The 247,883-nt window shown below is 44.4% G+C and overlaps 8 protein-coding genes and 1 long non-coding RNA gene across 38 annotated transcripts in view; 2 read left to right on the top strand and 7 right to left on the bottom strand.

Annotated features, from left to right (window-relative positions):
* UBTF (upstream binding transcription factor) overlaps positions 1-7,529 on the bottom strand; it is a 14,173-nt gene extending 6,644 nt beyond the window's left edge. Inside the window, exons 1-5 of one of the 6 annotated variants that reach the window (XM_036996975.2) lie at positions 7,393-7,529; positions 4,439-4,559; positions 2,762-2,937; positions 2,133-2,216; positions 1,880-2,035 (exon numbers count right to left, since the gene is read on the bottom strand). In XM_036996975.2, the coding sequence (XP_036852870.2) occupies positions 1,880-2,035; positions 2,133-2,216; positions 2,762-2,937; positions 4,439-4,496 (474 nt within the window). In that variant the 5' untranslated portion in view covers positions 4,497-4,559; positions 7,393-7,529. Of the gene's footprint in view, positions 1-1,879; positions 2,036-2,132; positions 2,217-2,761; positions 2,938-4,438; positions 4,560-5,218; positions 5,376-5,692; positions 5,829-6,973; positions 7,275-7,392 lie in introns of those variants that run through there. The other 5 variants (XM_017680879.3, XM_036996976.2, XM_017680880.3 and 2 more) reach the window with 5 other exon arrangements.
* Positions 7,530-23,741: 16,212 nt separating this feature from the next.
* On the bottom strand, positions 23,742-38,912 carry SLC4A1 (solute carrier family 4 member 1 (Diego blood group)). 2 transcript variants are annotated; one of them, XM_073235684.1, is made up of 20 exons: positions 38,818-38,912; positions 34,780-35,222; positions 34,561-34,651; positions 33,425-33,594; positions 32,429-32,609; positions 32,196-32,331; positions 31,631-31,754; positions 31,390-31,477; positions 31,064-31,245; positions 30,343-30,553; positions 29,884-30,096; positions 29,570-29,718; positions 29,261-29,455; positions 28,236-28,409; positions 27,723-27,812; positions 27,070-27,236; positions 26,309-26,562; positions 25,253-25,422; positions 24,983-25,159; positions 23,742-24,329 (listed from the first exon to the last, which is right to left on the bottom strand). In XM_073235684.1, the coding sequence occupies exons 2-20, from the start codon at positions 35,152-35,154 to the stop codon at positions 24,252-24,254; spliced, it is 3,225 nt and encodes a 1,074-aa protein (XP_073091785.1). In that variant the 5' UTR covers positions 35,155-35,222; positions 38,818-38,912; the 3' UTR covers positions 23,742-24,251. The 2 variants fall into 2 exon arrangements, with proteins under 2 accessions (XP_073091785.1, XP_017536363.1); XM_017680874.3 differs by lacking the exons at positions 34,561-34,651; positions 34,780-35,222; positions 38,818-38,912 and adding an exon at positions 33,939-33,999.
* A 4,310-nt stretch (positions 38,913-43,222) lies between these two features.
* LOC108410007 (uncharacterized) lies at positions 43,223-46,417 on the bottom strand. The gene is made up of 3 exons (XR_001856382.3): positions 46,182-46,417; positions 44,069-44,198; positions 43,223-43,576 (listed from the first exon to the last, which is right to left on the bottom strand). It is a non-coding gene; the product is annotated as an uncharacterized lncRNA (long non-coding RNA).
* A 19,149-nt stretch (positions 46,418-65,566) lies between these two features.
* On the top strand, positions 65,567-74,880 carry RUNDC3A (RUN domain containing 3A). 7 transcript variants are annotated; one of them, XM_017680936.3, is made up of 11 exons: positions 65,567-65,922; positions 69,531-69,646; positions 69,961-70,109; positions 70,280-70,365; positions 71,302-71,391; positions 71,490-71,570; positions 71,734-71,899; positions 72,017-72,174; positions 72,918-73,055; positions 73,168-73,274; positions 74,284-74,880. In XM_017680936.3, the coding sequence occupies exons 1-11, from the start codon at positions 65,816-65,818 to the stop codon at positions 74,424-74,426; spliced, it is 1,341 nt and encodes a 446-aa protein (XP_017536425.1). In that variant the 5' UTR covers positions 65,567-65,815; the 3' UTR covers positions 74,427-74,880. The 7 variants fall into 7 exon arrangements, with proteins under 7 accessions (XP_017536425.1, XP_017536426.1, XP_017536427.1 ...); XM_017680937.3 differs by having other exon boundaries at positions 69,973-70,109; XM_017680938.3 differs by having other exon boundaries at positions 69,976-70,109.
* Positions 74,881-75,553: 673 nt separating this feature from the next.
* On the bottom strand, positions 75,554-79,954 carry SLC25A39 (solute carrier family 25 member 39). 3 transcript variants are annotated; one of them, XM_017680934.3, is made up of 13 exons: positions 79,807-79,945; positions 79,331-79,511; positions 78,815-78,914; positions 78,637-78,696; positions 78,469-78,513; positions 78,093-78,226; positions 77,678-77,745; positions 77,412-77,536; positions 77,061-77,234; positions 76,636-76,745; positions 76,312-76,393; positions 76,153-76,233; positions 75,554-76,062 (listed from the first exon to the last, which is right to left on the bottom strand). In XM_017680934.3, exons 3-13 carry the CDS (start codon positions 78,897-78,899, stop codon positions 75,947-75,949), a joined length of 1,080 nt encoding a protein of 359 aa, XP_017536423.2. In that variant the 5' UTR covers positions 78,900-78,914; positions 79,331-79,511; positions 79,807-79,945; the 3' UTR covers positions 75,554-75,946. The 3 variants fall into 3 exon arrangements, with proteins under 3 accessions (XP_017536423.2, XP_036853396.2, XP_017536421.2); XM_036997501.2 differs by lacking the exon at positions 79,331-79,511 and having other exon boundaries at positions 78,093-78,202; positions 79,807-79,954; XM_017680932.3 differs by lacking the exon at positions 79,331-79,511 and having other exon boundaries at positions 79,807-79,953.
* Positions 79,955-96,300: 16,346 nt separating this feature from the next.
* Positions 96,301-102,727, top strand: GRN (granulin precursor). 4 transcript variants are annotated; one of them, XM_017680928.3, is made up of 14 exons: positions 96,376-96,446; positions 96,673-96,746; positions 98,869-99,013; positions 99,137-99,262; positions 99,353-99,437; positions 99,778-99,914; positions 99,988-100,123; positions 100,244-100,338; positions 100,573-100,696; positions 100,961-101,058; positions 101,149-101,394; positions 101,632-101,865; positions 101,960-102,190; positions 102,294-102,727. In XM_017680928.3, exons 3-14 carry the CDS (start codon positions 98,876-98,878, stop codon positions 102,429-102,431), a joined length of 1,788 nt encoding a protein of 595 aa, XP_017536417.1. In that variant the 5' UTR covers positions 96,376-96,446; positions 96,673-96,746; positions 98,869-98,875; the 3' UTR covers positions 102,432-102,727. The 4 variants fall into 4 exon arrangements, with proteins under 4 accessions (XP_017536419.1, XP_017536417.1, XP_017536418.1 ...); XM_017680929.3 differs by having other exon boundaries at positions 96,377-96,446; positions 99,802-99,914; XM_017680930.3 differs by lacking the exon at positions 96,673-96,746 and having other exon boundaries at positions 96,301-96,446.
* Positions 102,728-102,831: 104 nt separating this feature from the next.
* FAM171A2 (family with sequence similarity 171 member A2) lies at positions 102,832-112,696 on the bottom strand. Of its 2 annotated transcripts, XM_036997589.2 has the most exons (9): positions 112,373-112,696; positions 111,493-111,558; positions 108,854-109,081; positions 108,515-108,607; positions 106,152-106,310; positions 105,887-106,066; positions 105,673-105,789; positions 105,427-105,553; positions 102,832-104,792 (listed from the first exon to the last, which is right to left on the bottom strand). In XM_036997589.2, exons 1-9 carry the CDS (start codon positions 112,488-112,490, stop codon positions 103,331-103,333), a joined length of 2,550 nt encoding a protein of 849 aa, XP_036853484.1. In that variant the 5' UTR covers positions 112,491-112,696; the 3' UTR covers positions 102,832-103,330. The 2 variants fall into 2 exon arrangements, with proteins under 2 accessions (XP_036853484.1, XP_036853485.1); XM_036997590.2 differs by lacking the exon at positions 111,493-111,558 and having other exon boundaries at positions 112,373-112,694.
* Positions 112,697-115,392: 2,696 nt separating this feature from the next.
* ITGA2B (integrin subunit alpha 2b) lies at positions 115,393-128,384 on the bottom strand. Of its 4 annotated transcripts, none has more exons than XM_036997610.2 (30): positions 128,157-128,384; positions 126,502-126,623; positions 126,312-126,409; positions 126,040-126,205; positions 125,718-125,767; positions 125,599-125,644; positions 125,382-125,510; positions 124,983-125,030; positions 124,787-124,830; positions 124,584-124,637; positions 124,266-124,318; positions 123,856-124,067; positions 121,598-121,780; positions 121,296-121,341; positions 121,095-121,199; positions 120,955-121,010; positions 120,710-120,861; positions 120,427-120,552; positions 119,959-120,026; positions 119,651-119,798; positions 119,027-119,119; positions 118,658-118,737; positions 118,268-118,348; positions 118,052-118,148; positions 117,798-117,950; positions 117,559-117,678; positions 116,977-117,090; positions 116,691-116,800; positions 116,366-116,482; positions 115,393-115,663 (listed from the first exon to the last, which is right to left on the bottom strand). In XM_036997610.2, exons 1-30 carry the CDS (start codon positions 128,342-128,344, stop codon positions 115,630-115,632), a joined length of 3,093 nt encoding a protein of 1,030 aa, XP_036853505.2. In that variant the 5' UTR covers positions 128,345-128,384; the 3' UTR covers positions 115,393-115,629. The 4 variants fall into 4 exon arrangements, with proteins under 4 accessions (XP_036853505.2, XP_036853504.2, XP_036853508.2 ...); XM_036997609.2 differs by having other exon boundaries at positions 115,394-115,663; positions 116,691-116,792; positions 128,157-128,383; XM_036997612.2 differs by lacking the exon at positions 115,393-115,663 and having other exon boundaries at positions 116,364-116,482; positions 116,691-116,814.
* A 4,108-nt stretch (positions 128,385-132,492) lies between these two features.
* On the bottom strand, positions 132,493-233,360 carry GPATCH8 (G-patch domain containing 8). Of its 9 annotated transcripts, XM_073236234.1 has the most exons (11): positions 233,099-233,134; positions 204,959-205,033; positions 203,918-203,952; positions 198,912-198,929; positions 196,768-196,840; positions 176,386-176,430; positions 174,309-174,376; positions 173,572-173,658; positions 152,998-153,141; positions 140,789-140,919; positions 132,493-138,617 (listed from the first exon to the last, which is right to left on the bottom strand). In XM_073236234.1, exons 7-11 carry the CDS (start codon positions 174,333-174,335, stop codon positions 134,726-134,728), a joined length of 4,281 nt encoding a protein of 1,426 aa, XP_073092335.1. In that variant the 5' UTR covers positions 174,336-174,376; positions 176,386-176,430; positions 196,768-196,840; positions 198,912-198,929; positions 203,918-203,952; positions 204,959-205,033; positions 233,099-233,134; the 3' UTR covers positions 132,493-134,725. The 9 variants fall into 9 exon arrangements, with proteins under 9 accessions (XP_073092335.1, XP_073092337.1, XP_073092332.1 ...); XM_073236236.1 differs by lacking the exon at positions 198,912-198,929; XM_073236231.1 differs by lacking the exon at positions 176,386-176,430.
* Positions 233,361-247,883: the final 14,523 nt, after the last annotated feature.

Genomic DNA, 247,883 nt, shown 5'->3' on the forward strand with positions numbered 1-247,883 from the left:
CTCTGGGTCCCTGGTTATCCTTCGCACACCTCCACCATTCTGACCCACCCCCAACTCCCCTTAACCATCACCTCCTTCCTGCCTCCCAGCTCTTCCTCCAGGCTGCCTGCCTCCTCGAACCTTCCTTCCCTCAGCCCACTCTTTCTCTGCCCCTTGGCTTCTCCTCCTTCACCACCCACTTCCATCAGCCAGGCCTCCCTTCCCACTATCACCTGCTCCTGCTCTGCAGCTTTCCTCCCTCCCCACAATCCTCACTCTTCCTTTCCAGTGTCCTTCCCTCCCTTATCCACCTCTTGTCCTGGCTCCTGCTCAATGTCCATCTTTCCTTCCTTTTTCCCCCAATTCCCAAATCATCCCTGGATGGGGTCAGGGCTCATGGTGATCAAGCCCAACCCTTGCCTCTCACAGAAGAGGCACCAGGAACAGGGAGAGCAGCAGCCCCACTTTCTCCTGGGATTCCTGCAGAAAACCAGGAGCAAAGCCCAGCCTCCTCTGCCCGTCTCAGCCCTCAGCACACTAAACAGCAGCTTTTAGAGCAGGAGGGAGGCACATAGATCAGGCTCACCCTCCACACCTCAAATAAAGACCAGGCCCAGAAAGCTAAGTGACTTACCGAAGGCCACACACACAGCGATTCAGTGGCAGTCAGGAGAATAGGCCCATGTCTTGTATCCCCCAGGCCGGCACCCTGTCCACTCTACCACAGTTTCTCCCATCCCTCCCTGGTCCCCAGACCTTCTGCCTCTCCCTCCCATTCCATCAGTGTCTGGGTGTCTCATGTACAGTTAGCTCTGCAGTGTCCCCATCAGAAAGGTCAAGAACAACTCCAGCCAATTCATCCTCTTGCTCGGCTCAGACAGCAGTTGCAGACAGCTGGTTTTACCCAGCCAATTAGATCCTTTCTTGGGTAAAGAACCAAGGCCATGTGAGCCCACAGCCAGAGTGCACAGACCAGGAAAAGAGCTACTCATAGTGTGATGGCTGGTGCCATCTGCCGAGAGCCGGTTATGTACAATTTTTTTCCTCTCCCGGCAAATGTGCCTTCCTGTCTCTCCTGCTGCCCCTCACCGACATCTCTCCCTGGCTCCATTTCACCACCCAGCATCTCCTCTTAGTGTTCATCTCTCTGCCCACCCCATCTTGTGTCCCAGCTGCAGGTTCCTCCAGTGATTTGTTGCCTATCTCTGTGAGGGACCACCTGACCTCACCATACTCAACTGTGTCCACCCCTGCCCGAGAGGCTGGGGCACCCTCTGCTCAAGATTAACATGAGACCACAAGGGACAACATGCATCCTCAGGCAAATGTGTATATGGAGGAAGGAAGCCCAACTAATGTGTGGATGTGGCAATGAGAAAAGCATTAAATAGGGAGTCGTGAACACTAAACTGAAGTCCCGGTCTGGTGTCATTAGTTCTGTGACTTGGGTAACGAGTCCCTCCCAAACCTCAGTTCCTTTCCCTCATAATTGGGATAAGCCCTTCTCCTGGAGTTCCCTTTATGAGGAATATTGCAAGCATCAAATGAGATAATGTGGGGAAACATCAGAGGGCAAACTGCTGTGCAGGCCTAACAAAACGTGTGCCTGGGAGCAGAGCTCTGTGGAGGACTCTGCAGATTGTTTGGGGGTAAGAGGTTGGTCTGAGCACCTGCCTCAGTCTGGGTTATACCTTCAACTGTCTGTGCTGGACAGTGTGTGGGCTGGGGGGGAGGTGGTTAGGTGGGGCTGCCCAAGACCCTACACTCTGCTCTACTGACCCACCCACATCCCTGATGCCAAGTCCCTCTAAGTACTGCCCCCCAACCCAATGGCTGACCTACACTACATCAGCTGCTCCCAGCCACCTCCCTTCCCCCATTTTAGCCCCCCTCCCCCCACCTTCTTCTTCTCGGGCAGCTCTTTGTATTTCTTGGACAGAATCTTGGTCAGGTCCAGGTTGCTCATCTCAGGGTGCAGTTTTGCATATTTGGCCCGCTTTTCCATGAAGAAGCGGAAATAAGGAGTTAGGGGTTTCTTTGGGAAGTCCGGGTGTTTCTGGAAGGAGGGACAAGGTCATGGTGAAAGTCAGACACCATCCATTCTTTGGATCATTTCTCTCCTACCCTTCATGTTCCTCCACCTGGAAACTCACCTTGAGTTTTTTGCCTTTGTAAGGATTTTTAACATGTTCCTGAGCATCAAGGATCAATTCTGTCAATGTACGGAACTTCCTCACCTGGAGGGAGAAGGGAAGTGAGTGGAACGGAAAGTTCAGAAAAGATAAGCACCCAGGAGCATACCCCATTTCTAACAGATCTCCTCTACTTCCCACTAGGCTGAATTTATCAAAGGAGGAGAGGCAGAGGCCAACAGCCACACAACTCAGGAAGCCCCTGGCACCCAGGCAGACACCCAGGCACTGGCCCATGCTTACTGCAGAGGCCCAGGCAGTCAGTACACACCAAAGGACAGCAACAAAGTGACCACCTGACCTCGATGTGGTTGTCCATGCCAGCACCTCATTCAATCCCCAGAACAGCTCAGGCGACAGAAGCTCCAAGACGGTAAGTGTTCAAGGCCACAAAGCTAGAAAGTGGCAGAACTGAGAACTCTAGGCCAGTGCTGTCAACCATGCCACCTCCCAAAATGCACAAGGGCGACCACATGAGCACCTCGCCTGGTCTTTTTCCTTCCTGTTTATAGGCTTGTTTCATCTCCCCCACCAGGAAGGCTGAGACTGGGGTACATGTATGCATACATCAGGAAGGGGGAATCAGTTACCTCATTGGAAATCTCCACCCATTTGAGCTTGCACATATCTCCAGAAAAGTCTTTAAATGCTACTTTTTCCCAGTCCATATGTGACTCAGTGGTTTTGAACTTGGAGCTGTCATTGGATGGTAGGTTGTTCTTCATGCATTCCAGCAAAGTCAGCATATCTTCCTGGGACCAGCGGTCTGCAGAGGGGTTAAGAAAGGTGATCACGCCTGGCTCATGCTATCTCCCCATCTGTTCCCCAGTCTTAAGTGGTCAACCCTTCCTCCCCAGAGCTTCCCAGATCCTTGGTTACCTTCCAGCTAAAGGTACAGACAAGAAAAGAAAAACTGTGGTCATATAGATTAGAGCAGGGTCTCTAGTCCAGACATCATCATACCTAGTAAGTCTGGCTTACTTCAAAGCTATTATCATTTCTAACATGCCAGGCTGCCATGGGCCTCCGTTTATTGTGGGGAAGGGGAGGAAATGAAGCTACAATGATTCTGGGCCCTGAGGGAAGACAGCTAGCTTATCGGAGAAGGAAGGGAAGGAAGCAAGGAGGCAACACATCTAAATGTGTCACCAAGTTCAAGTTCTAAGTGGATACCCTAGATGTGCAAGGATTGAGGATGGGGTGTGGGCAGTAAGGAGAAGTCAGGCAAATGTTTCCCTCCAGCACAGCTAGAAACCAACATTAGAGACATGTAGTATGTTCTATCAACCCCCTCCCTCTAGGCCCCTCAAGGGAGACCAAAGGAGAATTTTGGGCAAGTAAGAAAAAGCAAATGGAAATGAAGAACCACACAGGGCAGCTGTGAGGCAGGACAGGCAGGTGGGCAAACAATCTCAAGGCCCTTCCCTGAGTTGAACCTCCAGAATTTTGAGTTGTCTTTTCAGTTGAACTCCCCAGAGAGGTAAAAAAAAAGAGGGTCTGGACCAGCTATTTCCAGCTACTGAAATGCAGCTCCAGTGAGGTCACTGTGGAGGGTGGCTATCCTGACAAGGTAAGCTGGGACAATAGCTACCCAAGGCTAGGAGTCAAAAGGGCTCTTCATTTGCATTTGCATCTTGTAACCTGGGCCAGGGACACAAGACAAGTCACATGGATCCATAATCCTTTTTCCTCTCAATGCCCAGATGAGAGGATGCTCATTGCCAGATGCTCAACCTCACCTCGCTCCCTGCCCCCATACACACTGGATCCCTACTGGACAGGATAGGGTCTAGTTATGCATCTATCTCCATGGGTTGGAGCCTCAAACCACCAAAACACCCTTTCTCTCCACCGTTCTCACCACAACCTTGTCCTCCTCTTCATAACAATAAAAGCCTGGAAAGCCTTCCCAACCCCTTTCTCTTTCCTCCACATTCCTTATCCTTCCTCCCATTCCAGGCCACTGGGCTAGACTCCTGGCTGACTGGGAGCCCCAGAAGGAAGGTTTGCACATGTTGTCTCTTCTCTAACTTGTGGAGGAAGGAGTATGAGAAATACAATTTATAGGCTCAAAGCCAAATGTTTGGAGTTTAGTTAAACCCCCAGTGTGAGATATGCTTGACTCTTATAAACACTAAGGACCACCCCCTACCATCTCAATTCAGAGACAAACTGGGTAAATCTTTTAGAAGAGGAGTGGGCCCTGCAGATAGCCCTGTGGGAAAAGAGGATTTAAGTTAAAGAGGGATGAGGATGGGAGCTCCTACCTTGGCCTTTGGGGGCGGCCATTTCCAGGTCTGTGGGGCAGTCGGCTTCTCCGTTCATTCTCTAGCCGTCCAGCCACCTCCTCTTGCTGGCCGGGCAACCCGGGGTCAAAGCCACCTCAACCTTTGGAAGAGATATGTCCCCAACTCAGGCGGGCTGAGAGGTAAGGGACTTTCTGTTCCTCCCCTTTCGGGGTAAGAAGGTACCAGTCCCCAATTTCATAGAGACTCTGCCAAGACCCTAGAAGACCTAATGGGTCGGTCCGTGTGCGAACGCCCTCCTCTTCCTCCTAGATCTCTCTCCCCCCCCCACCACCCCCTGCAACCTGGGTCCGCGGCGTGCGCCCTCCCCTGCCCACGCGAGAGGCTGCTTCCAGCTCCCGCGTGCAGCTAGCGCCCGCCCTCCTTCCCCCACCCAGGCCAAAAAAAAAAAAAAAAAACTCCTCCTCCGTACGCCCGCCCGGGGGAGGCCCCAGGCTGGAGGGCGGGGGAGGAGGAAGGGCGGGTAAAGGGCGCGCGCGGCCGCGGAAGCGGCCGCGCGCCACAGTCTCCTCCTCTCGCCTCCCCGCGGTCGGTTACCCCCGCCTCCGCAACCCGGCGGGGACCCGGACGCTGCGCAGCCGCCGCCAGCCCCGGAGCGCAGCGGCCGCACCGCCCCCGGGGACCGGATCCGGATTCCCGCGACCCCCCCTTTCGGGCTCCCGACGTCGTCCCCGCCTGCCTGGGCGGGCAAGCAGCCGGAGAGAAGCGTCCTAGCCTGCCCCCCGCCCCCGAGCCACCCACCCCGGCCAGAGGCGCCGCTACCGTCCAGCCACCCCGACGCGCCCGGAGGATCCCAGCGCAGAGGCGCGACCACGGCGGCAACCGTCGCCTCCTCCCCCGAGCTTGCGGCCCAGCCCCGCCGGCGCCCCCGCCCCGGCCTCCGGGGAGCCGAGCCAAGGAGAGGGCGGGAGGACGGCGGCCGGGAGGCGGGGGCGCAGCGCTCACCGGCCCCGATGCCCCCTCCGGCGGCCGGCGAGAACTGCGCCTGGCGGCACGGAGAAACGCGGGCTCCTCCGCCCGTGGCCGGGGCTCAGCTCGGGCCTCGTTTCCTGCCCTCCCCTCCCCCGGCTTTCGGCGTCCTCTCCAGTGTCCTGGTTCTCCCTGGCCCAGTCCCCTGCTGGGAGATCGCCCTCGGGTCCCTCCGGGCTTCCACTGCATTCGCGGGTCGCTCCCCGCCGCCCGACCCCGGCGCGCGTCCTCAGCTGCCTCGGTTACCCGGAGCAAAGCGGCCTCCACGCTTCCCGCTCCAGCGGCTCCCTCCCCAGCTCTGAGCGGCGGCGCCCTCCCCCGTTCGGCCGGGCACAGCCGCAGCTCCCTCCCGCGGCGGCAGCGGCTCCTCCTCCGGGCGCGGCGGCGGCGCTGGGGCGGCGGCTGCTGCTGCTGTGGCGGCGGTGGCTGCTGCCTGCTGCTCCTCGCGGCGAAAAGCACAAAGCACAGCGCCCTCCGCCTGCAGGCAGCCCGCCCGCCGCCCGCCCGCCGGCCCCGGCCCCAGCTCGCACACCCCCCGCCGCCGCCGCAGCCTCCGCCGCCGGAGCGGGGAGGAGGAGGGAGAAGGGAGGAGGAAGAGCGGGAGGGGGGGCAGGAGAAGCGGGGCAGCGAACGCGTCCTTCCCCGTAGAGCGCACACCGACCCCCGGGGAGCGAGCGCCAGCCCGCCCGCCTCGCCGGCTCCGCTCCCTCCCACAGCCTGCCCGGGCGGGCTCCGCGGGGGGCAGCTGGGAGGAGGGGCGGGAGCTTGGGGGGACCCGGGCGGCCGAGGCGGAGGAGAGGAAGAAGGGGAGGGGTGGTGGTGGTGGTGGTAGTGGCGGCAGCGGCGGCTGCTGCTGCCGCCGGGGAAGGGGGGGCCGGGGCAGGGAGACACGCAACCGCCCGGATGGCGGTGGGGCTCGGAGCCGAGGCGGGCAGGCGCCGAGAGCGACCTCGCCAGACCCGCGGGGGAACTAGCAGGCTCCGCCGGCGCGGGAGGGAGGGCGCGAGGCGCGGCCGCAGAGAGGGTGCCGGGAGGGCCCCCAGGCGGCCAGAGAGGCTCAGGGGGTGCCTGCAGCCTTGCTCTGGAGCTCTCCCCGACGTCCTCCCAGCTCGGATTCGGGCTTCCATTGCAACCCTTTCCCGCCTCCCAAGCGGGCGGTTCGCGCCCACCCTCGTCCCTGGACCGTGGCCACTAGCTTGGGGCGCACGCCCTCCTATAGCGGCGCCAGGCTTCTTCGCCTACCTCGCGGTTCCCTCGCAGCCGAACAGCACACACACGAAACTTAAAAAAAAATTAACTCTACAAAATGCTCTCCCTGCTAATTAAAAAAAAAGAAAATTCCCTTCGCGCCTTACACCCAGGAAACGGCGAGGCGACGACGGGTTTCGGCGTTGGAGGCTCTTTGGGAGCCGGTTCAATCCAGCCCGGCATGGCTCCCCGGGCCTGCCCGGGCGCATGGAGATCGGCGCCGCCGCCACTCGCAGCAACCCCTCTCCCCCGAAATCCGCCGCGCCGGGGCTCACTTACCGAGTGTGTAAGAGAGCGCGGGTCAGCGATACCTAGGGTTGCGGCGGGCCGAAGAGCCGAGCCGCAGCCGACGCCGGGGCAGCGAGTCGCCAGACAAAGCCCGAGATGGCGAAGCGGAGCGACGGCTAATGGCGAGCCCCACGCGCCGCGCTCCGCCCGCCCCGCTCCGCCCGCCCGCCCGCCTCGGCGCAGCGCAGCGCCGCTCCGAGCGCTCGCCCGTCAGAGCCGCCTCGGCGCCGCCGCCTCCCGGGCCACCCTGGCCTCGCCTGGCCCCTCCGCCTCCTCCGGGCGGCTCAGCCTCACCCCTTCCCTCCCTCCGTGCTGGGGGCTGCACGAAAATAAAAAAAGAAAAATGCTTTTTTTTTTTTTGCAGGGCGGCGTGTTGAGACTTTAGGGTCTTGCCCCCAGTTCGCACTCACCTGCGGAGCCTCCGGGAGGGCTGGGGGTGGGGGCGCGCGGGGCTGGAGCCGGCGAGCGCGGGTTGAAAGCTAGCCAAGCTCTGCAGCGCCCGACCCGGGCGTATACGCCGCCGCCAGTCCCCGCAGAGAAATCGTCCTCCTACCCCCGCCTCCATCGCTCTGCGTTTCTCTTCCAATCAGCCGGTCGCTTGGCGGCTCCTCCATTCTCCGGCCAAGCCGGCTGCCTAGAGCGAGCTCCACTTCTCCATCTGCTTGCCCGGCTTCTCGCTCCCCTGCCGGGGCCGGCGAGGCGATGTGAGGCCGGAGGGGGATTTGCGAGGGAACCTGCCTCCTTCTCGCTCCCATTGCTCCCCTCCTGCTGCCGCCTCCTGCCTCCTGCTCTCCTGCGTCTTTCCAACTCTCCCCTGTCGCCACTGGTGTGTCTCTGAGTGTGTGCGCGTTTTTTTTTTTTTTATTGCTCTTTGCTTTTGCAACCCTGAAGCCGGGGAGGGGGGCCGGGGGGGGTTACCAAAAAAAGCGAGAAAGAGCTTTTAGATTTGCAACACACTGAAAAACCGGGGGAGCACCCCGCCGCGTCCTATCTTAGTGCCCCGCGAGGGCCTTCCGGGTTTCAGAGCGAGCTTCTCGTTCTCAGTGACCCTCACCTCCTCCGGGTTTAGGATCCGAGGAGTTCGGGCACAAAGTTGTCCCCCTGGGCCGTAGCAAGGGGCGTCAGGGTGGGAGTTGGGGAGATTTCTCGAGAAGCAGCAGTTACCCTTCCCACCCCGGCCTTGGTGGCTGGGCCAGGGTGGGGGTGTAGAGCAAAATCCCTGTGGGTTTGAGCGACGGAGCTTCCGGAGCGAAGTCGGAGTCAAGCGACCGCGCTTCGCGCATCTCCCCCTCGGTCTCTGCCTCCTGTCCCCTGTCAGCTCCCCCTTTAATTTTTTTTTTTTTTTTCCTCTCTCTCCTTTAATCTAATTTCTTCCAACTCCACCTTTGTTGTTACCGGCGTCACGCCTGGGCCAGCCAATCCCCGCCACGCAGTCAGCTTGTCAAAAAGGCTCGGCCAGCCCTGGGAAAGCAGGCCGCGGGCGCTGCCCCCCGCCCCCCCCGGTGGCGACGGCGGCGGGGATCCGCGAGGGGAGCCTGGCACCCGGCCTTGCCGCCGGAGCAGCAGCAGGACAACCTCCGCGCTCCACCATCCTGCGGACCGGAGGTCGAAAGACCTGGGAGGGGACCGCCATCCACCCTCCCACTGCCGTCGGCCCTGGTTGTTTCTGCCTCCGCTCCTCAAAGGAAGAGTTATCGGGACGCAGGGAGCCAGAAGACTGAAGACCGCCTGCTTCCCACAGCCGAGCCTACGGTTTGGGCCATCGCTCCGGAGGCAGCGCCATTGCTCCCGGCTTCCAGGGCTTCCAGGCTGCCAGTCTCACGCACCGACAAGGCTACTGCCCACATCTCGGCCAGTCGGCCACAGTCCCTTCAGACCCTCCTCTGGCACACAGCCTTCTCCATCCTCACACAACGGCCTTGCTGTTGCTGTAATTCCTCTTGTCTCCTAGGAGAAATGACATTCCGTTCCCAGGACTTCCACAGTCCACATCTGCCACATTTCACAAACGGAGGAAAACCCTGTCAAGATCTGGTGTGTCCGGATTTTTTAGTGGGCAGGAGAGGTTGCCTTTAGTAGGAGAGGCTATTTACCTTAACGCTAATGAAGCTTAAGCTTCAGGACCCCTCATTTGCAGGGCTTGTGCAAAGCCCTGTACTTATTTTTTATTCATCTTTTGGTATTTTTGTTAAAGAGGACTTCCCCCCTTCTTTTTACAAGTTTTGACCCCGCAAATCCCGCTCTGTCTTTGGAATGTACACAACATTTTGTGTAGGATCAAGCCATCTCACACCGTACGTGAATCCAGCAGAGACTGACTTTCTTGTTTTAATTGGTGAAGAGTAGAGGGTTTGGAGTCAGAAGTCCCAGCTCCAGTTCTCACCATTCACCACCTTCATAATAGCAGCGTGTGAGTGTGATCAAGCCTCAGCTTTACCTGATTTCAGTTTCCTTGTCTATAAAATTAGAATAGCAGTTCTTTCCTCTGCTTTCCTCCCCAGCAGTTGGAAAGTAAAACTGTAGGATACCCCCCCAGTGTCACTTGCCGCAGTTACAGTGGGAGAATCTTAGGTCCCAAGAAATTTCTAAGTCTTTCACACACAGATTCGGAGTCCAGGTGTTGAGGCTCCTGGCTCTGAACTTCTTGGCTGTGCCATAGCACCTTTTGGTAAAGTGCTTTGGAATAAAATAGGGTGAACATGAATCATAAAATGATTATTGATTTTTCATTTCTTGGGCAATAATCATGGCTGGCACTCTTCCCACTTGGAAACCAACTGGCTTATTTTACATCTATTGTGTCCCTGGTGAGGTCAGGAGTCTAGGACTAGGGCTATGGGCCAGAGATGAGAGAATCTGCCCTTGGTCCTTTTTCTTTAAGCCCCTTCTCCCTATTCATCTCCTATCTCCCAGTTGACTTTCCTCCACCTTGAAGCAGAGCCTTAGCATTCCACAGCCCCAGCCCAGGCTGGTGACAAGACAATCCTAGCTACTTACTCTCAGCTTGTCCCCAGTCCTTCCCTGGATTGCCGGTATCCCAGAACTAGTTCACATAAAAGCCCTAGTGTACCTGGAACACATTAACCACAGTGTAGTACTGAATTCCTAGTATATATGGAGTAATTTAAAATGGTATACAGATGAACATACTACTTCAAATATATAAAATGCATATAGATATTTAATGTGTATTGGAAATGTTCTGTTTTTAAATTTTTCTTGAAGAGTTGACAAAGACTTTCTCTTTTAAGCTACCGTCCCTTATTTATTTATTTATTTATTTATTCTTACTGAGGTGTAACTTACAGGTAATAAAGTGCATACATCTTAAGTGTACAGTTTGATGATTTTTACATATATATATACACAGTATACATATTACATATATATACCACGTAACTGTGTAACCCACCCAGATCAAGATATTGACTATTTCTAGCATCTAGCAAGCTCAGGCAAAGTCAATTTTCCCCTCCAAATGTCATTGGCATTTGAGCTTTATTGCCATTGAAATAGCCTGTTTAGCTTGTTTTTGGAGTTCATGTACATGGAGTCGTACACTATATACTCTTACAAATGATCTTTTTCGTGCAACATTATGTCTGAGATTAATTTATGATGTTGCATGTAATAGTGGTTTATTTCCTTTTGTTGCTATGTAGTATTCCATTGTAGAAATACACCACAATTTATGCTTTCTACCTCTCAGGGCATTTGGGTTGTTTTCAATTTTTGACTTATGAATAAAGCTGCTTCAGACATTTCATGCATATCTTTTGGAGAATATATTCATTCCTCCTGAGTATATTTCTAGGAGTGAAATTCCTGCATTATAACATGTAAATGTATTGAACATTAACAAATATTGCCAAAGGGTATGGCCAGTATTTTTAGATTTTGGCCATTCTGAGATCTCATTATTTTAATTTGCAGTTCTTTAATGGCATATAAAGTTGAATATCTTTTTATATGCTTAGCTGCCATCTGGAATATGCTTAGCTGCCATTTTGGTGAGCTGTCTGTTCAGATACTTTGACCATTTTTCCATCAGGTTGTTCATTTTCTTATTGTTGAGTTTTAAGAGTTCTTTGTATATTTTGGGTAACAGTCCTTTATCAAATGTGTCTTTTGCAAATGTTTTCTCCCAGTCAATGGCTTGTCTTCTAATTCTCTTGATATTGTCTTTCAGAGAGCAAAAGTTTTTAAATTTAATATCCAGTTTATCAGTTATGTCTTTCATGCCTTTGGGATTCTAGCTTAAAAAGTCGCAAGGTCACACCCAAGGTCATCTAGGTTTTCAACTATGTTATCTTCCAGGAGTTTTATAGTTTTGAGATTTACATTTAATTCTGTGATCTGTTTTGAGTTAGTATTTTGTGAAAGATGTAAAGTCTATGTCTAGATTAATTTTTTTGCATGTGGACATCCAATTGTTCCAGCACCATTTGTGGAAAAAATTATCTTTGCTCCATTTTTGCCTTTGCTCCTTTGTTGAAGGTCAGTTCACTATATTTATGTGAGTCTATTTCTGGGTTTTCTATCATGATCCATTGACTATTTGTCTATAATCTCACCAATACTATACTGTCTTGATTACTATAGCTTTATAGTACATCTTGAAGTCAAGTAGTGTCAGTCTTCCAACTTTGCTCTTTTCCTTTGATATTACATTGACTATTCTGGGTCTTCTGTCTCTCTGTACAAACTTAAGAATCATTTTGTCAATATCCACAAAATATCGGGATGGGATTTTGATTGGATTGCTTTGAATCAATAGATCAAAATAGGCAAGAACTGACATCTTGATATTATTGAGTTTTCCTATCCATGAGGAGGGAAACTCTCCATTCTGTTCTTCTTTGATATCTTTCATCAGAGATTGGCAGTTTTCCTTATGTAGCTCTTATACATTTAGATTTATATTTAAGTATTTCAGTTTTTTGAGGGCTAATGTAAGTGATAATGTTTTTTTCTTCTTATGTTGGTTTCAGGGCTACAACACAGTGATTCGACAGTTATAACAAACTCAGAATGGTAAGTGTAATTCCCATCTGTCAACGTACAAATGTTGTGTTTTAATTTCAAATTCCTCTTGTTCATTGCTGGTATATAAGAAAGTGATTGACTTTTGTATGTTAACTTTTCACCCTGCAATCTTGCTGTAATCATTTATTAGTTCCAGGAGCTTCTTTTATTGGTTCTTTCAGATGTTCTATATTGATAATTATGTCATCTGCAAAGACAGTTTTTTTCCTTCCTTCCCAATCTCTGTAACTTCTCTTTTCTTTTCTTCTCTTATTGTATTAGCTAAGATTTTCAGTACAATGTTGAAAAGCAGTGGGGACATCATTGCCTTGTTCTCAATCTTAGTTGGAAAACTGAGTTTCTCACCATTAAATATTATGTTAGCTGTATGTTTTTTTGTAGATATTCTTTATCACATTGAGGAAGTTTCCTTCTATTACTAGTGTACTGAGAGTTTTGATCATGAATGGGTACTGAATTTTTTAAATGCTTTTTCTGCATCTATTGATATGATATGTAATTTTCCTTCTTTAGCCTCTTGATGTGATGGATTACACTAATTGATTTTCAAATCCTGAACCAGCTTTGCATACCTGGGATAAATCCTATTTGGTGTAGTATGTAATTCTTTTCATATATTGTTGAATTCAATTAGCTAATAGTTGGTTGAGGATTTTTGCTTCCATATTCATGAGATATATTATTCTGCAGTTTTCTAGTAATGCCTTTGGTTTTGGTATTAGGGTAATGCTGGTCCTCATAAATAAATTAGGAAGTATTCCTTCTGTTTCTATCTTCTGGAAGGGATTGTAGAGAATTGGTATACTTTCTTCCTTAAATATTTGGTAGAAATCACCAGTGAACCCTTCTGGATCTGGTGCTTCCTGTTTGGGAAAGTTATTAATTGTTGATTCAATATCTTTAATAGACATAGGCCTGTTCAGGTGGTCTATTTCTTCTTGTGTGAATTTTGGAAAATTATATCTTTCAAGGAATTGGTCCATTTCACCCAGGTTATCAAATTGGTGGGCATAGAGTTGTTTATAATATTCCTGTATTATCTTTTTAATGTCCGGGACATCTATAGTGATGCCTCTTTTTTCATTTCTGATATTAACAATTTGTGTCTTCTCTTTTTTTCTTAGCCTGACTAGAGGCATATCAATTTTATTGATCTTTGCAAAGAACCAGCTTTTGGGTTTGTCGATTTTTTTCTAGTGATTTCATGTTTTAAATTTCATTGATTTTGACTCTGATTTTTATCACCTTTCTTATGCTTAATTTGGATTTAATTTGCTCTTCTTTCTTGTTTCCTAAGGTAGAAGCTTAGATGATTGATTTTAGGTCTTTCTTTTCTAATAGATGGATTCAATACTATAAATTTGCCTCTAAGCAATGCCTCTGCTGCATCCTACAAACTTTGATGTTGTATTTTGTTTTTGTATTATGGTTCAAAATATTTACAAATTTCTTTTAAGATTTTTTCTTTGACCAATGTGTTATTTAGAAATATGCCGCTTAATCTCCAGTGCTTTTTGGGATTTTCCAGCTATTTTTGTGTTGTTGATTTCTAGTTTAATTTCATTATGGTCTGACCATACAGAGTAGACACTGTATGATTTCTGTTCTTTTAAATTTGTTAAAGTATGCTTTATGGCCCAGAATGTGGTACTTCTTGGTGAATATTCCATGTGAGTTTGAGAAGAATATGTTATCTGCTGTTGCTGGATGAATAGTCTATAAGCATCAATTATATGCAGTTTATTTATAGTGCTGTTGAGTTCAGCTATGTCCGTACTGATTTTCCACCTGCTGGATCTGTTCATTTCTGATAGAGGGATGTTAAAATCTCTAACTATAATAGTGGAGTCACCTATTTCTCCTTGTCATCTGTTAGTTTTTTCCTATGTGTTTTGACCCTCTGTTGTTACGCCCATAAACATTAAGGATTGTTAATGTCTTCTTGGAATATTGACCCCTTTATCATTAAGTTATGCCCCTCCTTGGCTCTGAAAACTTTTCTTGCTCCAAAGTCAGTTTCAGCTCTGTCTGAAATTAATATGGCTGTTGTCACTTTCTTTTGATTAGTGTTAGTATGATAGATCTTTCTCCATCCTTTTACTGTGAATCTATATGTATCCTTATATTTAAAGTGGGTTTCTTGTAGGTAATACATTGTTGAGTCTTTTGTTTTGTTTTGTTTTTGGTAACATAGGGGCACAATTTAATGGTTCTAATATTTTTTGTAGTTTTTTTTTTACAAGTCAGGTGCCATAAACATTCAAATAATCCATCCTTTAATAAGTGTGTTTATAACATCACAAGAATTAAGATGAAATATAAACCTTCCTACTTACAGTTTATATACAGATTAACCAAATCACAAATATCACAAATAAGTGTTAAATTGTAACAATATAAACAATAAATATTCAGATTCTTAGTAAAATCCTCCTTTGACATTTTTTAACTTATCATTATACTAAATGATCTATGCAGAGTTTTTGGAGGTACAAGAAGGTACCAACAGTACAAAGCAGATACAAAGCAATTTCAGAACTTTCTTGAATGCCCGCAACAAAGAGGCAATGTGCTTTAGGTCAACCTGGGCAACCCTAGAGAATTTCCTCTGTATTCCCAGCCATTCCTAATCCATTATGCCCAGTTGGATTACAGTGAGAGAAACCACATATTTCCTCTACTGTTACATGCTTCTCATCTGCACTGTAGGAGTATCATATTTCAAACCCCAGCATAACAGTTTTAAAACACAATGCTTTAAAAATATGTTGCTCAGTTTTCCAAAGCCACTGCATTTATAAAACTATTTCCCCTAAACTTGGGATTGCTCCAAAACACTGATCTACAAATATAAAAGTCTTATGGAATTGCGTCTTGTTTCTTCATCCACTCTTACAATCTCTATCTTTGAATTGGTATATTTAGATCATTGATGTTTAAGATAGTTATTGACAAAGTTGGATTAATAACTATTGTATTTGTTACTGTTTTCTATGTGTTGTCCTCGTTCTTTGTTCTCTTTTTGTCTATCACACTTTTTCTGCCTTTTCTGATTTTAACTGAGTATTTTATATGAATCTGTTTCTCTCCTTTAATAACATCTTATTATATTTATTTTTTCATATTTTTTAGTGGTTGAGAGTTTACAGTATATATTCACAATCAATCCAAGTCCACTTTCAAATAACACTATATCATTACATGGGTAGTACAAGTACTTTAGAACCACAAAATAATCCGAATTCTTCCCTCCTGTCCCTTGTATCATTGTTGTTTCATTTATACATAGGCATACATAAGTATATATGCATACATAAATATATATATATGCACACACACACATACCCACAAATATATTGTTGCTACTATTATTTTGAACAAACTATTACCTATTAGATCAACTAAAAATCAGAAAAGTAAAGTTTTATTTTATTTTCACTTATTCTTTCTCTAATACTCTTCCTTTCTTAATGTAAATACAAGTTTCTGTCCTATCATTTTCCTTCTCTCTGTAGAACCTCTTTTAACATTTCTTGCAAGGCACGTCTACTGGCAACAGACTCCATTCTTGTTTGCCTGGGAAAGTCTTTATTTCTCCTTCACTTTTGGAGGATAATTTTGCAGGGTACTGAATTCTTGGTTGGTGGGATAGTTTTCTTTAACTACTTCACTTCCTCCTTTCTTGCTTACATGGCTTCTGAAAAGCTGGATGTAATTCTAATCTTTGCTTCCCTATAGATAAGGAGTTTTTACCTCTTACTTCTTTCAAGACTTTTTCTTTTTTCTAACTTTTTCTTATTTTTGATTTTCTAAAGTTTGAATATGATATATCTAAGTGTATATGTCTATTTATTTATTTGGCATTTATCCTGCTTGGTGTTCTCTGAGTTTCCTGAATCTGTGATTTTGGTATCTGATATTAATTTGAGGAAATTCTCAGTCATTATTTGAAATATCGCTTCCATTTCTTTCTCTTTTTTCTCCGTTTGATATTCCCATTATGTGTATGTTAGTCCTTTCGTATTTATCACACAGTTTTGGGTATTCTGTTCTTTTTTTTTCTCTCTCTCAGTAATTATTCTCTTTGCTATACAGTTTTGGTCATTTCTATTGTATTGTCAGGCCCAGATATTTTTCCTCAGCCATGTCCAGTCTATTAGTAAGTCTGTCAAAGGCATCCTTCATTTCTGTTATACTGTTTTTTATCCCTAGCATTTCTTTTTGATTCTTAGAATTTCCATGTCTCTGCTTACATTTTCCATCTATTTTTGCATGTCACCTACTTTTTCCCTTAAATTCCTAAGCATATTAATCATAATTTTAAAAAAGTTCTTAGTCTGATAATTCCAATATTCATGCCATATCTGACTTTTGTTCTGATGCTTATCCCAACTCTTTAAACTGTTTTTTGCCTTTTAGTATGCCTTGTAATTATTTGTTGAAAGGCAGATATGAAGTACTGGGTAAAAGGAACTGTTATAAATAGCCCTTAGTAATGTGGTAGCAAGTAATGTGAGAGTGGGGGTGGGGAAGTGTTCTATAGTTCTGGTTAGGTCTCAGTCTTTTTGGTGAGCCTGTGACCCTAGACTATGAACTTTACCAATGCTTCTCAGTTTTTCCTCCCCCTTAGGTGGGACAGGATGACTGTAGAGGGCTGGTGTTGGATATTTCCCTTCCCAGTTAGGTTAGGCTCTGTTAAAATAGTTTCTTCTAGAGGGCAAAACTTGTTAGGAAGAGAATGTTCTGGCATATTTCAAAATTGCTCATTTTCCTCTCCCCCTGCCAGAGCAGGAGGGGATTTTTCTCTGAAATTTACTCTGAGGACCTGGTAGAGCTTCTAGAGATAAAACTCACCAAATTTGTTCCCTTACCCCATGACTGGGTCACCCTGGAGTTTTTAACTCTCAGACATGTCCACACTTAGTCTCCAGTAATTTGTTAATTATGGTTCAGGTTTTCCTGTCCCGTCCTGGCCTGGTTTCCATGCAGGTTTCTGCTCAAGTAAATTGTGATTCTCTGTATCTGCCTGTCTGTCTCTCCAATTTTAGGTGGCAGTGGTTTGCCCTGTGACCTCACTCCTCTGATGGATCTAAGAAGAGTTATTGATTTTTCAGTTTTTTCAGCTTTTTACTTTTTAGGATGGAGTGAAGACTTCTAGGCTTCTTACATTCCAGACCAGAAACCAGAAGTCTTCAATTTCTTTGTAGTTTTTCTTTTTGTTTTCTCTTGCTATCCTATTTTATTTATTATTTTCCCAAATTTATGGCAAAATACATGTAACAAAACCTACCATCTTTCTGCTAATTGATTTCTGATTTAACTTCATTATGGACACCTATTACTTTTATGATTACAATTCTTTTACATTTGTTAATGTTTGTTTTATGGCCTAGAATATGGCCTATTTTGGTAAATGATCCACGATTACCTAAATGATTACCTATTTTGGTAAATATGCATGAAAAGAATGTATATTTTACTTTTGTTGGTTGGAATGTGCTACAAATGTAAATTATATCAAGTAGATTGATAATGTTCTTGTTCTATATCCATAATGATTTTCTGTGTCCTTGGTCTATGGGTTATTGAGGGAGTAGTTGGAGTTTCCTACGGTAATTACAGATTTGTCTATTTTTCCTTTCAGGTCCATCAATTTTTGCTTCGTGTATTTGAAGCTGTTTAAAAGTTATATATGCTCTATTTTTAAAAAATGTGAATTAATGATTAGATATAAATAAATTGGGAGGAATATACTCTGAGTTATTAACAGTAGTTATTGGGGGAGTTGTTGGCAGAGAGCTTCTAGTCTCTGTTAAGTAGTTCTATAATTTGAAGTATTTTATAAGGTACATATTTGTGAAATTTGAATATATAAATTATGTTTTAAAGGAGGGGAAGAGATGGTTGCCTGACTCATCTTGGAAAAGAGTCAACTGGGTGCTCTCTGCCTATCCCACTCCTGCCAAGCTTCCAGACCATGGCCCACACCTCCTGCTTCTGCTTCCTTACCAGCCCTCCTTCCTCACCTCCTGTCAGCTGGCTTTGGGCCCAGGTACCTGGGAAAGAAACAACTTTCTGAGGTCACTATGTGGCCTACCAACCCAGCAGACTTTCCACCATGTCACTTGACTTTGATGAGCAAATTTCAGCCACTTTATCTTCAGATATTTCCATTTTCTAGACCCTTATTCCCTCAAGACATCCCCCCTCCCAACCAACTTTTACTTTTCCCTCAGGAATGAAAGCAAACATCTCTGCCTCCAGGAAGCCTGCCTAGCCCTAGTGCCTCTCTCCTCCCACCACTCCCTGCAAATACTTATCACTCCTGCTGAACACCTGGCTCCCATGCTGACTGGAGGTCCTGTGAGGATGGGGGCTATGTCTACTTGCTTTTGCTATCAACTTTCTTTCATGTAGATTCTCAGTTTGCCTCCTTGCAGCCAATCCCTCCTGTATAGAGCTCCCAGGTGAATCACTTTAATCATGTCACTCTCCAGTTCAAGAACCTGCAATGACTCCCTAGTGCCTACTGAATTAACTCCAAATTCTTCCTCTTGGGTATATTCAATTACTTCAAAATTAAAGATTTCTGATCAATGAGGTGGATAAAATTAAGAGATGATGAAATGGGAGAATATTTTTGTCAGGTCTAAAACCAAGAAAGGATAGAATCTTCCAGGATCTCTTGTAAATCAACATCCAGAAAGTATAAACCTCAGTAGATATATAACCATATAATATGGAATGACAATTTATATAAGAGGAGATCTTAAAAACTAGTCAGCCGGTGCAGAGATGCTCAAACTCTTCAGTGATCAGAGAAATGTTAAAAACCAACGAGGTAATACCTCAGCCAGACTAGTAAAAATCCAACAGCTGGATAATGTCAATCACTTAGGGATATAGGAACCTCCTGGCTTGCCTGTGGGAGTGTGGGTTGGTACACACAACATGGAGAAAAATATCACCATATTTAGTCAAGTAGAGACAGGATATTTATATTCTATGATCTAGCAAATCTACTCCTGACTCCTAGGTATATAACCCAAAGAGACTCTCACCAGATCCTTATGGGTACATGCATGAGGACTCACACTCATTGTCATCTGTGAGAGGGGAGTTGGGTACAGCCAAATGTCCCTCCCTGGGAAAGTGGAAAGGCCAAAGGCGGAGGTGCCCTATGGAGCACCTTGCAGCAGTTAAAGCAACTCCATGTTCACTGAGCAGCCTGGATCTTAGAACCGCAGTGCAAAAAGGACCAATGGAGCGAAGCTTGGGATGCGATGCTGGTGCCGTACAAGGACACACCCATGCAAGGAGACATTTTCTGATCATGGATTAAATATTAGATAACACCACGGCATGTGTGCTAATTTTATTGGATGTGATGATGGCCCTGCAAGTAGGTCAGAAAATGTTCTGTGTTGTGGGGAATGCATAGCTGAAGAATATAGGGGTGAAGTGACATGATGTCTGGGATTCATTTTATCTTTTTAAAGGTAAATTAAAATGATTTATTTTTTTTACTTTCAGAAAGGCCAAATAGATTATTATTTCAGATAATCTAATGGATAATCTTGGTGAGGATGTTGGTGAATATTCTTTTTTTAAATTAAAGTATCATTGAAATACAATCTTATGCTGGTTTTAAATATACAACACAGTGGTTCAATTATTATTAACTCCTCCCCACCCCCTCCCCACAGTGTGGTTACTATCTATCAATGTAGTAAGATGTTACAGAATCACTGACTATATTCTCCATGCTGTACTACTGTCCCTGTGACCAGCTTATATTGTGATTGTCCCTGAATATTCTTTTTTAAAGTATAGCTGATATACAATATTATTATTGGTTTCAAGTATACAACACACTGATTCAACAGTTACTTTACACACATTGTTAAATCCTCACTCCAACTAGTGCAGTTACTATTTTTTTTTTTGGTATCATTAATATACAATCATATGAGCAACATTGTGGTTACTAGATTCCCCCCATCATCAAGTCCCCACCACATACCCCGTTACAGTCACTGTCCATCAGCATAGTAAGATGCTGTAGAGTCACTACTTGTTTTCTCTGTGCTGTACTGCCTTCCCCATGCCCCTCCCTATGTTATGTGTACTAATTGTAATGCCCCTTATTCCCCTTATCCCTCCCTTCCCACCCACCCTCCCCAGTCCCTTTCTGTTTGTTTGGTAACTGTTAGTCCTTTCTTGGGTTCTGTGAGTCTGCTAGTGCAGTTACTATTTATCAACATAGAAAAATGTTCTAGAACCATTGACTATGTTTTCTATGCTTCACTTCCATTCCTGTGACCAATTTATATTATGATTGAAGTTTTGCTTCTTAATCCCCCTCACCCATCGCCCCAGGATTCATTTTCAAGTATTTAGTTCAGCAAAGAGGGGAAAAAAAAGAGAAAGATGAAACAAATGTTATTTCAGGCAAATATTTAAGTAAGACTTCAAGGCCAAATCTTGATAGTATTTGAGGCTAGTAGATGAGTATATGGGTTGTTGTACTATTGTCTCTACTTTTGTGTATGTATTAAACATTTCATAATAAAATTCCATAATTTAAAACAATATCAATGATACATATTTTCAATACCATAGCCACACACAAAAATACACATTAAACATGTTAGAGTGGCTGACTATGGTGGGAGAAGAAAATAGGAGTAAGGGAATTAGACAAAAGGAAGGGCAGGAAGGAGGAAGGAAATAAGAAAGGTTAGTGATCATCTGTCCTGAACTGAAAAGAATGAATAACTTAACCCTCTGCACCTGAAGTCCAAATGAAGAAGGAAAAAAACTGGAAGCCCCCACAACTCTACTACCGTGGCATTGCAATTTCTTCTGTCTAAACCTCTTAACTTCAATCCTTCAAACCTTCAATTCTTTTCCCCACAGCTGTCACCTTGACAGTTTCATCCCTTTGTGCTGTGCTTAACAAGCCGCAACAAACTTTGGCATATAACTGCCAGCACTGGGCTAGGACCTCTAGGTATGTGATCTGGATTTATCCTCTCAGTGACATTGTGAAGTATCATTATCTCCGATTTATAGATGCCAAAAACTGAGCTCAGAGATAAAATTCTTTGTCCAACTCCTACTAAATCACAAAGCTGGAATTTCAGACCTCTTGGACTCAAAGGCCCAGGATAATGTGATTGCACCAAGCTAATCCAATGACTTCTACACCATTATTATTTTTAAGGCCTGCCTAGTAGTCCCAAAGCAACTCCATGTTCACCAAGCGGCCTATATTGATGGAAGTTTATTTACTGTAATTTAGTATCTGGGCTCTTTCTGGTTTTTTGCTTTCGTAGATAGTCCGGCAGAGAATATCTTCAGGTATGGAATTTTTGGATTCTGTTGAGTTATTCCCATGCCAGGAGTGGGGTTACTTTGTGTTTACATAGAAGGGTGGATTTTACTACCGCAGCTAATTGACGTTGCCGTAGTTTACTAGAAAGGGTTAGACAGGTGAGCAGGATTTAAGACTGCAGAGATTTTGAGGGAGTGTGTTTCTTGGAGGGTCAGAGGAGAGCAGAAGGGAAGCTCTTAGAGGAAATTAAGGGGGTGGGGAGGGTGGGGGAGGGCACAGCTGGGCAGGAAATGCAGGGGGAGTGAGGCCTCTGGCCAGGCAGGATGTGGGAGCCCATTGATTTCTGTGGCCTTCACATTTCCCTAATGCCTTCCTGCTCAAGGGGGCCAGTTGAGTTCTGGCAAGCCCTGGGATCAGGGCCAACTGCTGTGGGGACTTGAAACTGCTGTGTGTCAGGAGTAGGCGTCTGGGGCCACTCTCCCTGGGGCCAGGGTAGCTCTCCGGCCCTTTGGTGGCTGCCCTGGCAGCCTGGGAGCGGTCAGCTGGGGATAGGCAGCAAGTAAATATAGATCCAGGGAAGGAAGCCAGGAGGCCCTGCCCTACACTGACCTCTCGCTGGAGGCTGGGGAGAGATTATGTCCTGGCAACCTCCTCTCAAGGAGTAGGTGACACCTTGCCCAGCAGCCCCCTAGCATTGCTGAAAGCACTGGTAGTGGGGGGCGGGGTAGAGGCTCCAACGGGATTCATAGTGGGGGCTAGTGGAAAGCGGTCCAGAGGTGCTGTTCCTGTGTGACAGACGGCAAGGCGTGTTGCCTCCCTGGTGACCCCACTCAGAGGAGCTGCCCCGTGTGATGAGGAGCTGCCCCAGACTGAGGGGCTGACTGGTCCAAAGGGATTATGGGGTCCACAGTACAAGGGGCAGCATCAATGCCCCCTTACAGCTCCCCTCCCCACCCCGTGACTTCTCCAGAGTTCACACTTGCCTTCCCTTCTTCCACCCCCCCAACTTGTTGCTGGCCCTCTCCACCCTAGAACTCAGAGCCACCAGCCCTGCCCCACCCCCAGCTCCAGCGCTACACCCCCAGCCTGGCTTTCCTTGGCCCCCAGGGCCACAGCCCTGCACCAGCTCTGCACTTTGCGTAACATGTCCTGATCCAGCCAAGACCCCACGGCCCCACGGACTGTGGGAGTGGAATTCTAGCAAGTCAGTCACTCTACCAGACACATTTGTAGGCAAAACCTGTTCCCAAACATTGAGAGGAAAGGTGCTAGCGGAGTAGGTGACTTTTTTCCTTTTCTTAGCAGGGCTCAAGGGGTAGAAAAAAGGAGAGGGCTAGGGGGAGGGACACCTCGATCCAAACAGCAATACCAGCAGCTGACATTTATTGAACTCTTCTGTAAGGCTGAGGCCAGGCTGTTAAGCAAGCACATTACATGCACTGTCTCATTGAACAGTAACAACCTTACAGAGGCAGGTACTATTATTGTCCCCATTTTGCAGATGAGGAAACTGAGGCAGCAGTCAGCCTTCAGGGATGCACCTGAGAGCCATCTATTGGGAGCCCGTGGCCTCCTTTCTTCTCTGTCACTTCCTGGTTCTCAGTTTCTTTTTATTTATTTTTTATTTTGGTATCATTAATATACAATTACATGCTGGTTCTCAGTTTCAACTATCTCTCACCACTTCCAGTTCTTTTGAACTCTTTTTACGTTTTTGTTTTGTAAAAAAATAGGTTTTGCCCATATTCTTCAGAACCCACTGTCTCCTACCTCTGCTGGCCAAATCTGAGTTTTCCTCAAGATTCCGTTTGGGTGGGGTTGGGGACAGTGGGTCTCTAATGGGAGACCTGGGCCAAAGTACAGTGTGTGAAGCCAAAGTACAAGGAAAGCTCTTAGAAAATACACAATCAATAAATTACAAACCTCCCTCCTCCCTCCCTACCTCCCTACCCCTCTCCCACCCCCCGTCCAAATCTAGAACAGACTATGCATTGCCCCCCACCCCCTACCCCAGGGCAGGGTCTGTCTCTGCGTCTGTAGGGTCCAGGCCCCTCGGTAAATGTTTGTGGAAGGACTGACTGAGTGTAGTATGCATGAGAGTACGGAGGGGAGGGGGCAGGGAGAGAGACCCCTGAGTCCCAGCCCCGCTCCTACGGTTACTGGCACCTTGACTACATCAGCACCAGGACACCCCCTCTGCCCCAGAGAAGAGAGTCCCAGGGGACAGGGCAGGGAAGGTGGGTGACTGAAGCAGAGCACAGAACTCTGACCTCAGAGTCAGGAGACCCGGTTCGAATCCCAGCTGCATGGCTCAGGAGCTGTGTGCCCTTGGGCAGGCTTGAAGCAGAATGATCACTACTCTGTAATAGTCCTTGCTATTTGCTTGAGTTTATAAAGCCCTTTTTTCACATTTATCTTTGGTCCTCAGTAACCCTCCCGTTAGGTGGGCATCATTATTAAAATACCCATTTTACAGAAGAGGAAGCAGAGGGTGGAGAAGTCAAGGGACTTGCCCAAGTCACACAGCAAGCAGGGAGTTGAACCCCACCCCCCATTACCGCCCTTGCTACAGACCCCATGTGTGCATGAGGAGGTGGGGCTCAGATCTAAGTCTCCCAGCGTGGGATACCATGTGGCAGGGTGGCAGCAAGGGGGCCTGGGCAATAATCCCCTAACGTGGGTCCCGCTGGCCATCTCCAGCCTGAAGAGCCAGTCTGCTCTTCGTGGAAGGTTTCCTAGATGCCCTTTCCTTCCCCCACCCCCAGCCCTGGGGCCCCACCTGCTGCCCCAGGAGGGAACTGGGAGTCCATGAGATGACCATGAACTGTTTTCCTGAGAGAGTGGGGAAGTGGGATGGTGAAGGGGGCTCCGGGGCCAGGGCCCCCCTCACATGGGCATAGGCACCTCGTCGTATTCATCCTGACCCTCCTCGTCAAAGGTTGGCTTGGCATCGTCAGCATCCAGCTGGAGGGTAGGGTAGGAATGACAGAGGGTTAGGGCCCAGGGGCCAGATGAACCCTTCTGCCAGTGCTGAGCGCTCCCTGGAGTTAGAAGACGGCCTGGCTCTCTTTGAACCTTGGACAAGTCTGTCCTGCCCCTCAACCTCTGGGTTTGGTCTGGATGAGTGATTTCCAAAGGAGGGGAGCCCCTGGATAAGTAGTGGTCCAGCGGGAGAGGGCCAGAGGGTAGGTAGGGAACCCTTCACAGGGCAGCCCTACAGTGACCTGGGTCATGTTGGGAAGGATGCTGTTGGAAGAGTGCCTCTGTGCAAAATGATTTGGAAGACTTTAGGACAAGCCACTCTGGTCAGGAGAGCCCACATAGAATGCACCTGTGTGTCTCTTAACTCTCTCACCAACCCTGCTTTTATCCCTCCCTTCTACGTGAGCAAACCCGAGGCACAAGGAAACAAGGCCACTTGCTCTGGGTCTTACACTAGGATCTGGACTCAGGCCAAGACTCACACCTTAACCACAGTGCTCTTCCTTAGTTCCAACAGCCATCCCTCACCTGCTCCCAGCCCCTCGGATGACCCCTTCAGCCTCTGCCCTCTCTGCACCCTTCCTCCCACCCCAGGCCCAGAGGTGGGGGCCTGGGGGCTGGGAGCAGCCACTCACACACTGGAGCTCCAGGTTCCTGAAGATGACCGGCAGCAGGTAGCGGCGCAGGGGCACTGTGAGGATTAGGATGAAAGGCAGAGCCAGCGAGGTGCTCTGGAAGGACTTCACCACCCACAGCACTGCCAGGCAGATGATCTGGATGATCGTGAACAAGTGCATGCGCCAGGTCTTTACCTGCAGGCAGAAGCTGGGGTTATCGCCTGCCCTGCCCTGGCACCCAGCACCCCTCACCCCACCCTGAGTTGGGCAGTTGGGAGGGCCCTGTACCCGCTTGACGTAGGGCACATCCGGGTGGTACTTGGGTGGCTTGAACAGAAGCAAGATTCGGTCAAAGAGCTGGATGCCACTGAGGGATGTGACCCCCATGTAGAGGAAGATGCCAAACAGCACAGCCAGGGGGATAAGGGACAGTATGGGCCCCATGAGGATAGACAGGCCTGTGGGGAGAACAGTGCACCCTCAGCCCCAGGTGCCCTGGAGGACCAGAACCATCACGGGCTGCAGAATGCAACCACCAAATGGAGCCTTTTCTGTGGATCTCCTTAATAGGCATTACCCCCAAACAGACTCAGAGAGGTGAAGCAACTTGCCTAAGGCCACGCAGTAGTAAGTGGCAGAGCAGGGAGTCAAATTCCTGCCTGCCTGACTTCAAAGTCTATTCTTTTCTTAACCCAGGAGGGCCACAGAGGTCAGTGAAGCCCACCTTTCCCCTCACCCCAGCCCCGAATGCCTCCATCACCCTCCACCTATCCAAATCTGAACTTCCCACCAGCTGATATTAGCTTCACCTCCTTTAAGAAACTTCCGTGGCCTCTTCATCAGCAACCATGGCATGGCCCACCCTGAGCCCAGTTAGATTTTCAGCTGCTCCAGAACTCAGATCAACTTCAGTGACCCTCATTCTTCTCCTTCCCAACCCCCAGATTATGCCCAGAACTTTGCCCTTTGCATCAGTCATTGAGCAGCTGAGCTAGAGAGACGGCAGGGGTAGTTAATGAACCCTCTTATGGTGCAGACAGGGAAATGGAAGCAGGGGTAGACCTCCCTCCCAGTTCACTGAACTTGTGTTGGATAAGCTCTGAATATAGGGTACTGCCTAGAGAAGGCCTCAGGAGTGGGGCCCCCTCCTTCCTTCCCTGTTCACCAGCCCAGTGCCTTGGGGATTTCCTCCAGAATTTTCTCATGTGAATAACTCACACTGGGGAGATGTGGGCAGAGCGTGTGGGGAGCCCGGTGCAGGGTGGGCAGGACTGGAGGGGGCGCTGGATCCTAAGGGGCAGGGCAGGGCCACGGGTTGGTGGGGAGTGGCCAGCCCTCACTCACCCACAAGCAGAGAGACCAGGAGCCCACTAATCCGCTGCTCCTTGACCTCCTGGACCTGGGCTGCAGCCCCTGGGGTGCTGGCTTTGCCCATGACGGTGAGGGCATTGGCATGGGTGACAGAACGCACGGTGGTAGCGCTGAGCCAGGGCATCCCAAAGAGGGCAGCCACCCCACCCATGACCATGACCAGCAGCAGGTCCAGGTGGAAGCCAGAGCCCTTGATCATCTTGCGCTCCGGTTTGCTGATAATCAGCCTGGGGGTGTGGGAGGTCAGAGGTAAGCAGGGCTCTCCCCCACCCTCACTCCCCTGGCTCCCTTCTCCCTTCCCCACATTTAGGTCCCTCTGTACCTCAGTTTATCCTTTTGTGCCCATATCCCTTGGAGTTCCTTGCTCCCCTCCCCCCCACCCCATCTTGAGAATGCAGAATTTAAGGGCAGTGTCTTCAGATGTCACCTAGAATGTCCACAGGCAGATTTCCTCTGAAGCTAATGAAGTGTAAACTTCAGGGAACCTCATTGGTACTTTCAAATTCTTTCACCTGATTTTATAATTCTCATTTTGTATACTTTTTCTTAAAAAGGGCTCCCCAAATTACACAATGTCGGGGCCCACAAAATCTGGGCCTGCCACTGCCTGTCCATCATTCCTACTAGTCAGGAGGGCCATACATCCAGCTGGACCAGTGCTGAGCCCTTGGTATCTCGCCTGCCCCTCTTCTTGCCCCAGACACTCCCAGGCCCAACCCAGCCCTGGCTCTTACGTGGTGATCTGGGACTCAAGGAAGATGAGAATGAAGACCAGCAGGGCAGGCAGGGCAGAGGCGAACATCATCCAGATGGGGAAGTGGGAATACAAGCCCAGCGGGTGGATGATCCAGCCCCGAGCCGAGGAGTTGGACACAGTGAGGCCCTCAGGCACACTGAGTTTCTGGGGAAGGAGGATGCTGGTGAGAATTCCAGGGCAGGGGGATGGGGACGGGGGGGGGGGGGGGCAGGGGGAGCCAGGGTCCCGGGCACGTGGGAACTTACTTATATTCGGTGTCTACTTTGTACCTAGTCACTGCACTGAGCCCTTTACATATATGTTCTTATTCCCAACTTTATAGATGAGGAAAGAGGAACGGAGAGAGGTTATGTAATTTACCCTGCATCTACAGCTATTAGGTAGCAGAACAGAGATTCGTACTCAGATCTTCCTGGCTCCAAAGCAGGTCCATTCCTATTGCTCTGGATTAAGGAGTAAAGGGGCAACTGGGCCCAGGCCCTTTCTTCAGCCAGAGGGGTCCTATAGGACCATGGGGCTCCCAGGGGAGGAAGGGATGGGACAGGGGTAGTTCTAGCTGGCTTCAGGTTTGAGAAAGCTGTTCTGGGAAAGGAGCGTGCTGGGGGGATGAGGGTGGGAGGAGAAGGTCACCTGGGTGTAGGTGTCCTGGATGAAGAAATCCACCAGGACCATGATCAGGATGGAGATGGGAACCCCAAAGTCCCCAATGACCCGTCGCAGCTGAGGGCAGGTAGAAAGACCCCTGGTTAGTGCCCGGCTGCTTGGGCCTCTCAGTTGCCACCCTCCTGCCCCAACCTCATTCATCTATCTAATATCCTGTCCTCATCTAATATCCTGTCCTGCTCTTCAGAACATCTACCTCCATTCTTCTCCCCCTGGCCCAGCCCCATCCCAGCCCTACAGCTTCCCCACCCCCTTCCAAGAACTCTTCCTGTCTCTCCATTGGGTTCACGTCTGGGCATGCTGATAAAGGGAGATGGCTGGCCTGAAGGGTGAAATCTGGGTGAGGAGGGAGCCAGGGAGGCTTGGAATTGAGAATGGGAGTCAGGATGGGAAGGGGAGCTAACAGCATCAAGGAAGCTGGGGGTGCTGGGACTGGGATAGGGCAGTGCAGGCAGGGGCAGGTGGGGAGGATGTGCTGACCTTGCCAGGGAAGTATGAGCTGTTCTTGAACTTGCGAAGCACCATGGCTAAGAAGAAGGTGCCGGCCATGAGCACAAGGGAGAGGAGGGCTGTGTTAGGCAAGGGGAGCTGAGGGCTGGGCACCATCGTCACGTTGTGGTGGTAATGCTTCTGCAGTGGGTGGTTCTGGAAGATCTGCAGTAGAAAACCAAAGAATCCTGTTCCCTCCCATCCATCCATTCTCCATCCATCCTCCTTCCATCCCTTATCCATCCATCTATCCATCCATCCATCCATCTCCCATCCATCTACCTATTATCTTCCTCAACTGACATGGTAGCAGGGGGGCTATAGCTTGGTCTCCAGGAGTGAGGACCAGGCTCCGTCTGGGTGGAGTGGGCCATGGAGGCAATGAGTTTGTGGGGGGTGTGTATGTGTGTGTGTGCATGTGTGTGAGCATCCAGGGCCTGGGAAACGTGAGATGACCGCAGGGCAGGAAATAAGTGCCAAGGAGGTTGCTAAATCAGGCCTCAAAGACTTGGAAACAGAAAGACCCACCAAATAACAGAATCAGGGGCAGATTTATAGTGTCCACCCTTCCTTTATATAAGGCACAGATATGGAGGCTTGCACAGTTTAAGGTGACAGAGCTGGGAGGCAGGTGTTTCATTCATAGGCCCTGCAGTTTTTGAGGGCCAGATGGAGCAGGAGTGGGAGTGGGGAGCCCCCTGAACTCCCACAGTCTCCATCATGCCTACTGTTTCCCATGTTCAGACTCACACACATACTTGCCCATTAGTCATGCTTATAAACATGGACGTGTGCACACAGGGCACCTGCTCATGCACAGTTATTCTGTGCAGCCATGGCAAGAATACCATCTCACAGGCAGCAGGTGTCAACATGGATGTGGTCACAGTCACGTACTATGGAAACACGGCTACACAGATGCCTTACAGACATGTATGCAATGACACACATTACATGGTTTATGGACGGGCTCACCCAGGCATACACATGCTCGTTAACACTCCTATGGACCCCACCTTGACCAGCTTGGTGAAGGTCTCAAAGATGAAGATGAGAGAGATGAGGAAGGAGAAGATCTCTTGAGTGTAGCGGGAGATGAAGCGAACCAGGAAGCTGCCCTCAAAGGCCACCATGAGCACCACCAGCAAGATGAGCCAGAAGCCGATCCACACACGGCCCACAATGTACTCCAGGCCATTCGTTTCACAAAACTGCAGGGCAGTCAGAGGGAGCTGGGGTTACCCAAATTGATCCAGGCACCGTGCATCAGGCAGATGGGGTCAGGGGCCAGTTACAGGGTCACAGTGGGGCCAGAACAGAGCTACCGAGAAGAAGGCTTCCTCAAACACAAGCAGGGGTCCTGAGAAGCCAACCACAAGCAGGGGCTGAGCCCCAAGCAGCGCAAAGAGAATGCCCTGCACAGCTGTGGAGATGAGCAGCTCTGACACGCCCATCTGGTTCCGGGTCTTTTCTCCTGTGGGTAGAAGTTACAGTGGGGTCAAGGTCAGGAGATAATTTTCAGGGTTCAGTAGAGCATTTCAAGGGCAGGCCGATGCAGGGGTCCAGAGTATTAGAGTGGGTCAGATGTCAGAGCCTACATAGAGGCCACAGGGTCAGAGAGACAGGCAGAGGCACTGACCCAGGAGGCCTCCGAAGGTGATGGCCGGTGACAGGGCCGCAAAGTAGATGAAGATGACAGCAGCCAGGACCTGGGGGCTGAGCGCGTCTGTGATGTCACTCAGGTAGCGGGGGTAGCGGCGCCGGATGTCCCGCACCAGGCCCCCAAAGAGCCAGCCTGTTCGCTGCAGAGGGTCATCAGGGCCACCAGGGATCCCTGGGCCCCCATTCAAATCTGTATCAAAGGACAGGACCATGGTGTTAGCAGGGGGTTAGCAGGGGGAAGTGTGTGGAGAGGGGAACTGAGAGGGTGTCTTCAGATGAGAAGGGTCAGCCAACGAGGCTGGGAAGCATGAGGTCAGGGAGAGGGGACACCAGAATATATGACGGAAAGTGGGGAGGCAGGGGCTCATAGGGACATGCTGGGATGTGTGAGGGTCTGTGGGGGCTCAGAAAGCCTTGGGCTGGGTAGGGCAGATACCTAGGCCCTTGTAGTAGCTGGGGTCTGGCTTGCCAGAGCTGGGCAGGTAGCGTCTCCGCAGCAGCTCCTTCTGCACAGGCACCAGACTGAGCAGAGCCTGCTCCGAGGGGACATCTGAGGGAGGCAGCACCAGGCTGCAGTCCAGGAAGTCCTCCAGATTGTGCACCAGCTCTGCCTGGCTTTGGGCCAGGTATGCATCAGTGCGGAACACCTAGGGCCACAGAGAGGGTCAGGGCTGCCTGAGCTGCTGAACAAAAGGACCCAGGAGTCCACAGCCAGGGCCTCTGGGGAGCAGAATCCTCTCACCCAGCTTCTTGCTAGTAAGTGCTTTTTCTTGCCCCACCCCTCCTATCCCCTACCACAAAAGGGCTTTGGGGCTGGTGCAGACAGGGCCCTGAGCGGAGAAAGGAGAAAGGACTAGGGGACCCCAGATGGCTTACAGCAGACCAGATGGAGTTAGTACAGGCCCCGGCAGGCCAGCTCGGAGCCAACCAGGTAGAACCCAGTCAGAGTGGCTGGACTAGATGAGGCCAGATCAGGCAGGCCCAGGACAGACTACGTGGGCCTGCACTACCCCTGGTCAGACTCGACAGCAGCTGGATTCGGCAGAATGGGCCACAGTAGTGAAGCTGAAGTAACCCAGGCCAGTGCGGGCTGGAGGACGGGCCTCATCAGCCACCTAGCCCTCTGGGGTCTCCCAGCCCCGCCCGCCCTTCCTCACCCTCTCCGACATGAGAGTGGCAGCAGCCCGACCAAGCTGGGTGTAATCGGTGTGCGGGGCCTCGGGTCCCAGCAGCACGAAGAGGAAGCGCACGGGCAAGGGCAGCTGCACGGCCTCCAGCTGCACGGCCTCCAGCAGCCGCACGAAGCCCAGCACTGGCCGCTCCAGGAACACTGCTCGACCTTGGAGGGGGAGAGGCTATTGAGGTGGTCAGGCCAGACTGGGGGGCTGCTGGGGTCCAGGCTTAGGGAGAGGTGAGCTGTGCCACGGCAGGTGGTAGAAGTTGGGGTGTGGAGCAGTGAGGGGTGGAGGCACCAGCTGCTTACCCACTAGCACCAAGGTAGCCTCTGAATCCTGGGGAATGGAGTCCTCCATGATTCCAGATGCCACGTGCCCTTCTGTGCCCTCTTCTTCCTGGGGGAAGGAGGGTGGTGAGGGGTGTCCTCTGGCTACTCTGGATCCAGACCTGACCGTCCAGGCTCATCCTCCCCCATGCCCTCTGGTTTCTAACCATGTTCAGGTGGAGGGCTTTCCCACTCTCCCCATCCACCCCTGCTATAACCTTACCTGCTCGTGGAAGAGCTGTGTCTCCAGTGAGGGGTGCTGGGGGAGCAGAGGCTGTAAAGCGCCCCCAGAACGTGTCACAACTGCGGGCTTCACTCCCCCCAGGGCCTCTAGGTCTCCAGCATGGCTGCAGGACACACAGGGAACATGGGCTTAGTAAGCTGCTCAGGCTGGGCTACCAGCAGAGTGGGGACCGGTGGCAGGAGGGATCAAGTGGGACTTCCCAGTGACCATACTAAAGAGACCCTGCATGGGGGACGGGGTGGTGGGGAGGAGATTCTGCCTACTCTCAAAGGGCATTGTAAATGTAAGCTGAGGGCCTCCGGAGGCACCGGAAGAGTGGATGGAGGGAAGGGTCTTAGAGTCTGCCCTCCTCAGGGCCTGTGGCCCCCACATCTAAGCATGGAGACATGGCCACCCCTTGAGAGATGTCAGAGGCAGGAGCTTTTGTGGAAGAAAAGTGGGCTCTGGCCTGATGGGGAAGGAGCCATCTGGACCCCCAGGGAGAGCTTGGGGCGGGTGGGCTGGGGAGGTGGGCCCTTAGGGTACGGAGTCCTGGTCCTGGCACCTGCGTTTGAGCAGCAGGACCCGGAGCAGCTCCTCTCGGTCCTGAGGCCGGATCTGCTCCTCGTAGATAAACCTGTCCAGCAGCTGGCTGGCCACCCCGGCCAGGGAGGTCTCCGACAGGTCCAGGAGGACAGTGCCTGAGGCAGGGAAGGGGGGAAGCTGCAGGGCTGGACTGTGGCCCTCCTGCCCACCGAACCTCACTGCAGGGGCCGCAAGGGGCACAATGGGGCTCACCCTTAGTGAAGGCTCTCTGCAGCTGCAGGAGGCTCCAGAAGGAGAGGTAGGACAGGTGTGGGCGGCCCCAGGTCCCATCCGCCCTCAGGTTTTCCTCCAGGTGCACCCAACGTGCTGCCTCCATCCACTGTAGCTCCTGGTTCTTCTCATCCATCACCAGTTCCTGCAGCTCCACGCAGACCTGCGGCCCCACAAGCCGAATGAGTCTGTCAGGCCCAGGGCAGGCCCATGTGGAGACTGGAAGCCCAGAGCCTGGTGGGCACTCAGCAGGAGGCCCAGGGTCCTGGAGCACTTGGGGGCAGACCCTGAGCTCAGAGGGGAATGTCAGCAGCTGCAGTGGGGAGCCCTGAGGGAGGGGGAAGTGTGGTCCTGGCTCTGTGTGGTATGCCCACACCTCTGGCTCTATATCCCGACTTCCTAACCAGGCCCACCTGCCCATTTCAGAGGCATTTGAAGAAGCTCTGGAGCAAAAAGCCTTTGGGGTCCTTGGGCTGGTCTCCTGCTTCCAAGATGATTGCATGGGTTCAGCATACACTTGGGTTTCCTTGGGGCCCAGTGGCCACTCCCAGGGCTTTGCTGAGGACAGACCCAGTTTCCTAACCAGCTAGAGAATCTGGTGCCCAGCAGGGATGTGGGGGGCCTGGTGGGCCTGGGCAGAAGAGAACATGTATTTCACTCTGTGCTTCCCTCAGGAGCACCTGGCAGCCCAGCCAGGGCCAGAGGACCTGGGGGCCCAGGCCCCCAGCAGTCAGATTCTCTTCACCCAGGGAGCTCCTCACCCAGTGGAAGGGTGGCCCAGGTCTCCCAGCTCAGTAGGGGATGTCTTCTCCCCTCCCACCTAATTCTGAGATGCTCAGCCCTTCTCTGACTCTCCATTGGGTCTCCCTCCCCTGAAGCTGTGTCTCTCCCTCTGCTCCTCACTCCCACCTCCCCATAGAATTATGGGTCCCAAGGATGACACAGGCAAGAGATCTGCAGGAGGCTGGGGGTCTTCACCTTGTGGATAGTTGGTTGTGAGGTGGTGTGATAGTCTGTGGCTGTCGGTTCAGCGTGGTCGTCTGTGGCTGCTGGCTCGATGTAGTAGTCTGTGGCTGCTGGCTGGGTAAAGTAGTCTGTGGCTTCTGGTTCAATGTGGTCGTCTGTGCCCACTGGCTCTGTGTAGTAAGCTGAAAACCCAGAGGCTGTTTAGTGTTGCCCCCAGACAACACCCCTACCACCCACCATGAATCTCAGACTAGCACGGATGATGCCCCACTTGGGTGATGCTCTGCTCCGCAACTTGTTGCCCCTGGCTGGAACCCCAGTACCCCCCACGCCCCACTGCTCAATGGCTTGTGGCCCCCAGTGTCTGTTCCTGGCTTAGCCTGGCTCTGTCACTCCCCATCTGAGCGCTTTGGAGGGCCCCTGGGACACATCTCAGTGATGACGGGACGGTCATCTCCGCGGTGACCGGAGAGTCCTGAATGGCACTTCTCAGGATCCTCCTAGGGTCTCCTCCCTCTCCAGCCACCTGCTGCGACCAGATTCCTTTCCTTCTGTGCATCTGCCTCAACGGTCCCACCAGCCCTGGAGCTTCCCAAGGGAGCTCTGGGAGCCCTGGCGGGTTCTACCCTTATATTGCCCCCTACCCCCACCCCTAGCCCTCATTTCCCAGGGGGGCCTCTTATCTTTAACACAAATTGCCAGCACTTAAGCCCTGTTGACAGTAAATAGGTCCCTCCTGGGGCTCCCCAGTTGAGACCTTGGACAGGCCCAAGAGGTTCCCTGATGTCTCTCTGCCCTGGGGAGTCCCTGTGACCCCCCATTTCTCAGGACCTCTGGATCCCCAAAAAGAATGATATTCCCAGAACAGACCCAGTACTTGGCCTAGAAGCTGGCATTAGATGGGCACAGGTGGTATGTGGACACATGCCCTTGTCCTAGTCAGGCCTGGCTGCCTTCTCACAAATCTGAGGGGCACAGTGACGGGTGACTGGCCCTGCCCCAGCTCTCCAGTCACCTCCTGTGATCATTTCAAACAAAACTCTGTTTATCCTTCAATCAACCAGGATTGTGGGAGAACTGGCCCTGAGGGGCGGGATAAAGAGGGAGGACAGCAGTTCGTCCCAGCAGGAGAGGGAGACGGGGCTCACCTGCTGGCTCCTCCACAGGAGGCCCAAGGACACCTGGGTCTTCATATTCTGCAGGCTCTAGAGTATTCTCCATCTCCTCTTCATAATTCTCCTGTGGGAAGTGGCCATAAGGGCTGGGCTATGAGGGGTTCCTCAAGCCCCCACAAACTAAGACACCTGAATGGGCCAGGTTCCCAGAGCCCCCAGATAGAAGCCCTGCAGGTGTCAGGAAATACTCACCTGCGAATTCCCCACGGTGCTGTTCTGATCGTTCAAATCCCCCACGGTGCTGTTCTGATCGTTCAAATCCCCCACGGTGCTGTTCTGATCGTTCAAATCCCCCACGGTGCTGTTCTGATCGTTCAAATCCCCCACGGTGTGTTCCTGATCATTCAAATCCCCTACGGTGCTTCTCTGATCGTTCAAATCCCCCACGGTGCTGTTCTGATCATTCAAATCCCCCACGGTGCTGTTCTGATCGTTCAAATCCCCCACGGTGCTGTTCTGATCATTCGAATCCCCCACGGTACTGTTCTGATCGTTCAAATCCCCCACAGTGCGGTCCTGATCATTCAAATCCCCCATGGTGTGGACCTGTTCTCCCATCTCCCACATGGTGCGGTCCTGATCGTTCAGTTGTCCACAGTGATCAGAGCTCCCAGCATAACCCCCACTTCGGGTCCCTGCAGGGGACAGACACAGGCTAAGTGAGACACAGGCCATCCTGGGGTTTCCTGGTCCCCCCACCCAGAGGGGTGGCATTTGAGTGAAGGGGGGTCCCAGGTGTTGGGAGACAGTGGAGTCAGAGATTGGAAGGGTGGGTAGGAGCTTGGGGGAAGGAGCTGATATGTAAGTGAGGGCAAGGGCCAGGAGAGATGGGACAGTCCAGGAAGAAAGAGCTTGGCTGGCATCAATCTAAGGGTGTTTGGGAGCATAGAGGGTGTCCTTCAAATCTGACTCCTACCTCTGAACCCCAGGCCTCACCTGGCTTCTTTTCCTGCTCCTAGGACTCAGCGAACTCCAGGGTATGACCTGTGTCCCCTCTTGAGGCAGCTTAGCTCCCCTGAGTCTCCACAACATACTTGATTCAAGTTGTGTACAACATACTCTCTTCTCCCAAAAATGGCTGCTTCCCTCTGGGCACGGGGCTGCAACATTCTCAGGATTGGCTCACAGGTCCTGGATGGTATGGCCCTGCTTCTCTCTCCCATCCCATCTTGAACTCCCTTGCTCTCTCACTGCTTATCCCATTGGCCTCCTCACCAAGCTCTTTGCTGCCCCAGGGCCTTTATGCATGCAGTTGCCCACATGGTAGATGCCCCTCCCCTAGCACCTCATCCCTTCTCACACCTCAGCTCACGTGTCACCTCTTCAGATTCCCTTCCCTACTACCCTAACATTCACTAACCTAATCTGTCGTTTTCTGGCTTCTTGATTCAATTTGTGTATATATCAGCTGATAATGCCTGTAGAAGGCAAGTCACATGAGTGCTAACACCCTGCATGTCTCAGTACCCAGTGAGTCCCGCATTCCTGGCAGAATGGTTGCCAATAGTAGGTGCTCAATAAATATGTATTGAATGAGTGTCAGAAGGGCTCTCCTCTTTCAGGCTTGGGACTCTGGGACTAGGGAGTCAGGATGACTAGGACCCAGCCAGGAGACTGCTGAGTCCTGGGCCTCAGTTTTCTTAGTTGTGCCTCTAGCAGAGAAGAAGGTATGGTCACTCCAGGAATGTGAGGATCGGCCAAGGGGAGCTCAGGGTCCCCTGGAATGGCCTCAGACTTTCCCCCTCAACCACTGTAGCTCAGGGCGCTGTGGCAACCTGGATTTGGGTCAGGTTGACAGATGTGCCCAGTCTGCTTGCATGGTGCTGAACAGTGAGACACTGAGATGAACAAGACACTGTCGTTCCTCTCAAGAAGTTCCCAGCTCTGACTGGGGAGACAGGCTGGCAGCACATGACAAGTTAACTGGTTCAGGAGGTAACACATTCCCCAGACACAAGTAAAGAGCAGACTGTGCGGGGTGCCAAGGGTCTGTATGGCAGGAGAAGGAGCAGGACTCACTGGCGGGACTGGGCAGCAGAGTGTCTCTGGGCGAGGGGCACTAGCACTGGGCCTAGAAGCACTGGCCGCATCTGACCGGCTGGGAGAGGGATGGCAGGCAAAGGTGCAGGGGCAGGGCCCTGAAGGCCAAGGCTGGACATTGCAGGAGGACTAAGGCAAGGGTCTACGTGCAGAAAGAACTGTACAAAGAACTTTCTTTCTGAGGAGTGGCTGGCCCTGCATTCCTTAGAGGTAAGAAGAGGGGCATGACCAAGCCCCACCAAACTGAGAAAGTCAGGGGTCCCTTCCCGGGGTAGTGGTGGGGCGAGTGATGGCAGTGGGAGGGTCCCAGAGCCTGAGGAGGGAACACCCCTCCTGCTGGGACCTGCACCTTTTCCCATCCCTTCTGTCCCTCCCTGTCCCCTTTTCCCCAGACATCCCTGACTTCCTCTTCTCCCATCTTCATTCTTTCTCTTCCTTCTCTGGCCTGGCCCCAGCCTGGTCATTAGATCCCAGCAGCCTCAAGGGTATTCAAACTTAGGTGCTAAAAGTCTCACCCCTGGGGCTGGGAGTGTGGCCTCAGTCTCCCATCTGAGAAGTGGGATGATCAGACAGTTGCCCCAGAGAATCCAGGAATCCAGGCTTCCTCTTTGCCACTGACTGGCCCAATGGCGGTGGGCAGCTCCCAGCGTCTCTAGGTCTCAATAATCTCATCCCTTCAATGGGAGGGCTACCCCACCAGGCCTCTGAGACATTGGTGAAAGAGAAGAAGGGAGAATGGAGGCGCCTTGGGCTCAGCGGGGGCCTTAGAGGGTGTTCCCATGACCCAGATTGCTGCCCCACCGGGCCCAGCCTCTGCCTAGCTGCAGGCCCTGCCCTGCCTGGCACCGATAAGAGCCTGGGCTCCGATCACTGCCCCGGGTCTGGAAGTACACCAAACACCTGGCCGGCCAGCCAGCCAGGGCAAGGCCAGATAAGGGTGAGCAGAGCATCTGGAGCCCAGACAGCAGAGCACAGCTGGGAAAGGCGGGGGACCGGGGGTGACCAGATGATGGAGAGGGCTCCCTGGTGGCACAGCACCGCCGCTGTGTATCGGCCCCCGCACCCACAAAGCTGTGCTGTCTCATCTCTCATGCTCCCCAAACCACTTTGTGAGGTGGGTAATGTCACTAGATCCATTTTGCAAGTGAAAAGGCTGAGGTTCAGGGAGGTTTACCTGCTTCAGTTCCCTACTATGTGGGTATCTGGCTATCCGATTAAACCCTGGCCTACCTGACTACATCTCTAACCATGGTGCTGAGTTGCCTCCGAGGAGAGAAAACAGCTGCCAGCTGGTTTAATGTTAGTGATTAAGGACATGGACTCTGCAGTCCGACTGAGGGGATTCAAATCCCAGCCCTGCCACTTACTAACCATGTGCCCTGTGTGACCTCAGGCAAGTGACTCAACCTCTCTGTGCCTCAGTTTTCTCATGTATAAAATGGGGTAATAAAAATACCTACCTCCTAGACCTGCTGTAGCATGGAGTTCATATAAAGCACTCAGAGTAATGCCTGGTACTTAAAGAACACTATGTAAAGTTTGCTATCATTATCAGCGCTACTGGGGATCAAGGCCAGACTTTCTGTTTTCATCTCCCTCTGATGTTCCTTCAATTCCCATGGAATTCGCCAAGTGCTTTGAGACCCTCAGGTGGCGGAGGACTCCTTCTTTCCTGCTAAACACTCCCTAGGATGGGGACAGCGCCAGGTCTCCCTAGTAGACTCCCTGGAAGTATCCCAGATGGGCAGCAGGGTCAGCTGACAGCTTCCCTCCTAGGAGGGAGCGAGGTGGCCTGGGTAACTCTGTACATGTAGCGTGAGGCCTGAGTCTGTGGGCTTCAAGGGGCTGGTCAGTGGGAGCCTGACAAGGACCCACACATGGAGAGAGATCAGATTTGCCTGTCCCCTGTTCCCTCCAATTCACACACCAGCTATATACACCTCTGCTGGCTTTTTTTTTCCTAACATCTACACCCTGGCTCTCCCCAGCTGCAGGTGCCTACGGGCTGGTGCCCTTAGGGGTAACAATGCACATCTTAAAATTCTCACCCTACTTACCAGGACAACCCCTGGGAGGTCAGGTTCCTGACCTTACAATTGACCACTTGGGCATAGATTCAGGCTGGGCACCTGCAGAAACCCTCAGGACAGGTGCCACAGGACCACCCCAGTGCTGCCCAGCCCTGCTCACCTGTTCACGAGCCTCGGGTTCCCTCAGTGAACTCCTGCAGCTGCCACTGGTGCCCTCTGTGCCCATCTGAGCTCACACCCGCTCTAACAGCGCCAGGTCCTTGCTCCTGCACCCCAGGGGCAGCTTGCAAACCCCTGACTCATGCCCCCGCCTGCTAATCTGCTCGCCCCATGGCCCCCAGGAGCCCCTTCTCACCTCCCGCCCTGCTCCCTCTGGGTGCCTAGTAAACAGAGTTATCTCTCATGCACATCTGGACAGCTGTGAGTCTGGCCCACTCCACCCCAGCTGGCCAGCCCCCAAGACTTCCCTTGGCCCTCTGATCCCTAGGAGTCTGCTGGGTGTTCTTCATGGGCTACGGTTTGGTGGTTGGGTTCTTGGAGCTCTCAGCCTCCTAGCAGGTCTGCCAGAGCCTCTGGAAGCCCCTATCCCGCCTCTGTCCATCCTCCCTCAGGCCAGGGTCCTCTGCTCTGGCCCCAAGATGCCTCCTTCTCTCTCTCTCTGTCTCAGTGTCCTCCCTCAGGGCTCTTCCTCTGCAGCCTTGCCCAAGGGATCTTCTCAGTGCTCTGGGACCCAGGCAGCCCCTCCCCTTCTTGCCCCAAACTAGGGTGCCCTAGCTACCCTCTCCACAAGACCCTGGGTGCCTCCAAAGAGATGGCCCCTGGCTCTAAGATGCTGCCACTCAGTCAACCTGAAACAACATCAGGTCAACAAAAACAACTGTCCCACAGGGAGCTCAGAGCTCATGAAGCCCCACTGTCTGGGCACACTGGCTCTGTGGCCAGAGCAGCCCCACATCCTTAGCCTGCACCATGTGCCCCCCCATTCCCCAGCAGGGCAGTCTCTGCTAGGGGAAGGGGAGGGCTGGGGCCTGTCACCTATTCTTGGTCTCTGGTTGCTAAAGAAGCAGAGACTGAAAGATGAGTTCAGATCAACAAGAATGAAGACAGGTTTTAAAACAGACAGAAATAGAGTTTTGTGGACGTTGCTCTGGGCATTGAGAGAGAAAAGCATCCTAGCTCAGCTCTAACACTGACTGGCTGTGGGGCCCTCTCCGGGCTTCAGTGTTCTGATCTATAAAGTGGGAATGCCCAGTTCTGTGGCCACCAGCTTGGGGATCCCCTGCTTCAGATGCAAACAATAGAAACTCAGATTCAAGGACAGGGAGATGGGCATACCCAGCAAGCCCACCACCATTTCCGGGGCCTTGACCACAGGCCCACACTATGTGCCGAGCCCTGGCAGATAGAGAAGGGGGCATCTGGTACCCAGACCTGGAATCCTGGGTGCCAGCCGCTGTGCTGGTGGTCGCACTTGTTCCTTATAGCCTCCTAATTTTACAGGGGAGAAAACGAACATGACGGAGAGGGATGGTGGCTTCCCAGTAAAAAGAACAACTGTGGATGGGCACTGGGTGGTACAGGCACTGTGCCCAGCTCTTCACGCAGCTCACCCCTCTGAGCTCTCCAAGGCCTTCTGAAGAAGGCATCATTTATTGTTATTATCTGCTTCTTACAGCTGAGGGAGCCGGGGTGGAGAGCTGGGTGACCGGTGGGGTGGGAGCAGGGACTTAGGCCTGCATCCTGCCTGATGCTAAGCCCTGTGCTCCCTGGTGCCGCCCTCGGCCGTCAGGCCAGTGGGGATAGAGAGGCCCCTGCTGAAGGGGCTGGGAGACGCCTCCAGTCTCTCCAGGATTGGTGCTCACTCTCCAGGCTGATGGAATCTGTCCCAAGTTCAAGACTGGGCTGTGGCCTGTGGCAGCTGCCAGCAAGTACCAAGTGAAGGCTCTGCCTCCCTCCACAGCCTTAGGGCCCAGGCGCCTTGCTCCATTGCCTGTTCCAGGAGCCAAGAGGTGCTGAGTGCAGGAGGCCGCAGTGTAGCCCCTCTCCTGGGGCCCAGAAGCACTGGCAGCTAGCTGGGTGGGGAGCGCTGAAGGGGCAACAGACGGAAACATCTGGCTTCGGAGGAGAATCTGTCCAGCTGTTTGGCTGCTCTACAGGTGCCACCCCCTGGCAGACCACCAGATACCCACACAGCAGCAGAGCAGGCCTGCATCTGGCCCTTTCTGCTCACTCCACATGTTCTAGGTCATTCTTGCTGCCCTGACTGACTGTGGATGTTTCCCCAAATCTGCCCAACAGCACATTTTCCATGTTTTCACTTTTCCGGGAAGAAGTGAAGGCTCCTCTCACTCATTTCATTCCAATTCGGAGTTGAGCCAGTTTAATTCAGCTGAAGACCCCATGTGCCTGGCACTGGGCTGGATGCTGAGGAAACAAGACGAAACAGAGTCCTTGCTCCCTTTAGCCACGCCTCGGGGCTGGGCAGACATGGTCAGAAAGCTTGGTATTTGGAGGAATTGAGCAGAGCCCCTGGATGCCTTGAGAGGGTATCCTGAATGGCCACACCCAGCACAGCCTGCCCTCCTCCCGTGGAGTCCCTCTTGCCAACCCCCTACCCTGCCATTTCCTAGATCATCAAGGGAGGAGCCACCAGGCTTCCCTCCCCAAGGCCCAAGGCCCCTGGGTGTCCTTGTCCAAGTCTGTGCTCATAGAAAGCTGGCAGCCAAGGGCAGATGCCATCTGGAAGGAGGTGAGCTGAGGATGGGGCCCCAGGCTGGGCCTGCAGAAGCCACTCTAGTGATTTGGTTTCACCCCCCATACGATGTTATTCCAGACCACACAGTCCAGACCGTGGGCTGAGACAGGTTGTCCCAAAGGAAGAACCTGTGAGCAGAGGGTGGCATTCTCCTGAAAAGATGAGACTTTCTCATTTCAATCATGCTGCAGTCAGTCCTCCGTGAAGACTTGGGAGTGGGCCTTGGAAGAGAGGCCTACAGGAGAAGAGGCTTAGACTCTGGGGGCAAGGGGCATTTCATGGTGACTAGATAAGCTGTCCCTTGCAATGGGCTTGGCAATGAGGCATTGGGTTGGAACAGTTTGGGCCTATGACCACGGAAGTCAGACCCATCTCCTAATCTCACACCTGCTCTTTGGTGCTCAGTGGGGAGTCTTGGCCGCTCTCCTCAAGTTCCCAGCAAAGCCCTGCTGGACGGTTCCCCTGCTGGACTTGAGGGAGGGTCGGGGCCCCCGCTCAGGCAAAGCGGGCTATGGTTTGTAGTGGCAGCTAAGGTGAGTGGTTGTCCAGATGGCATGGGGTGACCCACAGAGGCTGGCAGAGGGGACGGGGTCTGGCCAGGTGACAGGGAGGGGCTCCTCAGTATTCCCTGGTGAATATATGACTCCCTGTGCCTTCATGGATTGGGGACTCAGACCCTGGGATTTTGCAGTAAAGGAAAGGACCCCACAACAGGGCCATTCTGGGGCAGGAGGCTCTGCCAGTGGGCCAAGTGACCTTGAGTTAGCAATACCCTCTCTTCACTCTTCTTCACACTTGGTTTCCTCTCTGGGCTGTTGTGAAGACCAAATGGGATGGCATCTGGGAAGGAGCTTGAGAACGTAATCTGCTCTGGATGCAGGGAAGGGGCTGAGCTTTGAGTGGGAAGAAGGAACCGTGGGGTCTGAATGTTGCCTGTGCATCAGGTGGCCAGGACCACGCAGCATCCCTCCCAAGGAGTTCCCGTCCCGTGGGGAGAACGGGTGCGGCACACAGTAACCTCACAGTGAGATGACAGGGGTATGAACAAAGGATGGGGGCCAGGGGACAGTGATGTGGGAAGCAGAGTTGTCCCCAGGCAGTCTTCTGAGCTCAGTCTTAGAAAAGTTTGTCAGGAGAAGAGGGAGCAAGGCCCCCTAGGTGGAGGGTGCAGAGGTGTGAGGTCCAGCATGAGCTGGGGGGTGCAGAGCAGGCTGGGGTAATGGAAGTGGGCAGTAGCCCCAGCACACTATGAATAGACCAGTCATAGTCCGGAAGGGATGAGGGAGGAGAGGGTGGGAGAGTCGGTAGCAGGGGGTGGGATGGAACTGGAACGGCACTAACGAATGAGCCAGGCCAGCCCCTTCCATTTCATGTCCCCCTCCGTGTCACTCCCCAATCATCCAGGAGCCTCCCACTTATCTTCTGGCTTCACTTGGGCCCTAGGTGCCACCCAGCACTCAGAGTGACCTTTAGAAACAAATCAGAAGACATCACCCCCTGTGTACAATCCTCCATGACTTCCCCACCCGTGGAGTAACCCCCATGCCCTCTGCTTACCCTGCTCGTTCTGCCCCGTGAAGGTACCAGCACCACTCCTGCCTCTCTCTCCCCGTACCGCCTGGATGCTCCACCTCAGTCTCCCTGAGGCTGGCTCCTTCTCACCATCTGGGTCTCAGATTATATGTTACCACTGCAAAAAGCCTTCTTTGACCACCCATTTAGAGATAATCCCCAGCCACTCTATCACTGTGTCAAGGAAAATCAGGGTGGGCTGTGTGAGAGAACACACATACAGTGGCTTAAGCATGACAGGAGTTTACTTTGCTTTGATGTAAAACCTGGAGGTAGGAGGCCCTAGGCTGGTATGGTGCTCCACAGTGTGAGGGAGTCCACCCAGGTGCCTTCTATCTTATGGCGTCTTCAGCTGGTGGCTTTCTCTTCATAGTTCAATATGGCTGCTTGAGCTTCTGCCATCACCTCTGCATTCCAGCCAGCAGGAAGGAGGATGGGTAAAGACAGATGTGCCCTTTCTCTTTAAGTACATTTCCTGGAGGCTGCTTCTGCTTACAGCTCGTTAGTCAGGACTTAGTCACACAGCCTCGCTTAGCTGCAAGGGAGCCTGGGAAATACAGTCTTTATTTTGGAAAATCATGTGTCCAGAGTTCTATTACACAGGAAGAAAAGGAGAATGGAAATTAGAGGACACCCAATAATCTCAGCCAGAATCACATTACCTGCTAAATACTCTGCTTTTTTCTACCAGCTAATAGTTTCCTGTTTAATTGTTTGCTTATTATTGTCTCTCTCTAAACTCCATGAGGGCAAGTTCCTTGTTAGGCTTTTCCATCACTGTATCTCCAGAGCCTAGCACAGTGCCTCGCATAGGCAGGCTTTTAATTTTTACTGAATGAATGATTGAATGACTCCACAATAATTGTTTGAAGAATGCATTGTCATTCCCATTTTACAGATGGAAAAAATGAGGCTCAGAGAGATTAGGTAACTCATGGAAGGTCACACAGTAGGCAAGAGGCCCAAGATTTGAACTTTGATCTGTGTGGCTCCAGAGCTCTCTCTACTCTTTCTACTTAACGCATTGGCTCCTCTGATCTCTCAGCCACACCCTAGGTCAAGTTAGAAGCCAGTAAACAATCACCTGGAGTCTGTCAGTGCTGTTTCTCTGGGAAATCCACCTCCAGTTCTTATTTATGGTGTGCCTTTAGTCTCTAATGGGTTCAACATCAGAAATGGTTGTTTGGCAGTAATTCCACATCTGGAAAACATCACTGAAGAAAACAAAATCACAAATTGAAAAGCATATATACACCCTTATGTTTATCGCAGCATTATTTACAATAGCCAAGATATGGAAACAACTTAAGTGTCCATCCATAGATGAACGGATAATGATGTGATACGTAAATAAAATGAAATACTACTTGGCCATAAAAAAGAATGAAATCTTACCTTTTGCAACAACATGGATGGATGGACCTAGAGGGTGTTAAGCTAAGTGAAATAAGTCAGACAAAGACAAATACTACATGATTTCACTTACAGGTGGAATCTAAAAAAACCAAACAAATGAAGAAACAAGAAGAAAACAGAAATAGATTCAGAAACACTGAGAACAGACTGGTGGTTGTCACAGGGGAGAGGGGTGGGGAATGAGCAAAATAGGTGAAGAGGATTAAGAGGTACAGACTTCCAATTATAAAATATATTAGTCACAGGGATGAAAATACAGCATAGTCAATGATGTGTGCTGACAGGTGGTAACTATACTTACAGTGGTAAGCAGTTAGTAATGCATATAATTGTCAAATCACTATGCTGTACACCAGAAACCAATATAATATTATATGTCAACTATATTTCAATAAAAATTTTTTTTTAAAGAAAATGTTGTTTGGGACATTTCTGTAACCTTTTGTGCAAGTCACTAGGCGAGGATATTATATTGAATCCATGAAATACATTCCTCATGGAATTAAGCACTAGGAAGAAGTCTGGAACTTCAGATGAAGTCCCAGCTTTCTTTGTTTCAGATAACAGAACTACCTAACTCATCGGGTTTTTCTTTTCACCTCAGTTGCTAGGAAATGCAGAGTTTAAATCATATATGCAGAGCAGTCCCAGCCTCAGGAGAAGTGCTGTAGGGGACCGAGTGTGTGGGACTTGGAAACAGGGAGCCAGGAGGTGAGTCTCAATCAAGGTTCTGTGAGCAAGACATTCAAACTTTCCTGGACCTTAGAGCCCAGGTTATAAACATATCGTCTTCCCTCCCAGGGCTGTTAGGAGGATTAAATGAGTTAATAAACGGGAAAGCTCTCTAGGAATGACTCCATGATGCACAGATGGTCTGCCCTGTTCAGGTAGGAACAGGAACACTCAGCTCGCCAAGGCTAAGCTGAAGCTTCTCAGGCCCCAGGAATTCTCCAATAGGAGAGCAAAGTGGTCAGGGAAGGCTTCCAGGAGGAGGTATCTTGAGGAATACTTGGGACCCTCTGATGCAGAATATTTGACAGTATTATATTTATCCCTGTCCCCTGCCATGCTCACCTCTGAGGTAATTTCCTGGCTCCATCTTCCCACCTTTTCATGTCATCTTATTTATCACTAATCCCACTGTTTAACCTCTGTCTCCAAGCAGTGAAGCACAGCCCACAGGTGGAGAGAGCAGCTCTACGCTGGCTCACAAGTCGCTGGAGACTGCAGGGCTTCAAAATGAGGAAGAGTTGAGTCTTGGAGCGAGCCCCAGCCCAGTGAGAGGCTGGAATCTAAGCCATGTCCCCGTGGAATCTAAGCCATGTCCCCGATCTCTTCCCCATTAACTAGCGACCTCTGACTCTGCTTCCTTATCCTTACAAAACATCTTAATCACATGCTATAAAGACCACCCTCAGGAAGGTATATTGTCTTACAGGCTCTTCTCAGTGAATCCTCACAATACTTGAAGAAAGTGGGGGCACAGAGAGAATAACTTCTCAGAGGTCACACAGATCATAAGCAGTGGAAATGGAACAGAATTCACACACAGGCAGCCAGGGCATAAAGCTTGGGATGGGGACAGAAAGGGAAAACCCTCAAGGAAATGGCTTTCTTTGGTACTGTGGTCAAGCCGGTACACATGCGCCTCTCAGACTCCGGCAGGGCTGCAGGTTCCGGTCCCAGATCCACTAAGGGCCTAGCTTGTGGCACACAGGCAGCAGCAGAGAGGGCAGAGAACCTGTGGGGTGGGGAGGAGAACCCGCAGGTGGCTGGCATACCTGGTCCTGTGTGCATGGGGAGACCCACACGTGGGGAGCCCTGTGTGGATGGAGGACCTGGGGACAGTGTCGCCTCTTCCTTCTCACTGAGGGTAGGATGCAGGTCCCCAACCAGCCCTGCACTCCCTGCTCCACTCCCAGCAGCTCCTGGCAGCTTCGGGACCAAGTCCAGCTTCCTGCTTCTGACTGGGTTTCTGCCAACTTCCTGGCCTGGCTGCTTGGCTGTGAACTTGCTCTGGATCCCAGGCCCTGCTGTACTGGTACTGAGCTCTCTTCACCTAGCTAGATGTTTAAAAATTGAGCCCAGTGCCTCCTCCAGTCCAGCCACTTCCCCTTCTGCTGACTTGTCAGCCTAGCACCTCTCGGGCTCCTCCTGCAGGGATCGCCACCACAGTGTTCCTTTCCCTCCTGAGGCCCCCCTGCCACTCAGTCACCCTCTGCTCTCCAGCTGGGCCTGCACCCAGTAGGAACTCAGAACTAGGTGGGACAGGCGCTGACCACGGACGATCCAGGCCATGAACCACCCTCTCAACACTGCCTCTCTCTGCTCTGTCTCTTCCACACCCAGGCCTTTGAAATACTCAGAATAATGGAGTGGCATCTTTTGCAAGTAGATGTGTGTTGGGGGTGGGGGGGCAGGCAGTATCCCTGGGGGCTCAGAGGGCCCCTGATTCCAGGAGCGAGGACAAGGGGTGCTGTGTCTAGAGTCACACACTCTGGAGCCCCTGAGCAACTAGCCCCTGGAACCCTGGCATTAAGGAGGGGTCTCCCCTAGACCCCCTCTCCTGCATACTTTATTTGAAAATAACCACGAGCTGGTAAAATATGTATCACCACAGCTGCAATTCCACATCACACCTTAACAGTAATAACTGACCGGGACCACACTCCCTGGGCTAGGCCTGGCCTGGGGTATGAAGGGGGAAAAGGAAGGATGGGGGTAAAGGGAAGATTCCAGAGAATTTGTGCTGCCGATTCCCTAGTGAGTGTCTGTGTGACAAGACAGTTGTTGGTACACATGAAGGGGAGAGGAAGGAGTTGGGGGTGATCAGCTGCCATCTGCGCCCTCTGTCTTGTCTCTCACATGCATCCCTTGGGGTCTCTCTGTGGCTGACCCACCCCTCCTCAGGGTGCCTAGGTCTCCCTGTCGGTCTAGGTCTCCCTTCTGTGCCCATGAGGGCCCCTTCTCTCTCCATCTGTCCTGGAGGAGAGGACAGAAAAGGGCGAGGTCTGATTTGGGGGCAGCCCCGCCCTCTGGGAAGAGCTGCATCCCTTCTTGGTCTCTCCTATCTGATGAGCCAGATGTTCGGGGCCTCTGCCTGACAGCTGATGGCAGGGTCTGTCTTAGGGCCTGGGCCTATGGGTGTGTCCCTCACTGTGTATGTGTGTATGTGGTGGTGGTGGTGGGGGGGGGGGTTGGGTTGTGTGGTTAAGCCAAAGGCTTTGGAGTCAAACCAGTTGGATCTGGCCTCTTAACAGCTGTGTGACCTTGAGTAAGTTCCCAGATGTCTTTAAAGTCTCAGATTTTTTATCCATAACATCCAGCCTCCCAGAGAGATTGTGCAGGTAGAATGAGCTATTGTACAGCAAGCCTTTAGCACAGCTCCCCGCACATCAGAGAGCTGGATAAATTGTAGCTATTGGAGAAAACCCCAATCAGCATTGAAGAAAATGGAGTTTCTTGCCAGTGCCTCCATATGCTGCCCTCTGAGGTTTGGTGCTCCCAGCACATGGGGGTAGATTCCCAAAGGCCTGGCTGATGGGGAAGGGGAGGAGCAAGGCGTCTGGGCCCCCAACTCCTCATCCTAGCTTCTCCTCCTCCATGGACTGCCCAGTCAGGGGACCTTGAGCTGCCCACCCCTAATCCCAGCAGGAAGGTTGAGCTCTGGGGAGACTTGTGCGGGAAACCTCAGAAATCTCTCTTCCTCCCATGTGCCTCCGTCTTCCTGGGAGGAAGGCCAACCAGACTCAGGCAGACAGCTCATGATTCAACTGCCCCTCCAAGAGCCTGGAGGAGGGCAGGGAGCTCCCAAGACCAAGTCAGAGCTCTTGTTTCTTTTTGAACCTACCTTGGAGCAGCCAATCAGGGCTCAGAGCCTCAACGCTGCCCCTGCTGGTTAATTTCAACTGGCCCACAGCCAATGGTGCAGAAAGGGCCCAGGGCTCGGTAGGGTGGAGAGTAAGGAGTGATGTCTGTAGGACCCAAACCCCTATCTCAGGATCCAGTGCTGTCTCCTGGGAGACTTGGAAGGGTACAACATTAACCCATTTTGCTTTGGAGAAAAAATACTAGGTCTGATATTAGGCAGGAGAGAAGGATGGGGGAGGGGTTTTCAGTCTGTGCCTCAGTTTCTTCTGGATAACTGGAGGAAATGAGGTTTCCTAAGCCTCACCTTTGACAAGATGGGGGCGTTAGTTCATCAATTCATCCAAGGAGTAGGTTCACAACATTTATTTTGCACCTATTAATGTGTCCAGCACTGTGCAAGGTGCTTAGAGATAAAGAAGCCCCAAAACATTGTACAGAGAAAGGCAGCAGCTCAGAGCCCATGGGAGCCTCCGGTGCCCCAAGCCACACATGATTTTGGCCAGTAAACCCCAAGAGTAAGCAGGGCTTCCCTCCTGTGGTTTAGTAGAGAGGTAAACAGATGAGCTCAAAGCACAGCAGCAGGTGTGCTGAATGGGTTTACAGTTTGGTGGATCCTGCCATCCCCTCTCCATCTCAGACAGGAGGGCCCAGAAGGCAGACACCAAGAAGGACTGCCAGGACCTGTAATGCATACTTCATCTCTCTGCCTCACCTGCCAGCAGTCCTTCACACCTGGGACTGTGCTGCGGAAGGACATCACTCAGCCCAAACGTGGCCCAGCACTGAGGCTGTGCTCTCTAAGAAGTTGCCCACTCAAGGCAAATAAGATTCCCAGGATGGCAGTGGCTTCCGTGTCCTGGGGTAGCAAGAAAACTCCCAAGGATGCTGAGGGGCAGTGCCGAGCACTTTCTGCCAGGCAGGCACAGTTCGAGCATCAGAAAGACGAGGATAATTAGGCTAGCCTGAAATAGGCCAGGTGTGCAGCATAGTGGGACAACACAGACAGGATATCCAGAGGGTCAAATCATGCTTCTGATCATGGACAGGTCTCTGCAGGACAATCATCCATCCTTGTGCCCAGAGGGGCAGAAAATGAAGGCAAAAATGAACAAGGACATGAGAGATGCCTCTACATGGTGCTTTTAAGTTTCCTCTCCTTGTTTCGTACTTTAAAGACAGAGTTTAGATCATTGCAAAATAACCACTGCAAAGAAGCCTCAGTTTACCCAGTAAACAGATGTGATACATTTGGAAATAATTTTATTTATGTATATTTTGTGGGTATTTTATTTGTGTATATTTTGCCAGTTGTTCAAGGTGTTTAAAATGTTCAGAAAAACCAGCCATTGTTTTCATTACAGTATCTAATTGTAGTAGAGATTATTGGGATTTTGGTTTAAATGCCAACTCTAACACTTACCAACTCTGTGACCTTGGACAAATCCTTTCAAAATAAGATTCAGGTGATAATAATAGTACCTTCCTCCTGGTGGGGTCATGAGAATATGAAGGTATACCTGTGAGGCACGTCAAACAGTGACTGGCCCGTAGAAAACACTATATTAGACATTACCTATTTTGTTGTCATTGTTTTGGTAATTCATGTTTAAAATGTTTGGAGTAATTTAATTTGTCAAATTCCTAAATGTTAACTTTTACTTGGGTGAATAGCTTTTACTTGGGCTGATTGTTTAAAGCAATATCAATTATTCAGTAGATTCAGAAGGTTGCTAAACTGGACATGAAACCAAATAGGATTTCGCTCCATCAATAAAGGCCCTTGGACTTTGAAGAATGTAATAACCTCTCCTCCCCTAACCCCTGTAAACTGGTCTGTACTGACACCCCCTGTCCTCCAGGGGGCCCAGGCTGGTCAGTGCCACTCCTTACCCCACCCCACCAGCGCACACCACTTCCGGTCCGCCTCCAGGCTTCCCCTGTCTCCTACTCGCTCCTTCCTGGCAAGCCTCAATGGGCTCAAGCTTATCCTGTTAAGATAAAATAACCAGTCTTCTCCTGACCCGGCAGCGATTGCTCTGTTGCTCTCCCCCTCACAGCTCAACTCCTCAGTGACTAGCAGCACTCCCCTCTGCCTCCCCTCTCCTTCCCTCTGCCCAGGACAGCCCGGCTTCTCTCATATCTCCCCTTTCCACTAATAACGTATTAGCTGCCAAATCTAAAGGACACTCCTCAGCTCCCCAGCTGGGTTTCTCTGTAGTATTTGACATGCACAGCCTCTCCCTTCTTGGAAATATCTGTCCTCAATTCCCCTCCTATCTCTTTGATGGTTTCTCCTCTATCATTTTGGTTGGCTCTTCTTCCTATCACCTCCCCCATGTCAGTGCTCCTCAAAGTTCATCTTTCCTGAGCTATCTTCTCCTTTCACTCTGCACACTCTCATAACTTGGCCTTCTTCCAAGGTGCCCTATCTGAGCCAGGGACACCCCAGCCCACTCATTGCTCAAGCCAGAAACCTGGGAGTGACTGCAGAACTTCTTCCTTATCTAGCCAATCACCAGGGTGCCATCCATCGGCTTCCTTGCAATGATGACCTTTCTGAAGGCCAAATCGGAGCCTGTCACTCCTTGCTAATGTTCAAATGCCAGTGTTCAAACCTCTATTTAATCTCTAGTTTCATTCTTCCTCTTCATTCCCTCCCCTTATATACCAAACTACATATAGGTCTTATATGATTAGCACAAGGCATGGCACACAGTAGGCACTCAGTGTTTGTTGAATATGCATGCTGAGACATAAAGGTAAGAAATGGAAAATATATACCCTGAAATTCCCAGTGACCAAAGCTAGAGCAATTTGAGCAACAAAATAAAGTAGTACTAGATTGTATTGATATATGTAAATGATTGAGTAAATTAATAAATGGAAGAGAAAAGACGAATCTGTCATGTAGAAGAATTCCAAATAATATATATTGATAGTCTACCCTCAAGGACAGGGAGTGTAACTCCCCACTCTTAAGTGCAGGCTGCACACAGTGACTCCTTTCAAAAGGGTACAATTTGGAAACCAGGGGAGGGGGAATCATTTTATGGTGAAACAGCCTGACAAACACTGCCTTGGCCAGTGAGCCCGGGCAGCGTCATCAGTCCTAAGTTACATCAGTAGTATGTACACTTGATACAGTGGGAGGAAAATGAGCCTTTGGGATCTTTCTCGTGTGCAGCGGTATGACGCTTAGTTCTCTGTGCCAGCTTGGCTGGTCTGCAGTGCCCAGTCACTCAGACACTAACAGAGGTGTTGCTGTGAAGGAATTTTGTACACGTGATTAACACCTATAATCTGCTGACTTTAAGTACAGGATATTCTGGATGGTTCTCATCCAATCAACTGAAAAGCCTAAAGAACAAAACTAAGGCTCCCTGAGGAAGAAGGAATTCCACCTGTGGACTGAATTGTCAGTGCCTGCCCTGCGGATTTCCAACTTCCTAACCAGCCCCCACGATGGAGTAAGCTGATTCCTTGACAATAAAGCAGTAAATTTCAATCTTTCTCTCTCTCTATGTGTGTGTGTATATATATATGTATATATATATATATATATACACACACATATATACTACATATGTATATTTATCTATAAACATCAATCTATACTAATATGCTAAAGCAGAAACCATAATAGAAATTATAAGATGTTTTGAACTGAATAAAGAAATATTTGTGGGATATGGCTAAAATGATACTCAGAGAAGAATTTATAGTCTTAAATGCATATATTTGAAAATAAATTTATAATGGACAATCTATGAACCCATTTCTATAATATAATGGAAGAACAAAATGAGTCCCTTAAAAGTACAAAGAAGAAAAATAAAAGGAAAAAACATACATAAAATACAAAATAAAACATCAATAGAGGGAATCAATAAAGAAAGTTCTTTAAGAAGATTACTAAAATTTTTTAAATCTTTAGTGTGATTTATCATTTAAAAATCACATACTGCAAATATCAGAAATGACAGGATGAACTTCACTACCAGTTTTAAGGGCATTAAAAGATAAGAGGATATTATGGATGAATTTATTTTATGCCAAAAAATCTATAATTTTCAATAAAATGGACCAAGTCCTGGAAAATGATGACTGAGCAAATCAACTTAAGAAGAAATTTAAGGGAATTGTATCTCATTACAGTCGAGTTCCAGGGCCTGACCTTTCTGTCTTGCTAGAAAAATAGACAAAATATATGAAACAATAGTTTAAGATACAGGTTTTAGGCAGTGCGGGGCTGAAATCTCCAGGAGAAAGGGAACAAAGCGAGCCCCATGACGGCCCAGCTTCTGCATGAAGGCACTCTGTATAGTGTCCCAAAGCAGTGGGTTTGCCAGGTTGAGATGAGAAATCAGAGTTTGGGAAGGCTGTGACACCTGGAATTTGCAAAGTAGAGTATTAAAGAAAAAGGAGCTATGTAGAGAAAGAATTCCAGAAATAAGCATCCGAGTGTCCTTGAGACTATTGTTAAACACTGAAACATACACGTGAGGGTGAAACTCCATGCATCTTAAGAGTCAGCAGCGTGAGTAAACTGAAGAATTCCCAGAACTTACGGAAAACTAGGATGTGGTCAAGTTCTGACCACCCAAAGTAGAGAATCTTTGTCTCAGAGTAGAGACCCCAGAAAGGTAACACTTTAGTAGTAGGGCTATCTTAACTTTAGAGTAAAGGTAAATTTAGACCTTCCCTAACACCTTAAAAATTAGCCTCAAGTAAATTAAGTTTATCATGAGTAACTTAACTAGTTGCCTGTGAGAACAAAGTCCAGCATTTTGGAAAACAACAAAATTCAGTACTTTGATCCTTACAGCAAGTCACAGTCTGGGAGAAAATGTTTGCCACACATAAATCTGACAAAAGACTTGTATCTAGAATACGTAAAGAAATCCTGCAACTCAATAACAAAAAAAGACAAACAACTCAACAAAAAAATGCAAGACTTGAGCTGATACTTCACAAAAGAAAATATACAAATGGCTAATAAGCTCATGAAAAAGCTCAGCATTGTAAGTCATTGGAGAAGTGCAAATTAAATCCATAATGAGATACCACTATATCCCCACTAAATGGCTTAAATATAAAGACATTGATAATACCAAGTGTTGAATAGGAGATGGAGCATTGGGAACCTTTTACATTTGTACATTGCACAAATGGTACAACCACTTTGGAGAATGACTTGGCAATTTCTTAAAAAGTTAATCATATACTTATCTTATGATTTATTCATTCACTCCTAGATATTTATCCAAGAAAAATGAAATATATGTCACAAAAACCTTGAATGAGAATTTTTGTGGAAGTTTTCTTCATAATAGCCCAAACTGGGAAAAGCTCAAATGTCTAATGAGAGAATGAATAGATAAACTGTGGTATACATCTCATCAATAAAAATAAACAAACTACTTATACATGCTATAACATCGATGGATCTCAAAAATGTTATTCTGAATGAGAAAAGCCAGTGTCAAAGAGTATGTATTGTATGATTCCATTTACATAAAGTTCTAGAATAGACAAAACTTATCTATGGTTCTGGAAATCAGGTCAGTGATTGCTTGTGTGATGGTGGGGATTGACTTCCTGGGGGTGATAGAAATGGTCTGTGTCTTACCTGGTATGTGGGATACATGAGTGCATGTATCTATTAAATTGTTGAATGGCATGCTTAAAACATTTTGCTGTACGTAAATTATACTTCAGTAAAGAAGAAGCATGCTGAGGTACAACCACCTACCCATTGGAATAGCTAAAATTAAAACGAATAAAAATACTGAGTTTTGGTGAATATATGAAGTAATTGGACCTCTCATACATTGATGGTGGGGATGTAAAATGGTACAACGACTGAAAGTTTCCTATAAAGTTAAATATGTATTTACCATATGATTCAGCTATTCAACTTCTAGGTATTTATCCAAGAGAAATGAAAATACTTGATTACACAGGAGTTTATACCATTTATAGCTTTAGTCAAAATAGTGAAAAGAATTGAAACAATCAGAATATCCATCGACAAGTGAATGGACAAGTAAATTGTGTTATATCCATACAATGGAATACCAGACAGCAATAAAATGAATGAATTAATGATACTTGCAACAACATGAATGAATTTCCATAATGTTAAGCTTAATGAAAGAAGCTAGACACAAAATAGTATCTCCTATATAATTTTATTTTTATGAAATCCTAAAAAATACTAGAGTACAATGACAGGAGGTAGATAAATGACTCCCTGGGGTCAGAAGTGGGGCAGAGGATTGACTGGGAAGGGGCAAAAGAAACTTTTTGGGGATGGAACTGTCCCACATCTTGATTGTGGGTATACATCTTATGAATAAAAATAAACAAACATTTGTCAAAGTAAGCATTTGTCAAAACTTATTGACCTGCATGATTAGCATGGGTGCATTTCTTATAGGTAAGTTATTCTTCAATAATGTTGATTTTTTAAAATAGAGAAACGAATTGACAAAGTCAAAATAAAAACCTAGAAATAAAAAAAGAGTAAATAGACTACCTGGATAGTCTACACCTATTAAAGAAATTGAATCAATGGTCAAGATAGTCCTATAAAGCAAGTTTCATGACCAGACAGCGGCATCATTAAATTCAATCACATATTCAAGAAGCAAACACTTCCAAACATTCACAAAGTATAGAAAAGGGAGCAGCACATCTTAACTAGTTTAACAGCATGATTTTAATACCAAAACCTGGTGTGGACAATAAAAGGAAGGAAAATAACAAGTCAAGTCAATATGGTGCATGAAAATAAATCCAAAAATCCTAAAGAAATAAAACATTGGCAAACTGAAGCCAGTAATATATTAAAAAGATAATACAACATGACCAAACTAGCTTATCCCAGAAATGGAGTTTGATAACATTACAAAAAATCAATTAATATAATCCTCTACATGAACATGAGTAAAGAATAAAAACCATATATTCATCTTAGAAACAGAAAAAGCATTTAATAAAATTTGTCATCCATTAATGATTAACATTTTGAGCAAACTAAGAATAAAAGGGAAATTTCTATAACCTGATAAAAGTATCTATAAAAAACCTACAGCAAACATTACACTTAATATTGAAATCTTTCCTTCCAAGGCCAGAAACAGGATAAGGATGCTTGTTATTTGGTGAGGAAGAAACAAAAACCTGTTTTTTGTAAATGACCTAACTGTGTAGCAAGAAAATATCACTAGTCATCAGGGAAATGCAAACCAAAACCATAACGAGATACAACTTCACACTTACGAGGATGGCTGTTGTAAAAAATAGAAAATATCAAGTGTTGGTGAGGTCTTGGAGAAATAGGAACTGGTGGGAATGTAAAATGGTTCAGCCACTGTGGAAACAGTGTGTCTGCTCCTCAAAAAGTTAAACATAGAATTACCATATGACATGGCAATTAAAAAGAATTGCAAACAGGCACTCAGATACTTGTACACAAATGGTCATAGTAGTTATGATGAAGGGCGATGAAAATGTTTTGGAAACAGATGATGCTGATGGTTGTACAACACTGTGAATGTACTTAATGCCACTGAATTATACACTTAAAATGGTTTCAATGGTAAATTGTATTATATATATTTTAATACAATAAAAATTGTTTATCTGCACTACCAGCATTAGAAAATAAAATTTTAACAAGGTACCTTTTAAAAAATAACACAAACATGTGAATAACCTAGGATAAATTCAACAAAATATGTATAAGACTTCTTTGGAGAAAGTTATAAAATTTTATTGACAAATTTTAAGGAAAAACTAAATAAAAAGAGAGATACACTATATCCAAAGATTGGAACACTCACGATTATAAAGATGTCAATTCTATCCAAATTAAGCTATGGATTCAATGCAATCACAATTTCAATATAAACCCTAGTGAGGTTAATTTGTTTTTGTTGCACTTGCCAAGCTAATTCTAAAATTATTATGGAAACACAAGAGGCCAAGAAAAAACAAGACACTCTTGAAGAAGAATAAGTCATAATTCTTATAACTTATAAAGAATAATAACTTACAAAGTTTCCATAATTAATACATTACGGTGTTATTTACGGATAATTAATACATGTTGGTGCAAGGATAGACAAAAGCCCACCGAAGCAGAATACAGAGCTGAGAACAGACCCACACATGTAAGGATGCCTGACTGAAGAGAGAAGTCACTGTAAAGCATAGGAGAAAGTACTTAAAAAAATGGTGCTGGATCAAAATGAAACTGGACCCACACCACACACTATACACAAAATTTACTCCGGGTGAATTAGAGACTTTAAGGTAAAATGACACTAAAACAATGATTCATCTGGTTTGGGCAGAGGCCAGACTGATGAGTTAAATGGAGGTATAACGGGACCACCACTCCTGCATCATTTGTGGGCACCTATAATTGCTGTCCTTCCCCCTGAAATGGGGTAAATCACTGCTTCTGATTTACTATCATGGCAGGAGTAGGGGGCAGTTTCCACTTCACTTTTTCCACTCTAGTGGCTCTTACTTCAGGAAACAAATATGAGGGGTCTGCCAGCTGTTAAAGACATTTAGTCTTCTAACTATGGGTTCAGGGACCAGGGAAATAACCAACAGGTGAATCTGTGGACCTACTGGACCTGCCGTGAGATGGATTTTCCCAGTTTCCTTCTATCTCCTGGCTCTGTCTGCCCCACTCTAACCTGTGTCCTTAATAGCGTTTTGATCCCCTTAGGGTCAGTGTCAGCTCTGATCCTGCATCCAAAAGGCCTTAGGGATCTGAGTGTTTCCCTTTCCCCAGTGTTCAGTTGCTCTGCTACTGCTGTTAAGTACCTTTGGGGGAGGAGTCAGATGCTAACTATGATATAAACTTCCTGTGGCGCTGTGAGATTTTTCCTGAGGGGAACTGACCTCCCCTTCAATCAATGGGTACTGCAGCCAAAAAATTGGTTGGCTTTGGAACCTGGTGAGGGATCATGAATTTCCTTTGCAGTGGCTAACACCAGCCTTCCTCTCATTCATTCTTTTTTTTATTTTTATTTTTATTTTTTATTTTGGTATCATTAATCTACAATTACATGAGCAACATTATGGTTACTAGACTCCCCCCATCATCAAGTCCCCACTGCATACCCCATTACAGTCACTGTCCATCAGCATAGTAAGATGATGTAGAATCACTACTAGTCTTCTCTGTGTTGTACAGCCCTCCCCTTGCCCCCCACCCCTTACATTATGTGTACTAATCATAGTGCCCCTTTTCCCCCCTTGTCCCTCCCTTCCCACCCATCCTCCCCAGTCCCTTTCCCTGTGGTAACTGTTAATCCATTCTTGGGTTCTGTGATTCTGCTGCTGTTTTGTTCCTTCAGTTTTCCTTTGTTCTTATAGTCCACATACGAGTGAAATCATTTGGTACTTGTCTTTCTCCGCCTGGCTTATTTCACTGAGCATAGTACCCTCTAGCTCCATCCATGTTGTTGCAAATGGTAGGATCTGTTTTATTCTTATGGCTGAATAATATTCCATTGTGTATATGTACCACATCTTCTTTATCCATTCATCTACTGATGGACACTTAGGTTGCTTCCATTTATTGGCTATTGTAAATAGTGCTGCGATAAACATAGGGGTGCATCTGTCTTTTTCAAACTGGGCTGCTACATTCTTAGGGTAAATTCCTAGGAGTGGATTTACTGGGTCAAATGGTATTTCTATTTTGAGCATTTTGAGGAACCTCCATATTGCTTTCCACAATGGTTGAACTAATTTACATTCCCACTAGCAGTGTAGGAGGGTTCCCCTTTCTCCACAACCTCGCCAACATTTGTTGTTGTTTGTCTTTTTGATGATAGCGATCCTTACTGATGTGAGGTGATATCTCATTGGGGTTTTAATTTGCATTTCTCTGATGACAAGCAATGTGGAGCATCTTTTCATGTGTCTGTTGGCCATCTGAATTTCTTCTTTAGAGAACTGTCTATTCAGCTTATATGCCCATTTTTTAATTGGATTATTTGCTTTTTGTTTGTTGAGGTGCGTGAGCTCTTTACATATTTTGGATGTCAACCCTTTATCAGATCTGTCATTTATGAATATATTCTCCCATGCTGTAGGGTACCTTTTTGTTCTATTGATGGTGTTCTTTGCTGTACAGAAGCTTTTTAGCTTGATATAGTCCCACTTGTTCATTTTTGCTTTTGTTTCCCTTGCCTGGGGAAATATGTTCATGAAGAAGTCACTCATGTTTATGTCCATGAGATTTTTGCCTATGTTTTTTTCTAAGAGTTTTATGGTTTCATGACTTACATTCAGGTCTTTGATCCATTTCGAGTTTACTTTTGTGTATGGGGTTAGGCAGTGATCCAGTTTCATTCTCTTGCACGTAGCTGTCCAGTTTTGCCAGCACCAGCTGTTGAAGAGGCTGTCATTTCCCCATTGTATGTCCATGACTCCTTTATTGTATATTAATTGACCATATATGTTTGGGTTAATATCTGGACTCTATTCTGTTCCACTGGTCTGTGGGTCTGTTCTTGTGCCAGTACCAAATTGTCTTGATTACTGTGGCTTTGTAGTAGAGTTTGAAGTTGCGAAGCGAGATACCATCCGCTTTATTCTTCCTTCTCAGGATTGCTTTGGCTATTTGGAGTCTTTCATGGTTCCATATGAATTTTAAAGCTATTTGCTCCAGTTCGTTGAAGAATGTTGTTGGTATTTTTATAAGGATTGCATTGAATCTGTAGATTGCTTTAGGCAGGATGGCCATTTTGACAATATTAATTCTTCCTAGCCAAGTGCATGGGATGAATTTCCATTTGTTAGTGTCCTCTTTTATTTCTCTTGAGAGTGTCTTGTAGTTTTCAGGGTATAGGTCTTTCACTTCCTTGGTTAGGTTTATTTCTAGGTATTTTATTCTTTTTGATGCAATTGTGAATGGAATTTTTTTCCTGATTTCTCTTTCTGCTAGTTCATTGTTAGTGTATAGGAAACCAACAGATTTCTGTGTATTAATTTTGTATCCTGCAACTTTGCTGAATTCAGATATTTGTTTTAGTAGTTTTGGAGTGGAGTCTTTAGGGTTTTTTATGTACAATATCATGTCATCTGCAAATAGTGACAGTTTGACTTCTTCTTTACCAATCTGGATGCCTTGTATTTCTTTGTGTTGTCTGATTGCCGTGGCTAGGACCTCCAGTACTATGTTGAATAACAGTGGGGAAAGTGGGTATCCTTGTCTTGTTCCCTATTTAGGGGAAAAGCTTTCAGATTCTCGCTGTTAAGTATGATGCTGGCTGTGGGTTTGTCATATATGACCTTTATTATGTTGAGGTACTTGCCCTCTATAACCATTTTGTTGAGAGTTTTTATCATGAATGGATGTTTGAATTTTGTCGAATGCTTTTTCAGCATCTACTCTCATTCATTGTTGCTCATTTTTGTCTATGTAAGTCAAGACATACCCTCATTGACTGTCCACCTACCTAGGAATACCATGGTCTACTGGCCATCACAGTAGGTCCCAGATTACCATTTCAGTCCTTCTACGCATTATGTCCACGTTGATGCTGATGACTAAGTGCTGTTGTCTCTGATCTGGACTCTCATCATACATTGACCGTAGGAAGCCCAGTTCCATAGCAACTTCCACTACCTATCAACTTTGGCCTGCAGAGGAGAGCCACTACTGAGTAGCAAATGGTGCCAGTGGCCCTCCACCAGCTAGCACATTTCTTATCACTTTATTGAAGGGAGGAACACAATAGGCTGGAGGGTTCTCTGGTCATATATAATAACAATTTCATTCTGATGTGCCCATTGTTCAAAGTCTTTTGACCCCTTCCCCGGTACTCTGCTAAGGAAGTTCCAGTATCTCCACTTTATTTGCTATAAGGCATAGTTTTTCCTAAACTTCGAAGATCTATTCCAGTAGCATATTCACCTGGCTTCAGATGTTCTTGCCAAGCCTTAGAAGTGTTAAATCCTCATCATGGTAGAGTATCTCAGATGAATGAACCCTTCATTACCCATCTTTATTTATATTCCACCCCCTGGCCCCAGCCCAGCACCCTCATGATCCGTCCCTAAGCATGATCTACCAATTTCTGCTGCTGCACATTAGCAACATCCTGCAGCTCTTTTGGTGAATAATTCCTTTCTCCCTACAGCTGGGATAGTACTTCACCACTTGGTGCATGATGAGGCTTGACCATAGTTATTGGCCTAGAATCATGGAGGGAGTCAGGCTCAGATCTTGAAGAGGGCAAGTAACATCCTGTGAGGCATCTGCTTCAGGTAGCACTTTGCATGATATCCAGACAAGGAGAGGCTGCTCTCTTCCACAAAGAGAGGAGGCCCCAAGCGTTCTGGAAAATCTGGGAGTTCCAGAGCAGATAATGCCATACCAATTCTCAGGATCCTACTCCTTCTCTATCAGGGTGTGGACTTGCTGGATCTTTAAATATATAATTCTACCACTCTCATAATCAGAGTATGGGACTGATTTTCAACACAGTCTGTCCTGCACAGGATACAGATGAGAGTTTCTCTAAATGCTGCTATAGAAGCCTTCTGGCTTTTATACTGTACCCTGTGAGTTGATGTGAGTGTCAATTTTTTCTTTTAGCACTTGGATTGCACTTAACAACAACTGACCAACCCTATAATCTTTAGAATTACCATTTCCCTCTATAGCTCACATACTAGAGAGAGGCACAGGCTGCTTCCCCATATTCACCACTGTGAGAGTTTAAGTAATCGCTGTGGTGCAGCTCTCCAGTGGATGCCAACACCGAATTTACCCCAACAACGAAATTCTTATTGCCATCTGGATGGTGAGCGATCCAATTTCAGAGTCCTTTCCTGGGGATCTGCTTCCTAGGACCCCCTCAGAAATGAATTGCATTTTTTTTTTTGTAGAAGTAGAACACAAGTCAAGGATTTAAAGGCAAATTTATTTGAGAAATGATGCTTGGATCCACCAGGAAGTGAGTGGAAAAGTAACACAGGGGAGGAAAGGAGACTAATAAAAGGTGTGTCACCAAGCAAGTTGAGAGTGTGGACAACTGGAGCTTAATCCTGCTGGAGAACTCAGGGAGTTAGTAATGAGCCTCAGGACCATCCCACGGGAGGGCTGAGGGAGCTCGGGTGCTTACCCACCAATCCCCATTGGTTATTGCCAGAGGGTTGCTATGGATGAAAGTATAATTCCCCTAACGTTCAGCCTGCCCAGTGTTAGTATCACAGACTCAGTGGCCAAAGAGAGCTCTTGGACAAAGAGTTGCAGTTTTTCTGGCAGTTGCAAGTTCATCCCATGTGCCTAGACTTGAGGGAATCTGAGAGAGGCATTGGCAGCATTTACTACACCAGGGGAGGAATCCCTTCACTAGATACAACAATGGCTCCACTAAACTGGAAATTAAGATTCTCACCAAGGCTCAGAACAAAAAGGGAAGTTACCCTTTGGGGTGATTAGTCCCAAATACCAAGGGGAAATTGGGTTGCAGCCACCTGGTGAACATAGGGAGGACTATGCCTGGACCCCTTGGGGTTCTCTGGTAAGCCCCTTCCTTCTTCCAGATCCAATAGTGAAAGTTAAGGAAAAATTACAGCTCAATCCTGAGAATTTAGATTCTTCAAGAATGAAGCTTTGGTCACCTGATCTGGGTAACACAAATGAACAAACAAGCCAACTGAGGTGCTAGCTGAGGGCAGAGAGAAAACAAAATGAATAATGGAAGAGGAAAGTTATGAAGACCAACTTCTGAATATAAGGATTATAAAAGCTATAGGTATTTTCTTTCTTGCTTGTTTTGTATTATATATTCTATGTATTAATGTCCTCTTCTTTGTTTCCTTTATTATTTTGTATGAGGACCGTTGTTGGTAGTGAGCTTTATAACTTAGTCTTCAGGTTACAGAATCCTCTAGAGGAAATGTGGCTGATCTAGGAGAGGTATTAGTTATCACCCAGAGATGGATACTGTTACTGTAGGGATTTTGCATCTTCACTTCTGGGGGAAGAGGCCAGAGCATCTGTGTGGAGGACACTTGCATGTTGTTAGGCAAAGGCATGATGTTGTTACTGTTCAAATATGTATAGAGAGGTGGGTATGTGAATGCTGAGCAGGAAGAGGCCAGTTACTTATTTCTTGCCGTTCTGCTCAAAATCCTCTGTGTGCGTCTCTGGTCTCTGATGCTGGGTAGGCCTGGGACTCTGCAAACTTGTTTCTCACACTCCATTACTATTTGGCTTTCTGTTAGGTTCTGCTAATAGGAAGCACTAGTGGGAAGGCAGGAGGGGAAGGGACTATCTCCCCAATTTTTTGGTTTTGTTTAGAGTCACGCTGTCATTGAAAGCTGAATGCAGTCTTCAGCTCCTTTCTGCATTCCAAGAATCAGCTTTGTAGTGGCTCCTCTGAGGAATAAGCGTCAGGCTGCTGGTGGCTCTGCCTGTCAGCGTCCCAGCTCTGCAGGGCACCACCTCTGGGCTCCTAGAGTATAGCAAGCACACCTCTTTCATTTTGTTTTTCTCAGCTCTTGCTGCTTCCTTTAGTACCAGGTCCACACTGTCTCAGTGTTCTTTCTCTTTTTGCTCTTCCAACTCCGGTGAAACCAGTTCTCTAGATTAGATCCCTTCTAGTTGCAATACATAATGTGGTTTCTACTTTTCTGACTAGGCCCTGGTACACAAAGTCATCCTCAATGGTTGAATAGATAAATTGTGGTATTGACATGCTCTGGGATAATACAGAAGGACAATGAATCTCCCTTACATGATATTGAAAGAAGCAAATCACAACTGAATTCATACTGTATGACTCCACTTCTACAAAGTTTAAACATGAACATTAAACTATATATTTTTTATTGATGGACATGTAGATTATAAACTATGAAGAAAAGCAAAGAAATGATTTTTGCAAAAGTCAGGATAATAATTATCTCTTGGGGGTATGGTTGAAGATGAGATCTGAGAAAAGCATAGGGTAGATCCCGGGGTGTTGATAATGGTCTGTTGCTTGGTCTTTGAGGGTGTGACAAAGTGTTTGCTTTGTAACTTTAAACTGCACATATGTTTTTGAGTGCTCTTTTGTGCATATGATACCTCTTGCAATTGGAAAACAAAAGAACATCATGATTATTATGGGTCTGGAAGCAGGAGGATAAGAGGGGCTTCTAGAAGTAAGATGAGGGAAAAGGCAGAGGAGTGACTGAAGAGACCAAGTCTGAGATGCCAGAAGTCAAGAACTGAGGCTGAGGCTGACTGAGAGAGATTGGTGCTGGGAGTCAGGACCTCTCCCCAACCTGCAGGGAGTCAGAGCAGTGTTGGGAACTTCCTTTTGTCTTTCATCTCTTCCTCCTTTGTGCTAACAAATGGTCATATTCAGATATGGATGCACATCTGAATCAATGTGGAGACACTGACTACCCCCTAGCAGAGTTGAGCAGATCTTGTAGGTGTGCAGAGTTAGTGAATAGATCTGAGCTGAGCCCTGTGATGGACATCCCTGAGGTCAGATGGAGAAATTGGGAAGACCTCCTTTAATCAACACAGAAAGTCTTTCTGTGGGAGCTGAGGATTTCAGTGGGTAAAAGAGAATAATAGCTTGAATGGAACAAGTGGGAGCAGGAATGGATAGAGCAATGGGGAGGCAAAGGATGGCATGGAAGCCAGACTGTACCTCCATTTCTCCCACCTTCCTGTAAAAGTGCAATCAGCTTTTGGGGGCTCTCCTGTCTTCAAAAAGACGTGATGGCACCATGCAGCTATGTTGGCAGCCAAGAGGTTAACCCTCCAGCCAGTTGTCCCAGGGGTGATATGAGGGTGATGCTGGGGTTCTTGTTCGAGGAGCTGAAGAATGAGCTTCACAAACAGTCAAGGTAGGAGAGCAAGGTACAGGCTCTTATTTAGAAATAAAGTGAAAGGACAGAGCCTGGCTCATGCCAGGAGGGGACAAGAGAGTCCGTCGTTGGTGCATTGTCTAGGGGGTTTTATAGGCAGTTGAGGATTTTTCGAGAACATGAAAAAACTTAGGGGTGGGGACTTGTTAAGTGGTCCCTGAATATTAAAAATTAACTTAACTGTAAGGAATTTCCTGCCTTGATTTCTCCTGGGACACCGGCACCTTGGTCTGGGAGCATATCAAAAGGCTGCCTGCCCAACCCCCAAGGTGGGCTGAGGTATTGTCTACTTGCTCAAGAATCTTGCCTCTTGAACTTCCTGGGTGTTAAAATGCAATCTTATCTTTAAGATGGAATTCTTCCTGCCCTTTACCCTGCCGTCTACAGCTGGGTCTGCATGCTTAGTTGCTCAGTTTGCAAAATCACCTTGTCAGATCTGAAGGAGGAAAGACAGCACATAGGCCTGGGCCTTTCAGTATGCTAAACTGAATCTTACACATGGTTACAAATGATTAGCATAATAAAACATGTGCTACTCTTCTTTATCTGGGGAACATTAACTGATCTCACTGAAGAATGATTCCAGAGCTCAATGTTTAACATAGAGTTTTAGTAGAGGGGTTTCCTTGCATGTAGTTACATTGCTCTGACTGCAAATATCCCGCCCTGCCCCCTCCGGAGGCCCTCACCCTACTCTGACTACACCTCTGGTCCCTGTCTCAAGGGGGTAGGGCTCTGGGGAAGCAATGCCTTGGCTTCATCTCTCCAGTTGCTTTGGCACCACTGCGGGCACCAGCACTACCGCTCCACAGAGCCCATGCTCCCAGCTGCCAGCTCACTCCTCACTTCCTAAGGCGTATTCTGGATTCCCAACCCCCACCCTAGGAGCGGTAGACTCCACCAAACTGGTGCAGACAAGTCAAGTCCGGGAGCAGTGACAAATACGCAGTCTCTGACTGCTCTTGGCCTCCTAGGTCAGCAGCGTCGGGCCACCTGCACTCTCTGGACGCAGACCTGGTCCTAGTCTGGCTGGGAATGCCAATACTGAATGGGTGGAGCGCGCGTCAGGCCCAAGGCTGCTAACTGGGAGAGAAATCTGAGATAGACACCATCAGTCACAGGTCAGAAGCAAGGGACTAAAGTCGTCAGAGCTCAGAGACGCGAAACGAGGGATCCCTGGCCCTGAGTGTGGGAGTGGTGAACAGATCAGATGCCTCTTCTCCCTCCTTCCAATCGCTGCCTTTTCCGGGGACGCCCCTCCGCCCTTCCTGGGGCCCCAGGCCTCTCCCCTCCCCTCAAATCCTGCACCCTCTGCGGATTGGTCCCCGGCCTGCAGGGGGCGGGGCCCGAGGGCCTTAACGTCACCTGCCGAGTGGGGCGGGCGGCTAGGGGAAGGGGGTGAAGGGCCCCGGCTCAGCACCTCGGAGAGCTCCCTTACCGGCCTCATTTTGCTTCGGAATCGCCGCCGGGGAGGGGGCCGGGCGGCTGGGCACCAGGCGCAGGGGCAGTGGGATGGCCTTGGAGGGGTCAAGGGGCCCCGGCGGGCAGAGGGCCCAGCGGTGATCCAGCAGGGGCCGGGGCGCCTGGCCGGGTGCAGGGCAGCTGACAGCGGCAGCAGTTGCCGCACATCTGGATGGAAGCGGGCTTTGTCCAGACCACCATGGCTCTGGGGCTGTCCTCCAAGAAAGCGTCTTCCCGCAATGTGGCCGTGGAGCGTAGGAACCTGATCACCGTGTGCAGGTGGGCGCCGCTGGCGGGCGGGGGTGGGGTGGTCAGGGAGAGGCGTCAGGGCGGGCTGCGGAAACCTGGACCAGCGTGCCCGCGGGAGGATGCACCGCAGCCGCAGAGAAAAGGGAGGAAGCACAGATTAGGAGGAACGTGTCCACTGTATCTGTCAGGCCCAGACCCGGATGGGGCTTGGGGGTCTGGCCCCTACTCTTCTAGGCCAAGCCAGGCCCATGCCCAGCCTGGGGCCTAGGGATGAGGGGTGTTTAATTGGCACTGCCGCTTCCTGTGAGAACCAGGAAGTGACACTGTGTGTGAGGGGGAGGGGTGTGGATGGCTGGCTCCCCTGCTGGGGCGGGGTGGCGGGGTGGGCAGAGGAGTTCTGATGGGGTAGGGGCATGCACCCCTCACTCCCACTGTGGCACCTCTCTGGGGTGGGGCTTTCCTGGGCAATCTTCGTATGCTCAAATCCTGGAGCAGAGAGAGTGCTCTCTTCAATCTCTGGGCAGCTGCAGCCTGTGGTGGGCCAACTGGGCATGTGGGCCAAGCCCCTGAATCCACCCAGTGAAGGGTAAAGGACACTACCCTGCCAGGGGAAGGACTGAGGGCTGGGCCAAAGCAGCCTGGGTGTTCTGGGTTCAAGGGGAGGAGATAGGCAGGGCAGGGCATTGGTCCCTGACGGTGGGGCTGTTGCAGTGTTGGGAAGATTCATCTGCTTTCTTGGGGCCCAGCAAGTAATCCTTTCCACCTTAGCCCTGCAGTGACTTACCCTCCCTGCCCTACCCTGAAGCCAGGAATGGCCAGTTGCTCAGCCACTCTTCTTCAACTCCCACCTGCATCTGTGTCTCCCTCCACCTGCAACCGCCCCAAACCCCATACCCTCTCTGAGGGCAGGGTGCCCCCAGTGCAGGGCTCAGCTGTTTTCCCTCACCAGCCCACCTGCCTGCACCTGCTCCTTCTCCTGGGAATCAGTGCCACCTGATGATGCCCTGTCTCCTGTCTCCTACAGCTCTTTCCAGGTTCCTGGGTGTACACCAACCATACTGCAGGTTTCAAACCTTTATATCACCAGTGCCTAGCACAGTGCTGTGCCCGTCAGGCCTCTAAAAATGCCTGGAATATTATAGATGGAATGAGTGCAGCAATGGTCCAGCCCAAAGCACAGACCACTGCCTCACCCTCTCCGCCACCCCCTGCCAGTGTGGTGTCAAAGACTTCTGTCTTTCGGGCCAGATGGTCTTGGTTCAAGCTCTTCATCAGTTATTAGCTGTGCAACACTCGGGGAGTCTTCTAGCCACTCAGGGCCTTGGGGGCCTCATCATCCCCACTGTAGATTTAACAGCCATGCCAAAGAATGGTAAAGACATGGTTGTGTAGGACCCTAGCCCAGAGCCTAGCCTAATCCATGAAAATAGCCCTGTCCTGATAACACCCTTCCTGGCCTCTCCTCCCTCTTGATCTCCTGGCTCCGCTTTTTGACTGCCAGGACATTGGCATCTCTAGAATGTGTGGGGAAGGGGTGAACTCCTCTTAGCCTAAGATGGAGAAGCAGACATACTGATGGATTGGAGGAGTTTAGAGCTGGGGTGTGAGGGCTAGACTCTTGGGGGGGGGGGCTGGGGGCATGACAAAAGCTCAGAAACCCCTTAGGCCTCTGCCGCCGCATCACTGTCACATGGTTCACTTACAGCTCCCAAAACAGTTCACTTTAGCAGGCGGAGGACTCCCCTGAGCCCGTCTGGTCTCCCTGTCTCCATGGTAACTCACAGCAGCCACTGTACCTACTGGCAGGGAGCACACCATGGGGCTCCCGGGGGCGATGAACAGTTCCGCAGCACCCCTGAGGACCATGGCAGATGGCTGCCATGCTGAAACCAGCCCCAGGCCCCCACTGCGGTCTGACCCAGATGACCAGAAGAAATCGTGGGCATGGGGCATGCGTAATGAAGTCCAGATAATGCACCGAACACAGGCTCCTTCTGGCAGGGCCAACCTTCCCATTAATTGCCCAGCTCCACACCACCCCTGCCCAATGGCCCATACACACTTACCTTCTCCCAGTCCTTCCTGGGATTTCACCAAAATTCGGTGAGGCAGGTACTATTATTGCTGCTTGCATCTGGGAAATTGTGCCTCAGAGAGACTGACTTGTTCAAGGCTACATGGGTATCATAAGAAAACAGGCTTTGAGTCCACCAGGCCTCCCCTAGTGCAACCCCAACGCTGACCTGGCTGTGATCTCAGGCCAGGCCAACTCTAAGCCCAAAGGAAAGGGAGAGAGGTCCATGGCTCAGCTGTGCCATTGGCCTAACAGCCTCAGAGGCCAGTGCTCAAGGGCTGGAGCCTACAGAGTGGAGGAGAGAGAACAGAGAAGGCAAGGGATGCTGTGGCCTTGGTAATCATGACAGTCAGCAGGAGGCCACAAAATGTGGCAGAAAGAGCAAGAACTTTGGAATCAAACAAACCTACTTGACTCCTCACAAACTGTCAACCTCTTGGACCCTCAGTTACTTTACCTGTAAAATAGGGATGATGGCAATGATAGGAGGACCTCCCTTCCAGGGCTGTTGTAAGAATGGGTGAGATAATACATGCAAAGTATTATCTTTGGCACATTTCAGGGCTTGATAAGCTTAGGAGGAAAAGGACATTACCAAGCAGCCCCCCATCCCTGGACACCCCACACCTGCTCTTGCCTCCCACAATGAGGCAAAAATGGGATATTGGGAGCCTGTCCTCTTCCCAGCCCCTCCCCACTGCAGCAATGGCAGGTGGAGATTGCAGGGGTAGGGACTGCAGAGGAAGCTGAAGCTTCAAGCAGGATTGGAGAGGGGGACAGGGGCTGCTGGGCTCCAGTCCCTCAGCCTCACTGGCTTCTTTTGGCTCCCTTCCTCTCTGAGAAGCCAAGCGTCTGGGTCCCCAAAACCCCTCCCAGAGATCTGTTGCCCATGCCCCCTCCCACCCAGTGTGTGTGTGTCAGACCTACGCCCTGCACCTCCCCCTGGCCAGCTCTGCACTGCCTGGTTCTGGGCAGCTGGTGTGTGGGCAGCCAAGCTTAGAAAGAAAAGGGAGAAGGCAGGCATCTGTGTGCTGAGTCCACCTGGCCACCCATGCATGCCCACGCTCCATGTGCTCCTTGCCAACTCACATGCCCTGGCACAGGTGATCCCCCCATCCTAAAGGGACTGAAAGGTGTTTCAGTAAAAGCAGAAGACAGCTCAGGATAGGGGACTAAATCAGCTTCTAGATCCTAGCTGACCCTCACCACACACACACATAGAAAGTGTAACTCAAGGATGAAGGGCTCTGGGACAGCCTGTGGCTCCCTGCCTCATCTTTCTGCCTGTTGTCCCATTCCCTCTCATATATTGCTCCCAAAGCTTCCTTTCTCTGGCTGTCACCTCTCCTGTCTCCCACCTGCCCTATCACTCCTACGTTGTAGTGCCTCTATACTCTCTCACCTGACTCCCACCCTCTTTCACTCTGCCTCCCCTCACAACCATGGGCTCTTCATGATCTCTTTTCTGCCCTCTGCTCCCTCATGTTGCCCGACATCCTTCCACTACCACCATTACCCTTCTCACCTGACACCCCCCTTCCCCTTCTTTCTGCCCACCATCCAGGTTCTCTGTGAAAACATTGCTAGAGAAGTACACAGCGGAACCCATCGATGACTCATCCGAGGAGTTTGTGAATTTTGCAGCCATCTTAGAGCAGATCCTCAGCCACCGTTTCAAAGGTGGGTCCAGATTCCTGTGCCCCATGGCCCAGCCCTTGTATCTCCCAGCCTTTAGCTTCCAGCCATCCCACTCTGATCTACTCTGTGGCTTTTTGAACCCCATCATTGATCCTGGTCCCAATTCTGGGCCACGCACAGAAGCTCATGCACAGAGCTGGCAGGAGGGGAGCAGGTCTTCTAGGCACAACACAGTGGATGCTCCCAAGCCCTACGAACAGGCACGCAGTTGGGGCAGGCACTGTGTGCATGCGTGGCTGCTTATACTGATGCATGTGTGTGCCACATTACATGGCTCCATCCCTGCCCTGGCTCAGCCTGTGCCCCAGCAGGTCCGGTGAGCTGGTTCAGCTCAGATGGGCAGCGGGGCTTCTGGGACTATATCCGGCTGGCCTGCAGTAAAGTGCCCAACAACTGTGTCAGCAGCATTGAGAACATGGAGAACATCAGCACAGCTCGAGCCAAGGTGAGGAGCCTGCAACGGGCAGGGCCAGGGCAGCTGCTCCCTGCTCTGGATACGGGGGACTGCCTGTTCCTTGGTTCTCAGCCTGATGGGCACTGGGGAGAAGGGCCACAGGAGCTCCAGACCCAGTGATGTCCTTCAGAGCAGCAATTAAAGGTGAGCACACTTTCCAGGGCCGGGCGTGGATCCGGGTGGCACTGATGGAGAAGCGAATGTCAGAATACATCACTACAGCTCTGCGGGACACCCGGACCACCAGGTCAGACCCTCTCAGCAGGGGCCACAGGTCCCACTGTGCAAGTTCATTCCTAAACTAACTTGATCCTTAAGTATGGGCAGCAACCTTCAGCACCTGGACTACAACTCCCAGAATGCACTGCTAGTTTCCCTCTTTCAGATTGTCCATAGGTCAGCCCTGCCTGCAGTGCCAGAACACACTTAGCGCCACCACCATCTCTTCCAAGTCACATTCATTATTCCCCATCACTCCTCAGCACCCATCTCATGCACAGCTCTACCCTGAGACGCATTTCTGGACAAGCCTCAGCTGTGAATTTCTTTGTTGGCCTTGTTCCATGCCCTCTAACACACAGCCCTAACTGCTCCCCAGACAGTGGCAGCAGTCTGTACTTGCTACCCATGAACTGCAGAGTCCCAGCATACAGAGCTTCAATCCTTGCACTGTGAGTGTGCAGAGTAGGTCGCAGGGGCAATGTCACAGGCAGGCTGTGTCAGAGGGGATGGTGTGATCGAAGCTGAGCACAGTCCTGGACATGTTCCCCCCCACTCAGTGATAATACCCAACCTAATGTTTTTACGGCATATTATTTCTAGTCTGTCCTCACTTTTCTGAATTCATATCAACATATTTTTGAGTACCTAACATATGCCAAGCACTAATGCTTAGCACTTGTTCCCCAATGTTCAGGATCTGGATAACCCAGTACTTGTGGGGAAAGGGTAGTTCAGAGGAGGAGGAGAGTCTATTAGGGGACACAGGGTCTAAAGGCTAATGGAGACACAGGCGCTATCCCTAGGGAGCCCCAGTCTGAAGGGAAATAAGATCCACACCTGGGGGTGAGCAGGTAAGGGACACCTCCTTCCTCTAGGGAAAGGCTGTACTAAGCAACAAGAGAAGTCCTGGGTGGGGGGCCTCCCTGGGAGGATGCTGCACCATCAGTCCGTCCCTCCTCAGAAGGTTCTACGACTCGGGAGCCATCCTGCTGCGTGAGGAATCCACGGTCCTCACTGGGATGCTGATCGGCCTGAGCGCCATAGACTTCAGGTAAAGTCTGCGGGGCGGGGGACGGTGGGGCGTTCTCAGCCAATGTCCGCACTCTCACACCCTCAGACCCACCCCCAAACCTGTGCGTCTGTCCCCAGCTTCTGCCTAAAGGGCGAAGTGCTGGACGGGAAGACCCCCGTGGTCATCGACTACACGCCCTACCTGAAATTCACCCAGAGGTGAGCTGCCCGATTGTGTTGGTGGGAGCGGCAGACTCACCTGGGGGCGGGGATGGCTGGAGGGGGGACGGCCGGCGGGCAGGCACGTCCCGCTGCCCCCGGGGGCTGGTCAGGGGCGCGCCGCGGGCAGGGCCACCCGGTGCCCACTGCTCCTTCCCCCAAGCTACGACTACCTGACGGACGAGGAGGAGCGGCACAGCGCCGAGAGCAGCACGAGCGAAGACAACTCGCCCGAACACCCCTATCTGCCGCTCGTCACCGACGAGGACAGCTGGTATAGCAAGTGGCACAAGATGGAACAAAAGTTCCGCATCGTCTACGCGCAGAAGGTGCGCGGGGCGCAGCGGGGGGAGGAGGAGGGGCGGGACTGGGCGGCGGGGGTGCTCCGAGGTCGGTGGCCGCCGGGACCCTCCTCCGGCCGCCCGGGCTGAGCCGGCGCCCCGCAGGGCTACCTGGAGGAGCTGGTGCGGCTGCGTGAGTCGCAGCTGAAGGACCTAGAGGCGGAAAACCGGCGGCTGCAGCTGCAACTGGAGGAGGCGGCGGCGCAGAACCAGCGCGAGAAGCGGGAGCTGGAAGGCGTGATCCTGGAGCTGCAGGAGCAGCTGTGAGCGCCGCCGCCGCCGCCCTGACCCCGTCCCCAGTCACCCCGACCACGTCACCCCAGGGAACCCCCGAATCGCCTCCATTGACCTTTTCTGATACTGGCATCAAGCTCAACCAGGCGCTGGCATCAAACCACTTATCCCCCAGTGACCTCACATTATTCCCAACATAAGATCCAGGGATCCCCCAACCCCCCTAAAAGAAAAACGGGCCCTCACTTCATCCTAAATTACCCGAAATCAGCTAGAATGGCCATCGAACATTACTCCCGGGATCCCAACATTACTAACAAGAACCTCTAATGTCACGCGGCGACCTTCAACATGATTGCATGAGTCCTGCACAACGGCCCTCTGATCTGCACACTGACCGTCATCAGTCGGTGACCCACGACCTCATCACCCCTACCAATTCCTGACAGCTCCCCCTAAACCTTTTTGTCACCCTATGAACCCCCAGCATGATCCCCAAGATATCCCATTACCATTCAGGATTCCCTCGCTATTCTCCCCCATCACCCTGATTCCTCCAACACTCATTCCCTCCAACTGCCAACATGAGCACATTAATCCTTGTCCTCTCTGATCCCCAGTACCCTCCCCTGACTCCCAGGATCTGCCCCATTGCTCTTCAATATTCTATCCCAGGTTTCATTTATGACCTCTCCCCCACCCCTTGCTGAGCCCCCCTTCCACACTTCTGCTCCTTCTCCCAGACAGGCCTGACCCTCCCTCCCCATCCCAGGACAAGTCTGATCCCTGGTGACCACGCTTCCCTGGCCCAAGGTTCCAAGGAGCTCACCACACCCCTGGTCAACCAATGGCCATCACTGGGAACGCTTAATGGGGCGGAGGGTGCCAACAACCCCAAGCTGTACCGGAGGTAAGCTCCAGCCAGGCTTCATTGGGGCTAAGGGCTAGTCCCTCCTGGGGAACAAGGATCACTGGGGGGCTCTGAGCCTCCGCCCCCACACCAGCTTTCTGCTCTGCCACAGACACAGTTTCATGAGCACAGAGCCGCTGTCAGCTGAAGCCAGTCTGAGCTCGGACTCCCAGCGCCTGGGAGAGAGCAAGCGGGATGAGGAGCCCTGGGGCCCCATCGGTGAGCCCCCCAATCTAGCACCTAGCACCCCTCCAAGGAGGGAGGTCAGGCCTTGGGGCCTGTAGTCAGGCCCTGGTGAATTCACTCACCCACTCAGCCCTTCCAGAGAGCTTAGAACAGCAATTAAAAGCTTGGTTTGGGGTGCTGGGTTAGAGCCTGGTGCAAATCCTAGCCGTGCCTCCTCTGGTTGAGAGCTTGGCCATTCACTTCATCTTGCTGAGCCCTTATCTGGGGATGCTGATTGAAAGGATCACCAGTGTTGGTATGTGGTGAGGGCTCAATAGCTTTTTGGTATTGTGATCTCCTCACAGGCTCAAAAACTCTTGGGGCATTCCTCACCTGATTTGCTCTTGTTTCATGCACTCTGAATGCTTGCCTCACCATTATTTCCCTTTTCTTTGGCTGCCAGGAAGCTCAGAGCCTAATTAGTGGCTCCCTTCAGGCGAATGTCCGGGACTTCGCATGCCTTTTGTGTTGCCCTCCCCCTGGCTTCACCTTGGTTTCCCACCCTAGCTTCTCTGGTGCCTGCACTTCTTTTCTAAAACCACACTGTACTGGATGACCTTAGATCTTCCTAGAGACAAGGCAGACTATGGACGTGTGACCCCACCACACTGTGTTTGTGATTGTCCGTGTGTCTGTCTCCCCACCAGACTGTGAGCTCCATGAGGGCAGGGACTGTGTCTCATCTGTTCTCTGTATCCCCAGCGCTTGGAACGGAACAAATGCTCACCGTGTTTAATAAATGACAGAGGATGAACCTCAGGGGGAGACAAGAGACAAACTGACGATCACAACCCAGTGTCCCAAGCAATGTGCATGGCATGGGCAGGTGCTTTTCAAGGTCTAATTGAAAATAGCAAATGCTACAGAAATGAGGTGTTTCCTGGGGGTGACCTGAGGGCTGCCCCTTACTCCTGCGCCTGCTCACTGCCCCCAACTCCTCTCACCATGGAAACTCACACACTTGCAGACTGGTTGCCTGGCCTCACCAGCCCTCTCTCCCCAGGGAAGGACCCCACGCCCTCCATGCTGGGCCTCTGCGGCTCCCTGGCCTCCATCCCCAGCTGCAAGTCCCTGGCGAGCTTCAAATCCAACGAGTGCCTGGTGAGCGACAGTCCCGAGGGCAGCCCGGCACTAAGTCCCAGCTGAGGAGTGGCGTGGGCAGGGCCGGCCCCACCTGCCAGGGGAACAGACACCTGCCGCCTTAGTTCCCCAACCCAGGCCACCTTTCCAGAGATTGCTGCCCATCCAGCCAGGGGTCTCTGTGGAAGAACATCCTTTGCTTGCCCAGTTTAGCTTCCTGCACCGAGGTGGGAGCTGCAAAGGGCAGGTTGGGCCAGGAGGCAGGGGCACCAAGGCCACCGGCAGCCCTTGGGGAAACTTGTTCCATTCTTCTGACAGCCCTGATGCCTGGCTGGTGCCCTTCTGGACTGTCTTTTGCTCATCTGCCCCACCCTCCTAAGGAGCTGGTGGCCCAGCCTCAGCACCCCCAACCTCCCATGCCTCTCCGATCTGTCCCTGTGTATTCCCTGGAGTCACCCCTTCCTCAGTCCCCAGGGCAGGGGCTCTGTGGGGATCAGGCAAATAAAAACCAGAGGACTGAGGGCAGCCTTGTCTGTGGGGGGCTGGGACAGGGCTATCCTGAAGTGGGCAGAATGCACTGAAGCCTTTGCCAACCCCATAACCAAGGGGATGCTGGGCCAGATGGAATCAGCATGCACCTCACGGGAGCAGACCAGTCAGAACAATTCAGGGAGTGCGCAGCTTCTGTATGAAGTGTCCTAAATACCGTCGGCTCAGGGCAGAACTAAGCCATATAAGCACTCCTTCAACCTAATACTCTAATGACTTGCTTAACCAAGGCAGGGAAAACATTGACCATCCTGAGAGGCCAAATGGGGGAGGTAAGCCCTGGCAGGGACATTTCTGTTCCATTGTCCTGAGCAATTCAGCTTTGGCCCAAAGCTGCAGACCTTTCCATTAGGACAAAGCCTGACAGTGTGAAGCAACCCTGCCTCCTCTGTTATCACTTAAGTGAGCCCTTGGACAGGTCTTACCACCCTTCATCCCGGCCTTACCACTACCTGTCACCCTAGGTACCTCTACTCAACTCTAGGTCCTCGCCCTGCTCTGGTTCTCACTAAGCTGGGTAGTGGGGGGAGGTCCCTACATGGGCACTACCTGGACAGGCTTGTCAAGGTCCCTCTCAGGCTCTGTGCGTATCACTCACCAAGCCCTGCTTTTCCCACCCACTCCCCGCAGTCACAGGCACTGGAGCGAGTAGTTCATCATCTTTAGACATAGAATTAACAGGGGTGGGTGCAAACTATGCCAGGTCCAAGATTTTGTGGCTCCTGGGGACTGGCCCAGCTACAGCAAACTCACAGGGTAATGGGGGAGCAGGAGAGGAGATGGGGCAGTTATAGATTTGGTCTTGAACTTGGAGGGCTGAAACAGTGATGATCCTTGGGGTCTGGGAATGAGGAGCAGCAAGAAAAAAGCTGTCTGAGGCAGACCCCAGAGGAACAGCGCCCTACTGCTGGGACTCACAGTTGAGAGTTAAGGGAAAAAAGATCCCTCCCCTCAGTGCTGAGGACAAGGCACTTGGCTCAGTCTCCTGCCCCACCCCAATCCATGGAAGAGATGTGGACCTCATCTCCCAGCTTCTTTCAAGAGCCCAGAGGCTGCTCCCTGTTGAGCCTCTGGAAAAAGCTTTTGCCAAACTCGTAAGTGCTGATCATGATGGCACAGGAGGGGGCCGCCTTGATGATCCTTGGGAGGAAGCCTGCAGTGGGAGGGGAAGGCTGGGGTCAGGCGTCAGAATCCCAGAGGGTTCCAATCCCTCCAGGGCATGGACACACATACAGACACTCACCTGCGAAGAGTCCCCTGGTGCCTGACTCAGCCTGGATCCTCCGCAGCAGCAGCCAGGTGGAGTCGGAGTGTGGCGGTGTCACTGTAAACGCAAGGCCCGGCCCAATGAGCCCCCACTTGGAACCCTGCCTGCCCCACCCCACACAGCCAAGCTCCTCACCTCTCACAGCCTCCACAGCTCCCAGTGCTACCTGGCGTTGGGTCTTCACCACATCAAAGGGTAGAGTCAGGATGGCCGCCACCTGGCAGGGGGTGGGCAGAGGGCTCGTCTCCATCCCCAGGACCCCCATGCTTTGCATCCAGCCAAGGGTCTGCCAGCCTTAGTTAAGGGTCTGCCAGCCTTAGTTAGGGCTTCGCATGGGGGAGGAGGGGCGAGCTTGCTCTGTGCAGGCAAGGCACCATGATACGGAGCCTCTTCCCCAGAGCATCTCTAACAACCCCCTAGATACCTCTGTTGACCTCATCCCCAGCCTGGTCAACTCACCGTCCCAGAGATGCCACCAGCCACAAAGCTGATGCCCACGGATGTCTGGTCTTTTGTCCTGAGACCACTCAGCCAGCTCTTCACCAGCTCATAATTGAACCAGTACAGGGCTTGGGGACACGGAGGTATACTCATTAGAGATGGAGACTGCTGTGAAAGACCTCCCATCTGCCACTGACCTACATCATGACAACCAGTCCCTCCCAGTTACAAGGCCTGCCTACTACACATATGTCAGTTTCTACAACAGGCTTTTAGCACAAATTGTCCTGTGAAAACCTAGGAGAATACCTTGCCTGCTGAACCCATTTCACAGATGAGATAGTCAAGGCTCAGAGAAGTGAATTTAAGTAGCAAATCTGGGACTTGGCTATAGATCTCTTTGTGCATCATCCAAGGGCTCCCTTACCCAAGCCTGCACCCACCTGAGAACGGCACATCCCGAAGGGCAGTGGGGCCCCAGCCCATCCACAGTGAACGCCAGCCACCCTGAACCACAGCAGCTCGGACACAAGCACCCAGCTCCCGGTATGACACATGCTGAGCCTGCAGCTTTGTCCGTACCAGCTCCAGGGGGCTGACAACAGTCACGGTGCCCACTGTAGATAATAGTGGGGAGGGGTTAGCTCACAGGTCCCAATGGCAGCCCACCCCAAAATCTGGAAGCCTAGGACAGCCCCCACCCCTAAATTAGCAGAGGCTGGGGCTGGGAACCAAGACTGGGCTCCAGCACAGGTGGGGTCAGAGGGAGACGTAAGGCCCAGGGCTGTGCTCACAGCGAGCCAGTGCACCAGCCACCATGGGTGTATAGAGGTCCGACGTCAGGGCCCGACCACGTAGGAATGCCTTGAGTTGGTCGTAGGCAGTGAAGTAGATGGCAGTGGCTGGCACAGTCATCACCCTGGGAATGTGAAGAGAGGCAAGCTGGGACTCTCAAAGGCTCCCCAAGACCCCGGGCCTCCTCTGCCCCACCCAGCCAAGCAGGCAACAGAGGAGCAAGGAAGGGATCAGCAGGGTATGGGAGAAGGACCGGGGTACTCACAGTGTGGCTGGGAGGCCACTCCACAGGGTCCTGGTGCCCTCATGTCTCACAATCTTTACAAAGGCATCCTGGCCAAGCAGACACCAGCCCAGGGGGAGGAAGGATGAACACAGAAAAGGCCTGTTATGGAGCTGGCCCTGGCTTGATGCCCTTGCCTCTGTCCACATCCCTGGGTCCTGACAGGTAATAACCCCTCAGGACTCCACACATGCAATTCCCCATACGGCTCCAGGGGGGCGACTGTCCACCCTTCAAAAACTTCATGGAGGTACTGCTTCCTCAGGGAGGCCCCTCCCAGACGGGCCCTCTGCATGCTTTGTACTACCCATTCTTCCCTGGGGCTACTGCCCAACCAGCCTGGATCCCTCAGGAATGCCTACAGCCTCTGTTGAGGGAGGGTGCAGCTGCTCCTCACCATGGTGCCAGTGAAGCGAGTAGGATCCTGAAGCCAGGTGGCACAGCAGGTGCCATTTGGGCACAGGTACAGGGGCTCCAGGACACCATTGCAGTACAGGAGGCACTTCCCTGTAGATGGGAGAGAGGAGGGAACTGGGGAAGGGAGGGAGCATTAGGGTGACAAGGCCCTGGAACATTGCAGGGAGGTAGTGAGCCCTGAAAGGCCAGCAGAAGCTAGGTCCCTAGGTGGACATTCTTGTGCAGGATAGAGGAATTATGGATGCAACCTGGAAGCGTGTGCTAGTTCATGGCTGTGGGGCCCATAGGTACCCTGGGGAGACTGTGATATACCCTTCCCTGGACCCTCAAAGCCTCCCATGGCTGGGGGCACTCACATTTGGCGTAGGAGAGGCTCCAGAATCTGGAGGGAGGCATCAGTTCTAAAATACAAGGCAGCCCCTAAAGTGAGGAGAGCCCCATACCCACCCCAGGGACCCCATCTTTGGGAGATCCTGGTTTTGCCCAGGCACCACCCCCTTTTGGCCCCAAGGTTGGGCACTCACCACTGGCTGCAGAGGGACGCTGAGACTGCAAGCGTACCTTCACCACGTCCAGGGGGGTCACTGGGGGAGGAGGCACGTTTGAAGGCTGCTTTTAGGACCTTGCCCCTGAACCCTCCTCCGGGGCTAAGCCACCTCCAATCTCTGGTCTGCCCAGTCCCCAGCTGCCCCCAGGACTTACTGAAGAGGGAGGTGACCACAGCCCCAGCACCTGAGGCCACCATTTGTTGTAGGAGGCTAATGCCCCCAGGGTCCTGGTCAGCCATCTCTTGGCTTCAATACTGAAAAACAAACCTCGGTCATTTGGATCACCAATTCACAAAGCAAAAGTGGGTGGGAGGGGGAGAAATGAGGCAGGGCACTTTGGGACTTCACCCAGACCCTCACCCCATTCTCTCATTGAGTGTGAGTTCAAGCAATCCCCACAGCCTCTTTAAGCAGTTGTCAGCTCCACTTTGCCTTTGTGAAGACTGTGCTCATAGAGGTTTGGTGACCTGCCCAAGGTCAGTCTGGGAGTTAGTAGGGAACCTGAGATAGTCCCCTATTGGTTATGGGGCAATAAAGACCCACTGCCATTACCTCATCCTCGTGGCATAGGCTTACTGTGCACTTGAGTGCTGGCGCCCGACTTGTCCCCAGGGGCCCAAAGAGCAAAACGCCTGAGCTGCCCCCCTGCGCCCCCTACTTCGGCACCCACCCCCAATGCAGGCACATTCGCGTTCCGCGTCCCCGGCGTGGAGAGGTATGGTGAGAGAAACGTGTAAACAAGTCTGACGGCGGTGAAGGGTCCATCCGCTTTCTCGGGACTGCGGGCTGGAGTGTCGGCCCGGCCCTGCCCCGCACCCTTCTCCCGTAACCGGAAGAGCCAGTCCGCGCGCCTGAATGGGAAAGAGACTCTCTCTCCTCTTTCTCCCCAAAATAGAGGCCGGGAGGCTCCGCCGAGGGGGCGATAAGTAGGGATGGAGAGACAGGATCTCTCCTTGCCCCTCGGAGACGCTTCCTGCCTCGGTCCCGCGTGCAGGGGGCGCCCGGTGGGGCAGAACAAGTCGGCACAACGGCCCTCCACTCTGGGCCCCCAGTTCAGCCCCGGCTTGGGCTCCTCGGGCCCTCCAGAAACCCGACTCTGGCCTCCGTCCCCAGTCGGGCCCTCAGCCCCGGACCACCCCCGCCCACCTGGCTCTAGGCCGGTGCTCGTGCGGTGCGGGTCCCGGGGCCCGGCGGACCCATGGCGGATCTGCTGCCGGTGCGCGGTGGGCGCGCTCTCGCCGTACACAGAGGCCGACTCGGAAGCTGCCGAGCCCGCCCCGCCCACGAGGCCCCGCCCCCTCTGGCCGACAGGCTGCACGCCCGGAGTGACGTCGGCCGGCCCACCAGCGGCCTCCTCCTCCTGGACCCGCCTCGCCCGCGTGCTCGCGCCTCTGCTGCGCCGCTGCACCCGCGGGCCAAGGTCGCAGGTCTCCACGTCGCGCGTGACCTGGCGGGAGCACCGCCCTTGACAGACTGTTCTCACAAACCCCACCCACCAGTAACCGGCGGAGAGCTGCACCCGAGCCTCAGGCTCTCACTAACTTTCCAGACCAGCATGGGTGACGCCCTCGCCCCCTCTCCTCTTCTGCGTGGCGGCGGGGATTCGAATCAATTCTTCCAAGACCGCGCGGCGCTCAGATAGTGACGGCCAATAGTTACATCCTGAGCTTCTTGCTGAGGTTTTACGACTTCAGGGCGACCGGACCAAACAGGAATTAGTATCATCCCCATTTCACAGATAAAGGACTGAGGCGCAACTCCAAAACAACTTGAGAAACGGCAGGGTGCTTGAGGGTGTGGGCAGTGAGGTTAGACGAGCCGTAACCCTGCCCTGGCAGGCTGGACAGAGAGCAAAAGGCGGCCTGGCAGCCGGGAAAACCGGGTTCAAGTGTGCTCAGCCGGGGCTTCATCCCACCTCCGTGTGACCTTGGGCAAGTAACAACTCCGTTCTGGGGCTCTGGTTCCTTCTTCGCACAGGGACAGAACTGAGTAGGGGAGAAGCGGATTGACATTTTCATGTTGGCTACTCACACAAAAGTTATTTCTAGTATGTCTCAAGAGTTTTCAAAGTAGGTTATTGTTAATCCCATTTTACAGAAGATGAAACTGAGGCCCAAAGAGCCCGAAATTGGAACCCGCCACGTACTTCTCCCCACGAGGCTTCCTCCCCGGGTGACAGATGAGTTTACTTATATCCAGCGCTGACGTCTCCGATCGCGCTTCTCAGGGAGACATAACTCTTGAAGGTCAGTCCAGCACCCGAGACCCCCACCACCAGCCTCGCCTTTAAAACTTTTGTGCCCTAACAAAAATCGAACCCAGAATACGAGCCTGCGCCTTTAAGAAGGATAGACCGTGACTTCGACGTCACCAACTTCCCGCCCCTCCCTCCCATCCCAGACGGGGGCGTCCGGGCCTGGGAGCAGCCCTGCGAGCAGGCGCACGCGGGCTTAGCACGTGGACTCCAAGGGGCCAACCGTTAGTTTTCCCTGCGAAAAGGCTTTGCTCCTCCCCGCCGCTTTGGAAGCCCGAATTCGGGGGCGGGAAGAGTGCATTGGGTACCGACTGCGGGGGACGCTGGCGCGCTTTCCATTCCCTTCCCACATCAAGCTGAGGTCTGAAATGACACAAAATCATCTTATAAACTGTCGTTTAAGGCGAGAACCCAGCCTCTATTAAGGTCCTTTACAGCCTCGAAGTTACGGTTTACCCGAACAGTTTCATAGCCAACAGCCAAGAGATTACTGTCCTCTTTGTACAGAGAAGAAACAGGTCTTTGTGTGTAATGATTCCTAGTGTGGCGTACAACTCGGACTTCTCCCAGGCGATTTCCCATTTACAGTGAGAAAACGAGGCCTTCAGAGGTCATATCACACCAAGGTGAGAGAGCCAGAATTCAAATCCTAAGTTCAGAGAAGTTCCCACCCCACCCCGTTCTCAACCGGGGTGACCTGCTCACCTGTGAAGATTTCATGTTCTTGGAGGCCTCAGGCTCCAAGAACTCCAAGCAGTACAGCATATACAGGGCAGTGCCTCTTACTTGCCTCAAGATCAGAGCATGTGGGGGGCAGGGACCTGGCTTCAATCTGCCTCCTACAGCAGCTGTGGGACCTCTAGCGAGAATCTTGACGCCACTAAGCCTCAATTTCCCCATTTATAAAATGAGCTTATGGGGATAATGGATCTATCTCACAGGAAGTATGTAAAATTTTAATGTGTTAATACTTGTAAAGTGCTTAGACCCTTGCCTGCCTTTTCACAGGCACTTAGTTACTATTCTTATTATTACTGATTGCACCCTAGGACTTGTGGCACAGAAAGCTCTGGAAAGGGCCTTTAGAGAAACCAGGTTCTGGCCCTGTCTCTGCCTCCAAACGCAGGGACAGATAGTAATAACTCCTTATACCCCTTCCTTCCCAGAGCCGTAATTACGTAGGTGTGACATAGCACAGCCAGGAATCAAACCTGGTGACCTTTCAGCTTCAGTTTCCTCTACAGTAGAATGAGAGGCTTGCACTCAATTTCTGCTTTTTTTCTTATAATAGGATGTGTTTGAGATTTATTGCTATACCTCAGTTTCCTCATCTGAAAATAACGATGTCACCTGTTGGGTCTAACTTACAGACTCAGCTAAAGTCACGTCTCTGAAAGCTGTGTGGAGAGTCTACAGATGGTTTTGTGGCCCCAGTCAGGGACTGGGGGCTGAATAGATGATAATCCTTGCCTTCCCCTGCATATACATGCTTTTAGTCTGGGAAAACCTTCAGGCATCATTGCTGTGACCAATGGGACTCCTCTTTGCCCAGTGTGGTGGCAGCAATCAGAGCAGGCAGGGGAGGTTATCTGTGAGTGATGAGCACCACTAGAGCTGGTAGAGGTGTCTCCCAAGGATGGTCATGGCGGCTGCAGGGCGGATACGAGCCCTAGGATACCCATGAAGCTCTAGAGCCCTGGCCAGACTCCCCTGCCCATAGAAGCAAGCCTGGAGGCCTGGGGTGGAGGCAGCCACTGTCCTGGCTGACTCAGCCACAGTTCATACCACACACCCTGTGGTTCTTCCAGGGGCAGCATGTGGCCATCACCAGCCTTCTCATCCAATGGAAAAACAGAGCCTCCTTTCAACTATAAAAAGGGAGAAAATAGTACCATTCCCCAGGGGCTGTTGTATGGACTGATGGACAAGTCCTTGCCTGGCACTGGGGGAGTGACATAAACAGAAGGTGGTTTATTGTTAGACTGAATTCTTCCAGGCCCTGGGGCAGGAGCAGTGTCCCCTCCAGCTTGTACCCCCAGGGCATAGGAAGACATTTATGGGAGCTGAAGTAGGGCTCAGATCTTTCCAGTGAACCCCACTCACTCTTCTGAGTTTGGGGTCAGCACTGTCCCCACCTAGAGCTGCCTTCCTGGAGGCAGGGTGTGAGGCTGTAGGACCACTGAGCCAAGATGAGAAATCCAAACTCCAGGCCCATAGCTAAATGCCACGTCAGATGTTTTTATTGGACCCTAAGGACAGGGAGGGGTGGGGAGTTAAGAGAACTTTACTGGGACAACTGGAGAAAATTGAGTAAGTCCAGTGTGGCAGAATTTACTTTATCAATGTTGAATTTGAAGTGTGATAACTACTGTGGTTTTGTAGGAGAATGTCCTTGTTCTTAGGAACTTCACACTGAAGTGTTTAGGGGTATGTATCTGCAACTTAATCTCAAATGGTCTGGCAGAAATAGAGATAAAGCCAGTGTAGCAAAATGTGAACAACCAGTGAATCAGTGTGAAGGGTATATGGGCTCATTGTACCATTCTAGCAATTTTTTTGGAAGTTTTTAAGGTTTTCAAAATAAAAAGCCTGTGGGGAAAAAAGATTTCTACCTCTGAAATACATTTATATTACTTACAGAATGCAACAATGCTGTCTTTTTTTGAAGGTTAAAAAGATAAATAAAGGTAACAGCTAGAATCAACCCACCTGACAGAGCTCCGTATCTCCCTCAGCCTTCACCGCCTGAGAAGGTGGGTTGGGTTTCTGGACACCGAAGTGGTCTGAGAAGGTGTCCTCTGGAGGGAAGGGTTGCAGCTAAGACCTTTTAGAATTGTTTCCTGGCCACTCCAAGTCCCCAGCCTGACTCCCAGAACTCTGCGGACAGGTTCTCTACTGTTCTGGGGAAAGAGATTAATGAACCTCTGTGGAAGGCAATTTTGGGCCATAACTCAAAGTTCCAAATGCCAAACCCCTATGACCCAGCCAGGCCACTTACAAGAATTCCTCCACTTTCCTCAAAAAACTAAAAATAGAAATACCATTTGACCTGGGAATCCCACTCCTTGGAATTTACCCAAAGAATATAACTTCTCAGATTCAAAAAGACATATGCACCCCTATGCTTATCACAGCACTTTTTACAATAGCCAAGATATGAAAGCAACCTAAGTGTCCATCAGCAGATGAATGGATAAAGAAGATGTGTTGCATATACACAGTGGAATGTTATCCAGTCATAAGAAAGAAACAAATCCTATCATTTGCAACAACATGGATGGAGCTGGAGAACATTATGCTCAGTGAAATAAGCCAGGTGGAGAAAGACAAATGCCGAATGATTTCTCTCATTTGTGGAGTATAACAACGAAGCAAAACTGAAGGAACAAAATGGCAGCAGACTCGGAGACTCCCCGAATGAACTAGTGGTTACCAAAGGGGAGGGGTGCGGGAGGGCGGGTGGGGAGGGAGGGAGAAGGGGACTGAGGGGTGTTATGTTTAGTACACATGGTGTGGGGAATCATGGGGAGAACAGTGTAGCACAGAGAAGGCACATAGTGGATCTGTGGCATCTTGCTGCACTGATGGACAGTGACTGCGTTGGGGTATGGGTGGGGACTTGATAATATGGGTAAATGTGGTAACCACATCGTTTTCTCATGTGAAACCTTCATAACAGTGTATATCAATCATACCTTAATTAAAAAAAAAAGATGAAGAATTCCTCCACGATGCTCATGGCACATGTGCGAAGTGATATACCAACTTGGCCTTCGTGGTAGCCTTGTTCGTGAGAGCAGAATGCCATCCAAAGGGACAGAACCTCCATCTGACGAATACCTCAGCCTTGAAAGAGATGCAGAGCCCCACATCATGATACAAAACAATCTCAAAGACAGTTAAATTCAAAAACAGGGCGCTGGAAAATGTGCTGGGAAGTTGTTTTCGACCAGAACACTATCGCCCCCTAGGGGACATTTTGGAATTTTATGAGGCCGTTTGTGGTGGTGGCAAGATTGGGGCCCCTGGCATTTGGTAGATAGCAGGCCCGGGATGCTAAGTGTCCTGTCAAATGTACAACAGTCTGACACAGCAGGAATTGTCCCGTACACCTCTCAGCTTTCTCTGTCTTTCTGAACAACCACATGCAAGAGAAACCTGTTCATAATTATCTGAGTTATGATTGTGAGTAGATCACAAGCCTTGCCTTCCAGCTTAGAAGCTGGCTATTTCACCGCTATCTTTTTTGAATGGTTTATGGACTTTCGAGGAATAAAACTACCATGCAATTCTAAGGAAGATTTGGATTTGTCTCCATTAGACCTTTACGAAGATCATTCACCATTTCAGAAAGTCTAGTCTCAGTGACCCCCTGGCACACGTGAGCTTAGTTGCTCACACAGCACTCTGGCACCAAGTCTATGCTTAAGATTCCCCATCTCCAGTGATGTGCGTGCCTTCACCAGCTTCTATTCCCTCCTGGAGTTGAGTCTGAGCTTTTGCATATGGAAATACATATTGTTTTATGATAAATCACTTCCCTTTCATTTTCCCTCTATATTGCAGTGTGAATTTTATACACATTTCTAAAACTGTGCATAAGAAAATTATATTACCTGTAAATTCCATTTCTAAAAATGTATTAAAGGAGAGTTATAAAATACATACTACCAAAATCAGACTTTGGATCTGATTCTACTGAGTACTTCCGAAAGGACCGTGAGCTCACCGAGCACTATTCCGTCCCATCTAGTACCACTGCCTGCTGGGGGCTGCAAGTTCTGCTGCTCAGTGTGATGTGTGACGGAAGCTGCGTGGAGTTTCAGCCACCAGATGAGTGTGGCCATGCCAGGGCTGAGTGCCCATCGCAGTGGCCCAGACGGAGGAGGACCTGCCCCAGCTGGGCCTGGACCAATGGCCTGGTCTGGGGGCATCTCTCTGTTTCTTGTTTTGATTTATTGAGTGCTTCTCTCTCTTTTTTTCTTTTTTTAAATTTTGGAGTATTTGTTGTGTGCCAAATACTGTTATAGGCTCTGGAATAGGGCAAGGAACAAGCCACATAAGGTCCTGCTCACACTTTCTAGGGCAGAAGACACAAACAAATGAGTACATAAATAAGACCCCTGCAGGCAGCAGGGACACCTGTGAGGGCAGTAAGGCAGGTCACATGGTAGAGAGGGCCTGAGATCACCTGGAGAAAGACAGACCTAGGGGGTGAGGGAACACCGAAGGAGATTAACCCAGGCTGAGGGCCAAGGCAGGGCGGGGCAGGCTGGAGGAAAGGAAGTGCTCAGAGGAGGGGCAGGGATGTCACAGTAACTTACACTGAAAGACTGTTGCCATCTTTACAAGCACTGGATCTGGGCCAGAACTTTATTGGATTTCTGGCTTCACTTCTTTCCAATTACATGACCTCAGAAAAGTTGCTTAACGTCTGCACCTTCCTTCTTTCATTGTAAGACAGGGATAACAATTGTACCTACCTGGGAGGGTTGCATTAAAGATCAAAAGGAAACTTAGTACAGAACCTGGCACGATGTGTATCTTAATAAACATGAACAAGAATCACTTCTTAAAAACACTGAAACCAAGAGTACTAGCCACCATCCTAGCACAAGAGATTGAATTCAAGCCCCCTGATGTGCATTTATGTACAGATTTCTCTGCTAACTCGTCTCCTCTCTGGGCCTGTTTCCTTCATCTTTCAAATGGGAAGAATAATATTCCTGGCCCTTCTTCCTTCCTGGGACTGCTGAGAGGTCTAAGGTAAGACAGATGAGATGTGTAAAGGAGGTTCGTGCCCAGGGAGGGGTGCCTTTTTCTCCCCTCCGGCCCTCCTTACAGCTGCCTCATCTCTCTGCTCTTCAGGTTCCTGGAGATGGGCCTGACCTGAACGCTCTGAGCTTCTAGGAGGGCAGTTTCCTCACCCAGGTCCCAGCCCAGTGCTTCAGAGACAGATCATCAGATTAACAAGAGGAACCCCTTTGATGTCCTAAAAGGAATTCCTCCCATGTTTAATGTGCCAGTTTACAAGGTCTCTTCACATCCATCATCGCATTTGAAGCTCACATGACTGTGCAGAGGGCACATTGGGACTTATTGTGTACCCATTTTCATATGAGGAGACTGAATATCAGAGGAGTTAAGTGACATGGCCAAGTGACTTGGAGCAGGTATCTCCTGAGCCTTAGGGGGCCTGCCTGGAGGAGGGTCAGGGAGCTCGAGGAGGCTGGAAGGGCTTGGAGGGAGGACTGGGCTGAGCTGGTGTCAACATCTAGTGGAGCCTGGTGTTGTGGGCAAAGCTCTGGGGTCTGATCGACTTGGACTCAGATACTGACAGCAAGTTAGTAGCCAGGTGACCCTGGACAAGACCCTTCGCATCTCATACATGTGGGAAACGGAGATGCCGCTCTGCAATGTTGTTACAAGAACTCAGTGATGTGGTAGAGTAGGCATTCAAACATTGTCCTGGTTCTCCCCTTACTGCCCCACCCAGCCCCCTGAGCTCCTATCTTCCCTGCTGTAACGGTCGAGTCAGCAATGCCCATGGCCCAACCTGTTCTTCCATTTCCATGACCCAACCTGTCCACTTGCTGCCCTTGGCAAAAGCCAGGCTCCAACTCTTGGAGTCCATCAGCAACAGAGCAACTATTCAAGGGATTCTCAAGTTCTGAAAAAGGCACAGGGTGGGACAATGTACTCCATGTACCAACAGGGATGATTCACACTAGCTGGGCCCAGACCCCCCAAGCCTTCCACAGCCCAGTGATCACCCCCTATCCCCCAGAGGAGGGACAATGAGTCCTCACATGTGGCCTCAGGGCCTTCCCCACCGGAGGAGCTTGGGACCTGAGCCCCTGTCTGGGGTTTGGGTAGATTAGTTTTCCTAGTGGGGTCAGATTTTCTATCACTGATTTTGTACATTTTAATAGGAAAATAAATTCCCTAGTCCTGAATAAATGCCATTTAGTTGTCAGAATTCTTTCAAACATAGGAGTGATGGAGAAGGAAATGAATTTATTAAGGAATGACTATGCGTGTGGCCCATTCATACATGTGTTGACACATTCAATCCTCCCGAACACACTGTAGGTAATAATTACACCATTTCACAGATGAAAGCATTTAGGGTCAAAGAAAAACACCAAAGTCAGCTGGCAGGAGGCAGAGCTGGAAGTTGAGATCAGCAACAACAATGAGGTCCCACTGTTTGGATCCCAGCCTATTATCCTGGTCCAGGAAAGAGCTGACTCCTGCTCCCTTGCACCTGCTACCTACCTGTCCTGGAGGCCACTCTGGCTTCCTGTAAATTAGCTGGGATCAGTCCTTGCCCTCACCAGCAAGTTCTCTACATCCCTCCTCCCAGAATTTGAAAAAAAAATTGCAACAGTAACCCAGGAATGTGCCCTCTCTCCCGACGTCTGGCTGGGAAAAGAAAAGTCAGCCCGTCCTACTGCTATCAGGCAGCTGCGTCTGGGGAGGTCTTCCCTTACGTACTAGGTGGCACTTCAGCCTGGATGGGGGAGGGTTCTTGACTCTGAACAAGAAAGAATTTTCGAACTGGTTGGACGAGTGTAGGTAAGGAATGAATCCTTTAAAGTGAGAGTAGCAGGGAATGGCAGCTACCTTGCAGGCAGCAGAGCAAGGAAGAGCAGAGGCAGAAAAGGGAAGCTCGCTGAACTCCTGTTCAGCATAGGGGGAATCTCCTGCCAACTCCTAAAGCCAGGGTCACCTGGCGTCCAGTATCCGCTTGACTCTGCATGGCATGTTCGCATGCTTCTACCACCCCAGGATTTGGGGGAGCCACAGAGCACTGGATGGAGTGAGATTATGTTCTGAGAACTTCCCAAAGGCAAAGGGAAGAGACTTTTGAGCAGGCTGCTAAAGGGCATGATCGTACAGCGGCCATTCTGTCCAGGTCATGGGGACTTGCAAGCCCAAATCGGAGATCTCAGGGAGCCCGCCCGTGCTTATCTGAAGTAGGTCAGAGAGAGGGAAGACTTGTGCTTAAGTATACAAAATTGAATTAAATAGCCAAGTAACAAAGATGCTTGCCACTGGAAGAGCGCAGAGACAAAACACAGTCAGGTGAGAAGGCTTTATTTAAAGCAAAGTACATACACTCGCAAAGAAAGGGAAGTGTGAGCAACCTCGGAGAGGAGATGCGTGTAGAGGCGTCTGCCTTTTAAGGCTTCGGGGCAAAGGGCTGGGCAGGGAGAGGGGATGAGAATAGGCTTGACATGTCAAGGTCCCATGATGTCTGTCTCCTGTGAGAGACACTGTGTCCTGATCCATAGTCTGCCCTGTAGATGTGGTGTAAGATAACCTTAACACAAATAATTTATTGATCCTGATCTTGATAGTGGTTACCCTCAAGCAGTGGGGACATACTATTTAGGACTAGTTGCCATGCATTAAGATAGAGTCAGTTATTGTCTGATTACCATAAAATATGTTAGGAATCTTACTTCCTAACTCTGATTTTAAAAATGGAATCCCTCCTGTTCTTTCTATACTGTTTATATCAGCATTTTTCATCATAGGCAGGAAAGGTTAATCACAATGCTCATCCCAGGTCCCTGCCCTGCCTTGTTACCCTGTGTCACTCCTACCCTGACCCCATCTCTGAAGGACTGATTCCTCTTCTGCCACTCTGCCCTTGTCTGGCTGAGGAAACCTGGTGGTTCCAGTCTGAGGAGTGCCCTGCACAGGGATCCAGAATGGACCAGGTGCAGATTGCCCCACATGGACAGTTCTGGACCCCAGATCAGCAGGACAGGATTGGGTGCAGCCACATGAGGGATCCAGGTGTGTTTCTGGGAGGAGAGACCTGGGAGCCAGGGCTAGGAAAGAGGGGGAGGTTGGCAATCTCCCATGCTAAGGGGTGGGGGGAGGAGGCGCTGGGAAGGCCCAAGAAGAACCACCAAAATGGTGGCAGATTTATTAATTGAGCACATACTTGGCTGGGGCTCTGTGCTGAGGGTTCCACAGGCATTACCTCACTCCATCTCAATGTTAAGTAAAGTCACACAGATCGTAAGAGGAAGAGGGACAGGAAAATTGTTTCCACACCAAGTACTAGGTTTCTCATTGTACTAAAAAGGGGTTGAGTGAGATGAGGGTCCTCAGACCTGCACACCAGGCCCTCTGCAGCTGCAAAAGTTCCACAGCTGATTCCAATGGGAGCTGAGAACCCCAGGCCAGATGACCTGGGAGGCCCCTCCAGCAAGGGCCTCTACAGAGCCAAGTAATCTGCTCCCCCTACTTGTCTTCCCCTTCCCGTCCCCTCCTTCCATTCCCACCCTGCATCCTGCACCCCACAGCTGGATTTAAAGATACCATCCAGTATCACTCTACCTACACAGAGGTTGATAGCGAGCAGGGCAGTGCTCGCCCACTGCCTAGATGATACACAGAGGCCAAAGGCAAATCAAGAATTTGCATCCACACACTGATTTAAAAATGTAAGGGAAACTCACAGAAGAAATTGTTACAGGATTTGAAAGAGGACATCTGGGGTATGAAAAGAGAGAGGACAGGAGTGCTGCTTTGTGTTACAACTTGGCTAAAATTTATTTGCATGTTACAGCTTGTTAAAATAGCAGTTGATTTAGGTACAAGGAAAATGGCCTGCTCACTGGCTCTGGGTTAAGTTCATGGCCTGTGTTGGGACACAAATTTCCTGACTTCGGCCAGTACCTTTGTTGCCAAATACCCTGCCCCAACCTCTGGCCAGGCACTGGCCTGGCCCTGACTCCCCTCCTCACCATGCACCGAGCAGAGTACCACACTCGCTCCAGTTAGGTGCCTCTCGAGCAGGGTGGGCACCTCAGGAACTGGGGCAACAATTGCTCACTCCAAGGTGACTCAGGCAGGAAGGGGAAGGGGGAGGTGTGCATGAAGGGGAGGCTGTTTTGGTGTGAAGGGGAGGCCTTCACTCCAACCCTGAACTTTAGAGCTGCTAGAGTTAGCAAATAAAAATACAAGATGCCCAGATAAATTTAAATTTCAGATACATAATGAATAATTTTTAAGTGTATCTCAAATATTGTATGGGACATACTTATACTACAAAGAAATTGTTTCTAATCTGAAATTCCAGTTTAACTGTTGTCCTGTGTTTTATCTGGCATCTCAAAATTTGGGGGGAAGGTCCTTGTCTTGTGGCAGCTGTGACTCTTATGGAGGCAGAAGAATAATTTTGGATGACAAAAATTCTGCAGGGATAACTGGAAGAATTAGGGAATGACTGGAATTAGTGGAAGGAGGCAGAGAGAGGGAAGCTGCCCAACCCTTGATCTAGACCACCACCTCTGAAAGCAGCCCTGGGGCTGAGCTGGAGGAGCCTCTGAGGCAGAGGGACACATGCAGGGGCCTTTCTATGTCAGGCTTCTCAGTGGAACCTCTTGTCACTTGTGGTGCTTCTATCCAGTGCTGACATCTGTGCTCCAGTCCAGCTGGGGTTGAAGCTGAAATACAGACCATGGAGAACATAATTATAACTTCTTAAGCAAGGTGGGAGAAAAAGGCAGAAGCCACAAAAGAGATTGATTGCTAGATTTCAGATGACATAACAACAATGCAACTTCTGACCATAAAAGTTACCACAAGCAAAGACAGAAGACACATGACAGATTGGGAGGAAATATCTGCAACACATGTAATATCCAGAACATATAAAGTGCTCCCACAGTTCAATAAGAAAAAGGAAGTCCCAGGAGAAAAATGAACAAAAGATAATGTGATGTTTACTTTTATGTGTCACCTTGGCAGGTGCTTTGGATGAGATTAACATTTAAATCAGTAAATTGTAGCTAAAGCAAATTGCTCTCCACAATATCAGCAGGTCTCATCCAATTGAAGGCCTGAATAGAACAAAAATATTGGCCTCTCAAGCAAGAAATTCTCCATCAACTGCCTTCAGATTTGATTTCTCCTGAGTCTCCAGCCTATTGGCACACACTGCAGATTTTGGACTTGTTAGCTTCCATAATCATGTGAGTTAATCCTTTTAATAAATGTCTTTATATATACACATCACTTTGCAGAATCCTAATACAGGTAAGAACAGGCAATTCACAGAAGAAATACTTATGAAGAAAAAAACATGCAAAAATGCTCAGCTTCCCTAGAAATTAAGGAAATTCAGGTAAAATAACTAATAACTATCTTCTGTCATTAGATTGGCAACTTTTAAAAACTTTCATAGCCAATGCTGGTGAGTTTATGGGAAATAAGTTCTCCAAAATACTTGACTGGGGGTATAAATTGAAAAGATTTTAAGATAATTCGGCATAAATACTTCAAATGTGTATACCCAGCAATGTTACTTTTAGTAATCTAACCCCTACATATGCACTCAGAGACACATTCACAAATATTCATTGCATAATTATTTGTAACTGAGAAAAATTGGGAACACATAAAGTCTATTAAATGAGACTCATAAAGTAAACTGTGTACTATCTATAGTGTGGAATGCTTGGCAAGTGTCAAAAAGAAACTGATAAATTAATGGAAAGACATCCCATGTTCATGGATAGGAAAACATTATTATTAAGGTAGCAATATACTCCAAATTGATCTATAGTTTTAGTGTATTCCCTATCAACTCAGCTGTCTTCTTTGCAGAAACTTATCCTAAAATCCACATAGAAATGTGAGGAACCCCAGAATAGCCAAAGCAATCTTAGAAAGGAAGTTGGAGAACTCCTGCTTCTCCTGTTTTCAAAACATTTTACAATGCTATAGTAATCAATACAGTGTGGTACTGGCTATGGGTAGACATATTGATCAATGGAATAGAACTGAGAGTCCACAAATAAATGCACTTTCACAGTTGATTTATTTTATCAAAATTAGGAATCATGAGAACTGGCCGAAGGGGGATGGGAGGGTTTGGGGTGTGGCACAAATGGGATGGACACTTTGATATCAAATCTCTTTGTGACTTTGGAAATTTGCTTCTTTTCAGTCTTCCCTGTTCACAGAATGATACACTCACCTTAAAAGCAAAAACCAAGGGGAGAGAGAGTCATGAACTGGAAGGTTTAAGGACACTGGGGGTGTAGGGTGTTCTGCAGTCCTCAGGTGAGGACTTCACTGAAGTGGAGGCTTGCTGAATCCATCCTGACAAGCTGTTTAGTAAATTAGTTCACATTTCTTTGCCATAATGTTGCCGGGCAGCTGCGTCTGGGGAGTTCTCTCCCTGCACAATAAGTGAAACCTCAACCTGGATGGGGGAGAGTTCTTGTCTCTGAATGAGAAAGAATGAAAGAATTCTCTAGCAGGTGAGAAGAGTATAGGTAAGGAAGGAATTAATTAAAGTGAGAGCAGCAGAGAACAACAGGAGCCATATAGGAAGCAGAGAAAAAAGGGAGAACAAACGGAGGAGAGGGAAGCTCACTGAACTCCTGCTCAGTATAGGGCAGATCCCTTGCCAACTTCCAAAGCCAGGGTCACCTGGCATCCAGGTCTGCTTGAATCATGGGAACTAAGCTCCTATTACTCCAGGACTGGAGGAGCTGCAGGGCACTGGATGGAGTGAGATTATGTTCTGAGAACTTCCCAAAAGCAAAGAAAGGAGATTTTTAGGCAGGCTACTAAAAAGCATGATCCTGCAGCTGCCTGGGTGACTCAGGCCACAGGAACTTGCAAGCCTAAATCAGAGATCTCAGTAGCCCTTCCCTACTTGCATGAAGTAGAAAAGAGAGAGAAAAAACTAGTGCTTAAGTCTAGAAAATAGAATGAAATAGAGAAGTAACAAAGAGGATTACCACTAGAAGAATGCAAAGATGAAATGCAATAATTTGAGAGAAGGCTTTATTTAAAAAGTACACTCTCGAAAATAGGGGAGTGCGGGCATCCTCAGAGAGGAGGCGCACTTAAGGGCTTAGGATTCTGTCTTTTAAGAACTTTCAAGAATTGGGCAAAGGGCAGTGGTGGTGGGAGTTGTTGGGCATAGGCTTGACTTGTGGTCTCATGATGTCTGTCTCCGGGGAGAGACATTATGTCACTATCTACCGTTAGTTCTCTAGATAATTCTGTAAGATACACTTAACACAAGGAATTTATTGATTTGTTTCTTCTCCAAGATGGTGGTTTCCCTTAAGCACTGGGAACATATCAGCTAAGACTGCTTGCCCTGCCTTAAGATTGCGTGGATTATTGTCTGATTACCAAAGAACATGTTAAGAATCTCACCTCCTAACTCCCTGGTTTTTAAATGGAAGTTTAGCCTTAAAATGGAGTCTCTCCTGTTCTCGCTATACTGTTTATTATCTTGGCATTTTTCATCATAGGCAGGAAAATTTAATCATGATGCTCATTCCATGTCCCTGACCTACCTCAATAGCAATCAGAGTAAGTGCACATGGTTCAGATTTTTCTGAATGCTCAGGCTTGTGCTGTGACTATCAATTACTGTACTTTAAGAGTGATGCCTGTAAGGCCCATGGGGTTGTCCAGTACTGTTTGCTCAGTCCCAATATCCCAATATCCCCAGAAGGCTGGGCTTCTAAGTTCTTTGGACTACTTTTTGCTTTTTCCTATTGAATGCTTTTCGTCCTTGTGAAAACTCAAAAAGTGACTGCTTTTTTCAATGCACATATCCCCTGACCACTCTACAATCTACTGTTGCTGGGAAATCAGATAACATTTATTTTAAAATACAAGAATAAGAGAAGAAAGGGTCTGTGTGAGGAAAACTTTGTGAACTCTTTCGTGGACAAAGTTTATGATCTCTTAGAGGGTTTCTCAACCTCAGCACTACTGACATTTTGGGTGGAATAGTCTGTGTGGTGGGGCCATCCCAGGCATTGTGGGTGTTTAGCAGCATCCCCGGCCTCTGTCCACTAGATGCTTGCAGTGCTTACCCCAAGTTGTTACTACCCAGAATGTCTCCACACTTGGCAACATGCCCAAAGTGGGCAGATCACCCCTTTAAGGATACTTTTTCTGATACTGATTTCAGTCTAGGTTTTCTTTTTTTCTGCATGTATTTTTTTTCTGGTTCTGTGTAGTTGTGATTAATAGGTTCATTTACTAATAATTTGCCTAACATTTTGTGAAAATTGTGTGCACAACCTTTGTCAACAGAAGCATAAGCAATACCCTCTTGCCTCAGGATACACAGGAAGGAAAATATGTGCAAATGTCACCAGCGTGAATAGTCCTGATTCTCAGCAGCAGCCTTATCTACTCTCTGGAACCTCTCTAGTCCCGGGCACCCACAGGCACCACTGCCACACAATCCTCAATCCTCTCTCTCCTTCCTTACCCAGACTCCCACCGTCGCTGAGTTTGTTTGTTCCCTACCCTGGCCTCACCCTCAGTTCAAGTTCTTTGCTTAGCCTGCAGCGCTCTCCAGCCACTCTCACAACCAAACACTGCCTGCTCTCCGAGGCCCAGCACCAGGCTTTCTCTGACCTCTCCTCTCCCTGGAGGATATCCCATCATCCCTCTCTGCCTGGGACAGGCCCTTTGGCATTGAGCAGTCTGGCTCCTGTAACTGGTTAATCTGTTGTGCGTGGTACATATTCTCTCCTCATCTACCACTTCACTTCCTGGAAGGCAGGGCTGATTGAAACTAGGAAGCCACTTCCATTATGCACCCACCCCTGGCCTAGCCTTGTGCCAGGCACCCAGCAGCTCCTCAAGCCCACTATATAATTAACTTGGTATTCAATACCTGCCCAAGGCTGCTCTTCCATCTGGTTTCCTAATGCTCTTCTCAACACCCCATCCAGTCACTTCTCTAACCCCTCGTGACCTGCCAGTTAAAATCCTCCCAGACTCAGCTCAAAAAGGTGCCCCCAGGTGGAATTAAATCTCTTATTCCCCGCCTAGCGCCAACCTACTACCTCTTCCCTACTCACATCCACAGCACCTGACACTAGACCTCGTACCTTACCTTAGATTTAATCTGAGCCCGTCTCCCCTTCTCCACCCACCCGTGCCCTGCCGTGAGCACCTTGAGGAGGGGCCTGAGGGCTGTTCAGTCTTGCCCTCACAACTCTCCTTCAACTCCCTTTGGGGTCTGGTTGCCCAGCATTTAATCTGAGTTTACTTAATAGAAAAGAAACAAAACATGATGCACAAATGTCCTCAATCCAGAAATGGACATCCTGTAAATGCCCTTGACCACACCCTCTAAGGCCAAGCTCCCTTCGTCGTCATCGTCTCCAGACCAGCGGCGCTGCCCCTTCTCGGGCAAACTCTACTAGGCGCCCGCAGCAGGTGGGAAGGCGGTCATCCGCAGGCCAGCTGAGCTGGCCAGAGCATCACATGATTCTGCGATCACATGATCCCCAGAAACCGGTTGTGGGGAAAGAGAAGGAGGAGGGTGAATTCAGTAGGAAAGGAGCACAGCATTCCAGGATGGCCCCGCCTCCATGTCGAGGATTAGCCAGTGGGAGCGCGACAGCCCAGACGCATGACCAATGGAAACCGAGGTAGGCGGGCCCTCGCGCTGAGGTCTAAATCGGTGAGCTGCCGCCGGCTTGCTACCCAGCCAGCGCCGCCCCGGACGCAGGTGAGGATGGTATTGCAGACCTCTTGTTTGCTGCTTCTCCGGGGCCTGGCCTGGGGGACGTGGGGACTTGAGGTTCCTCTGGAGTTTCAGCCGGGAGATGAGAGAAGGCTGGTTTAAGAGAAACTCTTTTGGGGGTTTCCAGTGCACTGGCGGAAGTTTTATCGGGAGTGGGAGAATGCAGTAATTGCAGTGGCCTGCATTCGAAGGGGGCTCTCTCCCTCTCCAGCGTCTCCGGGAGCCGCAGCCCCTTCCCCTACAGCTGAGACCACGCCATTCTCGAGCTGGCTTCGCCCCACGGCGGTATTGGTGGTGCTGGTGGTGGGTGGGAGCGGGAGAGGCGCCTGCCCCTGGTCCCCCAGCTTAGAGGCCTGCGAGTAGGAACTGAGACCCTGACCTCTTCAGAGGTAGTAGGGACGGGAGTGGTGACTGAACCCCTGGGCTGTGTCTGGCTCACCCTTCCTCTCGTGACGAGGGGCGGAGGGGAATGGTGACTGAACCCCTGGGCTGTGTCTGGCTCACCCTTCCTCTCGTGACGAGGGGCGGAGGGGAACGACAAGCTAACTTCCGCCTCTCCCAGCCACTTTTTCCTGCTCACTTGCAGGGGTTTGGCTCACCTTTTGGGAATCTCTGTCCTCGCACTCGGAGTTGGGGGGCTGCCACCTAGTGGAAGATGATGGAGTTGGGGGCCTGAAGAGGCTCCTGTGCTCCGTCCACTGTAGCAGTGTGGGGTGGGGGCGAGGGGTCGCCTCTCCGGATCGTGCTGAAAGGTACCCTTTTAAGCGTAAGCCAGGGCGGCCGGGACAGCCTGTGGCGGGTTGAGGTTGAACTCCCAAGAAGCAGGCAGGACAGCTGTAGATGCCTTGCCTGGGAGCTATGGATGTAGAGAGGGTGACAGGGCCGTGCTCAGGGCCAGTCTTCACCCTCATCTGACTAGGAGATGGCCTGCTAGAGAGGAAGCATTGAAGCAAGCCAGGTGAGGGAGAGAGGATGTGAGTGATAGGGTGGGTGCCAGTCCCTGCAGTGTGCAATGTCCACGCATAGACTCAGGGGGAACTGAGGCTCAGAGGCAGGGAGCAACTTTTAATGCTGTCACGGTCAGTGGTGGCAGTTCTAGGACTAGGACCCAAGTGTATATCCAGGCAGCCCCTGCACTCCCTGCTTCTGTCCTGCCTGGTTCACCTGCCCAGGAAGTGCCTCTGTCTCCCTCCTCTGCTTGGACCCCAGGCCTCTACCTGCCTGGGTTTGGGGTCTATTCCTGGGCACTGTCCATGGTGCCCCTTGTGACATGACCCAGGTTCAATATGCTCTGGAGCCATCAAAGTCTGTCATCTCCATGACTTGATATATGATATAGGCATGTTACTTAATGTCTCTGAACCTCATTTCCTCCTTTGAAAAGTAAAGATAATAATTACTTCTTTGGTTGGTTGTTGCAAAGAAGAAAGAAAATAATTGTAGAGTGTTTAACTGGCTCCTGAGAGGTTCAGCAAACATTAGTGTTTTTGCCTCTCTAAGCAGGGCAGCATTTACCAGGCCCGCCCCACTGGACTAGCAAGGCTGGCTGTTTAGGAAGTGAGAGGCTGCCCCGCCAAGACACTGAGGCGTGGTTCCTTCTGCTGACTGAGATCAGCAGCTGGGTGGGCAAATGTAGTCTCGCTCCACATGTGGCTGAGTTTCAGCTCCAGGGTAGAGGGGAAGGCAGGGGTTTAGGGGATGCTATTGCAGGAGACCTTAGAACACAAGTGTCTCAGAGGCTGACCCAATGTGTGTGTTGCTTTCCCTGGGTGGAGAGGGGACAGTCAGATGGCCAGCAGTGGCTGACTGCTGGGGAAGACAGCCCAAATTTCACTGGCCATTGCACTTCCTTTTTCACAACCTTCTCAACCCCATGGTTTCCCCACGTCATCATGCAGCAACAGGCCTCGGCAGAGTGCAGGTGTGAGCATAACATCAGGCGAGGAGGCATGTGGAGGGGTTGGCTGGGGAAGTGCAACCTGGTTTTTCTTCAGGAAAGGCCTCCCTCGCACACCACTCCAAGACTACTGATACCCCCCCTCCCCAGGGTGGCCACAGATCAGCCCCATAAAACCCACAGATCTTCCTGCCTCTCACATCTCTATACAGTCACCCACAGACCCAGGTGTTAGGCCACATTTTGGGGACCCAGATTTACACACGTTTATGTCAGTATTCATGCTCATGGGCGTACACACACTGGCATAAGAATCACACACACACAGGACACATGTAGGAAGCTGAATTTCAAGCCCCACGTCTTCCTTCCTGCCTGGACAAGGGGCTGTTGGGGAAGCTCAGTAGTCCGGGCCTGGGGCTGGGGCTGGGGCTGGGGGAGTGACTGCCTTCAGAATTGAGGGTAACATGGGCTTAAGCTAGTTGTCAAGGGCTTGTTGGTATTTTGTAGGCAGACCATGTGGACCCTGGTGAGCTGGGTGGCCTTAATGGCAGGGTTGGTGACTGGAACGCAGTGCCCAGATGGTCAGGTCTGCCCTGTAGCCTGCTGCCCGGATCCTGGAGGAGCCAGCTACAGCTGTTGCAATCCTGTCCCGGTGAGTGCCCTTCAGTCCAGGCAAGAGCTGACAGCCTGTTGTTTTCCAAAGGGTCATCTTGGATTGACCAGAGCAGGGGGCAGGCTCCAGTCCTTTGGTTTATCCTCTCCTCTCGCTTCCCAGGACAGTTGGCCCACAGCACTGAGCAGACATCTGGGCAGACCCTGCCAGACTGGTGCCCACTGCCCTCCTGGCTATTCCTGCCTCCTTACCGTCTCAGGGACTTCTAGCTGCTGCCCGTTCCCAGAGGTGAGCGTGCCATCGGTGTGATGGGGAGGTTCAGGTTGCATTTATATTTTTCATGCACTCTCCCACCACCGGCATCTCTGTGTGTCACAGGCTGTGTCATGTGGAGATGGCCACCACTGCTGCCCACGGGGCTACCACTGCAGCACAGATGGGCAGTCCTGCTTCCAAGCATCAGGTGCAGCAAGGGTGGAGGTGGAGGGCAGGCGGATAGGCAGCATGTAGAGCCTGGAGTGCCCAGGAACCCAGCCACCTGGGTGACACTGATTCCTGCCTTGGTGCCCTTGTTCATGTGGCATCTGTACTGAGCAATCCCCTGCTCTGGACAGAGGGACAGCAGTGGGGCTAGGAGGGGCAGGAGAGAATGCCAGGCTGGTTTAAGGCCAGCCTAATCAATGGATGCCCCTGCCCTGTGCCATTTTGCCGAGACCATGATTGGCTTGTGGGGAGAGGTGGTTCGGAGTGCCTGGGATAACACTGAGCCCTAATGTAGTGACCTTCCCTGACTGGGTTGGCAGAATCCTGGGTCATCCTGTCCACAGACAACAACCCCTTGGGAGCTGTCCAGTGCCCTGATCCCCGATTTGAATGCCCCAACTTCTCCACATGCTGCATTATGCTTGATGGCTCCTGGGGATGCTGCCCCATACCCCAGGTATGGGTTTGGGATGGTGGGGAGGGGAAGGGCTGGAGGGGGCAAAGATGGAGTCAGGACCACCTCTTCTTAGGCTTCTTGCTGCCGAGACAGGGTGCACTGCTGCCCCCGTGGTACCTTCTGTGACCTGTTTAATGCCCGCTGCCTCACTGCCACAGGCACCCTCCCCCTGGCAAAGAAGATCCCAGCACAGAGGACTAATAGGGCAGGTAAGGAGGTAGGAGAGCATCCAGTTGGGGGCTGGGGAGAGGAGAGGCTTTGTCTGGCTCCTGGCTGGGGATGAGTTCCCCACCATCTGGCTGCTCCTCAGTGCTTCTCTCCCTTTTCAGTGATCTTGTGCCCTGACAGGCATTCTGAGTGCCCTAATGATTCTACCTGCTGTGAACTGCCTGATGGGAAGTATGGCTGCTGCCCAATGCCCAATGTGAGTGAGGGGCTGTAGCCAGCTGGGCTATGTGCCCACAGCCACCTAGCCCGGATACCTACCTTGCAGGGACTGCTGGGTGGAGCTTGCTGCCTAGCTGCTGGGAGCCTGGCTGCTCAGGACTCATGCCACCCTCTAGTGGGGGGTTGAGGCAATGCCAGCTGTCTTACCTGGCAGCAACCTAAGATGGACTGGAACTGAAAGTCACAAAGACCTACCCCCACCTCCACCCAGGCCATCTGCTGCTCCGACCACACGCACTGCTGCCCCCAGGACACTGTGTGCGATCTGATCCAGAGTAAGTGCCTCCATGAGGAGAATGCCACAGACCTCCTCACCAAGCTGCCCGCATACACAGGTAACAGCAGCAGGCCGCAGACCCAGTTTCACCTGCACCGTAAGGAGCTCCCCACCAAGCTGTACAGGAACAGATATGGGTGGGGGAATGGTGTCCCATGGAGGAGCACTGCAGGTCCAGACCCCTTTTTTCCACACTGGGCCTCACCTTAGGATCACTGCCAGAGGTGGCCTAAGCCTCCATCTGCAACATCTGCTTCTAACCTGGGGTCCCCCTAGAGTTCCCAGTGCCACTGTTGACCTGTCCTCCTTGCCTACCTCACAGTGCAGGAGGTGAAGTGTGACCTGGAGATGAGCTGCCCAGATGGCTACACCTGCTGCCGTCTACAGTCTGGGGACTGGGGCTGCTGTCCTTTTGTCCAGGTACCGAGGAGTCGGGGCTGGGCTGGGCTGAGCAGAGGGTGGCAGCCAGGTAGGCCCCTGTGCCCACTATTCCCTCTCCACCTACCCTAGGCTGTATGCTGTGACGATCATGTACACTGCTGCCCAGCTGGGTTTAGGTGTAACACAGAGAAGGGTACCTGTGAACAGGGGGTCCACCACATGCCCTGGATGGAGAAGACCCCAGCCCACCACAGCCTGTCAGGCCCCAAAGCCACGGAGGATGATGTCCTCTGTGATAACGTCACCAGCTGTCCCTCCTCCACCACCTGCTGTCGGCTCATGTCTGGGGAGTGGGGCTGCTGTCCTGTTCCAGAGGTGCATGGGTAGGGGGATAGTCCTGGGAGGCGGGCTGTCTTGTGGCCTGAGCCGCTGGCCAGACTCCTGTTGCCTTGCTCTTCATGCTCTGCCCAGCCCATGGGTGGCACACTAGCTCTGTGAGCTTAATTCCCAGCTGGAGGAGCTGTGAGCAGGCGAGCCAGAGTGGGGGGAGGTGGGGGCTCAGTGTTTCATCCACATAGTAGCTTCCTAGACCACCCTTTTCTGCCCCCACAGGCTGTCTGCTGCTCCGACCACCAGCACTGCTGTCCCCAGGGCTACATGTGCATAGCTGAGGGATGGTGTCAGAGGGGAAGCAAGATAGTAATCGGACAGAAGAAGAGGCCTGCCTACCGGACTTCCCTGTCCCCACCCAGAGACATGGGCTGTGACCAGCGCACCAGCTGCCCAGTGGGACAGACCTGCTGCCCAAGCCTGAGTGGGGGCTGGGCCTGCTGCCAGCTGCCCCATGTGAGTGTACACCTGCCAGCCCCTGGAGAGGGCAGCTAAGTCTCAGGAGGGCAGGCGGGCAAGAGCGTCATGCAGTTCTGTCCCCACGCCCCAGGCGGTGTGCTGCGAGGACCGCCAGCATTGCTGCCCAGCTGGGTATGCCTGCAATGTGAAGGCCCGGTCCTGTGAGAAGGAGGTGGACCCTGTCCGCCCTGCTGCCCACCTGGCCCGAGGCCCTCCCATCGGGGTGGGGAATGTGGAGTGTGGGGCGGGCCACTTCTGCCATGATAATCAGACCTGCTGCCGAGATAGCCGAGGAGGCTGGGGCTGCTGTCCCTATCGCAAGGTCAGTGCCGCCCCCCACCCCGGGGTTGGGTACTGGCGGTGGTCAGGTCCGGGGTTTCCTAACTCTCACGCTTCCCATCCCCCACCCCTGCTCCACCATCCAGGGCATCTGTTGTGGAGATCAGCGTCACTGCTGTCCTGCTGGCTTCCACTGTGGGGCCAAGGGCACCAAGTGTTTGCGCAGGGAGACTCTGCGCTGGGACACTCCTTTGAGGGACCCAGCCCCAAGACAGCTGCTGTGAGGAGGATGCAGGACTGAAGGCACTCCGCAGCCCTCGGGATTCTGCTCAGAGGGATCTATCCACTGCTCAGGCCTCCCCAGCTCTTCTTCTCCACCAAATTCTTCTGGACCCCCCTTTTCTGAGTCCCCCATCATTGTGGGAGGTGGGCCCTGTCAGTAGGGGGGCTGTGGAAAAAGCCACATTACAAGCTGCCATCCCCTCCCCCAATTTCCATGGACCCTGTGGCTAGGTGCTCTTCCCTATCCACAGGTGTGTGTGTCTGTGTGTGCTGCAGTAAAGTTTGTATACTTTCTTAACAGTGTGTGACTTAGCCACTCTGCTTGCCTTCCCCAGGGGACCCCTCAGCAAGAGCCCCATCCAGTGCCCACATTCCCCCAACCCCACAGAAAGACACACGATGTTAATGTCACCAGTTTTATATTTGCTGTTGTCCACAGCGATCCCATCACATTATCCCCTAGACCCCAGAGCTGCCCCAGCCACCAGTCCTGTGACATCATAGCCCAGAGGTGGACTAGTCAGTCAGCAGCACCCCCTCCCCTCCCAGCCCTCACACTAGCAGCTGAGGCCGGGTTGTCCCTCCTGCATTCCCACGACAGAGCTTTCTATGTACAGCCACGTTTATGCAGGCACTGCTTCCCCCCTCCCAGCCCTCCTCCCCAGCACCTCCCAATGGGTCTGGAACCCTCCCACCTCCCTCTTGGAGGCCGACATAGAGTCCCACCCACGACATTACCCAGCACATACCACTGGACAGCTCCGCAGACTCCTGGGCACCTATCCGGGCTGGGGACTAAGAGCGAGTGCCCCCGCAGCCGCCGGGGCACGCACCCTGGGGGCATGCCTGGGCGGAAGGGGCGGGGGCCGACTCGGAGGCTGCGCCAGATCTGGCCCCGGCGCTACTTGACGTTGAACACCATAAGCGGCCGCTCCTCCCGCCGCTGCCACGGGCTCTTCTTGTCGCCAGCCTCGTCCCCCACCTCCGCCCCCAGCTCGTCCTCTGGGCTGGTGAGAGAGTCGCGCCGCAGCTCGCTGGCGCTGCTGCGGGAACTGTCCCCGCGGCTGCGGCCCCGACCCCGGGGCACCGTGGCCGCTCTGCCCTCGGGCGCCGCCACTTCGTCCAGCAGCGGGGTCAGCGAGTTGTCCTCTGGGGAGCAGAGACCCGTGCGGCTCTCGCTGCTGCTGGGCTCCGTGTCCTCGCTGAGCGCCAGGCGCGGGGGCGCAGGGGGAGGCAGCGGGGCGGTCGTCGGAGCGCGCTCCCGTTCCTCGCGCAGGGGCCGCCGGCGCACAGGCCGCGCCTCGTGCACGTCGACACCCGAGTCCAGGCTGGCGTCGGTGCTGCGGCCGCCGCCGCCCGCCTGCAGGTCGATGTAGGAGTGACGCACTTGCGAGTTGGAACGCCCATCGAGGGACACAAACCAGGCGCGCGGGTGAGGCTTCACGCCCAGTTCGAGCAGCTTCTTCTCGGTCAGCGCCTGCAGCTCCCCGTTGAGCTGCGCCATGGTGGACTCGTTGAACAGCACCGGGATAGTGACCGAGCCGCTGACCGGCGCCGAGCGCCCGCCCCCCCAGCCCTCGCCGCCGCCCCCCCCGCCGCCCTCGCCTCCCGCGCCCGAGTGGCCCTGCATCAGCGGCCGCTGGGGGTCGGGCTGGGGAAAAGGGCGCGCCGGGCCGGGAGCCGTGACCTCGGGCGGGGCAGGCTCGTCGCTCGCCCCCGCGGCGCCCGCCTCAGAACCGAGGCGCACGTAGTGCGCGGGGATCACCAGGGTAGGCATGACGTTGCGGTAGACACTGTCCTTGAGGTGGTCGATGGAGCCGCAGAAGATGAGTTGTCCAGCCTGGCTGAGGGACGGCGGCCGCGCCAGCTGGTCCACGGACTGCGACAGCAGGAAGTCGGGGGTCTTGCTCTCGGTCGCCCCCTTGTGGCCCAGGTAGTGCTCGAAGGGCGGTGGCGGCGAAGGCGGTTCGTGCAGGAAGGCCGCGGTCCCGGAGGGCCCCCGCCGGTACTCCTCTAGGCCTGGCTCCAGCCCGCCGGGACCCTCGACGGGGCGGACGCCCTTGAGCCCGGCGCCCTCACTCCCGCGGGCACCTGGAGGCTCAGCGGCCGGACGGCTGGCAGAACGCGGCTTGCTGCGGAAGAAGTCGTCCCGAGAGGCGGCCAAGTCCCGGGAGCTGGAGAAGGCCGAGTGCAGGGGGCCTGGAGGCGGAGCCTCGGGGTCTCCCGACGGGGCGGGTTCCAGAGGTCCCCCACAGATGAGGTGGAGCTGGGACATCGAGGTGGCCTGGTCTCGTTTGTTACCGTCGGAGGGCCCGGAGAGCTGCAGCTTGCGGTGCTGTTGCCTCGGCTTTAGGCAGCGCCGCCTGGAGAGGAAGGGGCAGACCCTCAGGAACGGGTGGGGGCCGGAGCAGCTCCCTAAGCCCCTCAATTTCAAGGTGAGGAATAGATATAGTTGGAGGGGTGGGGAGAATGCCTGGGACTCAGGAGAAATGTTGGGGAGCCCAGATGGGCCCTGGGAGAGGTTTGTGGAAAGCGTGAGTGTCTGTGGGAGTCCAGCAGCAGCTAGGCCCATGTGGGTACCCCGGGGGAAACTGTACTCCTTCCAATGCAGAAGGTGCACTGAGAACCTGGGGGGAGCACTCAGGCCAGCCAGGGGCACGACTGGCCTGAGGTCCCCCGGAAGTGAGGGCAAGGGGGGTAGGGCAGCGGCAGCTTGTCTCTGGAGGGGCCTGGCCTGCAGGTCCTGCCTCCTCTCCTGCAACTTCTCTCAAGCCACCAGTCGTTCGGTTCTTGGCATGTGCGTTTTCAGTTCTTTCCTGTCAGTGTCCTGAGGATTGGCACTGTGTTTTATGCCTCTTTGGGGCCTGAAAGCCCAGCACAAGACCAAGCACAGAGCAGGCCTCAGTCTGCATGGGATGAGAGGAGGTTGGGGTGGAGGGCGGGCATGAGGAAGGCTGGGAGATTGGGAGGTAGCAAGGGGCATTGGGAGGCACTCACCGGCAGTAGTAGATGAGCAGACACAGCAGAACGAGCACCAGCAGGGCCAGGGCTGCCAGGATGGTGAGCAGGAAGATGGTGTGGTAGGTGCCAATGTCCTGGATGCCTGATGTGATAGTGACCAGCCCTGTGCCAGGCAGGGGCTTAGTATTCCAGGTGTGGGGGTCCTTCCTGCCTTTCAGAAGGGAGTCCACTCTCCCAGCCTCCTTCTTCACCACTGCCCCTCTCCCCCCTCCCCCATCTCACCAGCTGTTGGGGAGGCCATGGCAGCTGCCCAGTACCCCAGCTGGGGGGAGATGAAGGTCCAGTAGAGCTGCCGGCCCTCCTTCCGGATCACACCAGTGCCATTGCGTACCCACAGCCCTGGGAGAGGCAGGGGTTTCGTCAAACTCAGTGCCCTCCCCCCAAGTCCCACTTTTTTCCCCAAACTCCAGGAGCTCCAACCCCCTGAGGCACTCACCACTCTTGGGGTCAAACCTCCAGGCTGGAATGCTGGTGCCCACCGTGAGGGCACGAGGCTCTGAGGGCACAGGCAGGGACAGGTGAATGGGGCCTGAGAGCGGCACCTCTGTCCCATTGCCTGTCAGCAGGTGTACACTCACAGCAGCCAGGGGCATCAGCTCCAGCCAGGAGCCATTGCCTGGGCAAAGGGGACACAAGGGCTAAGGGCTACACCCGGGGTTGGGGGACTAGAATATCGCTTCCATGCCTGAAACCTAGCATACCTGAGCTGGTGGCCTCGGTGCCCACGAAGGCAGGGAAAGCCCGCATTTCCTGCTGGGTGCTGGCTGGTGTGAGCGAGGCCCAGAGCTGGCTGTAGGTGGAGCTGACTGGCAGACGGGCAGCCCGGCGCTGGAACTGCACCCAGGGCTGGGAGCGGGCACCTGGATACAGAGAGGGGCTGCTGTGGCCTGGCCAGAGACAAGGTTCCCCAGGATCCAGAGCAGAAAGCAAGTATCTAAGGAGAAGGGGAGCCATTAGGTCAGGCCGCTTGGGAAGGCCGGGGAGGGTGGTGACTTGGGGAGAAACCTGGGCAGTCATAGATCGTTAACCTGGAATGGGCACGGACCTGAAACCTCCTCATCCTGGTTGTGTGACCCTCAGCAAGTTACTTGCTCTCTCTGAACCACTTGTTTCCTTACTAACTTACAAGATGATGAGGTTCAGGTCCTCAATTACTATTATGTACTGTGTGGCAGGCATTGTGTTAGGTGCTGGAGATACAAAGATGAGTCAAACACAGTTCACAATTTCCTGCCTTCAGGTTCACAGTCTAGTGCTCTGCTATCCATTGCAGTGCCCATTAGAACTTTAACTTTCTGCTGTGATGGAGGGTAGTGTTCTATATCTGTGCTGCCCACTACAGAACCCACCAGGTGCACATGACTATTAAGCACTTGAAGTATGGCTAGTGTGACTGAGGAACTGGATTTAATTTTTTTTAATTAATGTTTTTAATTTATTTAAATGTAAATAGCCTCATGTGGCTGTGACTGCTGCATTAGACAGCTTAGATTGTATGTGTGTCTGTCTTAGGATGGAGGGGACACATAAACAGAATTCTGACATGATATGGTAACAGCTAGCATTTATTAAGCTTCAAGACACTGGACACTGTTGAAAGCAGGTTACCTATATTAGCCCCTGTAATTGGCACAACAGCCCCTGAGGTGGGTGCCTTTATCAACCCCCTTTTACAGATGAAGATATGGAGGTGAGAGGAGTTCAGGAACTTGCCCAAGGTCACCACCCTGGAGCCTGACTGAAGCCCAGGCAGTCTGGTGCCAGCCCACCCTCTCACTCGCTATTAAATAGCAGGGTGCAAGGGGATCTTGCCCTGCCCATCTTGGGAAGGCCCTGTGGAGCCTGGCAGGATGAGGAATACTCAGCCCAGAAAGAAAGTGGACAGGGACTTCCGGGAGAACTGACATGAGAAAGGCCCGGATGCTGGTCAGGGGCTCCAGGTGCCTAGAGGGGAGGTCAGGTCCCTGAGGGCGCAGTCAGCTTTGCAAAGGAGTCCAGGCTTTTTACTGAAAGCAGTGGGAGGGCTCTAAGCTAGGGGGCAACAAAGGGTTCACCTGACATTTTAGAGACCTCCAAAGACATTTTTGAAGGCTCTGGTTCAGGATCAGGGAGATGAAGATGAGGAAATGAGTAATTTGGGGACAAGGGCCCAAGCTAAGAATATAAATTGGGGATGGGATTCTCCAAAACCCACTTGTAGCTCCCTACAGCTAGCCAGATGGAGTCTGCCCTCTGCCTGGCTTCATCCACCAGTCTGCACAAGGCACCCCTCCTCTTCGCCAGACCAGAACATTCCCTGCACCTCAGTGACCCCTCTGCCCCTGCATCACTCCTCGTAAAGGAGCCTTCCCCCTCTTCAACTCCCAAGCTGGCACGGTCCCACAGCTCTCTTCCCCCAAATTCTCTTGCGCTGCTACATTGGCAGGTTAGGGTTTTCTCAATATTGAACACAGCTGCCCTCTACTCCACTGCCCTGCCGGCGCTGTGATCACGTCAGGGTTCGCAGTGATCAGCTTGTCTCTCTGCAAGGCTGGGGCTGCTCTGTCACTGTTCCCCAGCACCAGACACAACACCTGGCATGGCCTAGGTGCTGCAGTCACTGGCTGGGTGAAAGCCCATGGGTAGACAAGGACCGCTGCAGGCTGTGCCAGGCCTTGCTTTCTGTGGGTGTGCGATTTCTGTGGAATGACCCTTGTGGCTTTCTAACAGAGCCAGGCACCCAGGAGGTGCACAATGTTTGTGTAGGTATACTAATGATATAGGTGGCAGGGAGTAGGAATTCTTAGGAGTGGAGGGAGAACAGAAGCACAAGGAGTCCCAATAACAAGAAACATTTATCGACTACCTTTTGTGCTGCTTTTCGCATGCTTGATATTAAATCTATACCTCAAATTGGTTATGTCAGTACTACCAATTTTCACATCTTACAGATGAACAAACTAAGGCTCAGAGAGATTGACTTGCCCAGTGAATACGTGGAAGAGCAGAGCTTTCTATATCCAGACGGGGAAGGAAGAGGAGCTGGGGTGGGGTGGGGTGGGGTGGGGAGTAAGAGGAACCTTACCAGGTGAACCCAAGAGGATGTGCACAAGGTCCTCATAGAGGATGAGGGTGGCTGGCCGCTCGGGCAGCAGGTAGAGGCTGACTGATGCATACACTGTGGAAGAGGTTGGCCTGTCAGCTCCAGAGAAAGCTCACCCAGCCCCCAGCCCCACCCCACCCCAGCCCCGGCATTCCCTCCATCTGAATCTTGGTGACTTCATCCTCCCTCGGTCTGCTCTGTGTACCCCAGCCCAGGCAGCAGCTGCTGGAAAGCCTGCCCCCTCCACCCCTGGGACTATTTTGGGAAGGGGCTGATGGGGTCAGCTGCTGCCCCTGCCCCTCCACCTGCCCCTGCACTCACAGGGCAGCTTGTCAACACGCCAGGGCACAGAGTTGGTGAGGAAGCCAGGGCGGGCAGCTGTGACTAGCACCCAGGTGCCCAGGCGATAACTGAGGGGCAGTGTGGCCACGCCGTCTGAGTCCGTGGTACCAGCAGCTAGCAGCATCCGGTTCCCAAACACATCCACTGAGGCCCGGGCCAGGGGCACCAGCTCTCCACTCACATACACCTGCACCTTGATCAGGATCTCTGTGGGCAAGGTGAGATGAAGAGAGTGAGGAGAAGGGAGGGGCAAGAGGTAATGAGAGAGCCCTGTGATCAGAGGAGGGGGCTGTAGCTTGAGAGCAGCTTTGGGATGAGCCTACACAAGATACAAGAGCCAGCACTTAAAAAGTCCTCATTTTAACCTCACATTCGCCTTTGAGGTAGGTGGTGTTATTGCCATATTTCACCAAGTCTAACACATGGGCTTTTTCCACATTTTAGCATTTCTGAACTCAGGCTATGCCTGTGATTGATGGTGACATAATTATAATTGGCAGCATTTTTTCCCTTTCTTACTGGTACACGAAATAATGGTGCATCTTACAGTCAATGATGTATTAGATTTGATAAAATATGTTCTCAGGCCATTTTGCAGATAAAGAAACTGAGGTGCAAAAGCATTTAGATACTTGTACAACAGTTAAGTGGGAGATCTGGGATCCAAACTTGGGAGTCTGCCTCTAGACCCGAATTCTGCACCGCTGGACCCTAGGGGGCTGGTGTCATGGAGAGGAGAGGGAAGGAGGGGCTGAGAGAGGATAAGTAAATGGAGAAACATCTGCAAGTGGAGAGGAGAGAGGTCAAGATTCAGCCATTTGGAAGGGAGGAAGGTGGGCTGGGTCAGAGTTTGAATTCTCAAGAAAAAACTAAGAAGGGGACACTAGGGAGCTGGTTGTTCCCTTCATTAATCCTCTTCCCAGAATCCTTTGCACAAGTGTTTCCTTTCAGATTTAGGGAGTCATCTCAACCCCTGGGCCCAAACAAGTACCTCCTGACCCCTCCTCCTCATACATACTCCCCGCCCCCTCCCAGCTGGTCAGCTACAGTCAGTCACCATGGCAACGCCCTCATTCCTCCCAGGAGATGGGCAGAGAGCTGGGGCCCTGGCAAGGGGAAGGAGATCTGGGGGACCGACCCAGGCCCATGGGAAAGTGGTGTGGAGGGGGCTGGGAAGGAAAGTCCAAGTCTTGCCTTGCCCCTGGTCCCAGGATAGTCTGACCAGGATAAGCCTGAGGTGATCTGAACTCAGGTGGGGTGACAGGGGATGCAGGGTATGCGTGTGTGTGTAAGAGACCAGGATTTGAGTTGTTCTCATGGATTCCCCAGGCAGCCTCTCTGATCCATAGTACCATTCACGCTATCCACTCAGTGCAGCCCCTCCCTCAAGAACTGCCTCACCCCTACCTTGCTGCTAATAATGGGAGTATGTGTCATGCCTGGAAAGGTACAGAGGCCTCAGTGCAGGGCCCAGGAGGCAGGTGGGGAATGGGCTCAGTGCTGGACACTACCCTAGGGGATCCAGGTACAGAAAGCAGAGCTTGGAGCTGAGAGCAGCAGGGCACTGGGAGGTGAGGGGGCCCCATGAGTGGAGCCTGATACTCAACAGTGACAGGTGTCTTATCTCAGGCTTCCGACCCAGGACCAGCACCACGCCTGCCCCTGGCATCCCAGCCAGCTGTTCGCCTGAGCCCACCTCCCTCTCTCCTCCCAGGCCAGAGCCCACGTGGGCACAGTGGGTGCACACACTTGACCCTTCCCTGCTCTCTGGGTCTCCCAGAAACTGGCAGCACCCCTGTGATAACTACCAACCAGCAGGAATTCTGAGAGGCTTAAAGGGGCCTGGCTACTCCCCACCCCTACCCCAGGCTAGGAGCAACTGGGTGGAGCAACTGGGAAGAGGGGACCCAGGAGTCTGGAATATGGCCATTAAGAGAAGGCCTTGGGTTCAATGGCCGATGCCTCGGAAAAGGGCAGGGGAAGAACACGGGGCTGGGCATTTTCCGAAAGAGACTTCAGTGCCAAGCTGGGGAGCAGGTGGTCAGGTGCCTGCCTCATAGATTCCCTTCCCCTTTCCCCTCATCTTGGGCCCCAGCCAGTGGCCTGGGGGAGCCCCCTATCCTAGCGATACTCCAGCCAACACCCTCCTCTAAGGTGCAGCACTTGAGGGAGAGGCTCATGAGAAACCAAGGCCCTTTCCTACCCATCAAAGTCTCCTCTCCTAGAGCAGAGAGCGGGGAAGACTGAGACCAGAGGAGAAAGCCATTCCTCAAAGCCTGACATTCCATACAGTATCCGCCTCTCCTGGCTTCAGCCCTGCCTCATTCCAGGAGGAAATCCGACCCTCTCCCTTCCTCCGGACCCCACTTCCCTCATCAGGAACCCCCCACCCTGCTTTTCCTGCCAGCCCCTTGGTGGGGAGATGGGAATGTAGAGCACCACTGTTTCAGGCAGAGATGGGGTCCAGAGGCGGGAGAGGAGGGAGCAGAAGCTGGGGTGGTGGGCCGGAGGCTGCGAAGCAGGAAAAAGACGAGTGGGGAGCCGGCCTGGAAGTCGGTAGAAGCTTAGTCTAGCTCTCTCGCTGCAGGAGCGACCTCACCCCCACCTCACACACCCACCTGGGCCTGTGAGGGCCGGAGGGCCTCCTCCACTGCGATGGAGAGGTGAGGTGAGGAGGCGGTGACCTGAGGGGTAGGTTGTGGACAGGAGCAGCCGGAGGCCTGCTGGACGGGGACCCAGACACCTGCCCTCCCAGCCGGCACTGCCCTCAGCCAGTTAGGCAGCTCAGCATGGCTCCCCCACCACGGCCCTGCCATGCGCCTTGAGCTGGGAATCACAACGTACGCCTTTTGCCAGAGCCCCCCATGCCAACTGCAGCCCCTCCTTGGCATGGGCTGATCAGCGTTTCTTTGGTTCGTCCCCGATTCTGAGCCCGGGGCGCCGGCTGGGGGCTGTCAGGCTCTAGGGCGAAGAACCCCATTCGCGCAGTCAATCCGCCCACCGCCTCACCCACTCCTCCTTCCTCCTTCCCCCCTTCAGACCCAGCTCTAGGCGCCCTGTCCCCGTCCGGGCCCAGGGTGGCAGCCGCTGCGTGCCCGCCCACCCAGCCAGGGACGGCAGCGAGCAACCCGCAGGGGGCTGCGGAGCGGGCGCCCGTCCCAGCCCGCCCCTGGGCGGGTGTCTTCGGTAGACAATGGCTCAGGCAGCAGCGCCTCGAGGACCAGGAGGGAGAAAAACAAGGCGGGAGGGGGCGGCGGCGCGGAGCCTGGGGATCCCCTCTCTCCCCATTGTGTCTCCCCCAGACCCCCGCCTCGACAGTCTCCCTCTCCCTCCTTCCTCTCCCGAGTAAGCGCCGACCAGGACCCCTAGCTCCCCCTACTCAAATCCAGGGAATGGAATACCCCCCAATTCACAAGATCCACGAAGTGGGGGCTGGCGGGAGGGAGCCCGATGAGGGGGACAGGCCTGCGGTCTCTGCCCCTCCTGGCGGAGACTCACCCTGCGGGCTGGGGGTCTCCGGCGGCGACTTGCCGGGAGCACGGGAGGCGCCGCCGAGTAGCAGCCCCAGTAGCGGCAGCAGCCGCGCGAGGACGCTGGGGCCATTCGGCGGCGGCATTGCGGGGCTCGGCCCGGCCCTAACGGCCCATGGCTCCCGCCCGGCCCCGCTCAGCGGGTCCCGCTCAGCCCCAGGTCTGCGCCGCACCGCTCGGGCTCCCACTCTGGTTGCGACCGCCTCCCAGCGCGATTGTCTCCGCCCGGAGCCGCCGCCAGCGCCCCCTGCAGGCGGCGCCCTAACGTCGGGCCTCCGGGCACCGCCCCCTTACTGCCCCGCTCTGCGCGCAGCACGCCCGCCCGGCCCGCCCTCCGCTCGCCTCGCGGCCCCCACCCCGCGCTCCCAGATCCGGAGCTGCCAGCGAGTGTATGGGATCCAATCTCTGGGACTCTTGGAGTTCCAGAGCCCTCGAAATTCGGTGCAAAATTTTGGGAGGGGAAATGGCAATTGCTTGCAACACTCAAAGAGGTACGAACTGTGTCCCGAGTGTCTCCAGAAAATCTGAAAACTGCTTGGTTCTCTGCACAAACACGTTGGGGAGATGGTGTGCAGCCTCCTTGGGAATCAGTCCCAGTTCTTGTCCAGCTTCTGCCTCTTATTGAACCGTGAGCGAGTTTCTTAGCCTCTAGGCCTCAGCCTTCCTTCAAAGTGAGAATTGTAATAACCTCCACCTTGCGGACTTACTGTAATGATGAGATGAGATAATGATATAAAAGGTCTAGCTCATGGTTGACAGGAGCAGGGGCACAATCAGTGGTATTATTGTTGGTCCAGGGTGAGGTAGGCGCTCACCTCCACCCAGGTAATAAGATCCATTGCTGGACAGTGTTTAATGCTTAGGAAAATTTCTAAAGATGGAAGCAGCCTTTCTCTTCCACTGAGAATGACGGTAGGTCCCATTAGCTCTAGTTCCTGAATGGCAAACAAGAGTCTTTTCCTTTGTCCTTAGCCATTGAGCCCCACGTGGGCTCACATTTGAAGCCTGCCCTAGCCCCAGCCAAGCTCTCATTCCAGTTTCTGGCTGTCATCATCATTCAGTTTCTGGTGGCCAAATCCTCATCTAATCTGGTGTCCCTGCCTTGATTCTCTCTGGTTTGTCTCCTCTTCCTCACAGTGTGGTGCCACAGAGGGACTGGACACCTCACTCACCAGAGGACAGCAGGCTTCTCTCCTGGCTGGGTCTGATGACTTAAGGGGACTTTGCTATGAGCCTGTGGACAAAACCACCAGATTCTTGCCTGCCTGCCTGCCTTCCTTCCTGCCTTCCTCCCTTCCTTCCTCTCTCCCTCCTTCCACCTTCCCTCTTTCCTTCCTCTCTCTTCCCTCCCTCATGTTCTTTCTTTCTCGTACATTTCCATCTAAGCAGATTTCCCAGTCCTGTTCTTATGTAGCCAATTTTTCACAACTTCAGCACAGGATTTAGCACTCATCCTTGGTGAATTTCATCTTATTGGTTTCAACCCAACTTTACAACCTGTCAAGACTGCCTTGAACCTGCTTCACCCATTGTGCTGAAGCCCCCTCCCAGCCAGCAGCCATCAGCAAGATGAGGAGCAGCTTTCCTGCCTCCGGTCAAGGGACTCATGACAATACCAGGCAGCCCAGGGCCAGGATGGAGCTTTGGGACCCCATAGATATCTCCCTCAGCTCAATCAAAATTGTTTGGTCTTAAATCCAAGTCTTTATCATGCAGCTCACATTTCTGTCTTGTCTATAAAGGACAAATGCCAAATGCTGTGGATCAAGATAAATTGTCTGGGACCATCCAATTGCAATGGCAGAGGGAGGAGGGAGTTTGGCTGGTGTTCAAGGATCACAGCTTAATTTTTTCCTAAGTGGTCACAGCCACCCAACTAGAAACCTGTTCTGGAACTTGCCATGCATGGATGTCAAATTGTTCTGTTCTTTTCAGGATTTGCCTTTTACCCCTTCAGGTAAAAATCCTCCCCATGGTCATAAAGTGCTGCCTGCCTGTCCCCTACCACTGACCTCATCTGAACCCCTCACCCACCTGCAGCCCATGGGCCTCCTTTTCACTTGAACACATCAAACCTGCTCCCACTTCAGGGTCTTTTCACTGGCTGCTCTTTCTGTCCAGGGCACTTTATTCCTGTGAGCTGCCTGTCATTCATTCATCTCTGCTCACTTCATCAGAGAGGCCTTCCCTGACCATGCTGCCTAAAATGTCAACATCCAAATAATTCTATCACTATCTCCTTACCTTATTTTTGCTCCCAGCACTGACCACCATTGGTTTGTTTATTCTTTACCCTTGGTTGAACATAAATTCCATGAGGACAGGGTCTTTGTTTCATTCACTGCTCCATCCCAGGACTGTACTGGGATAGTACTGGGCATGTGGAAAGTGACCAACAAATACTGGACACGTGAATCCACAAAAATCTCTCAGGACTGCAGGTTCCCCCCACCCTCCCCAAGCCCCTGACTCTATACTTGGCAGAGAGGAGAATTATGGTCTGCTCCTTGCCCTCCTGAGAGTTCCTAACTGGAGACCCTTCTCCTTGCTGGCGGAGAAGGAATAGCAGCAGGGAAGCCAGACAGGAGTACCTGCTCTCCTCTCCCGGTGGGCCACTGCCCTCCTCAGGCAAGGGCTCAGGCAGCCTCCTCTGCCCCTCCTCACTCCCAACCAGCTTTGAAGGCTTTATGTTACAGGAGAGGGGAGAGTGTATGAATTCTCCAAATCTCAGGTCATCTGACGTTCATCTCTCCAAAATCAAGAAAAAAACACCGTTTAAAGCTGCCCATCAGGGACCTAGCCCGCCTTCCCCAAGGCTCCCCTCCTGCCACCTTCAGTCTCAACTGGAGGCCCTTGCTCCACCCTCACTCTCCACTTCCCAAGGACAGTAATTTGCAACCTTTTCCCTGGCAGAGACCCTGTAGCTCACACCTCCACCAGCCCCTGGTCCCCACTCCCAGTATCACCTGGGCCCTCCTCTGACTCCAAGAGGAAGCAGCACACTGGGGGCTGGGGCTCGGCCTCTTTATTAGGTAGTGGGAAAGGGGGGGTCCCAGTTCTGATAGGAGGGGGAGGTCATCAGAAGGCCTCCATGGAGCTCCAACCTGTGAGTGACCAGAGCTGGGGGGCACTCGTTGGAGAAGAGGGGCAGAGGAGGCACTACATCCAGCCTTCTAGTTAGGACAGCGCATGGGCCGCCCTCTCACTCTCCCTCCTCATCTGCTTCTAGGGGCGGCCGATTCCTCTTGAAGAAGCCAACCTGTGGGCACACAGGGGCAGGGGGCAGGGTGTAAAGATGATCCTTAGATCCCAGAGCAGCACACACCAGCCAGCCTCTAGATCCTCTCCCCGAACCAGCACACAGCATGGACCCCACTGTATGCACAAATGGAAGCCTTTCCCCTGTTTACAGATAATGCATGTAACAAGTTGTTTGAAAGGAATTTTGGCTTTTCTCCCCTGAATCTTTTTCTTAAATACTTACGATTATGTTTATGTGACTCAATCGCATGATGGTATGTGTTTGATTATTGTAAGTCTAATGTGTGCTTTTCCCGGGGAGTACCATGACTTCCCAGGGATTGAGCACTGCATTTTAACCAGTTTGTTTTTCAGGTGCAGAGGAAGGGAGTGACCCACCAGGGCCTCCCTACAGGGTCTAGATCAGACCTGTGCCTTCCACCTCAGTCAGGGGTAGGGCCAGAACTGGCGGAGGGGAGCCCTGCCCTCCTCAGCAGCCAGGGCAGTCCCGAAGGCAGGACTTGTTTCCTGTGATTCTTCCTCTCAGGGGGGAAAAGGGGAAAAGGCTGTGCCCACTGGAGAATGACACTAATAGTGGAGCTGTAGAGCACATGGGCCAGGGTCACCCATTGTGGCCACCATCTCTCTCTGCCTCCTTGTGAGTAACAGGGCCAAGCCTGTGCCCACCTGGGGACCATCCCCACTTCCCTTCATTCCTCACCTTCCACATGGCCAGCACCAGGAGTGTGAGCAACAGCAAGCCACCAAGCACACCCACCAGCACCCACCACATGGGAATGTCTCTTTCCTCCAAGACCCGAAACAGCTGCGTCTCCACCTGGGGGCAATCCAATGTGTCTTCTCAGTCACACTAACACCTGTCTTTCCCAAAGACGTGTCTCCTTGTGACCCCCAGCCAAACCACCTACCTTTCTCACCCCTGAGGCCCAAGAAGTTCCACCCCCATCCTGCTGGTCAAGGGCCCCTGGGAAGGCCAATGAGTCCTGTAGGATCCATCTCTCCCGCCACCAATCCTCCATACTCACCTGAACTTCCCCACTAGGCAGGCGGAGGGCAGGCACGGCGTAGGGGAGGGAAGAGACATTGAACCAAGCGTGGGACTGCAGCACAAACTGGTCCAGGGGCCTCTGGATACCTCGGGGATGAATGCTATTTACACGAGGCCTACTTGCAGGAGTCCCAGCCCCAGACTCGCCCCGCCCAAAGTAAAGCTAGCCCGCATTCCCTTCCAGTTTCCTGAAGTACCGCCTCTCCCCAGAGCACACTCGGTCCCGCCTCCAGAAAGCCCCGCCCACCGGCATCCCGCCCCACCTGGTGAAGGCTGGGCAGCCACAGGAAGGCTCTCACGGTGACCATGACCCGCTGCCCGCGTGCCATCTCCTGCAGCTCACAGTGCACCACAGTACTGGGCGCCGAGTCGCAGCTCTGCGGGGATGCGTCATTAGTCCTCAGCCCCTTCTGACCCTTCATCCCTCAAGGGCCCAGCAGAGAGGGGGGCCGAAGAGGGCAGTCAGAGAGCTCAGGCCTCTCCCTCGGGGTCTCAGATTCAAGCTTCGGATGTTCTCTCTACATGCAGTTGCTCACACAGTCCCAAAGATGCAGGAGAAGTGGGGAGAAACAGGTCATCATCCAGCATTCAATACCCAGAATTTCTGTAGCTCTGTTTTGGCATTTAATCATTTTCTTAAATGTACTGGGAACCTTTAAAAGTGCAAGTGCCCCCACTCTGTCCTAGACACCAGACAGGCACAGTCCTTTATATTCCGTGGAGTACTCTGTGGCCAAGCTGGTCCATCGGAAGCCCAGGTCACAGCCCCTGCAGCTCCCTGCCTCCCATCCCTCTGCCCCTGGGTCCCAGGGAGGCCCCAGCTGGAGACCGCAGAGCCTGCTCACCACAAGAACTGGATCCTGAAGCCTCGAGGGTTGTTTCTGCTCTGGCAGGAACACCTGTCTGCGCTCCCGCTTGTGATGGGCCTGGGGGGAAGGGCTGGGGGTGGGCAGACCCCAGTCCAGCTGGGACAGCAAAGAAGCAGTCAGAGCCCACACTCTGCCCATCTCCCCACCTTCCGAGAGGTGCTCCGGTTGATGGGCTGCAGACCACCCACAGTTCTTTCTTCCATCCAGGCTCTTACCTTCAGTGGGTTGAGAGAGGGCTGTGAGGAGCACTGAAGTCCCCCCTGGGGCTGTATGTCCAGGATGTAGAGCAGGTCAGAGGGCTGGGACTGGCCAGGGAGGCAGAGGTAGAGGCGGAGGCCACTTACAGTACCAGGGCCTTTGTTGTGGAGCTGGTGGTGGTGAGGAGGCAGGACGTTAGGTGGCTCAGCACTCAGACCGTAGCTCCTGGGACCCTCCCACCCCAGCCTGGGGTCTGGAGACTCCTCCCTACCTCATAGGTGTGCTCCACTTTGGGGCCCTGGCTGTTGGAGCTATTCTGTCTGTTGCCTTCTTCTGCCACCACTACCAGGGAGGCTGGAAAGGAGTTCCTGCAGGGCCCCGAGTCCCCAGAGCGAGCTTGATCCCCTGACTTGCCTGTGGGGGTTCCCCCAGGGCAGTCTGAATCTTAGGGCTCTGCCTGCCATCTCCCTTACCCACCCCAGCTCACCCTCGCAACTCCACATGGGCCTCTGCCCGGACTGGCACATCCAAAAGCACAGTCTCACTGTGAGGATTCTGGCTGTTCTTGCTGGAGGGGAAGGGATGAGAAGAAGCAGGTCAGGGCACCAGCCCAGTGAACATCGGGATTCTCTGGGCTGGGGCCAGAATATCAGAGGGCTTAGGGAGAGCCAGCTCCACAAACTGAAGTTAGACCTGGGAAAGAACTTCCTCTAGGGCTCCAAGACTCAGAAGCAAGTGTCTGAGGAACAAAGGGAACGGGGAAGTCTGATGGGCAAGCATCCCAGAAAACCCTTCTGGATGGAGGGCACCTGAGGGTCTCTGCATTGGGATCAGATAGGGGTAGGGTGGTGGGTAGGAGTGCTCCCCCATCCAGTACCTCCTGATCTGCAGCTGGAAGGACACATGCTCCCCAGCCTCCTCCAGGTTCTCCACACCCACCAACATTGTGATTCCTATCTGAGAGATGGAGATGGCCAAAGTCACTGCCCAAATGCCCACTCCCAGCAGCCCCGTGGCCTCCAGTTATCGCCCTCCAAGGTCACCAGGATGATCTTCATTTTACTCAGAATTCCACTTCGAGAGGGAAAGTCACTCACCCGAGAACACACGTAAGGACACACAGCTAGGGAATGCAAAGACCAGGATTCCAGCCCAGAGCTATCTGACTCCAAACACAGCTCCTAACACCTGGCTGCCGGTAAGCCCCCGGTAGAAGACCCAGCACCCAGGGACTTGCTGGCCTCACCTGGGCATTCCTCTTCATGGGGTTGCCCAGCTCACACAGCACTACCTTGGTCTCATTCTCTTTCTTCTGGTTACAGACAAGCCTCTCAAAACCCTTCAGGGAGCCAGTTCCAAGAAAAAAAAAGTATGGTTACAGAACCTCTCATCTAAATTTGAGCTCCCTTGGAAAGTCTGGGAAAAACTTGTGTGCTAGGGTGGAAGGGGAGGATTCCTGGGCTGGGAGTGCATGGCACTGTCACATTCCTCTTTATGTATTACTATGGTACCTTATTATTTTTTACGAAATTTTTTGGAAAGAAAAAACACAAACATTACATAGAGTATGACCCTGCCATGATAAACCACAACAAAATAAATATGTATCTATGTGAGCATCTGTCAATGCTGAAAAAAAAAGCCTGGAAGGAAATCCACCAAATGTTAACAGAGGCTCCTGTTAACACTTAGTTCCTGGGCCATTTTTGGTTTGGGTTTTATAACAGAGTCCTTGAATTTTGTGCCATTAGCAAGTACTTGTCTTCTAAATTTAGAAAAAATCAATCAGTTGTTATAGGAAAGCACAAGAGAAGCAGGAGCTCCTATACCTCCCAGATCCCTGGTAATGCCCCTGGGGTGGGGGTCTCACCTCCATGTTGCTGAGGGCCCGCATGTAGTGAGCACCTGGGGGCAGGTGTACAACCAGCTCAGCCTCATAGGCCCCCTCACCCTCATTGGCTGCGTCCATTTGCAGCTCCAGCACATTATCAGCTCCAATTAGGAGTGGAGAACCTCTCCTATGGGGAGAAACGAGTAAAGCCAAAAAGGCAGATCGAGGCCCAGGGTCTGGGAGGAAGAGAAGGGCTGAGGACAGAGTATCAGGCCCCAGGTGGAGAGTGGATGTGTGTCACTGGGGCAGGTAGGACCAGGGTAGGGTGGCATGGGAGGCCTCCTCACACGTTGGCAGTGAGCTGGAGCTGGGGCACACACAGGTCATCTTCCCCACAGTCCAGGATGATTCGGGTCTAGAGGGGGCACATCAGGGTATATGGATAAATTGGGTGCATGTGAAGTCTGGAGGGGTCACAACAGGGCTTAAGGAGTTAGAAGGTCTGAGAATAAACAGAGTTTGGGAATGACACCAGAGTTTAGGATGAAGATAGGGTTTGGGTAGTGACATCAGGGTTTGTGGATTTAGATCAGAGTTTAGAGGTAACATCAACACCTGGCATTTCCACCAAGTTCAGGGGATATTGATATTTTGTTAGGGTTTAGAGTGACATCTTTTAGAGATTAGGTTTTAATTTCAAGATTAAAGGTGACGCCAAGGTTTTAGAGTTCACATTACAATTTGGACACTAACCCTAACCCTCACTTTCTGGGAAGGGTCCTCCACCTCCCTTAACTGCCCTGCCCTGCCCCCACCTGCTCCTGGACGTGGGTATCTCCATGTAGCACAAGAGCAGGGGCTATTCCATCCTTCTCGGGCTGCAGGGACACATTGAGGCTGAGCACTATGGGGCTCAGCTTGTCCCGGAAGTCAGCCTCATCCTGAGAAGGGAACAAGAGTCAGGCCATCTTGCTACCATGCATCGTACCATGCATGTTCCACTGAGTGCCCAGAACCCGCAGCACCCAGTTCATGGTCCAGGGCCAGAGGTGAACAAGTTCATACACCCATCCCCGCCCATCCCCAGTCCAGACTTACTCGGAGGAAAGCAGTGGTGGTGTGGCAGATGGGGCTGTGCCTCCCACCCAGATCCAGGTGCAGGGTGGTGCCTGCCTGTTGAGAGCTCAGCAGTAGCACTCGCCGGCCCTGGCGGGGTTTCTGCCGGTCCAGCTGCAGCTCGGCATTCAAGACTGGCAGGACAGGCAGAAAGGGTCAGGGTCTCTCTGGCCAGCCTCTAGGAGAGCCCAGGCCCACCTCCCTCCTGTCTCCACCATGACACTCACACAGCTTCTGAGGAATGTTGTACCCAGTGGCTCCCACACACATCTGGATATTAAAGCTGCAAAGACATGTGTGGGGCTCAGGAGCTAGGGCCTTCCTGAGGTCCCAGATCCTGCCTGGCCCGTGCCCTCCGCCTCCTTACCAGCTCACTGGTGTCTTCGTCTGGGGCAGAACACATTTCTTCACAGCAGGATTCAGAGAATCTTGCACCAGCAGCTGGACAGTGGTCATCACCACGGGCAGGGCTCTGGTGGGATGGAGGGAGGCTTTCCGTTGTGGCCCTCCCTGACCTGGGCTCCTGTGATGGTGTGCCCCCGCACCTGCCCATGGAGCCAGTGCTCACCTGTACACAGCCACCTTGTTGGCCCCATAAGCTCCCACCAGTAGGTCTGTAGAAAAGTGGGTGGTGGTGGTTAGAATTGGTCATTAGAGAGGGCCTGGGGTTCTCACCCCATTTTCTCAGGGGTTTCCCACACCACTTCCTCCATTGGAAGTCTGACCTGACTACCCCCGCCTCCTAGCCCCACAGCTGGGTCAGAGTTCTCAGTGGGTCACAAAGTCAGGCAAGGCCCTTGGCTGTGTCTCTAAAGCATAGCCAGTTAATTCCCAACGGCCCTCCTTGTCTAGTTGGAGGCTCCAGAGCACCTGGGTATCCATTGTCATCGATGTCTGTGGCACCTCGCAGGGAGAAGCCGAAGCCAGAGCCTGTGGGGAAGGGGCTGTCCAGGACCTGGGAGGGGCGTGAGCTAAGCCCCTCACTCTGACCCAGGAACACCAGCACCTGGCCCCGACCGCTGGAACCCCCATATGGAGCGGCCACTGCAATGTCTGGAAGGAGCAACAGAAAGAGAGTGGCTGCGGGTTAACCAATTTCTCCAGGCAGCCCTGTAAAATTTTCCCAAGCTTCTTCTCTGGGTAGACCCCAGGGGACCAGGAGAAGGATGCAAAGGTCTAGGTCAAGGGGGCAGGTGCCTTGCCTTCCAGGAGTTTACAGTTGAGTAGGAGAGAGACCTATCAAGTAGGATTATTATAAAAAAATAACAGCCCTCAGTATCTTTTGAGAAAACATATTGACATTTCATTTAATCCTGAAGATCAGGCATTGTCATTCCCATTTTAGATGAGAAAATGAGTCCCAGAAGATTAAGTAACCAAGTCCTATTACATCATGGCCCTTTCTTTCCCAAGGAACCTTCACTCCATTCCCCTTCCACCACGCAAACCCAGCGCCACACCATGGGCTTGCCATTACTAATAACTTTTATGATGACTCATAAAAATTAGTTAATCATCATTATCATTAATTTGTAAGCATTCTTTGCATATGACAGAAACTAAGATCTTTGATATGTACATTGTAACTGTTTCCTTTGTCTTCAGATTTTATTTTCTGTTCAGTTTTTTTCCTTTAAAAGTCATTATTGATTTTTCTAATCAAGTTACATGGAATTTACCCAAATAGACTACTCTGACCACAGTCTGACCCCCAGGCCCTGGGCCTCCACTGCCTCCTGATCTTTGGCTTCCTCATCTCTTCACTTATTTCTTGACCAATCAATCACCCTTGCCACATCCTCAGCTGTTTTGTCCCATTGTCAGTCCTGGGAAAACCTGGTCAGACTCCACCAGATAGGGGATCATGAGGTCCTGACTTCCAGCCTCCACTAGGGGCCTCCATGCTGCCCAGCAGCCTGCTGATCCCTCGGATCCCTCTCCTAGTCTGCTCAGCACCTATGTCAAACCTTCTCCATTCTGTCAAGCTCCCAAGCCCCCCCACTTCCTTCACAAAGGGAAGCAACCCAAGTGTTGCACTATAAATCCACACACATCCCTTTACCCTGCCACTGAGTTGAGTATCCCAACCCCACATCCACCAGGCATTGCAGGGACGCTCCTCTGGCTCACTCTCCCTAACCCCCATTTTCCTACAAGATCACTTTCCTCCACTTTTCACCTACTCCATGTTCTGAGAAATTAAAATAACCTTCCCTTGACCCTCCTCTCCATTCACTAACCATCTGTTCTCCCATATCATTCCCAAACTGGTTGAACACACTAGCTACACTGGCTGCCTCCAATTCTTCATCTCTATTCATACCTTATCCCATGGCATTCTGGCTTCTGTTCCTACCCAGCTCTGAATCAGTTCTTGTCATTGTCACCAATGACCTCCTTCCTGCTAAAGCCTATGGATACCTTTCCAGGCCCACCCTTTAGCAGCATTTGGAACTGCTGACACCCCTTCCTACTGTGTAAAGGGCTCTTTTCCTTTGAGTTCTGGGCTGTCACATTTGGTTTCCTTCCTCCCTCTCTGGACACTCCTCTGTCCCCTTTGCAGACTCACATCCTCTGGGAGTCCCCTATATGCTCTTGTTCACCAGGCTCTGTCCCGGGCCTCTTCTCACTTCCTCAACCCACTGTTCCCAAGTCCCTACATCCCACTCAGACCTCTCCGGTGGAAGTGAGGGAAGCCACACTCGACTCTTCTCTGGACATGTCTGCCTAATGTTCCCAAGCCCTTAAATAAGATCAAAAAGCCCAGAGCTGACCTGCTGATCTGCCCCCATATCACCTCCCCAGCCCACTGCATGGCCTGAGTTCCAGATGGTGAAGGCAGCACTCAGCCCACCTCCTCTCCCTCCTTTGGCCCCACAGCCAGTCACTAATAATCCAAGTGCTAAAAATCTGTGAAATCACCCTCATCTCTAACTCCACTGCCAGGATCCACGTCCAGGCGGCCATCATCTCCTGCCTGGGCGAATGCAAGCAAATCCCATTTGGTCTCCTTTAATTCTCTCCTGCTTAAAGCCCTTCCGGGTTCCCGCTGCCCTCAGATCAAATCTATGGTCCTTGCTGTGGCTGTTAACCCTTCTACAGCAAGTGGGGCTCCTCTCCTCCTTTACCGTTGTAGCCATCCCGGTTGAGGTCGCCCAGAGGCGTAATGGCTGAGCCGAATCGCCCGTAGAGCTGAGTGCCAGTCAGCAGGAGGCTGGGAGCGCCCAGCACATAGGGACCTCGAGGCTGCAGGAACAGATACACGCGCCCCACCTCGGCCAGATTGCGGTCCGCGCGGCTCTCCATGTACAGTGGCGCCCCCACCAGCAGGTCGTGCCTCCTGTAGGCCAGATGGGCGGTTCGGTGGGGTGGATTTAGAGGTATGCGGCGGGCTGGGGCCAAATCTCGGCCATCCTCGCCCTCCTGGTCCCCTCCACTCACGTGGGGGAGAGGGCTGGGAAAGGAGGAGATGGAGGGCAATGAAGCCCTCTGGTATTGGAGACCCAAATGGGTAGGCGTGGGGCGCCCCCTTCCTCACCCGTCCCCGTTGACGTCAGTGACTGCCACCGAGTGCCCGAAATACGAAGCCATCTGCAGGAAGCCGAGGCGCACCTTAATTGCCGCCCCCGGACCCGCATTCTCTCTTATACATCGTCAGTCACACCTTGCGGAGTATTCTACGGTCCCAATCCACCGTATGTACACACACACACACACACACACACACACACACACACACACACACACACACACACCACACACACACACACACACACACACACACACCACACACACACACACACACACACACACACACACACACACACATACACACACACCGGGACCCGGCCCCCACCTGCTCTCCATGCAGCCGTTGCAGCGTCTGGTAGTAGGAGTCCAAAATTTCCACCTGCGCGGACAACGCACAGGTTGCAGCGCGTCATTCTTGCCCGCCCCGCAGCCGCTCGCTCAGGGTGCAAAGGGCAGGAGATTTAGCAGGGGTTGCGGGGCCGGGGACTTCGCGAAGCCGAGCGGTGGGTGGGGTCAGGGGGCACTCACCGCTCCCAGGGTCCAGCTCCAGGTAGGGGCACCGAACACATACTCTGGGGAGAGTCGCCCGGGAGAATGAGGTCCTTCGAACCCACCCACCTCCCACCCGCTGTTCCGCACTCAGGGGAGGCTGCAGTGACGGGTTTGGAGGCGCTCTTCCCGGAGCTGGCCTCCCCGACCCTTGTTGCCTAAATGGGTTTCTTGCCTGTAGTGCTGAGATCCCCGTCAAACTCGCCCACGGCCACTGAGTACCCTGAAGACAGAGCGCAAATTAGTCTTTCCAGGAGGGCAAAGCAGGGAGGGGCCGAGGGCGAGGAAGGAGGGCCCTCAAGAGACCACCCAGTCCAAACCATGCGTTGTGTATACGGGAAAACTGAGGCCACGGAAAGGCCACGACCTGCCCCAGATGCGCAGCGAATCCAGGGCGGGCAGGGCGAGTGGGAGCTGGATGGTCTGCGGGGGAAGCTGCGGGAGCGGGAGGGGCCTTAGCGCTGGGGCCGGCCAGCCGGCCGGGGATGGGAATGCTCCCGCAGGAGCAGCACCTGGCCGACGGTGGGGAGGTGTCAGAGTGCTGGGAAACCTAGAAGGGAGGTGCCAGAGTTACCCCGGTAGCCGTCGAAGTACTCTGGGTTGCCGGAGTCGAAGGTGGCACTCTGGGTGCCCACGTTCCACAAGAGGGTGCTCGGGTGGTAACTCGAGATGATATCCGCAATTGGCGCCCGCACCAGGAGACCTAGGGCGCGAGGGACGGAGGGTGTGGAGGCCCAGAGACCATACCCGGGGCCGAGAGAAGGGCGGGAAGTGTACCGATGGGCACCTACCTACGAAAAAATAGCCGCCAGGGGCCCCAAGCACCAGCTCTCCAGCCTGAAAAGGAAGCCCTGGAGGTGAGATAGGGCCCTGTTTGGACGCCCCGATGCCGCTTGTGCTCCCTACTCGCCTCAGTGACCGCGGAGCTGAAGCCCACTTCACAGTAGCGCTTGTCGTTGTCTGGAGAAGACAAGGAGGAGCGGTGAGCGAAGGGGTGCATCAAGGAGAGTGCAAGCGAGCCTGGGGGTGGGGGCGGAGTGGGGGCGAGGCCATGACGGGTAGTATAGAGGCGCGGCCTTTAATCAGCGCCCGGAGTGCCCCGGGGCCTGGAACTGGGCCTTTGGGCGACGCAGGTTTTTTAAGCAGGACGTGCGGAGCTGGGATAAGGATCAGATTGAGGGCGGGGTTAAGTGGCCGCTAGTGGGCGGAGCCAAAACGGAGGGGGAACTCACTGAAGCGACTTGCCACATAAATCCCGCTCATGGTGTTGTCCCGGCAGGGCGAGTACTCCGCGCGGCCGCCGTTCCGGAGTTGAGCCACGAAGCAGCCACCTACGGGTGTCTTCTCAGTCTCCTCGTTCTTATGTAGGGCGTTCCAATGCTGCCAGGGGGCGCAGGCCTGGGGGAAGGGCCACAGGAGAGTGGGGAAGGGGCGGCACTCGGGTTCCCCCTTCCACGTGTCCCTGTCCCCGACTCCTCCCTGGGCTCTGACTCGCGGCGCCCACCACAATGTTGTCGTTCCAGCTGACGACCGACGCCCCTAGGCCTTGCCGGGCCTTGAAGGTTTGGAAAGTTTGGGAGTCTATCTTTCGTATCTCATCATCTGGAGGGCACAAGAAGAGGTGGGACGCTGAAGCCCGGCCGTCCACGATCCCTCTTATAGCCCCTCCCTTACCCTCCTTGCTCGGAACTCACTGAGATCGAAGGGCAAAGAGGAGCACTGGCCTCCCTCTGCCCTCCAGGGGCACAGGAACACGCCGCCCGTCTCCTTCCGGCTTTGATCTAGGGTCCGCGGGGCGCCCACCACGATGGCCACGCTGCATAGGAAAAGCTGGGTGAAGGAGACGTGGATTCCGGGGTACCCCAGGCCGCCGTTCCCGCGCCATGAGTGCTATCCAGATTGGAGGTGTGCCTTGGTGGGGGGGGGGCACTGGATCATCTTTCTTCAAGGAGACTCACAACCATCAAGGTCAATGTTTTCATTTGTGACCAATGAAACTGACTCCCAGCGAGGGGAAACCACATGTGCATAGCAACCCAGGGAGTTAAGGGTGAAGCTCGGACTAGCCATTTTGTCTGGTTTTAATACGAGTGGTTTGATATCCTTGCTGAAAAGACCTCAAGTTCTGAGCACCATGTACAACTCCCCAGCCACTGTCCCCTCCACCAGAAGTGGGGGCGTTTATATGCTCCCTAGAATGTTAGACTGTTACAAGATCCCTTCTTGAGAGCTGGTTTAATGGTGAAGAATTAGGGAATCTAGTGGGCATCTCTAAAGTGGGAAGTGGGGTACTGTTATCACTGGGGACCCTAGTAGATCTACGTTCAAATCACAGGTTGGCCATATTAAATACTGTCAGGAGAAATAAAAAGAAATGTATGAGGGACATTGCATGGTGCCAGCCAAATATGTAACAAGTGCTCAAAAAATGCTGTAATTTTTTTTTTTTTTAGCCCATGGGATGTTTATTAAATAGTACCCATAAGATCAGTATCTGTGGAAAGGAAGGGAAAGAAGCAGGATTGGGCAGAGAAAGGAGTGGAGTGGAGATTCTGGCCCAGTTGCAGTCATGGATCAACACCCTGGAGGCTCTGAAGCTAGACCCTTTAGAACTGTCCCAAATCAAGAGGATGGGATGTGTCCACTTCTCTCCTTTCTAAATTCTCCTCATTGGTCCATCATTGGTTGTATGCCACACAGGGAAGGGAACTGGATTTGAGGGGAGGCGGCTCTTTTCAGCAGAGGAAATTCTCCAAGGGGCTGATCCTGGAATGCAATGTGCTGTTGTCTCTGGCCAAAGTTGGACATCAGTGTGCACCACGATGAGCAACTAGTTCAGGGTATATATACTCAGTGACTATAAAGAAGAGGAGCCAGGACTCTAATCGTGGGGGTCTGATTTCACAGCCTGATTAAGCCCAACCATTAATGCTCTACCGCTTCTTTCATACATCTGTAATTTTGATGGGGTTCAGAGGAATGGAGAAAAGCGAGGTGGGGGTGGGTAGATGATTTTACAGTTTTGCAAGTCAATTTAAGACATGTGCTCCTCTATATTTTAAGGGGATAAGGATGGACTGGGTCATACAACTGACCCTTGGGAAAGAGAGAGTCATCAACTTTGTCATCCCTTTGTTCTTGCTGTAGTTCTGGTGCCCATCTTCCCATGGACATGCCTCCCTGACACCTTCACCTGAGCCAGTCCCTTCCCAGTGCTCGTAACAAGAGCTCAGACTGAATAGACCCTAGAAGTCACTTTGCTCAACCTCTGTCATAAATGGGGAGTTCGAGACCCACAGAATCAGTGAAGGCAATCTCTCTTGACACCCAAACTTCCCCCAGAACTCACCTCCCATGGCTGTCCTTGTAGAAGTCCAGTGAAAACCCAAAATGACTGCCATTGGGGCCCGTGTAGAAGGTGAGCTGCACTGGGTCCAGGTTCAAGGCTGAGGTTGGAGGGGCAGCGCCAGGTCCCAAGAGTAGCTGCACCCACTCCAGAAGCCAGAGGGCATGAAATGGACACAAAGCTCTGACCATCGTCCTTCTCCCACAACCTCTTGGCAGGAATGCGCAAGCTCTTTCCTCTTCCTTTCAGTTTCCACCACAGGAAGTCTTTGCTTATCAAACTGGAACCCATTTGCTGAGTAAATGGCTATATAGGCAGAGCAAAGGGCTATATAGGCTCTGGACCCATATGGCTTTTAGGATTGCCAGGAAGGCGGTGAGGCCACTCAGGGGTGGATGCTTATGGCTAAAAGCCATTACTCCTCCCTCCGTTTTCCTGAGAGTACTTTATCACCAATCCTGTTGGTTCTACCTCTCCACTATGTCTTTTGAATCTTCACCCCGTTTCCACTACCATGCTTGTTAAGCCACCATTGCTTTCTGCTTGGCATAGTCCAACCAGGAATTAACTGGTCTGTACACCTCCACTCTAGCCCATAGTTCTGCAACTGCTCTTCCCCCCACAGCTGCCTGCACTGTGGTGACACGCTGTGACTTGGTCAGAGGTGGGGGAATGCGTAAGGAAGCTGCTACTGTCTGATAAGACCTGAAGGCTGCTGTATCCTTTTGGATAAGGCACTTCTCCTCCTCCTTCTGGTGCCTTGGGCAGTGTCACTCAGCCACAGTGGTGCAGCAGCTTCCTTAACTCTTTCTTCATTCCAGCCAAGTCTTAATGCAGCCAGAGCAGTGCAGCTGGTGCTAGAGAACGGGTGGTGACTAGATCTTGGCTGAAGGGGAAAGGAGATGGGGTGGAGTCCTTCCAGGGTATTCGGGCTCAAAGGCTCTGAGGATATGCACCAGCTGTTCAGTTAAAGGCAGGCCCTCTCTTCTTGTGTCAGAAAGCTCTTGCCCAATCATTAAGACTTGATTCTAGTAGGTCACTGCCTAGGGGGAGCCTCCTCCACCCCCACCCCCGACTCCTCAGGCTGACACCCTGGGGGTAACACAGTACATGGGGCACAGCACTCATCACACTATTTAGTCATGGTCTGTTCACAGGCTGTGTCCACAAATGCCTTGAGAGCAAGGTTCCTTTCTGCAGTCCCAGGGGTCTAGCCAAGAGCCCAATACAGTAGGTACTGCTGCAGGAGAGACTGAGCAGAAACATGCACTGAGAGTGGAAGATACAAACATGAGGTCACAAAGTGCGAAGAGAAGGAACAGTTTTGAGCAGAAAGGCAAGGTCATTTTCTATGGATGAGAGGGAGGAGTGCCGAGTCTTATTGGTACTTTCTTGTCTTCACAACCAATAGGTTCTCAGGAAGGAAATTCATCACTGAGATCTGATAGAGTTGAAAGAACATAGCCATGTCCTCCTTTTGCTCTGTATTTTCTGATCAAACTTACGCTATTTCTGATTAAACCATTGTATCCTGCCCACCTACCTGTGCCAGCCTGGGATCCTTTGAGCTCCTCCCTTTCCCTAATTCACCTCCCCAGCACACAGCTCAAAATCCTGTCCTTTGCTAGGTTAGAAGCTCCTTGAACTTTAGTCTAGGCCTTCCTCACTGCTGAATTGCCAGTGCCAAGCTACTGGTAGGCACATAATGCATTTGTTAGAATGCTTAGTCCTAGACGTACCTTCCACCTTCCCCATCTTCTCCTGAGTGGTATTGCTACTGGTGTAGACTGTATAGCCTAATATTAATTCTCATGCCACAAATGTTTAACAAATACTTATTCTGTTCAAGGCACTGATAAGGGATACAAAGATAATTGTCAAAGATCCTTAAAGAATTTAGTCCAGAGGGAGTTGACATAAATGCACATAACTGCAGCAGAGGAATAGTAACGCATGCCTTGAAAGGGTGGAGATGATCAGCTGATGTCATTTGCTCCTAACAACTCTGAAATAGGTATTAACTGTATTTTATAAACACGAGAACTGTGGCACAGTATTTTAGGTAAACTGCCCAAGTTTATACAGCTAGTGACAGAACTAGGATGCAAACACATTTGTGCTTGAATCCATGTTCTTAACCATTACACCATATTGCCTTTTGTCAGAGAATGATGGTGTTTTTAGGTGCAGGAAATAAGTAAAGAGAGCAGCAGCAGAACAGAGGTCTATTATGGGGAAAGGCAGGAAGTCTACTCAAGAGGGTGTTTCAAGGGGAGGACAGGGGCAAGAGGGTAGAATGGAAGGCTAGTCAAATCACTGGAGGTTCATCTGAATGCCTTGTTAAATCATTTGAACTTCAATCCAGAGGAGATAAGAGAATCAAAGATTTTTTAAGTTAGGGAATAAGAAACACAGATGGAATTATGCTCCAATTTGAATGATCACACGGGCTACCTGTGGATAGAATTGGAAATGGCAGGACTTACAGGAAGATCAAATGGGCACTGACTGCATTTTTTGCTTAAAGGTGGTGAGGCCTGAACCAGGGTACATGGCAGAGAGAGAGAGCAGAGGTTACACAATCCACAACTGGATATGGTAGGGAGGTGTCAAAAGTAATTTGAGGCCTTAGTGCCCAGCTTAACTGGTAGGACAGTGGAGCCAGGAGCTAAAATTGGTTAACAGGTGGAGGATCAGACTTGCGAAGGGAGGAGCTTGGTATTCAGTAAGGATCCTGTCCCCTGTGGGTGTCCCTGTGGGGTCAGAGCTGGGTTGGCCTCCCTTCTGAAAGTAGGCAGAAGAGCGCTGACACATCACTCACTTGCCCATCCCATCAGCCTGAGCCCTGGAACCCCTCACTGAATCCAAAGTTCTGTTAAGACTTCATTAAGTCAACAATTATTGAACTTCTATGTGACTGGAAATGAACTAGGTGATGTGGAGAAAATTTTTTTATCATCTTTAATGTTTCTTTGCTAAATCCTGATGCATAATCCTCAGCTAATGGTATTTTACTTTGCTCACCTTTCTTGAACACATAATCAAAATGTTCACTATGTGTTCAACTATGTAAAACGCTCTAAGGGATTAAGAAAAAAAGGAAATATAACAATCAGTCTCTGTCCTCTCAGAACTTAAAATTTTATGGGGGAGCAATAAACACAAAATGAACTGCACTGATTCTGAAAAGCCAGTAAACTTACATGAAGACAGGAATTAGATCCTAGAGTCTGGGAGGCCAGCCAGAAAAAGTACCGTCATTCAGACATGACTTGATAAGGGGGAGGTGAAGGTATCTCTGGCAAGTAAGAATGGAAATGGCTGACAAGACCTGAGTTTGTCGTCCAGGATGTAGAAGAGGGAGTACTTCCATGTTGCAATCCCAGGTGGCTGAAACAGGTGGAAGAACCCTTACCGGAATCAAGTAGCTGTACATCCCTCCACATAGCAAACTCTACAGGCCAGTCTGCCTCACTGATACCTTGCCTACTCAGAATTTCCATCATTTCATTTTCTAACATCCGTTCTTTTTGGCCAGGGATTTTGTTATTTTAGGAAAACAGGGAGATCTGAGCCTGCAACCCGAGGTTCAAGTTGATTAGCCTCTCTAGTTAAGGGGAGAACATAGCTGTATGAGTACAAAAGAGACATTGTACTACCCCTTCCTTAAAGGCTGGGAAAGAGAGGAAACTAATGTACCATTACAAATCTACGGTTAGCTTTTGATGCTAAACTTTCCCTGCCTTTTGTGATCTTTTGATACAGAACAGTAAATAGAGGCTTTTTATCTGCTCAGTAACAATTAGGGGGCATTTCCTTTCACCAGGTAGCTCTCAAGCACTGCAGGGTAGGATTAAAGGGTTGAGGAGAATGATTAAATATTAGCCCTGGTATACAACTCCCATGTGAAAAACAAAGGCCAGGCAGATGCCTTTTGCCCTGAAGTTCATCCAAAGTTCTAAAAATTAAAGCCAGAAATTCCAAAGCCATTTAAGGAGCACCTACATGCCATATATTCCATGACACATAGGTTACTTAACTACAATAAGGAAAACAATAGAAATAAAAGAAAATTCTCATGGGAAAGAGTGGAAAGGAGGTGCATATTCCAAGACAATTATGTAAGACTGAGAGAAATGTAACTATTACTTCCTCCCACAGCATAACTTTTCCCCCCTTACTTGGGCAGCCTGAGCTTTGAGGAGCACAATTCCAAAAATCATATATAACTGGTTTACAAGAACCTATTCCCTGATCACTTCAAACAAGATATTCCATAACCCATATTAATCTCTTCCCAACTTGAGTGAATGGGGCAACAATCATGACAGACTCTAAGTTTCCACAAATCGTTGGTTTATTAGAAAGCTCCTTTCCCTAATTTTACAGCATATATCTCTCTATCATATGTGATAAAGTTAAATACAATCTGTTATGCTTGTAAGGATAGGTTATTTTGTTTTTCCCATTTTTTTAAGTGTTAAAATCACTATTCTGCAAGTTAAAGAAAACTGCCCCCAGTAAGGCAGAGGCAGCCAGAGTATGGCTCAATCTACAAGCTAATGGGAAGCAGCACAAAAATGTTAATACTGTATTATTTAAATATTTACATGAGCTGAAAGCAAGAAAAACAAGTCCCTTCACTTCAGATGACTTCACTTTTCCAGTGCTAGTTATCAAAATTTGATGCTTCTGGTATAGATGAGGAGACTGAACAGGTAGGAGGCTCAGGCAAGAGCCTTGTTTGCCAGCACTTGCTTCTCATGAACTCAAAATCTTTTTCTTTTGGGAATTCGAGAAGGTAGAACACAGCCTTAGCCCAGGTACGTAGGGTTTGTTTTTCCTGTCAGGTGAACACCCAACCAATTTCAGACACAGAAATAGGTAGGGCAATGCCACAGGGAACTAACTATACCAAAGATGAGACTTGCAATATAAACACCTTTGGGTCATTGTGTTAATTAGGTCTTAGAGCCTGGTGAAAGGCAAGAGAGTAGGTGGTGAGGTGGTCCTTCCTCTAGCAGGTGTCATGGAAGAAAGAAAAAAGGAATCTTTATCACTCAAACTAAGCTGGGCAGAAAGCATGGGAATTATGAAGCAAAAGAATTTGCAGGATCTATAAATGTGCTTACCTCCCAAAGAGGAGGAAGAAAACCCTCAATTCTATTACCCTCCAGTCTGCTGCTACTTCAATTTCTAGCCAACCCAAAAGGCACATTAAAAAAAAATTGTCAAAGGGGGCTAAGTACTAAGAAGGCAAATGGACTGCCTGGAACAAGGCGCCCAGAAAACCCTGGAATCCTCGAGAATCACTCTGCATCTCACTGCTTCCAGGGAGTAAAGCTCTCCAATCTCTGAGGGGCCCACCTGTTTCTCTGTACAAAACAGCAAAGCACATGAGGGAGACTGTCGTGACTGAATGTCCCTCTGATACCCCCAGCTGACTGCTGCCCACTACTTCAAAAATCCCAGTGCTGGTGGCACCACTTACTGCAAATTACTGAACATTTTGTCCCAGCAAAGAAACGGTAAACAATGTTCCTTTAACATTTTTATAGTTCATAACTTCAAAAAATACATGAGCTTGATAAAATATACATGCTTAGTCACTTTTGCATCTAGCAGAAAACAAATACTTTATTTTTTGTTTTCATTTCATAACCTTTAAAGTTTCTTAATTCAACTAGGGCAAACATATTTACACAAAGCCACCAGAACAAGGATCACTTAAAGAGCTGGATGTAAAAAATATTATTGCAGTATACTACAAATATGGAACCTTTTTTATATGAGCTACAAAAAGCAGCATTTACGTTTTATAGAGTTCAGTGCAATTTTTTTTTTTTACATTAAAAAATCCTATAAATTAAGAAAGAAACATCAACATGACAGAAGAAAATACACCATTCAGACACATGAGCTCCTCTCTGGGGAAGCACACGGGCAAGTCTATGTTCCATGCAGCTTCTATTCATGATGGCATCTTCTTTCCTGGGGTAAGCAGGTAGCTGTTCCGGGATGAGGGACATGAGGACAAGAGTGCCCAATGTGTGGCTCTCTGTGTGGGAAGCGGGTTGAAGAACAGCCTGAATAGCATCTGGTTCCAGGTCAGATTCCCTTTCTACCTCACCCAGGATAACATAAGGTCACCAAGGGATGGATGGTCAAGACACTGAGAAGGTAGGACCAGGTGGACAACCCACTGGCCAGAGAGGAGTATGTTTTAAAGTGTATAGAAGGGAGAATGATTAAAAAGTAGAGGGAGGAGGGTAGTTATCTCAACTTGACAGCTTGGAGATGTTGCCACAGAGGGGTAGGTAGCACTTACTGGTGTTCCCTAGCTTAGAAACATAGGAGAGGGACAGACAGAATGGGGAGAGAAAAAAATCCCTGATAGTAAACCCAAAGCAAACCGCAAATCTAAAACCACCCCTGCAAGCCAAAACTCAATTCTTTGGCTGTCAGACACTGCCCATCCCAGCTTCTACTTGCTGGTACTAATGGCTCAACACCTCCGAGGGAAGATTTATGGATCACCTTCCCTGGCCCTACCTGGGCTGCCATCCCCCAACTCATGTGCCATGGCTGGGGGGGTGCTGCAGGTCCTGACCTGAGAAGATGGGGTGAAGCAGGGGGTGGAGGTGGAGGGCAGTGGCAGCTGCTGCAGCAGGCCGTGGGGCAAGGAGGGTAGGGTAGAGGGCAGCATGTGGGACTGGGTGGAAGGTGAAGGGCCCAGGATGGATGGCTGAGGCAGGAATGATATGGATGGGATGGCTAGCGAGGAAGGTGGCAGGGTGACCAGGGATGATTGAGTGAGTGAGGTGAGACAAGGAGATGGGGGTCAGGTGGGGTTGGGGAATATGATGCACTTGGGCAAGTGGCTGGGGATGAGGGTGGGGGTGGATGCCGATGGCGGCGGCAGCTGCTGCGGCATGATGCTGTAGGATGGCGTGCTGAACAGTTGTGATGGAGGTGGCCGAGGCAGTGGCTGGCTGCTGAATGTGGATGGGCTGAAGGGCTGGAGTGGCTGGGGCCAGGGCAGCTGAGGCTGGGAAGGCCTTCACTTGCTTGGCCAGAAGCTGCTGCTGGATGTGCTGCTGAGCGGCCTGCTGGAGCTTGCTGTACTTCTCCATCTCCTCGGGGGTGAAGGTGATGGGCTGGCTCTCCAGGGGGGCCAGGGAAGCATCCTCAGCCCCATCAGCTGACTCAATACTAGGCTCGCCACTGGGAGGTGCGTAACTAGGGAAGTGCTCAAGGTCTGGCGCTATAGGCAGCAAGCTGGATTCTACTGGGCCTGGCTGACTGCCACTATCCAAGGATTCTAGGGTGTCCCCGTCACTAGGGTCAGGGAGGTAGTTATGGGAGATGGTTGGGTCCCCAGGATAGCAGTCAGAGTGCACTGGGGTGCCTAGTGGAGCCACAGGGTGATGATCAGCAGTAGCTTCTTCAGACTTGGGCTCTTCTGGGGGTGGGTCTGATAAGGGGCCAGCTGTTTCCTCTGAAGGGAAGTGATGTCCAAATGGAGCATCACTATTCCCTGGAGGCCCTTCTTCTGTCTCTGACTGTTCTTGCTCCTCCCCTCTTTCTAAGCCAGATTCTTCACATTTCCTGGTGTTGGGCTTTCGGGTAGCTGGGAGCTTCCCTATCAGTGGAAGTACAGGCTTATTACCAAGAGAAGGGGGGAGCTTGGGCCCAAAGTAACCTTGTGGGGGGTCCTTGAGCTTGAGTGCAGCTTTATTAGCGGTGGCCAGCACCTCCTCACTCACACTGGGTTTCCGCTCCACTTTCCGGGACTGGATCTTCTCTAGTAGCAATTTGGCAGTGACAGAGTTCTTGTCTTCAGGGCTGCAGTCACTTTCTGACACCCTTCCTGCACCAATGTGGCTGTTCTGGGAGGGTGGGCCTGTGCCTTTATCATCATTACCCCTGCCATCTTCTTTCCTCCCAGGACCTTCTCCCCGGCCTGATCGGAAATAGTGGGGAGACTGGGAGCGGTAGATTTTAGAGTGAATGAAGTCTCGACGACCAGAGCGCCTCTCCTCAGGGCTCTCGTGACCCCATGATCCCTTCCTGGAACCTGACCTCTGGGAAGGGCTCCTGGTGCTGCGGCTATGGTCCCGGCTATAGCTCCGGCTCCGCTGCCAGCTGTGGGCTGTGGTGCTGCGGCTTCTCCGTTTGCTCCGGCTGCGACTACAACTGCTGCTGCGGCTGCGGCCCCGGGATCTTGAGCGCTCCCTGGTGTGACTCCGAGACCGGCTTCGGGACTGGCTGCAACTGAGGCTGTAGTCATCATCAGAAGATGAGTATTTGTGCCGTTTGGACCGGTGCTTGGAGCTGGCGTAGTCTGAGTCATCAGAATCGTGGGAGCGCTTGGAGTGCCTTCGTGACCGATCACTGTAGTCACTGTAGCTGTCATCAGAGTAACTCCGCTGTCTACTATAGCAGCTCTGGTCTGAAGAAGCATCTGAGCTACTTGAGTAAGACCGCCGGGAAGAACGGTGTGAGGAATGGTGCCGGCCAGACCGTGAGCGGCTACGGGAAAGCTCGCTGCCAGAGTCTTCCTCATCCTCCTCTTCCTCCTCACTGTACTGGGATGGAGATTTTGGGTGCAGCCGGCGTGATGAAGCAATATCACTATCTTCATCTCCACTACTAGGCTGACTCCGATGGCTGGACCGGCTGCTCCGTTTGGTGCTAGCTCTTCGCTGGCAAGATGAAGCTGGAGGTTCACCTCTGTGTTTCCTCCCACCATGGTCTTGGGAGCTGCCACCACCCCCACCTTCATCTTTCTTGCCACTGCTCCCTTCCTCTGCTGGCAGGGATCTCCGCTGCGAGTCGTCTTGAGCTCGCCGCCGCCGCCGGGGTGGTGCAGGACTACCACTCCCAGGGGGTTCTGGTTTGGGTCCCCGTTCAGAATCCGCAGGTGCTGAGGACCTATTCTTCTTTCGTTTCCGTTTCTTGCGCTTCTTAGACTTCTCCCCGGACTCTGCCTTAGAGGTTTTCTCCTCTGGGTCAGCCTTATGTTTCCGTTTGTGTTTGCTGGATTTTTTGTGCTTCTTTTTCTTCTTGTGTCGGTGGGACTTCCCAGATCGTTCTTTCTTGCTGGGAAGGCTTCTCCCCGTGTCTTCTGTCTCTGACCCATTGCTGCCCCCAAGCTCTGGTTTATTCAGGCTACTACAGGCAGATCCTGAAGCAGCCGCATCCATTCTGCCTCCAGAGCAATGTTCTACATCCTCGCCCCCATCTCTGCTTTTATTTGGCTCACCAGGATCAAGGCCTTGGAGACGGGCCTTTGAGAGGCCTCCTATGTCCTTTGGTTTTTCTGTCCCTTTAGCTCTGGCATCTTTGTTCCTTGAAAGTTTAAAGTCAAAGTATAAAGGGTTACAACTATATGAAATGGAAGGTTCTGCCTTGGTGAAAATTAATAGTTCTGATGGCCACTGGAGGGCAGTACTTTCATCTTTGCTCAAAACCGGGAAGAAAGGACCAGTAGGATGTTTGGGTCCTTCCTGGTTCTCTTTCCCTGCTGGGGTGGCCTGAGTGGTTTCTTTAGAAGGGTGAGACTCATACATTTGGCTCTCTGAAGGCTTCTGACTCTGACTCTCTAAACTCTGCTCACTTCCATCCTCTCCTGAGGCCTTTGTGTCAGCTTTACTTTCAGGCTCTGAGGGCTCAGCCACACTGGTTTCTGTCTGCTGCTCAGAGCCTTCACTACCTTTCTTTTCTTCTCCTTGACTTGCTGCCACCTTGATGCAGCCTTTAGGCTTGGGAGAGCCGCTTTTTTTATTTTCAAGGGCATTCTTTGGGTGTGTACTACTATCACCTTCCATTTGTTCACTGGCTCGCATAAAGAGAAGGAAGGGAAAATTTGGTTTTACTTTGCAGTGTGCTGGGGGGATGTAGTGGTAATATTCTGGCTCTGTAGCCCCAGATCCTTCTTCTCGCTTCATTCTTTTTAATTTAGATAATGTTGAGGCAAGGGATCCTCCATCCTGAGGGTCTTCATCCTCTTTTTTACCATCAAGATTACTGTTACCATCAGAGTCTCCCACCTTCTGTAGTCCTTGGTCAGAAGCCTTCTCATCAGCTTTTGTTCCATCTTCAGAAGTCCCTTCCTCTGCATGGTCCTTGAAAACTGATGCTATTGATTCGAGTTTCACAGGAGTCTTCTTGGCAAAGGAAAATGACACTCCCAGTTTTTGCAATGGGGTCCCCAGGTTATTCTTAATGCCAAAGCTGATGCTTTGGGAGGCTAATCCAGGTGCCTGTGCCAGTCCAGTAGCATTTGTGGTTTGTACGGCAGTGAAAGGGCCTCCTTTATCTGTGGAGAGTTCAGATCCCAGGCCACAAGTGGCAGTGGCACTTGTGCCACTGTTTGTAGCTGATTCATCTTTATCATCATCTCCACCTTCTTCATCTACAGCCACTGTGGTTGGTCTGAACATGGGACCACTTCCAGGTGCACTATGCAATGGTTTAGAAAAATGATAAACAAACAGGGTTAGAGATACATTTCATAGTTTTTATAAGGCACTTCTCTCCTATGTTCTACCATTTACCACAGGTAGGTTTCAAAGGTCATTCCCAAGTCCTCTGCTACTGAAGGGAACTTCCTCACTGAGGTTAGGCAAGGTCCCATATTGTTAATCTACCAAGGTATTATTCCCAGGACTAGCTAGTTACTGCTATTTCTCCCTAAGCTGTCTAAAATATGAAAAGTAAGGCTTATCTTGCCAGGCAGAGAAAGCCAAATACCATATGATTTCACTTATTTGTGGAATAAAAAAACAAAACAGAAGGAACAAAGCAGTAGACTCATAGACACTGCGAAGTGACTAGTGGTTACTAAGGGGGAGGAAAGGGGGCAGTGGTGGGGGGTAGGGTTAGGGGGACTGTTGAACCACTGTAATGTACATTTGAAAATTTTTTTAAAAGAAAAAAAAATGAGGCTTAATCTCAAATACTCTTGTCATTAGTTATCATTTGGTCATCTGCCCATCTTACAACCATTCGCATTATGTCATCCTACTCATCACGATGCTATCAAACATATTCACAAAGGTTGTATTTCATTCAGCTAAAGAAAACCCCTTAACTTCCTCTGTGTTTTCAAATTTCATTTTTAAAAATGTACGTATGCTCAGAAACCTCCACCATGCCCTATGGCAGTCTGTGGTTAGTCTGTTTCAGAAACGAAGAGTCTGTGCCTATCTCCTGGGCACTCCATACAATGATGACACTACCAAGCACTTTCTTAGCTTTGAAAACAGGAACACTGAGGAGCCTCAAAGCCAGTGCTTTAAACTCCTATCATGTCTGAAATTTTTATACTGTGTGGACTGTCCATGTATGTCTCAAGCCAAACTCAATAACTAAAGAGAATTAGATCTCTATTTGGATAAAGTCCTTGTTATCAGAACCCTAGCTACTAACCGACCTAGACTCAGGGACCAAATATATTTCATAATATGGTGTGCCTTGTTATCTTGCTACTGGAAGATGGGAACCCAACAGATTTGGACGGCAAGAGATACTGACACTGTCGAATTTACTTTCCGGCAAAGAAACCCTGAAATTGAATAAAAAGGGGATTTTGATCTTTTGCTTAGTCTTTGCCATGTTACTTCAGTAATATGACAGGGTCATCTATTACTCCTAGGACAAGGCAATACCTGCAGATGTGTCAAAACCTTCTTTTTTTTCTCCCAAGGGAGGACTTGGTCATCTTTTAACTCCTTATTTATAAAACTGAGCTCTAAAAGCCACGCCTGAAAAACACCATGTATTTAAAACATGTCCTGAACTAAAAAGTGACCTGGTATATACTTTTTGAGGAAGTACTATTGCAACATGACCAAGAGGAATGTGTTCACTACATAAAAACTGCCGAAGAATGAACCAGTTCATAGGCAGTTTAACTCAACATTAGAGCTTATAGGTTAATGCTGTTTCAAAACTCACAGTATATATGTTCTCTCTATTTCATCTTCCTCCAAAGCACAAGAGAAGTAAGTAAGTAAAACAGGATCCAGAGACAAAAATAAACCTAAGCCTAGGAACTTGGAAACTGGCTCCACCTTGGCTGTAAACTTTTAAAAGCCACAATTGTAATTTCTTCTACTCTAACCAGTTCCTTCTTTTGGTCCTGGCCAGCCATTAAGACAAAAAAGGGGCCTAAGTCCTTCTGACTGAGGCCATACTTCATGAATCCTCACATGCTTAAAAGACTGGGTCCCCAAAGTCTAGCTGTTTAGAAATTCAGCCCCATGTGAGATAAATTCCACCTAAGGCTAAATACCAGCCCCAAACTGATAATCATCAAGAATCATGAAGGAACATTAAAAAGAATACTCAAGAAGGCAGGAACCTGTAGAAAAGTAAATGGATATAAAACTTAATCACTCTTCAAAACAATAGTAAGAAATAAACTTGGTATCAGCTCCATTTATAGACAGAAAACTGAACTTAGAAAATGAAGGTCATATAGGTAACAGGATGTAACCTCAAAAGTGCATGTTCTTACTCAGTATATTATATTGTCAAGTATATACATGATTTCAGTTTGAAAGAAGGATACACTAAAAACTTACGGATTTTAATTATCTGTAGAACCGGCTCAGAGAAAATATACTCACCATTCAGCTTGTTTTCTTTGCTCTGCCAACTCATGGAGCCGCCGAAGGGCTTTTTCCTGTTTCTTCTCATCCTTGCGGGATCTTGAAGAGACATTTCGAGCAAACTCTCTCTGCTTGAGATCTTTCAATCTCTGGAGTAACAAAAGAAAGGAACAGAGGACAGGTTATTTAGAATAACTTGGGGATCCTGAAAGCAAGGTCTTTAGAATATCCTCAATCAATGGTTATAGTGCTTGTGTAGAGCACACTGATCATTATATTATTGTATGGTAGTTGGAAACACAATGGCTCATTACTTTGGGTAAACATTTGGAGTTATCTGCATTTCTAATTAGGATAGCATACCATTAATTTTATCGGGCAAAATTAAATGACTTCAGAAACCACAAGCAAAATTTATTTATTTTATTTTTTTTATTAAGGTATCATTGACATACACTCTTATCAAGGTTTCACAAGAAACAACAAGCAAATTTTGGAACACTAAGGAAAGAAACACTAGAGGAAAGAAAATGGACTATTTAATCACCTGCTCTTCCAGGATGCCAAAGCAGACAGACAGAACATGAATATAACTGTAGTAACATAAGCCAAAAAGAACAGAAAGGGGTTAAGCTAGCACAGAAAATTACCCAGGTATAAGATCTTAAAAAAGCAATGTACAGCTTACATGGGGAGGTTATCTGAATCACAACAAACAACTGGAAAGCATACTTTTATTTCACCATAAAAAGATGCTATACTTTCGAACAGATTTCCTGTAACTATCAAACAAACCATCTTCTAGTGCTAGCATGTTTAGAGCTCACCAGTCTGACCACTTTCATCTGGTCAGTCTGCTGAAATTGGAAAGCAGTATGTATAGCTTTTTTATTTCTTCACGGCCCTGAGAGGAACATCCAGGGGATGAGGAGGGAGAATAGAGGTAAGTCAAATAATTTATTATTTAAAATATTGATAAAAGAATGGTCTTTTATTTTCGGAAGCTACTTTATAATTTTCCTTAAAACAAAACCACCAAAAAAGAACAATGCTATGACACACTGGTGACAGACTTCAGGCATATCTATCTGTAATGAAGACAGAACTAAAATTATTTTCAACATACTAGGTAATATAAAAAAACCAACTAACCAAAACACAACACATACATTAGCCTGTGCTTTTACAACAGCATTGGGAAAAAGAATTTAACCCAATATAAAGTGGACATTGCTTTGTGGAAAGGCATGATGTTCAACAAGACAGGAATTTTCTTACCTATTATTTATGAAACAGGTTTTGAATATTTTTGAATTGGGAGGGGAAATGGGTGGAAAGACACACACAAAAAGAAGATACACAGCTAAAGACACTAGTAGAAAAACTCACTCTTGTGATCTGGGCTCCCAAATTAGAAGGATTTGCTTTCAACACATCAGCTGAAAATGTCACATCACAAATAAAAGAAAGTAAAAATAAAACAAGAGTGGAAGAGAAAAAAAATAAAGCAAGCATTACTACACAGGCGCTCTCAGTGAATCTGCGAACTATTATACTGAACAATCAGGGACAAAGCCATCAACTCTAAGATGACTGGGGAAAAGGGAAGAACCTGTTCAACACATACATGTGTACATACACACACAGACTGACACAGTAATAACCTCTCCTAGATAATTCTTCAGGAAAAATGGTTACAGAACTTTAGGAAAGACCAGTGCTATCAACAAGCAATTACTTTTATTTTCATTTACCTTTTTTTTTGGATGTTCAAGTAACCAATGGTCTGCAAAACTGTTTTACTGAGGCCAGCTGACCAGAATTTAGATTTTTATAAAAAAACATTTCAAGATGGAGGATCAATTATTTTAAATAAATATGAATTCCAATTTCCACCTTCCAAGCAGAATGGGACAGGAAGAACCTGTCAGGACTATAGGATTATTGTAGGCCACCAATTTCATTTATTTTCTGCCCCAAACATTTAACAGGCTCTCTAGCTGTGATTTAAATAAAATGTGCTTTTCTCTGATCTGCCGTCTTCTCTCTAGCCACCCCATAAGCCTGGAGAATCTCCCTGTGCCCAGTTATTTCCTTTCCAAACCTTAAGACCTACCTAAAAGAATGAGCATTCTGTCAAAGTCTGGAGTCTCCAGGGTAAGTTAGAGATTAGGCTTTCCAATCATTCAGTAAACATGAAGTTTTAGGGCTAAGACACTGTCCACATCATCCTGAAGATGCCCTATCTCACTCAGATTCCTACCACAACATAATTGGAGGTAGGGAGGGAAGAAAATGGGATAATGTCAGTAAAACAAATCCACATTGCAGCCCTTTCTAGGCAAAGCTATCCTGGAAGTACACAGGGTTTAGCAAACACTACTCTATCATCTTTACAAACTTCATAGTTAAGTCTGGGGTCTCAAAAGAATTGGGAAACCCCAGAATTCTGACCTATACCTTAGAGCCAGGGTTTGGCAACTCGCCCAAACTCAAAATGTGTATCTAACTCTAAGTCTCTCCTTTCTATTCAAACTCCCCTCACAAAGTCTCTACGGATTCCTCATTAGACAGGTTTTTTCTTCTTTCTGAACTGTCTTAGCACTTATCTAGCAATCACAGTATTTTGCTATACTTATTCCTGTCTTTCAGAAAGGCACTGTGTGTGAAGTTTCAGAGTGAGGAATACTTGACTTCAAAGCTATTAATTACTAGCCAAGTGAGCTCCAATTTCCTTATTAGACAAACACAGCTATATCTAGCAATAGATTGACAAGATTCGGTGTCAAAATAAATATAAAACATTGAGTGCATTAAAACATGCTCAATACTGCCCCTCCCCTTTATTTGGAAGAGGGACCAGGCTTATCTTTATATTCAACTTTGCAGTGCATGCAACAGTTCTGTGACTACAGAAGACATCTAGTAAATGGCTGGCGAACTTAAACAATAGGTCCCAGATTTTTTCCTCAAATAAAATCTTTACCACTTGTAGTAAAGTTTAATATGAAATATTTTCATATCTCTGCAAGTTATGTAAGTATGTTTTCCTCACTATTATGCTCATATAGTAAGGAAGTCTCTCTCATTCCTTAGAGAATCAAAAAGCTTAAAATTTTAAGCGCGTATTTCTGGGCAGAGAAAAAGATACTGACCAGCAAATTCTCAATTTTCTATCTAAAAAGTAATTTTTATAAAAGCAAAAGGCCTTAATACAGAGTCAGATTCCCAAAGTTGTCTATTTTATTCCAAAAGGCTACCAAACCTGGTTCATTTGCCACTGAATGTCCATATGAAATTCTGTGACCTGTGCTTTTACTTTCCTCTGAGGTTCTAAAGATGAACACAACTTCAGAGAACTTCAAGGTGAGAACAGAGGATTGCCCATCAGAGAAGAGATCTTATGTAAGGACATCAAAATTACAGATGTGTCCTCAATCTAAAATCCCTTGTCAAAGGCTGAGCAAATTCTATACCATACATAAAAATTCAAGTTAGATTCCACATCGGGGCGGTCTAATCTGAATGGACATAATCATCTAAACTGACTTCAAAGCTACTATGCCCTTGTCTCTGAAATTAAAAGGTATGCTTCCTGAAGAGCTGGTAATAAATTTGCTTACTGAACCACTAATGCTTATTAATAATAAAGCCACATAACATATTTTTAGCTGGAAAATATTTAATTCAAGGAAAAGGAGAACTGAACTCCACTCAGTATTACCTAAGGGTTTGAAGACCTTCTTTTCCTGAAAAACAAACAGCATGTTTCCAAAAAAGTATACAGTTGCAGAATAGAACACAATGGAAGGAACACTGCTCAGAGATTCTGAATCACATGGTAGCTGGGGTTTCCACTAAATTTCCTAAAAGACCAGTAAAGGGAAGACTTTAACAAATAATCCAGTGTTTGAAATACCCATCCACATAACTATAGCTCTCTGGGCTAAAGACCATTTCAAATGTCAGTGACACTGCATTTCTTAAAAAACAGCTAAAAAGCACCGTATTGGCAGAAAAATGTCTGTTTCAGACAAACTACTGCTTCACTATTCAACTCTAAACAAATTTAACCAGGGAAATGGGAAAATTGTTAAATCTTACCAGGTATTTAATGTGTATGATAAACTTGCCCACTTTATCCATAATGTGGACTGTTAATACCAAGGAGTAGCACTGTGTTTAAGCTGGAAATGAGACAAAGATACTTCTGCACCTAGCTTTTCCCTAACATCAAAAGATAATAAGGGTCTTGAATGTAATAAAGTATTTTTTATATATATCTTTTGGGGCTACACTTTTCTATCAAAACATTTGATGCTAGAAGTGTGTGTTTGATTGAGTACACATTACTAGGAATAAATCTGATAATCTTTCTCAAGTATTTTAAATCTATTATCTCAATTTAAAGAATAAATACCACTATTTCCATGTGAAGGGAATTTTGGGCATCAGAAAATAAGGAAAAAGTTATTTGCCCATTGCCATTAAAAATCCTATGTTCTAATACCTACTCAACTCTAAGAGCCTGATTTTTGTCTCCTTAGGGTAAAAAGATTATTCCGTTTCTTTCTCTCACCAGAGAGCAACCCCACTGCCAGAACAGGGACTGAGGCTTATTCTTCCTTTGTATCTACTTTGCAATGCTCATACTGTTGTCTACCACAAAGAAGAGATACTCAACAAACATTCATCAAACTTGTCTGTTTTAAAATGAGTTGTTGGGGGAGAGAACAAATACTCTGACTTTTATGTATTATTTGTTGGTTACAAACAGAGGTGGGAAATAGTGAATAAAGAGTATTTGCACCTTAATCTCTTTTTCCAGCTCAGCATAATCCAGTTTTTTTTTTAAACCTCAACCACTCCTTTTCATCTGTCAACAATCCTGCATACCCCAAATCCATGGCCTCTTCTTCCCCCACTGTTTCCTCATGCTACCTCACGACATAACATTAATGTGGATCTCCCCTCCCTTCTCAAACTAGAGTAATCATGCTGTAGCTGTTACTTGGCCAGGTTACCCTGATTCAAGTCTCACTGCTTGATGCTCTGGATGAGACATCATTTGGTGAGAGAAGGAAAAGACCAGCAAAGAACACAGAAAGCCTCAGCATTAAACTACTCAGTAAAGGAAGATTATGGCTGAATGGTTAAGGAAATCCAAGTTACTGGACATGAGCTGTCAATTCTTTCTTTTAGCACACGCCTACTAGTAAGTGGTAAAAATATATTCATTAACAGAGAAAACCAAATGTTTGATAACAGAAAACTAAACACTAATGCTGACTATAGATACTAAAGAAATGAGAGGGAAAAAGAGTATACATTCTTCTTACTAATAGTACTAGTAATTTATGACAATATTTACCATTAACACCCAATTATTTCACAACACAATTGACTATTCATACCATTTGATGACTATCAAATTAATTTGTCATAAAGTCACCATGTAATACTTGTTTTATTATGTTCAGGAATTCAGCAACAAGCTTTAAAGCTATGGTATACTTTTTAACAGCACCAGGTGTGCCTGTTTTTTTTTTTTAAATTAAGGTATCACTGATACACAATCTTATGAATGTTTCATATGAGCAACACTGTGGTTTCAACATTGTTTCCCCCAACCCCACTTCAATCATTGTCCATCAGGATAGTAAGATGACATAGAGTTATTACTTATCTTCTCTGTGCTGTACTGCCGACCCCATGACCTACCTATATTGTGAGTGCTAATTATGATGCCCCTTAATTCCCTTCTCCCTCCCTCCTCACTGACCACCCCCCCAGCTCCTTCCCTTTGGTAACTGCTAGTCCCTTCTTGGAATCTGTGAGTCTGCTGCTGTTTTGTTCCTTCAGTTTCGCTTTGTTGGTTATACTCCACAAATGATGCTTATTTTTTAATACATACAAACACACATACACATGTATACGTGTCTATTTTAGTCACCATCACAACCACCAAAATATAGGCTGGACAATGAAGTTTTAAAAATAATATTGTCAATATAGAATTCATATAGCATAACATTCACACATTTAAAGTGTAAAATTGAGTGGTTTTAGTACATTCTTAGAGTTGTGCAACCATCACTATAATCTAATTTTAGAACATTTCTATTATCCCCCAAAAGATACCCCATAATCACTAGCAGTCACTCCACTGTGCCTTTCCACCCAGCCCCTCCGTAGAAACCTTACTTTCTCTATAGATTTGCTTATTCTAGACTTTTCATATAATAAAATCATACAATATGGGGTCTCTTGTGACTGGCTTCTTTCAATTAGCATGTTTTCAAGGTTCATTCATGTTATATTTATCAGTAAGTTGTTCTTTTTTATAGTTGAATAGTATTCCATTGCATGAATAGACCACATTTAGTTTATCCATTCATTGTTAATGGATATTTAGCTTGTTTCTACTTTTTGGCTATTATGAATAATGCTGCTATGAACAATCTTATGTAAGTTTTTGTGTGGACATACACTTTCCTTTCGCTTGGGTATAAAGAGGTCATATGGTAACTCTACATTTAACATTTTTGAGGAGCTGCCAAACTATTTTTCACAGGTGCTGCACCTGTACCGTATTTCAACCCCACTAACAATGTACAAGAGTTCCAATTTTTCCATATCCTATCCAACAGTGGTTACTGTGTCTTTTTAATTTTAGCCATCTCAGTGGGTGTAAATGATATACCATTATGGTTGAGTGGATAATGGGTTCTAAGTATATCTACATAGCCCTCCAGATCATATTTGGAGGCAAAGATTTGCCCTCCATGTAAAATTCAAAGGAGTATAATTCACAAGAGCTGCTTAGGCCCAAAGCAAATAAAACAGCAGTACCCCAGTTCAGAGCTCTCTTTAGCATTGTCACTCACAAACATACTATGATTCCTTAGGTTGCTTTAACGTCCAGATTATAACAGAACATACAGTCCCATCCCAGAATCTCTTCTACAGTGCATCAACTATGATGAACGTTAAGTACACAGGGGCAGAAAAAGTTGAAAACTGCAGAACATAGGTAGAATTGTTTTTATTCATATTGGGATTGTGGGCCAAGATGAAGAACAGAGTTAGAAGTACACAGTAAAAGAATATAGGGTTTACCAACAGCCTTAGCTCCTGAAAGGTCTGTTTAGGAATACCTCTGCTCACAAAAGCAGACAGCTTCCCTAAACAGATGCAGGTTAGCTAGGTTGTGCTAACTGGGTGTAAGAAGTCTATTCCCAACAAAAGCAGAGGAAATGAGTACATAAGATTTTAATAAGTGAAAAGGCTCAGAACATTTCAATTTTTGAAAGACTGGCCAAATGATGTTCCATTCATTTATTAAGCAAAACAGTCCCAAAGAAAAAGGCCAAATGATGTTCTGTTCTTTTATTAAGCAAAACAGTCCCAAAGAAAATGGTACAAAGTACCACTGAACCTAAAACTCTCATCTCTCTACTACATGTTAAAATAAAACTACAATATGCTCAAGCTCTTAGATGCATTCCTCTTTCATACTCACTCTGCTTCTCAAAGCATAATCTCTTTAGAAGTGAATTGGGCTGTTTAAGCTAACACTTACAAAGCTTTGGGATTCCTAAGTACTTTGATTTTCTTAACCTATTTCACATCTTTACAATAAGCAACTTACAGTTTCTAAGGATAAACATTCTATAAAAATCCCATATATAGAGTACCTATAGAACATCTTCTTTAGTATCTTAGTGGCATCATTTCTTAGAAGGGTCATTTTCTTTTTATCTTAGCCCTAGATTATCTTCTCCCATCTTGCCTTTCTTATTTATTTACTTCTGTGTTTCCCCCCTACTGCTTATCAAAGCAGCACTGAAAAAGGAACCCAGACTGCATTTCTTCCCACCTGCAGTGGCCTGCAAGAGGTCCAACTGGTTTTGATGTGCTCACTGTGTTGATGCCATACGTGCCAAACATACAGAGGATGAAATGCAGTAAATATTCTTGAGAGGCAAAAATCCAACCAGTAAATAGTGAAACATCAAGTGGAAACTGACCACTCCAAATATGAATGGAGTTCAAAAATGATCATTTCTTCCATTATCAAGAAATTTCTCAAAAAAAATTAAATTCTGAATCTCATTTTTAAGTAGTGAGGAAAACTAAAATTCCTGTCTCTTGGTAATATATATTATTGGATATTGGAAAGTCAACCCAGAGTAAGCAGTGCTGTCAAAAAGTAACTGTAATAGTTTAGAGAAAGCTAACTAAATCATGCATATTCTGTTCTGTATGATTTAGAACAGAGAAGTCACTAATAGCTGCCAAAAGCTTACTCTGTTTTAGTTTTAGCTATTGAAAACTCAGGAAAACCATTACTTTTACAGATGAAACAGACCTTGGTATTAAATGAGACTTCAATCTTTGCCAAAAGGTAAAGAAAGGGGTTTGTATGCTGAAGCCAGTTTAGACAAAGAGGCAGGCTGAAAGTATTCTTTCCTCTGACTAACATGTTGATTTTTTCTACAAGTTAAAGAAAGCTCCTTACACAACCAGAGTTTAACAACTGGATCTGACTACTGCAGATGGTTCTGAATTTGCAAGGAGGTTGGACCCAACACTACAGAGGAATAAGGAGGCAGTTTTAAAATGTGTTTTCTCACTGTCAGTCAGAATCCATGGGAGTCTGTGTGGAGGGAGGAAAAGGTATAGGCCTGGGTCACAAACTTAAATATTTAAGAGGGATCTGGCAGGTAATAAAATGAGTCACAACGGTTGATGTAAAAGAAAAGATGAAGTGGAAACCACAACTAATTGGAGAATGAGCCCAAGCCTTTCTAAAAAGAAAACAACTATTCAACTTTAGTCAATTGTTACATTGTAATGTAGGCCCAATATTATCAGATATTTCAATTTTTTAAGATAGGTCAAAGCATGAATTATATACAATCTTTTATTTCCATTTTTATTTTTTAATTGAAATATAGTTGATATACAATATTACATTGGTGCACAACATAGTGATTCAACAATTTATATACATTACTAAACACTCCTAAAATCTCATTTTTAAAAATTGGAACCAACTGAGATTCCAGGGGAAAAAACTAAGACCACAAAGGCCAGAAAAAAGATACCTATGGGACAATTTGTGATCTATGGTTTATGTACTAGAAGCTGGTGAGAAGAGACCCTTAGTGGCACAAATAAAAGTGAGTAAGAGTGGAAGAATCCTGAGTAGATAACAAGGGACCAAGAAAGCAAAACAACTCTGTTAAAATAAGGCAATGACTATTGAGGTGCTACAAATTTACCTCTGGGAATGAATGTTCTTTGGGGTTTGAAATTTGGGCCCTTTGAAAAGCTAAAGTAAATGGTTTCCACTGTCATATCCATTAGCAGATATGTTTTTTAAAAAGATACATAAAATAATTCAAGAAGCAAAGAGATAGAGATGGAAAAATGTTTAGTTTCAAAGTCAAATTTAATTTAAAATTAAGTTAACAAAAGTAGAAGATGGATACTAATATATATTGAGCACTCAGGCATATCAGAACTTATAAAGGAGTCATAGATTACAATAATTCTTGAGGAATGGGAAGGCCTACTATTGAAAATATCAAAATATATTGAAATTATCACTTTAAAGTGAGGATTAAACTGCTGAAAAGAACCAAAATGTCTAAGTAACTTTTTCATCTTTGAAGATCAAGCTGGATCTTAGTATTTGTGTATTAATGACTTTCTTCAAAAAATACCTTAGAAAATTTGAGAAAATTAGTGATAGAGACATGATAACCACCCTCTCCATCACCACAAGTGAGGGTGACCACATAACTCCCTTTTGAGAATATTAATGCTTAGTAAAGATAAAGTCATGTTCAGGATCCTGCCTACAGTTGTAGTTTACCACTAATATAACAAATTATTTCTCTGGAAAATTTTTCCAGGGTGAAAATTTGTTGGAAGATGCAAACTAGAGATTACTGATACAGGGTTGAATGTACTTACCTATTATTTCAGATTCATAATAATCCTGTGTGCCTTCCTGGAAGACAAGACAGGGTGTCTTTATGATTTTAGATCATGAATTTGAAAAATGGTAGGTCCATCTGTATGGTAAGTTCATGTCCATCAAAGAGGAATGAAAAATAGGATCTACCTCCTCTTAGGGATTATTTGGCTGTGTTGTACCAAGGTCAATTAAAGTCTCCTTAGAATTCTAAGTGCAGGGAAAGAGTAGAACTATAAAATATTTAGTACTATCCATTTTTTGTTTATATATTTATAGCACTGTTTCAAGATGCTACATTTGCATTAAGATAGCAGATACAGACTAAAAACCTACTGATTTCAATAAAATAAAAACACTCCACCAGAAACAAAGTAACAAATTCATACTACATCTGTTCTTTTTTTTAAATACCTAAGATGGGCTTTCAATCAAGGTGAAGAAATAAGCTTAACATGCATTCATTAATCATACCAGTTAAAAGATTTTTTTCCCCAGATCAGGGATCACAGATACATTCTATATTAACGAATAATGTAGTCCATGAGTTCTCTGTAAGAAATCTTTAGTTCTTGAATCAGAGCTGTAACAATTTATACTACTCTCAGGTTGAAAGCAATTACCACTGAAACATTATCATCATTCACAATCATGTTGTCAATGTGAAATTTATGCTCAGACTTAATTTGTACATCTGCTTTGACAGATTTTTTTTCCCTTTAAAAACAAGTCTATACATTATCCAAGTTTGAATAACACTTCCTGGTTTATTTTTTTCTAATTGAAACAAATGAGACTTCTCATCAACTAAAAATGTAACCTTTCTAAATGTCCTTTTGGTGCCTAAAGTTTCTTCTGGAGTCTTTAAACTTGTCACAGACTGTTCTTAATTGAAGGAATTCTCAAGACCCCCATAAAGACAGATGTATATTTAGAGATCTAAATGTCAAATGTCGATGCTAAATGTCTTTGTTTAGTTCAATAAAAAATAACCCAAAAATCTGAATTACATATATACACTGAAAAGCTGGAAAAGTTACTAGATAAGCAATATTTGCTATTGCAGCCTTCATTCTTGACAAAAGATTCTTTGGAAGGAGTAAGGTCAATATATTTTATCCATATATGTGCTTTCTAAACTTCTCTTCTTCAAATCAAGCAGGGCTAGCAATATAGTAGAACAATGTCTAAAAGATGTGTAAAAAGTTGAAAAGCTGCTTTGAATACAACTCTATCAGCTGAAGAATCTTAAACTGGTCAAATGTGGAAGAGACTTGCAAAACGTGTTAATACCGCAACCAGCTTACAAACTATCCTCCTGCTAGTAAAACTTTGTCAGAGCTTGCCTTTCACTTGGGCACTGAAATCTTATGGTTGGTTCAAAGATAAAGCAAAGACTAAGAAACTTTTTGGCTGGACAGGTCCAGCTTCAGAGTGCATTCCAACAATGCTCATAAATCCTACAATGTAACAAACACAACTATTGTACCCCCAAAGGCCAAGCAAATTCTGCTGAAGTCAACCAAAATCAAATGGTTCAAAATTCATTAATAAGCCAGCACTGTTTTATGGACTTAAAGATTCATTTCCTCCACCTCAGGGGAGTTACTGCCACCTTCATTAGTCCTGTACTTAGTTAGATACAAGCTTCTTTTCTAAATCAATGAAAGAAAAAAGACTGCAAAGAAAGTGTAATTCGTTTTTTAGCAAGCTCTTCAACATGCAGCATCAGAGTTATTTGTTAAAGTTAAGATAGCACCTAATTTTGTTTTCCTTCTCAAGATTTATCTATATTCCAAGGTCTATCAAGTAACAAAAGGACTTACTTACAGGAAACAATACCCAATGAAGCATGAACTCTTACAGACAGAAGATGAAACAACTACAGTCTGGGATAACTGTTCAAAGTTGAACATGTTCAGAAAGGAGAAGAGAGGGAAACAAAGCTCCCAGTGACCCTCAACTGAATTATCAAATTAAATACAAATTTAGAAAGTACTCAAAGCCAAAAACTATGCAAGATTTATGAAGCTCACAACTCTTCACTCTACATAAAATTTTGGAAGTGGGAGGTCTATGTCGGGACTTCTGTCACTGAAAGTGAAAAAAATTCAAGTAAGTCAGACAACCTCAGATAAAGACAGGTAGATCACCCAGTTTCTGGGTATACTAATAAAATTCAATAGTTACAACAACAAATAACAAAGTATATTTTCCTTGGTTAGCAGTAACTACTACTCACCTGCTTGTGTGCATGATCATAGGAGTTTATATGGTTGTCAAATTCCTGATGTTTCTGGTACTGTTTATCACAGAGTTCACAGTAAAAGTTGGCTCTGAGGTCTTCCAAGGCTTTGGCAATTGCCTTCTCTTTGTCAACATAATCCTATTAAGAACCACAAAATAAAAACAAGAAATGAACTTGGTAGAATTTTACGTGAATGTTGTAGAGCAGTGTTACCTACTTTACATAATGTTTAGTGGTGCCAGTAAAAGCTGGATGGAACACAAATTGGTGGAGTACCTTATGGGCGGTAGTACTAATAATTATCTTCAAATAAACAAATGTTCAAGAGGTTTAATTTTACTTTCTCTTTCGGAAGTATGGTGGACTAGAAACTGGCATCCCCTACTTCTACTCCTGGTTAAAAACCCACCAACCAACCAGAAATATAAAACACAATTTTTATTGCATTGCAGGGGCTAAAAAAATAAAAGTGAATCCCCAAGAGGGACGATAGTAGAAGAGAACACTAAACAAGACAAAATCAACTATAATCTGAAACTGAAAAGACTTTAATGGGTAAGGACTCTCCTAGGACATGTGGATGACACTGGAGCTTGGGGTCTGAGCAATATTGGGGAGTTAAACCTGAGAAGCCTCATTAATAAGCAAAGGAACCTGAAAGTAGGCTGGAGATATCCCAGGATCTCTGGATTGTGGCATGGAGGATATAAAAAATACTTTCAGAATGCATCTTCAATTTTGGCTCTAAAAATTTCCCTAGATTAAGATCAATAAAGTATGAATTACAAAGATTAACTATAGACACACAGAGAAATAAATCTATCACAAGTGAGAGTCACAGGAAATAAATAAGATTCAGGCACCCAAGATCTCAGATACTGGAACAGTCTATTGCAGAATATAAAGTAACTATAAAATGTTTAAAATATGAAATGGAATTACAAAAATAAACAAACATAAAACTATAAAAAAACTAGGTAGACTATAGTAAGAACCAAATATTAACAGCTGAAAAACCTAAAAGAAACTTTAAAAACCCATCAACAACTTAGAGGACAGGTTAAAAAACAGACTAGATACAGCTCAAAAAAGATGTAGTGGTGGGAGTAAAGATGTTTTGTTATCAGATAGTAGCAATGGTGATACATTCTTGTGAATATACTAAAAACCACTGAACCATACACTTTAAAAGGGTGAATTTTATGCTATGTGTATTTAAAAAAAAGGATGTAATAAACTGGAAGAGAAGTTGAAATTACTAAGAATGTAGCACAGAGACAAGGAAACAGGTAATATGAAAAAGAAGTTAGTAGCCATGTAAATCAGAGTAAAAATATTAACACATGTATAACTGAAATCCTAGAAAAAGAGAACTGAGAACATAGACGAGAGAAAAATATTGAAGATATAACGGCTGAGAATTTTTCCAAACCAACAAAGACAAAACTCTATAGATATAGGAAGCACAAAGTACACCACAAAGGCTAAATAAAAACATGCACCTAGACACACTCTGGTGAAACTACCAGGTAGATAAAAGACAATGAAATCATTAAAACTACACAGAAAAAAATTAAAGATCACCCACAATTAGACTGACAGCAGATTCAAAGGCAACAACAGAAGGTAGAACGGTGTAGTGTGGTTCAGTGTACTCAGAGAAAACACATTTTCACTTATATACCAAAAGAAAGTATTTTTCAGAAACAATGAAATGAAAGCCTTTCTAGATAAAAAGACTCTACCACCAATAGACTCATTAAAAGGATCTTGTTAAAGTAGTATTTTTGAAATCACAGACTATGACCTATTAGTGGGTCATTACACTGACTTAGTAGATTGTAACAGACAAGAAAAAGGAAAAAAGAACAGAAAATTATAAAGTGTACTTCACATAACATAGGTAAATACTGTCCTGTAGAACTTTCATTTCAGTTGCATATATTGTGATTGCAATATTAAATATAGTTCTTACAATGGACTTGAAAGTCACTGTTCCTTAAGAATGTACTTTAGGGAAAAAGGAAAATTACACCTTTTTCCTTTAGAAATACTAAAAGCAAATGGTAAGCATAGAAATTAATAAATATACACATTAATAAAAATAACAATAAAACACTACCACCACCTACCTAGTTTGCAGGACAGAAAAGGGATAAAAAGCAAAATGGTAGCTGATACAGCCACACATAATGGGAGAGGGTTTTCAAAGTTCAAAGTGTTCTAGAGTCCTACAGACTGTAATGGAGTTAACCTTAGGTTTTGTTAAATTAAGCATAATTTATATAACATTCCAAGGGTAATTACTAGAAGAATAGAACTAGTAAAGAGGGAAAGAATAAGTAAACTTTGATTTTATAAAGCTAAGATAGGACAATTAGAAAAATTAGGAAAATAGAAGTAAAAAGACAATAGAAGCTGATTTGTAAGCAATTAAAAAAAGTAAATGTATTAAAAACTGTCAGAAAAAAATCCAACTACAAGCTGATTACAAGAGATATTCCTAAGACATGAAGACTTAGAGATTTGAAAGCTACTGGGCAGAAAAAGGTATGTCAGGCAAATACTAACCAAGAAAAAGTTGGAGTAACTAATATTCAGCTTTTCAGACTTTAAGGCAAAAAGTATTACTTGAATCTTTGGCGAGTTATAGATTTAAATATTATGAAGCTATTTTTCAAATAAGCTGCACTGCTAATTTTGAAAAACAACACTGATATGCTGGTTATTTGTTAGTCTTAATGAAGACTGGGCTGAAAACTGAGGGCCTGACCCAAAGAGGTGGTCCATTTTACCTCAGCAGTTTCACTTAAAAAATAGTTATCACAAGATATCTCAAAGTGAGTTGAGTATATTCATTTGCTATAAGGTAACACAAAAGAATGAGGGGAAAGGAATGATAAATGATTATTTCTTTTTATTCATTTTGTTATCATTAATCTACAATTACATGAAGAACATTATGTTCACTAGACTCCCCCCTTCACCAAGTCCCCCCAACAAACCCCGTTACAGTCACTGTCCATCAGCATAGTAAGATGCTGTAGAACCACTCACTACTTGTCTTCTCTGTGTTGCACATCCCTCCCTATGCACCCCCCCCATTATACATGCTAATTGTAAGGCCCCTTTCTTTTCCCCCACCCTTATCCCTCCCTTCCCACCCATCGATAAATGATTATTTGACAGTCTTTTACAGCAGGGTAAATGCATTACTCTCAAAATGAGTAGGCTCCTTGTAGTTAACAGATCTAAAGATAAGTCACATTTCAAAAGGCTTACATAAGCCTTCCTTCTATACTGTTTTTATCTTCTGGATACACTTTCAAAGCACCTCTATCATCTACCATTTCTTACATGAGCTACCTCATCAGTAAGCAAGAAAAAGTTGCTCTATTTTATAGAATGCCAGTATTGAACTACGTTGGATCAACTTATTAAAACTAAAGAATAAATATATAGCATATTATTTTTGCCCATTCTATCCTTCAAAATAATTTTCACTAAGTATCCTGGGCAGTTTCATATTCTTTGGCTGTTAAACAACTTGGGGATGTTCTTCCTTACTACTGCTGGCTTTCCCAACCTCCCTTAAATGAGGGGTCAGACATGTGATCTTTAACTTCTTCCTTTCAGGTGCACCTGCGTGTAAAAGCAGGTGCCAAGTGGAATCCATCTTCTAGCAATGGTGGCTGCATAAGTATATTTTGTTTTTTACTTAATTCTGTAAGATACTGTTTTTTATAATGTTTACATAGATTTGAAAAAAGAGATTAGAAGACTGGTTTTAGAAAAAACACAAAATCCAACTGAATACTGATTATAAGGAATTCCTTATTGCACCTCAGGCCTTTCAACGGGCATCACTCCTTCCTAAAGTACTTTCTCTGAATATTTTCTTTCTAGGAAAGAGTCTTTGGATGATGAACTAATTTTTTTATCTGAAAATTATCAATTTTTATCTATTTTTAAGATATTTTTCATGGGTGTAGTAGTTTGCTGTAGGCAAATTCAAGATTTCATTAGATTCTAACAGAATTGACATTACATTCTGACTTTCTTATTATTCCAACAGTTCTTCCCACATTATGCATTTTTCTTAGGTACTGTACAGTTTCAACAGGATTTGCCTTTGTGTAGAATTTTTTAAAAATCTTGCTTGAAATTCGTTAGGTATACTGAATATGTAGGTTGTACATTTTATCAATTCTGGAATCTTCTCTTTGAACACTGTCTCTGCCCTCTTTTTCTTTCTTTGTAGAGCTCCGTCTAGACATGTATTTAAAGCTTCTCATTTTTTATCATCCAACTCTTAACCTCTCTCACATATTTTCCATTTCTCTCTTTTTGCTCTCCCTCTCTCCACTTTTTGCTGCACTCTGGATATGTCTTTAAATACATTATAATTTAATATTCAACTTTGTGTAACCTGCTATTAAATCCTCTCATTTAATTTTTATATGGTCTCGTCCCCTTTGCCCATTATCTCAATCCCTTTTATTTCTTTAAACACATTAAATATGCTTCTCTTATGTGCTGTATCTGAGCTGAAAATTCCAGTATCTTAAGTCTTAAGGAGTCTGATTATATTCTTCCCCCCCTCCACTAACTCCAGCCCACAGTGTCTAGTTTCTTGGTTGGGCTTGTGATAGGCCTATGATCTCCTATTTCAGGAGCTTTATCTGTGAGTTCTTTAAAGCTGAACTTAATCTAGAGAAGTTTGAATTTGCTTCTTCCTCAGGGTACTATGTGCCAGAGACTACTTTAAGCCATGTATTTAATTTACTCTTAAAATGTCACTGATTATCTTATGTCCCATTAAAAAGGAAAAAAAGACAGAAATAAAACCATGGTAGTTAAACTTTAATTAATTCAGAAAACTAAGCCATCATCTCCTGGAATCCACCCCACTTCTCTCTCCATCTATTGGGACTTTAGTAACATTACATTAAACTCTCGGATATTATCACACATATCTTAGATACTCTGTTCTGTTTTTTCACCTTTTCTTTCATTTCAGATTAGATAATTTATATTGACTTATCTTCAAATTTGCTGATTCTTATTTTCTGCTCTATCTAGTCTGCTGATAAGCTCATTCAAAGGACTCTTCATCTCTGATATTGTATTTTTCCTTTCTTTCTGGGTGATTTATTCCATTACTATGACTTTAAAATCAGCAATATGCTAGATACCTCCTAAACCTATATATATCTCCTGTTGAGACCAATTCCTCCCATACTCGATTAGAGTAGTTTAGTGGTCCTCTCCACTGAATGTGTATTAAGCACCACAAACTTAAGATGCTCCAAATTCAGCTCATTCCATCCAATTTATTCTTTATTGATTACATATGGAAGGTATTGATACATGTGGAAGATACAATAGGAACCAGTTCTTTAAATGACCAATTAAAGCAAGACAGAAGAGAGTTAAAATGGTGTTAAAATATTCCAAAGATGTTATGTTGTCCATGAGGAAAGCAAAGTAAAATATAGTATGTATATTGCAATTTCTAGGGACCTGCTAAACAAGAGCACACTATTCTCAGTTTAAAGGAGAAGAAAGAGAATGAAAAATTAACACAAAGGAATGAAGAAATAAAGAGGAAACGAAGCAGGGGGAATAAAAGACAAGAAGAGAAGACAAAAGATGGCAGACTTAAATCCAAATACCAGGAATGCAATATATCATGAGCGTTTAATAATGTAACTGTCAAATCACTGTATTGTATACTTGAAACCAATATAATACTATATATCAACTATACTTCAATTTAAAAAATTTTAAATATACCACACATTAACTATACTTAGATTAAATGTTTCAATTAAGAGATTAGAGAAAAAAAAGAATGGAATGAGTAGATAAAACATCCACAAATAATGTATCAAACGTTGATTATAAGAGCTTTCTAAAATATAATCACACAGAATAACTAGAGAAAAGGGATGGGGAAGATGTATCAGAAAATAAAATAAAACTGTCAAAATTGAGTATCAGACAAAAGGACTTTAAAGGCAAAAAAAAAATCACTTTACAGTAATAGGTTCGATCCACTAACAATTGTAAAGTTGTATGTAGATTCAAAATATGTAAGCAAAAATGCCAATGCTACAAAGATTAATGAAGAATATCCACCATCAGTGGGATTAATATTCCTTTCAGTAATTGATACTAAATTCGCTAAGGATATAGCTGATTCAAACAAATGCAATATGCATAAAATTACACCCAACTGGAAGATACTCTTTTCAAGTACACATCGAACATTTAAGAAAACTGATCACATTAACACACTTCAAACTTATATTATTCTGTCTATACTATAAATTAGAAATCACTAAAAGTTAGAAAAAAAAGCTAAATTTGGTAATTAACAACTACTTCTAAATAACTTAGTAGTCTAAGAAGAAATCATAATCAACCAGAATATAAAATGGATACATAAAAATGACAGCTCAACTGATGTTGCTGAAATGACAACAGTGAAGGAAAGGAAATAGCATAAGTGAAAAGCTGAAAATTAGTGCACTATGCATATGACTTCAGAAATTAGTGAAAAGAAAATAGAGTATGGTAAAAACACAGAAATTAAAGGAAAATAATCAAAGGACACACTTGATTACATTATAAGTTGGTTCTTTGAAATGTTAGTAAAGCCACCAACTTGATAAAATTTATCGAGAAAAAAAGATGCCCAAACTTTTAGAAATAAGAATAGAGCTGAGATAGTATAAAGATTAACTTAAACGGCAAGAGGATAATATACACAATTTTATAAATTTGCAAACTTACAAATTGATGATAGTATTTCAAAAACCATGCTCTCTGATTAATTCAATTCCATGTATCTGAGGGCAAGCAACAAATAAAAAAGTCCAACGAAGAAAACACCAGAATGAGGCAAGACAATTTTTTAAAGCATTCAACAAGAAATAATTTCAAACTGTGTCCAAATTACTATAGTGTCAAGAAAGATAAGAAATAATCCCCAAGTCATTTTATAAGGATAGTGCAATCTTGTTATTAAAACCTGACAAGACATTACAGGGTAGGAATAGAAAGCAGCAGGATTCTTACTCATGGACACAAATTCAGATCCTAAACAAAACATTAGTAGTCTAAATTTAGCAATATGTAAAACAGATAACATATCAATGTCCAAACTAGTCTTAATTCATGAATGCAAGGCTGATGTAACATTACAAAATCAGCATAATTTATAATAAAAACTAGAGAAAAATTGTATCAATGTCTTGATACAAAAAAGGCAGTTTGCTAAAGATTAATCTTCCATAAACAAACTCTTAAACTTATAATGTAAGGAACTTGCTAACCTGATAAAGGATATACATAAAAAACTTATACAGCACACATTGTAAGCTTTCTCTTTAAGAATGTACTCTATCTGTAACAACAAAGCAAAAACCGAAGGAACAAAACAGCAGCAGACTCACAGAACCTAAGAATGGACTAATAGTTACCAAAGGGAAAGGGACTGGGGAGGATGGGTGGGAAGCGAGGGCTAAGGGGGAAAACGGGGTATTACGATTAACACACGTAATGTAGGGGGTTGGGGACATGGGGAAGGCAGTATATACAGAGAAGACAAGTAATGATTCTATAGCATCTTACTATGCTGATGGACAGTGACTGTGATGGGGTATGTGGGGGGGACTTGGTAATAGGGGGAGTCTAGTAACCATAATGTTGTTCAAGTAATTGTACATTAACAGTATCAAAAAAAAAAAAAAGAATGTACTCTATCACCACAGTAACTTAACATTGTACTGGAGTATCTAACCAGCAGAGTAAGGAAGAAGGGAAGGAGGAGGAACAGAAAGAGAAATGGTGGAAAAGAATAAAGAAACAGAAGAGTGGTAAAGGGAGGGATGGAGAAAGTAAGAAAAGTTATAAGAACTAGAAAGGATGACACTGTAATGTCGTAATTTGCAGATAATATGTAGAAGACCGAACAGACTCTTCAGATACTAAACTTTTATTAATAGTACTAATAGAAGGTTGCTAGATACATTTAAAAAAAAATCAATTCATTTCTGTACATCAGCAACTGAACAGAAAATTTAAACAATACTAGGATTTGGGGTGTAAATGTGACAGCAAAGAAAAACAACTTTTCCTCTTGGATATCACACAAAAGCAAAATGATGATATGATCTGGAGAATGAAAAAAAATGCATAACGGAAGTTAAGCTACTTATAGAAACTTCAAGTGGGGAAATGCAGCAGAAGCCAGACAAGGTCAAGTGAGCAGTGAAGAAAAGCCAAAGGTGGCAGATTTCAGAAAACAGCAGCAAAATATATTTCACTAGACAAAGGGCTCACTGATATACCTACATACTCTTGCACTCATTAAGAGCTCCTGAACTCTAGGAAGAGAAGAGGGAAGAAGGTGGGTTGGAACGATGGTGAAATTTACTGGTGAAATTTACGTGCAGTTCAAATACATACAAGATAAAAAGTTCTGTCCAATCACGGCAGAACTAAGAAAAGGCCATCAAAAAATAGCCAGTGAAGGAAGATCCCTTCAAATATAAAAGGCCAACAAAATACATCAGTTTTCATTGTACATGAAGGGTCACATTGTGTGCCAGTGAAAACAGCCCCCAAACAGTAATCAAGACTGTATTGTAGCAAAGTTATTGAATCTTAAAGATAAAAACGACTCCTTTGAGCAGCTGGACAAAACAATCAAGGGGGAAATCAGCCCCACCTTTGATTTCTTCAGTATTACATTCAATTCCAGGAGTCACTGGATACAAGACATCTAACAGAAAGAAAGTATTAACCAAGGATTTTATAGTATCTTTCAAATATAAAGAGTATACATACATATATATGGAAGTTTGTATATATACATATACTTATGTTTATATTTGTAATTGCTTAGATAATTTTTATTGGTTCAAAATTATTTTAAGTATATAAAATATGTATTATACTGAATTAGATATAAATTAAAAAATATAATTACTTATGTATTTTTCTGACCTATAAAATTAATTCAGGAAATACTGTTTGTACAACACTTTTTAAAGAGGTTAGTAGGATATAAATTGAGAAAAAACTCAGTAGTAGGAATGACAAGCTGCTTTGAATATACAGTTGACTCTTGAACAACAACATAAGTCTGAACTGTGTGGGTCCACTTATACACCAATCTTTTTCAATAAATACTGTACAGTGATATAAATATATTTTCCTTAATAACATATTCTCCAATTTACTGTAAGAATATAGTATATATATAACATACAAAATATGTGACTGATTGTTTATGTTAGTGGTAAGGTTTCCATTCAACAGTAGATTAGTAATTAATCTGGGAGGAGTCAAAAGCTACATACGGTTTTTCGACTGCTTGGGGGGTTGGCATCCTTAACCCCCACATTGTTCAAGGGTCAACTGTATTTACACATAGATTCATTAAAAAATGTGGGGCTAGTAGTCACCCCTAGAGGAGCTCCCAGATCAGAATGTACATATATATTATATGCCCTCACAAAACACAAATGGTACAACTAATCTAAAAGAGTAGGTAGAAATAAGCAAGTGGCAATCAGAGTTTGCCTACTGCTCCATCTGCAAAACAGAAGTTAAGAACATCATTTAGAACTGAGTATCAAGCAATGTACATATTATAAGACTGTTCAAAATTGTATGCTACATACTCAGTAGGGTTTACTTACTAGTATTAGGTGGTAGATGAAATGAAAGGGAGGGAGTAAAAGAAGAAACAAGTTAACCTTTCACTGCTTTTCATATTTATAGTATGAAAATAATGGATACCGTCTAAAAGAAATAGAGAACAAAGGGTAATTTTACTAAGCTATAAACATACCTACAACAAAAATATAACCCAACCTACACCCATCTCTCTTCTCTCACACTCAGAAAACAGACCAGAGTCACTGACTAAAAAAGTCAGTGAAGTATAAAATAAACTGAACATGTCAGTAAAATGTAAAAATTAATTCATTAAAAATATTTTATACTGTAATGTAAAGCAAAACCCAACTCCATAATGACTATAAGAAGTACATCCCAAATAAAAGTGATTCAGAAAGATGAACATAAAAGGATGAAACTATACTAGACAATATATAAAATGAAAGCAGGAGTCAGGGTCTTATTTTCACTCAAGGTAAAATTTATACTATAAAGTTTTAAATAATAAGATAAAAAGCACCTTATAATGTCAATGAGGGCAACTCACAGTATCTAAAATTTTTTAATTATCGTAATCTAGCAGCAACAATCATAAAGCAGAAATTAGAGGAGATTTAAGGAAAACACATGAATACACTAAAGCAGATTCAAATCACCTTTCATTTAATGAGGTCAAAAGATAAAAACAAACAAGGATAAGAACACCTTAATAATATATTAATAAGTTGTGTGCCTGAAAATAGGGCACACATCTTTTAAAAACGTACTCGCAGAACAGTTACCAAAAAAAAACTATATTACAGTAGAGAGGAAACCATAATAAATTCAAAAATAGTAATAAACATAAGCAACATATATGAACACCATATAATGAATCTAGGAATAACAGCTTAAGAAGGACCTTTCTACAAATCTGCCAACTGCAGAATTTCTAGAAAAAAAAAAGAATGACAACATTATGTACCAATATATACATGCTATAGCTGAAGTATTGCTCAGGAAACACATAAAGCAATAGAATAGTAGAATCAAATAAAAGCCAAACCCTAAAGAAAATTTTATATGTATATCAGGATATATAATATTTCATATGTATAATCTTCAAAAACATACAAAGTCAAACAATACATGTTTAGGGATAAAAAACACATTGTAAAACCATTTTAAAAAGCAAGGGAAAATAATATCTCATCTTCTACAAAACCACTATTACCATGGTACAAAGACCTACGAGAAAACTAGAGTAATTTAATCTCTTGTCACTATAGTTTGTTTGTTTGTTTGTTTTATTAAGGTATCATTGATATACATTCTTATGAAGGTTTCACATGAAAAACATTGTGGTTACTACATTCACCCATATTACCAAGTCCCCCCCATACCCCATTTAAGTCACTGTCTATCAGTGTAGTAAGATGCCAGAGTCACCACTTGTCTTCTCTGTGCTATACTGTCTTCCCCATGAACCCCCCACACACCATGTGTACTGATCATTAATACCCCTCAATCCCTTTCTCCCTCCCTCCCCACCCACCCTCTCTCACCTCTCCCCTTTGGTAACCCTAGCCCCTTCTTGGAGTCTGAGTCTTCTCGTATTTTATTCCTTTAGTTTTGCTTCGTTGTTACACTCCACAAATGAAGGAAATCATTTGGTACTTGTCTTTCTTTGCCTGGCTTATTTCACTGAGCATAATATCCTCTAGCTCCATTCATGTTGTTGCAAATGGTAGGATCTGTTTTCTTCTCATGGCTGAATAATATTCCATTGCGTATATGTACCACATCTTCTTTATCCATTCATCTACTGATGGGACTCTTAGGTTGCTTCCATGTCTTAGCTATTGTAAATAGTGCTGCGATCAACATAGGGGTTGTGTATGTCTTTTTGAATCTGAGAACTTGTTTTCTTTGGGTAAATTGCAAGGAGTGGGATTCCTGGGTCAAATGGTATTTCTATTTTTAGTTTTTTGAGGAACCTCCATATTGCTTTCCCCAGTGGTTGAACTAGCTTACATGCCCACCAGTAGCATAGGAGGGTTCCCCTTTCTCCTCATCCTCACCAGCACTTGTTGTTCCTAGACTTTTTGCTGTTGGCCATCCTAACCGGTGTGAAGTGATATCTTATTGTGATTTTAATTTGCATTTCCCTGATAATTAGAGAGGTGGAGCATCTTTTCATGTGCCTGTTGGCCATCTAAATTTCTTCTTTGGAGACTTGTCTGTTCATATCCTCTGCCCATTTTTTAAAAGAGTTATACTTCCAGCAGTTTATTAAAAGGATTATACACCAACCTATGACCAAGTAGGATTTATCCTAGGGATGCAAAGTTGGCTCAACATATAAAAGTGAATCTTAATGTAGTATACTATATTAAGGGGGGGTGGAGGTGGAGAATCCCAAGATTTTTTTCGGTTGATGCAAAAAAAGCATTTGAAAAAATCCAACACCCTTTTATGATAAAAACACTCAACAACCTACACACATAAGGGTCATTCCTCAACTTGGTAAGGGCAACTATAAAACAACTCCAAGTATCATCATATACAAAGGTTAAAGATTCAAAGCCTGCCACATTAAGATTAGAACAGAGTTGTTGGCTCTTGCCATTTCTACTCAACATTACACTGGAAGTTGTCGAAAGGGCAACTAGACAGACAGACAGACAGACAGACACACACACACACACACACACACACACACAAATCTAGACGGGAAAGAAAGAAGTAAAACTATCTTTATTTGCAGATGATATATGTAATAAACCTTATTGAACTCACCAGAAAAAAAAACATAAACAAAAAATACTATTTGAGCTAATGAGACTAGCAAAGTTGTAGGATACAAGATCAATATGCAAAAATCACAATAGCATAAAGACCAACAATTTAGGATTAAATTTAACAAAAGCACAAAACCAAAACATTATCAAAAGAAATTAAACAAGATCTAAATAAACAGAAAAATATCTTACTTTCACAGATCAAAAGATTTAACACTGTGAAGATGTCAATACTCCCCAAATTGATCTACAGACTCAACATAATCCTTACAGAACCCCAGCTGACTTCCTTGTAGAATCTGACAAGCTCATTCTAAAATTCCTATAGAATTGGAATTCTTGGTGGGAACCAAGAATAGCCAAAACAATCTTGAAAAATAGTAAAGCTGGGGGGTTCACACTTCCCAATTGCAAAGCTTACTACAAAACAACAGTGATCAAGACAATGTGTGATACTGGTACAAGGACAGACATATAGATCAATGGAATACAACTGAGAAAAGAAACCCATACATCTACAGTCAAATGATTTGCAGTGAGGTGCCAAGACCATTCAATGGGGAAAGAACAGTGTTTTTAACAAACAGTGCTGGGTCGACAGGGCAGCCACATACAAAAGAAAAATTTGGACCCCGACCAAACATGACACACAAAAACTAATTCAAAACAGATCAAAGACCTAAATATAAGGGCTGAAAACTATTAAACTCTTAGAAGGAAACATGGCTGTAAATTTTCATGGCCTTGGATTAGGCAACAGGTTCGTAAATATGACATCAAAAACACAAGCAACAAAGAGAAGCAAAGAGAAAATGGGAGAAAATTTTGTAAATCATGTATCTGACAAGGGTCTCATATCCAGAATTTATATAGAATTTTCATAACTCAACAATAAAAGGACAGCCCAGTTTAAAAATGGGTAAAAGATCTAAATAGACATTTCTCCAAAGAACATATTCAAATGGCCACAAGCACATGAGAAGATGCTCAACGTTATTCATTAGCCATTAGGAAAATGCAAATGAAAACCACAATAAGATAACACTTCACACCTACTAAGATGGCTACAAAAAAGAAAGAAAACAACTAGTGTTAGTGAGGATGTAGGGAAATCAAAATCTCATACTTTGCTGGGAAGAACATAAAATGGTGCAGCTGCTTTGGATGAGAGTCTGCTACATCCTCAGAAAGTTAAATACAGAGTTACCATATCACTAGCAATTCCATTCCTAGGTATATACCCAGGAAAACTGAAAAATGTATTCACACTAAAACTTTTATCAAGATGTTCACAGCAGCATTATTTACAACAGAGAAAAAGTGGAAACAGCCTGAATGATGAAACAAATTTCAGTATGTTAACTGAATGTGATACTATTCAACCATTAATTGAAGTACTGATACATGTTATTAAGATGGATGAATCTTGAAAACATTATGCTATATAAAAGAAGTCAGGGTACAAAAGTCACATATTGAATGATTCAATGTACGTGAAATGTATTAATTTCCAAAATAGGCAAACCTACAGAGTCAGAAAGTGGATGCCAGGAGAGGTAGGAGAGAAAAAGGAATGACGGCTAAAGGGTACAGTTTCTTTCTGGGGTGATATAAATGTTTTGGAATTAATGGTGATCATTGTACAACATTGTGACTATGCTATGTCATTAAACTATATAAAAACTTAAAATACTATATAAAATAGTAAAAATGGTGAACTTTATTTCAACAAGAAAAAAATCAACTGAAAAAAAATGCAAGGGAATGAGAAACACAAAATTTAGGATAGTGCTTACCTCTGAAGGAGGAAATATGGGATGGTATCATAAAGTTATTGATAATGTTCTTTTTCTTAAACCGAGAAGACACACAAGTATCTGTAGTTATTCTTTATATCCTACACATATTTTAACAATGTTAGCAATATTTAATAAAATACTGAGGATGTCAAAATGGAACTGCAATTTTCATTTTTGTTTTTTTCTGTTAAAAGGCTGGTAGAGCTATTTGGCTTAAAACTATGTACAACTTTTATAAAAATTAAAATTAAAAAGTAAAAGAATGGAAGATGATGAAAAGGAGGCAATGAGTGTAAAGATTACTCTAAGAATTGTGATTCTAAAGACAAGTAAAAAGAGAAAATGGTAGCTACAGAGAAAGTCAATAGCGTGAGTTTTTTTAGTTTTAGTGGTTCTTTTCCCCCACAAATGAGTGAACATGTTTACTCACAACTGGAAAAAAATGAGTGAACAGTGAGGCTGCCACTATGGGGAAAAGGTATAAAATATTGATAAAAGAAGGAGGGCTCGGATCCAGAATTCACATGTAGGTAGGAATCATTACTCAACAGATGGTGGAACAGGGAAGAAATATCTAAGGATAGGAAGATATAAGCAGATGGAAGGCTCTCCACTTGAAGGTCCAAATTTTCTTTATTAATCTTTCTACATCAAGTTAAGGGAAGGTGCAGGAAGGAGAAGGGTAGCTGAAGGAAGATCAGGGCCTGAGAATCAAGTTTGAGAATGACAGCTGAGGGGACTAAGAGGCACCAGTCCCACACTGCACCACAGTAAAGAAGTAGAATTGAAAAAAAGAAGCACATGTACTGACTGGGAAGAGGCTTTTGATGAGTAGCTATGCCAAAAGGGTTAGGAAGAAAAGAACTTGGGATCAAAATACCGAGAGAAGGTAAAAATCAATCTGTGGTGCTCCAAAAATAAAAATTAAGGAGGGGCTAAGTTATTAAAGCCAAATTTCCAAGGTCCTGCAAAGGTGAAGAACAAATACAGTGAAATAAATGTGTTATAGCAGGAAGGGGAAAGGGCTTCATAAACAGTAACAGTTCAGAGTTGACAATATTTCTGAGTAAAACAACCTCATCAGTAAAATGGGGATAAACAATCCTTGTTCTACCTACCACAAACAGTTCAAATGGTAAAGAATTTCTCAGTGGGGTAGAGGGGAGAAAGGGTTTCAAAATCTAATGTGTAATCTTGTGAGGCTGTGAATTACTAAGCTATTTCATTAATATGTTTTTTACCTGACAGTGTAACTTTTGCTTGGGAAACAAAAAAATGTATTCTTTAAAATATTTATATTTCTGACAATATACCAAATAAATCTGACTTTTCCCATTATTTCAAATAATTTATTCACTCATACTTTTATTCACCTTGTATTATTTACTGAATACTTATGTGCCAGGCACTATGCAGGATAAGGCATATATATATTGGCAGACAGATAGTCCCTCTCCTCAAGGCCCTTTCTGCCTAGTACAATAGTCAGACAATAGACAAGTAACAAATAAATTATAAATTATAATAGGGTATTGTAACAGAATAAGAGTAAAGGATTTATGTAAACTGGGTAGTTAGGGACAATTTCTAATGAGTAATATTCAAGCTAAGACCTAAAGGATAAAAATCAATCATGTGCAAGGTGATGAAACACAGTGGCACCTACAGTGCCTAAGGACCGTGCTTACAGAAAGAGGGTCCAGCTCTGAACCGGAAGAACTTCAATATGTAAAGTTCAGACAGAAGAGAAGGAAACAAAGGGATCTATACAGGAGCAGCAAGAAAGATAGAAAGGAGGAAATCTAGGAAAAGTATAAAATCTTCAAAAGCAAGAAAAAAGAAAATGTCTTAAAGTCATTTGTATTGAATGCTGCCAAGAACAGAATGTGGAATAAAATAAGAATTTTTAAAAGTCGACTGGGTTTACAAGAATGGACTAATAGTTACCAAAGAGAAAGGGACTTGGGAGGATGGGTGGGGAGGGAGGGAGGGACAAGGGTGGGGAAAAAGAGACGGGGCATTACCAGTAGCATGTATAGTGTGCGGGGGCACGGGGAGGGCTGTGCAACACAGAGAAGACAAGTAGTGATTTTACAGCATCTTACTACGCTGATGGACAGTGACTGTGAAGGGGTATGCGGGGGGGACTTGGTGAAGGGGGGAGCCTAGTAAACATAATGTTCTTCATGTAATTGTAGATTAATGATACCAAAATTAAAAAAAAAAGTCTACTGAGTTTAGCAAATAGAGGTATTTTGTGGCCTTGAATAAAGTGGTCCAAGTGAAAAATGCTAAGGTCAGTATAAATGGTTTGAAGAATACATTTAAAAAGGAGTAGGGAGAAGAGACTTGTGAAGGAAAAAAGGAAGGGAAGGAATAGGAAGATTTCACATTGTAATTCCAGATAAAACGCACAAGAATTTTAATATATAGCTGTGCTCAACAAGATAGGGCAGTCCCTAGGTGCCTGAAAAGGAGGCCTTGGAATCTTGATGTAGAAGGCTAAGTTCTCCCTGTGAAAACCTCAAAGATATGTGTCTCCATCTTTGAAACAAGGACTAGAAAAACTTCACTATACCATCATCTGCTGACCCTCGAAAGTAGAAATCATCAAGAAATTCACATCTACCAGGGTATAAATGAAAGGGTCATATATAAGAGGTTGGAATTTCAGATCAGAGTCATTGGTGGACCTAAAGAATTTACACTTTGTACTCACAGCAGGAAATCATACTTAGGTATTAACATTTTAAAACCAGTCCCTATGAAGTTCTCAGGTCTGCAATTAAACACTTGAGGCTCTAGCAAAGAAAGGTACATAAGGAAGTGCCCTGTTAATGGACTCCCTCTAAAATCAAGAATGCAAGAAACTTCCACAGATGAGATGACAGTCACAACTGCAAACCACACAGGAGACAACCACTGTGAAAAAGTCAGGAGAAGCAACAAACTATAAAAACACATATTAAGTACTACAGATAACAGATTTGAAAGAAATTATAAAATAAGAACACTTGCTATGTTTAAAAAGAAAAAAGGTAAAAACAGTAACCAAAAGGTAAAAGCTGGGCATATTAAAAATCAAAAACCAAAAAAAAAGGAAAACTGGAAAATATATTTTAAGTTAAGAAAAATTACTGATTCTCAATAAAGCTGTCTTTAAAAAGCCACTGATATGTAATAAAATAGTATTTATAAGTGTTAATTGTAGAATATAAGTGGTAGGTCTATATGGGTAATTCACAGTACAGTTCTGCCCAGTTTTCTGTATGTTCAACAATTTTCATAATAAAATACTGGGGAAAATATCACTGAAGTGAAAAATAAGTAAATTGTAAGTAAGATACAGCTATAACACAGAATCCTCTATACTATCTTTCAAAAGCTTTATGCTTTTTTTTTTACATTTAAATCTTTACTCCATCTGCAACGATTATTGTATGGTATGAGGTAGGGGGTCCACATCTGTTATTTCCCATATGGAAAACCAATTGTCTCAGAACCTTTTACTGAAAAGTTCGCTCTTTCTCCCACTTATCTACAATACAGTATCAAGTGGCTAAATAAATACCTTTAGGTCTGTGTCTGGGCTCTTTTCTGTTCCACTGGTGTACCCTTAAGCCAGTATCACATTTGTCTTAATTAGCAGAGCTTTATAATAAGTTTTGATAGCTGGTAAGCAAGTCTTTCTATTTTATACTCTAAGACTGCTTTGACTATATTCTTGGCCCTTTACATTTCCACATGTATTTTGGAATCAGCTTGTCAAACCACAAAATCCTGTTGGGATTTTGATTTGACTCCAGCGTATAGGAAATTTTGGGGAAAGCAGGCATCTTTATAATATTGAGTCTTCAAATTCATGAACAGATCATTTTTTAAAAAATCTCTTTTTATTCACTGTTCTTTTGACTCTCAGTATGTTTTAATATTTTTGTTGTAAGTCCTCCATATCTCATTAGACCTATTCCTAGGTGCTTCATATTTTGCTATTACAAATGGTGACATTTTTGTAATCTCCATTTTCTAACTCTTTGTTGTTGATAAATGGATATACAAATTTAAAGTTATGATTTTGTATCTAGCATCCTGCTAAACTCTGCTATTAATCAACATAATTTATCTATAAATTCTTTTGGGTATCTATGTACATAATCATACCTGCAAACAAAAATAGTTTCGTTTCTTCCTCTCGTCTCATTTATTATATTTGTGTTTCTGCCTGTCTACCTTCCTGTGCTGCACAGGCCCTCCAGCACAATATTTAATAGAAACAATGACAGCAGGCATTCTTGTTATGTCTCCCCACCTCAAAAGGAGAGCTTTCAATGCTTCAATATTAAGAATAATGTCTCCTATATGGAATTCCATAGGCATTCTATCTGGTTAAAGTCCTTTTTTTATCAAGTTATACAAGACTTTATCAGGAATGAATGTTGAATTTTATATAATGCTTTCATTTTTGCATCTGTTGAGCTGATCATATAATTTTTTCCTTTAATCTCTTGATATGGTTGATTATATAAACTGATTTCAAACATTATATCCATCTTACATTTCTGGGATAACTTGGTCATGATACAGCCTAAATTGGTTCAGGTGCCTGCTAGTAGTTTTAAGACTTGCACCTGTGTTATAAATCAGAATGTCATATAAATATCCTTCTCATACTGTCCTTAGGATTTAGCACTGAGGTGGTACTAGTCTCTGATTAAATAAGCTAGGAGTTTTCATTTTCAATAACCTGGAAGGCTGTAAATTGTTGGTTAGGCCTGAAGTTATTTCTTTTATTAATTTTGACAGAACTCACTTGTGTATTTGGGCTTTATAGAAATATTTTTTATACAGATGCAATTCATTAGTTACACAATTACTGAAGTTTCTATTTCTTTCTGAGTCTATTTTAGCAAGTTATGTTTTAGGAATTTGTCCATTTAAATCTAATTTATGCGTTCAGTGGCATAAAGCTATTCAAAGTATTTTTATCTCTTGGTGCCTGCTGCATCTGTCATGGTATTTTTTTTTTCATTGTTGGTTTTGGTTTTCTGTGCTCTTTTCTTCCTTAGAATCACAAGTCCATCAGAGAACTAACTTTTGGCTTTGTTGTATGTTTTCTGTTTCATTCATTTACGCTCTTTATTATTTCTTTCATTTTACATTCTTTGGGTTTACTTTGCTGTTCTTTTTCTACCTTTCTAAGAAAAATGTGTACTTCATTTATTTCCTACCCCTCTTTCATCTATGGAAGTATTTAAGGACATCATATTGCTTTAGGTTACCCAACCAGTTTTGATTTTAGTATCTTTGTCTTTCGGTCCAAAATATTTTCCAATTACCACTGTGATGTCTTCTTTTATTGATAGGTTATATAAAAATGTGCTTCTTAATTTCCAAACCAGGGTTTTTCCTTATTACCTTTCCTTTTTTTAATTGGTTGTTTTGAAGCTTAGTAACTTGATTTCAGTTCTTTGAATTTGCTGATACTTTATGATACAGGATATGGTAAAAAAAATTTGTTTAAATAAATGTCCTATATATGTTTGAAATTTATTATTTACAGAGTGATTGGGTACACAGTTCTATATATATAACTACTAGGTGAAAATTGTTAATTGTGTCATTCAAATCTTCCCGATATCCTGTCGACTTTTTTTCTACTTCTGTCAATTCCTGAGAGGAATAATCACATCTCACACCACTGTGGAGGATATAACATTTTTCCCTGTAGTTCTGTCAGTTTTTGCTCCCTATGTTTTTTACGGTACAACATCTTTTAAAAATAAATCTTTTTTCTCTCTTCGTACCTTAAGTTTCATGACCAAAATCAGTTTCTGTATAACAATCCTAAGTAAACCTGTTTTTTATCTTCAAATTTACCTATTTTATGTAAAGACTGGCCATATTACAGTATCTTAAAAGGCATGTTCCCTGGTCAGTCTTTTTGAATGTTAATTTAAACATGTTCTAAGCTACAGTTTTATACAACTAGTCCCTTACAAAAGGAAAACACTTTAGTTCTCAATTTGTTATTCTTATAATATCTCACCCACTAAAAAAGAAAAGGCTTACCAACAGGTATCAAGCTCTCAAAGGACTCTTAAATAACAATCTTTACTGTTACTACTACCTGTATACCAGGCACTGGCCATCTTCCCTGCAGACTTACCAAGTGGTTATTATCTCTGTAATTTTTACAAAGGCAATAAACAAGAAAGAAACAGAAATCTGAGACCTACTGCTAATCATCAGCAAATGTTAAACAAATGCCATCATCAAGAATGGCTTTATTTAAGTACCTTGTACTTCTGTCTCAATTCTTCCGTGTCTTCTTTTTCCACTTCTAGGACACGGCGCCGTTCGGTAGCATCTTCGGCATAATCAAGCTTAACAAAAATAAATTTAATTAGCCTTAATTCCTACAGTGCTCCCAGTTAGCTATTAAAAAGTCATCTGTACAACTATAGCATTGTATGAAAATAATAAACTTTGTATTTGCTCAGCTACCTCTTGCTTTATCATCACCCCACAGAGAAAATAACATGCAAAATAGCTCATTAGTTCTTTCATGCTGGTGGTTCCCAAGAGGCACATGTGATGATAACAGACTTTAACTCTATTCAAGGCCAAAGAATTAGGAGTAAATGAAGAATATTATTTTAGGCAATGAGAAGAAGGTATCACAGATTACAGCTATACACAGCTTCTACCACAGCAAATATTTTAAGACATGAGCTACACTGCCTATTTAAATGAGAGTCAGAGTCTAGGTTTCAGTTTGATCTTGCCTTGTAGCATAACCCTGGGGAAACGACTCAATTTCTTTATGCCCCTGTTAACAGGGGCATTATTTGCCATCTACTTGCTTCAAAGGGAGCACCAAATGAGAATGTAAAATATATTTTTAAATTTCCAAAGACAAATATTAACATTACATTCTATCTAATTAATATATTCCTGCACTGGCATCTGCATTTGGAATTAATGTCACTTTTAAATACACCATAAAACAAGTGAGCTACTGAGATCAATTTACCTCCATTTCCATGCGACCCATGCCCATGACATCGTACTTGACAACAATTGGAATGGGATCTGTTCTCCCTGTAACAGGAACACATAATCAAGGTAAGATGCAAAACTAGGCCAACGGCTCACTTTACACATTGGGTTTGGGTGGTTAGAGATCTTGGCTTGGAGTGCAGAGACCAGAAAGCTACAGTGAACCAAACACAAGCCATTCTCACAGCTTACAACCAAATCTACCTCTCCCAGTTTAAACCCAACTAACCTTGGCTGACCTTCCAAGTAATTCCAGATTACTGTGGCAAAATTAAGTAAAGCAAAGCACCTCTAAGCAATGGCACCAGGAGGTTTAAAATAAAAACCTTTATAAATTCCTTTTTAAAAAAGACTCCCCAAAACCTTCCATCAAGAATCACTTCACTCTTACTATCCACTGATATCTTCCCACACACACTTTCAAAACTGGTAAAAAATATCTCAACTGATATGCTTAAATAATCGAAAAAACACAGTTTCAAGCATGATACAAGAAAACTATAATTGCAACTCAGCATGTTTAGTATTTTTTTGCTTTCAAGAGATGCTTTACAATTAAATGGGGCTGTGAAAATTTTTTTTAAAAAGCAACAGTTAGTTGCCTTTAGGGACAAAGAACAGTTTTACTTTTAAACTGGTGCTCTGAGGTCCCATTTCTCAGAGTGGATTTAACACTGGCTGTGGAAATCAGTAAGCTGTGAAAAGGACTAGTTGCGAAGAAAATTGACTTTAAACTAATTGATCTATGCTGGAGATTTTTAAAAAATGTATATTTAATCCACTCATAACCAGCCAAACAAAGCAAAATGGGGCAGACAAGCACTTTACTACCACAGCTGTTTTACATCACAACTTGCGCTGTTTATTGTGATGTAAGCCCACTGAAAAGAGGACTTACCTTATCCGTTGTACACCTTTAGTGAAAAAACACAATGTTTACTTCCCTTATCATTTTACTCAGGCTGTTAACAATTGTTTTTTGTTTGTTTGTTATACACACATATATATTATACCTTTGGGCTAAAAGTTGAGTTTTATTAGGCTACTCTGAGGTATTATCAAAACCCTTAAAAAAAAAAGCCATGATCATGAGCAGGTTTGGTCCTGGAAAAAAAGAAGAAACTATTTTTAAAGTGATCAGCAACCACTTGTACCAATTGCTCTATATTTGTGGGATTCATTTGTCTTTAAAAGGTAATGAAAACCAAATTCAAAAGTTTCACCACTTATCACCAATATATCCCATTATTGTTTTTAAACAATAAATAAGGAGATAATTAGGAAAAATTATCATAATGAAAAAAAATGTTTAATAAAGAACATCTCATGCCAGAAAAAAAGAGAAAAAACTTCTGAAACACAGTCTTCTTTTAGATACTATCAAACACTTGCCAGTTAATATAAAAACGCATTTACTACCTTATGCCCAATGGTATAATAAATAAGCAGTGACTGCAATCTTTAGCAAAAGGACCAAATTAAAGACAGGTTATAAAAATGACTTCCTAGATGCAATATCACTTTCATAACGTCTCTATCAGGGATTTACTGGTAAAAACAAATGGTCCAATGAAATAATTGAAAAGAAATATCAAAGGAATTCACTTTTTTTGTTTTGGTATCTTTTTGGTCTGTCGGAATTTGTTTGTGAGAATCAAAAAAAGTTTTGGTACAAATTCATTACCTCTGTAAACCCCTGTTTATAAACTCTGCATTAGTACTTTTGCCTTCTAAGGCAGTCAAAGTTTGTTTTAATTTATTTAGAAATTGCAGTAGCAAGTGCTAGTGCCCATTACATTGTGGGGAAATCAAGTTTTTGACAATATTAGAATTTAATGCTTTAACTGATTTTTTTCTTCTGTCAATTCTAACAGATATCCCTTCTTAACATCACCCTTTCATGAACAAGGATCAGACAAGTTGCATAAGGAAAGGAAAGGAAAATGAAAAAGACCAAGCAGAAGGATGAAGGCTACAACAGAGAAAGTAAGCCTAACATATTGGTGCACTGATGACAAAAGGAGTAATTCAGTCTGAAAATAAAAAATTACCACTGCTAAGTTTACCATCACCACAACAAGTCCAGGATCATAATGCTGTAAAAAAGAAACACCATTTGTTAGGCAGAAACCATTAGGGTAGGAAATAGGCCTCCTAGCAGGCAGATGGGATGGGATAAAGAATCAACTGGGCTTTGTCCCTCCCCCAATTTCAGCGGGGGACAGAGGAAGGACACTGTGCTACGGTAGTTGTTTTAATACTGGTTGGATCAGGGTATGAGATTTTTGTGCCACTACTTGAGAACATGATCAACCTCCTTTTTAATACTGCAGGGGATGGGGGAAGGTGTTCAAGTGAGAGAACTAGTTTAGCTTTCATCTCTCATTTAACTACTCATTCTAGTATTCAGGGCCCAAAGTGGGACTTTTCCTTAATGAAATAACATCAAAGACAGTCAAGATCAAGTGATCAAGTCATTTGATTCACAAAAGAACTCTAAGAGTATTTGGTAGATGAGAGGGAGCCAAGACCTTGCTAAAAAATATATATATATATACATATACATAATAAGCAAAAGGTCTGGAAAATAGCCTCAGATCCTCAGTGCTTAGAAAACATGTGCATTTGAGCTCTGCTATGACTGAATAAAAGTCTTGAATCAGCTTTCCTTAGAACCTCATTTCCTTTTAATAAAGTCTTCCCAAGTCCGCCAACATCCTTCTGCACACAAGGCCAAGTTGATGGAGACGAGGAACTCCAGAGAGAGTGACATCAAAAGGACTATCACATTTAGAATTAATCCACTCAGAGGTAATTCAAAGAAAATAAATAGTCTGGCTTTAAATACAATTAGAAGGTGACGTTACTGCCTGGGCCAAGTAGTAATTTCTTTCTACTATCAAAAAGGCTCCAGACTAAGGTAAAAACCCCAATGGGAAAAGACAGGGAAGAGGCTGCAGAATTAAAAAAAAATATCCCCTCAATTTATTCATTTGTCATCAATGATAAATGCTATCATAAAAACCATCGCTGTGGAACACCTGAATAACAAGTTAGAGTGATGAATTTTCAAAAGTAGGTAGCAACAAGAATGATTGCTAATATATTCTTTAGAAAACTCAACTTTTTTTTTTCTATTTTTTAAAAATAAATTTAACTAAATTCAGATTCCCTATTTCTTGGTTTCTTTTAAAGGGGGAAAATATTTCTTAAATTCCCTTAAGTCAAGAACATTTTATTGTTTATTTCACTCCAAATGAGGCAACTTCCTTAAAAGAAATTGCCCGTCTCAACTGAATACCTATTGATATGGCTGTAATCTAGCCAACTGGAGAAGGAAAAAAGGAAAAAAAAATCTAGAATGTGCCAATACCAATGTAATCATATGATGGAAAAAAATTGATATTCATATGTTCTACATTAAAACTTGACATTCACAAATACTGAATCATGTTGTACACCTGTAACTAACATAATGTATGTCAATTACATCTCAATAAAAAATTTTAAAATAAAAAACTTGATGTTTCATTAACCAACTTTCCTATATTTTAAAAGATAGTTTTACTCCTATAGTGACAAAGGCACTAAAATGTTCATATGTGCATCTCTAGCCAAGATGTGAAGGTATTAGGAGTTATCACAAGAGAATAAGGTTAAATACGATAATCCATTAATTGCCTATTGTCACCCTGTTTCTGAGAACAATCCCTCATGAGTCAGTTTTGATTTTAAAACTGTTTAGGATATACCAATCTACAAAGTTGGCCCAAAGAACTAGACCGAAAAGAAGTAAGTTTTGTTTGAGAAACATTATTTTAAAGAGACAAACTACAGGAACAGAACAATTAGGAAGAAAATATTAAAGGACAACCATAATTTGGTTATCAGCCACACACTTCAGAAACAGAAAACCTATGACTTCACCTTAGAAATGAAGAAATGAAGTGAAGAAGTCCTAAGTAAACAGATGTAAGAACACCACAATTTATTTCTGCTAACTTTCCCCTCACTGAGATTCATTCCATTCATCAACAAGTATTTGTCACAAATACTGAGTTGCTCCTACACTGATGGAAGGCACTGGGCATATGGCAGTGATCAAAACTAAGTCCTACACCATATGAATTATCTATAATTAAGCAAAATATTCTTACCAATTTAAACTTCCGGCATGGGGGGCAGAACATTTATTTGTAGAGCCAATGAATATATGGTTCAAAAGCTTAAAAATGTCTGAAATTGTCTTTAAAGATGTCTAAAATCAAAAAGTCACAACATCTACCTCCAAAAGGCTATTAAACGATAAAAGGCCAAGAACCTGATGTAACATCTTTTTTTTTTTTGAATTTTTAAATTAAGAACTTAACCGTGTGCCAGACACCATGCTAGATCTGGGGAAACAATACTGAGACATAACCCTTTTTCCTTCAGGAGCAAAGGGTCTTGTGTGGAAGTCAGAACAGCGGGCAGGCAATTACCATGCAGTGATACAGTGCTCTCCAGGTGGAGTGTGCAGTGAGCCTGAGCAGTGACAAGCCTGTGCAGCAACCTGCAGGAGGGGTATAACTGGAGGTGTGCACTTCAGGTTCTGTCCCTGCTGCTTGAGGGGGTGGAGTGAAGAAGATGGAGGAGATGACTCCTAGAAACATCTTCTATTCTTGCATTTGGTTTTTTAGAACCTCTTTGGGGTGAGCTTTGGGCGAGTGTCCTATCAAGATGCACATTCTACTGGCAGGAGTGAGAGGTTCCTGATCTTCTTCAGCCTTATATGGATTTGCCAGATTCCCTATGCTGATCTAACATCTTTAAGTTTACTTATTTATTTTAAGCAACTCAAATACCTATGCCTGAATCAAGAATAACACAAAATTAAGATGGTGTCTATACTGACTTGCAAAATTATTCAAAATATGACTCTGTAATAAGCTATGTTAATGTATTTAAATATAATTTCATTATTAAAACAGTGATCACATACAACTTAAAGAAACACTTATAAATAAAAAATAGTACATCTAAGAGAATGAAACCGAATTAATGTCTAACTTCATACAAAAGTAAACTAGAAATGGATCAAAGACCTGAATGTAAAACATGAAACCATAAAACTCTTAGAAGAAAACATAGGCAAAACTCTCTTGAATATAAACATGAGCAACTTCTTCATGAACATCTCTCCCCGGGCAAGGCAAACAAAAGCAAAAATGAACAAGTGGGACTATATCAAACTAAAAACTTCTATACAGCAAAGGACACCATCAGTAGAACAAAAAGACATCCTACAGTACGGGTGAATACATTCATAAATGACAGATCCGATAAGGTGTTGACATCCGAAATATATAAAGAGTTCACACATCTCAACAAACAAAAAGCAAATGATCCAATTAAAAAATGGGCAGAGTTGCTGAACAGACAGTTCTCCAAAGAAGAAATTCAGATGGCCAATAGGCACATGAAAAGATGCTCCACATCGCTAATCATCAGAGAAATGCAAATTAAAATCACAATGAGATATCACCTCACACCAGTTAGGATGGTCACTATCCAAAAGACAAACAACAACAAATGTTGGTGAGGTTGTGAAGAAAGAGGAATCCTCCTGCACTGCTGGTGGGAATGTAAATTAGTTTAACCATTGTGGAAAGCAGTATGGAGGTTCCTCAAAAAACTAAAAATAGAAATACCATTTGACCCAGGAATCCCACTCCTTGCAATTTACCCAAAGAAAACAAGTTCTCAGATTCAAAAAGACATACACAACCCCTATGTTGAAGCACTATTTACAATAGCCAAGAAATGGAAGCAACCTAAGCGTCCATCAGTAGATGAATGGATAAAGAAGATGTGGTACATATACACAATGGAATATTATTCAGCCATAAGAAGAAAACAGATCCTACCATTTGCAACAACATGAATGGAGCTAGAGGGCATTATGCTCAGTGAAATAAGCCAGGCAGAGAAAGACAAGTATCAAATGATTTCATTCATCTGTGGGGCATAAGAACAAAGCAAAAACTGAAGGAACAAAACAGCAGCAGACTCACAGAACCCAAGAATGGCCTAACAGTTACCAAAGGGAAAGGGACTTGGGAGGAAGGGTGGGAAGGGAGGGATAAGGGAAATAAGGGGCATTTTGATTAGAACACATAATATAGGGGGGGCACGGGGAAGGTAGTATAGAACAGAGAAACAGATAAGCAAGTAGTGACTCTATAGCATCTTACTATGCTGATGGACAGTGACTATAATGGAGTGTGTGGTGGGGACTTGATAATGGGGGGTATTTGGTATCCACAGTGTTCCCCATGTAACTGTGCATTAATGATACCAAAAAAAAAAAAAAAGATATTTTGTTCACTAAAGAAAAAAAAAAAAAAAAGTAGATCTATCTACAAACCAAAGCTTCACTTTTGCAAATTTCTCCTGAAAATGATGTCTTCAGCAACACAAAAACAATGATTACTTTCAGGTATTTTTTTCTTAGCAACTGTAACATGATATATGCTAACCTCTCAAGAAACATTAACTGGAAACCAAGCACATTAATTATTCCCTGTAGAGTTCCTAAGATTTTTTAAAAAATGACTTCCTACTCAAAATAGAATTCAGATTCTCCAGTACTACAAAAACTAACTTTATTCTTGGAGAGTCTGTTTAGTGAGCTATACAAACCAGATTAATTTGATTTCCAAATACAGGTATTTCTTAGGGCACAGAAGTATACCTGCAACCTAAAGGAATCACCATCCTTTCATCTTTCAAAAGTATCAGACCTGGTTTTCTAGGACAAAATAGTTTAATTTTAATCATATAACCTAATATATTAACAAACAGGGAGAGAGAAAGGGCACAAAGGTGTTAATGAAAGTGTTACAGAATCAAAATGTTAAGCCTGGACAGTAGAACTCATCCAATAAGGATGACATATCCTGTACAATAGGTAAAGGAAATTAATGAGGTCCTTTCTTTCAAAAAAAAAAATCACCTTAGGAAATCAGTTTTACTCCAGAGAAGACGTCTTTTGACTAAAATTGTATTAATTCACTGAGAACAGTGTTATGGTAACCATTAAGCCAAGATCAATTTATTTTTTAAATGGGAAAACTAATTTAATACATAAAATTTCAGGGGAAAATAATCCAAAACATGAAGCTTAGGGGAAAGAGAAAAACAATATTACATCTTTAGTTTAAAGAAAAAAAACAACCACTTTTATGCTCTTAGTCTTACTTATGTTTGTAACCTGAATAACTGACAGAGTTATCTGGGATAGAGTGGCATTTAATAAAAAAGCAATTGCTGACTCCAGAGAATGCACATGTTCACAGTGGGTCTCAAACTTATCCAAATGTAAATATTTAGTCATCTTGGTACTTTCTGCTAACACCACAAGATACTGATGATTTAACTCATGTAGTTAAGAAATTGCTTCATCAATTAGAACACATGGGTCTCCATATCTCAAAAAATATGCAAGCTATTATGAAAAACTATTTGAGTTTTCATTTCTGTTCAGTGAAGCCTTGTTCAGTTTGTTTTATCTACTGTTACTCACTAGCAGTCAAAGGGAAACAGTCATCAAATGCCTAAGGAGTCAGACTTCAAAGAGTGGAAAATAACTGAGTAGAAAGTAATGAAGGAGCTATGTAGGTATTAGCCAGACCTATGGTATAGTAATAATCCAACAATCCAATGCCTTCTTACAGCTGAATTCTCTTATTATTAAGTTTCTGTAACTAAATTATAATTTTTTTTCTATTCCAGGATTACTCTATTAACCCAAAAAGACTCTCTAGCTTCACTTAAACTCCTCCTCCTTTTCTCTCCATATTAACCCTCTTCCCAATTCAACTTTAATTATTTTCTTTCTATGTTTTTCTAGGTAGTCCCTAAAAAGCTGGGCAATAAAAATCTCAGTTCTCCAATAACAGACAATCTCTAACAGTTGTGTGACTTTTGACAATCAGAGCCTGAATCTCGGCAGCCTCCCTACAAAATGGAGAGATTATTATCCTTTCAGGATTGGCATGCAGATCAAGAAGTAACGAACAGAAGATGCTTTGTAAGCCATACATCATTATGCAGGGTATTGTTAAACTCTACCTAGTCATCTCCTTAAGGCTTCAGAGAATTAACATGTCAATCCGTTTTCATTTCCAAGTCTGAAATTTTTGAAAATAAATATCTTAAAGTGAAAGATACCCTTAAAACAGAAGCTGTCATGAATTCTAATGTTTTACATACAATTAGTGATACAGAAACAACCCTACTTACAAACAGAAAACACTATTACCCAGGATCAATAAACAAAGTATCATCCAAAAATTATTCCCATATATCATTCGTTTAACAAAATGAGTGGCTACTGCATTTGAAAAGCAAGTGACACAAATATTAAGTCCAAGCCAAAAGAATGAATTTAAAAGATGTATAATTTTATCAAGACCTTCCCCAAATTAAACATGAGTACAAAACATTTAATAAATTTAGCCTAAGCAAAATAGAATTTTAAAAAATAGAATTAATTAAACATTGTCAAAAAGCTTTCTATTTTATTATTGCTGTCATCTGAAGGAAGACAACAGCATCTATGTATGTGAACTGAATAGCAAGATATTAATTCATGGTCTGTCAAGTTTTTGATAAACGAAGTCCATTGGAATGTACGAGTAAACTCAGAAAGTTAAGTAGATTGAAATTACTCCTAAATAACCCTTACTTCCTCTGGGGTCTCTGCTAAGAGCCCAGAGATTTTAGGTCATCCCTAGAATTTTTTTTCCCCCAGTTCTAAAGTCTATGATTCCATATAGCTTTGAAAGCATTTTTGTCTCCTCTTAGTTCCTATCTGTCAAATACTGGTTAACTAGTGCCTTTTTATATTTTCAACTATTTCCACCTGAATCACTATCACTATATATCACTATAATACTCTCTATATTACTCATTTGAAAAGTTTCTCGGACACTCCACTGTCTAACCTAAGCAAGAAACCAGTTTCTACATAAATCAGTTTCATTTTAATCATGCAAATGAACCTAGGGCAAGAAATCCATAAGTAATAAAGTAGGAAACAATGTAAATCAGGCTAACTATGAAAATAAATAGCATTACACTAATTCAGACCAAAAATCATTATTGCATTTTAGATGAGTAAAAGAACCAATTATCATCCTCCCATTTGCAACAACATGGATGGATCTAGAGGGTATAATGTTCAGTGAAATAAGCCAGGCAGAAAAAGACAAACACCATATGGTTTCACTTACCTGTGGAGTGTAAGACAAAAGCAAAGTAGAAGGAATAAAATAACAGTAGACTCACAGAGACCAAGAAGGGACAAGTGGTTACCAAAGGGGTGGGGGTAAAGGGGATAAAGGAGACAATAATTCACAATCACAATAAAGTTGGTCACCAGGATGGTAGTACAGCATGGAGAATACAGTGAATGATTCTGTAACATCTTACTGTGTTGATAGATAGTAACCATACTAGAGGGGGTGAGGATTTAATAATATTGTTAACTGTTGAACTACTGCTGTATATTTGAAACAAACATGATTGAATATAAATGATACTTTAATAATAATAATAAAAAAGAACCAACTACCTGACTTGCTATAATGAATGTAATTTTCTTAGAAGCCTATTTTATCGCTATGGTCCAAAGCAAATTATTTGGGAAGCTTATTTAAAATGTAATTTTCTAACCCCATCCCAGACCTACTGAGTTGTGCTGGTTGGATATCTACATTTTTAACAATTACCCAAGTGATTCTACTGCTCACTATGTTTCAGAACCTTAAGTCTAATAGATAAAGCACTGGAGCAGATGTCAGAAGACTTATGCTATAAACATAGCTCCTATCCTTCAGCAGTCTGACCAGGGATAAACTATTTCTCAGTATGTAGAGTGGCATTATTTACAACTCTGCTGGAGAAGAAAATGAGATAGCATACAGATATAAAGTTCATATACTATCATGTTTAATTCCCCAAACCCTCAAATCTTTTAAAAATATGGATATACTGAGGGTATAACAAGGTCAGACTTCTATTTGCAGAACTCAAATTTAAACCCAAGTTAACTCTCCAAAGAGATCACAAAGTGATAATCTGTAGGTCAAATTTAGGCCTTCCATATGTTTTGTTTATCCCAGATTATTTTAAGCTTTGAGACATCATTTATCAATTAGGAAATTTTATCTGGAAAATCCAGATTTCTGCTTTTAAAAATTTCAGAAGTTCTGGCAACTCCTGAGACTATATTCCTACATAGCAAAAATGAGCAGCAGCTAGCTGAGTGGCAGTTATTCCTATCTAGATGTGGCATGGCTACACTATTTCCTACTGTCTCACACTCAGTGGGCTTCAACCATGTATGTTACCACCTGGCCCCAATAGGTATCTTGCAACCCCTACTCCAAAGTCTATGTTCTTAGCTCCTTCCTTCTGAGCTCCTACTGGATTTTTTCTGTAACTCTCATTTAATAGCTATCTACTTCACAGGTTTGGAAGACTTGGTGAGAGAAAAAACACTGAATTTAAAACTAATAAAGCACATTTATACATGAAAAATGTTACTTTGTTCCCTTTTCTAAATGTATAATCCCATTATTTCAAAATTTGGTAGTCATTTTTAATGAATACTTTTTTAGTTTTCTTTAATAAAACAGAGTTCTTATACAGCATACTTTATGCTTTATATATACTTTATACTTTTCTTATATATACTCTATACTTTATACTTTTCTTATACAGCACTACTTTAAAATACCAGTGCCTCCCTCAACAAACAAAAAGCAAATAATCCCATTAAAAAATGGGCAGAGGAGCTGAACAGACACTTCTCCAAAGAAGAAATTCAGATGGCCAACAGGCACATGAAAAGATGCTACACAACGCTAGTCAATCAGAATGCAAATTAAAACCACAATGAGATATCACCTCACACCAGTAAGGATCGCCACCTTCCAAAAGACAAACAACAACAAATGTTGGGGAGGTTGTGGAGAAAGGGGAACCCTCCTACACTGCTGGTGGGAATGTAAATTAGTTCAACCATTGTGGAAAGCAACATGGAAGTTCCTCAAAAAGCTCAAAATAGAAATACCATTTGATCCAGGAAATCCACTTCTAGGAATTTACCCTAAGAATGTAGCAGCCCAGTTTGAAAAAGACAGATGCACCCCTATGTTTATCGCAGCACTATTTACAATAGCCAATAAATGGAAGCAACCTAAGTGTCCATCAGTAGATGAATGGATAAAGAAGATGTGGTACATATACACAATGGAATATTATTCAGCCATAAGAAGAAAACAGATCCTACCATTTGCAACAACATGAATGGAGCTAGAGGGCATTATGCTCAGTGAAATAAGCCAGGCAGAGAAAGACAAGTACCAAATGATCTCACTCATCTGTGGAGTATAAGAACAAAGAAAAAACTGAAGGAACAAAACAGTAGTAGATTTGCAGAACCCAAGAATGGACTAAGAGTAACCAAAGGGAAAGGAACTGGGGAGGATGAGTGGGAAGGGAGGGATAAGGGGGGAAAAAAAGAAAGGGGGCATTATGGTTAGTATGTATAATGTGTGGGGGGGCACAGGGAGGGCTGTGCAACACAGAGAAGACACGTATTCTATAGCATCTTACTACGCTGATGGACAGTGACTGTAATGGGGTTTGTGGGTGGGTCTTGGTGATGGGGGGAGTCTAGTAAACATACGTTCCTCATGTAATTGTAGATTAATGATATAAAAAAAATATATCAGTGCCTCTATGGAAGAAGATTCCATGTATCTACTAACTAGTTTGGCAGATGTCATATGGCTGCTTCCTTCCTTAGCCTCACAATCCAAGATTTTTTCACTTGTTAAATCATTGAAATAAACTGAAATTCTACGTTCTTCAATTCTCTGTTAAGCCCTCAAAGGTATTAAGTACTTTTAACTTCACAATTATGATTATCATTGTACTTCATTACATTTGTTACGCCTCCTCCCCTACCCCTCAATTAGACATAAGCATCTGGACGACAAAGGCCCAATCTGATCATTCTTTAACTCTTAAGACAGTATAGATCTGGCACATTCTAAGGACTTAATAAATGTATGTGGAATTAAAAAACATATGAAAAGAACAACAGAGAACACATAAATGCATAGCAATTATTATAATTTAGGAGTCTATAGTCTAAACAGGGCTAAGAAACACATGAACACAAAACAAATTGATAAAAGGCAGAGGATTAAAAATGACACAAGTGAGAAATATAAGGAAAAGTAGGGGAGGAAATTGTATGAGAGAGAAGTTAAGAGTATTTTTTTTCCCTGGAGACTAATTACCAACCATCCCTAAAAATATGACGAAGGTCCTTACTACTCAATCTAGCCTTAGGTCTCTAGTGAATTTACACGTTTGTATAACTCAGGAAAAATATATATATGACCACTTCAAGTGCTCTAAGAAACAACATCACATTTAAAGCTATCTCCAATTTCTTTGGCCAGAATAACTACTGTGTATTTCAATTCTATAGTACCTGTATTTCTCATCAACATATCCTTCCAACAGATAAAGTGAAACACCACGTAAGAGTTTAGGTACATTAGAGCATATTGATTAAAAGAATAGGTTTTGGTACCGTGAATTTACTACTTATTTGCTGTTAAGATCTCAAACAAAGTACTGCCCAGAGTATCAGTTTTCTGCTTTGTGAAATAGGAATCACATATAACTCAACAAGGATTTAAGTTAGATAATCCCTATGCATGCACTCATTAAATGCTAAACAAAATGCTAACTATTATAAAACATTAACACTAAACCCAGGGAACAAGGGTTTACTATGCAGACATATATAAGAACTGACTGTACACTATGCTTATAGTGATGATTTGTCTCATCATCCTTCATATCTATAACTTCCTTTCCATTTCCAACATCATCTATTCTAAACCCTTATCAACTCACAGTCAGACAACTTTCTAAATGGTTTTCCATCTTCACCTTTAGACATATTTTGACCATACTAATGTTTAATTTTTGCAAACGTCCTAGTTGGTATAACGGAAAGAACATTATATTGCAAATCAAAGAATGTGGGTTTGGCTTTCAGCATTATCAGTGAGACTTTTTGGAACCCTAAACCTAAATTTCTTCATCTGTAAAATGAATTTTAGATTACATTATCTTTAAGATATCTTCTTGCTATAAAAGTCTATTACCTCTGATCAAAAAATGCTTTTGGTTTACAAAATATAGTTCCAAATAGAAGCAGCATTAAAGTCTTCCACATTCAGTGTGGTAGCTGAGAGCATGGTTTTGGAGTCAGAAAGACCAAAGTTTGAATTCTGTTACTATTGTTTACAAGCTGCTTATTCTTGGGAAATTTAATAAACTTCTCTAAGCCTAACTTTCTTCTTTAGCAAAATGGGAATAATAGTAATTATCTCCAGAGACTTGTAAGAATTAAATGAGATATTTGCTAAGTGCTTAGCACATAGTAAACACACACTGGTATTAGATTTGTGCCTATTCAAACCAATTTACCATTATTGCTTTCTAGTTATGATTTCCAAACTGCTCCTGGAGACCCAGAACTCTGTTTCAACCAAACAACTGTATTCCTGCCCCCCCTTTTATATATTAAGGTTTAACTTTAAAATAAATATTTTTTAGGAGGTTCTTTTGCTAAGAAAATGTACAAAATCCACTATCCTATGGACATTCTCTGCTCCAGTCAGCCATGCCCACTCTTTGCCAACTGCAATCATCTTATATGCATCAGTCTATCCTGGCTTTTGGTTATGCTTATTATTCTCTCCTCAACACTTCATTGTGAAGTATTCCCTAGTTGCTACTTCTGATCCCTTACAGCATAAAACTCCTAAGGTTTTCCTCCTTATCTCCTAAAATAAATGGCAAACTCTGTAAGAGTAAGGGCAGCATCTTATAGTGTTACATACTCTTTATATTGGTCTCTTGACCACAGTAAGTGTTCAATAAAGTGCAACTAATTCCATGTATTTCTTCACCAAAGAGTACCTCTTTTAAAGTAACCTACCTTGATAATATCCAATCTGGTAGATAATATCCAAACTGGCTCACTTTATTTTTTCTTATTAAAAAAGGTACCAGAATGATAAAATAGCCTTCTTTACTTATCTGTTCTAATCTTCATTTGAAAAATTTTCCATTTTTTGCTGGTTATTGGGCTATGAACTTAACATATTTAATGTCTTCTGATAAATTCTTTAAATGTGATGATTTCTATATGGAGTATATGGAGAAACAAGTAGTCTCAAGCACCTGAGTTCATCATTTCCCCTTCTCCTCTCTCAATCCCTTTTCCTTTCTAGTCCAGCCCTAAAACCTAGATCTTTAACTGTACTGCCAATTCTTTTTTTTTTTTTCTAAACTGGGGCTTCATCTTCTTTGTTTTTATTAACTAAACTCCATTAAGAAGGTCAGTAATTCTATAGAATTTGTATCATACTAAATTTGATACATGAATTACTAAAATTATGCTTACCTTTGGCAACTGTATAAAGACTGCAGAGTTCATTTAATTACCAGGGAACAGAGGTCATCATAGCTACAGGCTTCTTCAGCTCAACCAGCTCTAAGTATAACTAAACCTTTCTGACAATCCATATCTTTGTGATTTGGGAAAGGTACATATCTATTATCCTTCCCAAATCTACTCTTTTATTTTCAGTTTTCAGCTTTTTCTGAGAGGGGAGAAGGTATAAATGTAGAAATACTGACTTCAAAGTCAGTCTTATATTTTAATGGCAAAGCCTCAGTAGCTGTATGACCATTCCAAAACTGTTTATAAAATGAACATATGAACACCTATTTCATTAAGCACGACATGCAAGACATCAAGATTCCAGATTAATATTTGACATATAATATCGACTAAGTAGGTGTTATTTCCTTTTCCCAGAGGAAAAGAAAATTTTCTAATAATTATTTTCTATATAATTACTTTAATACAAATAAATTGCATGAAATTTAGAAATACAGTAAAAAGCAGCTCAATTTCCCTTCAGAGTCTGCCTTTCAGTTTTCTCTGCACTTAAGCAAATACAAACATACCCCACAGAACATACTCATTAATGTTTCACATTAGAATGCCTCAGTTCATCTTGACACATTTTTCAACCAATGATTTTATATATTAAAATGTGTTTCAATATCAAAGGTCTAATTCAATGTTTTTAAGAAAAAGATATGAGAAATTTAGAAATACATTTCACGTACAATTAGTAGAACCCTGAGAAAACTACTTAAGTATCAACAAAAAAGATGGATGTATTAGTTCACAAGAACCAACTGTTGTTCATAACCACATTAATTATTTGATAATCAGGAAGAAATGTTTAAGTATTTTATATTCCAACAATTTTCTTAAATTCATAAGTAGAAAGCTATATTTTACTTTTTATTGATATAGTCTTATTTTAGTTTCAAGTATACAACACAGAGGTTCAACAGTTACCCATATTATTAAATCCTCACCCCCAAGTAGTACAGCTACTAACTGTCAACACAGGAAGATGTCAGAGAATCACTGCCTATATTGTCCATGCTGTACCACTAGCCCTGTGACCAACATACATTATGATTGATAATTTTTGTGCCCGTTTATACCCCTCCCCCCAACACTCACTCACCCCGACCTTTCCCTCATGATAACCATCAATCCCTTCTCTGAGTCTATAAATCTACTGCTATTTTGTTCATTCTATTTTGCTTTGTATTTGTATTCCACAAATAAGTGAAATCATGGTATTTTGCGCAGCTGCATTTTAGAAATTGGTTAGGGGCTGGAGATGACATGTAACCCCCTTAAAAGCAAATAATAAGACTGTAATCAATGATACATACACACATACATAAATGTAAATAGGTTCCAAGTAGGGTTTTCACATAGGTTTGATTTTCAGGAACAAAATACTAATTTTAAACACGAGTGTATATCTGTTTATACACGTGTATATCTGTCTATATAATTTATCACAAACAGAAGTTTACTATATAGTACACACTGTTCTGTACCTTGCTTTTTAGTTACTGTACCTTGGAAATTGTTCTATACATAGTGAGTACATACTAAACTACCTTGATCCTCTTAAGTCTGCACGATTTACCTTTATACAATTTTATATTCTATTTCTTCAAATCTAAAATGCCATTAACCATAAAACACTATTTTATGTGCTACTAAAAAGAAATTTTAAAGGTGTCAATTATAACTACAATGCCATTAATAAGATACATCTGATTTTACCTTTATTAAAATATGAAAAATGTCTTGGAATCAGTAAAATATGGTGGATAGTTTCCAATCTTTTGTTATCACAGTGATATAACAACCGCAATCATACATTATTTTGTGCATTTCAAGAATAAATTAAACTCAATCATAATGTAACTTAGTCACAGGGATGGAAGTGCAGCATGGAGAATATAGCCAATGGTTCTGTAACATCTTGTTATGCTGAAATATAGTAATTGCGCTAGTTGGAGTGAGGATTTAATAATGTGTGAAACTTGTGCTGAAAGTATACTTGCTCACACAACAAGTATGCTGTGTTGTATACTTGAAACCAATAGAATACTGTGTATCAACCATACTTCAATTTAAAAAAAGAATAAATTAAGGATGGATAATCAGAAATAGAATTGCTAGATCTAAGGATACATGCTTTTTAAAGTAATTCAAATTGTTCTCCATAGTGGTTTACCAATTTATATCCTCACAGCTGTGATATAAAGTACCTATTTCCCAAAATCTGACCAGGCTTTTTTTTTTTTTTTACCTTTTCCAGTCCAGCAAGTGAAAAATGGTTATCTCATGGTTTAATAGGCACATCTGTTATGAAAAGGTTTGAGTATTTACATATGCTTAAAGGTCATTTGCATTACTTCCCTGTAAACAGTGTTCATTCATATCATCTTCCCTTTTCTATTTAGGTTGTAAGTCTTTTACATATTGATAAATATGTGAAGGTAATCTGTCCTTTCTCTATAATGAGATATTGAAGTATTTCTCCCAGTTTATTTGTTTTGGGGGTTTTCTTGCTTTATTTGTGACAAAATACAGTCACATTTATCCTTTTAAAATAGTTCTTGGGTTTGGAGGTAAACATAGAAAGTTTTCCTCATTCCAACGTTATTTTAAACAATAATAATTATCCCATTATTCATCCTAGTGACTTTATGATTTCATTTTTTTACATTTAAAATTTTAATTCATCTGGAATATATTCTGGAGTAAGGTATGACGGTGGGGATCCAACTTATTTTTTCTGAGTTGCATAAAATTAGGGGTTTGGGGACCCTAAAACGCATATAGCTTTAAAAAGCACAGATTCACGAGTAAGATATTCAGCACATATCAAGCATATCAGCTGCTACTGTTGTAAATTCTGGGAAAGATACGGTAGAAGACAGGGACTTCTCTATTTATAATTTTTATGACATTTAGGTTTCCCATTAAGACCTACGATGGAGTATCTCCACTTTAGCTAAAATATTTAAATATACACTAATATAGAGATGTTAATAACAATAAACATTTATATAGCATTTTATAGTTTTTATAAAGTGACTTCTTTTACATTAATTTACTTCATTCTCATAACTACAAGATGGGAAGAAATTTATATCTCATTTATTGCTGAGAAAAGTAATTCAGTGATGGTTACTTGTCCCTTTACTTGCAGAGCCAAACCTCTATGTTGTCACACTGCCTTCATATTCTACACCAAGTACTTTTACACAAAAATGAGAACCCCTCTCTTAAAGACCTTGAAGCAATTTGTCAAATAGACTGATCACATACCTAATTCTAAGCATGGAAGGAATACATAAAAGTATAAAACATGGTCCCTGGCCTCAAGAAATTTTCAAAGGTCTATGATAGTTGAAAAAGCAAGACTTGGGGGACTGGAAAATTAAACTTGAAGAGCAAGAACAGTGTCCTACCTACTTTGTCCATAGCTTATGCTATTTACTAGGTATAACTAGAATACATTAGCTTAGTAAATATTTGTTGGTAATCTATAACTGACTGAAACTTCCAGGCAGTTTGAATTGATATGAACTGGTATCAGGCCCCATTCATTTTTCTCAAGCGCTGAACTTTTGGGACCAAAAGTATCAGTCAAAATCAAGATCCATCATATGATTGATAAGTTTTCACAAATGCCTAGGGTACCTAACTGGTTTTCTTGGTTTCACTGGATATGGCTGGTAATTGTAGGTCTGCTTTTGTTATGTATCTGTATTCCTATTCTGTTAATGTGTGTACGCAATTTAATTAGTAGTTTGTTAAAATCTATACATGCTTATGTTACTCTACAAGAAATTATGTCAAAGAAATAATCAACCTTCCCATGTTTTCTTCCGTCTGCTACTTCTAAAGCTTTTCTTCTTCCTTCCTAATTACAACCCTTTAGTAGAATTTGTGCCTTATATCGAAAATTACCGAGTATCATAATTCTTCCAAGTGGTAAAGATACCTCAAGACAAATGCTGGGCATAGAAGCCACAGGGCATAAATCTGCAAAGAAGTAAAAAGCTAACCTTTTCAAAGAATATTGCTTCTCTCTCACTTACCAACTTTACATTTCCCTGTATGGCCCCGGAAGATGACTGGTTAGCCAGAGACGGGTAAGATTCCTCAAGGGAGGAACAACCTAAGACAGGCACAGTCACAGGGGGGCCATAAGGTGAGAAATTGGGGATCAACAGAGGTGAGGCTTAGAACATCACACCCCCCCTCGTTTTGAGATAAATCTTCTGCATCCGTGGATGTTTTTTTGCCCTTGACTAGCTTGGATTAATACTTAGGCTATAGGCACAGACCTGATCATCTACATTTGCCCTCTTACAGCACTAAATTATGTTTTCTACCTTTATCTTGCATCTACCTACCACTTCAGCAGTTTATTAAAAAAAAAAAAATAAGGGAGAAATGTGGGATCCACATATAAATCAAGTATAAAAATCAAATGAATAATCATATCTGACTTGTTTATAGTTCATGATGTGTGATCAAAACCGAAAGTTTCTGTGATATGACTGCCCTTGCACTGTTCACCATGTAAGAACTTGTTCACCATGTAAGACCTTGTTCGTTATGCTTCAGAAGATTGTGGAGACTGTTAAGAATTAGGCTTGGGGTTGATTAATGATTGTGCATTGAGTCCCCTATACAGAATTTTATTGTTGTTAACAACCATTTGATCAGTAAATATGAGAGACGCCCTCTCAAAAAAAAAAAAAATCAATCAAATCATCAAACAGTTCTTAATATAATATAACAAAGGCAGTTCCAGGCACCACTTTTGGGCTACACCTACTGACTAAACATATTTCATAGCAAAATAAAGATTCTGAGCTATATTACATTCCATTTAAAAGCTGCCAGATGGTTATAAAACAATTTCAAGAACAAAATCTAGTTCAACTGCCACAAAATACAACTATCATTCACTACTGCTTTATTCCAAAGTAAACACATCCTCTGCTTCTACAATTAGCAAATACCCATATTTCTCAACAGGCCTTCTTTGTGTTGTTTCCTTCAGACACCTTGTCAATGTATCTTTTCTGAGTGTTTTTTTTTTAATTCTAGCTATCATTTATCTGCCACACACAATTCAAGTTCTTATTTCTTAAACTTCTGAAATATTTTAAAAAATACTAAGAGTGTTTTTTCATGTAAAACCTTCGTAAGAGTGAATATCAATCATACCTTAATAAAAAATAAAAAATAAAAATACTAAGAACAAAAGGTGAATAATAAGGGAAATTCAAGTACAAAAATACACCCACCTTACAAAGTACAATTTTCTATTCTGCTACAGATAATTTCATTCAAAAGTCAGCATGCCCTATTCCTCAATCTATCCAAGTGACAAGGTATCCACACTGTGGCCCCAAGGACTGGCTCTCTGTAAAAGCCTTGCATGGGTCAAGATAATTTTTTAAGATTATTAGCAAACTTGCAAAAATCCCAAAGACATCAGGTTTGAATTTTAGGGAATGGCTGCAAGTTAAAGATGTTAAAACCCTAAATCAAATAAAAGGGAGAACTAAAGGAACTTACAAAGTCATGACCTAGAAATTACATGCAGTGACTAGTCTACGCAATACTAAAAGACATTGTCATTTTTACTAGAGCAACAGGGCTTCCTTCCTTCAGTGGTTATGTATAGCAAAGGTTTGATAAAATGAAAAAAATTTGTCATGAATCACCTCAATATGCCATAAATGTGGTTATATTCTAGGTCAAATCGTGGGTATTTCAGAAAGAGCTATATATGAGAAACCAGCACAAATACCTGCATGCTGCTCAATATGACACTAAAAAAATAAAGAGCTATTTATAAGACAATGAAATTTGGCCCCTAATGTTGGCAACACAATAAGGTTCCATTCTTTCTGAAGGGTAAAGACACTGTACTAGCCATCCAAAACAGATGGGATTTGCACAACAATGTGAACTTAGTTAACACTAATAAACTATAAATGGTTCAGTATTTTAAATATACTTTAAAATGGCTGAGATGATAATTTTATGTTATGTGTTTTTTATCACAATTAAAAAAGGGGGGAAAGATGTGCTTCACTTTAAAATGGATAATGGATTATGAGTTACTGAATGCTTATTATATGCCTGCTATTAAAGTGATGGAGGTAAAATACGGATAAAACCTAATTATTCTTTTCAAGAGCTCAAAGTTTAAAAAGAATCAAAATTCTAAAGTGTTCGTAAAATAATTTTCCGTCACCCAAAAAAACTCTTAACAGATGAGTATCCACTTACTTCTCCCTTTTAAAACCCACTCTTTGTCTCCCTCTCTCTCTCTGCAGATTCTAGTTGTACTTTGAAGTCTATTATGCTTACATTACAATGAAAAATTCTGGGATTGAAACAGATTTGCTAGACCCTATGAAATGTTCCCAAATTCTACTCCCTTTTGTGCCTGAACAAAGAGGGTAACAATCAACAATATTCATGGGCATGGGAATCTCTGAATAGGAAAAAATGTTTCAAACAGCACAGAAAGATCAAATCCAGCCTTCAGACCTTCTTCTGTACTCCCACCCTTCAATTCAAGCCAACCCTTACAACTATGGGAACTACTGGATCAAATTCTATCCGGAAGTCATTTCTAGTATGAGCCCTGATTATCCTCTCTCTCTTCTGGACTCTTACATATCTATGGAATTACTCATAAATTGCTCTTAATTGCAGCGTGTTCTTTGTATTGTTTGCAATGAGTTCTTGTGCCACTGGGAAAACAAGCTTAATGGTAATCAAATCCTATCTCCCCAAAAGAACAGATTAATGCTTGGAAATAACTATTAATTTGAAATATATTTACTGAGCATCTCCTCTGTGTCACCACGGAATAGAATCTGTAGAAGTGTAATTTAAAAAGCAAAGGTTTTAAAGACTGAAAAGTCCTGCTTCATGTCCTGTCCTCTTGGGCCTCTTAACACACACACTTGATATTAGACATCCCATTCAAATTGTGGAAATCCATTTCCAAAATTCAAAGAATTAGTTAATAGTAGCATATGTCTCCCCAAAGATCCCTTTATATGTGAGACCATCCATGACCATATGTAAAAGTGCAATGATTACGTCATTTATGAGGCAGTGTTCCTATCTGCAAAGAATAAACAGTAGCTCTTGAATGTGGGGGAAGCTAAAAAGTAAATGGAGTTGTTTGGTTTCCAACCAGCAAGAACTCGGAAGCAGAAAAATTAGTACATTGTTTTTATCCAAATAACTGGTATAGCTAAAAGAAAAAATAAATGCAATGGAAACTTTAAGCCATTTATTTTTCCAGAGCCTGATTTGAACCTGAGAAATGTCCTCTCTCAAAGATCACTAGGAAACCTCTGCTTACATACTGTTTTACGTGGGTTAATTTTTCATTCCACTACTATGTGGATTCGGATTGCAGAAAAAAAGAGCCAGCCAGGGCAATCACCAGCTTCACGGAGAATTTGGGAGGGCAAAAATTAGACTCTGCTGTTGAATGGCTCTTTTTATAATACTGATGCCACAATACAACATCACTAAATTACACAAAGCATACTCCAATAACATGTGTTTTACTTCACCCACCACCCACCAAAAAAATTTTAAACAGGTTGAGCCATACACAGTATGTCTGACCTGAAAGTACTGACAAGCAGCTTACTCTTGCAAATTATTAGCTTAATGAAGGTTTAAAATACAGTAATAGGAAAAATAGACTATTCTGAGGAAGGAGGGGAGTCCAAACACTTATTTTTAAAGAGACAACAACTATATTCAGGCACAAAATCTGCAGCAAGAACACTGTTTTTTCTTTCTTTTTTTCTTTCTGTACATTTAAAAAACTTACCCTGAAGAGATTTTCCCAATCCCTGGCCCAGCTTCCACCCATGTTTCTGGAGTAAGCGATGTCCAATATTATCCTGACAGACAGAACAGAGAGACAAACCAAAAATATTCCAATAATATATTCTTCCCTTCCTAGTGACATTTAAACAGGTGATGATCAAGAGATAATTCTACATATATGCATGCAAAAAGGTGCTAATAATAGGGTAAATGTGCCCAACAAATGGGACATTAATGTAAAAAAAAATGCTGGCTAGTATTTTATATGGGAAGAACATAGAAGGTAAGGGTCCTTTCTGATGGTGTGCTGGGCAAATTTGTACACAACACTTTAAAAAGGAGAAAAAAGGGGAGGGGAAAGGGGGAAGAATACATTTAGGAAGTTTAAAACTAACATTAAAAAGCATAAAATCAAGGTACTTATACAATCATATCCACCACCTAGACAGCACCACTTTAAGATGATTTTGTTTTTTAAGAAAATCTACATTGTGTTTAGTTATTTTGTTTATGTGTCAGGCTTTCATGATACAAAGTAAGTTATAAGTGTAAGACTGCCCCACCACTAGAAATGAAAACACAATCAGAGCAAATCCAGGCTAGACTTGATTGGTTTTTAATATATATATATGTATATATATATAATATAAATACTTAACTAGCATGCAGCCAATATTAAACTGAAAAAACAGTGAGGTTAGTAAAACAAGAAATTAAATTGATTAAACAGAAAAATAAAATGAGCTCAAGCACAGACTGAGTGATGCATTTCAACATGTAATCTAACAAAAATGCTAAATGTTAGAATGAAACAGGCCTAGCAATAAGTTAACAGTAAAGAACCATTAGTGCATGTAGGGGGAAAAAAACCAATATACATAATGTCTCATCTTCTTAGGAGCACACTAGAAAAGGCAATTTAATGTAAACTGTATGAAGACACCAGAAACAACAATTAAATGTCAGCTTTTGTGTAAGGGTTTAAGATCTTAGAAACCTCTGCAAAACTTTGTCCAATTCTTCATTTTACAAATATTGTGATACATGGCAACAAAGCTAAAATAACCCTTAACTGTATCAGATAAGATGCTATTCATCCAAAAGAAAACATTTAAAAATTATAAACATAGTGTTCTATATTCATTAAAATGTAATTTATACTATTAATTCTGTCTCACCATTTGAAAATAATTTTATATTTCCTGAAATACATTTATAAAGCTACTAAATCATTATCTCTGAGTTAAAACCAAACATCTCATATTAAACTGCTTTTTATCTTTCAGCTTCAAATTCAATGAAAAAATGCTCTTTGGAGTTATGAAGTAAAGAAACAATTATTGAACATTATTTCACTGGTTAGGGGAAAGAAGATCAGGATACTTTCTCAAAAACAAAAATGAGGCAAACAGATAAGGAAAAATCTGTTTCTAAAACAAAGTCACTGGAGTTTAAAAAATACTCATTGCAGTGCACAAAAGGTTACTAGAAATTATTGTTTGCTAGGAACTAAAAGAATTAGAAAATGCTATGGTTATATATACTCCCAGGTAATAACTTCCATATTACTAGATATCACAAAAACTTAATCCAACACTACTTCCTCCTCTTCTTTCCTTTTTTCCTTCCAACCAAATTGTCAGGAAAAGCATCCTCTTAACTAGTATTTAGTGCCTAACTATTTATAAATAACCTCATTGTTAAAAAAACATTTTTTTAAAGTCTTAATTCAAGTAATGTTAGCAGAAAGTGAAAAGGTAAAAAGGCCTTTATTATACTACATTTATGAAATAAACTTACCTGCACATAAAATCCTTACTTTATATTACAACCTTACAACTGAATAGATATGGAAAAGACAAGGATAGCAGACGATTCTAAGATTATGCAGTTGATTGAATTGTTATGTTACTTTTAACAGGCTCATGTCATAACCATATTTGGCACAGAGATTTAGGGTATTAAACCATGCTGACAAAAATTGTTGCCCCTTTTTTATTTAAGAAACTCAATCTTTGGCTAAGTGGAGATGAGACATTATGCTGACTGTGTTATATTATGAATGCACTAAAATAAACAGACAGATGAAGCAGTATGCTATTTCCAAAAGCAGTGCAAGTGGAGTGAAAGCATTTCCATACGAACCTGGCTTTAAAAACTGGGCTGTCAAAAGAACAGTTAAATGTAACACAAAGTAAGAAACTGTCCAATCACTAATGGTCGTTTTTTTTTTGTCTTGTTTTCAATTCACTGCTTGCAATTAATGTATTTATTAAAGAAGAGTGAAAGCATAAGTAAATTCACGAGTCAAGACCAGCTGAGAGATTCAAGAGCAGCGTGTGTGACTAACAACAGTGAAAGGAAAAGCAAATGTTAAAGGGAGAGGGAGAATAAAGAAAAATTTAGGGTTATACACATTAGCACCACTTTTACAAAACCACTCAAGATGGCTGTCACTTTCTCAAAAAACAGCTGTTAATACAAACCGGCAGTGGCCTTTCTCTTCTAAAACTTTAGGTGAAAACTGTTCTTTAATTAAATCTATCTTCCCATGTATAAATAGAGGATGAAATGTCAGGGGCTATTACTACAATTATTAACATGCCACTCTATGTCCTTGTGACTATAATAAAGGCAACAGAAACAATGGACACATCTCCCAGAACCTCTTCCCCTCACCAACCTCCTACATTATAAATGACTAATACAGAAATCTGGACCTTTCCTATCATTCCAGACTACCTGCTTTTGGAGGAAAAAGGGCAGCTCTGTGACTCTGCAGAAAGGGCTAGTATTCAGTATGGTCCCTTTTCCTACCAAAAAAAGAAAACAAAGTTTTATAAACACTCTTCAAAAATCCAACAGGCTTAAGGATGATGGGTAATACAAGGAATGCACAACAAAATACCTCATAGCAAAGTAGAACAAAGCAGACCTGTCTACCTCTGAAATGATCAAAATGTTCATTGAACTTTCACTGTGAAAGATAAGGGGCTCAATCACCAGCCTATAAAAATAATTAATCTATTCTGATTAGGTTATGATTTTGCCAATTATTCCCATGGATGTTACTTACAACAATAAACTGGAGTATGTAATTTATATAGCCCAAACAGGTAATCTAGACATAGCACGGGCAATGAATACTACATTTACTTCTAAAATAGGGGTAACAATTTACTATTTCAGTCACTGTAAAGTGACTAAAAAAACTTTGTTTTTTATTTTTAAATAATATTTAATTATAATCTCATAGAATCAAAAATAATAGGAAATATTTTCTTTTTTAACAGTCTAATTTATGAATAATAAAGGGGCATGAGTGATAGGCTGTTTTTAATTTAAATGCACACAGGAGAAGTGCAGGGAAATATAATTTTAAACTAACTAATACAGCAACCGGATTTCACCCAAGGAAGGTAGGCAAAAGGCTTGTTTTCCATATGAGTTATAAAGAGTCCCCACTACCTATTTGTTACTCTCTGTGCACAAGACTTCAAAATGGTGGCATTGTGGCATTTTGTTTGGTTAGGCATGACGTTTCTGGTTAAACCATGAAGTTGAGCTGAAAACCCAAACTTTTTCACCTAGATTACCTCAGTTGGTCTTTAGATTTTTTTCCTATTTCTAAACTTAAATATATAATTAAAATGCTATACTTTCATTCTTTGTTTTCTCTTATTTTATGTGTGAGAAAGGGAGATATAATTTTAAATGGCAAGATCTTTAAAAAGAAATGTGTATTTTAAACAACCACCAATATGCTGAAAACTTAAAAAAAAAAAAACCTCATTATTGTCTCAAGCCCTTAACATTTTTATTCATTAATTATTAATTTAAAAATTTCTCTGCTCCATAAAGCTGTGTATCATCACAGTAACAATGCTCATCTTGGCAAAAGCAGACCAATCTGTATAATGGGAGCCTGCCAACACAAAAATGTACTTTATTGTATGGAGCTGACTCCAAGTTTTTATAGCAGGAAACAGAACGTCATGTTCCAAGAGAAAACTATACTACAATTATGTCAGTGACAATGATTGATTATTAAATCCACATTGAATTTTCTTTTAGTTGACAGCAACATTCAATGTACACCATTTAGCCCATTTTCAACAGTGACAAAAATGGTCTCTTGAGTGGATTGTAAATTTGCTGATTGTGTATTAAAGACTCTGTAAGCAAAAACCAAATGCTACTAGGTGAACCCATGCAAACAAGAAGTTGTAAAAATTCCCAAAACAAAAATTCTATATAGCTCACTATAGATGACACAATGAAAACTAGAGAGAAAAGCCATATAGTAATGCTACACCATTCAGCTCCAAGAAGCACATTATTTGTAAGTGCAGTCCACATACGGTCACTGCTAAGTATCAAATCAGCAGTCTTATAGAGTTACAGTTTGGAACTAGTGGAGTCCACAGATCTAAACAGATATGCAACATGACAAAACCCAATTATACACATACTTCTAAATCCCTAGATGAGCAAAGTAAACATTAGCAACTGGAGTTTGAAAACTTAGATTAATTTTTTTAAATGTTCAGTCAACCTGACAACTATAAAGACAGGATTTTAATCAGTCAGGTAGAACAAAGAACAACTAATGGCTGATAGGTGATTTTACTTCCAACTGAAACAATGACTATGTTTTTTAAGTCTATTGCAGGAATTTTGATTTCTGTACAACTAATCACTCTTCCACTCACATCTTTGTATGGTAAATGTCATAAAAGGACCATATATCCTAAATCAATCAACCAATTTTTGGAACTATGGTAGAATCCTAGACTAGGCTATGTATGGCTGTAGATTAAGTTTTACTTGTTTTTTTTAAATATATTATCTTTAAGTATGTAAAAGTCATAATTATAATGGTTGAGACTTAAAAATCTCATAAAACAATAATTTAAAACTCAAGTTCTAAAAAAGGTTTTGTTCTAAGGTTAAAATGTTAATACTGTCCACCTTCCACCAGGTAATCTGGCAATTCTTTGATAATATTCTTAGAACAGTGTTTTATTCTTGACCAAAATTTCATTGAAAGATATTTGGTTGGTTGAAATAAAGTAGGGAAAATAAAACTTTATAACAAAGATTATGAAATACTTTACAAATGCTGGATTTGGATATTTTTCAACATTTCCTAATTGAAATTAAAATACCTGTAACTTCTCATGAACAAATTTAGGCTTCAGAAGCTTACTAAAATCCTAATGCATTTATGGCATTTTTGTGTCTGATTTCCCACCTTGCTGGTTTGCAACAAATTTACCCTATTACAAAACAAAAAGTCCTTATTCCTATACTCACAATAACCCTTCACACAGGCATATTCTTGGCACAAACCTGTTTAGAGACTTCCACGGTTACCAGCTGCTGCAGATTACCTTTGTTAAAAAAAAGACTAGACCTTTAGCTCCTGCAATGATCTGTAGACTCCCAAAGCTGTGTATTTCCAGCCACTTTTGAGTTGCATGCTGTAGCAAAACAGTCAGCACCTCTCAATAGATATTGCTGCAGAGAAAGATTTTAATTCAGCAGAGACTCTTTCTATATATTAGAAGGAATGCCATTTCCCCCTAAGAACAAGATAGCTCAATATAGCCAGCCATATAATTAATATATACTTATCTGGTGGGCATCCCTTATGTGATAGGGCACTTCTTTTGTGGGGGAGGAACTACACTGACTACTTGGATGCCAATCATTTAAAGAATTTCTTTTATCCCCAAATGATTTGGTTATAGAAAGAAAGAAAATCCCCTATCTTGTGTATTCCACTTCTAACACAATATAGGCCAAGTACTTAAATTACTTACTACTCTAAAATACCACATCACAAACAATGCATGTATTTTGTGTTTCGGGAATAAATTCTCATTAGAAGTATAATTTACTAATACAGTTGGCCCTTGAACACCATAGTGCTTAGGGAAAACCCGGCACAGTTAAAAATATACTTCTAACTCCCCAAAAAGTTAACTACTAACAGCCTACTATTGACCAGAAGCCTTACAAATAATATAAATAACTGATTACACATATTTTATATGTCACATTATATACTATATCCTTACAATAAAGGTTTTATCAAATTGTTGAAAATTTCCAAAAGAATTTTCCAAAAAACTTCCACATGTAAGTGGACCCACACAGTTCAAACCCCTGTTGTTCAAAGGTTAACTGTGTATATCTCTGAACATACACTTTTTTATTTAAAAAAAATCAAATATCTAGTATGAGTTCTATACCATTGGCTATTTTAAATGGAGAAAATAATACTATTTAATAAGTAAGGCATATGTCAATTTCACTCCTACTCACTGAGATTACTCAACAATGATTAGACTGTCTCCTGATAGTGTTGTTCTATGACATATGCTGGAAAAAATCCTGGACAGCATGAGTGGAAAAAAAGCATTAGTCTCACATGCCAAAGGAAAGAATTAAAAAAAAAAAAAAGACCACCTTAAAATATAGCCTCAAAAGAAGGCTTTAAAAATGTTAAATATCATTTAATTTGGTGCTTTTAAAAAAACATTTGTTAGGTATAGTAATAATGAATACCAGGCTGCAAATTTAGTCTAATTAAATTCCCTGCTACTGTTAAATCAAAGTACTTACAGAATTATAGCATGTATAGGAATATTAACCAACCATGTACCTTGCAGAATATGGTACTTGGATCTTGCTTCTGGTAGCTGTTAAACTCTGACCCAAAGAAAAATTGAAATTAAAATGGAAAACTTATATTATTTTTCAGGTAGGAGATACATATCAATCTAGCTAGTCTACAGATTTCACTATAAAATTATGCCTTGTGATAATTCCCAAAATGATACAGAACAAGGCAAAACTTCAGTGAGTTTTAACTTAGCAAAGTGGGCTTGGCATTTTATCCTTCAGTCAAAATCATAAGATTAGGCTTTCAGCACAACATCAGGTGTGAATTCTCGCTCTGCAGCATTATCACATGCGTCATCAATTACTGCCATGCCTAAGTCTAGCATCATGCCAGCACATTAAGACAGAAGATACTATATGCAGTGTTCACTGGACCAGAAGAACAGAAATAAGAAGGGGAGGTGGGGGAGAAAGAAACCCTGAAGAAGAAATTAAAAAAAGGCAGACCGTGCAATACAAACCAGATCATGGCTGCTTAGCTAATATGGGCCAACTGCTGTGGAAGAAAAATGTCGAACACCCCAAGTTGTGTAAATTTCTGTAAACATCTAAACACACACACAAACACACACAACACCAACCTAGTTAGGAACATAAATATATGTTGATCCTTTACTACGCTATAGTTTTTAAAATAATAGCTGAAGTTAAAATATCTATGCTGTCTAAATTGCCTTATTTTCCTGAGGGGGGAGAAGAAGCTAGTGTTTCTTAAAGGGAAGGGGGTAATGTCTTGACTGCTATGAAGTAAGACTCCCTATTTGATTGTTTTTCAGTCATTTACCAGAAACTCACTGAAACCCTTATTAAATTACGTATACACTTATGCACAAATATTCAATACTGACAATACTGACAAGTTTAGACATTTTAACAATGGACTGTGTAATCTGAGAATAAATGGCTTTCAAAATGAAAATAATGCTCAAAAATGAAAAAATTTTTTTTTTAATAAATTAAGAGGCAGGAAAACAAATCTTATTCTATTGCTTTGTATCAATATCCAAAGCTAAGCTGTGTAAAGAAAGAATCAACTTTTTGGAAAAAAAAAAAAACAACTCAAGCTAAGGAAGCTAAATTTACCGTGTTGCACAATTGTCTGGTACATAAAACATATTAGTCCTAAACTATTCCTAATGGAACATTTCACATATGAATTTGTAGCCAAGGAAAGGTAAACCTTTTAAAGGATCAAAATACATTTTACTCCTTTATTCAATTTACAAAGATGCTAAGCTTTAACTTGCTATCTATAACAGAAGAATGAGCCAAAGTGGTATTTTTCCGATCAAATTCTAAATTGTTTCTAGGTTTTTTCAGACCTACTTCCCAACATATTAAATATCTGATTACATCCCAAATTCTGATTACTGTGAGGCATGCAAGAAAACAGCTCTAAACTGTACTACATTTAATAAGTTTAACTTCATTCACATCAAGTGTCACACGAACACTACCTAACTAACCAGTTATGACCCAGAATTAAGCACTGATCATCTTACCGATTCTATAGGCTTGTCAAGTGATGCTTGTTCAATTTCCAAATGTCCTTCTTCATACTGATCAAAGTGATTACCCTGAAAAAACAAAACTACAGTTACCATCCAAAAGCAGTAAATGCCAGAATTATTAATAATTCTAATCAAATCAGGGGTTATTTTAAACTTTTCATTCTTTTTCAGTAAACAATCAAAACTGTGCCACAAATTTAGACTTTTCTAAATCTATCAATACAATTTATTGGGAGTCTATGCCTAGTAATATGAACTCTTCTTCCTATGACAAGCATTGAAATTGCTAACTAAACAACTATGAACTATTTGGGATACCAACTCTTTCTCAGACTGTAATAGGAAGAGTGCAGTCTTAAAAAACAAAGGGCTATATTGTTTTCCTTTTCATAAACAACCTTATACTAAAGAAAGTCATAATAGAAGAATGCTAGTAAAATTTATATTTTATTATACTGTCCAATATTGATAACATTGCTTTTAACTGCAACAGGTAAACATTCAGCTTTAAATCCAGTGCTAACTCCCAAGTTTCAAGGAATTAAAAAACACAATCTTTGACACTATCCTCAGTGCAGCTATTGATCACTTCAGCTCAAATTATTTGCCACGAGATAACCAGGACTGTATAATACCATATTTGACCATAACCAAGCAAGCTGGCACTGCAACTAGAGTAAGTCAAAACAATTCAATTGAAGGTGCAGACAACTAGGAAGCACCTTCTAATTATGGTTTTCTTTGATCTCCCTGCTCCATTAGAATGAAGGAGTTCATAATTTGGCTTTAAAAATCAGAATATCAATTATCTGGTTCATTCTTGTTATAAAATAGAGGGCATGAGGATTTGTGAGTCTTGAATTTACCTAAGTCAAAAGACTAAAGACTTCAATCTAGCCTAATACAGTGTTTGGAGTGGAATGACAACTTGAAAGTTAACCTAACAAAAAACTACTTTGCTTTTTGAAGGTAAAATTTTAGTTGAATAAATAAAACTTAATAGAGAATTATAACATAATTTACCACAGTGTATCATAAATATTACATTGTTTCCTTCACTAGACTGTGAAGTTATTAAGGACAAGAACTTAGTCTTGTTTATCTCTTAATATCCTAAAACTTAGTATGGTGACTAAACATTAGAGAACAATTAGGTGCTAAAATTGTGTAGTGGTGATGAAAAAGTTCTGGAACTAGATAGCAATAGTGACAATGGCAGTACAATATTGTTAATGTACTCAATGTCACTGAACTATATGCTTTAAAATAGTCAAAATGGTAAATCTTATGTCTACTTTACCACAATAAAAATAATAAAAATAAACTGTGTAGGAGAGTCTATTCAAAAGAAAAAAATAACAAGAGAGCAGTGGGTTTTCCAAAGACAAAAAGCAAATCATAAAAATGGAATGGGAGTAAACAGCAAGTATTCCAATAGTGGGGGGGGGGGGGGGGGAATATCATCAACAAATACTAAAAAATGAAAAACGAACTATTACTCCTGAAAGTCTGTCTTGAATTAATCTCCAATATTTTGTCCAATAATCTCTTTAAGATCTGCCTCTTGGCATTTTAACTTCTAATGCAACATCTGAAAAAAGCTGTTAGTTACTTAAAAGGTGTTAATTGCAAAGTACTCTGAATTCCTAAATAATAAACATCTTAATATTTAGAATGACTCAAATATTTCCGTCAGAATATTAAAGAAACCAATGTCCAGCCAAAACTCTTTAATTTGCTTTCACTCTATAGCTCTAAAAGATTTAATGATAAAATAATCATCTCATCCTAGCAACAACAACTGGGTACTATTTTTAAAGTGATTAAACCTTTAGAGTATTTAATTTAGGACAACCGTGTTTTAAATCAAAACAAGTACCCCAAAATTTATCACTATCAAAGAAGACATAATAAAAACACAAACACTTACAGTATTATCAGAGGACTACCAAGTAACTCTACAAAAAAGAATGTAGACATCTAGGAAAAGCCATTACAGTTCATCTTTACTACAGGAGAAATCACTCAAGTTATTCTAAATAGGTAATCCATCATTTAGCAAAATTTTCTTTTAATTTGTAGATGTGAAGTCATTTTAGAATATCCTTTTGTTGAATACAAACTACTAGTTTGTAGGTCAACAAACACCATGTTCTGAATGAGATACTTAACAAATTTCCAAACATAACTAGCTAAGCTTTCAAACCATCCTGAATCTACCATACACAACACTACACAAGAATAACAACACAGTCTGAGTACAGAAAAAGACCCATACAGGCTAGACAAAGATTTCTTAATATTCAGTGCCAAAATGGAGATTGGATTAAACATGGTGGCGTAAGAGGTGAGACAGAGACTTCTTCCTAAAACTGCATATAATACAAAAATATAATTAAAACAACTAATCCTGAAAGAGCAACAGGAAACAGGGCTGTGCCAGACTGCATACATCTGGAGAAAATAATAAACCTCATGGAACAGGGTAATGTACCAAAGCCGTGGTCCGGTGAGACCCAAGCCCTTCCCCCACCCCAGCTCACCGGCGGGAAGAAGAGAAACAGAGCGGGGACGGAGTTGAAGGTCTGGGACCGCTAAACACCCAGCTCCGGGGATCTGCTCTGGGAGCACAAACCTTCATTTCATGGTGCTCTCGTGATTAGGGGGGTGGGAAAGCTAAGACAGGCAGAATACCTGGAGAGACTGAGATTCCAGCTGCTTGTGAAAGGCAGGGATCCATATCCAGCTGCTCTGGGACGAAAGAAAGGCAGGCAGTCTGAGAGACTTCCTAACAGCAAGAAGGCTACTAAAGGGGCAAGGATTGCACAGAGCTTACTGCTCAGGAGAAGCTTACCTACCTTTCGGACAGGTAGACAAAATTGTCCGGGTACACTCTACCCAGCAAGTTAGGAACTTTCACAATCTTTAGGCGCTCCAGCCCCCTGGCAGGCTACGCAGCTCAATGGCTCCCCCCTCCGTGATATGCAGCCTGCTGCACCTTCCTCCCAGCCAGCCCCACCTGGCATGCAAAACGGCAAACCCTACCCTTGCGTTATTTAGGCCAGCCAGAGGGAAGCCTCGCCTCCAGCAGCTACAAACACAAAGCATAGAGGCTTATACCTGTGTGCTTGGCCACTGGTTCTGGCAGTGGAGACAGGCATAGCAGCCGGGAAGCAGGAAACAGCACTTTCCTCACCCCCAGGCACCAGCACCACTCCCCTGCAACCCCCGACATTGCTCCAGGGGCTGAGCAGCTCCAGAGAGTCAAGGTTCTGGGCATTAGAGGGCGTGACATGCAAATATGAAACCTCAAAGGAACCTGGTTCAAAGCAAAATTATAAATACACCAGAGAAAGATTCAAATGAAATCAACCTCATGAATCTTCCTGAAAGAGATTTTCAAAATAAAAATTATTAACATGCTCATGAAGGTACAGAAAAATATTCAAGAACTCAGGAATGAATTCCAGTAGGAGATCCAATCATTATGGTACACAGTATCAAAAATGAAACATACAATGGAAGGTTTTAAAAGCAGACTAGATATAGTGTAAGAGACTATAAACGGAATAGAAATTAGAGAAGAGGAATACAAAGAAGCTGAGGTACAGAGAGAACAAAAGATCTCTAAGAATGAAAGAATATTGAGAGAACTGTGTGACCAATACAAATGGATCAATATTCACATTATAGGGGTACCAGAAGAAGAGAGAGAAAAAGGGTTAGAAAGCGTCCTTGAGGAGATAACTGCTGAAAACTTACCCAATCTGGGGAAGGAGATAGTGTCTCAGGTCATGGAGGTACAAACATCTCCCAACACAAGGGACCCAAGGAAGAAAACACCAAGACATTGTAATTAAAATGACAAAGATCAAGGATAAGGACAGACTATTAAAAGCAGCTAGAGAGTGAAGTAAGATCACATACAAATGAAAGCCTATCAGGCTATCATCAGACTTCTCAGCAGAAACCTTACAGGCCAGAAGGGAGTGGCATAATGTATTTAAAGCAATGAAGCAGAAGGGCCTCAAACCAAGAATTCTTTATCCAGCAAGATTATCATTTAAATTTGAAGGAGGGATTAAACAATTTCCAGATAAGCAAAAGCTGAGAGAATTTACCTCCCACACACCGTCTCTCCAGCGTATTTTGGAGGGACTGCTATAGATGGAAGTGTTCCTAAGGTTTAATAGCTGTCACCAGAAGTAATAAAACCACAGTAAAGAAAGAACAGTTAATACTAAGCAAATGCAAAATTAAATCAACTACCCCCAAAGTCAATCGAGGGATAGACGAAGAGTACAGAATATGATATCTAATATATAAAGAATGGAGGAGGAAGAAAAAAGGAAGAAGAAAAAAACCCTTTATATTATGCTTGTAATAGCATACTAAGTGAGTTAAGTTAGAGTCTTAGATAGTAAGGAAGTTAACCTTGAACCTTTGGTAACCACAAATCCAAAGCCTGCAATGGCAGTAAGTACATACCTATTGATAATCACCCTAAATGTAAATGGTCTTAATGCACCAATCAAAAGACATAGTCACTGAATGGATTAAAAAACAAGACCCATCTATATGCTGCCTACAAGAGTCTCACTTTAAACCAAAGACATACACAGACTAAAAGTGAAGGGATGGAAAAGATATTTCATGCAACTAATAGGGAGAAAAAGCAGGAGCTGCACTACTTGTATCAGACAAAATAGACTTCAAAATGATGAAAGTCACAAGAGACAAAGAAGGACATTACATAATGATAAGGGGGTCAATCCGACAAGAAGATATAACCATTATAAATATCTATGCACCCAATCTACACACATAAACAGAATCAGAAATTAGAAAGGAAAAATCACAACAGACCCCACAGAAATACAAAGAATTATTAGAGAATACTATGAGAATCAATATGCTAAAAAGCTGGAAAACCTAGAAGAAATGGACAACTTCCTGGAAAAATACAACCTTCCAAGACTGACCAAGGAAGAAACAGAAAATCTAAACAGACCAATTACCAGCAACGAAATTGAATTGGTAATCAAAAAACTACCCAAGAACAAAACCCCAGGCCAGATGGATTTACCGCCGAATTTTATCAGACATATAGAGAAGACACAATACCCATTCTCCTTAAAGTTTTCCAAAAAATAGAAGAGGAGGGAATACTTCCAAACTCATTCTATGAAGCCAGCCCAGCATCACTCTAATACCAAAACCAGGCAAAGACACCACCAAAAAAGAAAATTAAAGACAAATATCCCTGATGAACATAGATGCAAAAATACTCAACAAAATATTAGCAAACCAAATTCAAAAATACATCAAGAAGATCATACACCATGATCAACTGGGATTCATCTTAGGGTTGGCAAGGATGGTAAAACATTCGAAAATCCATCAACATCATCCACCACATCAACACAAAGAAGGACAAAAACCACATGATCATCTCCATAGATGCTGAAAAAGCATTCGACAAAATTCAACATCCATTCATGATAAAAACTCAACAAAATGGGTATAGAGGGCAAGTACCTCAACATAATAAAGGCCACATATGACAAACTCAAAGCCAACATTATATTTAACAGCGATAAGCTGAAAGCCTTTCCTCTCAGATCAGGAACAAGACAGGGATGCCCACTCTCCCCACTGTTATTCAGCATCCTACAATATGGGAGAATATATTCATAAATGACAGATTCGATAAAGAGTTGACATTCAACAAACAAAAAGCAAATAATCCAATTAAGAAATAGACAGAGGAGCTGAACAGACACTTCTCCAAAGAGGAAATTCAGATGGCCAACAGACACATGAAAAGATGCTCCACACCACTAGTCATCAGAGAAATGCACATTAAAACCACAATGACGTATCACCTCACACCAGTAAGGATCGCCACCATACAAAAGACAAACAACAACAAATGTTGGGGAAGTTGTGGAGAAAGGGGAACCCTCCCACATTGCTGGTGGGAATGTAAATTAGTTCAACCATTGTGGAAAGCAGTATGAAGGTTCCTCAAAAAGCTCAAAATAGAAATACCATTTGACCTGGGAATTCCACTCCTAGGAATTTACCCAAAGAATGCAGCAGCCCAGTTTGAAAAAGACAGATGCACCCCTATGTTTATCGCAGCACTATTTACAATAGCCAAGAAATGGAAGCAACGTAAGTGTCCATCAGTAGATGAATGGATAAAGAAGATGTGGTACATATACACAATGGAATACTATTCAGCCATAAGAAGAAAACAAATCCTACCATTTGCAACAACATGGATGGAGCTAGACGGTATTATGCTCAGTGAAATAAGCCAGGCAGAGAAAGACAAGTACCAAATGATTTCACTCATCTGTGGAGTATAAGAACAAAGAAAAAACTGAAGGAGCAAAACAGCAGCAGACTCACAGAACCCAAGAATGGACTAACAGTTACCAAAGGGGAAGGGACTGGGGAGGATGGGTGGGAGGGGAGGGGATAAGTGGGGAGGATGGGTGGGAGGGGAGGGGATAAGCGGGGAGGATGGGTGGGAGGGGAGGGGATAAGCGGGGAGGAAAAAGAAAGGGGGCATTATGATTAGCATGTATAATGAGGGGGGGGCACGGGGAGGGCTGTACAACACAGAAAAGACAAGTAGTAACTCTATAGCATCCTACTACGCTGATGGACAGAGACTGTAATGGGGTTTGTGGAAGGGGACTTGGTGATGGGGGGGTATCTAGTAAACAATGTTCCTCATGTAATTGTAGATTAATGATACAAAAATATATATATATATACATATATATAGTTTATTTATGTATTTGAGGTGAAATTAACATAAAATTAACCATTTTAAAATGAAGGAAAAAAAAAAGCATCCAGATTGGTAAGGAAGAGGTTAAACTGCCCATGTTTGCAGATGACATGATATTGTACATAAAAAACCCTAAAGACTCTACTCCAAAACTACTAGAACAAATATCTGAATTCAGAAAAGTTGCAGGATACAAATTAATACACAGAAATCTGTTGCATTCTTATATACTAATGATGAACTAGCAGAAAGAGAAATCAGGAAAAAAATTGCATTCACAATTGCATCAAAAAGAATAAAATACCTAGGAATAAACCTAACCAAGGGAGTGAAAGACCTATACTCTGAAAACTATAAGACACTCATAAGAGAAATTAAAGAAGATACCAATAAATGGAAACACATCCCGGGCTCAAGGATAGGAAGAATTAATATTGTCAAAACGGCCACCCTGCCTAAAGCAATCTACAGTCAATTCAATTCCTATCAAAATACCAACAGCATTGTTCAACGAACTAGAGTAAATTGTTGTAAAACTCATATGGAACCACAAAAGACCCCAAATAGCCAAAGCAATCCTGAAAAGGAAGAATAAAGCTGGGGGGGACAGGAGGTTTATTCTTTTCTCCAGGTGTATACAGTCTGGCGCGGCCCTGTTTCCTGTTGCTCTTTCAGGATTAGTTGTATTAATTATATTTTCATATTATATGCGGTTTTAGGAGGAAGTCTCTGTCTCACCTCTCACGCCACCATGTTTAATCCAATCTCCATTTTGGCACTGAATATTAAGAAATCTTTGTCTAACCTGTATGGGTCTTTTTCTGGACTCAAACTGTGTTATTATTCTTGTGTAGTGTGTCCTGTAGATTTGGGATGATTTGAAAGCTTAGCTTGGGATTTACCCAAAGAAAACAAGTTCTCAGATTCAAAAAGACATACGCACTCCTATGTTTATCGCAGCACTATTTACAATAGCCAAGATACGGAAGCAACCTAAGTGTCCATCAGTAGATGAATGGATAAAGAAGATGTGGTACTATACACAATGGAATAGTATTCAGCCATAAGAAACAGATCCTACCATTTGCAACAACATGGATGGAGCTGGAGGATATTATGCTCAGTGAAATAAGCCAGGCAGAGAAAGACAAGTGCCAAATGTTTTTCCTCATTTGTGGAGTACAACAATGAAGTAAAACGGAAGGAACAGAACAGGAGCAGACTCACAGACTCCAAGAAGGGACTAGGGTTACCAAAGGGGAGGGGTGTGGGAGGGCAGGTTGGGAGGGAGGGAGTAGGGGATTAAGGGGTATTATGTTTAGCACACATTGCGTGAGGGGGAACGGGGAAAACACTGCAGCACAGAGACGGCAAACAGTGAATCTGTGGCATCTTACTAAACTGATGGACAGTGACTGCACTGGGGTATGATGGGGGACTTGATAATACGGGTAAATGTAGTAACCACATTGTTTTTTCATGTGAAACTGTCATAAGTGTGTACATCAATAATACCTCAATAAAAAATTTTTTTTTTAACATTCAATGCCAAAAGCACAATCTACAAAAGAAAAAACTGGAAAACTGGATTGAAAAAAAATATTTAAAAATCTCCTATCTAATAAAAGTCCTATATCCAAAATATACAAAAGATCTGAACTATACCTCATCAAAGATGACACACAGATGGCAAATCACTGTATAAAAAGATGCTCATCATATATCATTAGGGAATGGCAAATTAAAACAAAATACTACTACATATTAGAATCACTAAAATATAAAACACTGACAACAACAAATGCTGACAAGAATGTGGGAGCTACAGGAATTCTCATTCATTGCTGGTGGGATGCCAAAATAGTACAGCCAGCCATTCAGAAGACAGTTTGGCAGTTTCTTATAAAACTAAACATACTTTCATCCTACCACCCAGCAACACCTTCCTTGGTGTTTACTCGAATGAGTTAAGAACTTCCATCTACACAAAATCCTGAACGTTTATAGCAGCTTTATTAGTAATTGTTAAAAGTTGGACACAAAATGTCCTTCAACAGATGAACGGATCAACTGCAATGCATCCATAAAACGGAACATTAATTCAGCGCTAAAAAGAAATGAGCTATCAAGACATGGAAAATTTTTGAATACACATTACTAAGTTAAAGAAGCCAATCCGAAAAGGTAACACACTATATGATTCCAATTACATAACACTCTGGAAAAGGCAAAACTACAGAAACGGTTAAAAAAAAATAAGTGGTTGTCAGGGGCTCACGGGAGAAGGGGTGAATAGGTAGAGCACAGAGATTTTTAGAGCGATGAAACTATTCTGTATGATACTATAATGGTGAGTACATGCCATACAGTACTACACCAACAGGGGACTCTAATGTAAACTAGAACCTTGGCTGGTAATAATGTGTTAATGATGGTTCATTTCCTGTAAAAAATGTACAACTCAGATGTGAGATGATGATTGTGGGGTAGGTTGTTTGTGTGAATGGAGGAATGGATAATATGGGAACTCTATACTTTCAACTTTGCTATGAATCTAAAACTGATCTAAAAACTAAAGTCTATATATTTCTAAAAAGCAAACACCAAAACAGAGAAAGTTAATAATTTAAGTAGATCTGAGGTATTTCTAAAGCATTTCTTCCAAACAATATGTCCATTTAAAACTTTACTACAAAATTGTAAAATGAGTAACAATGATTACCTCTAAGATGAAATGGAACAAGTAGGGCTTTCTTTTACTTTTTATAGTTACAATGGAGCCTGAACTTTTAATGATGTCCACTTTTACAATTTGTACTACTTGTTTTTAATAAAACATTTTAATAAAAGGGGCAAAATGTTTAAAAAATTCAAGCCATTGTAAGTACAAAGTTTCCTCACCTTTAACAAGAGGCTATTAGACTACTAAGTAACTTATCTAGGTATAAGATTAAAGTTCAGCCTACAAGTTCAGTCTAACAAAATGTCTGAAGAAAAGTATCTTACAAAATATACTTAATGGGTGTAATTTGAGCAGTGGGAATCACCTTTAAAAATTTTTTAAATTAGGGGACAAGAGCAAAGATGTGGAAGTACTGATCCTTTAGAGTTAACTTAAAAAGAAATCTCATATGAACAAGCCTCCTCTCTTTTTAATTACATAAGAAGACATGTTATTCTAACCCAATACATAATATTCTCACTAACTTTGTGCCATCTACTAGGAATTGTCCTGACACAAGATGTAAGAAAGGGTGCCTGGACTTAATAAATCCTGTGGATATATAATAAATTTTATGGAGGAGGAGACGAGTAAACCAAGAATTACAATATTATGTATTATAACAGGTGTAAACAAAAAGCTGGGAAAACACAGACTAGGAGAGCCACACAGAAGTTCAGAATAGAACTGAGCTGGCTCTTAGGCGCAAGGAAGGGCTGTGGGGATTCTCCCACTGAGGGACTGGAAGGGGACAAGGCTGTCTTTGTAGGGCACAGAATTTATTCTCTAATCTATGATTTACTCTACGTGCAACTAAGTGGAGTGATGTAGTAAGATTTGTTTTTTAGAACTGTTTATCAGGATTTTAAAAGGGAGGGGGGACTGAACATACAGAAAAAGAAAGCAAAGGGGGAAACTTTTGGAGAAGATCAGAGACAATAGACATTTGGAGGGAGTTTCTTTAAAGATCAACAGATAGTTCTTTCCCCAAGGAAAGAGGAGCTAAGAATGACTTTATCAGAAAAGACAAATAGTGACTCTTTTAGCATCTTACTACATTGATGGATAGTGACTGCAATGGGGTGTGTGGGGGAGACTTGATAATAACATGGGTGAATGTAGTAACCACAATGTTGCTCATCTGAAACCTTCGTAAGATTGTTTATCAATGATACCTGAATCAAAAAAAAATTTTTTTAATGTTCTCACCAGACACACAAAAAAGTAGTAATTATGTGAGATGATGTGTTAACTTTATTGTAGTAATCATTCCACAATATATACATGTTTATTAAATCACCATGTTGTACACCTTAAAAAAAAAAACAAAAAGAATGACTGTATCAGTTGGCCATTAAGGTGATCCAAGAAGATATATGAAACTGCCTTTTTCTTTAACAAAAAAGAAAGCAGTCCCTGGTTTTCTCTGAATCATTTAAAGCAAATCTTTTTTTGCCTACATGAACAATGTTTTCATTTTCAGATTCCTTCTCTTAATGAAGGCTTTTATATCAAAAAGCCCTAAATGTACTTAACAATGTCAAAAACACAAATGCATAGGTTAAAGTGTTTGATTTAAAAGAGTAAATAAAAACACAATAAAACTTAGAGGGTCCCACTGTGTTACAGAGTATATGTAGGTCCATATGATAAATAGAAGTATTTTTAAAACTAGACCCAAAATTAATGACAAGTATAACATTAAATGTTGCTCTTTTATATATGCACCCCTATATTTATCACTGCACTATTTACAACAGCCAAGTTATGGAACCAACCTAAGTGTCCATTAACAGATGAATGATAAAGAAGATGTGGTACATACACAAGATGGAATATTATTCAGCCACAAGAAGAAAACAAATCCTACCATTTGCAACATCATGGATAGAGCTACAGGGTATTATGCTGAGTGAAATAGGCCAGGCAGAGAAAGACAAATAACAAATGACTTCACTCATTTGTGGAATATAAAAATAAAGCAGAACTGAAGGAACAAAATGGAAGCAGACTTACAAGACATGGAGAAGGCACAATTGGTTACCAAAGGGGAGGGGTTGGGTATTAAAGGGCACTACAATTCACAATCACAATATAGGTAGGTCACGGGGAAAGCAGAACAGCACAGAGAAGACAATTAATGACTCTATAACATCTTACCAGGCTGATACTGAATGCATAGAGGGGGTGAGGACTTGATAATATGAGTGAATGTTGAAACGACTGTGTTATATAAGACTGTTTATCACTTTAATAAAAAAAATTTTTTTTTGCTCTTTAAAGGTTTTTAGAAATTGTCAGAGCCAAGAAGAGTCTAAAGAGACAGGTCAACAAAATGTAACATAGTATCCTATACAGTATGAACAGAAAAAAGGCCTTAAGGGAATATTAAGGAGATGTGAATAAAGGTAGGGCCTTCAGTTGACAACAATATATCGATACTGGTTCATTAATATGGTAACAAATGCTAGTCTAAGATAAGATGTTAATAAGAACTGTGTACTATCTTACAGCCATCTCTAGAAATCTAAAACTGTCCTAAAAGGTTTATTGAAAAAAAATGTTTTGGGAAGGATCAATACCATTCCATTATACACAGACATATACAGCTTCTTTTAGCTTTATAAAATACCTTCAGAAATTTTATCTTAACAAGGTTGTCAAATACTCAATACAGGATTTGGCAATCTGTTGAATTTAGGGAATTTTTTTATCATCCCTATTTTACAAGTAAAAAAACTGGTAACAAAGACTGTCACAGATTCACAAAGGCTGCTGATTCTTAATGTGATATTCCTACTACTATATTACACTATACAAAACCCAAAGATTACTAATAACCTTGCCTCCATAATTCTGAAACAGTACTCTCTATAGAAAGCAGTCAAAACCTTCTAGTTACCACTAAAAACATGCATGGAAAGACTGAGAAACTGTTACATATTAGAGGAGACAAAGAAATAACTAGAAGAAATCAACATGGAGTCTTGGCTGGGATACTGAAACAGAAAAAGGACATTAGTTGAAAAGTAAAATTCAAATAAGGTCTATGATTTATTTAATATTATTGCCACAGTGTTAATTTTCTAGTTTTTATCATTACATTATGATACAGACATTGTACAATAGTCTCCCATTATAGTAAGGGAAGTTGAGCAAGTCGTATACCAAAACTCTGTAACTATTTCTGCAACTATTCTATAAATCTAAAATCATTTTAAAATTCAAACAAAAAACAATAACCTTTTAATTACAGAATAATCTCTGTGCCGATTATTAAGAGAAAAAAAATCAAAGTGCTGAAAAATGTGCTTTCATGAAACCCACTGGAAAGGTAGAGAGAATGTTTGAATGTATATGCATTACAGAACTCTGAAAGAACCCATATAAAATTGGAAATAGTGGGTGCCTTTGAAAAAGTTAAGTAGCTTACTTTTCATTCAGAATCCATTTACCCTTTTGAATGTTGTACTAAAAAAGCAAAGAGAATGGAATATAAAATGCGATTTCAAACCTGGCGCAAATGATAAGTCATAGTAGTAGTGAAAATGATGATAAATACTTTAGTTCTTGTCTCTCTCACCATAAAATTTTTTTCAAGTCCATCTGTTGAACTTAGATTTATTAAGATCATTCTTTCCAAAAACACTATGGCATCTGATTATCTGAAGGCCTCAACAGGGATTTGAAGCTGTTTTTTTTTCTACTTTACCCTACTTTAAAACTTCATTTATCTCACAAATCCCATTACAGCTAGGATGGTATCATAATGTACCATAGAAACTAAGGCACTTTGAGAGTAAAAGGGAGTGCTAACAATTCTAATTATGCCTGGACAAAAGGCATAATCCAGAACATGTCATCCTACTGAAAATCCACAGATCCTAGATTACAGCATTCCTAAAATTTAGTTTTAATGATGATTGTTTGGAACACTTATTCCATTGTCTAAATCAACTCTTCCTTTCTAAATATTATCTGCTTTCGGAGTTGAAATAAAGCTTTCTATTTATGCTGATCAGAAATTTAAATTCAAAAAGATCAGATTAGAAGCAATTTCACTTTCTAAAAAAAAGGCATTAAAGATTTCAAAAACACACACGTATATATATACACTCAGCTGACTCCTTCAACTGCCTCTTTCATAAAAAACTTCACTTTGTGATAGTTTTAATTACAAATGAATAGAACCTGGCTGACCTACACAACCTTAAAATACACAGTAGCTCTAGTTAGTTTCTTATAGGTCAAGGGCTCTGCTTCTAAGCACATAACAAATGTGGAAACTTCTCTATAACAAATTTAGCTGTGGTGATCATTTAAATATAAATAGAGACAGAGATTGCCCTACATTTATCCATAAAAGTGGAATCTTATTTGCTAACCAGTGCTGATTTTGGAATCCACATAATCCCACAGATCACAACCAACAACCCAAATCTCAAATAGGAAAACACAATATTCAAGACCCTAAAGAGGTGATATTCTCTTCCATCTTTCTATGACCATTAAAATTTAATACAATTTCTGAAAAAAAATGAATGAAAATATTATTCTTAGTCAAAATCAGTAGATCCAGAGTTTCTGATGAACAGTCAACTCAGTTATTAACACAAGAATTACACAAAACTAAAGTTTTAAATCCTGACTTTTCCCATTTAGACTGGGTGTGAGCCAAGTTTAAAGTAGCTCTATCTTTGGCATTGTACAACTGATGTTAGCCCTATCTTTTTAGCACCTGACTCTGGCTATTAAGTTGCATATTGTGTTCCTTTCTTTCTTTGTTCCAAATCTCCCCAACAAAAATTTATCTTTTGTACTCCATTTACCATTATCCCTTTAGAGATTATCTAAGGTCACAAAGCGGATACAGTAACTGTAGCCCTACCTCACAACTCAAGTAACAAGCTTGTAACTTGGACTAAATTCAAAACATATGATGATGCTGATTTCATCTGCCATGGACAAAAAAATGCTATGTTTAGCAGATAGGATAGTATCATATTCCACCTATGAACAAAATCAGTCCTGTCACCAAATAAGAGACTTCATCTTCCTCTCCCTCTCTCCTATTCATTTCAAATAATTCTAGTTGTATCCTAAACAATCAGAAAGAAAATGTCTCAAGAGGAAAAAAAACCTAACCGAAAAGATAAGGACATTCTGGGGGATTACTGTGTCACTTTATTAGTACACTTAAAATTTACTTCAATCTAGAAAAGGGACAGAAACTCCACTGTGATCAATTCCCCAAAAACCCCAATGTCTCACTAGTTTTCATAATCTTACAGTCTGAATTACAAGACTCCGGTATATTATTACAAAAAACAAAAATCTCTAAAGTCAGAGACACCAGAAATCAAATCACTACCATCTGCTAGCTCCATAACCTTGGGCAAATTACCAAACCTTGCTCTTGGCCAAGGCCTATTTCCCCTGCTGTAAAATCCAGATGATTACACTACAGCATTACTGCACAGGCTGTGAGATTTAAAGAGCTACAAACTAATGAACTAGTGTTATAAAGCACTGTTGAGGGGCCAGTCAATAACCATGAAAAATAAGTTCCATTTACTAATTCTGTGTAAATTGGCAGGAAAGATAACTGACTAGCAATCTCAGCAAATAATGAAGAACTTAAAAACATATTACACTGGGTCAGGGTATGAGCATATCACACACTCATCTAAAAATACATGTACACCTGTTTGACATATCAAATTTTCTGTATAATTCGACTAGAACAAGAAAGGACTGGTTTCCAAAGAAGAACTACACTGAAAAATTAGTAATTTATAAAAACCCCATAGGAGAAATCAACCTTTTTCAAAAACACATGCAAAATACAGCAAATAATTCTTGAGACATTAAAACATTAAAAAAGGTAGGGAGGAGAGAGAATCAAGATAGCGGCATGAGTAGAGCAGCGGAAATCTCCTCCCAAAACCATATATATTTTTGAAACTACAACAAATACAACTAATCCTAAAAGAGAGACCAGAAGACACAGGACAACAGCCAGACTACATCCACACCCATGAGAACCCAGCGGCACGCGAAGGAGGTAAGATACAAGCCGCGGCCCGGCGGGACCTGAGCGCCCCTCACCCCAGCTCCCAGTGGGAGGAGAGGAGTCGAAGCGGGGAGAGAGGGAGCCCAGGACTGCTAATCACCCAGCCCTAGCCAGCCGCACTGGAGCACAGACACACAGTGCGTGCATGGGGTGCTGGAAACTAGGGAAACAGGACAGTAAGACCTGTGAGTGGGTCCCTGCAACCGGTGCACCCTGGACAAAGAAAAGCAAGTGCTTTTTGAAAGTCTTAAAGGGACAGGGATCCCACAGCTGGACAGAAGCACCCTGGGACACTTAGCCCAGCAGCTGCAAATTCCGGGGAACTCTGGGCGCCCGAACCCCCACAGCGCATCTCGGAGGGCCCTCACCATGATAAACAGCCTCCCGCCTGTTCCCCCTCTGATGTGGCTCTGCCATATTGGAGCAGCAGCCTGAGGCAGGCCATGCCCACAGCAACTGCAGAGCTAAATAAACTCCATTGCAGCCGGGCAAGATCAGAAGCCCCGTCTGCACGCAGCTGCCCAGCACAAGCCGCTAGAGGCTGCTGTTCTCCCAAGAGAGGAAGGCCATAAACTGGCAAGAAGGGACTTTCTCTTACCCAACACACGCACCAGCTCCCCACAAATATATCTATCGCCACTAAAAGGCAAAAGAAATTGATACAGACCAAGATCACAGAGGCAAACCCTAAGAAGGAGATAGACCTAACCAGTCTTCCTGAAAAAGAATTAAAAATAAAGCTCATAACCATGCTGATGGAGCTGCAGAGAAATATACAAGAGCTAAGGGATGAAGTCCGGAGGGAGATTACAGACATCCGGAGGGAGATTACAGAAATGAGACAATCTCTGGAAGGATTTATAAACAGAATGGATAAGATGCAAGAGGCCATTGATGAAATAGAAACCAGAGAACAGGAATGCATAGAAGCTGACGCAGAGAGAGATAAAAGGATCTCCAGGAATGAAACAATATTAAGAGAACTGTGTGACCAATACAAAAGGAACAATATCCACATTATAGGGGTACCAGAAGAAGAAGAGAGAGAAAAAGGAATAGAAAGAGTATTTGAAGAAATAATTGCTGAAAACTTCCCCAAACTGGGGGAGGAAATAATCGATCAGACCATGGAAGTGTACAGAACTCCCAACAGAAAGGACCCAAGGAGGACAACACCAAGACACATAATAATTAAAATGGCAAAGATTAAGGACAAGGACAGAGTTTTAGAGGCAGCTAGATAAAGGAAAAAGGTCACGTACAAAGGAAAACCCATCAGCCTATCATCAGACTTCTCAACAGAAACCTTACAGGCCAGACAGAAGAGAGTGGCATGATATATTTAATGCAATGAAACAGAAGGGCCTGGAACCAAGAATACTGTATCCAGCATGATTATCATTTAAATATGAAGGAGGGATTAAACAATTCCCAGACAAGCAAAAGTTGAGGGAATTTGCCTCCCACAAACCACCTCTACAGGGTATTTTAGAGGGACTGCTCTAGATGGAAGCACTTCTAAGACTAAATAGATGTCACCAGAGAAAATAAAATCACAGCAAAGAAAGCAGACCAACCAAATACTAACTAAAGGCAAAAAATAAAATCAACTACCCACAAAAGCAGTTAAAGGAAGCACAAAAGAGCACAGAATAAAACAACCAACATATAAAGAACGGAGGAGGAGGAATAAGAAGGGAGAAAAATAAAGAATGACCAGACAGTGTTTAAATTAGCTCAATAAGTGAGTTAAGTTAGAAGATACTAAAGAAGCTAACCTTGAACCTTTGGCAACCACAAATCTAAAGCCTGCAATGGCAATAAGTACATATCTTTCAATAATCACCCTAAATGTAAATGGACTGAATGCACCAATCAAAAGACACAGAGTAATAGAATGGATAAAAAAGCAAGACCCATCTCTATGCTGCTTACAAGAGACTCACCTCAAACCCAAAGACTATAGGAACAAAGAAAGAAAGAAGGAACAAAACAGCAGCAGAATCATAGAACCTAAGAATGGACTAACAGTTACCAAAGGGAAAGGGACTGGGGAGAAAGGGAGGGAAGGGAGGGATAAGGGTGGGGAAAAAGAAAGGGGACATTACGATTAGCATGTATAATGTGGTGGGGGTGGCATGGGGAGGGCTGTGCAACACAGAGAAGACAAGTAGTGATTCTACAGCATCTTACTACACTGATGTAATGGGGTTTGTGGGGGGGATTTGGTGAAGGGGGGACCCTAGTAAACATAATATTCTTCATGTAATTGTAGATTAATGACAAAATTAATTAATTTAAAAAATAAAATAAAATAAAATAAAATAAAATAAAAAAGGTAGGGAGTCAGTAGTTGAGAATTCTTCTGGGACCATAGTAATGCATATTATTTAACAACTGGCTGATAAAAATATAGCTGTATCCAAACATGTGAAAAAAATTTTGCACTAGTCCACAGATAAACAAGTGTGATCTACAATCTGTTACACAAACAGAAATAAAACTAAAAGATGACTGTTAATTATATATAAATACATACAAAGTGAGAGTATAACTATCCATAACACAACCTCCATACTTGAATTACCCCTCAACTGGCTTTAAAGTATATCACAGAAACTGGTAGTTCAAACTAGATTATCTGCAGCACAGCAGAAAGCTGAGTCCCCAAGTCTGGCCATTCTTGTCAGACTCTACTAAGCCTTTCCTTCCTATATATTTGTCTTTACTCAACCATTAATTCAAGTATCTGACCAATTTCTAGGTGCCAGACCCTGATTCAGCAAGTAAGGTGAAAAAAACAGAAGATAGTCTGCATTCAAGGAGTTCTAAATCCATGAGATGAGATAAAATATAAGAAGGAAGTATACAGTAAGAGAGGTAAAAACAGCAGGGTGGTTAAAGTCTGAGACTAGTCTGAAATATCTGAAAGCTACTTCTCTGACTTGCTAGCTATGTGAACTGAGTAAGTTTTTCACCTGTAAAATGAGGATAATAGAACCTACCTAATAGGAGTTTTTATGAGATAGTATACCCAACAGAGAAATAAGCACTGTGTATTATTTACTGCTATTACTAGTAAGAGTGCTATTACTGAAATATGACCAAAGTGCTATGGGAAAATGAAGCAGTTAACTGCCTAGGGAAGATTATCAGAGATGTTATCAAACTGAGGCTTGAAGAATTAGTAGGAATCCAGACAGGTAAGAGCATATGCAAAAACAGTAATAAAATAGCCTAGCATGTCCAGAAAACAATACGAACAAACTACAGAGAAACAGGACAAAGAGAAAAGAGAAAGGATAAAAACAAAGAATGACCAGACAGTCTTTAAAATAGCTCAATAAGTGAGTTACAATGGCATCAGATGCTTAAGAGTCTTAGAAGCCTAGTGAATTTACACAAGACAATCAGGAACCACAAGAAAAGGCACACCTTAGGAAAGATCAAGGTTCAAATCTAAGTTTACTGTGAAATGGATCAAAGACCTGAAGGTAAATCATGAAACCATAAAACTCTTAGAAGAAAGCATAGGCAAAAATCTCTTAAATGTAAAAGAGCAACTTTTTTCTGAACACATCTGCTAGGGCAAGGGAAACAAAAGCAAAAATGAACAAATGGGACTACGCCAAACTAACAGGCTTTCTGTACAGCAAAGTATACCATCAGTAGAACAAAAAGGCATCCTACAGTATGGGAGAATATATTCATAAACAAACATATCTGAAAAGGGGTTAACAGCCAAAATATATAAAGAACTCACATGCCTCAACAACCAAAAAGCAAATAACCCGATTAAAAAATGGGCAGAGGATATGAACCGACACTTCTCCAAAGAAGAAATTCAGATGGCCAATATAGGCACATGTAAGATGCTCCTCATTGCTAATTATCAGAGAAATGCAAATTAAAACCACAATGAGATACCACCTCACACCAGTTAGGATCGCCAACATCAAAAAGACAAGGAACAACAAATGCTGGCGAGGATGTGGAGAAAGGGGAACCCTCCTACACTGTTGGTGGGAATGTGAACTAGTTCAACGATTGTAGAAAGCAATATGGAGGTTCCTCAAAAAAACTAAAAACAGAAATACCATTTGACCCAGGAATCCCACTCCTAGGAATTTACCCAAAGGAAACAAAATCTCAGATTCAAAAAAACCTATGCACCCCTATGTTTATTGCAGCACTACTCACAATAGCCAAGACATAGAAGCAACCTAAATGTCCATCAGCAGATGAATGGATAAAGAAGATGTGGTACATATACACAATGGAATATTATTCAGCCATAAGAAAACAAATCTTACCATTTGCAACAACATGGATGGAGCTAGACAGTATTAGGCTCAGTGAAACAAGTCACACGGAGAAAGACAAGTACCAAATGATTTCCCTCATTTGTGGAGTATAACAATGAAGCAAAACTGGAGGAACAAAACAGCAGCAGACTCACCGACTTCCCAAGAAGGGACTAGTGGTTACCAAAGGGGAAGGGTGGGGGAGAGTGGGTGGGGAGGGAGGGAGAAGGGGATTGAGGGGTATTATGATTGATACACATGGTATGTTGGGGGGTCACAGGGAAGACAGTGTAGCACAGAGAAGACAAGTAGTGATTCTGTGGCATCTTACTACGTTGATGGACAGTGACTTCAATGCGGTATGGAGAGGACTTGATAATATGGGTGAATGTAGTAACCAAAATGTTCTCATGTGAAACCTTCATAAGAGTGTATATCAGTGATACCTTCATAATAAAAAAAATCTAAGTTTACTGTGTAGCCTCAATTTCTCTGAGTCTCAGTTTTCTCATCTCTAAAATGAGGGATACCATTATCTGGTTTGGATGGTGACTTGGATTATTTAAACATCTCCAAAATGCCCTGGTGTAGGGCCTGGCATGTAATACTTAAACAGCAGCTGATAGTATCATCACTATATGTGATAGTAGTCAACTTTTGATGCTGGAATAGTCAAGGATAAGTTCATAGGACCCTAGTTTGATAATGTCTACTAGACGTGCCATTCTCCTGTCCCATCTACTCTTTTACTGAAACAAATGAACAAAACAGACTGATTTTATATTCTCTTCTTATATTTTATGATGCATTCTAACAGATGGATGCTCAAAAATATATTTGGGAAACAGAATGAATTGTCTGGTATACCTGTTCTTAGTGAAACGGCCAGCAGGAAGTCATAAACAGCCAATTAAGCTTATTAATACTGAGATGTTTCCAGAAGCATACCAACAATTTCCTACCAGTTACTTAGCTGGTAGAAAATGCAATGCTTTCCCTACTGTACACAATACCAACACTCCCCTCTGCAAAAAAAAGCCCACTTCAAAAGAAATCAGAAGATAAAAGTTCAAAAACTCAGCTTAGTAACTGGGCCTCAGTTACTTCACCTATAAAATAGAGTTACTACCTATTCTATTTACCTCGCTGAGTTACTAGAAGCATTAGATAAGAATGTATATAACGGCACTTTAATAAGTACACAACTATACAGTATTATCATTCTGACATCCAGTTAGATGATTTTACAACATCCTGGAGTCTCAGTTCCTAATTTCCTTCCCTATAATGATCCTGTCCTCCATTCTCCCTTAGCCTTTTAACTCTCATGGTCAATACCAACCATCTCAATCCTTCGATAATCTCTATTTCAAACACTGTGCTCTGCAACCACAACCTTCTACCTTTCCAGTTCATTTCTTCTAGCACCTCCAAAATTCTTAAACCCCATCAGAACCTACAATCCACTGATCTAATTTTTCACTCCATTCCCCTACCCCTCCACCCCAAAGTCCTCACCAAGTTTAAAATTACATAGTCCATTATTACAATCACTCCCTTGTCCCCACTCACATTAACTCTGGTTAGTGGAGACTGGGTATCACAGTTTTAACAGTATGTATAGCACATTTAATACAACTGTATCCAAATTAATCTTCCTGTAAGAAAAACTGCATCGATATTTACCCCATTTAAATACCTTAAACAGTTAGTACATTCCTACTTAGAACATTAAAATAAAACTTATCTTTGTAGCCCTAGATTTCACTTTTTCCCTATGCCCAATGGCTTGTATAATCATTGTCCTGAAAAAATCAAGAGCTTCAGTTGGAGCTATTTTCTCCAAATGAGTATCTCCCATTCCTTTCCTTTGCAAGGATGCAATCCCATCTTTCAAGATCCAGCTTAAAAGCTGATTTCTTCTTAAAGGCACGTCCAATCATCCCACTTTGAGGGTTTTCTCCTTTCCTTATAATTTTGCATTTACTAACTATATGATCCATCTGATAATTATGCTGGTGAGGAACAAATTATTGTTACTTTTATTCTCTAGAGCAAAAGCTCCTTGAAAAACACTACTTCTTAACCAACTCCCACCACAAACGTACTCAATATATGTGTCTTAGTACAACCACTATTCCAATATTGTTTTATTTAACAATCTTTCAAAAAATTAGTTTGTTTTCTAGAAAATAATCGGAAGGTATATATACCTCTTGGTATCTCTTGCGCAGATAGTACCTTAAAGTAGTATGAAACCAATTTTCAACTACTTCTGCCCTTTCTTTTAGGATAACTGGTAAATTTTACTCATAGCAACAAGAGAAATTACTGATTCTACAGCATACAATCCACAAGTATCAGCATTATTTTCTTCAATAGTCAACACCTACATTAACAAGTTAATTTCTTGTTTTATCAATACTGCCTCAAAAAGGATGAAAAGTTCTCTCTACTCCCTCAACTCTGAAAAAACTGTTAACATGAACAGTTAAGATATGAGTACTGATTTTTCCAACAATCATTACTTAAAACCAGTCACAAAACATGAACAATGACTGATTTTTTTCCTTTTTTTATTAAGATATCATTGATACACAATCTCATAAAGGTTTCACAAGAGCAAAACTGAGGCTATTACGTTCACCCATATTATCAAGTCCCCCCTACACACCCCACTGAAGTCACTGTCCAGCAGCATAGTAAGAAGCTACAGAGCCAATGACTGTTTTTCTATTACAACTTTACACATGGAGAGCTGTTTTATATTTCAATTTTATAAACTACAGAGATAAGTTGAAATTCCTTTTTGAAATCAATGTAACTGCCAAAAAAGTGGCAAGAACAACAAATAATTGGAACTTCATGAGATGAGACCAACTGTAATACACCTCTGGCTGCTTGAGTGACACCCATAAGATTTATCTTATTACCTCAACAACGTCAGTAAAAAGAATAACTAAGGCAAGTAACAGGAAATGCCTGTTTTGATCCTAACTTTAATTTTTTACTATCTATAGTCCTTACTAAAACATTATGTGCTCTTAACCTATGTACAGTGCCAAAGCAACTTCAGCTTTTTCTTCGTCCATTCCTAAATTAGGTGTAAAATGCTAAATGCATTTGTTAAATCCCAAAGAAATAATTTAGTATAAGCCTGACAGTACAGTATATTCTGTCTTTCACCATGGGCATATTTAAGTTTTTACACTAATACAATATGCATTAAGTACATTTGGTTAGAATTCCATAGTTAAATGGTCAATTCACTTCTTATAACTGGAAGATCACTACAACATCTTCTGGTATTCACTGCAATATCTAATCAATGCCTTCTTTCAGTATTTATGGTGGTCTTTTGTAATTCCTTTGGTAATTACCATGAGTCAGCTTTCACTTAATACTAAATGGGAATGCTAATATGAAGAAAGAATTAGTATCACACACACAAGCAAAAGTACCAAGTTGTTTCAGGGAACGAATTTTAACAGAATTCAAGAACTCAAGCTGGAATCCATTTTCATTAATAAAATAGCAGAAACTTATTAGTTTACAAGAAAAAAAATGAAACTTCTACATGGGTTTCAAATTCAAGATCTCATGAACCTGTTATTCTTTTCAGAACATGGTAATACTGACCACATCAAGACAATAGTCTTTTTTTCATTTTGCCATGTACCCAAATAAATGAAAATGTATCTCAGCTATGAAGCAGCACAATCAGGACAGCTAATTATATATGTGCTTTAATAAATTTTTAAGTCACAAATTTTAGTTTAGATTATGTAACTTATCATAAAGACCTGAGAAAATGATAATCCCTCTGCAGTACTCTAATGAGAATTATGTGACACACTCAGAATGAAAGGAAAGAATACAACAGGGACACCTATTTTGCTCTAATGCTGCAGCACTAGAACAGCCCTGTAATAATCAGCCTTACAGTATATTTGGATCTGTTTCTTCTTGGTCCCCACGCCCACTTTGAAAACAGCGCATCATCACATGAAGTCCCATGATCACAGTCTTGCCAACCCCATTCTCCCTTCAATACAACGTATACATTTTTCTCCTGTGACATTATTCCTTGACATTTTACAAGTTTTTAAGAGCCTTTCGCCTTAGATACATACCCTGTACCCTTTATATCACCACTAGGGAGCCCTCCTTTATGCTGACCTTATTTGGTCACTCTTGATCCCCAGAACATGTAGTAACCAACAATTTTATATTTGCTAATGATCATGTCAATTCATCATTATTTTGAAACCTATACAGCCTTGTTCCAATCCCTTCCACCTATCATAATATGCATGGGAAAGGGAAGAGCAATGATTTTGCCTTGTTTCAGTAATCCAAGCAAAGGTGACACTGACTTTCATAGCTAGTAGCATCTCAGGCAGATAATGGGAGAGAGACCCAGTTAACAGAGATTAGAACACCTGCTAATGTGTCTTCTCTGGCATGTCTGCAATAGAATGCCAACTCTATTACAGTACCACACAGAAAATTTACTAACATGCTTCTGTGACCTGAATATTTTTAAACTGTAAACTTCCTCACTTAAGATCTTAAGATTTATCGCATCCTGGTCACATACATGAAACACACAGAGAAATCCTACAAACATACTACATAAAAGTAATACATGACTTGCTTATTGCTTTACCATTATGAATACTTATATAGATTTTAAAAGTTCTTGGGCACTTTACATATTTTTATTATGACCTTTACAGTAATATTTGTTTCTCCCATTACTTCACCATTCCTTGATCTATCATCACAGCTCCTTTTTATCAGAACTCTAATGAAGACATTCAGAACAAGAAAGAATGGAAGACAAAGTACTTTAAGTCACCAGTTCTCTGCAGTTACAGAAGCTGAAGAACATTTCCTCACTTTCAGCTACATCACCATTAACAGCTGCACAGCCAATAATGCTAAACTGTGTTTCTTAACACTTTAGAGCTGTACATCACTGTACAAATAAAACTTTCTTTAGTGAACATATAATTCAAAGTGCTAAATAATCTCTATCTTAAGTTATCCTATGTATTTTCCAGTTTTTGTGTGTAACATTTCAATCTATCAACAAACACGCCTTAATCTGGCAAATGTAGGCAGAAATCATGTCTCATTCAGAAATTCAGGTCAGATTCTTGAAGCAGTTAAAACTCTTAAGACATTAAAAAAAAAAAATACTTCAGCCTATTTCACAAAGCTTTCCAAAGATCAAATATCACTTTCAAAGGCTACACAGAAGAATATCTTAGCTGAAACAGTTAACAATATATGCTCTTTGACACAGTGTAACTAATGATGGTCAGAAACCTCCCCAGAAGCCCTTGGAAGATGAACCCAAAACAAATCTGAACAGAACAGAGTAAAAACTGTTAACTGTCACACCTCTCTAAAAACTCATTAATTCTTTGTGACCTGTAAGTTTATCCTCCATATTTGATAACTGAACTACAGTTATATAAAAACATAATTGCAAGCAGAGATAATGGTCAGGAGCACAGCTTCAAGAGTCAAAGTACTAGAGTCTGAATCCAGGCTCTGCCAGTTAGAAACTGTGTGTACTTGGCCAAGTTATTTAAAACTCTGTGCCTCAGCTGACTCTTTCGAAAATGGGAGTAACAATATCTACTCATAGGGTTATTGCGAAGATTATGAGATAATACACATAAAGCCTACAGAACAGTACCTGTTTATTATAATGAAGTCATCAAAAAATTTTTAATGTACACTGATAAAGATCACTCTTTATATTCGGAAGTGCTTCGAGTGGCATAATACAGTTAAACTCCTCACTGTATTATACAAAACACATCTGAAAGCTTAGGTGTTCACCAATCTAACAGTGTACCAATTCTTGACTCAGTTCAAGAGACAGTATTAAAACTCCAAAATTTGAACTTAATGGTAAATTGGCAAAGAATAAAATTCTATAATTCTAAATTATCTTGCCAAATAAAAGGCAAAGAAAATGATTGTCATCTAGAACTTACCAGAGAAGATTGCCCCCCCAAAATTCCAGTGCTATAAGAAGATCTGTTTTAAAACAACAGGATTTATGCACTGTGTTTGGAAACCTACTTAGGGTTTGTTTTCAAGTGTACTCAGTGACTTCACCTCATTTGTCACTTAAAACCTTAAAAAGAGGCCACATTTAATTTTTAATAACCTGACCTTAAAAAATGTTTCAGATACACTACACACAGAAGCATCCTATTACTTCTCTCCAATAACTTTAAATCAAAGGACACTGATAAAAATCAATTTGTATTTTCCCTTTATTAAAACATCCAGAAAAGACTACTACTCGAGTATTTTTAAATGAATGTTTTTTAGAACTATTAGTACAATAATTTACAAAAGCTTTAAACATACTGTCTGAAAGTCTGTCATTCCCAATATCCTACTGACACATAGTATTAGGACAACTGAAGTTAAAAAGCCAACATTTTCCAGGCTGGCCTAATGCAGCAGGAGTTGGTTATTACAACACATATGCATTATCTTCAAAGGAATACCCAGCGACTTGAAGCAAGTTTTACATAAACCCAACTAAAGCATTGGAAAAGTCATCTTATTTGAAAAGGAAGACTTTCTCAATTTTTTCAAGTAACAGCATTTATACTCTGCTACCCAGTTTTCAAAATCTTTCAAGACCCTGCAAATCCTGTTTAAGCCTGCTAAAATTCCATGGGTGACAGCCATTTTCCCTCAAAACTTAATTGTCCAGATTACCTATTTTCAATTTTATTAGGTCACCTTGAAATCCTCTCTTCCATAAAGCACTTAAGGGTTTTAGTTATAAACATGTCTCTAAAAATTAACCAATAAAGCCCACACATTTTGCAGCCTACTCATGTTTTAAAATGCTCGCTAAAAAAACCACCTTTATCGGGGACCAAATACCTAAAATGAACTGCTTCAAATTTCCCTGGACCTGCATTATACCCTTTATACACCTTGAGATCCTGTATTATGCTGCAGCTATACAGCAGACGCACGATCACAAGGTTTTCAACAGCCTCCAGATCCCTTACTGCTGCAAAACTTCTGATAAACCTTCCATGCAGTAGACCGTTAACAGTGCTGGTTTAACTGCTTTACCTGTTTATTTACCAACCCAATCATCTCAGGGAATTCAAACTGCCTTCTGAACCTTATCTAGAGTATTCCTGTGTTCTTTTGAGGAAGATCTGCACCTGGAAAAAACTTTTGAGTTTTAGTGTTCATTCTCTAGTCCAAATTCCTGTTGCCAGGATATGCGGTAGTAATGCAGAGGTTTCTTTGAGACTCTAAAATTGTATTTTACCCTAGCAATAGCCAACCTCTACTAATCCCTTTTTAGTGGCCGAGATTGCTGCGGATTATAATGCTCAACAGGAAGGTTTTTTAAACATCCGAAAGACGAGTTATTCGAATTCAGGCCTTAATTTTTTCCTAAATAATACTTGTCATCACAAGGACATGTTTCCATACATTTGCAACTTAAGAAAGAAAAAAATCAAGCTTTTGGCACTATTTATCACAGCTTGAAAAGTCCATCACCATCACGCTTTTTCTTTCGAAGTAGGATTTCAGACAAAGCTTCCATCAACCATAGTCCTGTAACATGCTTTCCAAGCCAACTGACGGCCTGCTAACAGCAACATTTACACCCGGGGAAATCTTTATAGTTGACTAATCAAGAAGGCGTCTGATAACCAAAGCACCCTTTCTCGAGGAAATGTAAGAAGCAACAACTAAAGGGATTTATTACAGTGAGGAAAGAAGGACTCTCCAAGCAGGGCCATGGAGCAAAATTCAGGGGTTCGGAAGCCCTGGTCTCAGCAACACTGGCCCCAAGGCCTCCCCACCCAGCCCGCTATCCCCCCGGGAGCCAGCCCTGCACCTCCATAGGCCCGGCAGACCAGAGGGGAGCACCTCCCCCACCCCACGCAGCGGCCAGGCTCGAGTTCCGAAACCTGAAGCCCAAACAGGCCAAAGCCGCAAACGCGGCAGCGTGAGTTTAAAAGGTATGAAAACACAGGGTGAGAGGAGATGCGGCCTCGCCTCAAGCTGGGAGGCCCCCTGAGGAATCCGAGGCGGGAGAAGAGCGAGCCGGTTGATAAGCCGGAACAGTCTGGAAGAAAAGAGAGCTGGGAGCGGGGGATGAGGAGGTTCCTGCTCGGCCAGCGCCTTCTCCGGGTCCTCGGCGACGCCCGTTTACCTGAAAGTCTCGGTCCTCGTTGAAGCGGGAGAAGCGATCCGCCATTTTGCCTCCCTCACTCCTCTCAGGACGACGCTCTCCGGCTAGCTCCTTCCCTCCCGCGACACCCGCCCCCTCGCTCCCCTCCTCTGTTCCCCGCCTCCTCCCACGCCCACCCGGTGCGCACAGGCCGGGAAAGGAGGATGCGCGTCCAGAACGGAGCCCAGCGGACGCAGGCGCCTTTCGGCCCTGGAGGCGGGACATTCCTCCACGCCCCGCCCTCCTCTCTCAGCCTAGTGCGACCCCGGCGGCCGCGCGTGCGCGCTAGTGCTGGACAGCTGCGAGCGCTTCCGGAGAGAAAGGTGACGCGGGGCGCAGTGCGTGTGTGTATGGATGTGTTCCACCTGCTCTCTTCCCGGAATGCATTATCTTTTTTTGCCCTCTTGCGTCCCTCTGTATGCGAAACCCATCCTTTGTTTTATTCACCAAATGGCAGCATTATGTAGTGGCCAAAAGCGAGGATTTTGAAGCCAGACTGCTCAGTTTCGAATCCCGGTTTGCTTTGAACGTTAAACCGTGAACGAAACGGGAAAAGGCCTTTCTCTCAAAGGGTTTACATTCCACTGTGGTAAATCAGATGAATAATAAAACAATTGAGTAATTTTTAATATTAATGAGTGCTACAAAAAAATAAAACGGTGCAGTGATGAGAGGGACTTCTGAAATGACCTTTGACCCGAGGAACAGAAGCGGCCTGCAACCTTGGAGCAGGGGAAACATTAGAGCAAAGGCCCAATGACTGCTAAGAACTTGGCATTCTCAAGCGATCATTTTAGAAAGCTTTTTCTCAAGAGACCAAAGTTTCAAATCAATTCAAGTTCTCTGGGCTCTTCGGTTTCCATTTTATAAAGTAAGGAAATTGAGTTTGGTAATCTACTGCCCCTGTCACTGACTTTGTATGGGTTATGAATCAGGTTTTTCCACCTTATGACGTTCCTGAAGGACCCCACCCAGCCCACCAATTCCCTTAGCCAAAACACATAAAACACACAGGAGTAGCAGAACTTCCCTACTTTTGAAAGAGTAGTTGACAAGAAATCACACAATGAAAAAATGACCCTTACTGCACCCTGAGAGTCAAACGGAATGTAATTTTTTGGAGGAAGGGTGTGTATCTCCTATTCCTATGTTACCTTCTGCAGTCCAAGGAGAATACAGTTCTAAGCAGTGAAACGAGCTCCCTAACTAGGGAGAAGCAAAACACACAATGTAAACATTGTAAAGAGACCTGAGGATACATGTGGCAGATTGAATCACATGGATACCCATGACACATTTACCTCTTTTCCCTCTCCCAATCCCACTAAAATGATAGTAAAAGAATCAGAAGGACATAAACTTACATGGACAAAGAGACCTGAAGAAGGGACAACAGATGTCAACAAAATTTTGGAAGCTAAAGAGCATAGATAAATGGAAATGCACTAGTAGAATGGAGAAAGCAAAGTCCTGGAGTGAGGAAGCCAGGAAACATGTTGAATTAATGCAGAGGAGTATCAGAAAGACTCAGGAATTGGAATCACCAGGTTTCCCTGAAGGTGAGGGTGTGGATGGAGCCAGAAACAGGAATAGTTACAAGGCAGTTTAGAGAGAAGTAACTCTTAAATCCCTTTCCCACCCAAGTAGCAAACTGGAGAATTCTCTTGGATATGCTGGAGAGACTTTGACATATCTGGCTCAGCTAAAGAAGGAGATAACAGGCTGAAAATGGCAAGGTTTGGTAAAAGCCAACATTCTGGTCAGAGAATTGTTCTCCCAGCAAAAGACTACAGGATCTCTCTCTAGGAAACTGATCCCTCTCTGGTTTAATGGGAAAAATCCTACACGTCCAAAAACAGGAATAGAGAGTGAGGCCTCCCCAACATAAAGGTCATGTTCCTGTCCAGATATTCCACAGAGAAGTCCATCATTCAGGAAACCCCATCCACAGAGTTTCCACTCAGCTCTTATGCATAGTCGGATAGAAGGAAACCTGTAACAAAGACAGACATCCCCACCCAAAAAACAAAAACGGAAAGGAATTCAGAGGAACTAGAGATAACAAAAGTAGCAAAAGAAACCGTAAGACAATTACAATCAACATCTATGGAGATAGAAGATCACCTCAGGGAACAAGGGACCACATTAGGGAGCAAAGAATGCCGAAAAAGAAAATTCAAAATTAAGAAATAACTTTTGGAAATTAAACAAATAAAATTAAAAAGAAATTAAACAGAAATAAAAAATTCAATTGAAGAGTTAGAAAATAAAGTCACAGAAATCTCCTAGAAAACAGAGTATAAAGACACCCTGGTCTCCTTAATTATTGCAGTAACTTCTAAGTGTTCTGCTTCCACCCTGACCCCTTACAGTCTTCAAAGAAGCTATGGTGATCCTGTTAAAAGGTCAGTCAGATCTCATCAGTTCTCTGCTCCAACCCTCCAGGGGCTTTCCCTGTCATTCATAGTAAAGTCCACCTACTACTGAGACAGGGACCATGGGCTTAGACTGAGTAGGGTGAGGGCCTCTGGAAAAAGCAAGGCAAGATATTTACAGTCAAAGCAATGTAACAATGTAAAGTCCCTATCGAAACTCTGTGTTCAGCATTATGCAAAGGCAAGGTCACACTAATTCTCTAGGGTAAAGATACCAGACTAGGAATATAGACATATTCATTGAGATCAGCTAAAAGTCAAAAGGCCAGGAGCAACTTGGCCTGGAAAGTTTGAGTGTTCCACAAGGGTATCTCAGCATAACCCATGACTTCACTGTAAACAGCCCTAGCAAACAGACAATAACTCAGCCCACCTTGAGGGCAGGGCAGGTGGTACAAATCCACACCCTAAGCCCTCAGTTCCCAAAAGTCCTCAACTGCCTATAAATCCCCTAGACAACGCACCATCCTGGGTTCTCTTGTCCCCTCCTGGTGTGAGCCAGGAGCTCTTTCCTCTCACTTTATTTCTAAATAAAAGCTTCTGCCCTAGCTCTACTACCTTGGGTGTTTGCTAAGTTCATTCTTCGACTCAGCAAACAAGAACCCTGGCATCACTACCACCTCACCTCTCAGATCTCCTTTTCTCTCTGCACCCTGCTTCGCTACTCTCTGGACACACCACCTGGCTATACCTTAATCCCTAAGTCTGTTCCCACTTCAGTCTGCCCTACTTGGGAGATAATGTATATGCTGTTCTTTCTGCCTATCATTCTTTCCCAGATATCCATCCACGTGGCTCACCATCCACCACTCATACTCTGGTCTTTATTCTCAGTAAGATTTTCCCTAATAATGCTATTTAAAATCACAGAGCCCCATATTCTGAACTCCCTAGCTCCCTTCCCTAATTTTATTTTTCTCCATAGTACTTATCACTTTCTAATGTGTAATGTTTGCTCCTTGAGAGCAGGGATTTTTCTCAGTTTTGTTCCCCTCCGTATCCTAGTGCCAAGAATAATGAATGGCATATAGAAGGCACATGAAACATTCTCCAGAATAGACCACATACTAAGCCACAAAAAGAGCCTCAGTAAATTCCAAAAGATTGAAATCCTACCAACCAACTTTTCAGACCACAAAGGTATAAAACTACAAATAAATTGTACAAAGAAAGCAAAAAGGCTTACAAACACATGGAGGCTTAACAGCATGCTCCTAAATAATCAATGGATCAATGACCAAATTAAAATGGAGATCCAGCAATATATGGAAACAAATGACAACAACAACACAAAGCCCCAACTTCTGTGGGACACAGCAAAAGCAGTCCTAAGAGGCAAGTATATAGCAATCCAGGCATATTTAAAGAAGGAAGAACAATCACAAATGAATAGTCTAATGTCACAATTATCAAAATTGGAAAAAGAAGAACAAATGAATGAGGCCTAAGGTCAGCAGAAGGAGGGACATAATAAAGATCAGAGAAGAAATAAATAAAATTGAGAACAATAAAACAATAGAAAAAAATCAATGAAACCAGGAGCTGGTTCTTCAAGAAAATCAACAAAATAGATAAGCCTCTAGCCAGACTTATTAAGAGAAAAAGAGAGTCAACACACATCAACAGAATCAGAAAACAAGAAAGGAAAAATCATGACGGACCCCACAGAAATACAAAGAATTATTAGAGACTACTATGAAAACGTATATGCTAACAAGCTGGAAAATCCAGGAGAAATGGACAACTTCCTAGAAAAATACAACCTTCCAAGACTGACCCAGAAAGAAACAGAAAATCTAAACAGGCCAATTACCAGAAACAAAATTGAATCAGTAATCAAAAAACTACCCATGAACAAAACCCCCGGGCCAGATGGATTTACCTCGGAATTTTATCAGACATACAGAGAAGACATAACACCCATTCTCCTTAAAGTTTTCCAAAAAATAGAAGAGGAGGGAATACTTCCAAACTCATTCTATGAAGCCAACATCACCCTAATACCAAAACCAGGCAAAGACCCCACCAAAAAAGAAAACTACAGACCAATATCCCTGATGAATGTAGATGCAAAAATACTCAACAAAATATTAACAAACCGAATTCAAACTACATCAAGAGGATCATACACCATGACCAAGTGGGATTCATCCCAGGGATGCAAGGATGGTACAACATTCGAAAATCCATCAACATCATCCACCACATCAACAAAAAGGACAAAAACCACATGATGATCTCCATAGATGCTGAAAAAGCATTCAACAAAATCAACATCCATTCATGATAAAAACTCTCAACAAAATGGGCATAGAGGGCAAGTACCTCAACATAATAAAGGCCATATATGATAAACCCACAGCCAACATCATACTGAACAGCAAGAGGCTGAAAGCTTTTCCTCTGAGATTGGGAACAAGACAGGGATACCCACTCTCCCCATTGTTATTCAATGTGGTAGTGGAGGTCTTAGCCACGGCAATCAGACAAAACAAAGAAATACAAGGAATCCAAATTGGTGAAGAAGAAGTCAAACTGTCACTATTTGCAGATGACATGATATTGTACATAAAAAACCCTAAAGACTCCACTGCAAAACTACTAGAACTAATATCAGAATTCAGCAAAGTTGAAGGATACAAAATTAACACACAGAAATCTGTAGCTTTCCTATACACTAACAATTAACTAATAGAAAGAGAAATCAGGAAAACAATTCCATTCACAATAGCATCAAAAATAAAATACCTAGGAATAAACCTAACCAAGGAAGTGAAAGACCTATACCCTGAAAACTACAAAACACTCTTAAGAGAAATTAAAGAGGTCACTAACAGATGGAAACTCATCCCATGCTCCTGGCTAGGAAGAATTAATATCGTCAAAATGTCCATCCTGCTCAAAGCAATATACAGATTTGATGCAATCCTTATCAAATTACTAACAGCATTCTTCAATGAACTGGAACAAATAGTTCAAAAATTCATATGGAACCATTAAAGACCCCAAATAGCCAAAGCAATCCTGAGAAGGAAGAATAAAGTGCGGGGGGGGGGGGATCTCACTCCCCAACTTCAAGCTCTACTACAAAGCCACAGTAATCAAGACAATTTGGTACTGGCACAAGAACAGAGCCACAGATCAGTAGAACAGAATAGACTCCAGACATTAATCCAAACATATATGGCCAATTAATATATGATAAAGGAGCCATGGACATACAATGGGGAAATGACAGCCTCTTCAACAGATGGTGCTGGCAAAACTAGACAGCTACATGTAAGAATGAAACTGGACCATTGTCTAACCCCATACACAAAAGTAAAATCCAAATGGATCAAAGACCTGAATGTAAGTCATGAAACCATAAAACTCCTAGAAAAAAACATAGGCAAAAATCTCATGGACATAAACATGAGTGACTTCTTCATGAACATATCTCCCCGGGCAAGGGAAACAAAAGAAAAAATGAACAAGTGGGACTATATCAAGCTAAAAAGCTTCTGTACAGCAAAGGACACCATCAATAGAACAAAAAGGTATCCTACAGTATGGGAGAATATATTCATAAATCTGATAAAGGATTGACATCCAAATATATAAAGAGCTGACACACCTCAACAAACAAAAAGCAAATAATCCAATTAAAAAATGGGCAGAGGAGCTGAATAGACAGTTCTCTAAAGAAGAAATCTAGATGGCCAACAGGCACAAAAAAAGATGCTCCACACCACTAGTCATCAGAGAAATTGCAAATTAAAACCACAATAAGATATCACCTCACACCAGTAAGGATCACCATCATCAAAAAGACAAATAACAACAAATGTTGGCGAGGTTGTGGAGAAAGGGGAACCCTCCTACATGGCTGGTGGGAATGTAAATTAGTTCAGCCAGCCATTGTGGAAAGCAGTATGGAGGTTCCTTAGAATGCTCAAAATAGAAATACCATTTGACCCAGGAATTCCACTTCTAGGAATTTACCCTAAGAATGCAGCACTCCAGTTTAAAAAAGACAGATGCACCCCTATGTTTATCGCTGCACTATTTACAATAGCCAAGATATGGAAGCAATCTAAATGTCTATCAGTAGATGAATGGATAAAGAAGACGTGGTACATATATACAATGGAATATTATTCAGCCATAAGAAAAAAAATAAATCCTACCATTCACAACAACATGGATGGAGCTAGAGGGTATTATGCTCAGTGAAATAAGCCAGGCAGAGAAAGACAAGTACCAAATGATTTCACTCACGTGTTGAGTATAAGAACAAAGGAAAACTAAAGGAACAAAACAGCAGCAGAATCACAGAACCCAAGAATGGACTAATAGTTAGCAAAGGGAAAGGGACTGGGGAGGATGGGAGGGAAGGGAGGGATAAGGGTGGGGAAAAAGAAAGAGGGCATTATGATTAGCATGTATAGTGCTTGGGGGGCACGGGGAGGGCTGTGCAACACAGAGAAGACAAGTAATGATTTTACATCATCTTACTATGCAGACGGACAGTGACTGTGAAGGGGTATGTGGGGGGGACTTGGAGAAGGGGGGAGCCTAGTAAACATAATGTTCTTCATGTAATTGTAAATTAATGATACCAAAAAAAAAGAAAAGAAAAAAGTAAAATAAATGTTCAACTGCTTTTCCTCTTTTCCCATTCACTAAAGGTTTTGCAGATCATTCCAGAAAGCATGTTTACTTCTCTTCTAAAGATCATAAAGCTTCAGACTCATGATATCATTGAAGTGCCGACCCGCCTGGACAAAGACAAGCTAAGGGACTATGCTCAGCTTGGCCCACGATACGAAGTGGCGTGTCTCTTTGACTTTTCTGCCTTTTGATACTTAAAACCCAAACCATGGAATGTCCCAGGTCTGTGTCACCTGCCGTGTCCCCAGGACCACCAGACCAGTTTGGATTTATTTTTTCCCACTCTCAGTGTCCAGTCACCACATTTTGAACCATTGTCAATTTCATGTCCTCTGACACAACTCCAAACTTTACATCAGAAATTTAAATTTCCATGCTTATTCTAACTCAAAAATATAGCATCTGTTTACCTTATCAATATCTCCTTGTGTTGCTTGAAAAAAAATAGAGGGCAGTAAAGGGGAGATGACCTCAGAGTCTTGATTAGCCTTTTCTACTCAAAAGGGACCATCCGTGTTACTACCTCCTGCCCTCATATCTACATAAGAAACTGAGGCTCAAAGAAGGGGAATTGATTGGTCAAAGTTTAAAAAAACATTTAATGTCTTCTGACTCAGTGTCCCAAAATGTCTAATAGTGATCTCTCAGTTATACCACAAAGCCTCATTTCTGCCTGGGGAAATATATGTAAATAAATACATTTATATTTACATTTATATAAATAAAGCTGCATACTCATTCCTGTTGTCTTTGCCCATTGCAGGACTATTAGCCAGTTATCTTAGCTTCCTCTGGAAATGATGGGTCTGTTGTCTGAAATACTTCATTAACCTCTTTTTTCTTTTTTAAAAGTTGCCAAACTTACTCATGCTATTTCCATTTTCACTGAAGGCATCTTAATGATGAAAACGACTTTGTTGGGCATCATCAAGGTAACAGCTTAGATGCTGGTCTAGGTGGTCTTGTAGTGAGGTCCTTACTTTGGGTTATGGTATTTATCCCTTGGGGAACAGGCAATGACCTTATCATCTTGTGTCCCTTGCTGTTTCATACTCAGCTTTTAATCATCATTTTGCTCATATATGGATGGAAGAAGGCAGTTTAAAATCCCTATTTTTCATTATACCCAATAGTTAGTTAAATCTAAGAAAGAGCCGTGTATTGAATTTTTGTAATAACAGAACAAAATGGTTTAGTCCCCTTAGGCAAGTATCAGGCTCACTCTCTCCCATCCTTCTGTGGTATCTTCAAATTGCATTCAGGCACAGAACAGTGAGCTAATCGCAGGCCATCGTGATCACTGATGCACCCAAGCTCCTCTCTGCTCTTACTGTTTCCTTCTTCCTCTTCAGGACACCCTCACCCATTCCCATCCCCCATACCACTCACTCTGTACGTTTGATTGCTTTCCCTAAATATGCAGCTATCCTTATTTTAAACATGGTGTTATGTGTGCATGTGTTTTTTATTTATTTAAATCATATTGTGCTCTAAGTCTCATTCTTTTTCCAACTTTTCTCACTTGTTAATGCTTTTGAAATGTATTTATGTTGCTATGAGTCAGGTAGTTGGTTACATCCTACTCCTGCATGGAATTCCACATTTCACTTAACCATTCCCTGTTCACAGACCCCTGTGTTGCCCATTTTCTACCTCTGCTCCCCGTTATCATAAACAGTGTCAAGATGAGCATCTTCAAACATGTCCCCATTGAAGACCTACAAGAATTTCTCTGAAATGTGCCTTCCTAGGAGTGGGGCACTGAATCTTAGGGCATATTTGTACTTAATTTGTCTCAAAACGGCCAGATTGCCTTCTGAAATGACTGTTTCCTGAGTGTCTACCTTTATTTTTGCCAGGACTCATTATTATCCACTTTGTAACTTTTGCTCTTCTAAGAGGTATAAAGCAATATATCATGGCTGTTTTAATTTGTAATCCTGTGACATCTAGTAATGTGCTCATTCACATAGTTCCTGGCACTTTTATTTATGTTTCCACTTACCTGGCATCAGTAGAATCTGCACATTGCTGATTTTTTAAAAAATTATCAGTCAAATTGCCAGATTAATATTTCTGTTAATAAAACCCAAGAAAATACAAGAAATGAACCTAAATAGAAACCGAACTTCAGTGTATGGTTTTTGTAAGTGTGCTGAAAAAAATACCATTGTATTCCTGAAACAGTAATAGTCCATTAAACTATGCAGAGAGCACACATACAGATTACCACTTCTAACTAATCCATAAATAGATGGTAAATCCTAGAACCAGATTAAGCATTTTACATGCAAAGTGACCAGTATAGGAAGGATGTAATAAAACCTAATAATGAGCGATAATTCTCAAAAGAAAGACTGCTTTCCTTTGTGAGTCTTTAGCCACAATCTTTCAGATAAAAAAAGAGCAGAGGAACTATCATCTTGACCCCATTCAGCCCAAGTAGACTAACAACTCAGGGCTTTTTGTAAAGAATCCTGTGACTTCCACTAATGTTTAACCTCCAAGTATTAAGGCTCTATTTCAAGTACTTAAAACATTAAGTTTCCTTTAGTCAATATGACTCAATACCTATTAATGTTCATCATTAGAGGTAGCCAAAAAATGGGAATAATCTAAACATTTATCAGTAAGAGAATGGCTAAATATATCATGATGTATTCATACTATGGATCATTCTGCTGCCATTCCAAAAGAATTTGCCACTGGAATATTTTTAAAACTTAAAGGGAAAAAGAAAATTGCAAAATGTGTGTGTGTGTGTGTGTGTGTGTGTGTGTGTGTGTGTGTGTGTCATATTATGATCCCATTTAGATTTTTTAAAATTAGTATGTGTTTAAGGACAAATATTTACATACATAAATTAATAGAGAAAGGTCTGGGGGATCCACATGAAAACTTAGCTGTTATTAACTTCAGGGGAGGGAATACAGTTGTGAGGGAGGGGCTTTCTCATAGCTATGAATGCTCCATGGATAGGTGAACATCTAGGAAGGATTGGAAGGGCTATTAAGACCTTTAGATGTATGAAATTTAACTCTTTTCACTAAATATGCTCTTTTTTTTAATCAAAGTATTATTGATATACAATCTTAAGTTGGTTTCAAGTATACAACACAGTGGTTCAACAGTTGCTGACATTATTAAGCCCTTACGCCCACTAGTGCAGTTACTATCTGTTACATAGGAAGATGTTACAGGATCATTGACTATATTCTCCATGCTATACTACCATCCCTATGACCAACTTATATTATGATTGAGAATTTTTGTGCCCTGTTATACCCCTCACTCTCCCCACCCACTTTCACTCCAACCCCTCCCCCATGGTAACAACTAGCCACTTCTCAGTGTCTGTAAGTCTACTGCTGTGTTGTTCATTCTGTCTGCTTTGTTTTTATATTTCACAAATAAATGAAATCACATGGTATTTGTCTTTGCCTGGCTTTCACTACGTCTGTTCTTACAGGGAATGTTTCTTTGGAAACTTTGTGTTCTTTCTTTGATTTTGTTTTCATTGCTTATGCTTATCTATAATTAACCTTTTTGCTGTAAAATAGAGCAGAGATACTAAAAGCTACAGAAACACTTGTGTAGTTTAATGGATTATTATCATCACCACTCAAGAAATACAGTTTAGCCAGGTCTCAACCTAGTTCCTCCTCATGTGCCCCAACCTAATATCGCTCTCTTTGTTGATGGTTTTATTAGCCAAAATAATCTCTAGATACAGGAGGTTTAGACTTGCCCATTGAAAAAAAAATATGTTAAGTCTTTTTTAATTTTCAGGTTTCTCCTCCATTCCTGTCTCGCCAAGGCCTTTGACCTGTTGTTTCTCCAGAGTCTGCATTTTGCTAATCACTCAGTCATGATGTAGTTCAACGTGTTTCTCTGGCTTTTGTGTCTTCGGCAACTTTCATTGCAGCTGTTTCTCTTGAAGTTTAAATATAATCAAACACAGATGGAACCCATCAATTGTCTTTATGACTTTTGAAAATAATGGTTCTTTGCAAATTAAAAGTGAAAGAAACAAGTCTCAGGGATTCCAAAGGAGTGGGTTAAAACTATCTGATAGGATGCTGTCTTTGAGAGAGCAACAAAAGTTTTCTCATTACAGAGAAAAGAATCAGCAAAATAAGCTTACAGAGTTAGATAGCAGATCTGCTTTCCTGTCCTCTCTCCCTAATTACAATCATCATTCCGAGAATGCTGGAAGAACAGAGAATTGCTAAGTCTGCAGAGTGGTCCTGCCCAAAGCTTGTTGGCCCCTAAAGGTACAGATGCCCTGAGATGACATCCGGAGACAAGACACACACTGAAACCAGATGCAGGCCCTTCTTTGCAGTACCTCATCCTGGTGATAAGAAAAGTCAAAGTCACTTGTTAACTTTCAACAAAATGATTAAAATGTGAGGGCAATTTAAAACTCTCTATACCCACCGTCTTTGAAATATCACATTGTAAAATCATCATCACGGATTTTTCTGAGATAAACCAACTCCTAAAGAGGTGACAGCTTTATGCGTTCGGTCCAAGCTGCACAAGGTGAGAGGGGGGCCACAAAGGGAAAAGTCCCAATCATTCAGAAATGAAGTAAGAAGGGTTCCACCAGGGGTTCTGGAAACCTTCCCCCCTGGATCTCTTCAGAACTGAACTTTTCCTCCCTGCTACTTACTTCTTTCTGATTTGTACTCAGGTGGATCCAAAGCAGTTGCTAGAAGATGGAATAAGGAAGGAGCTAGTTAAATGTGTTGTTTTGCTCTTCATAGGGGCTTGATATTCAACCCTCGAGCCAAGGTACCAGATGACCAAAATAGGGCTGTCCTTTTTCTCTATTCTGCTTGCGAAAGGGACTAGAACACCATTCGAAACTCTTGTGAAGCAGACCTTTCCTCCTGTCTAATGTATATCTAATATATAATGTTTGGTACAAATGATGTGCTTTTTGATTCTATACTGTAATCCATTCATATTATAAGAAAATCCCTTTAAAACCAGCCTTTTGTAATTGCTGATCCCCAAGTTTAGGAATTGAACTGATGTTTATGATTCAGAGTTACTTCTTATCATTGTAAGAATTTGTTAACCCGAAAGCAGATAGGAGCATAAAGTCTTAACTTTTTATTTTGCTCAATCTTTTAGGGAATATGGTACTTTTTCTCAGGAGAAAAATAAATACGCCTGAAATTTATATCTACGGTACTTTTCACCTCAGTAAATTCAAGGTAAAATATTTTAAGTGTTTTAGGATTCAATATATTCATCAAGGGACATGAGAGAAATCATCAACATTCATTTTTTACATTCTTTTGTCTGAGGCTTCCTTGTGAAGTCTATTGTTTGCTTAATGCCTGACACAGGTTACCACCCACCCTAGATGAGGTAAGAAATGAGTATTTCCAAAGCTGTCTTTAACTGTCACTGTGATCTCTCAGTTGGGGTACCACTTAAAGTCTAATGTAGATATTAATGGTTGACAGTCTATTCTAATGTCATAGATTTGTTTCCCGTTTTGCACAGCCAAGTGAATTGATGCCCAAGCTGAAAGAGTTGGGAGCTACCATGGGTGGATTCCATCGTTCTTTTGAATACATACAGGACTATGTTAACATCTATGGTCTGAAAATCTGGCAGGAAGAAGTATCTCATATTATAAATTATAATGTGGAACAAGAGTGTAATAACTTCTTAAGAACAAAGGTATCTAAATCAGTTTTAAATTCTTGACGATATTTGTTATTTCTGACATTTAAAACACACTCCCCAAACCTCAGAAATGCCAACAGAAAAGCTTGTTTAAATGGCTATACAAATCAGTAAGCACTATTTAGTCATAATACTTTCAGAGTACCTTCAGGAGTTGTGAGAATTAGAGAAAAGTGTATATGACACCTGGCCTCTGGGAGTTTACGGTCCTAAGGAGGGAGCAGACATAATTAAATGGCTGCAGAACAAGCTGGCTGTTGTAATTGTTAGAACTCAAGTGATCAAGAATTCAGAAGACTTGGGAGTTCATTTGGGCCCCATCAGAGGATGTTCCTGAAAGCAGAATTGCTGATCATGTGGCGATTCTGTGCTCAACTTACTGATGAACCGCCCAACTGTTTTCCAGGGTCTACCGGCAGTGTCTGAGGATTCTGATTTCTACACATTCTTACCAATACCTAACCAATACTTCTTTTCTTTTAATTACAGCTATCCTAGTGGGTGTGAAGAGGTATCTCATTGTGGTTTTGATTTGCATTTCCCTAGTGACTGTTGATGTTGAGCATCTTTTCGTGTGCTTCTTGAGCATTTATGTATCTTTGGAGAAATGTCTCTCAAGTCTTTTGCCTATTTTTCAATTTGGTTGTTTGAGCAACAGATTCTCAAGTGTTACACTGGGAAGGTTGATTTTAATCAGTAGTAAATAAGGAGCCACTCTTTAAGTTTTTAATTAGGGACATGATTCAGGTGACATTTTTGAAAGTTTAAGTATCTTCCACCTTATGACATTTTGGGTTTTTATTACTACACTGACATATGGTAACATAAAACAAAATATGAAGAGTCTCTTCTCCTTTCCTCAGTCACTTCACTTTTTCACAAATATTTCTTTTTTTATAAATTTATGTACACCATTTCTGGGAAGCTATTAATGCATTTTTTAAAAGTTTTCTCTTTAAAACCAAGGAGCATTTATTGTCACTGTTCATGTAACATTATCATTATAAAACCATGTGGAAAAAAGATGAACTAGACTACCTTATCAAAGATGACTAAATATGGTTTGGTTTGGTTTGGTTTGTTTTTTTCTAGATTCAAGACTGGCAAAGTGTGTACCAGTCCACTCACATTCCGATATCAAAGTTTACACCTGTGGATGAGTCTGTCACATTTATTGGTTGGCTCTGCAGAGAAATCTTGCAGATCACAGACCCAAAGTAGGTGTATCTGAATTCCACTGGGCCTTGAAAACTGGGGGCAATAGAAGTCCCTAAACGTGTTGCATATGCTCAGACCACACGCTTGTTCCTGCCACCTGTCTAATGCGTTTACTAAACTCATTTTTTCAGGCTGCTGTTTTTTTCAGTGTGACTGTGGAGTCACCAGTCCAAAGAAATGTAAATTACAACCACTATAAGGCTGTTTGGCCCCCTTATTGTCTATGTACCTCTTGTTTTCCAACTAATGTTCTGCTCACCTGGGCAAGACTCTCCTTATTGTAATTGCTCACCTGTACCTGTGTAACTGTGGCACTCTCCCCCATTCCAGTCACTGGGTTTTGCACTTGTCAGCTCTTATCCTGACCTTTTAAGATTACTTCCTTATTTCTTAGCCCCACACCCAAGCACTTGCACTACCAAGAGCTCACATTTATTGAATGCTTGCCTTAAGTGCTTCTCAGCACATTACGCACATCCCTTCATTTACTCATTACAACAGTCTGTGAGGGAGGCATTGTTATTCTTCCCACATTAAAGTAACTGAAACACAGAAAAACTAAGTCACTTGCCCAAGAGCACAGAGTCAAAAAATGGTGGACCCAGAATACACACCAGGCCCTCTGACACTGGAGCCCAACTCTTTTTTTTTTGGTATCATTACTGTACAATTACATGAGCAACATTATGGTTACTAGACTCCCCCCATTATCAAGTCCCCACCACATACCCCATTACAGTCACTGTTCATCAGCG

This window comes from Manis javanica, chromosome 4, assembly GCF_040802235.1.
Source record: "Manis javanica isolate MJ-LG chromosome 4, MJ_LKY, whole genome shotgun sequence".
Lineage (NCBI taxonomy): Eukaryota > Metazoa > Chordata > Mammalia > Pholidota > Manidae > Manis > Manis javanica.

Excerpts from the sequence above, each read along its gene's own strand:
- ITGA2B (XM_036997609.2), bottom strand. The coding sequence starts at position 128,344 with ATGGTCAGAGCTTTGTGTCCATTTCATGCCCTCTGGCTTCTGGAGTGG. Across the intron at positions 125,768-126,039 it reads TTATGTGGCAAGTCGCTTCA|ACAACGACAAGCGCTACTGT; the intron begins GTGAGTTCCCCC and ends TGTCTTCTCCAG. Across the intron at positions 121,200-121,295 it reads AACAAGGTGGCTGTGTACAG|AGCCCTGCCCGTGGTGATGA; the intron begins GTGAGCACTGGC and ends CCATCCCACCAG.
- GRN (XM_017680930.3), top strand. The coding sequence starts at position 98,876 with ATGTGGACCCTGGTGAGCTGGGTGGCCTTAATGGCAGGGTTGGTGACT. Across the intron at positions 99,915-99,987 it reads GATGCTGCCCCATACCCCAG|GCTTCTTGCTGCCGAGACAG; the intron begins GTATGGGTTTGG and ends ACCTCTTCTTAG. Across the intron at positions 102,191-102,293 it reads GCTGCTGTCCCTATCGCAAG|GGCATCTGTTGTGGAGATCA; the intron begins GTCAGTGCCGCC and ends TCCACCATCCAG.
- SLC4A1 (XM_073235684.1), bottom strand. The coding sequence starts at position 35,154 with ATGTGGGAGATGGGAGAACAGGTCCACACCATGGGGGATTTGAATGAT. Across the intron at positions 31,246-31,389 it reads GGCTACCTTGGTGCTAGTGG|GTCGAGCAGTGTTCCTGGAG; the intron begins GTAAGCAGCTGG and ends TCCCCCTCCAAG. Across the intron at positions 30,554-31,063 it reads CCACTCTCATGTCGGAGAGG|GTGTTCCGCACTGATGCATA; the intron begins GTGAGGAAGGGC and ends CTGTGGCCCTAG.
- SLC25A39 (XM_017680932.3), bottom strand. The coding sequence starts at position 78,899 with ATGGCTGACCAGGACCCTGGGGGCATTAGCCTCCTACAACAAATGGTG. Across the intron at positions 76,746-77,060 it reads TCGGGATGTGCCGTTCTCAG|CCCTGTACTGGTTCAATTAT; the intron begins GTGGGTGCAGGC and ends CGTGTCCCCAAG. Across the intron at positions 76,394-76,635 it reads CTGGTGGCATCTCTGGGACG|GTGGCGGCCATCCTGACTCT; the intron begins GTGAGTTGACCA and ends ACCCCCTGCCAG.
- GPATCH8 (XM_073236229.1), bottom strand. The coding sequence starts at position 233,341 with ATGTCCCGCCTCCAGGGCCGAAAGGCGCCTGCGTCCGCTGGGCTCCGT. Across the intron at positions 205,034-233,098 it reads ACGAGGACCGAGACTTTCAG|GGTAATCACTTTGATCAGTA; the intron begins GTAAACGGGCGT and ends TTGTTTTTTCAG. Across the intron at positions 174,377-196,767 it reads ATTGGGAAAATCTCTTCAGG|GGAGAACAGATCCCATTCCA; the intron begins GTAAGTTTTTTA and ends TTCCTGTTACAG.
- FAM171A2 (XM_036997589.2), bottom strand. The coding sequence starts at position 112,490 with ATGCCGCCGCCGAATGGCCCCAGCGTCCTCGCGCGGCTGCTGCCGCTA. Across the intron at positions 106,067-106,151 it reads CACCGAGGCCACCAGCTCAG|GCAATGGCTCCTGGCTGGAG; the intron begins GTATGCTAGGTT and ends CCCTTTGCCCAG. Across the intron at positions 104,793-105,426 it reads CTGCTCATCTACTACTGCCG|GCGGCGCTGCCTAAAGCCGA; the intron begins GTGAGTGCCTCC and ends CTTCCTCTCCAG.
- RUNDC3A (XM_017680936.3), top strand. The coding sequence starts at position 65,816 with ATGGAAGCGGGCTTTGTCCAGACCACCATGGCTCTGGGGCTGTCCTCC. Across the intron at positions 71,571-71,733 it reads TACCTGAAATTCACCCAGAG|CTACGACTACCTGACGGACG; the intron begins GTGAGCTGCCCG and ends CCTTCCCCCAAG. Across the intron at positions 73,275-74,283 it reads GGAGCCCTGGGGCCCCATCG|GGAAGGACCCCACGCCCTCC; the intron begins GTGAGCCCCCCA and ends CTCTCTCCCCAG.